This window comes from Dromiciops gliroides, chromosome 3 (assembly GCF_019393635.1).
Source record: "Dromiciops gliroides isolate mDroGli1 chromosome 3, mDroGli1.pri, whole genome shotgun sequence".
NCBI classification, from domain to species: Eukaryota; Metazoa; Chordata; class Mammalia; order Microbiotheria; family Microbiotheriidae; genus Dromiciops; species Dromiciops gliroides.
The window spans coordinates 488,336,615-488,565,500 of record NC_057863.1 but is presented as its reverse complement, the minus strand read 5'-3'; the positions used below and the strand labels follow the sequence as shown (position 1 = coordinate 488,565,500).

Here is a 228,886-nt window from a genome sequence, read left to right as displayed (position 1 = left end):
ATTTTGTAGGAGAGATTAAAGATTATTTCTCTGATCTGTTTGTAGGAGACAGGCAGATACAAAAACTATATTTTATTCATTCAACAACCTTATTGAAAATTTATAATTGGTCTTTAATGTTTACCTTATATTTCTCCTGGATCTTATATGTCAAATTTTCCATACGTTTTGCTGTTTTTGCCACAAATACCTGAAAGTCTTTCAGTTCATTAAATGTCTATTTAAAATACTTCAGGATTATACTTAACTTTTCCAGGTAAATTACCCCTGTTCATAACCCCAGGTCTTTTGCTCTATGAAATATAGTATTCCAAGACCTACAGTCCTTTAACATAGTAGCTGCTAGGCCTAGTGTAATCTTTATTGTAGCTCTGATATGGGGTGGAATTAGGGTCAAATTGATTGTGAGTTGTCCCAAAAGAATTAAAAGACCCAGTGACTCAGTTTCCCAAGTTTTATTGCAATACTGTGAGTGAACACAGGGAGAGAACCAGAAAAGTGGAAAGGTATCTCTTGAATAAGGAAAGGAAGGACAGTTATATTTATAGTATGGATAAATTGATTATCAGTCTCACTATAACAATCTTCACCTTAGGGAGGTACAGGGGAAGGCCTATCCTAATTTGGAGTTCCTGGGGTCCTAAGCCAACCCCCAAGGCGGGTACCTTTTTCTGTGGAGGTGTGTTTTTGGGGTTTATGAGTCACAAGGTGAATCTGGGGGCAAATTTGGCCTTTTCTATGCATGTCTCTTTCTGATTCCTATGGCTAGTTTCAAAATATGTTCATTTATCATTTATTTCTGGTCTGAATTTCTAGAGCCTGCCATTTTATCACTGTTATAGTTTAAGGTCTTCATGGCCTGCCTTCCTATGCTTCTGTTATGGGTACTGATCTATGTGGGTAAGAGAACCTAGACCTTGACTTGTTTCCCAAATCCTAAGTTATCCATTAACTGGGGCCTGAATCCCTTTTAGAGCTCATATCTGAATTAGAGCTTGGGTCTTTGGTTTTTCTGTTAACCCTTTTTTGCCTCCTACATCAGATCCATGGTATATAATTTTTTTTTCTTGTTGCTTACAATATTTTTTCCTTAACCTGGGAGCTTTGAAACTTGACTTATATTTCTGTAAGGTTTCCTCCTAGGATCTCTCTCAGATGGTGATTGGTGATTTTTTTTTCCTATTTCTGCTTTGCCTTCTTGTTCTAAAACTTCAGGATAATTTTCTTTGATAATTTCTTGTTTGTTTGGGGTTTTTTTTGGTGAGGCAATTGGGGTTAAGTGACTTGCCCAGGGTCACACAGGTAGTTAAGTGTCAAGTGTCTGAGGCTGGATTTGAACTCAGATCCTCCTGACTCCAGGGCCAGTGCTCTATGCACTCTGCCACTTAGCTGCCCCAATAATTTCTTGTAATATTGTATCAAGATTTAAAAAAAATAATAATTTTCAGGTAGCCCAACTCTTCTTATTTCTCCTTAATTTGTTCTCTAGATCAGTTGTTTTTCTGATGGGATGTTTCACATTCTCTTATATTTTTTCATTCTTTTGATTTTGTTTTATTATTTCTTGTTGTCTTATAATGTCATTATCTTCCCCTTGACCAATTCTAGTTTTCAGGGAATTATTTTCCTTCTTAAGTTTTTGATTCTCTATTTCAAGTTTATTGACTTTCTTGTCATAATTTTCTTAATTTTCTTGGATTGATCTTATTTTTTTTCCTAATTTTTTCTCCATCTCTCTTATTTGATTTTTAAAGTTCTTTTTAAGTCCTCCCAAGAACTCTTTTTGTGCTTGGGACCATTTGACATTTCTCACTGAGAAAGAAGTGACTTTATTTTAGCTCCACTATCTTCTACTAAATATGAACCCAGATCTTCTCTATCTCCATAGTAGCTATGTTTGGGTTCTTTCTCCTTTGCCTATTCATTTAAATTTTTATTTTGTTTTATTTTGTTTTTAGTAGCAACTAATATAATTAAATTCTAGTCCCAAGGTGTGGGGAATGATGCCCCAAGGCCCAGGTCCTTCTTACTTTTATTTTCTGAGGTCTGTCTTGGGGCCCAACCTTGGGCTTTCCTCACCACTCCTAAACCATGGCTAGGACCCCCATCCACACTGTCCTGCAAATGCTCTTGCTCCTTGTAGTTTCTGCTGTACCTCTGGTGGGTATAAACTACAGCTGTTCTTTCTGCCTTGGAACTGAGACCAGGGACTCTGCTCTCAGGCAAGTGCCTAAAGCCAGCTGGGTCTCCAGCCCTCTGCTACTGTATTCACCAGGCATGTGCTACCTCCTTCTCCCTGTACCCATAGCCCAGGAAGTCTGGTTAGCACAGTTGTGCTTGGCATCCCTCAACAGTGGAAGTTCCTTCAATCTTCACTTAAGCATTCCAAGCCCCACATAGTCTGTAAGGGGAAAGTTTCTGAGGCTGAGGCTGACTCCCAACCCAGCTGCCTCCAGGGCTTTTTGTTTATTAATTCCACAGAGTCTGCCAAGGAGTGTTTGTATTTCACTCAGGCCAAACCTTCATTCCTGGAGGTCAAGTCTTTCCTGAGGTCTTCTTCTCACATTGCCTTAGGAGGACAATTTTTAGTTTTACCCAGGCTTTTGTTTATTTCTGCTGCTCTACCTACCCTATGAGGTAATGTGTCTTTCTTTTTTTTTTAGTGAGGCAATTGGTGTTAAGTGACTTGCCCAGGGTCACACAGCTAGTAAGTGTTAAGTGTCTGAGGCCAGATTTGAACTCAGGTACTCCTGACTCCAGGGCCTGTGCTCTATCCACTTCACCACCTAGCTGCCCGATGTGTCTTTTTTTGTGGAGGAATTTTGGAGAGCAAAAAGTCTTCTGACCTATTCCCCCATCTCCCTGGAATCCTCTCCAAACGATAAATGAGAAATAAAGATTTTAAAGGAAGAAGGCAAATTTGACTTTATTGGTATCCATGAGATTTAGAATGGGACTTTCAAATATTTTTGTGGGGGGAGGACGGGGCAATGAGGGTTAAGTGACTTGGCCAGGGTCATACAGCTGGTAAGTGTCAAGTGTCTGAGGTCAGATTTCAACTCAGGTTTTCCTGAATCCAGGGTCGATGCTTTATCCACTGCTGCCCCCTAGAATATTTTTCTGAAAGGCTATACTTTTGATTGGAAAGATTAGAGAAAAAAATTATTATTATTATTATTATTTTTTTTTTGCGGGTCAGTGGGGGTTAAGTGACTTGCCCATGGTCACACAGCTAGTATGTGTCAAGTGTCTGAGGTCACATTTGAACTCAGGTACTCTTGAATCCAGGGCCGGTGCTTTATCCACTGTGCCACCTAGCTGCCCCCAAGAAAAAATTATTAATAATTACAACTCATTAGGTACATGAAATGCCTTCAATGAATTCAAGTCAACAGTTCCAGTCAAACTAAATCTTAGGGAGGTGATAGAATTAGCGGGTGTGTTTACTGAGTCACTGTTACTGAAGAGAAGAGGAGCCACAGGTTCAAAGATGGATAATTGTACTGAATTTCCAAAAAAAATAGAAGTGGATAAAATCTGCAAACCAGAGGCCAGTGATTTGAACTTCATTCCCAGCAATCAATCAATTAATTTACATTTATTAAAAACCTACTATGTGCCACAATGCTAAGAATTGGGAATGTAAAAAGAGGCAAAAGATAGTCCCTGCCCTCAAGGAGATTATAATCTAATGGGGGAGAAAACATGCAAACAAATATATATATGTACCAGTAGAGAGAGTGTAGGCCTCAATTGTAGGAAGGCCTATCAGTGTGACGAAGGGCCTATCATTGCACGGCTCAAAGAGAGGTAGAAAAGACATCTCTGGCCTCTTCTCTTTCTGCCCTTATCCAAGGGAGACTTTCATTTGTGCCAGGAAGGGAAGAAAGAGGTTGGGTCTGGAGGCCACTCTGTTCTCCTCAGAGAAAGGGATACCAGGCTAGAAATATATTGACCAACTCTCTTTTTTTTTTTTTTGCGGGGCAACAGGGGTTAAGTGACTTGCCCAGGGTCACACAGCTAGTAAGTGTCAAGTGTCTGAGGCTAGATTTGAACTCAGGTACTCCTGAATCCAGGGCCAGCGCTTTAACCACTGCGCCATCTAGCTGCCCCCCTAAATACAATGTGGTTTTTTTGTTTTTTGTTTTTTTTTTTGCGGGGCAATGGGGGTTAAGTGACTTGCCCAGGGTCACACAGCTAGCAAGTGTCAAGTGTCTGAGGTCGGATTTGAACTCAGGTACTCCTGAATCCAAGGCCAGTGCTTTATCCACTATGCTACCTAGCTGCCCCTGACCAACTCTCTTAAAGATTGTTAGTCTAGGGGATATGATCAAGTTCCACCTAACTTCTGATCACTTACTTTGTCATTTCTGGAAGGAAGAGTGTGACACTAAGCTCCATGTTAAAAGGTGGACCCCTTTTCTACCCAAACTCAGTGCTGCAATGAACACATATAGAAAATAACAAAGGGGGCAGCTAGGTGGTACAGTGGATAAAGCACTGGCCCTGGATTCAAGAGTACCTGAGTTCAATTCTGACTTCAGACACTTGACACTTACTAGCTGTGTGACCCTGGGCAAGTCACTTAACCCTCATAGCCCTGCAAAAACAAAGCAAAACTCAACAACAACCCCAAACCCCAAAATAAATGTAGAAAATAACAAAGAAGCTCCCATTTTCTATCTTCAATCTTCCCTCCTGAAGTTGGAAGCCAAGAGTGCCTTGAGATGGTATGTTTTCTTGGTCACTGGAATCCAATGTCACTGGATCAAAGAGTGTTGGAGAGTGAAATATGAGAACACTGGAAAGCTAGGAGAACTTTGAGTGTCAAACAGCAAAATTCTAGACTGTATTATAAAAGGAATGGTTTGTCTGCACGTAGAAAGGAAACTGTGATCTCTAAGAGCAAGCATAGTTTCAACCACAATCCCCCCCCCCTTTTTTTTTTGGTGGGGCAATGAGGGTTAAGTGACTTGCCCAAAGTCACTCAGCTAGTAAGTTTCAAGTGTCTGAGGCCAGATTTGAACTCAGTTCCTCCTGAATCCAGGGCCGGTGCTTTATCCACTGTGCCACCTAGCTGTCCCTCTGCCAAATCCCTTTTTTGATAGACATTAGAAGTAGATGGATAACTAAGAGGAATTCTTTAAGCATAGTATGTCTAGATTCTGCCAATTATTTCATTACTTTTGTGAACAAGAGGAAACAATGGGGTCTACATGATTTGAAACTGGTTAAACAGACACACAGATCCAGAGTAGTCATTGATAGGTCAGTGTCAACTTTGAGGAGTTCTCCAGTATAGTGCCTCAGAGATCTCTCCTTAGTCAAGGAGCCATTCAACATTTTCAGGATTAAGTCTGAGATTGTATGCTTGTGAAATTTGTAGATGGGGCAAAGCTAGAAGGAATAATTAACACACTGGATAGAGAGTTAGCATCTGAAGAGGTTAATGAGCTAGAATATTGTGCTGAATCCGATAAGATGAAAATTAATAAGAAACAATGTAAAATCTATATCTGGATTAAAAAATTAAAACTTTACAAGTGGTGGGTTTGAGTTAACTGCAAACTCAAAACGAACCAACAGTGTATCATAGCAGTCAAAAAATATCTAATCATAGTATTTAGAGATTATACTTCTTTAGCACTTGAAGACTTACAAAAATGTTTTCCAAGGTTTTAGACCCCTTATGTGATTTTTATTTTCCTTACAAACACCCTTCTTTAACATTTTAAGGTTTATAAAATGCTTTCTCCTAAAGTTTACAAAATGCTTGTGGTTTGTCCTTTGTTCTACGAGAGGACATGACATCAGGGTGATGTCATGACTTGCACTGAATTGGATTTAAGTGAGGGAGGGCTGTGTAAGGTCATCAACCTCACTCTGCCCTCCAGAACCATCTGGGTCCAGTGGTAAGATATATATCAGGATGACTGGTGATGGCTCTGGATGTTTAAGACAATTGGGGTTAAGTGACTTGGCCAGGGTCACACAACTAGTAAGTGGCTGAGGTGAGACTTGAACTCAGGTCCTCTTGACTCCAGGGCCAGCACTCTATCCACTGTGCTACTTAGCTGTCCTCTACAAAATGCTTACTGCTGTAAGAAACAGGGAAAATGAGGTAGGACTCCTGATCTGATGCAAAGTAGGAAGGCCATTTTATTACTATCTTGCAAGAAAGGGTACATACTGTCTTTTTTTTTTTTTTTTTTTTAGTGAGGCAGTTGGGGTTAAGTGACTTGCCCAAGGTCACACAGCTAGTAAGTGTTAAGTGTCTGAGGCCGGATTTGAACTCAGGTACTCCTGACTCCAGGGCTGGTGCTCTATCCACTGCGCCACCTAGCTGCCCCAGGGTACATACTTTCAAGGAAGTTGTGCAGTGTGAGGTCATTGCAATAGGCCCTTTATCATGTCTCTAATGCAGAAATTCCCTTCCCCATTTTGCTGTTGGCTGGCTACCCTGAATGCACACTCTTCACGAAACTCATACTTCATATTAACTTCTAAACATGTACCTTTAAATCATCCCAAGATCATCCCTTCTCTGTTTCCCCATACTTTGGAATAAGGAAGTGATAGTCCTTGTCAGGTCATATTTGGAGAATCATGCATGTTCAATTCCAAATGCAATTTTAGGAAGGTCATTAACAAGCTAAAATATATTTAAGAGAAGGGTGAACTGGTTGGTGAGGGGACTGGAATTCATATCATATAAACACGGATTCGTGGAATTGCGGATGTTTAGGAGAAGGAACTGATTGTTGTCCTTGGTCCATAGAAGGGTTTTCTTATGAAAGCAGGTTTAGACTTTTTCTGCTGTTCCCCAGAGGTTTAGGAACAATGGTTGTAATAATTTTCAGAGAGGCAGGTTTCACCATCTCAGGATGTTTTCTAGTTAAAATTGGCTGATCATTTGGCAACAATATTGTAGAAGAAATTCTTGGCTGGGTAGAGGTTGGAGATTATTTCTGAGGTATTTACCAACTTGGAGATACTGGACTTTTGAAAAGTTTATTTTTGTAAAGAGAGTATAGTGATAATAAAGCCTTGGTAAGAGGAAGTAGACTTTGTCATTTGAGTAAGACAAGTCCTTGAGTGGGAAAGACCAGCAGAGGCTGGGAGACATGAGGTGGTTATTATTCTTGGCTCTGAGTCTTGACCTTGTGTTATTGAGAGGAATGTGAGGTGTTCTTATTTATCTGTTCTAATATACGTTTTTAGCTCCTGCTATTACAGTTGTCCCCTATTCTCCTCCCTCTCTCACCCCATTCTCCTATATGTGTATCAGGATAGGGAAATAAGTGACACTGAAACTGTGAAGAAAGGTGCAACCTGGCACTGCTTATCTGAATTGTACCGGCCAAACTAGCTTCCTGTGTCCTGTCCCTGAAGAAAGATATTCAGGAGAAATGGACAACGAATACTTAATACTTAATTCAGCTGGGTGAAGGATCTTGCCTTGGAGCCAGAAAGTTCCTGAATCTTTCCTGAGAAATCAGTGACTCAAATTCTAACAAAGAGCAAAACTGTCTACTCCCTACTCCAGGCAAGGACAGGTTGTAAACTGGGGAGTTTACCATGTTATGGTAGCATAAAGGTTGGGAAACAATTATTAATGATAAGGCTTCCATAGATTGGACTCCAAGATAGAAGTATTTCAGTGTGGTGCCCTGTTGATGCTGTTGGAGGTCTCTATATTTTTTTGTTTTATTACTTCTTGATGTCTCATGGAATTATTAGTTTCTGTTTGGTCAATTCTAGTTTTCTTTTTGTTTTTAAATTTTCATTTATTTGATCATGAATAACTCATTTCTCTAGGATAGAAATTAACTCATTATTTGCTCATGTGTTTTTTTCCATATGTAGAAGAAGAGTGGTATAGAAATTCTGGTCAAGGACTGGTCTTGGAGTCAGAAAGACTTGTTTAGAAATCCCTTTAAACTCCAACCTCAGACACTTGACACTTACTAGCTGTGTGACCCTGGGCAAGTCACTTAACCCCCATTGCCCAATAAAAAAAAATCCCCCCCCCCTCAAATCCCCTTAAACATTAGTTATGTAAGCCTATGCAAGTCATCACTTCTCTATGACCTGGACAGCTCCTGAGGACTTATCTACTAAGTTGTGGTAGCCAAGGAGGGGGAAGGAGATTCCATCCTGGGAATAATTATATACATATATTCTAGAAGTGCTTTCTTATAAAATACAACTTGTGAGAATCAATTTTAATTTGATCATTTAGCTATTACCAAAGTATTCACGAAAATACAAACTGAAAACATTTGAATAAAAACACTTCATAAACCAACTTTATTGAAATAATTTCTTTGCCTACTTGGGCATTTGAAAAAAACAACAACCACATTTTATCAGTCATAGTCTTAGTTTTGCAGAAGTAACAAAAGTGTATGCTTAGCGATGTGAAAAGAAACTAAGACAGAGATATTTAGGTAACTTCATAATGGTGACATTTGTGTTTGCCTGTTGTTTAGTCTCTGTTTCATTGCCTGCTTCTCCAGCATCTTTGACTTTTTTTTGCAGGGCAGTGAGGGTTAAGTGACTTGCCCAGGGTCATACAGCTTGTAAGTATCAATTGTCTGAGGCCAGATTTGAACTCAGGTCCTCCTGAATCCAGGGTTAGTGCTTTATCCACTGTGCCACCTAGCTGCTCCCCAGCCTCTTTGACTTCTGAGAGTTTTTGATTACTTTCTTTTTGTTTGTTTGTTTTTGGTTTTTTTAGGGGCAATGAGGGTTAAGTGACTTGCCCAGGGTCACACAGCTAGTAAGTGTCAAATGTCTGAGGCTGGATTTGAACTCAGGTCCTCCTGAATCCAAGGCCAGTGCTTTATCCACTGCCACCTAGCCGCCCTCGATTACTTTCTATTGTTTGCTGAAGTTCAAAGCTAGTACTATGAAGACCATGGAACTACTTTCACCATAGTTCCAGCTTTAACATTTCCCGTATATGAGAAAGATGTAATTCTTTCCCCAAAGCCATCAGGGGGCTGCTATAGCCCTGGATTCCTCTTGATTCTACTCCTCAACAAGTTATTTTCTTTAATAACCTTTTGTTCCAAGTTTTAAATTCTCTTTTCGTACCTTTCTTCCTTAGCTCTAATTTCTTTCCCCATTTTTCTTCTGTCTCTCATTCATTTTTAAAAAGAATTTTAAGCTCTTAAAACATTTCTTGGGGTAGCAGCTAGGTGGCGCAGTGGACAGAGCACCGGCCCTGGAGTCAGGAGTACCTGGGTTCAAATCCAGCCTCAGACACTTAACATTTACTAGCTGTGTGACCCTGGGCAAGTCACTTAACTCCAATTGCCTCACTAAAAAAACAAAAAAAACATTTCTTACTCGATTTCTTCTAGGAATTCTTGTTGGATTTGTGTCTAAGTTTCATTTATTTTCTTTGAGGATTTACTCAGCAATTTATTTTTTTCTTCTTGGTATGTGACTTGAGCTGCCCTGTTGTCACAGAAACACTTTGTGATGGGATTATTATTGTTTTGTTTGCTCATTCTTTTATTTACTTCTTTTTTAAGTCATAATAGTATTTTATTAATTTCCAGTTACATATAAAGATAGTTTTCAACATTTGTTTTTTTTTGTTGTTGTTGTTTTTTTTTTAGTGAGGCAATTGGGGTTAAGTGACTTGCCCAGGGTCACACAGCTAATAAGTGTTAAGTGTTTGAGGCCAGATTTGAACTCAGGTCCTCCTGACTCCAGGGCTGGTGCTCTATCCACTGTGCCACCTAGCTGCCCCAACATTTGTTTTTTTTACATCAATGTTCAGATTCCTCTTTATTTTGAATAAATCATCCACTTTATTATTATTATTTTTTTACATATAAAGTATTTTTTTTTCGTTACATGTAAAGATAGTTCTCAACTTTTGTTTATACAAGCTTTCCAATTTCAGATTTTTCTCCCTCCCTCCCCTCCCTCCCCCCTCCCCTAGACAGCAGGTAATCTGAAATAGGTTATATCTATATATCTATATACATATACGTAGATATAGATATATATATATCTATATACACACATATATATCTATACACATAATAACATTAATCCTATTTCTGCATTAGTCCTGTTATAAGAGAAAAAATCAGAGCAATGATGAAAAACCTCAAAATAGAAAAAAAAACAACAGCACCAAAACCAAAAAAAATAGTATGGTTCATTCAGCATCTATACTCCACAGTTCTTTTTTTTTTTTTCTTGAATTTGGAGATCCTCTTCTATCACGAGTTCCCTGGAACTCTTCTGTACCATTGCATTGGTGAGAAGAATATAGTCCATCACAGTAGATCAACACTCAATGTTGATGATACTGTGTACAATGTTCTTCTGGTTCTGCTCATCTCACTCATCATCAGCTCATGCAAGACCCTCCAGGTTTCTCTGAACTCCTCCTGCTCATCATTTCTTATAGCACAATAGTATTCCATTGTATTCATATACCACAACTTGTCCAGCCATTCCCCAATTGATGGGCATCCCCTCAACTTCCAATTCCTTGCCACCACATAAAGAGCAGATATAAATATTTTTGTACATGTGGATCCCTTTCCCCTTTCCATGATTTCTTTGGGAAAAAGACCTAAAAGTGGTATTGCTGGGTCAAAGGGTATGCACAGCTTTATCACCCTTTGGGCATAATTGCTCTCCAGAATGGTTGGATCAGTTCACAGCTCCACCAACAACGAATTAGTGTTCCAATTTTCCCACAGCTTCTCCAACATTTATTATTTTCCTTTTTTGTCATTTTAGTCAATCTGATAGGTGTCAGGTGGTACCTCAGAGTCCAACATTTGTTTTTATAAGATTTTGAGTTCTAAATTTTTCTCCCTCCCTTCCTTCCCTCCCCCCTCACGAAGACAGAAGGCAATCTGATATAGGTTATATATGTACAATCACATTAAACATATTTCTGCATTGATCATGTTGTGAAAGAAGAATCAGAACAAAAGGGAAAAAATCTCAAAAAACAAACAAAACGCCCCCCCCTCCCCCAAGTAGAAACAGTACGGTTCAATTTGCATTCAGATTCCAGTTCTTTTTTTCTGGATATGGAGAGCATTCTCCATTATGAGTCCTTTGGAATTGTCTTGGATCATTGTATTGCTGAGAAAGGCTAAGTCTATCACAGCTGATCACTGCACAGTGTTGCTGTTACTTTGTACAATGTTCTCCCAGGTCCGCTCTTTTCACTCGGCATCAGTCCACTTAAGTCTTTCCAGGTTTTTCTGAAATCTGTCAGGCTTCAATTTATTTATTTATTTATTTATTTTTTTTAGTGAGGCAATTGGGGTTAAGTGACTTGCCCAGGGTCACACAGCTAGCAAGTGTAAAGTGTCTGAGGCCGGATCTGAACTCAGGTCCTCCTGACTCCAGGGCTGGTGCTCTATCTACTGTGCCACCTAGCTGCCCCAGGCTTCAATTTCTTAATGAAACTCAAGCCCCCTGCCCTGTAAACATGAGTGTAAGCCTTAGCCTGAGCTTGACACTTTATTTTACCCTGGTTTTAGGCCCATCAAGATGACCATTTATATGCCAAGAAACTTATTGGATGGAATGAGACCAGACAATTGATGTCACTGGTATAGGAAATGAATGCCTGATGAGCAAATTTCCTCTACCAGTACAGGCGGGCATTCCTTCTGTAACTTTTAGTCTTAAAGAGTTTCAGGGTGGTAGAGAGGTAAGGGTGGGGGTGCATGGGAGGAGCTAAGAAGTCAATTAACTTATTCAGGGTTATCACAGCCATTATGTGTCAGACAGGACTTGAACCAAGCTCTTCTCGGTTCTAGGGCCATTTTATCACTCTGCTCTCTTAAGAAATTTATCATGATTGTTTTTGTTGTTGTTGTTATTATCATAGTGTATAATATCAAACATCTGAGTCTTTTAAACCTTAATCTAGGATTTCAGAAAAACGTTTATTTTTGAACTTTTTGGAAAGGCCAGCAGGACCTGAAATAGAACTTTGTGCAAAACTAAGGACTCAGTATCAGATGGGCAAAGATGACAAAAAAGGAGAAATGACAATTTTTGGAGGGTCTAGGATAGAAGTGACAGACACAGAGATCAGACGCTGTAAGAAAAGGTAGAGAAAAAAGTGGTAATAGAGTTAAGAGAGAACAATGAGAAATTTAGGTACAGAAGAGAGGTAGTTAGAATAGAGGAAGGAGTAAAGGAATATATTTAAAAACTGAATCAAACAATTCTTTTTTTTTCATTTAAAAATATTTTTAATTTTAATTTTTTTTGAATCAAACAATTCTTAAGCATTTTTATAAAATACACAGATCAGAATGAAGGCCAGAAAGAACCACCGACAAACAGGACAGTTATGAAATTTATATGTTGAATTTATCATACACCTAAAAGACAACCTATATATAATTCAGGCTTACAATTTCATGTGTAATACTATTTTTGTGCTCTACTCTGTATATGAAAATGCTTACTTTATTTAGTATTTGTTAAATGGGAGCTCAGCAAATGTTTGTTGCTCATGAAGAGGAGATTGACTTTATAGAATGTCGCATTTGGAATGTCAAAAATTTGCTTAGAGTGTCCAAAGTCTCAGTGATTTGGACTAATTTCCTACTTAATTGGCTGTAACAATATAACCAGTGAATTTATGTCAAAGCATAATATTTGGCTGTTCATTTGCTAGTAAATATTTAGCAGAGGCAGATGAATGAACACTTTTCTGGTCATCCACAGAGGTTCATCCATCAAAGGTCATTTCCCTTTGATCAATTATCCATCCTTTGGAAAATTCTGCAACTTGTGGGCATTATTTTGCTACCAAAATTTTTTCCCCCCATTGAAGCTACAAGGCTAGGAGTCTCATCAAATAAGAAAAATAAATATTTGGCAAGGGTGCCATCTCGTGGAAGTTTAAAAAAGTTAAAAAATCTACTAAACAGATCACTCCCTTTCTTTTTAAACATCATATTCCTTCTCCCTGTATTTCTGTTTTCTTTATTGTTTTTGTAATATTTTTCTTAAGTAAGTAAAAGGCCAAGAACGTAGGATTGGTTTTATTTATAGAAAAGAAGATTACAGTAGCATTGTCCAGCAAAAGAGCATTGGGTTAGGAGTCTGGAAACCTGGGTTCAACTCCCACTATACTAATCAATCATCTAACTTGAGCAAGTTTCTTAATTTTTTTTTCTGCCTAACTTTCCTCACCTATAAAGCAATGGACATAATAATTGATCTCTGAGCTCCCATCCAGCCCAGACATTCGATGACTATAATAAAAAACTAAAGCTGCTTTGAATAAGTAAACTGACTATTAGTCAATAATTTTTTTGGCCATGGTAGCCCATAAAACAAAGAAAACTACAAAATGGATCCCAGTTCTTTTTTTAAAAATAAAAGTATTTTTATTATTTTCCAGTTACATGTAGAGATAACTTTCAGCATTTGTTTACATAAGATTTCCAATTTCAAATTTTTCTCCCTCCTCCCTCCCCCCTTCCCCCCTTCCCCCCTCTCCCCTCCCCCAGACAGCAGGCAATCCAATATAGGTTTTATATATATATATATATATACACACACATATACACATACATACATACATACATACATACATACATATATACATACATACATATATATTGTGGTAAAAAATGTAAGTTTTAGCTGAATCATTTGAGAGTTGAGCGAATGCTACTGAAGTGGCTTTTGAAGGACTGCCCTTTTGGGGAGGAGACCTCGACCAACGGTTGTGTGCCTGCTGCTGCCCGGAGAGGGTGGCCAAGCACGCTGTACTTCCGGGATGCCAACTTAAAACTGAGAGTGGGAAGGAAGTTCTCGCTCTGTCGCTCTGACTCTGGCTTCTCAGCTTAGCGGTGGCGGCATGTGTTTGTCTCTGGTTCTTGGCCTTGGCAGGCAGTTTGGGATTCGGTGAGTTTTATAAAAGAATATAGACTAAACTTAGATTTAGGATTATTCATTTGTATTTCTACTTTCCTATTTCACTAATCGGTATCACCTGTTTGTTGTCTAATTAATTCCCAAACAATAAAAACTAATCCCTCACTGATTAAAGCTTAGAGGCTTCTTTTTCTTAGTGGTCTGGGAGATATATAAGGGAAAAGTTAAAGGGGAAGTTTAATGCTCTTATATCCAATTTTAAATCTCACAATATATATACACATACACATACATAACAACATTAAACATATTTCTGCATCATCATGCTATAAGAGAAGAATCAGAGCAATAGGGAAAAACCTCAAAATAGAAAAACAACAGCACCAAAGACAAAAGAAATAGTATGGTTCAATCAGCATCCATATTCCATAGTTCTTTTTTTTTTTTTTTGGATTTGGAGAGCCTTTTCCATCATGAGTCCCCTGGAACTCTCTTGTACCATTGTATTGGTGAGAAGAATCCAGTTGATCAACACACAATGTTGATGATACTGTGTATAATGTTCTTCTGGTTCTGCTCATCTCACTCATCATCAGTTCATGCAAGTCCTTCCAGGTTTCTCTGAACTTCTCCTGCTCATCGTTTCTCACAGCACAATAGAATTCCATTACATTCATATACCACAACTTGTTCAGCCAACTGATGGGCAACCCCTCAATTTCCAATTCCTTGCCACCACAAAAAGAGCAGCTATAAATATTTTTGAACATGTGGGTCCTTTTCCCTTTTCTATGAATGGATCCCAGTTCTATGTGGCCCCCTTATTCCTTTGTAATAACAATGGCAGAATAACAGAAAAGGAAACAGAGGTTTCTAAGAATTACACAGGGTTTTGACCAGCTTTGAAAATTAATTTGACTATTGGTATTCATAATGTGAGATAATTGTTTAATGACCAAAAAATTCCATATGCTAATGAAGTATTTGAATATTTTAAAAGTTTAATTAATTTATTTAAAATAATTTTTTTGGTTATACATGTATGATTATGTAAAATATTACCATATTTGTCATTTTGTACAAGCAAACTGGATTAAAAGAAAAAAAGTGAAAGTAAGTGAAAAATAGCATGCTTCAGTCTGTTCCATCAATATCAGTTCTTTCTTTGGAAGTGGATAGTATGTTTCATCAATAGTTCTTTGGTATTGTCTTGGATCATTGTATTGTTGAGAATAGCTGTCATTCAGAGTTCTTCATCAAACAATATTGCTGTCTCTGTGTACAATGTTCTCTTGGTTCTTCTCACTTCACTATACATCATTTCATACATGTCTTTCCAGGCCTTTCTGAAGTCACCCCGCTTGTCATTTCTTAGAGCACAGTAATATTCCATCACCATCATATACCACAGTTTGTTTAGCCATTCCCCAATTGTTGGGCATTCCTTTGATTTCCAGTTCTTAGCCAACACAAAAAGAGCTGCTATAAATATTTTTGTACAAATAGATATTTTTCTCTTTTGGGGGATGTCTTTGGGATGTAAACCTAGCAGTGGTATTGCTGGATCAAAGGGTATGCTTGGTTTTATAGCCCTTTGGGCATAGTTCCAAATTGCTCTCCAGAATGGTTGGATCTTTTCACAACTCCACCAACAGTGGATTAACATCCTAGCTTTCCCACATCCCCTCCAACATTCAATATTTTCCATTTTTGTTATATTTGCCACTCTGATAGGTGTGAGGTGATACCTCAGAGTTGTTTTAATTTGCATTTCTCTGATCAATAATGATCTAGAGAATTTTTTCATATGATTATAGATAACTTTGATTTCTTTGTCTGAAAACTGCCTGTTCATATCCTTTGACCATTTATCAATTGGGGAATGACTTGTATTTTTATAAATTTGACTCAGCGCTCTATATATTTGAGAAATGAGGTCTTTATCAGAGCTTTTTGTTTCAAAAATTTGTTCCCAGTTTTCTACTTCTCTTGTAATCTTGGTTACATTAGTTTTGTTTGTGCAAAAGCTTTTTAATTTTATGTAATCAAAATGATCTATTTTACATTTAATTTTGTTCTCTATATATTTTTTGGTTCTAAATTCTTCCCCTGCCCATGAATCTAACAGATAAATGATTCCATACTCCCTTAATTTGCTTATGGTATCACCCTTTATGTGTAAATCATGTACCCATTTTGACATTATTTTAATATATGGTGTGAAGTATTGGTCTGTACCTAGTTTCTGCCAGACTATTTTAATGAAGTATTCTTTGAACCTATGTTCTCATCTGTAAAACAGGGAGAATAGTAGTTGCGCAACATGCCTCACAGACTTGTGAGGATCAAAAGTGATAATCTGAGAAATGTATAGTAAGTTATAGGCTGATGCTTGGATGTCCAAAAAGATGGGGTGATAGTGACTAAACCTAGTTCTTCTACCTCTAAATAACAATAATCCACTAAAGAAAATAAATGAATAATAATAACAATAGAAAGGCAGGAAAAAGAAAGAAATTCTTAAAGAAAAAGCCTTGCCAGAAAACTAAGAGGAAGACCAAAGGAGTGAGCAGGTAAAAAAGAGGTATCAATACAAGATGTAAAGAAATAAATCTACAGGGTAAAACCAAGTGAGGAAAAATCTCTGGAAGGAAAGAACAAAATCGCAACAATAATAAGTAACTTTTTTTTTTTTGTGGGCAGGGCAATGAGGGTTAAGTGACTTGCCCAGGGTCACACAGCTAGTAAGTATCAAGTGTCTGAGGCTGAATTTGAACTCAGGTACTCCTGAACCTAGGGCCAGTGCTTTATCCACTGTGCCACCTAGCTGCCCCCAGTAAGTAACTTTCTAGAAGAAAGAAGGGAAATATGAAAAAAAACCTTTCTGAGGTTTTAGAATCATAATTAGAGCTATGAGGGGGCAAACTAGTATCTATAAGATTGGATGCTATACAGGGTATTGTGGCATAGGTCTAGATTCTAAGGGTGTACTGGAAAATGTTTAACAACTGACTCTCAAAGGGAAAAAAAATCCCAACAGTTGTATGGCACAAAATACTTTTTTTTTTTTTTGTGGGGCAATGTGGGTTAAGTGACTTGCTTAGGGTCACACAGCTACTGTCAAGTGTCTGAGGCTGGATTTGAACTGAGGTCCTCCTGAATCCAGGGCCAGTGCTTTATCCACTACACCACCTAGCTTCCCCCACAACATACTTTTAATCTGCATTATTACCATTTTCTCCATCACTTTCATAAATTTAGACAATGAACAAAATAATAAATCAAACCCTGATTTGTAGTGTTTGCTTACTCATGAGGTGTGAATACTCACACTGAAAATTTAACAATCAGCTGATGCTAGTGGCTGCAGTTTACCACTGGTTAGACTGTTAACTAAAGTCTTACCTATACAGCTATAGCCTGATTGTTAGACCAGTGGTTCTCAAACTTTTTGGTCTCTGGACCCATTTACAATCTTAAAAATTATTGAGGACACCCACCCAAAGAGCTTTTTTTTGTTTGTTTATGGGGCTCATATCTATCAATATTTACCATATTGGAAATTAAAATTATCTTAGTATTATTATGAAAATAATTTTCATCCCAGGGACTCCCTGAAAGGGGCTTGGGGAACCCCAGGAGTCCCTGGACCACATTGTGCAAACCTCTGAGAACAAGACTCTTGGATTTTTCTTCCAACTCTTGAGCTTTTGTGATTCAGTGCTTCACAGAATATGAACCTTGGGGCCCCACTCCCAAGATTATCTGAAGTAAAATGGTTACCACACAAGCAAACTGGCTTCCATTTGTAGTTCATTTACATGCTCCAACCAGCCTGCTCATCAGTTGTTGTGCCCTGTGGCAGTGCATGAGTAAAATCGTGCTTCCTATACTACAGGGAATCCACAGAGGTAACTAAAAACCAACTTAAGGTCTGGAACAGGTCTTTTTAGTAATGACAATGAAAACTCATTGTTTCTGGCTCTAAGCTTGTGGCAAAATTCCTAAACTTGTTTATTAACTTGGAATTGTCATATTTACTTCTCAACCTTTTGCTAATGACCGATAGTTCAGTTTCCTACTTCTCCTGAGATATTGTTTATTCTCCAGTTTATCTTGTTGACATCTCTTTAAGAATGACTAGGCCTTTAATCCTTGGGATCTTTGGAATTTACCCTTGAACTAATTGTTCAGGACTTGACAATATCATCAACTAAACAAATAAATGATTGTAGTAATATAAAGGCTGTTTCCATGTTTGGAATTTCTTCTTCTTCTTCTTCTTCTTTTTTTTTTTTTGCAGGGCAATGGGGGTTAAGTGATTTGCCCAGGGTCACACAGCTAGTAAGTGTCAAGTGTCTATAGGCCGGATTTGAACTCAGGTACTCCTGAATCCAGGGCTGGTGCTTTATCCATTGCGCCACCTAGCTGCCCCCCCATGTTTGGAATTTAAATGAAAATGGAAAAGCAATTATGTGCACATCAATCATAATTTTTCAGAATTATTTTGTGTTCTCTTATCATCGTCTGAGGACAAATAAATTTAATCAATATATTATGACTTTTATTGTCTATTTTTCTTGAATGACATAATTGTTTATGTATATTTTTATTTTTCACTAACATTTTTGTTGTCTTATAGTTAATTAATATAAATTTTATTCTTTTGTTATTTGGGGAAAATATGAGTGTAATAGTCCTCCTGATAAGGCTTGGGCTGGCCACCTGGTAAGGGGGCTTGGGTTGCTAAAAATCCTGAGAACTTTACTTCTTAGCTGAAGGGGAAGAAGGAAGCTAATGAGATCAGGATTGGAGAGTGGGAAAGATATATGAAGAGAGGAGGGAGATGGTGGAACTTTCGCTCTCCCCCTACTTTGGAGGGGCATAAAGTAGCACTAATAATATTCTATCAAAGGCTGCATCTGATTGATGTAATCTTATTTTTCACAAACATGTGGTTGACCCTGTCCTTGCTTTTCTCCTTGTCCCTTAGTGAAGGGAATTGACAGTTCTGGGAGCCACAAAGGACAGAATGCCCTTCCCTTGCTAAGAGCCCAAATCCCACCTACTTAGCTTATTATTAGAGTTTCATAACTACAGTTCCAAGGACAAAATTATCATGAACTTGGGACCTTTAAGTTGGCTCCATTAGATCATGAGCCTCTTGTGACCTCTAGTGGTTATCTATATTTTATTAAGGTTTTTATTTTGATGAGTTGAAGATTTAATGGTCCTACCAGCACTCCTAATGTGCTGACATCGATTTTGCTTGCCTAATTGTTGTCTAAAAGTGGGAATGGCTGCAGAGGGGGAAAATGAAATGTCTAGGGGATTGTGGGATCTTTGGAAAGTGAGGGAGCATGTCTACTGGATGATTTCCCATCAATCTTTTGCCATGGCTAAGATTAGTCAGGCAACACTTACTTGATAAGAGAAAGGTCCAAGTGTTGGGGGCAAATGCAGCAAGTTGAGATGAAGAGTGAACCAGCCAGTTTAGTGAGGGGAAGAGGGGACAGTTAGATCTGTATCTCTAATGCTTAGCAAGATGAAGTGACTTCCAGACCATACTAATTAATATTCTGACTGTACTTACTTCCTCTCATTCTTGTGAGGGTTAGATAGACAAGAAGGCTTGGATTGGGTGGTTAAAGTTTATAGCTATGTGAACAGGTGGCCACTAGCTGGCACAGTAGATAGGGTGTCTGGCCTTGAGCTGGGAAGACTCCTTGTGAGTTCAAATCCAGCCTCAGACACTTACTAGCTGTATGATACTAGACAAGTCACTTATTTGTGTTTGCCTCACTTTCTTCATATGTCAAATGAGCTAGAGAAGGAAATGGCAAACCGCTCTAGTACCCTTGTCAAGCAGACCTCAAAATGGGGGCAGCTAGGTGGCGCAGTGGATAGAGCACCGGCCCTGGAGTCAGGAGTACCTGAGTTCAAATCCTGCCTCAGACACTTAACACTTACTAGCTGTGTGACCCTGGGCAAGTCGCTTAACCCCAATTGCCTCACTTAAAACAAAACAAAACAAAAAAAAAGAAGACCTCAAAATGGGGTTACAAAGAGTTGGGCAGGATTGAAAAATAACTTGACAACAACAAATTAATAGCTAATGTTAATTCTTAATAATTCTTGTGTTTTAATGCACTTTTATTAATTTGATTCTAACTATGAATCATAGTTCTAAGTATAACAAGTATGTAAGGCTTGAGTTTCCCAGAAAACAATGGGAAAGAATCAGAAGGAATCAGACAAGCTGGACATCTATGAAAGTTAAATGTTGAATTCATTATACATTTAAAAGGCCTCCTGTATAAAATCCAGACTTGCAATTTCATGTGCAATACAATTTTTCTGCTCTGCTTTGTTCATGGAAATGCTCATTTTATTTGGTATTTGTTATGTGGGAGCTCAGCAAATATTTGTTGCTCATGCGGAGGAGGCTGACATTATAGATTGAAGCATTGGGAATGTAAAAAATTTGCTTGGAGGTTCCAAAGGTTCATTGGGAAGGAAAAGAAGGGGTGAGACCAAGTAGAATGACTGAGAAGAGAGAATACATACACACACACACATGCATACATACATACATACATACAGACAGACATATCTCTAGGAGGTCTGTGAACCTCAATTTTTTTTTTATAATTGTATTTCAACACAATTGGTTTCCTTTTTAATCTTATTTATCTTAATTTATAAATTTAAAAACATTATTCTAAGAAGGGGCCCATAGACTTCACTAGATTGCAAAAGGGGTCCATAATACAAAAAAGTTAAGTACCTCTGCTCTAGTAGATGACCATAACCCTCCGGGATATGTAAGGTTGGAAGTGGAGCCAGTAGGTAACCAACATGCACCTGGATTCTGCTGAGACCAGGCACAGGCTTGTACACTCCCACAGCACCACCTAGTGTCCATGTTAGCTTTTTTCCAAAATAATTTTCTTTGTTTTTATATTATTTATTCCAATTTATAATTGACATAATTTTTGTGTTTTCTGAACTCAGCTTTTCTTTGATAATTTTAAGGGTCCTTAGTATACTCTGTTCATATAGTACTAATGGGTTATTTTATATTTCAATTAAAAATAAATGTTTAAAAACAACTTTAAATAAAATAGGATAATACATGTTTTATATTAAAATGCATTGTCATAGGTTTTTTTTTTACCTTTTTGCAGAATGATGTCATGGTGTTTAAAAAAAACTATAATTGAGTTGAAAGGTGCCCCAAATCTTGGTGAGTAGAAGGAATTGTAGAGGTTGTTTTCTTGGACTTCTTCAAACTCAAGAGACTGAGATTAACTTTACAAAATGGTGGATAAGGGCAAATGGAGTCACTAATGCTATTTCAGTATTACAATTCTTGTATCAATGTGTATATTTGCCTCTTGCTTTTGCTTACTTTACTCTTCCTCAGTACACACAAATAATAGCTAATGCACAATAATATCCTCATTACATTCATCTACCATACTTTTTTTTTTTTAGCTATTCAGTTGATGCACACCTACTTTGTTTCCAGTTCTTTGCTCCCACAGTGTGCTATGCATACTTTGATCAATATTAGACTTTTGTTTTTCTCTTTGTCTTCCTTGATGCCTACGTACTCTAGTAAGATTGCAGGGTATCATCATCTTTGTTACTTATCCTGTATGATTCCAAATTTAAACCCAGAATAACTGAACTGTTTCATAATGTATCAGTATGTCTATCTTCCCACACCATTCCAATACTGACTTCTCAACTTTTGTTATTTTTGCCAGTTTGTATAGCATGAAATAAAACTTGAGTTGTTTTGATGTGCATTCCTCCTATTATTAGAGATTTGGAGCATATTTTAATGTGGTAACATATACTTTGAACAAATCTTTAGGAAAATAGCTCCCCCCCAACCTTTCACCACTTGATATATTAGTGAAAGCCCCCTACATATTTTGCATTTTAGACTTTTATTGGTGATACTGATGTAGATTCTTCTCTACACTTTATTATTTTTCATCTGACTCTATCTTTGTTTTTATTCATACAAAAATATTTTATGTAATCAAAATGTTCTATTTATCTTTTATGATCTCCTCTATCCTCCCTCATCTCCACGCCCCCATCTCTGGCTGTGAAAACTACTGAATACCAATCTAATTTCTAATTGTTTTAAATGTTTTAAAATGTTGTTTAGGAAGAAAATCCCTCTTCATCTAATTGACTAGGAAATATATCCATCATGTACTCACTGGTAGTATCATTCCCATGTAGCTTTTAATTGTGACCCTGGCTCCGAAAATTTTACTCACAATAGCAATGAGAAAATGGCATAGGCCAGCAGAGACAAGCTGTCAGCACCCAGCTAGTCAGATAATTTCTTCTTGAGCAACTGAAGCTGTCACCCAATAGGAAGTGAAAAGACTCATTCACAATGAGAGAACCAGGGTGACCATACCACTTATTAGAATGAACACACAAAGGCATCTTTTTTTTCTTCTTTTCTTTTGGAATGTTTGCCAAGCAGTTACATGCCCTTGCCAATTATGTGACACAGTGAGACAGGGATGGAGAAACATCTCCCTCAGTGAAGGTTATTTCCCCATTATGTTCAGCCTATGATGTCTTCCTTCCTTTAACAGGAAATAACAAGCCACTGCAGAACTCACCACATTCTCATTAGTAATAAGCCCTGCTGCTCATGCAATCTGTTCTCAAACTATTCAGTCTTCCTCAAGGAGCAGCTACTGTAAGTAGCTGTACTGCCTTTGCCCATATAAAAAAGATGAATATTTTTCTTTAATTTTTATTATAAATATGACAAACATCAACAATTATGAGTATTTCCTAATGAAACTGAATCCTTGTTAATGTGTAGCTTAAAAAAGTATTTAGGGAGCAGCTAGGTGGCACAGTGGATAAAGCACTGGCCCTGGATTCAGGAGGACCTGAGTTCAAATCTGGCCTCAGATACTTGACACTTACTACCTGTGTGATCCTGGGCAAGTCACTAAACCCTCATTGCCCCGCAAAAAAGAAAAAAAAAAGTATTTAATGTATTTAACATGGCAATACCAATACTTCCCAGATTGTCTGTATCCCTGTGCTCCTTAACTTCCTTCTGTTCTTGAAAATCTTTTTCTTTTTCATTATGAACTTGGAAAACACAAACATTAATTTTCCATACACAAAAACCAGAAACAGCCTTTTCTATGAAACCATGAACTTAGTCTGAAGTTCTGTTATCTGAAGTTCTATGACAATGAATCTATTATGTTCATCTTGGGTTTTTTAGGATAATTAAAAAAAAGATTTTAAAGGAAGAACATTGTGATTACTAACTTTGACCAGTAATTGTATATTAGCTTCTAAAGTACAGTTTGACACCAGTGAAGGCAGTATACCCCATAGAAGGTTGTCTTGATGAATATGATTTCAAAAGAAATAAATAAAATATTAATAAATAAAATGTTAATAAATAATCATCAAATTTTACCATAAAGTTATGAAATTGACTGCAATAACATTTGTTTATTCACACGTATAACATTTTTAAAAAAGAGTTTCCTTGTATAATGTCCTTTAAAATTAATTTTATGCCTGAAAGAAAAATTAGGTTTCAATTCTTGGGAAGGAGTTGTGCTTAGCACATGCAAATTGCTACTCTGCTGAATTGAAAACTTGGGTCTGGCAAAAGGCTAACTTGGGGTTAAGGGAAAGTGGTAGGGTGGTATTTATCTAATTATTATATAAACTTGGGTTAGGAGCTTTCTCCTGATGTGAAAGTCCCAGTTATACTTTGTGAGGTTGCCCTCATTTCTCTCTCTGGCTTTTCTGCTGGGTCATGCCTGGGCAACTCTGCCTGAGACTCCAATCTGGTCTGTCATTTTTCAGTGCTAATTTCTGGACCTTTTAAAAGTTCAAGGAAGCTAGAAAAGTTAGATATTTAAAGGAATCTTTAGGTGAATCCATTTTTTTGAATAAACTACTTCTATAATTTGTTTTGTAAGCTGATTTTGTATGTTGGATCTACATAGGATGTAAAGCTGAAAGGGCCCTAAGAGATCCAGTTTGACCCCTTTATTTTCCAGATTAGAAAGCTGAACTCCAGAGGAGCTAGGTGACTTTGTCAAGGTCACAAAGATAGTAAGTAGGGAAGTCAGCATTTGAATCCAGGTCCTTAGTTTCCAAATCAGAGCTCCCTCACCATGCTAAAGGTGTTGATTTTTAAAAATTAAGTTTTATTATTATTAAAAAATAACTATTATTTAGAAAATTAACATTAGCATTAATTTTCTTTCCTTTGTACCTAATGTGCATAGTCATGTAAACAAATTCCCATTATTAGCCATGTCCAAAAGTATGTCTCATTTTGCATCTTGAGTCCATCACCCGTCAGGGAGTAACAGTCTTCATCAGTCCTCTGCTAATCATGGTTGGTCATTGCAAAGATTTGCATTCTTACAGCTTTCAAAAATGCTTTTACAATGTTGTTTTCATAGCACAAATTGTTTTCCTGGTACTGCTCCCTTTACTCTGCATCACTTCATAAGGCTTTCCAAGTTTTCTTTGAAACTGTCCCTTTTTGTCATTTTGTCCATTTTGGTAATTATTATGTGCAATTGCATAATAAAGTAATAAAAAATAATAATAGCTAGTATTTATATAGTGCCTATTATGTGCCAAGCATTGTGCTAAGTACTTCATAAATATTATCTCATTTGATTCTCACAACAACCCTGGGAGGTGGGTACTATTATTATCCATTTTACAGATGAGGAGACTGACATGGAGGTTAAGTGACATGCTCAGGTCACACATCTGGTTGGTTGGTTATTGTCCTTTTTTCTTTTTTTTTTTTTCCTTTGTTCTTAAGGAGGACTAAAATGAAGTCACTATGCTGGAGTAGTGTCTGAGATGTACTATGGTACCACCAAGCTGCCTCTATTACAATTATATGTCATAGTTTTTCAGTAATTCCTCAATTAATGGGCACCTCTTTAGTTTTCAGTTCTTTGCCACAACAAAGGAGTAGCTAGCTATAAAGACTTTTTTGTGCATATAGGTCCTTTTCTTCTTTCTCCAGTCTCCTTGGAGAATAGAGTTTGGTGCTCCTTTTTCAGATGATTTGCAAAATCAAAAAGAGTTAAGAAAAGAAAAGACTAAAGTATAAATCAAGTATAATAAAGGGTTAAAGAGTTCAAAATTGCTAAATCTAGTGAAGTAAAGACTATGCTGTCATTGAGTTATGCTGCAGCAAGATAACTCATTTTGGATTACTGGAAGAATATTTTTATTTATTTATTTTTTAGTGAGGCAATTGGGGTTAAGTGACTTGCCCAGGGTCACACAGCTAGTAAGTGTTAAGTGTCTGAGGCAGGATTTGAACTCAGGTACTCCTGACTCCAGGGCCAGTGCTCTATCCACTGCGCCATCTAGCTGCCCCAAGCCTTTTGTTTTTTTGTCTTTGTATCCCCAACATTTTAGCATGTAGTAAGTGCTTAATAAATGCTGAACTGAATTTTGAGCTCCAGGTATGAGAGATTGCTTAAACCACAATCTTTATCAAAGAAAGATGATAAGAAGTTTTCTGAAACTTGTCAGTATTGGCCTGAAAGGTCACTGTCTAATAATGAAAGGGCCCTTCTTTCCTGAAATCTCCTAACTGGACAAAGTGTTTTGGCTTAAGAGGGCTTATAGTATTTTTAGGAAGCAAAAACCTAGGAGGAATTAAAATGAAAACATGTAGATCTTACAAAATTTATAATGAATTGCATTAAAATAAAAAATTATAAGATGTATCAAATATTTTAGAGTAAATAAGCACTGTTTAAAATTTTTTTAGATTCACTTTTTTGCAGTTTTAAAGAATATGTAGAAAATCAAGCACTTGGTTCACAATTTTTGATAAATACTTTATTATGATTTTGGTTTAAATACTGATTTTTTAAATCAATGTATAAAGAGAACTTATATTCAGACCCACAAAAGAAATAAAAAATGCAGGAAATTCCTAAGATAGAGACTGGAAAACTCATACTGAGTTTCTGACTCAACCTTTTAATTCCGTATTGTATATTTTTGGAGTGTGATACTAAACAGATATTTATGTCTACACGTATTTTCTCTTGCTTCCAATTAGCGAATTATACTACTGTTACCAACAAAATTAGAGGCCAGTACTAATATCATGTTCTTAACCCTATGTTAGAAAGAATAGAAAACAACATTTCAGTCTTAGATTAGGATTTCACAAATCAAAAATCCATTTTTGTAAACTTCCATGATTTCCTAGTCAAAGAAAAAAAATAAGATTTCCGTGATTAAACTTGATGAGACATAAAATTATATAATTAGAAAGCAAGTCCCTTACAAATGTATTAATGAATAGGATTTAAGAAGAACATAAACACCAGGCACTTAAATATAACATCTGGCTATCTGAAACACTGCAATTCCCACTCCTTTTTCTTTTTTGTTTTTAAAAATAGTTTTTTCCAGCTTGTTTCCAGACTTCTTTTAGTGCTTTGATGCTTTCTCTTTTGACACATTTCCAGTATTCTTGCATGCCTGGATGCTGTGGTTCCTGTTTACAACAACAAAAGACCCCTTATTTAGTAATTTAATATTCAGTGCAACATTTCATTGAAAGTTAAATATTCTTAATATTTAATTTGATCATTTTGTAGGTGTGGATAAATCTCTAGGAAAGAAGGGAGTCCAGGGGGTTCAAGGCTTCAAACCCAGCAGACCAGAAGAATCAGAGCAAATGACAGAAATAGGGAAGTGGAAAGGGAAGCTATTTTGAGGATGAAAACCATGGCTTTAATTTTGGACATGCTGAATATGAGGTGGCAGTAATATTTTAAGCCGAAACTTTGAGGAAATAATTAGAAATATGGGCCACCCTTTCTAATCTTGGAGGAGGGGGCCTAGAGTTTACTTATATTACTAATGAGAATATTTCTTCCTGGGGCAGCTAGGTGATGCAGTGGGTGGAGCACTGGCCCTGGATTCAGGAGGACCTGAGTTCAGATCTGGCCTCAGACATTTGACACTTACTGGCTGTGTGATCCTGGGTGAGTCACTTAACCCCAATTGCCTCACTTAAAAAAAAAGAGAGAGAGAGAGAATATTTCTTCCTGATGCAAAATGCTTCAGGCATTAAAAAGCCCTAAGCTTTCAATACTTTCAATTCATTATACAATGTGGAGACAGAGTCACTAAGGTCTTAACCTTTCTTCAATGCTTATTAGGTTCCTTTTTAACAAGGAGTATTTGCCCTACATTCAGGGATGGCAGCTTAAACTCATGTCAAAGTGCATAGAAAATATTTGAAACTATGAATCTGGAGGGCTTCTTGTATTTCTGGAACTTTTTCTCCCCCCATAATACACATTTTTATTTAAAGTTCTGAATTCCAAATTTTATCCTTCCCTTCCTCCCTCCCTTTCTGCAGTAAGCAATCAGAGATAGATTATACATGTGCAATTATGTAAAAAATGACCATATTAGTCATCTGGAACTCTTTAGAATTTGAGAGTCACAGAGATGACAAAGTTATGACAGGTAGTAATGCCTGGCTGGCTGGGGGCTTGTTCTGAGATCCTGACACTGAGAGAGGAGACCTTTGTCCTGCTCCACCCACCCATCACAGGTCTGCCCTCTGAGACCACATGTCTGTCCCAGCCCTAACACATCACCTGTCCTCTCCTGTCTTGTGCCCATGTATGGCCCTGGCCATCCCATGTTCCTTCTCCTGCTCTCAGTTTTCTGTTCCCTGAACTGTGTACTGGTCCCTTTCCTCCTTCCCTTCCCCAGTCAGTGAGCAACTTGCCTTAAGTAAAAATTGCTGGTCCACTTATGTAAAGTGAGAACTGTCTGTAATATGTAAAGTGAGACTGGTGGGGCGGCCTGCCTCAAGTCTCTTCCCACTCCAATCTATCTTCTATTCAGCCACTAGAGTGAGTTTCCTAAAGTTGCCCCCTCACTCCCTGCCCTACACAATAAACTCTAGTGACTCCCTGCGGCCTATAGGATCAAATACAAAATGCTCTGTTTGGCATTCAAAGCCCTTCATAATCTAGCCCCCTCTTACCTTTCCAATCTTCTTACACCTTAGTCCCCAACACATACTCTTTAATCCAGTGACATTGGCCCCTGGTTCTTGTTCTTGTTGTTCTTCTTTTTGTGGGGCAATGGGGGTAAAGTGACTTGCCCAGGGTCATACAGCTAGTAAGTGTCAAGTGTCTGAGGTCGTATTTGAACTCAGGTCCTCCTGAATCCAGGGCCAGTGTTCTATCCACTGTGCCACCTAGCTGCCCTCTGGCCCCTGGTTCTTTTATGAACAAGATACTCCTCTGGGCTCTGGGCATTTTCTCTGGCTGACCGCCATTCCTGGAACACTTTTCCTTTTGCCTTCCTACTCCTGACCTCCCTGACTTCTTTTAAGCCTCAACTAAAATCCCACTTCCTACAGGAAAGCCTTCCCTAAGCCCTCTTAATTCTAGTGCCTTCCCTTTTAAAATTATTTCCTATTTATCCTGTATATAGCTTGCTTTGTATATATTTGTTTGCATATCGTTTCCTCCATTAGATTGTAAGCTCCTTGAGGTCAGGAACTCTGTCTTTTGCCTCTTTTTGTATGTCCAGTGCTTAGGACAGTAGCTACATAAAAAACATTCATTGATTGAATGATCATTTTCCATTTTTGTAAAGATGACAAAAACATGTAAGCACAATTTTGCCAAAATAACCAAAGCAAAACAGCAATAATCTCCACATCCAGGAAATGTTTTTTAAAATAATGATACATAATATCCCTTTATTAATCATGACTTTTAATTTTATATAGTTATATCTTTACAATGATATTTTAACAATATTAACCCAATTATCAATCAATCAATGAGCATTTAATAAGAGTCTACTAAGTTCCAGGCAGTGTTCTGGCTCTCAGGGAATATATAACTAATGGGGGAGACAACCTGCATACATCACACACACACATACACATATGTGTGTATACACAGGCATGTATGTATGTATTATGTAGCAATCCAAAACAGATATGTTGGAGGGGAAGGCACTGGATGCTGGGGGAGTTAGCATAGACCAGGAAAGGTCTCATGTAGAAGGTGGTACCTGAACTAATAAAATCTTGAAGTAAACCAGCAATTCAAAGAGATGGAGACGAAGAAAGGCTGATTTTTGAGTCTGGGGGACAGCCATTTCAAAGGCATGGAGACAGGAGATAACATGCTCAGTGAGGAACAGCAAGAAGGCCATTATGAAGGCTAGAAAAGTAGGATGAGGTGAAAATGTGAAGCACTTTAAATTCCAATCAGAGGAGTTTATATTTGAGCCTGGAGATAAGGAGCCACTGGATTTTACTGAGTAGGGAGCATGCATCACATGTTGGACTTGTGCTTCAGAAAAAAATCACTTTGAGTGGGGAGAGAATAGAGGCTGAGGGATCAATTAGGAGGCTAGTATAATGTTTCAGGCAATTGGTGAGAGGCTTGAATGAGGGTGGTAGCTAAGTGAGAGAAAAGATGGCAACATGTGAGAGATGTGGAGAAACTATAAGATATGACAACTCTTTGGAAATGTGGAGAGCAAGGAGTTAAGGATGACACTAAGGTTTTGAATCTGAGTGACAAGGATAGTGGTGCCCTGGATCGTAAGAAGGAAGTTCAGATGAGGAGCGGGTTTTGGGGAAAAAGTTAATCAGTTCTGTTTTAGACTTGTTGAATTTGAGGTGCCTAGAGGATATGTGATCTTAAATGTCTAAAAGGCAGTTGGTGATGTGGACCTTAAACCCAAGAGTAATACTTAGGCTGGATATATTGATTTGAGAGTCATCTGGCCAGACATTATAACTGAACCCATGGAAGATAACCAAGTGAGAGAGAGAGGAGAGAAGCAGGCCAAGGTCAGAGCCCTGGGGAATACCCACAGTTAATTGGCATGGCACAAAGGAGACTGAGAAGAAAAAAATAGGTAGGAGAACTAAGAGCAGGTTCACAAAAACTCAGAGACAAAGCACATAGGAGGAGATGGAGATCAAGTGTTGAATACTGCAGAGAGGTAGAGAAAGATAAGGACTGAGAAAAAGCCATTAAATCTGACAATTAAGATCTTACTGGTGACTCTGGAGAAAGGAGTTTCAGTTCCGTAATGAGATAGGAAACCAGATCTTAGAGGGGTTTGAAAAGAACGGGAATAGAGCTATAGAATGATAGCTAGTGGAGAGAGGAGGATCTAGTGAGGAGATCTGGGCATATCTGTGGGTAGAAGGGCAGGAAACAATAAACGGAAAGATTGTAGATGAGAGAAAGAGAAATGATTACAGTAAAGGCAATATGCAGGAGAAGACAGGAGGGAGTAGGACCAAGGGGACATGAAGAACGGGACGATTTCATGGGGTTCACAAGCTTGTCGGGGAAGAATTTACATTTTAATTTTCATTAGAATTGGTTTACTTTGTAATCCTTTGTATCTTATTTTCTGCATTAAAAACATTGTGAGGAGAGGTCCATAGGCTTCACCAGACTGCCAAAGAGGTCCATAATGCACACACAAAAAGTTAAAATTTCTGATGTAGAATGTTTGGAATTAGGGCAAAGAGCCACTTTTAACAAACCAGAGATTACAATAAAGGAAGAAATAGTTGGGGATGATGCCAAATGATTGTGAGATGAATATTAAGGAAGCAGAGTGAGCTCACTGAGAATGGTCTTGATTTTCTTTCTTTTCTTTTCTTTATCAAATATGAGACAAGATCCTCCGGCAAGAAGGTTTAAGGAAAGGACACTTTTGGAGGCTTAAGGAGAGAAAAGAAAGTTTGGAACAGCCACTCTGGGGAGTGAGATAGGGAATCAATTAGGAGGAACAGAAGGATTGCTCTGCTGCATTAAGGGCCCAGTTAATAGATAATAGATTCTATCTACATATTTGAATTGAAGGATAGAAACTGGCATTTGTTACCAATAAACCTCGATGCATCCTGTTCTTTAAGACTCCAAGAAACTCTCCATGGCTAAGGCACTCATCACCATCTAAATCAAAGATCTTGAAGACGGTGTCCAAAATATTGTCTGTGAGCTCCTGGCCTGTTGCCACTTTCACAGCTCTCTTAAACTCCGCTAACAAAAAGAAAACATAAAAGAACATTATATAGATGCCATAAGATCGAGGTGATACAACATAAGTGGGATTTAGTACCATCTCAGTGTTTAGTATTTAGCAACTTGAACTACATGGAAAGTCCAAACTGGTAATCTTGAAAATATATCAAATCACATTACTACAAATAGCATTACAATGAAAATCTTGGCATGACTAGTGCTAGTATTTTAAAATTTCAAACCTTGATGATCAAATTAGTTCCAACTGTAATTCATATGACAAGATTCCCATATATCTAGAGAATTTGGAAAATACATTTGGAGGTCACTCTACCTGCACTTGTATTTGGCCTATATAGGGCTGAACTTACCTCTACCTTCTGGATGATGCTCGCCACTGCAACAGTTAGAGCTAAGTAGCTACATTGGATGGAGCATAAGACCTGACTTCCAACCTCAGACACTTACTATGTAACCCTGGGCATGTCACCCTCTATGCCTCTCTTTCCTTAACTATAAAATTGGGATCATAATAACTTCTACCAACCAGGGTTGCTGTGCTTAGCACAGTGCTTGCCACATGGTAGGTGCTTAAAAAATGCTTATTGCCTTTCCTACTTTTTAATTCAATTCAGTTCATGTAATTATATCCCATGCTTTGGATTATGATTTAAAAAAGGAATACTTATAACATAGGTTTGTATTTAAAATGGTCACTATAATAGTGACAAGATAGTTTCTTTCCATCCAAAATTAGTTTCAAACAAACTTTTACATGTCCCCCCCTTTTTTGGGGGGGGGCAATGAGGGTTAAGTGACTTGCCCAGGGTCACACAGGTTGTAAGTGTCAAGTGTTTGAGGCTGGATTTGAAGTCAGGTCCTCCTGAATCTAGGGCCAGTGCTTTATCCACTGTGCCACCTAGCTGCCCCCTCTCCCCTTTGTTTTTGTTTTTTGTTTTGTGGGGCAATGAGGGTTAAGTGACTTGTCCAGGGTAACACAGCTAGTAAGTGTCAAGTGTCTGAGGCCAGATTTGAACTCAGTTCCTCCTGAATCCAGGGCTTGTGTTTTATCCACTGCACCACCTAACTGCCCCATTCCTTTGTTTTTGTCCAATAGTTTGTATATATTTCTTTTTTTTGTGTGGGGCAATGAGGGTTAAGTGACTTGCCCAGGGTCACACAGCTAGTCAGTGTCAAGTGTCTGAGGCCAGACTTGAACTCAGGTCCTCCTGAATCCAGGACCAGTGCTTTATCCATTGCACCACCTAGTTGCCCCCCTCTTTGTTTTTTTTGGCGGGGCAGTGGGGGTTAAGTGACTTGCCCAGGGTCACAGAGCTAGTAAGTGTCAAGTGTCTGAGGTTGGATTTGAACTCAGGTACTCCTGAATCCGGGGCTGGTGCTTTATCCACTGCGCCACCTTGCTGGCCCCCCCCCCCTTTGTTTTTAAGAAAGATATAACCAAAAAAATATATAATGCTGAAATAACAGTCAAATTTTAAAGATATAAATTTTTATAAGTGTGTAAAGATTTAAAGTTTTTTGGTTTGTTTTTTTTTTGGTGAGGCAATTGGGGTTAAGTGACTTGTCCAGGGTCACATAGCTAGTAAGTATCAAGTGTCTGAGGCAGGATTTGAACGCAGGTCCTCCTGAATCCGGGGCCAGTGCTCTATCCACTGTGCCACCTAGCTGCCCCTAAAGTTTTAAAGATATGAATACAAATACAGAAAACTACATCAACAGTAAAGTACATTCTTACCAATTGGATTAAAAGGTCAGTGTTTTGATTGATGAGTTTGATTTTTGAGAGGAATTATCTGGTGGAATTATGATTCAGAATGGCTTATAAAATAAAAATTTTCATGATTACATTTTACTTGCCTAGTTTGACAGGGCGATGAGCCAAACTAAACATTTCCATTGTGATTGAAAAGTCTTCCAAGTGGGTTGTAAACTGGCAAAATGACTTGAATTCCTCCAAACTAATATTCTAAAAAAAAAAAAAGTTAAATTTATTGAATTTTTGTAAATAGGTTAAGATTTTTCAGCCTTGGGAACAACTGTAATTCTCTATAAAGAGGTATCAAATGAATAAAAGGTATAAAAAGAAACTATTATAAAAAATGGATCTCAGAGCTATTTTGAAAACTAAAGTACCACAGTGGTAGTACCTTCAATTGAAACAAAGAAATTATATCCCTAGCTGCCAGATAGATCATTAATTTCCTTTTATATCACTTGCCTTTTCACTCTCCTTTCCCCATCCAAATGAGGAAATTCTTATTTGCATATGCAGTTCATTGGATTTTAAAAAGCCAATTAAAATAGTACTTTAAAAAGTCAGCTTAAAGATTTGCTAAATTAGGCAGATGTCATATTTTTGACAAATAGACAAAATATTTATATTTGAAAAGTAAATACATTTGAACAATAATTTAAATTTAGGAAAAATACAAACAGAACTTTTGATTATTGTGATATTCATAAAGAACAAGTATAAAATCTGGATAACTTGAAAGGAAATCTTAGGCAGAGAAATGATTTAATTATGACTATTCTACTTCTACCACATAAGTAAGTGTACACCAACCTCTCCTGCTGACAACCTCTCTGTCACATTTTGCCAATAAACAGCTTTGTCCTCAGTGTCTGTGAAGAAGAGTAACCATTCTGCAAAGTCTTCTTTCCTCATGAAGTTTAAACCTTTTGAAAATTGTAGGAATTCCATTTCTTGTACCTCTGTTTGCAGATTTTCCATAAATCTAAGCATGAAAATATAAAATTACAACATATAAGAAATACTGATTTAGGCATCCAATTTCAGTACTGAAATAAATTAGTTACAATTAAAGGCAAAGGATGCCACTAGATAGGTATTCTTGTGGCAATACCTTAAGCTCTGTGAGTCTCAATTTCCTTATCCGGAAATAAAAGCTGGAACTAGGTTATCTTTAAGGTCCCTTCTGATTTAAATTCTATGAAAATGCTACTATTGTGTTATTTTCCAGTGTTTTGTTTAATAATTATACTATCAGGGTGATTTTTAAGTCTTTGTGCACTTCTCTATGTACATTGCAATGAAAAACCAAGATGCTAAGAACAGATAATGTACTTCTGTCTGAGCACATCCTAATATTCAGTTTAAAAAAGCATTATTCAAAGACAGTATAAATCTCCAAAAGATATATAGTTATTTTATATTTTAAAATGTTGCTAATATTGTTTTCCCTATGTGAACATGACAAAATTGATGTGTAAATAACAAATTTTTCTATCAAAGACAATTCCTTGGTTTATTGTTATAGGGATTGTCAGACTTGTGATTATCTCACTCAAGTCTGTTTCATACAACTACATTATTTCCAACAGCATGATTAAATTCCATCCCATTTATATATCATGCTTTATTTCAGCCATTCCCCAACTGATAGACCCCCTCCTAAATTCTAATTCTTTGGGACTAAAGAAGGAGCTGCTATAAATATCTTTGCACATATAGATCCTTTTCCTTTATTTGTTTATTTGTTTGTTTTGGGAGGGTCTTAGCCTAGTAATAGTACTGCTAAATCAAAAGGTAAGCAGAATATAATGACTATTTAAGCATAGTTCCAAATTCCTTTTCAGAATGGCTAGACCAATTCACATCTCCAGGCATCAATGTTTTACTACAGCTTTTCCAAAAGTTGACATTTTTCCTTATTGTAATCTATGTATAAGCGTGACACGGAATCTCAGCGTTGTTTTAATTTGCTAGGTACCACAGAAGACAGAGCATGGGACCTGCAGTCAGGAAGGCCTGAGTTCAAATATTGTCTCTGAGACTGACTAGCTATGTGACTCTGGAGAATCACCTCTCTGTACCTCAGTTTCTTTATTTGTAAGGTGGGCACCATAATAACACCTACCTCACAAAGTTGTGAGGATCAAATGAAGTAACATATGTGAAGTGCTTTGCAAACTTTAAAGTGTTATATGAATACTAGCTATTATTATGTCTCTATTAGTAATATGGAGCATTTTAAAGGTGTATTTGTTGATAGCTTGGATTTCTTCCTTTGAAAACTTCCTCTTCATTTCACTTTACCAGGTATCCAGCGGGGAATGGCTCTTGTTTTTATATATTAGAATCAGTTCCTCATATATCTTGGATTTGAGACTTTATCAGAGAAAGTTTCTGCAATAATTTTTTCCCAGTTACAATAATTTCCCCCTTATTTCAGAGAGCCCCTCTTTTCCTGTAGGATGCAGCTCAGGACCCTTCCTCTTTTGTATGAAACCTTTTTCCATTCCCCAACTGCTAGTACTCTATTCCCCTACTCTACCTTGTATTTAGCTACTTTGTGTATGTGTGCATGTGTATACATAGATCCATGCATTTAATGTACTATTTGTCTCCTTCATTGGAATATAACCTCATTTTGAGTAGGGATTATTTCATTCTTTGTACTTGAATGCCCAACACCTAGCAAACAGTAAGTGTTTAGTAAACTGAGGCAAAGTGGGAATCAATTTATTAGAGAGACCAGTGGGTCCTAATCATCTGGATCCAAGACTCTCCTCTGCAGTCATGAATCCTTATGCTTGGACTCCTTAAGTTTTTATAGACATTGAGAGATTACTAAAAATAACATGAGGCAGTACAATCTATGATTGGTCAATTACAGAAGGGAGGGGGGGGCTTTCCTTTCCAATTGGCCAAGGGACATGCCCATTAATCACCAGTGTTTAGTTACCAGAACTCCAAGACTTTGCACAAGTAGTACATTAGGTGTGAAGGAACAGAGACAATGGGGAAACTCGTTTTTTAGAACATAGTTCTCAGAATACATTATAAGAGTGGGGTAAAGCAAGAATAATACACAAGTTAACTCTATCCTAAAAATTAATTTAAAGCAACATAATAATCAATACATAGTGGGTTAATTAATCCTAACATATAACTCCTATTCTAATAGTATTAACTCAAACTTAATTCTTACATAATCATTGATATCTATTAAATCATAATGAACTGATCAAATTGAGTAGAGGTATTAAAATTATTCTCACACTTCCAGGTAAGATACATGAAACATAGTGCTGTGAGTGAATACATTAAGTAATTTGCTGACAACATGAAATCATAACTGAATGTGAAGAATACACTTAAAACAATTAACATCTATACAATACCAACTTTTTTGGGGGGGAAGAAGCAACTGAGGTTAAGTGACTTCCCCACGGTCATACAGCTAATAAGTGTCTGAGGCCAGATTCCACTGCACCACTTAGCTGTCTCACAATACCAATTTTAACATACACGTTTGGAAAGTATCCTAACAAAAAAGAGTTAAAAATACAGGGCCTGGGGGCAGCTAGGTGGCGCAGTGGAAAAAGCACTGGCCTTGGATTCAGGAGGACCTGAATTCAAATCCAGCCTCACATACTTGACACTAGCTGTGTGACCCTGGGCAAGTCACTTAACCCTCATTGCCCCACAAAACAACAACAACAACAACAACAACAACAACAACAAAATACAGGGCCCAATATTCCAAGGTAGCTATAGAAAGATGAACACATCCTTGTCAAAAAGGAAGAAGATAGACATTTTAGGAGCACATGATAAACAGTCAAAAGATAGAGAAATACTTTTGGAACAAAGAGAGCATTTCAAGTAATAGTAAAGGGTGAAAACAGGCGAATAACATTAGATTTGTTGACTTCAACTGAAATCCTATCTGAAACGCATCAAAAACAATGAGAATAAGAATAATAGACTTTTTAAAAAAAAAAATTTTTTTATTTTAGTGAGGCAATTGGGGTTAAGTGACTTGCCCAGGGTCACACAGCTAGTAAGTGTTAAGTGTCTAAGGCCAGATTTGAACTCAGGTACTCCTGACTCCAGGGCCGGTGCTCCATCCACTCCACCACCTAGCTTCCCCTAGAATAATAGACTTTTTCAGGGTTTACAAAGAGGTCTATACATTTCATTTGAGCCTCATAATAACTGTGAGTTACATATGTATATTATTCTTCTCATTTTATAGGAAACTAAAACACAGAGAAGTTATATGACTTGACCATGTTCATATAGTTAACAGGAGCTGAAGGTAGGATCTGAAGCTGGTTTTTCCTGACTCGAAGTCCAGGACTCTATCAACTACATTGCTGGTATGTCAGCTAAAGTTTTGGCTTTACATTATTCATATAGAAGCTATTTTCTGCATTTTTGTAATACTTGAACAAAAATGAAAAAGTACTGGTTACTTACTGCCGGATATTTTATCTCACTGTACTAATAATTTTCATTATAGGTTTACTTTGCTAAAAGGAAGATTTGTATTCCTGAAAAGTTGGTATAAATTAAAATTGTTTAAAGGAACACAATCTATATAACAGTCTCCCTAATAGCTCTGTTTTGGTTTGGCTTTTTATATGTAAGATTTCCTTAAAGCAGAGAATACATACTCACTTTTGATGTTACTTTGTGAAGTGCTATTGTTTTTAAAAATAGATTTTTTTGTCACTTAAGGATTATGACATTCATGACTATCATATTGTAGCTTTATATTTTAGGGACAAGTACTACATAAATCTGCAAATATTATTTCATAGTACTGTAGTTTTACTAGTGAGTAACTAAAATAGTCATTTGTTTACTTATTTAAAATATTAATAACAGTACATTTTATAACTCGAAGTCTCTCTAAATGCATACTAACCTTCGAAATTCTTTATAATGAAGTTTCTTTTTTCCTTCCTTTCCAAAGAAATGTACCTGGAGAGTGGTATTAATTCCAGAATCTTCCTCTTTTGGCTCCTATAAAACCAAATCACTCATTTTTATTAATTACAAATGCAAATTATTTTATAAATTCAAGTTAATTAAACATTTACAAAGCATAAAATATATACACAGTATTGTGCTTAAGTGAAACACTCCTTGATCATATAGTTTATATTTGTTCCATTCCTGTGTGTGTGAATAATGATGAACATTCCTATATGAATACTGCCTGGTGCTGAGATTTCAGTGGTACAGATTTCTCTCTCTCAGTCTCTCTGTTGCTTCTACACAATTTATAGTCTTAGAGGATGGCTGGAAGAGTGTGCCAGAGGTGGACTTGAACCCCACTGGGGGCTGGTTTTCTGTCTGCTCCACTACTGCTACCTGCTCACATTCCCATAGCATGTTTAAAGTTGGCAAAGTGTTTTCCTTATAACAACTTTGTGAGGTACTAATGTATTAATATTCCCATTTTATAGATGAAGAAATGAAGGTCCTACTAGATAAATCTTGATCTCTAAGAAAACAATGGCAAGGCAATTGATCATTTTTTGTGGAATGTCAAAGACCAACCAATTAACAAGCATTTATTAAGCACCTAGTATGTGTCAGGCACTGGTGATACAATTAAAATGAAAGAAACAATACTCTCAAGGAATTTACATAGTAACAGGGATGACAAAAAGAACACAAATCAGTACACTGAAAATAAATACATACATGCATAAAAGAAAGTAGTTATATACAAGTTAATTTGGGAGAGAGGGCACTAGGGTTGAAGGATCTGGAAAAGTTCATGTAGAAAGTGGTACTTGAGTTGCATTTAAAAAGAAGAGTGGGACCCTAAGGGATAGCTAGAGGTAAGAAGGGAATGCATTCTGGGTATGGAACATGGCAAGTGTGAAAACAGAGATAGGAGATGGAGTTTCTTCTCTGAGAAAAAGGCCAGTTTGGCTGAATCCTAGAGTGTCAGTTGAAAGAGTTATACTAATCAAGTTGGAAATACAGGATGGAGGCAGGTTACAGAGGACTTTAAAAGCTAAACATTTAAGTTTATATATTTTATCTTGGAGATACACATGAAGTCACTGGAGCTAGTTGAATATGGGAGTCACATGGTCAGATCTGAGATTAAGGAAAATTACTTTGGCAGCAGAGTCTAGAACAAAGAGATTGTAAAGATAGGCAGACAGGGCAATTAGCAGTCAGCTGCAGTAATTTAGGTGAGAAGTGATAAAAGCCTGAACTAAGGTGATAGCTATGTGAGTGCAGAGGAGTAAATTGGAAAGAGGAGGCAAAACAGAAGTAGGCAACTGATTAGATATATGGAGTGAGGGAGAGTGAGGAGCTGCAGATAACTGAGATTATGAATCTCAGTCATTAGAAGAATGGTGGTGCCTTCAAAAGAAACAGGGAAGTTTGGAATTAGGGTGGGTTCTGGGAGGCTAGGGAGGAAATTAATTTTGAAATGTCCAAGAGGCAGTTGGTCATATATGACTGAAGCTCAGGGGAGGAACAATTTGGATATGCAGATCTGAGTTATTAATTCAGAGGTGACAAACACATGGGAGTCAATAATTGGTTGACATATATGTCTAAAATTTTTTGGATCAATGTTCCTTATATATGTATGTATTTATTTAAAAACTTTAATAATTCCTTCCATTTCTGTATGTCATTTCACAATGTTTTCAACATAGGGCAACTGAGTTCTATGGTTTCTGATTCTTGCATAAAGTCTGTTCCCATAATCTACTTTGCTATTTTTAAATCAGTACTAAATAGTTGTTTTTTTTTTTTGGCGGGGCAATGGGGGTTAAGTGACTCGCCCAGAGTCACACAGCTAGTATGTGTCAAGTGTCTGAGGCTGGATTTGAACTCAGGTACTCCTAAATCCAGGGCTGGTGCTTCATCCACTGCGCCAACCAGCTGCCCCCTAGTACTAAATAGTTTTTTTTTTTTTTTGCGGGGCAATGGGGGTTAAGTGACTTGCCCAGGGTCACACAGCTAGTAAGTGTCAAGTGTCTGAGGCTGGATTTGAACTCAGGTACTCCTGAATCCAGGGCTGGTGCTTTATCCACTGCGCCACCTAGCCACCCCCCTACTAAATAGTTTTTAACGATTACAGCTTTGTTATAATTTGAGGCCCAGAAGTATGATTTTTCCTTCATTCCTTCTCCCCACCCCTTTTTTTGAGGGGCAGTGAGGGTTAAATGACTTGCCCAGGGTCACACAGCTAGTAAATGTCAAGTGTCTGAGGTCGGATTTGAACTTGTATCTTCCTGAATCCCAGGCTGGTGCTTTATCCACTGTGCCACCTAGCTGCCCCCTTTTTTCCCCCTTTTAAAAAATTCTTTCCCTTGAGGTTTAGATCTTTTGTTTCTCCAGATGAATTTTATTATTTTGTCTAGCTCTACAAAGTAGTGTATTGGTAGTCTGATAGATATAGTACTAAGTCTATAAATTGATTTAAATAGTGTCATAATTTTTACATTAGCATAGCTCAACCATGAGCTATTATACGATAAGCAATTATTTCTATCAACTGTAATTGCATTTATATGTCATAGTAGACTGACTCCAAGATATTTTATGCCTTTTGCAGTTTTTTGTAGGCTACAACTTTGCTGACACTATTAATGATCTCATAGTATCTTTGCTGATATATAGTTTCCAGAACTATATCAAATAACGTTGGGGAGAATAGGCATCCTTATTTATTGGGAAAGATTCTAGTGTAGCCGTATTGCAAATGAGGCTTGTTTTTAGTTTGATAAGATATATTTTACAATATTAAATAAGGTTCATCTATGCTTAGGGTTGTTAGCATAAATGAATTTTGTACTTTGTCAAAGGCTTTTCCTGAAACTTGTAATGACTGGAATAACGCCACCTGCTGGAAACTTACTGTAGAAGAGTTCCGCCCATGAAGTGAAGGTCTTTGAGGGCAAGACCAGGAGTCTTTTCTTTGGCGTCAGGAAGTGACGCGGGCTACTGGGAAGAGGAAGGAAGAGACTGAGGCTCTTTCCTGAGGACGCTGGTGGAGAGCAGGGCTAGAAATGTGCTCTCCCTTTAATAAATAGATGAAAGTAGTCCTTTCTCTCTCTCTCTTTACCAAATTCTTATTCTTCTTAATAAATACTTAAAAGTCTAACTCTTGCTAAAGCTTATAATTTATTGGCGACCACTCATTAGATATTTTAGACAGTTTAGCTAGAATTTTAGCCCTTAACAAACTATTGAGATAATAATGTGGTTTTGGATAGTCTTTTAAAAATAATTATATTGATTGTTTTCCTGCAGTTGAATCATTCTCTCTAGTGATGATAATTTCCTGGATCAATTACTCTATCACTCTAGTCTGTTTTATAGTATTTTATTTAAATATTTTGAATTGACATTCATGATTGTTCTATAGTTCTTCTTCTGTGCCTTATCCTTCCCTGTTTTAGGCATTAGAGCTATTTTTGTCTCAGAAGAATCTGGGGGAGTGAATTCTTTCTCAATCTTTTTTTTTTTTTTAGAATAATTTGAGTAGTATTTGGTACTAATTTTTTTCTTCAAAAATCTGATGGGTGGCAGCTAGGTGGCGCAGTGGATAAAGCACCATCCCTGGAGTCAGGAGTACCTGAATTCAAATACGGCCTCAGACACTTGACCGGCCTTGACACTTACTAGCTGTGTGACCCTGGGCAAGTCACTTAACCCCCACTGCCCTGCAAAAAACAAACAAATAACCCCCCCCCCCCAAACTGATGGAATTTTCCTATGAATCCACCAGTGTTTTAAAAGTTGTTTGCAATCTATCCGTGCCCTAATACATGGGCAATTTTTGTAAAAGTTCCATGTGGTTCTGAGAAATAAATATATTCTTTAGCAGTCATTTAATAGACGTCATAAATCTTTTACCTCTAGTTCCTCTAGTAGTTTGTTCATTTCTACTTTTCACCTTCTATTTATCTTTCTGTTGTTGTCCAAAACTAAGACAGAGACATTAAAATCTCTTCTCACTATTATATTATTGCCACTATTGTATTACTGTTTATGTTTTTCTGGTAGTTTAGTTAATTTTTCCTTTATGAATCTGGAGGGATTTAGAACATATAAATTTAGTTGACATAGATTTAATGTCTAAGGTCCCTTTTATCATAATATTTTCTTGTTTACCTTTTTTATGTTGTGAATGTTTGATTTTACTTTGACAGCAAGATTGTAACTCTTGCTTATATTTTGAATCTCCTGTTAAAAAGTAAATTCTGTTCCAGCCACTCATTTTATTCTGTTTTATTTTGTAGGTGTGTTTCTTGAGCAACAGACTGTAAAGTTTTGTTTTCTAATAATTCTATCATTTAAAAAATTTTAATGGATGGATTAATCCATTCACATTTAAAGTTATGAGGGTCAGTTTTATATTTTCCTTCATATGTCTATAATAATTTTCCCCAAAACTATGTTTTTTTTCCTCCTCTTCCTTAGCAAACATAGTATTCTGTTTTTACTTAATTTACCTTAAGGCAACTCTATTTTTATCCACTTTCTTCCTCCACTCTCAATCTATAACCACTTCCTCTTGTTACCCCTTTCTCTAGTTTTAGAGTAACTTATTAGTTCCTTTTATTTAGTTATTTAATTTTTCCCTTCTTTTTCCCCCACAGATAAGTATTCAAATAAAATCTTTCTTCTTATCATTTCCTTAAACTTGCTTTGTTAGTTTAAATTTTTATTTAAAAAATATTTCTTTCTCTTCTTATCATTTCCTTAAACTTGCTTTGTTAGTTTAAATTTTTATTTAAAAAAATATTTCTTTCTCTTGTATTCATTATTTGTCTTCCTTTTTATACATTCTAGACTTTTATTCTTTGAATTATGGCTCTAACATTTATTTATTCCTCCCTTAGTCTCTGTATTCCTCATGAAATTAAAGCTTCTAAGGTACTTATTTTGGGATTCCTCTTCTAAGTAGTTTCTGTATTATTATCTTATACATCATGCCCCTTAGCTCTCTTTTTCTGTTGTCGATCCAATCATCACACACTTATTAAGTACCTACTATACGCCAGACACAGTACTAAGCACTGGCGATACAAAAGAGAGGGAAAAAACCAGTCCCTGCCCTCAAGGAGCTTACAATCGAATGGGGGAGAAAACATGCAAACAAATATATGGAGCAAGCTACATGTAGGATAAACAGAAAATAATTAACAGAGGGAAGGCATTAGAATTAAGAGGGGTTGGAGAAGAAGGGACTTCAAGGAAACCAGGGAGGTCAGTAGTGGTGGAAGGAGAGCATTTCAGGCATGGGAAGGACAGACAGAGAAAATGCCCAGAGCTGAGAAATGGAGGGTCACTAGTACGTATCAGGGAATAAGGGGTAAGAAGACCAAAAAAGTAGGAAAGTGCTAGGTAATGAAGGGCTTTGAACATCAGAGCATTTTGTATTTGATCCTGGGAGTGATAGGGAGCCAGTGGAGTTTATTGAGTAGGGGAGGTGACATGACCAGACCTGCACTTTAGGAAAATCACTTTAGTGTGAACACAGACTGAAGCATGTTATTTTTTTCTTTTATTCGAGTTTTCTTGTGCAAAATGACTAATATGGTAATGTTTCACATAATTGCACATGTATAATCTATATCTGATTGCTTATCACCTGGGGGGGGGTGGGAGAGGGAGGAAAGGAGGGATAGAATTTGGCATTAAAAACTTTAAATAAAAATGTTTATTATCAAAAAAGTACATTAATATTTTGCATACTTTTCAAAAATACTGCATTAGATAGAAGAGGCTAGTCTTGCCACTGGCAAGGAGACAGAAGTGATATTTAAAGTCATGTAAAGGAAAGGACTATTCACTTTAATGGGGTGATTGCTATGATTTGAACATATTTCATAAATATATCTGGAAGGAAACTAAAAGCAATTTAGAAATTAATATATTTATAAATAAATATTTGATGGTTCTCAACATTTGTTGCTATACTGAGAATGAAAAATAAATGTTTTCCAATCTGTGCTTGTTCTTTAAAAAAATCGCTTTAATGGCTGAATAGAGGATAGACTAGAATGAGGAGAGACTTGAGGTAGGCTCACTCAGCTGGGTATTATAATAGTCTAGGTTTAAGGTGATGAGGGTTTGCATTAAAGGAGAGAAGGGAGTGAATTTGAGAGATTTTGCAAAGGTGAAATCAAGAGACATTGGCAATAGATTGATATGGGCGGGGGAGTGAAAGCTAGTGAGAAGTTCAGGATGTGAGCCTGAGGTTTTGAACCTAAGTGATTAGGATGCTGTTGCTTTCTATAGTAAGAGGGAAGGTATGGAGACAAGTGGGGGCTGGGAGGAGGATTTAACAGGAAATATAAGGAGTTCTCCTTTGGATATGTTTAGTTTAAGATGTTACCAGACATCCAGTTTGAGATGTTTGAAGGGCAGTTGGAGTTGTGAGACTGAAGGTCAGCAGAGAGTTTCAGGCAGGATGGGTAGATTTGAGTCAGTAGCATAGAGATGATAATTAAATCCATGGGAACAGATAAGATCACTAAGTAGTAGAGAAGAAGAGCAGATGACCATGGACAGAACCCTGAGACAACTCCATTAAGAAGGTGTGACCTAGAAGAGGATCCAACAAAGAAGACAGAGAAGGAATGGTCACAGAGGTAAGAATGAGAATAAGGAGAGAGTGAGTGGTCCTGAAAACCTGGAGAGAAAAGAATATCAAGGAGGAGAGAGTGATCAACAATGTCAAAGACTGCAGAGAAGCAAAGGAGAATGAGGATAGTATAAAAACAACTGGATGTGTCAGCTATGAGATTATTAGTAACTTTGGAGGGTAGTTTTGGCTTGGAAACCAGATTATAAGGGGTTAAGAAAAGAGTGGGAGGAGAGAAAATAGAGGCACTTATTGTAGATGACGTTTTTAAGGAGTTAGCTACAAAGGACAGAAAAGATAAAAGGATATTATTTAGATTTGATGGAAGATAAAGTGAAGGTTTTTTCGAAATGGGGGAGCCAGGGTATGACTATCTTTGTGTGTAGCTGAGGTGGGGTGGAGGAATAAATAGGACATGGGAAGTCTGTAGACTGAAGAACTGAGTGGTTAGGGTATTATGAAAGAGAGTCAGTATGCATGCTGAAGTCCCCTAGTTTGAGGGCAGGAATTGGGGAGGAAAGAAAAATTATACATCAAGTATCCTACACTGAGGAAAGGGAGTGACCTGAGGTTCTACAGACAACAGTCATCAGGAATTTGATTGAGTGGTAGATATAAATTGCATGAACCTCAAAGGAAGAGAGGTTACTGAGTGATGGCAGTAGGGAAAGAACCTGGAAGTAGCAATGGGGAACAAGGAGTATTCCAGGTCCTCTATCTCAATGTGCTGAGAATAAGTGAAGGTACAGCCATTACTGAAAAGAGTGGGCAGGGAGGCTGTGTTATCTGGGGGAAGTCAGGTAGAGATTGAGTGGGAAAGGAAAAGATTTAAGATGAAATGAAGTTTGATGCCCATGGAATAGGCATTCCAGAAGACATAGTGGAAATCACATTTGGTTGAAACTTTGGGGTGAGAGGGAAGGAGGAATTGGGTGGTGAGTGCATGGGGAATATGGTTTGGAAGAGCAAGAGTTCAGAGTCACTGGGATGAGACGGGCATGTCCAGTGTTAGAATATTCATCACTGAGTAAAGGGCATCTCTCTTCTTCATAATGGAGTTTGGAGACTGGGTTGGAAGTGCAATTTGAGATGGTAGGCACATGGCCAGATGGTCAGAAGGGAGGTCTTACTTCACAAGTCCTCTTCCCTTCAAAGGCTGGAGATTAGGCAGGAAAGAGGCACAGCTGAAGGTGGTGGTGGTACCTAAACAGCCAGAGAAAGAAGTCTCTTTTCCCATCGGTTTTCCTTTCCAAAGAATGGGTACACTAGGAAGTGTAAGACTTGAAGTCACAGGATGGGTTGCTCTATTTTGCACCAGTTGGGTGACTGGGATAGCAGTAGGAGGCAGAATTTATTTTGTACTGGCACAGATAGAAATCATTGTTTTGAGGTAGATAAAAGAGAGCACAGCTAGGTGGCATAATGGATAGAGTACTGGGCCTGGAGTCAGCAAGATTTATCTTCCGGAGCTCGAACCCAGTCTCAGACACTAGCTGTGTGACCCTGAAAAAGTTACTTAACCCTGTTTGCCTCAGTTTCGCATTTGTAAAATGAGCTGGAGAAGGCAATGGCAAACCATTCCAGTATCTTTGCCAAGAAAACCCCAAATGGGTTACAAAGTGTCCAACACCACTAAAACAACTGAATAACAACCACCATGACAACCATAACCATAACCACAACAAGATAAGAGACACCCTGCCTGGTCCTTTGCAGACTTCCCTGGGGTACATACTGTGCCCAGCAAGGGATGGAAGGAATGAGGTACTTAGATGTGGTCTGAGGTCTTCTCACCTAAGAAGGCTGTCTCTGAAGTGGCAGCAGGTAGTAGAAGATTCCCTGTACAGGGAGAAGTTCTTTCAGGCAAATGGAAGATGCCTGGTTTGGCATCTAGGGAAGATATTGTCCCATGGTAGGATTTTTCTTCCATCTCTGACTGTGCAATTCATTATTAATATCTGCTCTCCCCATAAGCCTTTTTACCTCACTTTCCTTGAAATCTTCTCTCTGGGTCTGTGGTCTACAACTCTTTTCCTCTCCCCACCTCTGTGGGCAATGAGGGTTAAGTGACTTGCCCAGGGTCTTACAGCTAGTAAGTGTCAAGGGTCTGAGGCTGGATTTAAACTCATGTCCTCTGGTCTCCCACTCTTTACAATGTCTCAAGGAACTCTAATTCCCCTTCTCCTGAGGAAGGATGAGTAATCTCTCCAAGTATCAAGTCCCTGAAGATTATACCAATTCTAAGATCCTCATCTCTTAAGAATATCTCTGTCCATGGGAATGTTCTTCAATTCAATTCAATTCAATTCAATTCAATAAATGCTTATTAAACACTATCACCACCAATGAAACAATAACTCTTCTTGTCTTTCCCTGTTTCAATCCCTACCTTTGCCAAATTGCCCATTTTCCTAGACTTTGAAAAATTACAGGAGTTATTTTCTCTTCCATTTTTATAAAACATTTATTCACTTGTAGGCACAATGTTGTAAGATCAGATCATTATGTTTCATCCTTGTTTCTACCATTATTTCTATTTGACTTTTGCTTTCACCTTCGTTTCCTTGTGTACTTTTAGAAAGAAATCTCTTAATGATCTCTCGATTGTAATTGTGTTGTTCTCCTTGGCTGCTATATTTGTTTACCTTTCTGGTATTTCTGTTGTATGGGGTGTTTGAAAAGCAAATAATTTGCTTTTCTGGTGTTCTTTGTAGTAATGCTTTAAATGACTTTTTTAAATCATAAAAGTATTTTATTATTTTCCAGTTACAAATAAAGATAGTTTTCAACATTTTTTTTTTGGTGGGGCAATGAGGGTTAAGTGACTTACCCAGGGTCACACAGCTGTCAAATGTCTGGGGCTGGATTTGAACTCAAGTCCTCCTGAATTCAGGGCCAGTGCTTTATCTACTATGCCACCTAGCTACCCTCCAACATTTGTTTTCATAAGATTTTTAGTTCCAAATTTTTCTTCCTCCCTCCCACCTCCCTAAGACAGAAAGTGATCTGTAAATACCTTAAAAAAAACTCCAAAAAACAAAAAACCAAACAAAACTTCTGAACTTCCAACTTTATTCATTATTGGTTATGCTGAGTTTTGAGGGTATGTCACTTTGGATTGCATTTTGAACTCCTTTGCTCTTTGGAACACATTATTACATTCCTTCCTCTAGTTTCTGGTAGGTACACAATGGTCTTATGTTATTCAAATTCCCTTTTGTTATTAATATCTTTCTAGCTGGTGTATCTGCTTATGTTCAAGGGCTTTAACTGTGTTTTCTTCCGCCTGAGATCTTTGGTAATTTTTTTCTTCTATTGCTCACTTTTTGATTCCTTCCTCTTTGATTGTGGTTTTCTTTAGAGTTGCATCTGAAAGCCATGTCAACTTCCTCCCATTCTGGGAAATTCATGTTTCACTAGCCTCAGTTTCTGCTCCACTGACTTCTAGGGGGACAGAACTGGCCACAGCTGGCCACTCTACTTTATGCAAACCTGGTGGATCCATGCACATTCTGGCATCTTGTCCCAGTTTCATCTGTTTCTCAGTTCTCTGGAAGAGTACTGATGGGGCAGGGAGAGAGATGCCATGTTGCTGTCTTATCCACGGCAACCTTCTGTCTTCTGCAGCACTGGGAGAAATGAGGTTAGGTGGGCAGTGATGACATCTATCACAAGTCTGTGGATCAGTTTATGAAGCTTTGCTAGAGCATTGTAACGATTGGAATAACGCCACCTGCTGGATACTTACTGTAGAGGAGTTCTGCCCATGAAGGGAAGGTCTTTGAGGGCAAGACCAGGAGTCAGGAAGTGACGCGGGCTAGTGGGAGGAGGAAGGAAGAGACTGGCGCTCAGTCTCGTTTTTTTTTTCCTCTGGACTCTGGTGGAGAAGGGAGCTAGAAATGTGCTCTCCCTTTAATAGATAGAAATCTAGGCCTTTTTCTCTCTCTTTACCAAATTCTTATTCTCCTTAATAAATGCTTAAAAGTCTAACTCTTGCTAAAGCTTATAATTTATTGGCGACCACTCATTAGATATTTTAGACAGACTAGCTGGAATTTTAGCCCTTAACAGATGGCTGACCACGAAGAGGAAAGCTAAACCTCAGTCTTCTGATCTTCTGGTTGGGTAAGAAATTTCCCCTACCCTTTAAATTGCTAAGTACTGGTGTACTGGCTGTGTTTTCCTTTAAATTTTTTCAAATGGACCTTTTAAACTCCCTAATTACCCTATTTTTGATTTTAGTCTGTTTAACCAGACAAATGGGAGATAAGATCATGTTAATGCTTTGTTTTTATGGATTTTCTATTTTTCTTTTTATTTTTGTTAAAAGAGCCAGCAACTTACTCACACAAGGAAATATCTCTCCCTCTCCCAACCATGCTTTTTCAGAGAAACCTGAAGAGATTCCCGCAGCTTTTCCCAGTTCTAACAGTAATTGTTGCTTTAATTTTGCATGCCTGGAGGCAATGACCCACCCTCTAGAAGCTTTTAATCCCCTAGCACCTGGAGGCAAAGTGGGGGAAGAGGAATCCAGGCCTGAGTTCAAAATCAAGTCTGATTCAAATTGCTCTGGTCCCTCCCCTCCTCTCCAGACCCCATCCTCTACTCCTCCTATGGCCAAGCCCATAGCTTCCCCTGCCTGGGAAGTCCAGAGATCTGATGCGCATGCTCAACTTTTTCTACCTGCATTTGCAGCTTCAGGCTCAGCCCTTCCCCGGCCTGGCTGTGCTTTTGAGACAATCTTAGAAAACTCTTTAAATTCCAGATATGCTCGTTTTGTTCATAATTTTGCTAACCTGCTTTTGTCTTTAATTAGTAATCTTATAAAGCATTTGTATGGTGAAAAGACTGACAGACAATATAGAGGGGTTAAAGAAGAAAAACTTAAGCTGAATAAGAATGACAATCATCAACATAGTTCAAGACTCTGCTTCTTTTGCCATGGAAGGATATATATTTTACAGAAATGTAGAAGTAAGCAGCAAGGTATTGATATGAGTATTGGGGATTTTAGATATCGGAATCAAAAGTGTTCTGAATTCACTCAGAGTAATAGTATCAGTTCAGAGGTTACATAGGACTTCTATGCTATTATATATACATTTTGAAATTAATGGTATGGGTTTATTTTCATAGAGATTTTCATGCATTTGAGATTGTGTTTTATACTTAGTTTCTAAAACAAGGAGAATATTTGTAAAAGCTTTTTATAGTCATGTGATCAAGTTTATATTTTATAATACTCTTATTGATATTAAGTTCATATTCATTTAGATTTCCCTAGTTTGGATTTCATTGTCTTTTATTATTCCATGTGTATTTTCTTCTATTCATTCATCTATCTAATTTTGAAAGATGGTTTTGATTTCATAATACAATGTTAATTCTAGGAGTATTGTGCTCCCATATTCTGAGTTGTTTGTTTTTGTTATTTTTTCTCAACTGATTATTTGATCAAACTCTTTAAAGCATTTCCTTGGCAAATTGGTTGCCATGGCAAGTGTAAATTGATTCTAGAAGTATTATTTTTGATAAGCATATTCCCAAAAAAAAAAAAAAAGAGGGGAACATTTGTAAAAGTTTTCTTTTTTCAAAAAAAAAAAGTTCTTTGAGATTGTGTTGTGCTTTAACTTGTATTTAAATATGTTCAGATTTTTCAAAAAAGTAATTGTATACTAAGTTAAAAAAAAGGGGTATCATTTGAAATTGTTGCATAATTATATAGTGTTCTGAGTCAAGATGTATTCACATTTTTTGCAATCATTTATTATCCTCAATTTTTAAATCCATATGAGACTTGGATTATGGGAACTTATCATTTAAGACATTAATTGCCTTTATTCTGAGTTATCAGATGCCAGTTGGCCAAGATGCCATCCAATCACAAGAGGAATACATGCAAGAGCAGACACTGAACTGTCACATGAGGGGAGACATGCATGAAGTCAAGGTATGGCCGAGGGAACAGCTTTTGACAAATGTTGAGGTTGGATTCTCTTGGTTTAATATTTTATTCTCTTTTTCCCCACAATATTGTACAGATGGCTGGAAGTATTCATCCCACCCATCTCACTTCTACACCTGGCTTCTATGCTCCCTCCTATATGCCTGATGCCATGGACATCTCAATCCCATGCATCTGATTAAGTCTGACTCAGTTTCTTCCAATATGTTCGGTGGCATGGACGTATATTCCATCCACCTATTTTAAGCCTGGCATACTGTATGGGCAGTACATATTGCTCAAGTGTGGGAATGCTCATATCCCATCATTTCTCTGTTCTTTTATGGTAACCCCCATAATTATCTCAGGTGTCATGATAAATACAGTGTTGAATTTGGCCTTGACACCTGTTACCAATTATATTAGATTTTTTAATTTCTCATAGTGGCATGAGGATAACAAGGCAGATGATGCAAAAAATGATGAAACAAAGATAAAAATTATTTTAAAAAATTAATATCACAGCAATTGTCTTCTCAATTACCCTCCATAAGGGGGGACTATAGTAATATTATAATTTTAAAGAATGTTTCAATTTTTGTTTTATTATATGTTTCATGTGTAACAACTAAGATTCTGAATTCCCTTAGACATGTTTTTGAGAACTTTCATTGTTTGATTTGATTATTGACAAAGCTATTTTAAAGTTGTGTTAAGCTCAATTTTGTAGGAAATTTTCCTGGCTGATTACCAGCATCCACACATCAACCCCTGAAAAGACTTCCATTCCATGACTACACCTAGAGGACATCTAAGAAAAGACTTTCAGAGACTTTAAATGAACAGTTTTGATTTGTTGTTTTTGTTGTTTTTTTCTCTTTCTGTTATAATATACACCATCTGTAACATGTATTCTCTGCAGAGGCCCTCCCTTTGCAAGACTAATGTCAAAGCGTCGGTTCATGAGGACAAAAAAAAAATCACCCCTCTGGACAAAACTTTCCTCTCTTCCTTTTCTATATTGTCGTTCACATATTATTAGTTAGCAATAGTTATTATATTCTTTTTACTGTTCCGTCAAGGAAACATTTTGTTTCTTGAGGAACAACAGGGGGGACTGTAACGATTGGAATAACGCCACCTGCTGGATACTTACTGTAGAGGAGTTCTGCCCATGAAGGGAAGGTCTTTGAGGGCAAGACCAGGAGTCAGGAAGTGACGCGGGCTAGTGGGAGGAGGAAGGAAGAGACTGGCGCTCAGTCTCGTTTTTTTTTTTCCTCTGGACTCTGGTGGAGAAGGGAGCTAGAAATGTGCTCTCCCTTTAATAGATAGAAATCTAGGCCTTTTTCTCTCTCTTTACCAAATTCTTATTCTCCTTAATAAATGCTTAAAAGTCTAACTCTTGCTAAAGCTTATAATTTATTGGCGACCACTCATTAGATATTTTAGACAGACTAGCTGGAATTTTAGCCCTTAACAGCATGGTGGGGCAAAGGGTAGCCTTTTCTATGTTAGTTCATTGGGTTTTAACCTCATTGGAATTCTTGGTATCTTAAGACCATGCAAACAGTTTAAAATGGATTTATCTCTTGCCCCTAATTCTTATTTTGTAGATATTTTAGAGGTTGTGAGGATCAGAGAAAATATCTAGTTCTCAAACTTGTTGGTCCTATGACCTTGATTATTTTGAATGGGATTTTTCTATACTTTCCTCTTGGTTTCTATTATTATAAAAAAAAGCTGATGATTTTTTTGTGTATTTTACTTTGTATCCTGATATATTAATAAAATTATTATTGCCAATTAGTTTCTGTGATGCTTCTCTCATGTTTTCTAAGTGAACCAATATGTCATTGGCAAATGGGGATAATTTTATCTCTTCTTTGCTGATTAACCTGTGATTTTTCTCTTGTCTAACTGCTATCACCAGCATTTCTAGAACAGTGTTTTAATGGCAAAGGGGAGCATGTTGTTTTATACTAGCTATTGATTTTATATATATACTCATCATTCAAAATGGCCTTTTCATGCTTAAGCTCTAAATTTTTAAAAAACATACATCAATACTGTATTTTGTCAAGGTTTTTTTTTCCTTGTATCTTTTTTTTTGCATACCCTGTGCACTGTATAGTACCTGACACATAGTAGGTACTTAATAAATGTTTATTGACAGACTGTATCTGTTGAAATAAATATGTTTTTGGTTGTTTTTATGTGAATTATTTTCCTAATATTGGATATAATGGATTATGTTAAATTATTTTCCTAATGTTGAATATAATGGATCATATTAATTATTTTCCAGTTATTGATTTATCCTTGCATCCCTGGTATAAATACAACACATTAAATAATCTTTTACATATACTGCTATAATTTTTGTTGGGATTATATTTATATTTTCTTGAACTGATATTCATTTATGAGGCAATATGGAATAGTAGATAGAGAGTTATTTTCAGAGTCATCTGGTCCTTCCCTTTCCTCACCCAAATACGTGTATGGTATAAAATATTTCCTTTCCTCTCCCCAGCATTCAACCTCTTAGTTCAAGTAACATTGTTTTCTGGAAAAATTTCCAGGAGATTTCACTTACTTTGTCCTGTTCCTTATTTCTATCTCCTTCTAGTATATTTTGAATTTTGCTTTCCCATGTATGGGCTATATATACTCTCTCATGTTCCTTACTCAGTCTTTCCATTTTCTCATGTTAGGTAGAACTTCTGAAGAACCATAAATCTAAAGCCCCTTTCTCTATCTCATTTCTCAGATAATGTATTTGTAGATATTACCTCATTTTCTTCTTATTTATTTATTTACTTTAGGTGGAGCCTGAGACTCATATCCAGAAATACCAATTCATAAAGGAACCAGTGAAGAGTGGTGGTAGTCACTCTGTAACCTGAGTCATGAAGTCAGTTATATTTCCAGCCATGACAACTCAACCCGCTCCTAAAGCCAGGAATCCTATTTCTGGATCTATGTTTGCCTAAGTACCCTAAGTACTAACTACTCCTGATGATTCATATCTCCTTTCCTGAGGTAGGATGCAGTCCTGAGAAAAAATACAACCATTGCTCAGAGAATGTATTCTCCTACTGCTGATAATTCCCCTAGCTGAAGCCCATTATAAGGTTCCTGTTTCTTATCAAAGACATACACCTACTTCATTCCCTCTTCTCCTCAGTGAGGATATTCTTCTTTTTTTCTGTTTTTGTTGTCACAAAGATATTTACTTTGAAAATACAGCAAAAAGAAAAGAAGTACAAACATTTGCCCCAATACCTCCAGGGTCTACTCTCCCCTACTCAGACTCTGGAGGAGTAGGCTTAACATTTAGCTCACTTCCTACATAATATTTGTCCTACCATGCTCATGTACAAAGGTAACATTGCTGATATGGGAATCCTTCCATTGGGCTGGGGTCTTGAAAGTTAGTCCTGAAGGTCATTCCTTGCTTCTTGGGGTTTTGAGGTTAGATAAGCTGTAGAAACTGGCCTGGTTTTCCAATGCCTAGATTCCTATGGCTCACTTTCCAGTGGTCAGAGGCTCTATCTCCTGCACTTAGTATAGTAAAAAAACAACAAGAAGGCCAAGAACACAGGTCCAATTCCTGGAAGCCATATGACCCTAAGGCTGTGCCCCACTACAGCACTGGATACTGCAAACAACTCCCAGATGTGAAGGAAGCAAAGAGCATACCCAAAGTTGATGTAGGCCTTGTTTAAGATGCCAGCTGTTCTCGCTACACAGTCAACCAAAAAAGGATCCTCCCAACCATATGGCCAGCCCATTGGAACCAATTACAGACTGTCCATGCATGCTCTACAGTCTCTCCTACACACTTCTCTTACAAGTCATCATGGTTCTCTCAGAAGCAGCTCCCTAGTGTCTTCCAAATAAAAAGATGCCATTTGCTCCCTAATGTGTTCCACGTGGCGACACCAGCTGAGGCACTGTGTGCATGTGCTAGACCCCATTACAGGGACAAATTTAAAGTCCTATACAAATCCAGAAGTATAGGATCAGAAAAAATCTGACAACAAAAGACCTAGGTCTCTTAGTCAACAGTATGAGCTTCAGTCTGAGCCAACAATATGTCATAACGGCCAACATAATAAAAAGTTTAAAGTGAGGATATTCTTTAATGGCATCTTTTAACTTCCTTATCTAGGGCAATAGACCTTTTCTCCCATAGTAGTCCTTTGTCTTTACTTTTCTTACCTCAGGCTCGCCTTAAGTTTGTTGAGAAAATTATCCCTTTTCTGTTCACCTCCAGGCCAGATGGGAGTGCATCTACAGCTCTTCCCTGTCTCTTGCCTCTTCTCTCTTTACTCAGGCGACTTCTCAAAAGTAAAGATTCATTATTAAAGGATGATAGGATTTAGTCCATGGAATATTAATTCAGTTATTTAAACCTCCTTTGACTCTTTAAGATTCTTGAAAGTGTAAGGGCTAAAATTCTAGTTAGTCTGTCTAAAATATCTAATGAGTGGTCGCCAATAAATTGTAAGTTTTAGCAAGAGTTTAGACTTTTAAGCATTTATTAAGGAGAATAAAAATTTGGTGAAGAGAGAGAGAAAGGCCTAGATTCATCTATCAAAGGGAGAGCACATCTTTAGCTCCACTCTCAACTAGAGTCCTGATGAAAGAGAGTGAGAGCACCAGCCTCGCCCCCTCTTCCTCCCACAAGCAAAGGTCACTTCTTGACACCAAAGAAAAGCCACATGGCCTTGCCCTCAGAGGCCTTCTCCTCATGGTGGAGCTTTTCTACAGTAAGTCTCTAGCAGGTGGCGTCATACCAATCATTACAAAAGTCATTAGCCTCTTAGATACTTTTTTGTCCCTTGATGATCCCTCTTGGTTTTTAAAAAGTAATAAGTTGTTAAAATGTATTTTTATTCTTTAAACAATAGCCTAGAAACATGATAGCAATGATTTGATTTCTTAGTCTTTTCTGGATGACTGTACTTACCTACCTGTCTTGTATTTCTATTTGTTGGGGGTAGGACTTGTGACCTGGATGGGGGGTGGCTAGCTCACCCAAAGAATTGGAGGCTCATAGTAAATCTTGTAAAATAAAAAGAGGTTCATTAGGAGAGAGGAATATATAGCTAGGAGACAGAATCACTATGGAGACTGTCTAGCAGAGTAAGGGAAGAGGTAGTCTTTTTGTATGTTTACAAACAAAAGCTGTCAAAACAACTGGGAGGGGAATGCAAAGCAACTGGGAAGGGAAACAACTAGGAAGGAGTGCCTAGAATATGAACTGCACCCCTCCATATCAATATATCATCTTTGTTTCTTGCAGACCAGGGTCTTTGTGCTCTGTCACACCACATTCCTGAGGTAGGAGGCAGAGCTGCTTTCCCTTGGGAAAGTTTAAGGATTAACTGGGGTTGGGGGTCCCTTGTCCCACAACATATTGTTTGGAGTATTTGTAAATAGAACTTTCTGCTCATGTGTTGCCCTAAGGAATTCCTCAAATGTCTTTTGTTGAAGGTCTGTCTTTTTTATGGAATAACAACAACAAAAACAACTAGCATTTATGTAGAACTTTAAAGTCTGAAAAAGTGCTTTATAAAAATTAGCAAATTTTTTTCTTCATAATAACTTTACAAAGTAGGTGCTATTATCTTCATTTTATAGATGAGGAAATTGAGAGTTAGGGTTAGTAGATACTATGTGTCTGAGGCAGGATTAAATCCAGTTTTTCAGAATGTTACTTTAAGTTGCATCTTGAGTTCCTCTGCTTTTTGGAACAGCTTATTTCAGTCTTTTCTCTAATTTATCAAGGCTGTGGAACAATCCTGGGCTATTTGAGTTGATGCTGCATTATAACTTAAGGCCTTTCTCCTGGATGCTTAAAAAATTTGTTTGGCATTTAAATTCTGAAACATAATGACTATATGACTTGGAGTTTCAAGAAGAAGGCTTTTCTCTGATGTTAATCTGTGGATTTGATCAATCATTTACTTATCTGCATAGAAAAATTCTGGTCAGTTTTCTTCTATTATTGACTGCTACTATACTCATTTCAGAATTTATCATGTTCCACTGAGGGATGTCTGATTCTTAAGTTCTCTCTGTATATCTGTCTTCAAGGTCCACTGCTTTTAATTATTATTATTTTTTTTTTGGTGGGGCAATGAGGGTTAAATGACTTGCCCAGGGTCACAGCGCTAGTAAGTGTCAAGTGTCTGAGGCTGGATTTGAACTCAGGTCCTCTTGAATCCAGGGCCAGTGCTTTATCCACTGTGCCACCTAGCTGCCTCTTCTGCTTTTAATTCTTTAGAATCCATGTGTGCTTTCAAAATCACTTTTGCTTCTCTTCTGCCAAATTTTCTTCTACTTTTGTATTTGAGTTTTAAATCTGCCATTCTATTTTTAAGGGCTTCTACTACATTAGAGAGATTCTAAATTATTTGTTCTAAGTTGTTTACTTTATTAGTGTCTTAATTAGGTTTACAAGCTTATTTCTGACATAATTTCCATGCTAATACCTTCTTTTATAAGTTTTACTGATTTTTAAAAACCATTCTGGAATTTTTTGCTGCTGTTCCTAGATCTTTGGGGAATGTGCCAATTATTTTTCATAGAGGACTTCTGGTTTATTTTCTTTCATGCTAAAATACTTATACAATGTTATATCCTTTTTGTGCATTTCTACTCATTTTCCTTCCTTTTTATGAGTCATTTTTAGAGTCAGGCTTATACTTAACTTTTTTCTTTTGTAGTTTTTGTCTTTCAAATTTTCTATTACAGCTCTGGTAGCTAATTTCTGCCTTCCCCCATTCTTTGTCTCTTACCTTTTTCATAGCAATGGGGCACATTTTTTTTCATCTGGATAGATACCTGAGAATGAGGTGGGGGTAGGGAATGGAATAAGCATTTATATAGAGCCTCCTATGTGTCAAGCACTGTGCTAAAGGGCTTTACAATTATTATCTCATTTAATTCTCACAACAGCCCTGGAAGGTAAGTGCTACTATTACCTTGATTTTATAGATGAGGAAACTGAGGCAATCAGAAGTAAAGTGACTTGCTTAGGAACACAATGCTAGTAAATGTCTTAGTTCACATTTGAACTCAGGTCTTCTTGATTCCAGGCCCAGTACTATATCACTGTTCTATCCAGCTGCCTTTGCATGGGTGTCATTATATTCTTTGAGTTGGGGTGGGTGGGCATAACATCATAGCTTTTGAACTTGAGGGAGTCTTACAGATCATCTAGTCAACTCTCATTTTATAGAAGAAAAAACCAAGGCAGAGCAAGGTTATGTGATCTGCTCAAGATTACATGGGTAGGGGCAGCTAGGTGGCGCAGTGGATAAAGCACTGGCCTTGGATTCAGGAAGACCTGAGTTCAAATCCAGCCTCAGACACTTGACACTTACTAGCTGTGTGACCTTGGGCAAGTCACTTAACCCTCATTGCCCTACAAAAACAAACAAACAAACAAAACACATATACAAAAAAAAAACCAAGAAAAAAACAAGTCTCTGTTTGGGGGTAGCTAGATGGCGCAGTGGATAAAGCACCGGCCCTGGATTCAGGAGTACCTGAGTTCAAATCCGGCCTCAGACACTTAACACTTACTAGCTGTGTGACCCTGGGCAAGTCACTTAACCCCAATTGCCCAGCAAAAAAAAAAAAAAAATTACATGGGTAGTAACTAGTAGAGCCAGGATCTGAACCTAGATTCTTTGACTCCAAATACAGAATTCTTTATTAGCATTCTTTTGCCAGCTCCATCATATGATATTATTTTGTATATACTTTGAATTTACTTGCCTGTGCCCTTTGATGTTTTGATGTGAAGAATTGGTTGCTAACATTTTTTTCCTCCATTATACTTTTTGGGATGGAAGGAAGGAAAGAATAGCTTGCTTTGTTCATGTGAATTACCCATGATTCTACCTCAATACTATAAGATGAATATAAACCATTCTCAGTGCTGTCAAGGTTACCTAAAAGTACCCTGCATATTACTACTAGATATGTCCTAAAATAAGTCCTTATAGGCAGGGAACAGGCTATGTCTGTCCCCAAAATGCATCCTGTCTGGCCCTTCCTCCCAGAGACTGGAAACTAGAGCTGTTAGTCCCTTTCATATCAAAACAAGAAATAACCTTCATGGCTAGTCCAACTGGAATTCTCTCAATCAAATTCTAAGTCTCCACAGACCTTGTTCCAGAAAGTCCTGGAATGTCCTGTACTCTAACTTTTTGAAATATGACTTGTTAGTCCTGTTAAAGTAATGGTCAGGTAATGTTTGTAGTTCCAGGAAATGCTAGACATTGGAGTTAGACACTGTAGACAAAGGCATGTATGCCACTAGGTCAATCTGGAGAGCTATAAGACCCTAAGGGTTATAAGCCTGGGTTTCTAGGAAGGTGTTAGTGCATCAAATATGAATACATAAGATGACAGGTGGGACAGGTTTTAATATAAAAATTTCTTATATTAGATAGTTTTATACTGGGTAACATCTATAAATAAATGTATTTAATTAATCACCACATTTCCACTCAAAGTTATTTTTTCTAAAGCATCTATGAAAAGGTTTGCATTTTGAAGGTTATAAAAGAAAAGAATTTGAATGTTTGGCACCATAAAAATATAATGTTTAGATAAGGAAATGTTTAAAAGATATTTTGGCCCTTCAGATTTCTTTTCTTTTCTTTTAGCAATGATTAATCCTTTCGTGTTTGATCTTATGGGAAGAAATATTACATAAAATCAGAAGAAAATATATTCACAAATGAAAAATCCTTTCAAATAAAAGAAAGAGCAAGGAAAATGTAGAAACATCTGTGATGTCAAGAATAGACTGAAAAACAATACCCATGGTAATTAAAAATGAATTTTTGGTAAAACTACAGCTGTATTTAGTTTTATGCTCAACAATCTTAACATCTAATCTAATTAGAAGAGCATTTAAAACATGTTCTATCAGTGTGTGCTCTTGGCATATGGAGAATATCAAAATTAGAAGCTTTTTTTTCTTAAGTAAATTCAGCAGGAATTTTTTTTTAGACAATTATGGATTTGTAGGACAATTGAATACTCTATATTTATTAGGCAAAGACACTAGGCAGGATAGTTTAATAGAAAGATAAGCAAATTTACAATTAGTTGACCTGGATACAAATGACAGTTTTGCTACTTACCACCTGGGTTTTGTGTTTTTCAGTCATATTCTACTCTTTGTGATCCCATGGACCACAGCACTCCTGGTCCTTCTATCCTCCACTATCTCCTGAAGTCTGTCTAAGCTCATGTTCATTGCTTCCATAACAGTATCTATCCATCTCATCCTCTGCCATTCCCTTCCCTTTTTGCCTTCAATATTTCCCAACATCAGGGTCTTTTTCAGTAAGTACTGTCTTCTCATTATATGGCCAAAGTATTTAAGCTTCTTACTACCTGGGACAAGCATTTAAATTCTCTAAGTCTTTGTTTCCTCATTTTAGAGATGAACAGTTTCAACTAGATGATTTCTAAGGGTATAAAACTTTATATCTTATATTTGTCTTCCCTTTCACAGTCAAACTCCTTGAAAAAAGCTATTTATGCTCAGTAATGAAGTCTACTCAGTTCTTGGTCTCTTGCAATCTGATTTCCAACCTCATTATTCAACTGAAATTGCTTCTTCCAAAGTTAAATCATTTAATACCAAAATAGCCTTTTCTCAGTTAGCTGTCCTGACCTCTTTGCAGCATTTGACACTATTGGTCATCTTTTCCTCTTGGATACTCTCTTCTTTTCGTTTTCTTGACACATTCTATTTTGTTGCCCCTCCTACCTGTTAGACTACTCCTTCCAGTCTCTTTGCTGAATGATCGTCCATGGCCCATGTTTCTCTTTGCTTCCTTTCCTTATGGTACTCTCCTCCCTCCCTCTACCCCGCCTCACCAATCAACAAGTATTTATTAAGTGTCAGTTATGTACTAGGCATTGTGTTAGACAACGGGAATAAAAACACAAGAATGAAATACTCCTCGTCCTTACTTAAGGAGCTTACATTCTATAGGTGAACATAGCATGGATTAGGTACTATATAAGCTAACAACTGAAGGGTAGAATAATTCCGGAAAAAAGTGTGTGTGCTGGGTGGAAAGATGCACAGAGTTATTAAAACAAAATTCCTCTCAATAACAAGGAAAGTCAATTTTTCTAATGGTGGTTGATATAGTATTTAAGATGTTATGGGACTTTTTTTGTTTCACCAGCAAGGGAATGATATGCAGAATGATAAAGAGTGGGCCAGAGTTGGCAAATAAAAGACTGAGGGTTCAAAATAATGTGATTAGATGGTAATGTGACAACAGATGATCTCCTGTAGGAATAGGAGTTAGTGAGCCTCTACTGAAAGGCAAGACCCAAAGCAAGTGGGGAAGTATATAATTTTAAAAAATGTGTTTGGGGCAGCTAGGTAGTGTAGTGGTTAAAGCACTGGCCCTGGATTCAGGAGGACCTGAGTTCAAATCCGGCCTCAGACACATGACGCTTACTAGCTGTGTAACCCTGGGCAAGTCACTTAACCTTCATTGCCTCGCAAAACTAAACCAAACCAAACCAAACAAAAACAAAAAAATGTGTTTACTAGCACAATGCATAATTGACCTAGGGAAGGGGTAAATAAGTGATGAAATAAATCATATGTGATGTTATAACCAAAGGGATTACAACAGATCTTTTTTTTTTTTTTTTTTTTTTTAGTGAAGCAATTGGGGTTAAGTGACTTGCCCAGGGTCACACAGCTAGTAAGTGTTAAGTGTCTGAGGCCGGATTTGAACTCAGGTACTCCTGAATCCAGGGCCGGTGCTCTATCCACTGTGCCACCTAGCTGCCCCGATTACAACAGATCTTTATTCCTTTTTGATTTTTTTTTTTCTTTCTTTTTTTTTTTTGCAGGGCAATGAGGATTAAGTGACCTGCCCAGGGTCACACAGCTAGTTAAGTGTCAAGTGTCTGAGGCTGGATTTGAACTCAGGTCCTCCTGAATCCAGGGCCAGTGCTTTATCCACTACACCACCTAGCTGCCTCCAGATCTTTATTCCTGAGAGGAACTAGTGGTGTGAAAGAAGAAAAGAGATGTATATTGGCCTGAATCTAAGATACACACTTAAAATTTATTTCTTTGAAGAAAAAAATATAGATGTACTTACAAAAGTAACCAAAATTGCTATAATTTTTTTTTTTTACTATAACTGTTGGATGGTTAGATCGTTAAGGAATGGGGCAGGTGTGAGGGTGGGCAACATGCATGGTCTAGAACTTGCTTTTAGCTATACTGAGAGGAGGTGCTCTGCCCTTTAGAATCCTCAATGCATAGTTTTAAAATCCTTACTCTATTTCCCTCAGAAAACACTGCATACTGAGGTACTGAGTACTTCTTTTTCTCATCCCTATGATTATATTGAGCAGGGAGGAAGATTCAACATACTTCTTGTTTCTCATTGCCATTTTCTGACTCTCTATCTGCTGCCATTACTCAATTACTTCTCCTCCTTAGACATTCAGTCCATCTAACTATATCACTCTAGTTGGATTAACGTTGTATGGTTGCTGACCATTCTCCCTTTCTAAAGGAATTTAGCATGTGGCTCACAGTGTTCTTCTTTGTCCTAAATCCTCCTTCTACTTTGGACTGCAATATTAATACTGATAATGACCCTTCAAATATCCTGGATTCCCAGCTCATTAGCCTCCTTGACTCCTATGACCTGTAATTTCAATCTACTTTAGCCACATGCAGGGGTGGTCATATCCTTGATTTCACCATTATCCATAAGTACTCTACCTCTATGATCTAGAACTCTGAAAGTCCACTCATTCTAACCTTTTCTCTTTCCATAACTTCCTTTACCTTATATTTCTTGGTGCATGTAGGTGGTGTAGTGAATAGAGTGCTGGGCCCTAAGTCAGGAAGGCCTAACCTGAAATGTAGCCTCACACACTTACATACTAGCTGTGTGATCCTAGGCAAGGCATTTAACCTGTTTGCCTCAGTTTTTTCCATGGTAAAATAGGGAGAATAATAGCACCTATGTCACAAGGATCAAATGAAATAATATTTTTAAAGTGCTTAGCACACTACCTGGCATATAATACTGTCCCTCCCCTACCCCCCAACCTATACACTCTGTCCTCACATCAATTTTTAGGCATTGTTGGGGCAGCTAGGTGGCACAGTGGATAGAGCACTGGCCATGGAGTCAGGAATACCTGAGTTCAAATCCGGCCTCAGACACTTAACACTTACTAGCTATGTGACCCTGGGCAAATCACTTAACCCCAATTGCCTCACTAAAAAAAAAAAAAAAAAAGAAAAATTAGGCATTGTATATCTCCATGCTTTTCCAGGCCAGTCAGTCAGTCAGTCAAATAGCATTTATTAAATGCCTACTATATGCTGGGCACTGTGCTAAGCACTGGTGATACAAAGAAAGGCAACTCCCTCCTAACCTCAAACACTACCCCCTGCTTAGAAGGAGCTCAAAATTTCATGGCTACCACCACTCATTTGGTTTCTCCCTCCCTCTGCAATCCTGATCATAGGAGCACATATCTAGAGTTATAAGGGAACTAAGAAGCTGTATGGTACAATCCTCTTGTTTTAGAGATGAAGAAAATGAGGCCCATGTAGGTTGAATGATTTTGTCCAAGACCTCACAAGTAGTAAGTACCAGAGGCTAGATTTGAAACCAGCTCCTTTGATTCTAAAATAGTGCTTTTTACATTATACCACAATATTTCCAAGATGGTTCCTCTAAACTTCCCTATTTCTGGAGAGACCACCACCATCCTGATAATTACCCAGTCTGTACCTTCAGAGTTATCTTTGATTCTCTCTGTCCTCACAGCCAATCAGCTGTCAAGTCTTGTCACCTTTATATCCACAACATATCTTGTATCTTTGTCTTCTTCCCTCAAATGGCCACTATGCCAAGAGACCTCCTTCCACAATGAATGATTAATGACTAACCAATTCAATAGGGCAGCTAGGTGTCACAGTGGATAGAGTCAGGATTACCTGAGTTCAAATGTGACCTTAGACACTTATTAGCTGTGTGATTCTGGACAAGTCACTTCATCTGGTTTGGCTCAGTTTCCTCTTCTGTAAAAATGAGCTGGAGGAGGAAATAGCAAACCACTCCAGTATCTTTGCCAAGAAAACCCCAAATGAGGTCATGAATAGTTGGACACAACTGAAAATGACTAAATAACAACAATCAATTCAACCAGTTCCAAATTCACGTAGCTGAATACCAGTGAACTCACACTTCTCTATTTTGTCCAGAATGAAAACATCAGTGTAATGCAATGTTTACAGTACTATGTTAGGTGCCTGGGATACAATGATGAAAAACACAATTTCTATCACCTTCTAAGACATTATGATCTGAGAGATAAGACATGTGTATACAGGCATATTTTAACACACACACATCTTTGGATAAGACGTAGTTTCTGCCATTATGGAGCTTATGGCATAGTGAGGGAAGGATGATATACTCTCTCTCTCTCTCTCTCTCTCTCTCTCTCTCTCTCTCTCTATATATATATATATATATATATATATATATATATATTTTTAGTGAGGCAACTGGGGTTAAGTGACTTGCCCAGGGTCACACAGCTAGTTAAGTATTAAGTGTCTGAGGCCGGATTTGAACTCAGGTACTCCTGACTCCAGGTCCGGTGTTCTATCCACTGCGCCATCTAGCTGCCCCCAATACATATATTATTAAAACCCATGATAAGAACCTTAAGAAAGGGACCATTATCAACAGAAGGGAAAGTCTCACAGAAGTGGTATGTTGTGCTTTAAAGGATGGATTTAAAAAGGGAAAAGGACCCACGTGTACAAAAATATTTCTAGAAACTCTCTTTGTGGTGGCAAAGAATTGGAAATTGAGGGGATGCCCATAAATTGGGGAATGGCTGAACAAACTGTGGTGTATGAATGTAATGGAATACTACTGTGCTGTAAGAAATGATGAGCAGGCAGATTTCAGAAAAACCTGGAAAGACTTAGGTAGACTGATGCTGAGGGAAGTGAACAGAAGCAGGAGAACAGCAACACTGTGTGATGATCAGCTGTGATAAACTTGGCTCTTCTCAGCAGTGCAATGATCCAAGACAATTCCAAAGGACGCATGATGGAAAATGCTCTTCACATCCAGAAAAAGAACTATGGAATCTGAATGCAGATTGAACCATACTATTTTTACTTTTTTTTTTTTGAGGTTTTCCCCTTTTATTCTATTCTTCTTTCACAATATGACTCATATGGAAATATATTTAATGTGATTGTACATATATAACCTATATCAGATTGCCTGCCTTCTTGGGGAGGGAAGAGAGGGAAGGAGAAAAATTTGAAACTCAAAATCTTATAAAAATGAATGTTGAGGGGCAGCTAGGTGGCACAGTGGATAGAGCACTGGCCCTGGAGTCAGGAGGACCTGAGTTCAGATCTGTCCTCGGACACTTGACACTAGCTGTGTGATCCTGGGCAAGTCACTTAACCCCAATTGCCTCACCAAAAAAAAAAAAAAAAAAAGAATGTTGAAAACTATCTTTACATGTAACTGGAAAAAATACTATTAAGCTCACCCCCCCCCCAAATAAACAAACAAATAAACAATTGGTAAGAACTCAACAGGTAAAGAAAGAGAAAATGAGAATAAAGAGTGGAAATGGGAACACAGGATGGTGTAGTGTACAGAGTGCTGGATTTGGAATCAGAGAACATGCATCTGAATCACAGCCCTGATACTTCCTATTTGTGTGACTTTGGTCAAATCATTTCAACTCTCTGGACCTCACTTTCCTCATCTGTAAAATGAAGGTGTTGAACTAGATGACCTTTAAAGTCAGCTGGTGCTGAATGTGAAAGGACAAAGAAGAGATGTAAGAATTTGAGAAAGGAAAGATCACTTGTCATCTAGGGGAGGAAAGGGAAAGCTTCGTGGAGGAAGTAGCATCTGAATTGGGCCTTGGAGGAGAGAAAGCTTTCAATAAGAAGTACAGACAGGTACTTAGGCAGAGAGGTTAACATAAAAGCAAAGAGGAGGGAGTGGGTAGGACAAGCTTAGGGATGGTTGTTTGGCTTCAACACAGAGTACATGAAGGTAAGTAGAATGAAATCAGACTGGAAAGATAGGTTTTTGTGGTAGGCCCTGAATGCCAGGCACTTTACATTTTCTTCTCTGAGCAATGACAAATCACTGTAGGTTTTTGAGTAATTAGTGACATGGTTGGATCCCAATATTAATATACAAGAGTCATTATGGGAAAATTTATAGACAAATTGTACAAAGTACATTTTGATAACCTCTAGAAAAAACAGAGGTAAGTACATGTTGTAGAAAACTGAACAAATACTATATTTTGTTTATTGCTACATACCTGGTATAATGTTTCAGCATTTGTAGTTCCCTTCAGGTCTTCCTGTTTACTAATAATCTTCTGAAGCTAAAAGTAAATTATAAAGAGTGAGCTTGAAAAAATTTCCTCTGGTTTATAAAACTATTAAATGACTTAAATTCTAATTGTTTAAAATATTCTAGAGTTGTTAATTGCTTATCACTGATCATATTAAATTCCAGATCAATTAAAAAAGTTTCTTACTTATGTTTTTCTATATACTTTTAGGTTACATTTTAGTTTTCTTTCCTTCCAAAGAAAAGAGGTTAAATACACTGTAAAACAATAATTTTTAGTTCGAATCAGAGTCTTAATTATCTTTTCATAGGCACTGTAAAATAACACAGGTTTTAAATTCTTGATCATATTTACAAATAATTCAAGATTTATATTCCAAATTTTGGAGTTGTACTTTACCTGAACTTTTCAAGTTTCCAATATGCATTTGTAGTAAGCTCTCTAGAAAATTATGAATTAATAACTGTAGTTCTAATATTGTTTCAAAGTTTCTATTTTATCAGTCTTACTACATGTATGTGTCTATATATGTATATAATGGAATATAATAGCATATATTAAAACCTACCTTTCAGGGTCATTTGTAATAATCCTCAAATGGAGAGCAAAAAAGAACAATGGATTTATGATTAAATTATCAAAGAGAAAACACTAGATGAAAATCAATTAGGAGAAGTTTCTTAACCTATGATTGTCTGTTTTTGGATGGTTTCCATTTTATTAATGACTATTTTTGGGGTACTTTACATTTATATTGTCATCAGAGGTTATTTGTAAAAACAAAAACAAAAACAAAAAACCATAAAAAGGCAGTGATACCTGCAGAGTACCACTGACTTTTTTATAATTTTTGTTTTTTGTTTCCTTTGTGCTTCTGCTTCTTCAGATCTTCCTTTCCTTTCTTTTCCTGGATGCTACTCTGTTCCCTGATGACTCTTTTTTTTTTTTTTGGCAGGGCAAAGTGGGTTAAGTGATTTGCCCAGAGTCACACAGCTAGTATGTGTCAAGTGTCTGAGGCCGGATTTGAACTCAGGTCCTCCTGAATCCATGGCTGGTGCTTTATCCACTGTGCCACCTAGCTGCCCCCTGATGACTCTTACTGACTTCAAAATTTTTAGATAAAGTAATGCTTTTGCTAATTTGGGTTAATTTGAGGAAGATAAATTAGAATTATATGAAAATTTCATTAACTTAACATTTTAACCAGATGTACTTTTATTAATGTCAGATACACAAGGGGAGGGGGAGGAGAGAATAAGCCTAAATATTTTATAAAATATTTTGAAGTTTTTTAAATAGATAAGAATTTATTTTAAGGGCCATATTTTTTGTTTCAATGCAGGTGCTGCTGCTAAAGGCTTTGACCATAGCATACTTAATTGGAAGAATATATGATTAGGAATGATATTCTGGTTATGTTTTTGGCTCTGTTACTAATAAGTGATGTGACCATGGGTATCTCCTTGGTCACTAGTTACTTCCTTTGTAGAATAGGAAAGTTGGATTAGATAATCTCTAAAGTTCTTTCAAGTATTTATGATTCTATATGCTGGAACCAAAAAGTGGTCATTATTGCCTGTTTTTTGTTTTGTTTTGGTGGAGCAATGAGGGTTAAGTGACTTACCCAGGGTCACACAGCCAGTAAGTGTCAAGCATCTCAGGCCAAATTTGAACTCAGGTCCTCCTGAACCCAAGGCTGGTGCTTTATCCACTGTGCCACCTACCTACCCCCATTAATGTCTTATATTAACTTTGAAGAATGTTTCCAGGAGAATAACCTGAGATCTGTGTCTCATTCTATGCTATGTTAACATTTTTAAAAATCAAGAATCTTGTTGTTTGTCCTTTCTTGAAGAGGACCATGACATTGAGAGGTGATGTCATGACTTGCATTGGATTTAAGTGGATTTAAGTGAGGAAGGGCTATGCAAAGTCACCAGCCTCACTCTCTCCTGCAGAGTCATCTGGGTCCAGTGGCAAGATAGAGATCAGGATGACTAGAGATGGCTCTGGATGTTTGAGGTAATCGGGATTAAGTGACTTGCTCAGGGTCACACAGCTGCTAAGTGTCAAATGTCTGAGGCCAGATTTGAGTTCAGGTACTCCTGACTCCAGGGCCAGTGTCTTATCCTAGGTGGCACAGGGGATAAAGCACTGGCCCTAGAGTCAGGAGGATGTGAGATCAAATCTCACCTCAGATGCTTACTAGCTGTGTGACCCTGGGCAAATCACTTAACCCTGATTGCCTTAAAACATCCAGGGCCATCTCCAGTCATCCTGATATATATCTTGTCACTGGACCCAGATGACTCTGGAGGACAGAGTGAGGCTGATAACTTTGCACTGCCTTCCTTCACTTAAATATAATTCACTACAAGTCCTGATATCACCCTAATGGCATGGCCCTTTTCAAGAATGAAGGACAAATAAAAACAAATCAAGAACTTAGATAAAGGCATAAATGGTTTTTTTTTTTGGGGGGGGCAGGGCAGTGAGGGTTAAGTGACTTGCCCAAGGTCACAGCTAGTAAGTGTCAAGTATCTGAGGCTAGATTCGAACTTAGGTCCTTCTGAATCCAGGACCCGTGCTTTATCTACTGCACCACCTAGCAGCCCCAGGTATACATGCTTTTAAAAGGGCTTTACAAATTTGCAGACAACACAAAGCAAGGAGGGGCAGTCAAAAAGCATTTATCAAGTATCTACTATGTTCTAGGTACAATACTATGTGTTGGGGATACAAAAAGAGGTAAGAGTCTTCTACTCTCAAGGAGCTCATAATCTAATGGGGGAGACAACAAGCAAACAAATATGCAAAAACAAGGTATACACAGGAAAAACAGGAAATTAAAAAATTGAAGGCACTAGAATTAAAAGGGGTTGAGAATGCTTCCTATAGAAGATGGGATTTTAGTTGGGATTTGAAGGAAACCAGGGAAGCCAAGAGGTGAAGGTGAGGACAAAGAGTGTGCCAGGAATGGGGGACAGCCAGCAAAAATGCCCAGAACTCATAGAGGGAGTGTCTTGTTCATGAAGGCAAGTGTTGGTGGAGTGAAGAGTAGGTGTTGGGAGTAAGGGCTAGATTGTGAAGAGCTTTGAATGCCAAATAGAGCATTCTGAATTTGTTCTTGGTGGCAGTAGGGAGCCGCTCAAGTTTATTTAATAAGGTAGTGGCATAATTGGACCTTTGATTTAGGAGGATCACTTTGGTAGCTGAATGGAGGAAGGATGGGGGTGGGAAGTGACTAGTGGCAGGCAGACCCACCAGCAGGCTATTGCAATAATTCAGGCATGAAGTGGTGAAAGCCTGCATCTTTATGCATCTTCATGCATCTTCCTGTTGAGTCATTGCTGCTTTGCTATTTTCAATACTTCTTGACAGAGAATCCAGAAGCACAATTAGAATTGAATAGCTCTGCCTTTTCTTTGTTACTGGTGATGGTCATTTCTCCCATCCCAAGAAGTGGTTCTCAGCCTTTTCTAAGTTTCCCTTTTTCCTTCCAATGTGGCCAAGAAATTCTCTTTCTCTTTCTTTTTCTACAGGATGGAGCCACACCCATATTCATCCTCCGTTACCTCTTGCTTCCATCTTCTCTTTGTCTCTTTTGATATCTTGGTTGGTAATCTCCTTGTATATCCAAACCAGCCTATTCAGACAAACCCAATTTTTCTTCCCCACTGGCACTGTTTCCTTACATATCTTTGGAATTGCATTCTTGAACATTTCCTATCCCTTATGTGCTATTTTCTCTGAAGCATTTTACTCCATGGTATCCTACCCATATTTCCTATGAATCTTTGAAATTCGCTTTCCTAAAACAAGTCTGAATATGCCTGGATTTCCTTAACTTGTCTATCATAAAATCTAGGAAGCAACGGTCACTTTGCCCCAGGATTCCCATCAATTTTATCCCAGCAACGAGTTCCTCCCTGTTATTGAGATTCAGATTCAGAATAGAATTCCCCCTTGTTGGTTCTTCAATCTTTTGAAGAATGAAATCATCACCAAAGCAAGTCAAGAAATTATTAATTGCTATGCTTTAGGCAGAGACAGAGAGTTCCAGCAGATGTCTGTTTAATTGAAGTCATCTATCATTACGTTTTCATGCCTCTGTGCCAGGCTTGTTATGTTCCCCAAACTCCTTTAATTCTTTTTTTCTGTTCAGGTGGTCTGGTGAATATTCTCAGGACAAAATAATTTCTGTTTCTCCGTTCACTGACCTTCACCCAATACTCTCTGTCATGTTTCTTCCCTCTGGTTTCTAAATTTCCTTACAGGAGTATACCTTCTTCTCTCCCCTCCCCTCCCCGCCCCCCCCCCCCTTTCCCTTCTCTTTCCTTTTATCTATCTTGTTTCTTTGGAATAAGGTATATTTTTCCAGAACCATGGTCTAGTCCTGTGTTTTATTTTTAAAAAGCTTGATGATACCTCTGAGGTCAAATGTGCCTCCTTGAATTAGGGCCTCTAATTTCTTGATTTCTGACTAAACTTTGGGCATATGTGTATAGATATTTGAAGCTATAGGTTTTATTGTTGGCTCTTTTCTTATATTTTTGTCTCCTGTGAACTTATGAGTATTTCAACTATTATTCTTTCCTTGTTAGCTATGTTCTATGGTATTTAGGTTGGGAGATATATATATTGGTTGTTGTACTGGAAGGTGATGTCATGACTTGAAATGAACTGGATTTAAGTGACGAAGGTAGTCTTCACAATCCACAATCTTTTTTTTTTTTTTTTGGTGAAGCAATTAGGGTTAAGTGACTTGCCCAGGGTCATACAGCTAGTAAGTGTTAAGTGTCTGAGGCCGGATTTGAACTCAAGACATCCTGAATCCAAGGCCAGTGTTCTATCCACTGTGCCACCTAGCTGCCCCCGCACAATCTTTTTTAGTATCAAATGAGATAATGTATGTAAAGAACTTTGTAAATTTTAAAGTGCTATTATAATTATTTGGTTTCCTTCACATTGCCTAGTCTACTGCTATCACTCAATCAATCAACAAGCATTTTATTAAGTACTTATTATGTATCAGTACAGTTCTAAGGTAATAGTTCTCAAAGTGCGGTCCATGGATGCTTGAGGGGGTCCTTAAGAACATATTAAGGTGCTGTAAAGAATATAGAATCCCAGGGCAGCTAGGTGGTATAGTGGATAAAGCACTGGCCCTGGATTCATGAGGACCTGAGTTCAAATATGGCCTCAGGGGGCAGCTAGGTGGCGCAGTGGATAAAGCACTGGCCCTGGATTCAGGAGTACCTGAGTTCAAATCCGGCCTCGGACACTTGACACTTACTAGCTGTGTGACCTTGGGCAAGTCACTTAACCCCCATTGCCCCACCAAAAAAAAAAATATGGCCTCAGACACTTGACACTAGCTGTGTGACCCTGGGCCAGTCACTTAACTCTCACTGCCCCCCCCCCCCCAAAAGAATATAGAATCCCTCCCTTAAAGAAGCTTATGATTTAGCTGAGTGACAAATACATGTGAAACACATTATAGAACACTAACTGATAAACTCTGTGGTCATGACTATAAATGCAACAGGGATCAATAAAAGGGAAAGAAGTAGTGGGTGGGCTGGAATAATAACACAAGGCTTCATTTTTGTTGTTCAGTTATTTCAGGCTTTCTGTGAATCCGCTGGCATTTTCTTGGCAGAGATACTGGAGTGGTTTACTATTTCCTTCTCCAGCTCATTTTACAGATGAAGAACTGGAGCAAATAGAGTTAAGTGACTTGCCCAGGGTCACAGAGCTAGTAAGTATCTGAGGCCATATTTGAACTCTGGTCTCCCTGACTCCAAGCCTGGAGCTCTATTCGCTGTTCCACCTAGCTGCTCAGAAGACTTCATAAAGGAGGTAAAATGTGACATATGAGTAAAGGGGAATAGACAGTAATGAGGAAGTAAGGAAGCAAATGATAAGCATAAAAGACAAAGGATACAGACATTAGAATGGAAAGTTAGAGGGAAGGAAAATGAACAGATAAACCTAAGTGGTAAAGACAGAATGTGTTAAAGAGTTAATAAGAAATAAAATTAAGTTGGAAAGGGTTATACTCTTCAGGGGCTGGTGGTAAGGAATAGAAAGAAAAGCATGCATAATCCAAAATAAGGACAACAATCTCCCTAAGGACTTGTCCCAATTCCCAAACAATAAAGGGAACTACACAACTTGAACACTGCAATCCTACAAAGCAGGTATGGTAGTCTAAGTAAATATAATAAAAACACATTAATTCAGATGCACTTTGGAATTCATTTGGAATTCAGAACAAGGTGGAAGTTTTCCTACTATCTATAAGAAAAAGACTGACTAAATTAACAGTATGATTAAGATTGTAGAGACACTTAAGTGTAGTTTAGAAAGCAAACTATTTTTGAAATTTAAGAAAATCACTGTATAATTTATTTACAATTAAAACACTGATCACAAATGATTCTAAGTATTAACTTTATAGCACATTACTCTGTGTACTTGAAAGAATTGTTTTTTCTTTTTTCTTTAGAATTTTATTTTTTCCCAAATTACATGTAAAAACAAATTTTAACATTGATTTTTAAAACTTTGTAAGAATTGTATTTCTTGAAAAAATATTCTAAACTTTGCATACTTTACTAATGTAGACTACCCCTTATCAGTTACTCTACTTAATGAGGTTTTATTGCAAACTTAAATCTTAACAAGCACACAATTCTATTAAAATTACTTTTATTTTATAAGGACTCGACTGCCTGGGGAAAATTTTGTGCATGTGTAATCTATATACAGTTTAACGATCTGATCATAAACATGTTGAATCTTAAATTTTTATGAGAAGATTCTCTCATTTCTTTTTTTTTTTTTTAAAGTGAGGCAATTGGGGTTAAGTGACTTGCCCAGGGTCACACAGCTAGTAAGTGTTAAGTGTCTGAGGCCAGATTTGAACTCAGGTATTCCTGACTCCAGGGTCGGTGCTCTATCCACTGCGCCACCTAGCTGCCCCCTCTCATTTCTTTTTAAGGGGGAGATCTTAGTCTCTAATTATTCTAAAAAAAGTGAATTAGCAACATCAGGGTTTTGTTTTCTCTGAAGTGATTGCTTAATTATATTTTTTAACTTAAATAATTGATCATCTGGGAAACATGCTTTTGATTTTTATTCAATTAAATTTTTTTCAAACTAATGAAACTAAATGAAACAGGTTTTGAAAATCATCCATACTCTAATTTATCATGTAACAATAATGCCCTGCATATAGATAATAATTAACAAAAGTTTGATGAATATATAGAACAATCTAAAAGTGGATTGTTTGTTGCTTTTTAGTTATCACTGCTTCTTTACCACCAGCATCATTAAGCAATCAATGAACACAAAACAATAAAAAACAACAACAACAAACCAGGGAGAAGATATTTTAGAAATATCTGTACCATAGTTTTTGTTTTAAAGACAGGGAATTTTGATTTATTTGACAGTTCTAAATGCCTTAATATCTTATAAACTATAATTATGGGATATTGGGGGGAAATTTCATAACTTGTTTCCTGTTCCTTCTTGTAAGGCATTTAACATACTTCAGTGCATTTCTTTCAAACTCTTATTGGCAAATGATTATAAAAACTCTAGTGAATGGTAGAGTAAAAAAGGATTATGTTTATTCAAATGACTGATTTTAGCTTTGCTATAGCAAGGAATTTGGGATGATACAGCATTCCCCCCTTCTATTCCCATCTATGGGGGTTTAGTTATTAAAAATTATTGTTTGTTGTCAAGTAGGGAGGACATTTCAAGAAGTGATAAAAGAAAATGTTAGAGTTAAGTTCCAGTGTACTTTTAAATTGGCATATTTTTGACAATAATAGATTCAATTCTCTAATAATATTTTTACTAATAGAAATACCACACATAAACATAAGCATGGGTATATAATCCTATTTGGAAATATGTGCCTGATTTCATGCCATGTGGTCTATGATGACAGATTGCTAAGTAGCTCAACTTGTCACTAACTATGGGGAGGGAAGTAAGTAGGATACATCCAACTTCATGGATTACAAATTCTTTATGACTAGGGGAAAAAGACTACTATTTTACAAAACTTTTGTTTAAATTGTATACAAATCCAGTTTAATTGGAAGACTGTAGAGGGGATATAAGTAATGTTTTTCTTTTTTTTCCCCTGAGTACATGATGTTATTCTGGAAATGGAAAAGAGCAAGGTGAACTTCAATTATCTTAAAGCCTAGAAGAATAAACATTGTACTAAAGACATTCACATTAATTAAGAAAAAAAAAGAACCAAAAAACTTCATAAAATAACACCCCAGGAACGATCAAATGTAATAAAGATATTCTACTAAGACAACAAGTTATTTTTGTTTTTTGGCAATAAAAAAGACCACTTAGAAATTTATACAAGTAACAGATTTGCTATTAACACATGTTCAGCACCTATGCCATTAAGTATATGTACCATTTATCAAGGTATGGATTAAAAAAGATTAACTAGATTTTTGTTTTTGATCCTGTTTTATCATTTATTTTCATCTGATAAAAAATAATTCACATAAGTGAAAGGAATGGAAAGTTGCAATTTCTATTATTTGAGATAATTTAATAGGAAGTTTTAATAACAAGATGATGCATGAATCAACATCATTTCTAGTTATGGCTCTCAGATAATATAATTATTTTAAAAAGTAGCAAATGAAAAATATTTTCTTTTAAGGGCAATTTCACTAGTTGAGATTAAAAAAAGACATGAAATTACTATCTACTTTGATTTGTAGAACTGGTATAAAGTAATTCTTAGTATTTAGATTTCTTATTTATTCTGTTTACTTATTTTGCAGAATTCATGGGTAGGTGGGGTCCACAGCAAGGTAGGGTGCATAATTTATTGTATTTAAATTCTGAATGGCTATGGAAAAGGCTATAAAATGAAACATTCCAAATGTAAGGACCTGCTTACATTGAGTGTTCCCCAATGTGGGGACTTCTACTTAGATATATACCCACTTAGTGGTGTCTCACTGGGAGCAAGGTAAGTCTCCTATTTCCCTATGCCATCTCTTGAACCATGTATGAAATTCCCAGGATAAGGTAAATCTTTTGATAGGAAGTCAATCTGTCTCAATCTGCTGCTGATGTTTTCAGTTAATTCATGCACCTGAGTTATACTTATGGATTTGCCATTTGAAAAGGGACACACATGAAGTCCAGAGACTATAGAGATATTGATGTTGGATATATAAAAGAGAGGAGTTGTATAAGATATAGACTTAGTTCCCTGGAGAGCAAGGCTTGGGCAGCCACATGGCCCTTCCAGTGATGCAGAGGCAATAGGGAAGCATCAGACTTATGAGAAGTTCCTAGTTTATATTTGGAAATGCAGTAATATAATCTAGCAGCAGAAGAATGGCAGTTGGAGAAATGGAGTAGTTCCTACTAAAGAAGATCACAGAAAGGAGCTGGTTCAAGCTGGCAACTGGAAGAGCCTGAACTGATAATTAATGAGACATGGCCTTGATGAGGACAATAACTGGACTTCACTCTTTACTAGTTTTGGGAGTCTTAGACACTGTGCAGTTTTGAGGGAAGGAGAGTTGAAACACTAACGATCTCACTTTATTTTCAATTATCTCAATCCTAGGTAACATTACAGTCTCGAATATTGTATATGCCTATGGGAAAGGCTGGGCTCACTAATGAAGGGAGGATTGTTTGATCTTATCAGCTCACATGGCTTTAATTACCATCTCTATGCTAATGATTCACAAATCTACCTATTATTCTTAAACTGGATGTCCAATAGATATCTTGAACTAGACACGTCTAAAACAGAACTCATTATCTTTTCCCCCTAAATCGTACCCCACTCCTAACCTTCCTGTGACTGTAGAGGGTAATATCCTCTTCCTGGTCTCTCAGGCTTATAATGTAGAAGTCATCTTGAACTTCTCACTCTCTTCCACACCAACCAGTATGAGATATTTTAGCAAATTTTTTTGTTAAAGTTTAGGTAAACTAAATCTATAGCATTCCATTTATCTACAGTTTAGGAACTGTGTTAAACAGGGTTAGTGAGGTCTTCTCTCTAGCCTAGCATTCCTCTTCCTTCCAGTTTCCGCCCTCCTTCTCTACTCATATACATTTAAACTCTGTATATTTTTATTTGTAAGCTAAAATAGTATAGCACAAGCTCTGGCAGACTGCAGCAAACCGGTAAAGCTTCAAAGTACAAGGCTGGAGGATGGACTTTGTCATTTGAGGATCAGCTTAGGCCTGGAAAGGTTCATCAGCAGAACACTGGTTGCATGAATACAAGCCTTGTGGTCATAGAAACTCATGGAGACTATAAAGAATTGGGTTCTGTGTATGCCAAGAGTGCTTCCACATTAGTAAAATCATGGATCCCTGAAGTATGGGGGTAAGTATATTTATGAGTATGGCACAAAAGATTTTCTATAATTATGAAAAATTACATATTACTTTTCTCTCAAACTACAAAGCCTTTTTACTTTGACATAGAAAGAGAAAAAAAAACTTATTTGGTAGTACTTGATCTTTAACACACTGTCATTCACCACCTAATATTAGTGGTTTTCCAGACATTTGCAAACTGATATTATACTAATTTTTCTCCCTAGTAGTTATCTAATTTTCCTTTAAAAAATAAAAAAATGAGGTACTATGTTGAGCCTTTTCCTATTCTTAGGTACTTTGCCATTCCTTTGGGAATTCTCAAAAATAGTCCTGTATTTACAAATGGTTCTATAATAATTTGGGCAAATTTCTTTCTTTTTGCCAGGAAATGAGAGTTAAGTGACTTGCCCAGGGTCACACAGCTAGTGTCAAGTGTCTGAGGTCAGATTTGAACTCAGGTCCTCTTGAACCCAGGGTTGGTGCTTTATCCACTGTACCACCCAGCTGCCCCCTAATTTTTTTTAATTTTTAATTTTTTTGGGTAAATTTCTTATGTATTTTCAGGTACTTATGAAGCCTTTAAATTAGCTTCTTAAGCTTGTTAAAATTCTCTTATAAAAATGCTTAAAATTTTGTTTTGTTTGGCTTCTGCCTATTTAAAATAATTGATGTTCATTTTAAAATCACCTGCATTACATAATATTCTCTTCTCATGGCTTCCAGAGAGCCAACCTTTATAGCAAAGGATGAAGAAAACAAAGCAGCAACAGTAATCAACTGATTGTAAAAACCTGATGTTACTGCAATCTTCCAGACCCACAGACCCTTACTTACATAAATAATGGGGTAGGTAGCTTTTCATATTTCTTCTTTAGGACCAAGATTGGTCATCATCACACGAGACCATTCAATTTAAATTGTATTGTTTTTCTTTCCATTTATATTGCTACAGTAATTTTTAATGCTGCTTTCCTAGTTTTGTTTATTTCAATCAAATGAAAAGCATTTATTAAATGCTTACAATGTGCCAGGAATTGTGCTAAGCACTGGACATAGAAAGAAAAGCACAACCAGCTCCTGTTCTCAAGAAGTTTACAGTCTAACAAAGACAACATGTGAACAATGGTGTCCAAGTTAAGCTGGAAATAATCAACAGAGAGAAGGCACTAGCATAAACAGAGATCAGAAGAGGCTTTTTGCAGAAGATGGGATTTTAGGTAGAACTTAGTGGAAGCCAGGGAAACCAGAAAGCAGAAATGAGGAAGGAGGGAATTTCAGGTATGGGGTATACTCAGTGAAAATGCAAGGAGTCAGGACAGTGTGTCTTGTGGAAGGAATATCAAGGAGACTACTGTTATTAGATTATAGAGTGTGTGTGTCTGTAATATGTATAAGACTGGAAAAGCAGGAGTCAAAGTAAAGAAGGGTTTTGACTACCAGAGGTTCTTATACTATTTTTGATCTTTGAGGTGATAGGAAATCATTGGAGCTTACTGAGTAAAGAGTTGAATAAGGGTCAGATCTGTACTTTAGGAAGATAAGTGGAGGACAGTCTGTTGTGAGGAAAGACTTGAAGCAGGGAGATCAACTAGGCTATTGTAATAGTCTAGGCATTATGTGATAAGCATCTACACAAGGGTAGTGACAGTGTCAGAAAAGAAAGGGAAGTATATGAAAGATGATACAAAGCTGGAATTGATAGGAATTGACAACAGATTAGATTTGGGGAGTGAGAGAGTTGTAAGAAACCTAAATGACTGTGGGAAGATGGTGGCACTTTCAACAGTAATGGGAAATATAGGAAGAGGATAGGGGTGTAGTGGGAAGAATGAGTTAAGCTTTGGATATGTTTAGTTTAAGATGATCTATGGGACATCCAGTTTGAGATGTCTAACAGGAAGTCTGGAGTCTTCTCTGTATTTATCATATTCATTGTTCTTTAAGTTTACAATCACTTTTTGCAAAGGTAATCCTCCACTTTATTTAATTTCTAATTTTAATAATGAAGGTTCACTTAGTAAGCATAATTTTAATTTTTACTGAAAGACAAAAATGACAACACTAACATGAAAAAATACTTCAGAACATCATTTTTAGTTCTTATGGGCCAATCTGAAATAACCTAAAATAACTTGAATCAACTTACCTTAAAGAACTCCTTTTTCTCAACAGTCTCATCTCCATCTATATCCAGCATCTTAAAGGCAACATGAAACCCAGTCTGGGGTTCTATAATAATGTGTGAAAAAATGTTTTTATAACTCAGTGTGATAAGAATTACTTTCAGCCACAGTTCTTCAAATCAGAAATTAGTTACTTGAACCATGATAGTTAGGGATAGATTGTGGTCCATGATTTCGATGGTATAGGAAAATCCCAGCTGAGGAAACACACTCTACTAAAGCATGTTCTCTAGGATTATCTAGAACAAAGTTGTTAGTGTAAAACTCCAAAGGAGGCCCAAACTAGATTAAAATTAAAAGTAATTGGGAAATGTTTAACAAAATATGTAAAAATACAATATAACATAGATAATGTTAATTTGCGGTTTTCTAAATTGATATGTAGGCCATAGGGATCCATTTCTATTTGAATTTCATATGACTGGTTTAGAATATTGAAATTAAATCACTTGCCTAGGATCACAGAGCCAGTCTACATTAGAAGTGAGAACTGAACATAGGTCTTCCTGACTGAGGCTGTCTATTGACTATGCAATTCTGTCTCTCAAGAATTCTTATTTCTTCTGCAACTAAAAATTCTTTGAAAGCTGATCTTTTAGTGGTTTCTGTCAGGACTTACTCTTCTTTTCTCTCCTCTTCTCTCCCTCTCTCTCTCCAAAGGTAGTATTTCAGAAATCCAGGCATTTCTGTTTTTCCATTCTTAAGTTTCAAATGCTAGTGACAACAACCTTTTATGTGAGAAGGACTAGATAAGTATTTTTACACCTTACTTTTCTACCAATTTTTTTTGTACTGTTAACTCAGCATTGTCTGATGAGAGTGATAGAAGGTTAACAAAGTTTTGTGTTTTTTTGGGGTTTTTTTGGCAGGGCAATGGGGATTAAGTGACTTGCCCAGGGTCACACAGCTAGTGTGTGTCAAGTGTCTGAGGCCAGATTTGAACTCAGGTCTTCCTGAATCCAAGGCCAGTGCTTTATCTACTGTGCCACTTAGCTACCCCCTAACTAAGTTTTGATAAGTTGTATAGGATGGAAAGGATCTGGAGTCTGGAGAGAGGGGGCAGGAATGAGAAATTTTCAGTCAGAAGTAAAAGACTTGCCCAAAGTCAAAGAGTGGTGAAATACAGAAAATAACTCTAGTATCTAGCTTCTGGTCTGTTAAATTTTCTATTAAAACATGCTAATACATTCTACTCTCCATCCACAAAAAAAAAAAAAAGATTTTTACTCATTTCATTCCTCAGCTGCTCTACTGACTAATAGCTATGCTCACATTCTTTTTCTTAGACAAGGGCTTTTTTATACAAAACACTCAAAAGTGGCATAGTTGAGACCTAAATTCTGGACCTTTAAGTCCAAATCTAATCTTGTATCAACCATGCTGTGCAGCATTTAATGGGCTGTTTCAATTCAGACCTTGATATGTGCTTCATTAAATAATCAGTTATAACTTTTATACATACTTTGGCAAAGATTACATCAATCTGACATAGAATCAGTTTGAATTAGGTAAATAATGGAATCTTAAATTTCAGTCCAAATATTTAGTTTTGAGGAAAGTACAGAGCGTTTTTTAGTGCTTACTATATCCAGGTACTGTGCTAAGTACTGAGGATATAAAGAAGGCAAAATCATAGTCCCTGCCCTCAAAGAGCTCACATTCTTTTTTTTTGGCAGGAAATGAGAGTTAAGTGACTTGCCCAGGGTCACACAGCTAATAAGTGTCAAGTGTCTGAGGCTGGATTTAAACTCAGATCCTCCTGAATCCAGGGCTGGTGCTCTATCCACTGTGCCACCTAGCTGCCCCAAGGAGCTCACATTCTAACCAGGGAGAGTACATGCAAATAATTATGTACATACAATATAAAAAGTAAAGGTAATTTCAGGGGGAAGGTCTAGTGCCTGAAAGAGTGTCTGGCACAGTATATTTCCTTTTTTTTCTTTTTATTATTTTTTTCTGGCACAGTATATTTTCAAAAAATATTTATTGCTGCTGCTGACATCTTCATTATACTTTCAACAGTGTATTTTGGTGAACAACAAAAACTATACTATTCTTGTGTGTACATAGGAGGTCATAGTATACTTACTGGTGATAACTGTCAGCAAAAATAGATATTCAGTATATGAAATCACTCCTGGAAGAAAAAGCAACAGAAAATATCAAGTGAAAACTAGATGTTCACATAATTAAAAGAAAGTAATTGGAAAACTAATTGTAAAATCTCAATGAATTTATTTAAAAATATTTTCACTTAGGTATGGTGGAACACTTATAATGGTAATATTGAAAGAAAGGATTAATGCCTTTAATATCATAGACCAATCATTTTATATCATTAATACTTTATATGATAGGAGGCAGAGGCAAGATGGCAGATTAGGGGTAGCTACCCAGCTGAACTCTCCCAACATTCCTCTCTAAACAACTTTAAAGTAACACCTCAAATTCTGGAGCAGCAGAGAAAACAAAAAGTTAGGGTGAGATATTTTTCTGGCCTAAGAAAACTTAAGAGATAGGCAGGAGAAATCTGTAACAATGGAGTGGAGGTCTGTCCAGAGCACACATGGTGGAGATAGCAGCAGCAGTTTTGGGACCTCTCAGCCTAGAGATAGTAAGGGGATTGGACAAGTGGTCAGAAAGAAATTACAAGGAACTCTTTACTGGCACTGGGTACAATTGGCACTGATGGGCAACTTTACTGCCGTGATGTGGTTCTGGGTCACAGTTCCAGAGTGAAGAGGAGCTCTGGTTGTTGGTCACAAGGGAACAGGGACCCTGATCACAGTTCCAAGGCAAAGGGAAGCACTAGCATGCAGCCACAGAGGAAGGACTAGGGCCCTCTCCTTGGTAAAAACCAACACATAGACAAGGAAAGCAATCACCATATCTCTCCTAGGATTATACCACCTTGAAAACACCAAAAAATTATAGACCTGCCCAGAACTACCTCTGAAAATAGCCAAAAAGTCTGAAGTTTGGGACAGTGCTTTCCCAACCCTAGGTGAGCAAAGCCCAACTTTAACATAAAGGGGGCAGCTAGGTGGCACAGGGGATAAAGCACCAGCCCTGGATTCAGGAGGACCTGAGTTCAAATCCAGCCTCAGACACTCGACACTTCCTAGCTGTGTGACCCTGGGCAAGTCACTTAACCCTCATTGCCCTGAAAAAAACAATAAACAAAACAATCACTTTAACATAAAGCTCACAGTCAAGAAACAGGCTAGAAAAATGAGCAAACAACAACAAATAATAATTTGACTATAAAAAACCACTACAGTGGCAGGGAAGACCAAAACATAAATTCAGAAATACAATAAAATGAAAACAGCTACCAAAAAAGCCTCAAAGAAAAATGCTAATTGGATCCAAGCCTAACAAAAACTCCTAGAACAATTAAAGAAAGAGAGATAAGTGGTTGAGAAAAAATTGGGAAAAGAAATGAGAGTGATGTAAGAGTATTATGAAAAGAGAATTAACAGGTTGGTAAAAGAGGCACAAAAAACAGTGAAGAAAATAATGACTTAAAAAACAAAACTGGCCTAATGGTAAAAGAGGCACAAAAATTCACTGAAGAAAAGAACTCCTTAAAAAGCAAAATTAGCCAAATGGAAAAGTTATAGACTCTCACTAAAGAAAAGAATTCCTTTAAAATTAGAATTGGGCCAGTGGAAGCTAATGACTCCATGAAACAGCAAGAAACAATAAAACAAAGTTTAAAAAATGAAAAAAAAAATAGAAGAAAAATGTGGAATATTTCCTCAGAAAAACAATTGACATGGGAAACAGATCAAAGAGAGATAATTTAAGAATTAAGACCAAAGCCATGATCAAAGAAAGATCCTAGACATCATATTTCAAGAAATTAAAAAGGAAAATTGCCCTGATAGCTTAGATCCAGAGAGTAAAATAGAAATTGAAGGAATCCACTGATCATGTACTAAAAAAGATTCCAAAATTAAAACCCTCAGGAATATTATAGTCAAATTCCAGAGTGCCAAGATCAAAGAGAAAATATTTCAAGCAGCTAGAAGTGAACAATCCAAATATCAAGGAATAACAGTTAGGATCACACAAGATTTAGTGGTTTCCACATTAAAGGAGCGGAAGGCTTAGAATATGATATTCCAGAAAGCAAAGGTGCTAGGATTAAAACCAAGAATAACCTACCAGAAAAACTGAGTGTAATCCTTCAGGGGAAAAAAATCTATATTGAAAGAAAGGACTTTCAAGCATTCCTGATGAAAAGACCAGAGCTGAATAGAAAAACTGACATTCAAACAGAAGACTCAAGAGAAGCATAAAAAGGTAAATATGAAAGAGTAATCATAAGGGACTAAATAAAGTTAAACTATTTATATTCCTATAAAGGAAGATAATGCATGTAACTCCTAGGAACTTTATCATTATTAGGGAAGTTAAAAGGAATTTACATGGAGGGCACAGATATGAGTCAATTATCTTTTTTTTTAATTAATAAAGTATTTAATTTTTTCCCCGTTACATGTAAAGATAGTCCTCAACTTTTGTTTATAAAAGCTTTCCAATTTCAGATTTTTTTCCCTCCCTCCCCTCCCTCCCCCCTCCCCTAGACAGCAGGTAATCTGATATAGGTTATATATATATATATAGATATGAGTCAATTATGTTGGAGTTATCTCCAATAAAAATGAAGGGGGAAGAAACCAAAGCTATAAAAATGCTCCAAATAACTTTTGATTAGAGAAATGTAAATGAAAACAGTTATGAGGTACCATCTTACACCAATCAGAAATAACAAATGTTAGAAGGGATGAAGGAAAATAAGTACCTTAATGAATTGTTGGTAGAGTTGTGAACTTGTCCAATCATTCTAGAAAACAGTTGGGAACTATACCCAAAGGGCTATAAAACTGCATATCATTTGACCCAGCATTACTACTACTAAGTATATATCTCAAAGAGATTAAAGGAAAAGAACCTATATGTATGAAAATACAAGCCTACCTCCTGGTTCCCAGCAGGGTCAAAAAACCCAAGTTCTGCCTCAGCACCAGCACAGACCCCTGTGGTCTCCCCCCTGCCAAGGGCTCAGCCCTCTCACCAGACTGTGAGCTTAGTTCCAGATGACACTGGCGCTGCAGCTGATTCAGAAGCTTTGGGGGGTCTCTTTCTTTGGTGAGGCCTTCCTGGGAATGGATCTGCATCAGGGTGACTGTGGGGATGTGCTCCACTCCTGTCTCAGCACAGAAGCTCCCTCTTTCCAACCTTTCAAACTGTCCTTGGTTGGAAGATAATTTCAGCACATTCTTCTGTGGGTTTTGTTGCTCCAGGGACTGTCCTATGGCATTATTTGGATGTTTTTTGGAGCAATTGTGTCATGAGTTCAAGAGCTCACTGCTTTTCCTCTGCCATCTTGGCTCTGCCCCGGAAGTCCTCTAGTAGACATTTTGAACTGGATATCCCATAGGCATCTCAAATGTAACATGGCAACACAAAACTCATTATCTTCCCCTCAAAATCCACCCTTCTTCTGAACTTAACTTCTGTTGCTGGCACCATCATCTTTCCAATTACTCAGTTTCACAACCTCAATGTCTGGCTCACTTGACATATTTGATTATTGTTTCTATCCCTATAATATCTCTTGTATATATCCCATTCTTTCTTTTCAAACATTCAACACCCTCATCATCTCTCACCTAGACTGCCTCTTTTTTTTTTTTTTAGTGAGGCAATTGGGGTTAAGTGACTTGCCCAGGGTCACACAGCTAGTAAGTGTTAAGTGTCTGAGGCCGGATTTGAACTCAGGTACTCCTGACTCCAGGGCTGGTGCTCTATCCACTGTGCCACCTAGCTGCCCCCTAGACTGCCTCTTAATCAGACTCTTTGACTCAATCTTCCCAATCTAATTTGTCTTCCACTCAACTGCCAAATTAAACTTCCTAAAGCACAGGTTTGATCATGTCACTTCTGTACTCAATAAACTCTAGTGGCTCCCAATCACCTCTAGGATCATAATAGATTCTTTTTAAAAACACAATATTTGGTTCCCCCGCCCCATTATATGTAAAGACAATTTTTAGCAAGATTTTGAGTTTCATTTTTTTCTCTTCTTTCTTACAAAAATGGTAGGCAAATTGATATAGGTTATATATGTACTATCATGTAAAATATGCTTCCATTTTAGTCACAGTTGTGAAAGAAAAAACATATAAAAAGGAAAAACAATCCATGAAAAAGAATAAAATTTTTTAAAAGGGCTTTGAACTGTAGAGTCTATCAGTTCTTTATCTGGATGTGGATAGCATTTTCCTTCATGAGTCCTTTGTACTTGTCTTGAATTATTGTATTGCTGAAAATAGTTGAATCATTCATAATTGTTCATCACACAATGTTGCTGATACTGTATACAATGTTTTCCTGGTTCTACTCATTTCACTTTGCATTACTTCACATAAGTCTTTTCAGGTTTTTCTGAAATCTGTCTATCATTTCTTATTGAATAATAGTATTCCATTATATTTATATATTGTAGCTTGTTCAGCCTTTCCCAATTCATAGGCATCCCCTCAGGTTCCAGTTCTTTGCCACCACAAAAAGAGCTGCTATAAATATTTCTGTGGGTCTTTCCCCCCTTTTATGATCTCTTTGGGATACAGAGATAGTAGTGGTATTTCTGGGTCAAAGAGTATATACAGTTTATACCTCTTTGGGCATAATTCCAAATTATTCTCCAGAATGGTTGGATCAGTTCACAAGTCCACCAACAGTGCATTAGTGTCCCAATTTTCCCACATCTCCAACATTTATCATTTTCCTTTTCTGTCATATTACCCAATCTGATAGGTATGAGGTAGTACCTCAGAGTTCTTTTAATTTGCATTTCTCTAATCAAAAGTCATTTAGAGCATATCTTCATAAGCATATAGCTTTGATTTCTTCATCTGAAAACTGCCTGTCCATATCCTTTGACTGTTTATCAATTGGGGAATGGCTTGTATTCTTATAAATTTGACACAGTTCTCTATATATTTGAGAAATTATGCCTTTATTAATGATACTTGCTTAAAGATTGTTTCCCAGCTTTCTGTTTTCTTTCTAATCTTAGTTGCATTGGTTTTGTTTGTATAAAATTTTAATATAATCAAAATTATCGATTTTACATTTCGCAATGCTATCTCTTGTTTGGTCATGAATTCTTCCCTTTCCCACAGATCTGACAGGGAGACTATTATTCCTTGCTCTTCTGATTTACTTATGGTGTCACCCTTTATATCTAAATCATGTACCCATTTTTTTTGGGGGGGGCAGGGCAATGAGGGTTAAGTGACTTGCCCAGGGTCACAAGTGTCAAGTGTCAGAGACTGGATTTGAACTCAGGTCCTCCTGAATCCAGGGCCAGTGCTCTATCCACTGTACCACCAAGCTGCCCTTTTGTAATATTTTGAATTCATTCCTTCATCACTTCTGATTTTTGGAATCCCTAGGTTTTTTTTTCAAGATAGCCCAAGCCTATATTCTAAATAAGTCTTTTCCTAATTTCTGTAATTTTTCTTCCTTCCTCTCAACCAAAATGATCTCATATCAATTTTGAATGTACTTATGTATCTATGTGTCTGTTTTCTCCAATAGACTGTAAGCTCCTTGTGGGCATCCTCCATTCAGACATCAAAGTGATTTCCTAAAGTTCAGGTCTGGCCCTGACACCCCTTACTTATTAAACTCCTGTGACCTCCAGGGTCAAATTAAAAAAAAATACTATTTGGCATTCCAAGCCCTTAATAACCAATCCCCTCCTACTTTTCCAGTCTCTACACCTTACTCCCAGCTATGAACTCTTTGATCCAGTAATATGGGCCTCCAAGGCTGGTATTCTATCCACTACACCACCTAGCTGCCCCTCTCTCAAGAGTTCTTGAGGATGTTTTACTTAAATTCCTATTTTAAACTATAAAAAATGCTTTTCTCTGAAGTGTAATTAAAAAAAAACACCTTAAAAACAGGGGTGACATTTAATTTATAAGCTGAAAGTATTAAATACTTTTCAGTAACTGTTCTTTTTTATAAACGCCCAAAGTTTCAGTCTTCTTAAAGCTTTATCAAAGGGCAGATGCTTAGAATGTTATTGCTGAACCATACTGTTTATATAAACCCTATCTTTAGACTGTATGATGTTATTTTGACACTGCCATATCTCTATATTTATTCAGGTTTTTTTATTTAAGTCGGTGTTTCAAAGGAATATGCTGGAATTTTCCTTCAAAAGAAAAAAGAGTTCACCTTGCAGAAAGGACATGTTTGCATTTTTTAAAAAGGTGAGATGTCCTTTTGGCACAAAGCCTAGCAGTGTTATCAATGTAATCTAGCAATCTGGCAGTTTTTTGTGTTGCCATATTCCCCTAAGAATTAGAGGAAAGCTACTTTCGGCTTTTTTCAATGCAGCCAAAGGATGAAATACTTTGATCATTCAAATAGAATTAGAGCAGTTTTCCTCCTAGGCATTAAATATGACAAAGCATATTTAATTTATTCTTCTTTCGTATAAACACTAGATATCTTCAGGAAAAGGTAAAGGATTAATGTAGGGATTAAAAAAATTAATAACAAGTAAAAACTCTTTTAATTCAACTTCAAAATAAGAGAAGGTAACTTTTCAGAAATAATACATTAACTTTAAATATGTAAAAATGTGAACTGGAATTTTCATTCCAATTATAGTGAAACCTGAATCACCCATGATCAGATTTTGTGTGTGTGTGAGTGTGGCAATTGGGGTTAAGTGACTTGCCCAGGGTCACACAGCTAGTAAGTGTTAAGTGTCTGAGGCTGGATTTGAACTCAGGTCCTCCTGACTCCAGGGCCGGTGCTCTATCCACTGTGCCACCTAGCTGCCCCTCAGATTTTTTTTAAAAAGTAGAATTCTAGGGCAGCTAGGTGGCACAGTGGATAGAGCACCGGCCCTGGAGTCAGGAGGACCTGAGTTCAAATCCAGCCTCAGACACTTAACACTTACTAGCTGTGTGACCCTGGAAAAGTCACTACCCTCATTGCCCTGCTCCCCCCACCCCTCAATGAGGTAAAAGTAGAATTCTATTTATGTAAAATGCTTACCTGTATTGGGCCCCCACTTCATGACAGGAGCTTTTTAGAAAAGACAAACCTTTAAAAAAATCTCTTGCATTCCTTCTTTTCTGTTTACTACCAAAATTAGTCTGTAAAGGCTCTCATCATCTCAATCCCAGACTATTGTAGTAGCCTTGAAACTAGACTGTCTACCATCAGTCTTTTTCTACTATGCGCCATCCTGCATAACATTGGCATATTATTCTTAAAATGTTAAAATTTTGCCCTCTGGCCACATAGCCTTCTGCTTCACCCAATCTAGTCTAATAAATATTCTGTTTGGATTTATTGTGACTTATCATTTGATCTTGATGTATCACTAATTTTTCTAGATCATCTTTCACAAACTGACTCTGCCTGTCTCTACAGGCAGCCCTGATTCCGTGGTCTATCACTTTAAGTTTTCAATGGTTATTGCTTCTGAATCACTTTCTCCCTGACCCTATTCACTTCCAAATCCTTTTCCCTAGGAGAGTAACTTCACCATCAAATTTCTGTTCTTATACTGCTGAACTCTGTGGGAGCAGGTCACAAAATTTGGCTAATTTTATCCACTGCTACTCAACAATTCTTGTGCTTTAATTTTGCAGACTAGCTAAATCATTCTCCACAGCAACTGTTCCATTTTCTTCTTCTGCATAATTATCTTTTCTGAAAACATTTCCTCTAAATGTATACTACCCCATATGAAAATAGTGGTAGATTAAGCCTCATTGAAGAGGTATGATTTTCAGAGTCAATATCTTGTTAGGATATCATAAAGTCCAGGAGAGCATCTGGGTGGGAAATGATGAGATGAATGCCTTAGGTACCATCCTTAAATGGTGGAAGATCTGGAAGAAACTCTCCATGTTAAACCTCCCCCTCCCATATCTCTCCAAGTGGGAGGGAAGGACCCCCAAGGGTAGTATGTATTGAAGAGAACTTAACATTTTGGAAGATGAAATCAACTCAAACTTGCATCAACTCTGCCTCTCTTATTTGTCTGGTTGGAGAGGGTGTCCTTTGGAGAACTTTTCTCAGGTCTTCTACCATTTAAGGAGGGCACCCAGGGCAATGACCTCATTGTTTCCTATGTGGTTTCTCTTCCGGACTCTAGGAACTAATTGTCCTGTAAGTTAAAATCACAATTCACAACTCCTTTGATCATTTTTAAACCCCAATGTTGGATTTCATCATGTCCCTGTGCAAACTGCCCTCACTTTCCTTTTCAGCTTCTTTTTACATGCTGTTTCTCCCCCATTAGATTGTAGGGTCCTTGAGAGCAGGGACTGTCATGCCTTTTTTTTTTTTTTTTTTTTGGTAAACACATCACTTAGTACAGTGACTGGAACTTAATATCTTGGCACTTAATAAATGTTTATTGATTCTGACTGATTCATACTTCACTTAGATCAAGGCCATCTGACAAGAGATTCCTTAACCTCCGTTCCTATTCCTCATCTCATTCTGTTCTTTTACTCTCTGGTCTCAGAAGACATAGCTCTACTAGTCATTACAGAAAATCTCTCTACCTGTGCCCTTTATTTATTTTTCTCCCATTTCTTTTTCTTTCTTTTTTTTTTCTTAGTGAGGCAATTGGGGTTAAGTGACTTGCCCAGGGTCACACAGCTAGTATGTGTTAAGTGTCTGAGGCCGGATTTGAACTCAGGTACTCCTGAATCCAGGGCCAGTGCTCTATCCACTGCGCCATCTAGCTGCCCCTCTCCCATTTCTTATAGGAAGTTGCTTCAGGAATCATTTCCTCTATCTTATACATAAGATCTCCACTGCCAACAATTCCTTCTGATCCGCCCCCAAACATGCCCAGCATTCCTCGACATTTAAGAAATGCTCTTACCTCTTCTACCTAATACAGTTATCATTCTATCACTCTCTCCTTTTGCTGACAAACAAGGCTACATCTGATTTCCTAACCATCTATTCTGTCCTCAGTTTCTTGCAATGTTTTCTATCCACAAAATTCTATTTTAGCTGCTATATCAAAGGTCACTTTAAAAAAATCTTTTCATTTTTATTTTTTAAAATAATAAAAATTTTTATTTAAAGTTTTGAGTTCCAAATTTTATCCCTCCTTCCCTCCCTCTCTTCCTTTCCCCCTCCCTGATGTGGAAAGCAGTTAGATTTAGGCTATACATGTGCAATTATGTAAAACATTACCATATTAGTCATTTTGTATAAGAAAATTTGAGTAAAAGAAAAAAATGAAAGAAAGTGAAAAATAGCATGCTTCAGTCTGTGTTCAATCAATATCAGTTCTTTCTTTGGAGGTAGATAGTATGCTTCATCATTAGTCCTTTGGGAATATCTTGGATCATTGTGTTGCTGAGAATAGTTAAGTCATCCACAATTCTTCATCAAACAATACTGCTGTCACTATGCACAATGTTCTGCTGGTTCTGCTCACTTCACTATATATCAGTTCATACAAGCCATTCCAGGCCCTTCTGAAATTGTTCTGCTTGTCATTTCTTATAGCACAATAATATTTCATCACCATTATATATCACAGCTTGTTTAGCCATTCCCCAATTGATGGGCAGTCCACCACAAAAAGAGCTGCTATAAATATTTTTGTACACATAGGTCTTTTTCTCTTTTTTTGGAATGTCTTTGGGATGTAAACCTAGCAGTGCTATTGCTGGATCAAAGGGTATGCATGGTTTTATAGCCCTTTGGGCACAGTTCCAAATTGCTCTCCAGAATGGTTGGATCTGTTTACAACTCTACCAACAGTGAATTAGTTTCTTAGTTTTCCCACCTCCCTCCAATACCCAATATTTCCCTTTTTTGTTATATTTGCCACTCTGATAGGTGTGAGGTGGTACCTCAGAGTTTTTTGTTTTTGTTTTTTTTTTTGGTGAGGCAATTGGGGTTAAGTGACTTGCCCAGGGTCACACAGCTAGTGTTAAGTGTCTGAGGCCAGATTTGAATTCAGGTACTCCTGAATCCAGGGCCGGTGCTTTATCCATTGCACCATCTAGCTGCCCCAGAGTTGTTTTAATTTGTATTTCTCTGATCAATAATGATTTAGAATATTTTTTCATATGACTATAGATAGCATTGGTTTCTTTGTCTGAAAAATGCCTATTCTTATCCTTTGAAAGGTCACTTTTTTGATTAAAAACAAAAACAAAATTAGCCCTCAAACTTACCAACCTCTCTTCATCAAGTGACACTGTTATCTTACCCTTATTGTCTAGAGGTAACACACTGAGTTAGATGCCCTTCTACAGCTCTGTAGCTCTTTTCTCTGTCTTCCCTGGCTATTTGTCTTTCCAGTTTTGTAAGATGGGTGGTTTACCAAGGTTTTGTTATTAGTGTTAAGATAATAGATTTAGCAGATACTCAGGGGCCCACCTGGAGATTGGTTTAAACTGATTTAATTGGACTTGACTGTTGACTGAATTAATGGCTGACTTCTAGTTAACTAGATTCTAAGCACATCTGGCTGGTACTTGAGAGTACTTAAGAAAGCATGGTTCGGGGCAGCTAGGTGGCGCAGTGGATAGAGCACCGACCCTGGAGTCAGGAATACCTGAGTTCAAATCTGGCCTCAGACACTTAACACACACTTACTAGCTGTGTGACCCTGGGCAAGTCACTTAACCCCAATTGCCTCACTAAAAAAAAAAGGAAAAAAAAAAAAGAAAGCATGGTTCTCAGAAGCAAACAATTTTGAACTTTGACCACCTTCTGGCCCAGTCAACCAATAAGCTTGAAGAACCTCCCATTTCTGGGAGGGGACAGGAAGGTGGAAACTGAGCCTGTGCAGGAAGCTCCCTCTCTTTTGGTTCCTGACATTGCGGTGGCAGCAGGGGACTTCACAGAGGAGTTGAGGAAAGATAGGATTGCCAGGTTGTAGGAATTCTGTTCTCAATCTTTCTCTTTCTTTTACCATCTTTCAATAAACCCTTAAAAACCTAAACTTGTTTATCAGTGATTTTAGTCAGTTTCCCCCCCAAACTGGGGGGACAGATTAGAACCCACATTTAGAAATTTAAATTACACATTAGTCTTCTTCTTTTTTCTTATAAAATTCTCTCTCTTGGTAATCTCATTTACTTCTAGGTCTGCAACTATGACTTCTGCGCTGAAGGTTCCCAAACCTGTTATCTTCAGCTCTGATCTGTCTTCTGAGTTCCAAACCTACATCTCCTGTTGTAAACAGGAAATCTCTACAAGGATTTCTAGGTCAGCAGTATAAATTTAATGTCTAATACTGACATTGTCATCTTCCCCCTTAACCTTATTCTGATTTCACCATTTCTGTCAGTCTGCCATATATTAAATTTTGGAGTCATTTTTGACTCTTTGCTCTCCTTCATCTTTCACATCAAGTTTTCTTAATTCTACCTCTGAAGAATATTCCCCATCAATCTCCCTTTCTATATTTTTATTGCTATCACCATAGTATAGGTTCTTGTAACTGACAGTTTAGATAACTGCAACCGCCACATACCAGAGAGTTGATAAGGGTAGAGTGGAAGGGCCTAGATGAGAGTTATACCTCAAAAAACTTGTAATTAAAAAAAAAAAACCAAACTTGACTATCATTCTGCTTGTTTTATCTGTGAGGTTTTTTATACTTTAAACTTCTTAAAGGAAATGCTAAAATTAAATTAAAGAAAAAAGATTTTTCATGATTCCACATTCATGTAATCATTCCCCTGCCCTGGAACTAAATTCTTCTTTACATTCAAGGATCAATTCAATTTTTACCTTCCCTATTATGGTTCTCAGCTGAAAGTATTCTTTCACCTTAACTTTCTTATTCTGCCTCTATTTAAAATCCTACTCTGATGCTTCATCAAAGCATGAAGTTGACTTTGGGATAGACAAGTGTAGCACAAGAAATGGCAAGTTCTACCAAGCTAGAAAGGCCTTGTGCATAGTGTGGGATAGTGATGAACAGCCATCTCTCTCTCTCTCTCTCTCTCTCTCTCTCTCTCTCTCTCTCTCTCTCTCTCTCTCTCTCTCTTTCATAGGGCAATGAGGGTTAAGTGTCTGAGGCCGGATTTGAACTCAGGTCCTCCTGAATCCAGGGCCAGTGCTCTATCCACTGTGCCACCTAGCTGCCCTGGACAGCCATATCTGAAGAACAGTCTAGCTAAGTTCAAGAGGTTCTTCATCAGGTTGGCTGAGAATGATGCATTTTTTTGCTCATAAGTCTGAAAGATTGTCTATTAAGTTCTGAAAAGATGTGAGCTATGTTACTGGAGTGAAGTCTCAGGTGAAATTACAGACACTTGAAGTATTAGAACATTTCAAAATTCTGAGCATAGAATATCAAATTATAAATATTTGTATAAACATAATTTTAAAAGGACAACTAAAAGGCAAAAATACTACTGATAATATTACATAGATATGGTTTCAATGTTTTAATTTCTGATTAGGTTTATCTATGTCAATTTAGTGACTGCATTTCATATACAAATACACAAAGAATATGTGTTTTAGTCAATGTGGGTAACTCCCAATGTGGAAGATTATAAGCCACCTATAAATGAGTAGGTTAAGTCCCAGGGAATTTCTGGAGGAACACAGAAATTAAATTACTTGCCTTGGGTCACACAATAAGTGTCAGAAACAGGATTCGAACCCTAGTCTTCTTTATTTCAAGTCCTGTACTCTATTATACCACTCTGCCTATCATTTTATATGACAAGGACTGCATCCGTGATTTCATTGATATAGGGCACATCTGCATGAGGAAACTCTACTAATGTAGGCTAGTACCTTCTCTGCAACTTATAATTTAAGACAGTAGGGTCAAACTCAAATAGAAAACCCACATAAGGATCCCTTTGGGCTGCATATTGACTTAGAAAATCACAAAGCATTATCTATGCTCTACTGTATTTTTATTTACTTTATTAAATATTTCCTACTTACATTTTAATATGGTTCCAGTCACATTTAGGAATATTGTGTCAGTAATGTGGTCAACTGGCCATGTGTATTTCCTATTTTTGATCTAAAAGTTGTCTAGAGCAAAGGTGCCAAACATACCACCTATTATTCATTGCTGACTGCTCCTGAACCATAGCAAAATGTAATTGGGTGATATTTAACAAAATAAATTAACAAAATAAAATATAGGTAATGTTAATGTTTTATTTCCAATAAAGGTGGCCTGCAGGCATCCATATGTAGAGTTTGGTGGCCCCACTTCTATTTGAGTTTGACACCATTGTTCTAGAGCACTGAAAGGGTTAGTGACTTACTCAAGGTCTCACTGCCAGTAAGTCAGAAGCCAACCTTAAACTTAGGCCTGCCTGGCTCTAAGGCAATTTCTCTTTTCACTATACCATAGTACCTCTCATTTTATGGACAATTTAAATTAATCATATGGTGAGGTAATCCCCCTGGGATAAGGATTTGCAGATGGATATGGTCAGGAACAAAGTGATTCAATAGCAATAACTACTAAAATATGAGACTGATAGATTGTGGAATCAAGGCTGCCTGTGAAGACAGGTGAAGTCAGTGTGGGAAGGATGGTTCAGAAAAATTAGTGAAATATCAAGATTAAGTGATAGGTCATACCAAAACCACAGAGAAAATTTATTAGAGTGGAATGGTAGAAGTAGAAGGCTATGTGGCCAGAGGGTGGAATTTCAGCATATTTTAAGAATAATATGCCAGTAAATATGTGATAGGGGTATGATAAAAAAGAATGATATGCCAGTGATATGTAGCACAGTGTGTATTAAAAAAGACTGGTGGTTGACAGGGTAGTTTGGAGGATAGCACAATAGTTTGGGAATGAGACAATAAGGGTCTTAACTAGAGTGATTTTTAGTAGGAAACAGGAAGGAAGGGATACAAGAGAATTAAAAAAAATATAGTAATACATGAAACAGAAGCACATTAAAGAAAGTATCATAAAAGTTAAAAATGATGGTCATTTCCAGGAAAAATTTTTTTATTATCTTTAATCATAAAAATACTAAGCTTATTTACAGTTGGCCACTGGGAGGCAGGATGTTCAAGCCCTTCACATATCTAGAACTTATTACATACCAATAAGTTCATCCTATTTTCAAATAAGAATCTACTGGTATAAGTAATAATACCATTACTTTTTCTGGTATAGATTCAGAACTACAATTTCACTTCTGAGTATTTTGGTATTAGAATAGAACCAAACTAATGTACTAATTAGGAAGAAGGTCAGTCTGAAGCAATCAGTTGGTTGTAGGGACCTTATTTATTATCTTTGTATCTCCCCCTCTACCTAGTATAATGCTTTCTATATAGCAGACATTTAATAAGTGTTTCTGAATAAATGTTTAGAAATGGTTTTCACTTATAAGTGGCCTAGTCATATTGCAATCTTACGTATACTCTCAATTTGAATGAAAATCTAAAATAGAAATTCAGAAATTAAAAATGAATTAAATCTGAATTAAGACTTTACTAGTCAAGAAACTGCAGTATTTTCAATGATTCCAAGTCACCCCTTGATTTAAAAAAAAAGCATATCTTTTAAATATGAATGTTCTGTTGACATATGGCTATGAATAATGGAATATCATGATTTATATATAATTGAAACTGGAAATGATCCTAAGGGTAATGGAGAAATATACAGTGGGTATATTTTCAATAGATGATTTGCATGCAAGAAATAACTTAAAAGATATCATCATTAATGATCAGAAGAGGAGTTTGGAAGATAATGTAGTGAGAACGAGGGACAACTTAGTGCTTCAGTGTTGCAGCAGTGCTCACAAAAGATTGAAAATCTAGTAGAAGGCTACCATCACATTAGCCTAGTAGAAGGTCTCTTGTGGAGGATTTAGGAAAGGGATAAAAAAAAAAGAATTAGATTAATGAGAAGGCATTGAAAGATGGTGGTTTGTAGAGATACCCACTAGGATAAGATCATATATCCATTAAGGAATCCTATTACAGTGAGATTACAAAGAAGGGATCCTACATAACAAAGATTTCTATATCCTAGTAAATGGTCCATAGTGACCAGCTAAATTCAAGGTCTTTAGTGATATGGAACACTAAACTACCTATAACAAGTAATCCTGTGATACATGATTCTTCAGTTTACCTTTTTCTATGGAGAAAGTAAAATCAACTAATTACTAGAAAATCAACTATTACTAAGTAATTATAGAATTTGTGAAAATTTTGACAGCAGCTTGGATTGTTTATTTTTACACTATCTAAAAAATTAATTTGCTAAGCAAATTTAAAATTTCAAACAAGATCGTAGGGAACTTTTTTTTTTTTTTGGCAGGGCAATGGGGGTTAAGTGACTTGTCTAGGGTCACACAGCTAGTAAGTGTCAAGTGTCTGAGGCTGGATTTGAACTCAGGTACTCCTGAATCCAGGGCTGGTGCTTTATCCATTGTGCCACCTAGCTGCCCCATAGGGAACATTTTAAAATGATTTTACTTAAGATGAACTTTTAAAGTAGCTTTCATAAAAATACATAAAATAATGTGATGGTTGCAGTTGATATGATGGCTTCATAGACTAGACTTGAAAGGAGCTGATGCATCAAAGCCATTTTCTAAAGAGTGTCCATCATGTACCTAATTAAAAAATAATAATAGTGCATTTCTTTACAAATATTACATCTGGTTCGGCATGTGTGTGTGTAGGGGCATGCTTATAATTTCTCATAATGGAGGCTTCTGAGGCTGATCATTTGAGCCTGGGAAGTCTGAGCTGAAGTAGAGCTAAAGCCCACTGGTGTCACACTAGGTCTGGCAATCACAGAATAAGTGCCTGATAGAGGGAAGCCACCAGACTGTGAATGGGCTCAGGTCAGAAATGGAGCAGGTCAGTGTCCATGGTGATCCAGCTTGGATGAGACAGGGAAATGCAGACTAAAAAACCCCAACTATATCCATGTCTCTATTTCCATCTCTATATCCCTCATACTAAAACTATGCCTCTCTCAAGAGAGACATATAGACATAAAGGTATAATCTGCATTTTTTAAAACAACTATTCTATACCTCAAATTCCCATGATCCCTGACTATAAGGATTCCCTGCTCATTACTAACTAAGGAAAAAGGAATGCCTAATTACAGATTCATTGCAACTATGCTCCTTTGGTGTTGTCTCTACCTACTACCTCTGGCAGCTCAGAAGGACATCATCGTCATACAAGATTTTGCAACCCTCACACATTCAATAAGAACATTTATAGCACAGGAGAAAAGGAAGGACAGGAGAAGTGGAAGGACAGGAGGTTGTGGTCAGATAGAGCACATATTCAGAGTTAAGGATCTGTGTAGGGAAAACACTTGTGGGTGATTATACAATCAAGGGTAGTCTTGTGGCTGAGATAGAATGAAAGTGCAGACCATGGGAGTTGAAGAGGCTGATGAACTGGGAAGCTATTTGAGGTGACATCATCAAGTTCCAAAGCTTAAGGACGGGGATTAGGGTGAAGAAGTATTGAACTCCTTGAGAAAGGAGGGAGAATGACTTGGAGGCTGGTAGATGATAGTTACTAGAACCTTGATAGGGTGATAAAGCTGGAAGGAATGAACCTCAAAGGAGAGGTTGTTTGCTAATGATAGTGGAAGAGTGAGGCGATGAAAGAGGCAGTAATACTAGTTAATTAATCTCTTTAATTAATTAGTCAGAGTGTTGATTTCTCATGTAACAACTGTTGAAACTTAAAAATCTTTCAAGAATTCATGATTCCATTGGTATGGGTACTCGTTTCACTGAGGATGACTGCAACTATTCTAGACCTTAGTATATATGATTAATGATTTGCTCTGGCTGAAAAAAAACCTCCTTTATTTGGCATCCAAACTTCTGGAAAAGTCCTTGATTTGGTTAGACAGGGACTCAAATGACAAATAACTTGTACTAACCCTTTTTGGTTTGGCTGTTGTTGTTTAGTCATTTTTCAGTCTTGTCCAATTCTTCATGACCCCATTTGGGGTTTTCTGGGCAAAGATACTAGAGTGCTTTGCCATTTCCTTCTCTATCTCATTTTTCAGATGAGGAAACTGAGGTAAGTGACTGAGGATTAAGTGACTTGCCCAATGTCACACAGCTAGAAAGTGTTTGAGGCAGAAACTGAACTCAGGTCTTACTGACAGAGGCTGGCACTCTATCCATTCTACCACTTAACTTGTTAGGACCAGCCAAAGTTTATTTCTTGCTGGCATGGCCTTTATGAACCCAAGGTCACTGCCTGGGCAATGTTTTTGCATAAATCCTATGTAGAGGAACTCTCATGATGAGCCAGATAGCTTCCTGCTCTCTTAGTATGTTTGGGGTTCAAAAATACCACTTGATTTGTTAGAAAGGTCTCAGGATGGAGTCCTGCATCAAAAGTCAGGAAGATTTGGATCCAAATTCTGTCTCTGGAACGTACTATATGACCTGGGGCAAGTCACTTAATCTCTTTGAGCCTCAACTATAAAATGCAGATAATATTTATTGTAGGACCAATTTCACAGGGTTCTTGTAAGGCTCAGATAATTTTAAAGGGCTATAAAATTGTCAGTTCTTATTGTTTGACTATTATTTTTAATGTAGCTATAAGACTAGTTCACTTTTTTTTTTTTTGGTGAGGCAATTGGGGTTAAATGACTTGCCCAGGGTCACACAGCTAGTAAGTGTTAAGTGTCTGAGGGCTGGATTTGAACTCAGGTCCTGCTGACTCCAGGGCTGGTGCTCTATCCACTGTGCCACCTAGCTGCCCCTGACTAGTTCACTTTTAAGGTCACATAATAACTATTAATGAGTTGCCCTGATATAGCACTTTAGAAATATTCTCATACCCATTTCTCTTATATTATCTCACACAACAACCGTGAAAAATTATTATTATTTAATCCACCACCCTGGGAAACTATTGTTATTCCCATTTTATAGATGAGGAAAGTAACCACGAGAGAAGTTAAGTGACTTGCCTAGGATCACACAGCCAGTATCTGAGGATGGATTTGAACCTGGATCTTTCTGACTACACTTGTACTTCCTAGTTGCCTCAAAATATGCCCTAAAATGTCCTTGATGATACTTTTTACATGCAAGATATGGCTATATCATACAGATTGCTGTTCTTTAAGTATAAGGACTAATGGAGAAGCTTTGATTAGTCTTATTAATAAGTCTTCAAATGATATTTTCTAAAGGAAACTTTAGGGATATTTTCTTTAAAAAAGCAATTCATATAAGCATCATCTTTTTCCTATTTTAAAAATGTAGTTTTATTTTATTTTCAGTTCCCAATTCTTTCCCTCCCATCTCTCCCACCTCTTGAGAAGGCAAGAAAAACAAAACCTGCTTTAAATATGTATAGTTGAGCAAAACAAATTCCGACATCAATCATATTCAAAAATTAAAAGAAAAGAAAGAAAATAGGTTTCAAAGTGTACTCTGAGTCCATTAGCACTCTATCTGGAGGTGGTTAGCATGTTTTACATGACACATTTTTCTGGATTATATGAGAATAAAGACAGATTATACTTCTAAAGTAGATGGTCTGTATTAAAAACCATTAGCAGTCTAGCTTAATGTTGCCTTAATGAACATTCAAATTCAGTAAATCCATTAAAACATTAAGAACAAATGGATCAGAGGAGGAATCAAGGACTGAAAGAAATATCTAGAGGAGCTAGAAACAATGGAGGAAAGTTCCTAGGACTAAAATCACAGGGGAGCAGGGATGCCTATTTCCCACTGAAGATTAATAAAATATTTATTACATATTTCATATTTACTAGTCAATATTAAAACACCAACAGTCTTTGAAAGGAATACATTTACGTACGTGTATACTCTTTTTACAAAGTTCCTAAATTATCCTTTAATTAGACAAAATTCCTATAAATAGGAATTTAAAAGAAATAAAATAAGCATTACCTTTATCACCAAGATCTCTAAAAAAGGTTGGTCCACTTTTATTCTTTTTTACTTCATCCAGTGCATCATTTATAGCCTTCAAATATACAAGGCAAAACCAGAGAGAATCAGTTAAAATTTTTTAACAGTTATATATCTTTTAAAAAGAAGGGAAAAACTTTGCTTACCTTTTTTGTTAGTCGCTTAATTGAGGCTTTATCTGTAAAAGAAAGGAAACATCATTTAAATGTGAACATAATGGAAATTATTTTATCTTTGATCAAATTCAGTTGTATTTTTTTGAGATTTTCATGGGAAAAATCTATATCAAATATAACATTTTAGGACTGGTATAGTCTGTGTGCTTCCCCCCCCCCCAATTATCCTAAAGACCTTCTATAAAACAGAACAAGAATGTTTCAAAAGAATAATGAGTAAGTAGCCTGTTCAAATAAGGATTAAAAGTATAACAGTTTTGTTTAATGTTCTTAACACAAAATTTTGAACTAGATACTACTTTTCTGCAAATCACTTTTCAATTTAATCCCTTTCTTATCATAGAGTCATTTTTGACTCTTGGCTTTTTCCTATACTCTAATTCAAAATAATTTTCAATCCTTTATTCTTCCTTCATAATTATTAAAACTTATTAGAAGTTTTTCTGTCTCCACTACAAAAAGGCAAGTTCATGCTTTAGAAAAGTATCATTTAAATTTCTGAAATCATATTCCATACTCTTCACCTTTCTAATTAGCTAAAAATGTCTTTGCTAATATAATTGTCCTTTTTTGTTTCTGATTCCATTCTCTATTCCATTCTAAATACATTTAAATATCTTTATCTTTTAGTTTTACATCCAGTTTTACTTTTTTCCTCCTAGCTCCCTTATTTCCATTAACCAAGGCTACTTAATTTGGAATTATTGTTTCTCTTATATTGTCCAAATGTATTCTTTTCATTTTTCCTGGACACTCCTCTCCCCCATCACCTTGCATGAACATATGACTAACATATTTTCCTCCTTCCAAATTTTCTATGAATATCTGTTCTGAACCATCATAGAATTCTCCCTAAAACATGGAGTCAAAGACAAAAATTGTTTATTTTTTTAAAACTTCATCCAGTATATCACTTAAAACTTTCAAATACAAGGCACTGGAACTAGAACTAGAAGTTTTTGAGTCTATTCATAATTTTTTATCATTCCATCTAAACCTGTTCTTCCTTCTCACTGTGACCTTCATTCTCTCTACTGTACTGTACAATGGCAAGCCATTACACACTAGCTACAATTTCCTTCCTTCCTTATCTTGACCCCTTGATGAACCAACTCAACTCTACACCATCCTTGAATCTTGAATCTCTTTTCCCCCAGTCCTACTACCATTAATATCTTGACAAACCCCAAATCCTGGTTTACTTCCACCATCTGCCTCCTTTACTCCTATTCATATGCTGCTGAACAGAATTGGGAGGAAATCATCAAACTGTTGATCTACATATCCGGCCCTAGTCTCTTCTCTGTGCCAGACTCATATCACTAATGTACCTGCCTGCTCAACATCTTGAGCCAAATATCCTTCTGGAGCCATTTCAATCTCAGCATCTTCAAAACAGAACTCATTGTCTTTCCCCATAAACTCACCACTGTTCTGTATGTACTTCTCTATTACTGTTGAAGACACCATCATCCTTCTGGTCTCTTAGGTTTGCAACTTTAGTGTCACCCTTAATACCTTACCATCGAAATAGGTCCCATGTATTCAGTCAGTTGCCACATTTTGTCATTTCTAAATCCACACATTTCTAATCTATTTCTCTTCCTCTTTGTATAGATACCATTCTACTTCAAGTCTTTATCACCTATCACCTGGGCCATAGTCTCCCTGCCTCAAGTCTCTTCCTACTCTAACCTATTTTCCATACAGGATAAGACAAATTAAGTGAAGATCCGAGACGAGTTGAGAGGAGTCAGACAGGTAATGAGACACTAGAGGAAGATTTATCTTCTTATGTAAAAATAATTTTTTTTGGAAAAGACAAAATATTTCTCTTTTTCATTCTCTGAATCTCCCTGGTGTGTGTGTGTATTTTTTTTTTTTTTGCCTTGACAAAAGGTGTCCCAAAGATGCTCTTCCCTATTCACAAAAGGTCCCTGTTACCCAAAATGTAGAGTTCAGGGGGGCCTTTGTTGTAGTCAGAATAATCAAGCAATCTCTCTTAGACCTGTTTTGTTCCCCCACTTCACGTAGCATGATGTACTGTAAAAGAAGGGACTAAGTTATGATTTATTAAATAAATATCACTAAAATCAGTCTCATCATTTTAAAGTCACATGGTCTCTTGTATCTGTACTACATATATCACAAATATATGTGGAATATGACAAAGATGAGAATGAAAATTTACCAATGGAAAGTAAACCTATAGTCTTAAAATAAATTTGTGAAGTTTTATTGGAACAAGGATAAAAGAATGGAAAATACATAGGTTTTTTTTTTTTAACCTTGTGATGGAATTTTGGCTCAGGAAACAGACTGAATGTTTTTCAAAAGTCTCCACCTATTTTAGAGATTCCATCATGTGGTTTTCAATATTTACAGTGGAATTATGAAGTAAAAACCAGGTACAAGCACATCTTGTTATAGGCAAAGGGCCATTTTAATACTTAAAATAAGTAAAACTGCATTAATAAATATCAAATCTAGATACCAGTCAAATAACTCTTTGCTTCTAGCCAAAATAAAGTTATTTGATAACTATGACTAATACAATATTAGCAACAGTTACTAATTTAGCTTCAGTTTGCTGGAGGCAATAGTGGTATTTTGACATAAAAATTTGACAATAGAAATATTCCCATAATTTCTTACTTTTATATAAATATATGAAAAAATCTGGCAGCAGTACTGGAAATAGCATAAGAAGATAGCTAAAATAGGCTAGTATATGTATGCGTTCAGTTAAACCAGGTCTTTTTATGCTATCAAAAGAGCCTTAAAACAAACAATAAAAGAAACTCATTGGCAAAATAACTAAATCAACAACTGTCAAACCTATTGTTCTTTCTGTAGCCACTGGCACTCATACCTGGGAACCGCCAATTAATACCTCTAATAAAAGTACCTCTAATAACATTGAAGTGAAAAAAAGAGAGAAATACAAACGTATTATTTCCTCTTTCTTAAAACAAAATGTGGCGTTGAGATTAAGATTCAGGGTCCCTGAAATATTCTGCTTTAATGGGTATTTGGATGGTACTCAATGGCTACCAATGCAACTTGTAAATTATGAAAAGTGAAAGGTAGTTTCCTTTCTCCTGGGGGTGGGGGACCAAATAATGGTTTGTTCTCTTAGTAATACTCATTTTTATTTCCTCAGAGCCTATAATGCTGCATGGTTTATAGCCTACAATGTAAATAGAATATTTTTGTATTTTAAAGAGGGACAGCTGGCAGCACAGTTGATAGAATGCCAAGCCTGGAGTCAAGAAGACCTGAGTTCAAATTTGACTTCAAATTCTTTATTAGCCATGACCTGTGTTAACCTCTGCTCTGTTTGCCTCAGTTTTCTCATCTGTAAAATGGGGATAATAATAGTACCTACATTCCAGGGTTGTTCTGAGGATCAAATTTCAAAGTGTTCAGCACAGCCCCCGACACACAGTAAGCACTACATAAATGTTATTTACTATTATTATTATTATTTATTATGTTTCTTGGAGAAGTTTGAGGTCTTCAAAGAAGCTTTAAAACTGTGTATACCATTTGACTTGGCAATGCCACTATAACCCAAAGAGATTTTTTTTAAAAAAGGAAAAGGACTTATATGTATAAAAGTATTCATATCAGTTTTTTTTTGTGGTGGCAAAGAATTGGAAATTGAGGGGATGCTCCTCAACTGGGGGATGGCTGAACAAGTTGTGGTACATGTCTGTAATGCAATACTATTGTGCTATGATGAGCAGGATGCTTTCAGAAAAATCTAGAAAGACTTACATTAACTGATACAAAGTGAAATAAGCAAAACCAGAACACTGTACATAATAATAGCAATATTGTACAATGATCAATTGTGAATGACTTAGCTCTTCTCAGCAATACAAAGATTCAAGACCATTCTGAAGGGCCAATTCTATCTCCCTTCAGAGAAGGAACTGAGAATCTGAATGCAGATTGAAGCAGACTGTTTTTTTTTACTTTCTTTATGTTTATTTTTTTGTCTGTGTTTTCTTTCACAACGTGACTAATATGGAAATATATTTTATATGACTGCACACATATAACCTTTATCAAATTGCTTGGCTTCTTAATGAGGGGAGGGGAAGTGGAGCTGGGAGAAGATTTGGAACTCAAAATTGAAAAAAAAGGTTAAAATTGTTTTTACATGTAGTTTTGAAAAAAAATATTAAAATTGAAAAAAGAAACAAGAAACTATAATTTCCTAAAGGCAATGGAGTCCCACTCTCTTCTTATTTAATTCTAGGTCCTGTCTATTTGTACTAGCTATTTATACTTCCAGATAAGTTTTATAGGTCCATTTAAGTCCACATTAAAGGGTTAGTGACAGGGAAGGGAACTGTGTTTCACTGGTATAGGTTCCTAGTGAAGAACTTCCACTACCAGTATAGGTCAGCACTTTCTTTGTAATTTATAGTTTTAGAGAGTTGCCTAGAGCACTGAGAAGTTAAGTGACTCTCCCAGTGTCACACAACCATTAAGTGTCAGAGATAAAACTTGAAGCTAAGGTCTTCCTGGCTCTCAGGCCAGTTTTCTACCAAATACATAATAGCCATTGTTCATCTACTTGTAGATGATTAGGTCAAACTCTTCTGAAGAATCGTGGATCTCTTCCATGATCCTGCAATTTTCTGTGATTTGATGAAACCAGCAAAATGCCATTTGTAAACAGGAGAATCTATAGGACATGACTATCATAAGGAATCCATTTTCAATTTGGAATTCTTCCTGAATCTCTTCCATGATAACTATGTATCACATATCTCCCTGTTTTATGTCTTAATTGAAATGAGTGACCAGAAGTTTGTCAAACAAGGTTTGCAATTGTATCATTAGAAAATTTAACTCTTTTAATCTGAATATTGTCAAATTATTAAGGTAATAGACTATTGTAATGAGGTTAAAACCTATGATGCATTTAATTGGGTATATTTTAAAAGGGAAGAATAATAATTGCCTACTTTGTGGAAAAGGAAAAAGAGAGAGAGATCATTGTAAAATATGCTTATTTATAAACTTGCCAGGTTACTTGGGACCATCTGCTTGAGCAAGATCATAAAATCTTATCAGCCTTGTGAAAGAAATTGTGAATTGGTTTACTGACAAAATTGGATCCCCCAATTCCATTACAAATACTCCTTGACAAAGGGTGGGAGAAGGATTTACAAGGTGGTTTACAGAATAGCAATGATTTATGAAAAGAAAAATTATGAAGTTATACCTGGAATAGTATTTATTGAAGATACATCTTGAGCCAATTTAGTCTTAAAAACTCTAGTCTTAAAGATTTTTGCCTTAAGGGGTTAATGTATAATACTTTAAACAATGGATATCTGTTAGTCTTGAAATTTACAGTAATTAGTCAGTGTTTTTCTGACTTTTTTTAGTGAATGAATATATTCACTATGTGAAATTCTAGAATGTAATTATTTTGTTAATTTCTAATTGATTTTTACATCAGGATTAGTTTAAACTTGACAGGGAAGAAAAAGAAAAAAAGGATGTTGAGTGATTTTTTTGGGGAAGATCTGGTAAACTTTTATTGCTAAATTGAAACAACATGAGAGTAATAATAACTGTATCAGCCCTAAGCTATAATTAGCTAATGATAAGCTATGATTTCAGATGAAATCTTATGGTAAATCTGGTAAATGGTAAATGTTCTGAGTTTTGAATTCAGATATAATTATCTGATTGATCATTAAGTCAGTAATCCATCATTCACAGGAAGTGCCCCTAGCTGCTCAAGGGAGTTCAGCCTGAGAACTACTATAGGTAGATGCCTGTGTCCTGTGAATGATTTGGAACTTTGCTATATGATTGGCTGTTCAACTCTTAAGTGAAGTCAAATAGAACTAAGGATGCTTTATCTATTCTGTGCCCTTAGGCTTAGGCTGGGTGCAACATGCTGTTATAACCATATCCGTGCTTCTTCCTTTCAATCTCTTTAACTAGGGCAGGTAAAGTTTTAATTTTTAAAATATAATGAATCTTGTTGATGGAATACTCCAGTATCTTTGAGATACTATAATAGGATATAAAGATGAAAGAGCTTATTGTTTTCAACCAGAATTAGTAGGCAATTTCATATCCTAAATAAATGAGTGTTTGGGCTTGCTAATAGTTATATGTTCCTGTATAAGTTAAAGCCTTTGAAAAATCTCAGAATGGTATGGAGATAGTTTAGAAACATGAAGAAGTTTGTGGGACAAAGATATAAATCTATTAATTAGTATGGTTAAAAATGTGTAGACAGCTCATTTGAAATATACACTGCTCTCTGTATACAACAATCTGGGATTAAGTTCTTAGTATATTTACACATCTCATCCCAAGTCTTTTGCTATCAATTATAACTGAAGTTAAATAAGCATCTTTTATGAAAATCCATTTGTATAGCTAATTACCCTAGGAATAAAAGTCATCTACCTATAAAGAGTGCTGATGGCTATATATTCATGTTTAGGATTAGATCCCTAAATTATCTTATCTTCCTAAGCGGGGAATTAGCTGAAGTGGAAAACTTTGGGAAAGCAACAAAAGCAACAAGATCAGATGATTCTTTCTTTCTTTCTTTCTTTCTTTCTTTCTTTCTTTCTTTCTTTCTTTCTTTCTTTCTTTCTTTCTTTCTTTCTTTCTTTCTTTCTTTCTTTCTTTCTTTCTTTCTTTTTGTGTGGGGCAATGGGGGTTAAGTGACTTGCCCAGGGTCACACAGCTAGTGTTAAGTGTCTGAGGCCGGATTTGAACTCAGGTACTCCTGAATCCAGGGCTGGTGCTTTATTCACTGCACCACCTAGCAGCCCCCGATTATGTATTTCAAATGTAAATGATTCTAATGGGATATACAGGTCTTAAGCAAGTTCTAAGAATAAGTTCTAAAAAATGGATTCAGGACTTTACATATAAACCTGTATCGCTTACCCTCTGCGCAAGCCAGGCATTTTCTGCTCCCTTGCCCCCACCCTCTTTTAAATGCTTAATCTAAAATGTTTCAGAGTTTTGCTCTCTGTTGTGTTTTAAAATGTTTAGCTTTTGATTCCTCAGCTGTTATTTAAATTTCCTAAATATATCAATATAAAAACTTGGTAACTTACATCACAGGGCAGTTATAGTAGTAAAACTGAAGTTTTTCTCTTTATGAGACTTAAATTGGAAATAAAGAATGAAATAAATGGATGTGGGTGTTAAAAAAATTAAATGATAATGGAATTAATGCCAATTTAGAAAAACACTCTTAACCTTAATTTACATGTCTACTTTGGTAAAAATTAAGTCTTTTAACAGAAGGTCTCATCTTACAAGGAAGATTTTCATAGATTCTTTTTAAGATTCTTTCTTCCGCCAGTTGTTGGCAATGTCTATATCAGGTACAGGGTTTAGATAAAGATAGAAAGAGCAAGGGGTATGTAAAAACAAATTCTCTGAAGTTTAAAGTGAACTACAGGTTCCTAATTTGATGTTTTTATAATTCAATTTTTAATAGTGTTAAAACCATAATGTTTGAGCTGATTTTCAAGAACTAGTTATTGGAAAAGCAAAATTTAAGAGGGCATACTAAATCATATTGAATCTTATAATTGGCAGACTTTAGCAGAATTATCTAAGAATCTCCACAAGTAACCTGAACCAGAGAAAAGCAGACCTTCCAGAAGTCCCTCCCTTCAGAGCTGCTTTGAGAGCAGGCCCATTCCTGAATACTAAGGAGGAGACATTTTCAGAAACCAGACAACTCCATGAGACATCAGAACCCTAAGATACGATGTGCTGATGAAATGGAGGTTGGTAATGGGTTACTAGGAAGAAGACAATGTTCTCCCTTCCCTTCTCTTCCTTTTCGATGTGCTGCTATATCTGTAAAGCCTATATACTGAAGGTGACTACCCCTGTAGGAGTCCGTCAAGGAGTCTGTCACAGGCAGTCTCAAAGACCAAGGGGTGAATTGTTATAAGATTAAGCCTGATGGTATTGGGACTATCCCCACTCAAACTAGTCCCTCTTTAGTAGAATATCTGGATAAAATTTCATTAGTCCATATTCCCATTAGGGTTACAATATATTAGAACAAGCAGATATACTAGCTCCCTTTCCACAGCATTTTTGCTTCTGTAATCATTGTTTTAGCTTTACAGGGTGATAAGACATATATGATTTTTTACTATACCTTGATCTGTAACTTTAATTAGACTAAGTAATTCATGGGAGGAGTGGCTAGCCAAGAATCAAAGCGGGAATTGTAAAATTGAAAATTGATTCTATTTTGCTAAACCTTAAACTGGATTTAATATTCCCTTTCATTGCTCCTTTCCCTTGTAAATTTTACCCACCACCCACCCAGGCTAGCCTGGAGAAAATTGCCTAAAAGTCAAGCTTTTGTTTTATAATCACCTCTACCTCTGTAATCTCCCCATCACCCACTTTACAGAGAAACTTGATTAACCTAAAAGGTCAAATCTCATCCATTTAAATTGAACATGCTCTCAGAATTTCTTTTGGGATATTAGAAAACAAGTTTGTTACTCTGTGTAGTATGTATTCCAGAGAGTTCAGTGGAAAAGGTGGGTAACCTTAGTATGGGAGTAGGGAGGTTACGTTGAGGGGAATAAAAAGAAAAGATCTAGCAATGGGGAAAAGAGAATGATGACAACCATGGATTCATCCATGGCTGGGGGGGGGGGGGAGGGTATAACTAGGCAGGAGTTTGTTAATCACTGAGGAATGAGTTCAGGTTGATTACCAACATCCCAAAAGTTTTAGCCACTGGGTAGAGTCCTCTCAGGACCTAAAACAGCTCAAATGAGGGACCAGTAGGGGTAGAGGGGAAGCTGAAGTATTGGTATTTCTCCCCTTCACAGGAGACCAGACATTTTTCTTCTTTCCCACAGGTAAGAAGCCAGGCAGGACACCTGGAGAAAGGGTATGCTTTTTCTTCCTTATTCCAAGAGAAAGAGACTGGTGTGCAAAGAATTATTTCTCTTCTTCCTGCAGAAGGAAGAAGACTGATGCATGATGTCATTGTGTATACTGTTCAGTTCATACTAGTCTTCACATGTGTTTCTAAATTCTTCATATTCATCATTTCTTGTAGGGACAATAATATTTCATTACATTTGTGTACTAAAATTTGTTTAACTATCAATTGATAGGCATCCAATTTGTTTCGGTTTTTTTGCTACTAAAAAAAAGTGAAATCCTTGGTTTTTTGTCTTTTGTGACTTCCTTAGGATACATGTGTAGAGGTGGGAACTCTGAGTCAAAAAGTACAGACATTGGGCAGCTAAGTGGTGCAGTGGATAAAGCACTGGCCCTGGATTTAGGAGGACCTGAGTTCAAATCTGGACTCAGACACTTGACACTTACTAGCTGTGTGACCCTGAGCAAGTCACTTAACCATCATTGCCCTACCCCCCCCCCAAAAAAAAGTACAGACATTTTTAGTCATATTTTTTGTATAATTCTAAATTGATTTTCAGAATGGTTGGACCAATCCATGGCTCCAAAAACAGTGAATTAGTGTGCCTGTCTTTAAAGCCAGTCCTATCTTTTGGTGTCTTTATTAGTTCTGTTAATATGAGGAGAAACCTCAGAGTTGATTTGATTTGCATTTCTTGTATTATAAATAATGTAGAACGCTTCTTCTTATGCTTTTTTCCCCTCAAGAAGCTTTTAAATATATTTACAATTGTATTAAACATATTTCCACTTTAGTCATGCTGTGAAAGAAGAATAAGCAAAAAGGGAAAAAAACACAAGAAAAAAACAACCCCCCCCCCAAAAAAAAGTGAAAATAGTATGCTTTGATCTGCATTCAGACTCCACAGTTCCTTTTCTGGATGTGGAAAGCATTTTCCATTATGAGTCTTTTGGAAATGTCTTGAATCACTGTTTTGCTGAGAAGAGCTACGGGTATGCCTTTTCTTCCTTATTCCAAGAGAAAGAGACTGGTGTGCAAAGAATTGTTTCTCTCTTCATTTGCTGCCATGTGACATTGAGCTTATAAAATTTATCTATTTGCAGCACCCTTAAGTAATTTTTTTTTCTTTTTGTTTTTTTGTGAGGCAGTTGGGGTTAAGTGACTTGCCCAGGGTCACACAGCTAGTAAGTGTTATGTGTCTAGGCCAGATTTGAACTCAGGTTCTCCTGATTCCAGGGCCGGTGCTCTATCTACTGTGCCACCTAGCTGCCCCTACCCTTAAGTAATTTTATGGGCAGCTAAGTGGCACAGTGGATAGAGTGCTGGGCCTGGAGTCAGGAAGACTCATCTTACTAGCTGTGTGACCATGGATAAGTTTCTTAACTCTGCTTGCCTCAGTTCTTCATCTATAAAATGAGCTGGAGAAGGAAATGGCAAACCACTCCAGTATCTTTGCCAATAAAATCCCAAATAGGGTCACAAAAAGTTGGACATGATAGAAAAACAGCTGAACAATTAAATTATTTCAGTGCATCCTGCTTTTAGTCACTCTGTCTTACAGAGAAACAGTATGTTCTCTCAAAGTTGTTGCCTTTTGCTTCTCTTATGCTACATTTTCTTTTACTTCTGTATATATATATATATATATATATATATATATATATAGTTTTTGTCTTTTTGAGGCAATTGGGGTTAAGTGACTTGCCCACCATCACACAGCTGTCTATAAGTGTCAAGCATCTGAGGCCACATTTGAACTCAGGTCCTCCTTAATCCAGGGCCAGTGCTTTATCCACTGCACCACCTAGCTGCCCCCTACTTCTGCATTTTTATATTCCAACTCTGTCATTCTCTTCTTCAGAGCACCTATACTTTGGAGCAATTTTCTATTATGTATTCTAAATTGCCTACTCTGTTGTTTGTTTTCATTATTTCTGTTTTAAGAGCTCTAATTTCCAACCTAATTTCTGTACTAATATCACTTTTTAAAAGTTCTCTCTCTCTCTCTCTCACCATTCTTGACTATATAGTTGCTGTTCTATATAACAACTACATAGTGGTGCCATGAACTCTGGGGAATCCAGAGGTTTTTTTCATTGGGGTTTTGGGTTAATTTTCCTTCTAAGCATAATATATATTCAATTTATGATGGTCTTCTTTTGAATGTTTACTTCTTTTTCTTTTTGAAACTCACTTTGGGTTTATCTGCTTAGGAGCTAAGAGCTAGGTTTAAATCCAAATTTTCTTTTGGACTTTTTGTACTTCAGTCCTAAAAATATATTCCTAGCAAGTCATCTTTGTTTTCCCAACTCACTGTTTGGTCCCTCCCCTTCCACTATTATTATTATTATTATTATTACTTTTTTTTTTTGCTTGGGGCCAATGAGGGTTAAGTGACTTGCCCAGGGTCACACAGCTAGCAAGTGTCAAGTGTCTGAGGACGAATTTGAACTCAGGTCCTTCCGAATCCAGGGCTGGTGCTTTATCTACTGCGCCACCTAGCTGCCCCCCTTCCACTATTATTACATGTATTTTTTTCCTGTACAGACTTCTGAGGTTGAGAGACTCTCTAAGCTGGGGAGTGTTGGGAGACTAGCTGGTTCTTTGCTCAGAGTAAACTTCATTGTGACTAGCCCTAGTTAGATTCCCAGTTCTCTTTCCCTTGGGTATGGAAGTTGTTACTAACTGGTTCTGTGCTTCTGTGTTTTTTGTCATCCCCTCCCCATGATTAGTCAACCTTTTTATTCTAAGGCTAGGCAGAATCAATGGTTTTTACCTTTTTGTGTGGTTGCAATATGGTAGGGGTAAAGACTGAGTCACTGTTATGAGGAGGAGCAGGTATCCCCACAGCTGGACCTGGAGCACAAGTGCTCTTGGTGTGGGCCAAGAGTAGGGCCTTTAAAGTTTTCTAATGTTATTTCACCAGGCTAATACCTTGTGTTTTTGTCTTCTCATCTTGTACATTCAACTTTAATCACTGTAGAGTTGGCTCATTTAAACCATTTTTATTTTGAGGTTATTAGGTTGGAAAAGTATGCAGAAAGTATCTGCCATCACATTGAAATCCTCTCCCTCTCCCCTTCTCTCCCTTCCCCCCTCCCTCTCTCTCTCTCTCTCTCTTCAGAAATATGGGACATAAAAAAGTTAAGGTCTCATGCAAAATCACAAAGGTAAGTAGCAGAGTCTGCACTAGACTTCATAAACCCTAAGTGTTAGTCAAACAGAGACATGGAAAGATTTATTTTTAAGATGGAGAGACCCTAAGTATGTTTGTAGGTAGCAAAAAGGAATCCGTGGAGATAATTGCTGTAGGAGTGAGATTGCATAATTTATAGAACAAGGCTCCAGAAGGCATGAGAGAGAATGAGGAAAAAGGGCCCAAATGGAAAGATTAGCTTTGCAAAGGAGAAGAGCTATATCTTTTTTCTTTCAGAAACAAGGGAAGAATATGGATAAAAAATATGGAGAATTTTGAGGTAGAGAAAGAGAAGGGAGTTAGTACAAGGACAGCCTTAAACTCAGCAAAGGAGGAGGCAAGATAATTAACTGAGAGGTGTGGTCAGCTTGTCAGCTGAGGCATAGCTATAACCTTCACTACATTAGTGGTAATAATAAGAGAGTAATACTCCCACTTAACTGGCACTCAGGCAACAAATCTCTTTATAAAACATCAAGTTGAAAGAGCCTGAAAGGACCCACATAGCATACTCTAAAGCTACCTCCCTAAAGCACAAATTTCAAAAGTTACTTTAAAAGGCTATACATATGTTAATTATAGTAATTAGGGATCATAACAGTGGAGTGGGGAAGCTAAGGACACATACAATAATATTTTTTTGAGAGTTATAGATGAAGTTGGAAAGAAGCTTTAGAACTTCTGAAGCTTTCTGATGTCTACTTCTAGGCTTTTAAACTATACACAGCTGCTTTTGTCTTGTGGAAAAAATTAATTTGGCTTCTATTCAATCAGTCATCAAGCATTTATTAAATGCTTATTATGTGCCAGACAGTGTACTAAGTTTTTGGGTGAATTGTAGTTAAGTGTTAGGTTTATTTTACTTGAGAATAAGGATCAAGAGGCAATTTAAGAGTTACTGGATTAACAATTACTTTTTAATTGCCTGTAGTTTTTCAGAGCCACCTCTAACTTTTCACATTTTGAGTAAACTATATTCTAAAACTTGACAGTTAACCAACATAATTGTGACATATTGCTGCATGTTTTTAAATCATGATTTTCCCTGCCTAGAAACCTGATATGCTTACAAGTGACTTTTGGTCACTGCATTCCTACTACTGCTTGGTATTGGTCCAAACAGCTACCTGATGATAGCTGCTTTGAAGCTAACCATGGTCTGTATGTAGTAACATATAAAGCTAAGCTTTATATAATGCTTTAATGTTTACAAAGTACTTTACTCACTATAGTCTAGTAAGATAACACGCTAACTGCTAAAGAATCTATCCTGTACACCAGCATCATAGGAATTTTCTGAAACCAGAATTTTCATTATATCATTTCACTGCTCAAAACCTCCAGATTGGACCACAATGGACTCTAATAATCTTACATTTTAGTAGTTTCCAACACAAATTCTCTGCTTCAGCTATGTAGTATGAGAAAAGTCCAATTTGAAGAACTCTGAATTAACTACAAGTCAAGCTTAGTGGTATAAAGGATGTTAGAAAAATGTATCAGAGGAAAAAGATGGATTGATTGCATGGCAAGAACGAGGAAAAATGGATAGAAAGAAAACTCACATGTTATACTAATATTAATACAAAGTTAAGGTCTAGAAGGAGGCCTTTGGTGTGTTGAATGGAACCCTGTGGAGGATTTATGGGAGAATAAGGACAAGAATCATTGAAAGATGGACAAGTATGGTGATCTGTGATCTGTCTGTATCAATAAAGTCAGGATCACCATCTGTGAGAGTATAGATCTATTAAAGTACTGAAAGAAAGCCCAGATAGGACTAGAAGTTCAAGTATTTTCTAAAGTGCTTTTGTACCACAGTGGAGATCAGTCAAACTTGCAGTTTAAGTACAAATGTTCTTAAAGGCTTTAAACAAGTACGAATTTGCATATTCTGTTGATTATATGTGGTTTGCATAATACAAACTATGGCTTTTTCCCCATACTAAATTATCAAGTGTTGGTTATGTAACGATTGGAATGACGCCACCTGCTGGAGACTTACTGTAGAAAAGCTCAGCCATGAAAGGAAGGTCTTTGAGGGCAAGACTAGGCGTCTTTTCTTTGGTATCAGGAAGTGATGTTTGCTGGTGTGAGGAGGAAAGGGGAGCCAGGCACTCTGCCTTGCTCTCTTTCCTGAGGACGCTGGTGGAGAAGGGAGCGAGAAATGTGCTCTCCCTTTAATAGATAGATGAATGTAGGCCTTTCTCTCTCTCTTTACCAAATTCTTATTCTCCTTAATAAATACTTAAAAGTCTAACTCTTGCTAAAGCTTATAATTTATTGGCGACCACTCATTAGATTTTAGACAGTCTATCTAGAATTCTAGCCCTTTAACAGTTATATATATATATAAATGTAGAAAAAACTCATGTATTGAAGCATTTAAAATCCTGAGGTCTCATATTTTCTAGGAAGTTCAAGCTCCCTGTCTCATTACCTTTTAAGTTATGACTATTTTACTCCATTTAGAATAAAAAAAGTTTCAACAGTACAGTTCTACTTTTAGACTTTTTTCTAGTAAATGATGTTAAAATATAATTACTGTGAGTAAAGCATTTAAAAACTTATCTATGTAGTTTTTTCTTCCTATTAGCAAGCAACACATTGTTTCACCTTTCCTATTTCATCTAGTCAATTAAAGTTGTTGTCCAATCATTTCAGTGCTGTCCTAACACTTGAAACTCCCTTGTAGGCTGCATGTTTGAAGCCTCTGTATAATATAACTTACATGGGAAAAATTAAATAACAGACACAATAAAAGAAAACATGAAAAATAGTAAAAAGAATAATGGCAGAATCATAAAACTGCAATTTTTGCCATGGAAAAAAATGAAGGTGACAATAAGAGTTCTCTGGGCTAAAGGAATTTCTGGGTAACAGGTTTTAAGAAGGAAGTGTCAAGTGTCAAGGCATCCAAAATAGTACAACCAGAAGAGGAGTGGCTTAGAGACCATGCAAAGATGGTCAGTTGAAAAAATAGGCAATATTTAGTCTGGAGTTCAAGACTTAAAGAGAACCTGATATCTATCTTCAAATATCTGAGGGATTAGATTTGTCCTGTATGTCCACAGAAGATAGGACTAGGAGCAGCTGATGGAAGTCACAGGCTTGACATAAGGAAAAATTAGACAAATAGAGCTATCTGAAAAGTGAAATAAGAGGTAGCCGGTCTCTCCATAATGGAAGCCTTTAAACATAGGCTGGATGACCACTTATTGGGTATGTTGTAGAGCAGATCCTGTTCAAGTACAGGCTGTACTATATTGCCTCTGAGGGATCTTCCAATTCTGTGATTCTGTGAATCAGTGACTTTGGAAGAAACTAAAGGGGGTGGGGTAGAGGGTGAAGGGAGTCAATAAGAATTTATTTAAGTACCTACTCAGGTAGGCATTGTGCTCAGTGCGAGCACTGAGAAAGAAAGGTAAAAAACCAAAAAAGCCAGTCCCTATTCTCAAGAAGCATAACATCTAAAAAGAGAGATAACAAACATCTATATAGAAATAATATGCAGTGTATCCCGAAAGTCAGTGTAGTTTTAAGTTTTAAAAGCTTTTAAGTTTTATTTATTTATCTATTTATTTATTTTAGTTTTCAACATTAGCTTTTAAGTTTTAATAACTTAAAACTGCATTAAGACTTTCAGGATACTCTGTATCAGGATAAATTGTAATCTCAGAGGGAAGGTACTAAGACTTGGGAGATCTGGAAAAGGCTTCTTTTAAGAGGTGGGACTTTAGGTGAGGTTTGAAGGAAGCCAAGGTAGCCAGGAGGAGGAGATGAGGAGGGAAAGAGTTCTAGGCATGGGGAACAGTTAATACAAATGCTTGGATTTCAGAGATGGAGTGATCTGTGCAAGGAAAAGCAAGGAGGCCAGTGTTGTTGGATCTCAGAGGATTCATGGAGGGGAATAAGGTGTAAGAAAACTGGAAAGTTAGGAAGGGACCAGGTTATGAAGGGTTTTAAAAGTCAAGCAGGGGACCTCCAGGGCTAAGAGAGAGCTGTTGGTGTTTACTGAATGGGGAAGGGGGGAGGGGTGGGGGTAGGGGAGGACTGTGTGTGACATGATGAGAACTACACTTGAAGAAGATCAATTTGACAACTGAGTGGAGGATGAAATGGAGTGGGGAGAGATTTGATGCAGGGAGAGTAATCAGCAGGCTTCTGCAACAGTCCAGGCATGAGGTGATGAGGGCTTTCATCCAGGTAGTGGCAGTGGGAGAAGGGGGTGGCAGCTCAGTCAGGCATAAAAGAAATTCATGGGCCACAGATTGAGTTAAACAAACATACTTTCTGGGTAATGAACAATTGCATTCTGAATCCTGAACTCTGACTTATTAACCTTTTGTAGCCCATTTATAATTCTTGATTTTCATCTTGCTTCTATTTTAGACACTGCCTAATTCTTTGGGACCTTTCATTTCCACAACTGATCCATCTAGTTCTTGACTTCAGCTTGTTTGCATTGTAGTTCTAACCCTTACCTGTGTAGGAACTTCTTAGCTCTTACTCCCTTCCTACCTACCAAACTGGTTTGACTTCAATCAACATCATAGAACTTATTGTCATAGCTATTAAAGTTACTGCAGAAAGGAATCTCAGAAGTCTTGTGAAAAATAAAATCTCTCCTACAGCATGTCTGACATTTGGTAGTACAGCAATATCAATTCAAATGAAGAACAGGTTAATGGCCTAGCCAAGGTCTATCATTCTTATTTAAAAAAAAAAAATTTGTGTACTTAAGAACTATCAGAAGAAAAAAAAAAACAACTTACGCTCTATTTGATCAAACATTACTGAATATAAGAAGTCTCTGGGTGTCATATAATATTCTCCTTCATATTCCAATGAAGAAAATTTCATGAAGCGCTTCTTTCGAATGGACAATTTTTCTGCCACTTCATCATTGTCATTTTTCTAAAAGAAAAGAAAAAAATTATTTTAAAATGTTTTCTTTTAGTACTTTAAGTAAAAACAAGTACAAGTAAGTCTAGGGGGAATCTACATTTAAAAGACTATTTTCCACATTCAGGTTTATTGCTCCAAACCCCAATTCAAATTGTATTAAATAAGCTTCCTACTGTTGACATTGTGGATGATCAAGAATGATCTATCTTATGCTTTGCCTCTAGGATCTCCTCTAGGGCTAGAATTCTTGTTTTGTCATGGTATCACCATGCCTCCCATAAAATCTTATGCATAGTAAGCACTTAATAAATATTTGCTTTTGTTTACAAAATGATTGAATAACTGGTGTGTCAACTGCCAATATTCTGTAGCAAGAAAAACTAGAAATACTAATTGAGATATCTGGAGGTGGCCCAAGTAGAAAAAATGCTGAACTTGGAGTCAGTAAGACATGAGTTTGAATACTGCCTTATACATTTACTAGCTGATGCTCCTTGGGCAAATCACTTAACTTCTTTCAGGCTCAGTTTTCTCATCTGTAAAACGAGGGTAATAATAGGGCCTACCTTTTAAGGTTGTTGTGAGGATCAAATAAGTTAATAAATATAAAGTGCTTTACAGCACTTTAAAGCATTACAAAAATGCTAGCTATTTCTATTATTATTAGAGAAAATGTGTCATTATGGGATAAGAATTAGAAAAATATGCTCTGTATCCATAAGACATTGGACCCCACTGCTGTCAAGAGTATCAAGACCATGACTTGACATTTTCTGGTCAAACTGGAAAGGGATAATATGACAGCAACACTATCACTGTGGCATCATGATGCACCTTGGCATCATGTTATTGTAACTGATCACATTTATCAGTATTGCCCCACCACAGCCTATTGTAATATAGAATTGCTCTCCCTCTGGAATCTTAAAACTGGTGTTTCTGATCTCTAGCCATAATCTATTAAGTTGTCATTTCACCCAGGTTCTTTCATTTATTCAATCTGTTCTCCATGCTCACCATGAGCTTCACTCCCTCAAATGGAAATGGAAGACCATTTCACAGTCTATATGGCCTCTTCTGCACTCAAAATCCTTACCCAGTTTACAATCTTCCATGTAGTCATGGATAGCTATTTTAATATTCTCCAAATACCCTCAACTCCTTCTCCCTCTGACCAATTATAAGACTAATTCCTAAACCTGAGATTATGTTTTTCTCTGTTTATGTTTCTGGGCTGAAAAGTACTGCTAGAAAAAATTCACAGTATCATACAAAACTAGCCCACTTCAAATTCCTGATATTAAACCAACTGCTAGTATCTTTTCTCTGAGATTAACTTTTATCTAATCATTATATATCTTGTACATACATAGTTACTTATATGTTGTTTCCCCTATTAGATGTGAGTTCCTTGAGGGCAACGACAGTGTTTTTGCTTTTCTCTGTGTTTTGAGCCAGTTATAATGCCTTGCACACAGTACACAATAAATTCTTGACTGAGTATAAAAAGTGAAACATTTTAGAACCAAATTTTAAGGCCCCTAGAAGCTCTAAATTTATGAATTTCATCAAAGAAATTCTTAGATCAGTGAACTGCCATATTTTAATTTCAGTGTCTAAAAGAACTTTAGCTCAGATTTTTGTACACTTGTATGTGTTGTAGAGCCAGCATCTTTAAAGAACAGTGAACTAAGAGTGAGGAGACCTGGGTTTTAGATTAAGCTCTAAAAGTAACAAGCTTTGTGACTTTGGGAAAGTAACAACCTCTTTTAGTCTAAAATATCTTATTAGCAAAATGAGAGGACTAGATTAGACGACTTAATTGTAGGCCTTTCAGCACCTAAAGTTTCAGTAGTCTTAAAGGGTTTTTTTGTTTGTTTTGTTTTGTTTTTAAACCTGTGGCAGGAAAGATCAGGAAAAGATTTAATCACAGAATCCCAGGGTTCGAAGTGACCTCAAGGGTCATCTAGTCTAACCTATACCTGACCAAGAATTCTCTTTACAATATACCTGACAAATGGTCATGAATAAGTAATTGAATGATGGAAGAACATTTATTAAGGGCTTCCTATGTGCCAAGCTTTGTTTGAAGACTCTAGTGATTTGAATATCTCCCTAATTGTTAAATAACAACAACTCACATTTATATGGATAGGCAATATTACAAAATGGAAAGAGTATTGGACATGGAATGGAAATAAAGGCTGGTTGAATCTGGATTATGGGGATCCTGAAAAGCTTGGGATACCATACTTTGTTCATAATAAAATGAGGAGTCATTGACTGTGTTCAGGCAGGGGAACTACAAATGGTGTATCTTACTTCAGTAGTGATAGACTTAGGCCAGTGCCTGGTACATAGTAAGATCTTAATAAATGCTAAGTGAATAACTCATTAGTTCAGACATGATATACTGAGGATCTGAAATAATGTGATAGCAGTGGAAATGGAAATGAAGGGACAAATTAGTTTTGTTTATGTTAGAAGATACTAGTATTGATTAGTTAACAGAGGGTGTCAACATAGCAATTATAGACTTTGTGGGTGTTTTTCCCTCTTAATATCAAACAATCATTGATCCCTCCCCACCCCTGCCATAACTGTTTTGTCATTTGGAGAGAGATTTCATTCCTTTCAAGGGATGGTTTTTTGAGAATGGGGAAGACTGGGCATGTTTATAGGCAGCAGGGAAGCAGCTTGTGGACAGTAAGAAATTAAAGAAAAGTGAGAGTAAGGATGACAGAAGAAGCAATCTGCTGGAGAATAATACTGAATGAACTGGCATCACCTGTGCATGTAGAAAGGTTACTGGCTTTTGACATTAGGGTCACTTCATCATGTGAAACAGGGGTGCAGAAAGAAATAGTGAGAGAATTCTGTATGATGTGAGAGGAGGGAGAAGAGGGAGCTCTTAGTGAATGGGATCAATTTTTTCTCCCAGTAATATATAAGGCAACATATCAGCTGAGAGGAAGCCATGAGAAGTTTGAGGAGGAATGAAAGAAGTTTAAAAGTGTTGCTGTAGTGAAGTGGGACAGTGAGGGAGTCATAAAAGGATTTCCTAGCAGCACTGAGGCCCCAGTTGAGGTTATATGACATAAATTTGTAGTGGACCTAGTTAGCATAGTTGCATGAGTTTCTCCACCTTCATTCAGGAGCACACGCTTAAGAGGGAAAACAGTAGAAAATGGGAGAGAGCCAAGGTTCAGGTTTAGCAAGGCAAGATTGGTGATATAAAAGAGCAGGGACTCAAGAGAAGAAGACAATGTAGAGTGGAAGTGGTTCACTAAAGCATGAGGAAGGGAGAATGGGGGAGAATGTAGCTAATGCAGGGGTGATAGCCTGGGAGGAAACTGAGGGTTTGAGGGATTGGAGGTCATGGTGTGGAACAAGTACAGAGTTTGGTACTGGAAAGCAGAGGGAGAGATAGAATGCCAATAGATTGTGAACAGATAAGACAACTGTAGAATTCATGAACAAGGAAATGATGTATTTGTGAGTGATGGCAAGATCAAGGGTATCTTTATGCATATTGAGGAAAGAAGGTGAGTGTCTAGGGGTCTGTAGACAAAAGTTACCAGAATTTTGATTTGGTGTTAGATATGTCTCAAGTGAATTTCAAAGGATGAGGAGTTACTGAATGATAGTGATAGAGGGAGAACCTCAATATGGCAATGGGAGGAACAAGGAGTATTTAAACTCCCCCACCTATATTACTATACTAATCAAACTGCTTTATAGTGTTAGAAAAAATATAATTAAAAAAATTCACCGGGAGGAACAGAAGATCAAGAATCTCAAGGGAATTAATGAAAAAAGTAAGAAAGAAAGAGGTATGGCATTATCAGACCACAAATTATACAACAAAGGAGTAATTATCAAAACAATTTGGTACCAGTTAAGAAATAGGTTGATCAGCGGAACATAATAGGTACATAATATACAGAAACAAATATGCACAGTAGCTGAGTGTTTGATAAAGTCAAAGATCCCTGCTTTGGGGGCAAGAATTTACTGTTCTACAAAATCTTTTGGGAAAACTGGAAAGCAATCTGGAATAAACTAGATATAGACCAACATCTCACACTATACCAAAATCAGCTCCAAAAGATTACATGACATATATAAAAGGTGACATCATAAAACAAGTGAGAGGAACAAGAAAGAAATTCTGTCCTATCTATGGATAGAAGAGTGAGTGGTTACTAAAGGTAAAATAGACAATTTCAGAAAATTAAAAAAATTGTAGCACAAACAAAACCAATTTGGATAAAATTAGAAGGGAAGCAAGAAGATGTAAAAACCCCAAATTTTTCCAACAAATTTCTCTCATAAAGATCTAATTTCTAAGCTATATAAGGAATCATTTTAAATTCATAAGAATGAGTCATTCCCAAGTGATAAATGGTCAAAGGCATTTGGTCATATGAACAGCAGTTTCAGAGAAGGAAATCCAGGGTATGAATAGTCATATAAAAAAAGCTCCAGAGACAGCTAGGTGGCACAGTGGATAGAACACTGGCCCTGGATTCAGGAGGACCTGAGTTCAAATCTGGCCTCAGACACTTAACACCTACTAGCTGTGTGACCCTGGGCAAGTCACTTAACTCCAACTGCCTCACACACATAAAAAAGCTCCAAATCATTAATAAATAGAGAAATTACACCTATCAGATAGGCTAACATGGCAGAAAAGGAAAATGACAAATGCTGGAGGGGGTATGGAAAAATAGAAACACTAACGCACTGTTGGTGAAGTTGTAAATCTGTCTAGCCATTGTAGAAAACAATTTGTTACTATGTCCAAAAAGTTATTAAATGGTGCATACCTTTTTACTTATATCTAAAGAGATCAAGAAAGAGGAAAATACCCATACGTACAAACATATTTATAGCAGCTCTTTTTGTGATGGCAAAGAATTGGAACCTGAGTGGGGGGGAGGAGTTGCCCATTAGTTAGGGGATGGGTGAACAAGTTGTGGCATATGAACATGATGGACTATTATTATGCTGTAAGAAATGATGATAGGCATGGTTTCAGAGAAACTGGAGAAAATATATAAACACCAATGCAAAGTAAAGTGAACAGAACCAAAATAATTATATAATAACAATATTGTAAAGACAATCAATTGTAAAGACTTAGGAATCCTGATCAATACAATGACCAACCCACAATTCCCAGATGAAACATGTTATCCACCTACTGAGAGAAATGATAGATGTGAAGTGGTTGTTGGCTATTCCTGAACTAGGATTTATGGGGAAAAGCCTAGTGTGGTAAATGGGGAAGTATGAAGAGGTTATTTTATTTATAGGATTCAGCCTTTTTCAAGGAGCTAGAAGAATCATTGGTAAGCAGTAAGACTTTCACCCTTGGCTAGAAGATGATAGAGGCTTGAGAAAATAGGCAAAGAGCATACATAGACAAGCAGAAGAATTTAACTGGAAAAGTACTAACATTCCTTTTGCCACTAAAACTGCTTGAATCCCCTGGCATTTCTATACTTTTTAAATGAACAAAAGTATCAATCGCTGAACCTTAAAAGAATTAGCTAGAAATACATAGTTACATAAGCAAGAAAGCATTGGATTTCACAATGTTATGTTTGCTTCTAAAAATTAGTTAACACTTTGTATTTGAGCCACTGGGAAATGATTGGAAGACTAAGAGTATTAGGATAAGGTTGAAGTAGTAGGCACTGTTGTGTTTGGTATCATTTAAAACAGGCAAGGAACAAAAAGACCTTCAACATGACAGACCTTTATTGCTGAGGAACTACTGTGGGCTAACTACAATCAATCACTGCAGCATGTAAACTACAGAGACTTGAAAGGACAACACACATAACATTGAAACAGAATTATTACTTCCTTTGCTTTGTGGTTCTAAATCCTCAGGAGGCATAGTGCATCCTCACTGTCTCCACACCCGCCCCCTTGCCACCCCTCCCTTTAAATCAATGACAGATGACTCTTAAAGGGATACTTCTAATGATTCTTCTATTGTCAAGTTAACCTGGAAAGAACACCTTAATCCATATGGTAATATCATACCAGTCCATCTTCACTCTGGGGACTTTGTATGACAGGCTCCATGACTTCAATTAATGTGGCAGGAACCCACCACAACTTGGTTCTATAAGCTAAGGGTGGCTCATGATAAAAGTAATTGAAGAGTATATACAAACAGAGCAGCATCTAGAATATGTTTTTGTCCATCTTAAAAGTTTCCAACTATATACGAATAAAGACAAATAAGGTAAAACATCACTCTATTAGTAATACCACTTGTTACTTAACATGGAATGAATAGTTGGAAACAGTTTTTTTGCCCAGTCTTCTCCAATAATCTACTTTGGGGCATCCTTCTCTATTTTTTACCATTCTTTCAGCCAAATAATTTGCTTTTTAAAGTTGATAAAGTGCAATGATGAGAGCTCAGCTATGAGGATTCTTATCAAGAAATTCTTAACTTCATTCATGTTATTCTTTTGCTATTGCTGACTTGAAAGCCAAGTGTGGTGTAGGAGAAAATGAAATGAACTTGGAAATCAGGAGAGGAAAATCCTTTCAAGTACTGTCTTTGATCCTATAACCACATGATATTTCTAGTTTATTTCAGACAACTCCCCTCCATGTATTCTATATTTTGGGTCAAACGGCCTACTTCCTACGTATCTATTCTCATGAGATTTACATACTACATTTGATTCTCACAATAATCTGGTGAAATAGGGTCACAGCTCTAGAACTGGAAGGAACCAGAGAATATCAATTTCAACCCTTCCATTTTACAGATGAAGAAACAGGCCAAGGGAGGTTAAATAACAACCCCAAATCCCAAAGTCATATAGCTAGTAAACATCTAAGGCAGGATTTGAGCACAGGTCCTCTGACTCCATTATCAGTTTCCAGTTTTTCTCAATTATAAATAAGGTTGGCACTCTGTTTGGTATTGAGTACTTTTAATAGTAAAGAAAGGTCCTTTCATTCCTATATTTTTCATATCCTTACTTGCATTTTACCGAGGCCTTTTTCTGTATTCATTGACATAATCATGTGTTTTATAATTAATAATCAATCAACAAGCATTTATTAATTGTTTACTATATGCCAGGCACTGTGCTAAGTGCTGGAAATACAAAGAAACACAATACAAAAATATATAAGCTGAGTCACCAAAGAACTCACATTCTAATGGGGGGAGACAACATTCAAACAACCATGTATATATAAGATATATACAATGCAAATAGGAGGTAATCTCAGAAGGAGGGCACTAGCAATGTGAGGGAATAGACAAGACCTTTTGCAGAAGATCTGAATTTTGAAGGTGGACAACCAGTGAAAAGGTACAGAATCAGGAGGGGCCAGGCTGGTCAGATCTACGCTTTAGGAAGATCACTTTGGCAGCTAAGTAGAAAATGGACCAGAATGAGGAGAGATGAGGCAGAGTGCCTAACCAATTAATAAGCTTTATCATGCTGTTTTTCTAATGCTAGACCATACTTTCTGGATATATTTTGTGGAGCACCTGTGGTGAATTTATGGGAGGACATGGACAAAAGCTGCTCAGGATTGGCAATTATAGATGGGTTGTGAGATGAATCATTAGAGGAAACATGCAAACTTATGAAATCACATAAACATTTGTGTATCTGGTTCTGATAATTTCATTTACTCTCCATTTGTTGTGAATTACCCCTTCTTTAGTTCTGATTTTGTTAACTTAGTTTTGCTCTTTATTTGATCAAATTGGTAAATAATTTATCAATTTTTTTGTTCTTTTAAATATCTATTTTAATAATTCTTTTTACTGGAATAGCATCTTTGATTTTCAAAATCTCCTTTGTACTTTTTTGGGGGGTTATTAAAATACTTTATAGTTTTTTAATGGCATGCTCAATTCATCAAAATTATCTTTTTATCTTTCATTAATATGAGTTTAGGGATGTAAATTTTTTAAAGGATTGCTTTATTTATATCTTATAAAGACTGGTATATTGTCTCATTTTTATCATTCCTTTATTTCTATCATTTTTATGATTTGGATTTGGTCTTACGATGTGTATTTTAGTCTTCACTGAAGTCTATTTCTTTTGTTGATATTTCCTTTATGTATTATAATTTGTATTGTTATGCCCTATAAAAGCTGTGTTTAAGATTTGTCTTTATGGAACTGGAAATTGATGGATGCCCATCAATTGGGGGAATGGCTAAACAAGTTGTGGTATATGTTTTTGATACACTCTGCTATAAGAAATGATGAACTTGATGATTTTAGAAAAACATGGAAAGACATATGAAATACCGAAGAGCAAAATGAGCAGAACCAAGAGAATGTTGCATACAGTAATAGCAATATTGTTTTAAGAACAACTTTGAGTCTTCTGTTGTATCTGCCGTTGAGGCTACAATTGTGCCACAGCCATGGCCATCTGCTACCCCACAAAGTTACCAAGAATGTTTCAAAGCCTTGACACTGCCACCGCCGTGGGCACCTGACCAAACACACCAAGTTTGTGAGAGATATGATCCAGGAGGTGTGTGGGTTTGCCCCTTATGAGAGGCGGGCCATGGAACTGTTAAAGATCTCCAAGGATAAGTGAGCCCTAAAGTTCATCAAAAAAAGGGTGGGAACTCACATCCAAATCAAGAGGAAGCAAGGGAGCTCAGCAGCATCCCGGCTGCCATGAGGAAGGCCACTGCCAAGAAGGACTAGACTGGACCCTGTCTGTCTTGCCCAAGTTACCCAATAAATTATCCAATAAAGATTTGACAAAAAAAAAAGAATAACTTTGAGTGACCAATTTATTCTATTATAAATACCCAAATTAACTACACAGAAGTTCTATGAAGGAAGATGCTATTTGCATCCAGGGCAAGAACTGATATATGTGTGTATATCTATATATACACATATACGCACACATTTATGTCTAATGGCAGCCATCTCTAGGGTTTGGGAGGAGGGGAAAAAAGAAAGTGACATAATAACTTTGTTGTATATTTAAAAGGAATAGCAAGTTATACATAACAGATCTGCAGGTTCAAGTTTAATCTTTTTTTTTTTTTTACTATTCCACTTTGTTATGGAAATGCTTGTTTTATTTTTCAAGTTCAGAATAAGAAAGATTTGTCTTTATGCATTTGTATATGCGTTCGTTGTGGTTTAACACAATCAATTTTTGTAGAAGTCCCCAAATAGCTTAGAAATATCTATCATCACTAAGGTTCCCAAATAAAAATTCTCCACCGGTTTTAAATCCAGTTTTTCTAACATCTAGTGCAAATATGTTTTCTTGTTTATCTTTCTGCTGGATTTGTTAAGCTCTGACAGAGGTACAAAGTCACCTAAAACTTAAAAGTTAGGAAGACCTGGGTTCAAATGTCAGCTCTGATACTAGCTATATGATGATAGGTATATCATTCAGACTCTCTGAGTCTCGGTTTCCTCATCTGTAAAATGAGAGAAGCAGCATTTATTACACAATTACTATGTGCCAAACACTGGGGATACAAATACAAAATCAAAGACAGTCTCTGCCCTGAAAGAGCTTACATTCTAATAGGGGGAGACAACACAAAAGGTGAAACTGTGGCCAGAAAGGAAGACTTTGTTTTGGAAAGTAATAGTTATGTTGAATCGAGTCAAAGGCCAGTAGATTGACACATTTACCAGAAAACATAACAGACTTGACTTCACTATGGTTCTAGAACCGTAAGGGTGGTGGTGGTGAGGATGATCATAGATTAATAGTAATACTTCAATACCTATTTTATAGGGTTTTGTGAGGTCCAAAAGAAATAATGTATGAAAAGCACACTGAAAACTTTAAAATATTTATAAATGGTTATTGTTATTATTCTGGATTCAGCTGACATAATAGACTTTGTTAGTCATTCACTATGAGTCTGTATGAATCATTACACTTTAGATATGTTTCTTGCAAGCAGCAAAATTGAATTTTGTTTTCCAATCTCTTCTGCAATTTACTTCATTTTTATTGGTCAACTCTACCCCATAACATTCAAAGTTAGACCAAGGCTAAACTAAACCTGCCTAGGGTAATGTCAAGAGGGAATGGGTTCATTCGACCTAATCTACTCTTTTCCTGATCACCAGGATCTGAAAAAGGAAGCTGAAAACTGGCAGAGAGGAATGGGAAGAGAAAAATCAAACCTTCCTGTAGAAAAAGAAAAATTATGAAGAATAAGTATATCTTTCCTTAAGAGTCACTAGAATCGGGGGGCAGCTAGGTGGTGTAGTAGATAAAACACCGGCCCTGGATTCAGGAGGACTTGAGTTCAAATCCAACCTCAGACACTTGATACTTACTAGCTGTGTGACAATAGGCAAGTCACTTAACCCCCATTGCCCCGCAAAAAAAAAAGAAAAAAAAAGAGTCACTAGAATCTTCTCAGTTTCTCTCTTGCCCTTTTCTTTATATAATCTCATGGTTTACACTAAGTTTGCTTTATGTCTTATTCTTGTTTGTTTTCCATTTTTGTATTTATATTTATTAGGGGAGGAATGGGTTATTATACTATTTTGGACTCTTTAAGCTAAGAACTAAGATTATGATGTACAAATATAAAAAGCTCTAATAATTAAGAAAAAAAGGTGTAACATAAAGTGAAGCGAGAATAGTTTGTCATTTCTAAGACATATTTGTCTTCTCATTTGCTTCTTTTATGTAGTCTTGTCTATTATATTTAGATTGTAGACTTAATGGCTGGATATACTCCTATTGGTGTTGGTACACAGAATATACTGTCAACACTTCATAAATAATACTCATCATAATGGAGTTTTTCTTTTCTGTCATCTGTACATTAAGCATTGTGACAGTGATCTTCAATCTTCTTTATCAATAAAATGAAATTCAAAATAGGATATTAATTGATCACATGTATGTTAAATATCTTATTTTTCTCTTGGCATCAGTTACTAAAGGAGGCAAGATAAAAATAGAATATCTCATCCCCCCTGTACTCCTTACTTTGCAGGGATGCTAGGGATAAGACATGTATCTGAAATAACAAAATACCCAATTACTCATTCTAAGCTATAAGGAAAATGGATGACAACAGTCTAAGACACTAATGTTTTTAAAACAGGATTTTAGGGGGTCCTGGACTGTATCACTAAGTATACCTAAATAAGATCATTAAATACTGTATTATCTCATTTGGAATTTTGCTTTAGTCAATTTTTCTTTTCATTTTTTCTTTTTTAATTTGTAATTGTATCATCACACTGATTTTTTCCACACTTCTACAGAAATGGGGCTATATTTTTTCAAGTGGTTGAAAATAGTCTGTTGTTTAGTTAAAAAAAAACTGTCAAGTTTGTTGACATTTTACAAAATTAGGTTTGCAATGTAGTGCTTCAGTTTAATTTACTTATTTTTTGTTTACCTAGATTCAAGGACAAGGTAGCCAGTTGTATTTTATGCCCTAAAAGTTTGAAAAGTTGGGCTTTTTAAAAGCAGAATTAACTATCAAGTAACTTTAATTCTGTTGAAAACAGTTAAGTGTACAGCTAAGGCATATTTTTCTAGTCTATGACTTTTCAATTAAAAAGGGAACTCTTGGGGGCAGCTAGGTGGCACCATGGATAGAGCACCGGCCCTGGATTCAGGAGGACCTGAGTTCAAATCTGGCCTCAGACACTTAACAATTACTAGCGGTGTGACCTTGGGCAAGTCACTTAACCCCAATTGTCTCTTCAAAAAAAAAAAGGAACTCTTTATTACAATAGCTAAGCACAAATGTTAAAGAATATTATGTTACTCACAAATGACCATGAGTAGCATTATAAATGATCAACACATAAATATTTAGCAAGAGCTACAACTTAAAAAATGAGAAGTTATTTGAAAGAATTAATTTCAAATAAAAATATTCTTTTCTTCCAACTTTAACATTATTCTATTTTTATTAAAAACAAGTTTTGGAGCACACCACCAGCTCTGAGTCCTTACTGGTTGACAATGATTGCAACGTGGAAAAGGGGAGATCACTGCTGATGACCAAAGAAATAGGATCTTTCCAAGTTACATCTATGCAGTGAGACATGAAGCATTGGCCTTCCACAGAGGTGAATGATTCTGACAGTTCTAAGGTCTAAGTGGAATACAAAAGGGAGACCAAAACTTCTATTGAGAAGTATCTTTAATGTTCTGGAGCAATATGAAAGAAACCACTGAAGCTTATCTTGGAAAGACTGTTACAAATCGCAAAGATTGTTAGAAATGTTGTAATCACAGAACTAGTCTACTTTGATTATTCTCAACATCGATATTAGAACCATCACTGGTCTCAATGTTTTTTTTTTTTTTTTTTTTTTTAAGTGAGGCAATTGGGGTTAAGTGACTTGCCCAGGGTCACACAGTTAGTAAGTGTTAAGTGTCTGAGGTTGGATTTGAACTCAGGTACTCCTGAATCCAGGGCCGGTGCTCTCAATATGTTTTGAATCATCTGTGAAACAGTTTCTGAAGCTATTGCTATTTGCTTGGATGAAAAGGTGCTTTAAGCATAGAGAAATGGGTTGATCTTTGCCCCTACTCATAGAGGTGACATTTTGGAGGTGACATTTTCAAAGACTACATGTCAATGAAGATAGGATCTTTGAAGTCAATCCCACAGCTGGGGAGACTCATGTAGGTGGTGAAGATTTTGATAACATTTTGGCCAAGTATTTCATTGCTGATCTCAATCATAAGCACAAGAAAGGCATCAAGTGAGAACAAGAAGGCTGTATGCTTCACTTGTGCTGTTTGTGCATAGGTAAGTACACTTCCCTCTTTCAGTTACCATGGAGTATGGAGACCAATTCTTACAAATATTGATTTTTACATCTCTGTCACCCTTTCTGGAGAGCTAAATGCTGACTTCTTTCCTGGTACAATGGACACAATGGAAAAAAGCCCTAAGGGACACTAAACTATGTAAGTCACAGATTCGTGGAAATATCTTGGTGAGTGGTTCTACTTGTACCCCCAAGATCCAGAAACTTCTGTAGGGCTTCTTCAGTGGCAAAGAGCCTGCCAAGAGAACTGATCTCGATGAGGCTACTATTTATGCTGCAGCTCTGTGGACTGTCATCTTGTCTGGGGATCGCTCTGAGAACGTTTAGGACTTACTGTTCATTGGATGTCAAGACTTTCCCTTGGTGCTGAAACTGCTGACAGTTAAAAGGTCAGATCATACAAAATACTATTATCCCCACCAAGCAAATATTCCTTTACCATTTACTTGGGCAACAAGCCCAGTGGGCTTTCCCAGGTTTAGGAAAACAAGAAAGCAATGACAAATGCTAATAACAAAGACACTCCAGACTCCAAGAACTTATGCTTTCAATATAAAGGTTACAATGGAGAAATTCCAAGGTGAAATTGGTAAAGACAAACAGAAGGTCCTTGAGAAATGTAATTAATCAATTGGTTCAATAAGAACCAGACTGCAGAGAAAGAAGGATTTGAACATCAACTGAAAGAACCGTAGGTCTGAAATCTTATCACTATCAACCTATACTAGAATGTAAGGCACATGTAGGGAGGCATGCCTGATGGATTCTAAGATGGCATAGCAGCCCCATCTATAAGTTCCTCTTTTGGACCCATCACTGAAGAGATTGATTAAATGTACCAGAAGAGAGAGAACTCCACAGAACTTTTAAAAGTTTGAAGAACCTAAATTGTAGCCAAGCCTTGGTGCTGTGGCAATTTAAAAATAACATTTGAGCTACTATGTAAATCTGGGTATTCTGAATACTTGAATTTGTGCAGAGGGAAAGAAGTGAATATTACACTTTATCAGTATTAAAAATAAATGGAAATGCAATTCCTGTCCTAGAGAATAAAAATCTATTTAAAATTATCCCCAGAAAATAAAAATTATATACTATATACAAATGATATTTCAACATATGTCTATGTTTTGAGAACAGAAACTTATGGAATAAAAATTGCTGAAATATTTTTGTGATTGCTTCTTTATGCAAAAGAGGTAATAATGAAGACACTGCTAGTAGATTTCAGAATCCAAGTAACCCTAACCCTTTAAAAATACTACAAATTAAAACTTTAAAAAACCAACACGATTTTGATTCTTAATAACATTGAAATTATAGTCTTTTGAATGCCATGGGGAGAGAAAAATCTTGCATATACCATTTAATACTCTCTCAGGGCTAAGAGTATATTCAGATCATGGGAATAACTACAGATCTATGAAGGAACAAATTCCAGTAGCTCTTTATATTTTTCTTTTTCTTTTTCTTTTTTTTTTTTTTAGTGAGGCAATTGGGGTTAAGTGACTTGCCCAGGGTCACACAGCTAGTAAAGTGTTAAGTGTCTGAGGCCGGATTTGAACTCAGGTACTCCTGACTCCAGGGCCGGTGCTCTATCCACTGCGCCACCTAGCTGCCCCTATATTTTTCTAAAGGACTGAGAGAAGAGAAAAATAGTTGAGAGATTTGGGATTGTTGTTTGGCTTTTGAGATAATTTCCAAGGGGCACACATTGATAAATCCCATGGAAAACAGGAGTACATAAGTGATGTGTCAACATTTTGGCTCACTAGAAGGGCAATGAGAAGGAAGGAATGATAATTTTTTTCCTACCGTTCACAGAAGCAACCCTTTTATAATAACAGATTGTCCAGTTATACTGTGGTCATTTAACATGCCTGAATAATAAGGATACATGAGATATTTTCATAAAAATACTTTGCTGACTAAATATAGTCATAATATATAAAGAACAAGAGGAATGGTATGAAAACAGCAGCTGCTTAGGGAGCTACTAGAGAAGACCAGTATGGAATCCAGTATAGAAGCTATCAGGAGATCAAAAAGATGTTCATGGATATTGGTAACTTTCTAATGTCCAAATTTACCTTGGGTCAAATTTAGAGTTCTCATGGGCGGATGGAGATAAATTCCACTTTTTCTCAAAACTATTCACTCCCCAAACTTCACCCATGAATCCACATTAAGATGTATGGGATGGGAGGAGTAGGGATTTAGAAGAACTGCTATGATTGTTTCCTACTCTGAACACTTGAGATCTGGTCATATAAAGTGCTTCATGGATTTCAAGGATTACTTGCAGTGCAGTAAAAAATGTGACAAAGGAATTAAGAGCAATGAGTGATGTGGACTGGATAAAAGAGATCTTTGAAAGCTGATGACTTCTGTTAAAACATTTCATTACTTTGCTGCCTTTAAAGTAACAGGTGCTTCACCATTCTGTCTCTACTTTTTATCCATGAAGTGACATACTAGAAAAGATAACCTTGTAGCTCTTTTTTGTACATTCTTTAGTCTTTTAATTTCCCAAGAATAGAGGGTGGTAAAATAGAGGTTCCTCTTTATTATGTTAGAGTTAATATGGCTAATTTTGTATATTAAACAAGGTACAGTAGGACCTCATTTAATCTATACTCCTTAATTTGGAAAGTGTAATTGTTGAAGCACAGTTAAATATATCAAATGCTTATTTATTATTTTCAATTTCTCTTTCATGTATGGTTCTTTTGTTTGCTCTCTGTAGTTTTTGAAAGTAATAAAACTGCTTTTCTTTCAAATATGATCTTTAGGTTGTACTTTTCCTTTTCATTTAATGGAGAGAACTTTACCACTGCATTTGAAATGAACAGATATTACTGAATATAAAATAGGAGTGGTAGCAAGTAAGAAGATGCAGCAGTGGAGAAATAAACTTTTTTCCTTTAGTTGACCTTTCCTACTTTATGTCCTTCATGGGTATTTACAGAATGTCCTCACCCGCTTTGCTCTGATTATGCTCTCCCAAGAACCATATTGATAAGGCCCTCTCTTTGTATTTAGGTTTAGAGTTAATACTTTTTTCAAAAGATGCATAATTTTATCAGTGGGCTCATTTCTTGTTTTTAAAGCATATTGTAATTCTTTTATGTATTAATAGGATCACATATCTGGAGCTGGAAGGGACCTGAGAGGTCATCCATTTGAACCCACTTTTTTTTAAACAGATGAGGAAATGGGAGCCCCTAGAGGTTAAATGACTTATTTAAGGTCTCACAGGTAGGATGCAACAGAGCTGGGATTAATCTTTGGGTCCTGTGACCCCAAGTTTAGTGTCTTTCTAGGTCAATATGTTGATAGTTTTCATGAGTTGCTGTTTTTCTCTTCCTTCCCCCCATCCCTTCATCACTACTTGTTGGTCAGTTCAACCTTTGAGAACACAGGTTCAATATAGTAAGGCACTGGAGTAGAACATAATTAAGCATAAAGCTTAAGTTTGGTGTCAAACAATGAAAAGACGAGATAAATCAATATATTATTAACCTCTTAAGATATTAATCATGATCATTAATTGTGCTTATAACCGAATATTTTGTTTTTCCTAAAAAATATTTCAGATACTTTATAATTCTTCCAATACTTATTGTTTTGACCACTCTGTAGTATTTGACATTGACCAACCTCTACTTGTAGATACTGTTCATCTGACCATTATTACTCTGTGTCCTTTGTTAGATTGTCATTCATATCCCATCTTAAAGCACTGTCCTGGATCCCCTTCTCTATATTCTCTCTTCTGGGGGACCTTATCAGATTTCATGAATTCAATTATTATCCCTATGCAAATGAAATCCATATCTACATATACATTCTTTTTTCTAAGCTCCAGTCACACCTCTCCAACTGCCTACTGGGCATTCTGAATTAGATTTCCCATAGGTATTTCAAAAATCAACACGTAAAAATTAGGATTCCCTCTTCCCCATCTGAACTTCCCTATTTCTGTCAAGTGAATTACCAAACTTACAGTCACTCTGGTTTAAAACTTGGGAATCCAATCAGTTGTCCATACCCAAACAGTTGTCAAAGTTTGTCCTTTTTACTTCTATAATATCTTTTATCCCTTTTTTAAACTCAAAAAGCTACCACCACGATTGAAGCTTTTATCACTTTTTCTCTGGACTATTATTTCCCAAAAGCCTCATAATAGATTCCCCTATCTCACATCTCTCTCCTGTCCAATACATTCTCCATGTCAGAGTGATATTTCTAAAGCACAGGTATAACTATGTCACTCCCTTCTTCAATAAATTCCAGTGGCTCCTTATTACCTTTGAAATCAAAGTGATTGATTTGAAGCTTTTTACAACACTGATCGAATTTATCTTTCTGTACTCATTAAGCAAAACTGACAGCTTATTTTTTCTCATAAATGCCACTCTAGCTCCTGTACTTTTGCATGAATTACCCCCATGCCCTCCACCTCTCAAAATCTATAGTTTCCTTTAAAACTCAGTTCAAGTACCAGCTTTTACAGGAGAGCTTTCATGATCATCCCACCTAAGCAGTTCGGTAGCTCAGTGGATAGAGCACTAGGCCTGGATTAAAGACCTGAGCTCAAATCTGACCTTGGATACAAGCTGTATGACCCTGGGCAAGTCATTTACCCCTTTATTTGCCTCTTTCCCCATCTGTAAAATGGGGATAATAATAGCACCTACCTTGCAAGGTTGTTGTGAGGATCAAATGAGATAATAATTGTAAAGCACTTAGCACAATACTTGACACATAATAAATGCTATATAGATGTTAGCTATTATCTTCATCCCAATTACCTTATTTTTAATATATTTATTTTGTATACACATACCTATATCAACAGAATATGAGTTTATTTGAGGCATTCTATCCACCGCACCACCTTGCTGCTCTATGCTTTGTACAACTCAATCTCTAACAGCTAAAAAGATAGATATAGTCTTTCGAAAGAACCAAACCAGCTAACATGAAGTAGGAACAGCTCTATGGTATTTAAAGTACAGGGTGGGGCAAGAAAAAAAAAGGGAAAGGAAACTGAGGAGAAAGAAGCAAAGGAAAGGTTGAAGAAGAGGCTGGGCCATCACCCAGAACAGATGCAAGCACAATCTTACCCTGAGCAATGCATTCCTCCTCATTAACAGGCCTCAGCACTACCTAAAACAACAGTTACTACCAAAAAGACCAAGCATAGCTTCCACGGGATATATAATTGAATTCACCAAAATGAACTAGATGGAAGGTTCATATCAAGTTACTAATCCTTCATATTATAGTCCTGGACCTGGAATTGTTTTAAATTTACCATTAAAAATATGCTTATTTGTTAATTATAGAAAAACTCCATAAAAGTGTCTTCCAAGTATTTTAGGGCTAATGGAATTTAATTAATGACCAACAACCTATTACATTAAGTGCCTAATATGTATCATGTACTGTGCTAAAAAGAATGCACAGAGATAATGTTAGAATTATACATCTCTTATTTGCAAATAACACAAAGCTAAGGATAGCTAATGTACTGTATAGGAGATTTAGGATCCAAAAATATCTTGAGAGGCTAGAGAATTAAACTGAATTTAGTAAAAGGAAATTGCACTGGGATGAATGTAAATTCTTTCACTTGTCTACAAAAAAAAATCAATTTCATGAGTATAAAATAGCAGGGCTATAATTAGACACTAGTTTGTTGGAAAACAATCTGGGGGTTTTAGTGGACTTCAAGCTCAATATGAGTAAGCAGTGTGATGTGGCAGCCAAAAAAGTTAATGCAATTTTGGGCTTCATTATAAAAGCATAACTTCCAGGAATAAGCAAATAATATTCCCACTAGACTTGATTTAGAGTTTTATGTTAATTTCAGAACAGCCCAGTTTAACAAGAATATTGATAAACTTGAGATTATTCAGAGGAGAATAATGAGGATGGAGAAGGCTTGATTCCATGCCATATGAAGATCAGCAGAAGGCACGGGGTATGTTTGAACTGAAGAAAAGAAGACTTGGGGGCATGATAGTTGTTTTCAAGCGTCTGAAGGACTGTCATGTGGAAGCAGAACCAGGAGCAATGTTTGCAAATTTTGAAGAGGTAAACTTAGGCTTGATGCCCAGAAAAAGTTTCTAAAAATCAGAGCTGCCCCAAAGTGGAAGTGTCTGTCTTAAGAGGCCAAAGACGTTCCTTAAGTTATGTACTTATTGTTGTTGTTTAGTCATTTCAGTTTTGTCCAATTCTTCGTGACCCCAATTGGAATTTTCTTGGCAAAGATGGTTGAATGTTGTCATTTCCTTCTACAACTCATTTTACAGATGAGGAAACTGAAGCAAACAGGGTTAATGGGGGAAGAGGAAAGAGGAAGAAGCAAAGTTATAAACTGACAGTTGGACCCACTGTTGGTTATACAAAAGGACATGTACTAAAACCAAGTAAATTCAGAAACACAATTCTATGAAACCAAATTATACTAACTTCTTCATACTATGGCTCTCTAAGTTTCAATGAATGATTCATATAGATTTGATGCTCTGCATCATGGTTGATTGAGTTATTGATGTTTTTAGATTATCTTGAGATTTAAGGCAATATTTCCAATGTACAATTTTAATATGCCAATTTATGCCCAAGAAATAATGCAATTGCATATTATTCATCTAAATCTTAATCTTTCAAATTAAATATATGGGGCAAAAAGGCAAAACAAAAGAAATTCAAGAAAGACAATAATGACAAAGAAAAGTGACATAATTATAAAAAACATTTTCAGAATCCATTTGGTGCCATAAGAATGTATGTAGATGATCTGGGGCATTTATTTGTCTTTGGGATTGTTGGATTCTGGAGCCAACCTCACAAAAGGGAAACTGCTATTTCCACAGAAGTATCCTATGGTATCAGTATCCCAAACTACGTTATCTTCCTCAATCTAACTACAAGTAAATTCCATCAGGCAGGGGGAGATGGAAAGTGAGGAGAATCTCAAGCTGACATGGACAAAGGAAGTAGGGCATTTTAAATTGGCCACAATAGACATATCCTTTTCTGGCTTCTGGACGGAATTGAGTTTTGAGTGGCTTTTTGCACGAGCACTTCTGGAGTATCAGGACTTTTGGGAAGAGGCAAAAAAAAAATGGCACCTTGTATTTGCCATTGGAAATAGAATATTTACATATAAATTGGGTTCTGAACATTATGGGAAATGAGTTATAGAAAAAGACACTATGAATTTAAGGAACAAAGTTATTTGGTATTAAAAGAAATGTAAGGTTCAATTATATCATATAGAAGCTAGTAAGTTTATTTTCTTTGATTCATTTCCTGGTCAATAAAAAGTGAGTGACCTTGTTAACTTACTTAATTATGAAATAAAAGATTAGAGGGCTAGTTATCATGTGGACCTGAATTATAGAGTACCTAGGTAAATAAACTTTTCTTCTGCACTGATTTTATGACTAGAATACTTGGCCTGGAGTCTGGAAGATCTGAGGTGGAATCCTGCCCCCAAAATCTTACTAGATGTGTGGCCTTGGATGAGTCACTTAACCTGTATTTGCCTCAGTTATCTGTAAAATGGAGATAATATTTGTAAAGTGCTTTAAAAACCTTAGACCACTAGCTAAATTAAATGCTAGCTATTATTTAAAAAATGGATAAAATAATACTTGTAAAACACCTTATGTTCCAAAGAAAAAATAATTTTCATGGGGATGTAAGCATATATGGATTTAAAACTATTTTTGACAGAAATAGAATCCATATATTTCAATGATTCTATCACCTATTATTCTAAATGTTTGCTGAATTATAGTTAACTAAAAGACAACTTTACAAATACATACTTAGGTAATAGTAAGTTGGAGATAACATGTATGTTTTATAAATACGTATATGCAGTAAAAATGAATTCAACATAGTTTTGGGAGGAAGGAGATGAGTAGGTAGGGGATGAGGAAAAGCTTCATGTAGAACGTAGAGTTTAGGCTGAGTTATCTTTTTCCAGTCTGTCACTGTGCTTTGCACAAAGTAAATTTATTGAACTGAACTACCTAGTTGTATGACCTTGAGCAAGTGGATTAACCTACTTGGGCCTCAGTTTCCTAATCTGTAAAATGATGGCCTTAGAGTAGATGATCTCTAGGACTTCTTCCAGGTGTAAGATTCTATGATTTATGTTGAAAAGATGAATCCTAACATCAGGGTAATTCTCTGAATGTAATTTTTTTGGTAATGTCTAGCACAGTGTTAGCATACAAAGTTAACATGTAGAAGTACTGGTTTCTAAATTTCCAAATTTTGAAACAGCTGTTCCAAATATCTAAGTAAAATACTTAATTTATGAATTATCCAGCTAGCAAGCATAAAAATTAAAGTGTCTGTGCAAAGTAGATGCCTACCTATTGAGAAATGGCTAAACAAATTGTGATAAAGGAATGGCATGGATTATTACTGTGTTGTAAGAAACAACGAATAAGATGAATACAGAGAAGCATGGAAAGGTGCATATTATTTGATAAAGTGGAGCCAAGAAGGAAGAAATGAAATAAACATTTATTAAATGTCTACTATGTGTCCAGTACTGTGTTAAATGAATGTTGCAAAATGACAAAGAATAAACATGGTTCCAAAACAGAGCTATAAGAAGACATATTTCTACTCAACTCTTGCAGAGGTGTGAAGTCCATGTGTGTGGTAGATGATACATATTCAGCTTTTCCCCTGATGTAATGATCAGCTTTACTGATTTTCTTTTTTTTCCTTTTCTTCAAAAACATTATTTGTTATATGGGATGGCTCTCTGGGTAGGAAAGGGAAGGGCAGGTGGGAGAAATTTTGGTTATGTAAAGAAAGAGTTCAAAAAATTATTTAAAATGATTGTTGCCCATTATAAAATCTTTGACTTTAATAGGGTTATACATATGAATGGCTGATATAAAGTGACTAATTGTAATTGACTTAAGTTGGTTAGATCAGGGAAAACATTTATGTTATAAAACTAGAATTTTGTAATTATTGCAATTTTTCATTTTAAATCACAGTATGTTTTCTAAGTAAATGTATAAGAATAGATTGCCTTAATACATAATGCAATCTTTATAAAATGCCTTTTTATAATATGCTGATGTTTTGTTTGTAATATATATTCAACTAAATAATAGATTAAAAAAACAAAAAAATAATTGTTGTAAAATTATAAAGAATAATGGGAATGGGAAACAAAAAGAGATATGAGAAGATATCTCCACGTACTACATTGCAAAACATGGGATCCATAGGTGTAGTATACTGCATATATTATCAGTTTTTTTCAATATATTGATTGGTTTTTCTGAGTTTTTTTCTCTTTTTATTTTTAAAAAATTCTCTGTTATATAGGAATGTTCTCTTTGAGGGTAGAAAAGAAAGGATTCGGGGGAAATATTGATTATGTAAAAACAAATAATATTAAATAATTTTTAAAAAGTGTTTTCCACACTGGTTATTTCTGCTCAGGATTGGGGTTTTTACCATTACTTTGACATTATCCTCTCCCCCTGGTTGGTTGGCTATTCCACGTAATCATAATGGACAAGTATGCATATGTCTTTACATCTAGGTGAGCAATTATGTAAAGAAGAACTGTAGACCGCAAGTGCTAAAACAGTAAATCAGAAATACGTTGGCGTGGCAAGAAAAATACATTAAGGCATTGAGAATGATACAGTCCATAGAAAGAGAAATGTTACAACAGAAAATAAGACTACAAGGCAAAGGCTGCCATTTGGGAACAGCTAAGAATGAGGAACTGAGGTTACAAAAAAAAGAAAAAAGAAAAAAGGAAGGGAAAAATCTTTTGATCCCAATTACCCTCTAATTACCCAGACAGAGAAAGAAAATGAGTTCAAAAACAATAGGCTCCAAAGCACAGACTCCACTGCTTGTTTTAATTCTTATATTAGGCATTTCCACCACTCTTGGAGTTCTGGTCATTCCATATGCTTTCCTGAGATTTTGGTTGTAGTTATTGCTGAAGAGATTTCTTCATTGTATTAGGAATTTTCCTTTGGTTTCTCATTCTCTCAGTGGTTGTTTTTCCTGTGAAGGTTTAATTGTTAAACCTACATTTGTTGAAGGATAGAGTACAATTAGGTCCTGATTAGTGTGAATAGTGAATCCCAGGAAGTGGCTGCATTGTTCAAATTCACACTATTTGTATATATATATATATATATATATATATATATATATATATATATATATATATATAAACTGATTTTAGCCCAATGGAAATATTCAATGAAAAATCTTAAAAATAAAAATTTATATGTTTGTCAATGTAATTTTAGAAAGAAAAGGATAAGAAAAATGCTTCAAATTTATTACAAAGTAACAGTAATTCTAGAAAACAAAAGTAAAAATTAAAGAAATTGCTGAATATCATATCTAAATAGAAACCTATGCTGATGATATGACAAAAACATTGCTACAGGTGTGTAAAATATTTTAGTGGCATATATTGGATTATTTTTTCTTTAATTTTTTTATAAATACACTGGTTAAGTGCTAAGCGTTTCATCCATATCTTGGCAAATCTGCATGCTCACATTCTCAAACAATAAACCAAATGCAGTTTGACAACCTGGGGCATTAACTAAAATCAATAATGCTTTGATGTAAAATATGATATTGTTGTCCTTGCAATATTTTCCAACAGCTAGGCTTAAATAATTTGAAAACTAGTATTGGAAAACAGTTTTAGTCACCAAGAACTGGAAGTAATTGATCAGAACACAAGGAGTTTGAGAATCATAAACAGCATTGTCTTTCATTTAAAATTCCCTTCTCCATTACCTCCCAATCCTTAGACACTTTAAAATCTGGTTGAGTTTTTTTCTTTTTTAGGAATTTAAAGGGCAGCTAGGTGGCGCAATGGATAAAGCACCGCCTCCTCTTCTGCGGATTTAGGAGGACCTGAGTTCAAATCCAATCTCAGACACTTGACACTTACTAGCTGTGTGACCCTGGGTAAGTCACTTAACCCTCATTGCCCTGCAAACAAACAAACAAAACCAAAAGGAATTTAAGTTCTGGAAGTGCTCCTTTTTCAGAATAAGCCTTCTTCATCAACATTAAAAATTTGTTGATCACTATATATACTTTTTTTTTTTATTTTTTAGTGAGGCAATTGGGGTTAAGTGACTTGCCGAAGGTCACACAGCTAGTAAGTGTTAAGTGTCTGAGGCCAGATTTGAACTCAGGTCCTCCTGACTCCAGGGCCGGTGCTCTATCCACTGCGCCACCTAGTTGCCCCCACTGTATATACTTTATTCAATTATTTTTTTCAAAGCATCAGGATATTTAGCCACTGCATCCTCATCTTCACTGGCTACTTCTTGGGTAATTTTAACGTTATTCAATTGATTATATAGAACTCAACTTTTTTTTTTTGGTTTGTTTGTTTGTTTGTTTTTTTTGGTGAGGCAAATGGGGTTAAGTGACTTGCCTAGGGTCACACAGCTAGTAATTGTTAAGTGTCTGATGCCAGGATTTGAACTCAGGTCCTCCTGAATCCAAGGCCAATGCTCTATCCACTGTGCCACCTAGCTGCCCCAGAGATTTTTTTTGTGTGTGAGGCAACTGGGGTTAAGTGACTTGCCCAGGGTCACACAGCTAGTAAGTGTTAAGTGTCTGAGGCCAGATTTGAACTCAGGTCCTCCTGACTCCAGGGCTGGTGCTCTATCCACTGCGCCACCTAGTTGCCCCCACTGTATATACTTTATTAAATTATTTTTTTCAAAGCATCAGGATATTTAGCCACTGCATCCTCATCTTCACTGGCTACTTCTTGGGTAATTTTAACGTTATTCAATTGATTATATAGAACTCAACTTTTTTTTTTTTTGGTTTGTTTGTTTGGTTTTTTTTTTTTGGTGAGGCAAATGGGGTTAAGTGACTTGCCTAGGGTCACACAGCTAGTAATTGTTAAGTGTCTGATGCCAGGATTTGAACTCAGGTCCTCCTGAATCCAGGGCCAATGCTCTATCCACTGTGCCACCTAGCTGCCCCAGAGATTTTTTTGTGTGTGTGAGGCAACTGGGGTTAAGTGACTTGCCCAGGGTCACACAGCTAGTAAGTGTTAAGTGTCTGAGGCCAGATTTGAACTCAGGTCCTCCTGACTCCAGGGCCGGTGCTCTATCCACTGCGCCATCTAACTGCCCCAGAACTCAACTTTAAAAGCAATCAAACCAACCATAGCTTTCTTAAATAAACTTGAAGCTTTTGTCTGAATGGCTGCTCTAAAAGGAATGTATGTATTTTTTATTGCAATTCAACAATCTATTACAGCTAAAAGATGCTCTATTTCTATCACTGTAATACTTTGTTCTTGTAGCTGTTGGCAAAACACAAAAAGCTGATGCATCTTTGCTTCTTTTTAAAATTTTGCCTGTGTGTTGTATAATATTCCATATTATAGATTCAGGCATTCCAATATCTTGTCCTGTTGTAGTTACTATGACCATGTTCATGCCATTCAATTACACTAAATTTTTGTCCAAATAAAATAACAAGCCTGTTCTTTTTGCATGTGCTGGCAGTGTTCCCATCTGAAGTGTTCTTCCTTTTGCCTCTTTCGTTAAGAGCTCTTAAAACAAATTAACACAACTGCTGTAATATGATATGCAAATGCCCATCAAATTCACATTCAGTGATAATAAAGATGACATGGAAGCATGCTAAAATCCTTAATGAGCTTGTATTCATTGCATTAACTGAATTTTGGCTTGTTTTAAATGCAACCTTGTATCATTTTCTAATTTGCATTATAAAATTCAAATTCACTTCAAATTGTGACCTAGTTGTAATTTTGTTGAATGATTGCTGGGGGAGATTCTACTAGGTTATAATAGATGTATAAGTATCTGGTGAAAGACATTTGTGGATATGTAACCTCTGTTAGTCTCAGCTTGCTTTTGTCTCTTGAGTTGTTCCTGCTCCTGCCCTGGTCCCTGTGGAGCCTAGTAGTATGTCCAGAATAGGGCTACAGAGTCTACAGAGTACAAAAAAAACTAGTAGGACCTGCTAGATAATTGGCAAGTGACTCTCATCTCATAGCAGAAAACCTTCAACAGGTCCATCAAGTTATCCCAGTTTTGGGGTGGCAGTGGTGGGGGGAGCACATCCTTGGGGACAGACCATTAAGGAAAGAGACATGGTCTGAAAGAATACAGAGAGAAGAGGAGGGCTGGATAAAAATGGAGAAGGGTAAATAATTCAGCTTGACTAAAGCTTAGCATATATGAAGAGGAGTAGAATAAAGATAGGAAAAGACAGACCGAATCCAGATTGGGGAAGGCCAAGCAAAGGAGCTCTTATTTTATTCAGTAAGCAATGGGAAACAAAAGTTTTCGAGAAAGGAGGAGGGACATGATCAGACTTGCATAGTGGAAGGATTATTTTTGCAGCAATGTGAAGAACAAACTGGAAAGGGGACAGATTGGAGGGAGATAAATTGAGAAAAGATTAACTGGTAATTGTAGAAGTGAAAGAGAAGGTCTGGGTGTGAGGCACTTCCTGGTAGAAGGTAAGTTTATGGCATGGTAGCTCCAGTTACATTTGCGTCTCTTGTTCCCCAGCTTGATACAGCGCTTTGCACACATTAGGTCCCCTCCCCCCATACAATATATTCTTAATCAATATTTGATGAATTTGAATTTCAGGGCTATGTCTGTCAGGATTTGTCAAATAATAAGTGTTTAGGTCAGTGAGGGAAAGGATGGAGTAAAACATTCTGAGGTTTTAAGCCTAGATTCCTATGAGAATGGTGGTGTCATCAACAGAAATGTGGCAAGCTTTAGAATGAAGATTATAAGTTCAATTTTAGATGCAATGAGTTTTAGGTGTCAGAAATCCAGGCAGAGATGTCCAGAAGGTAACTAGAAAAGTGAACCTTTAGCTCTGGGAGAAGGTTGGGATTGGAGACAAGTTATCTAGATGGAGGTAAATGAAGTTGTGGGAATACAGCTGGTAGTGAGGAAGTAAATGCATTAAATAAAGTTAATTCAGCAGTCATGGGAAGAAAAGATAGGATGATAGCTTGAAGGGATAACAGGGTAAAGGGAAAGTTTTATTTTAGAAGAACTGAGCATGTTTGAAAGAGAAGAGAACTCAACAGAGCTGATGAGATTGGGCAGTTGGAAGGTAATGGGATCAATGGCATGTGTTAGCTTTGGCTAGCAAGAAGAAAACCTAATCTAAGGATCTTGGGTTATTTGAGCAGTTCTTGCCTAGGCAAGAATCTAAGCTCTGCATTTCTGATCAAGTCCTGTTCCTACATCTTACCTTGCCCTACTCTAGCCATATTCCCTGTTCATTTCAATATCATCAGCTTTGGTGTGGCACATGGATACTATGTTAACCCAGGGATGCTTTTGCTCCTGGTACTTCTAGAAAATGGGTAGTATGAGGATAAGACTATACAAACTTTTGTCTTTTGAGCTTGCTTCTAATTCTGAACAATTTAAATATCTAAGGATCCAGAATCTTTTAATTATACATGAAGAAGAAAAAATAAATAATTTCAAAATCTGTTAATATATAGTCAATCAGTCAGTCAATAAACATTAAACAGTAATTACTATATGCTAGGAGGAAAATAATTTTTCCAAATAATAAGGTTTTAAGTTACCAAAGTAATGTTGGCATTAAAATTCAACTATCACTTTTTAAAGCTACAAAAGAATAAAGATCATGAAGAGAAAATAATTGGAAAGTCTCACATACTGTGGAACAATTTTCTTCCGGAAGAATATAACAACCTTTTAAAAATTTGCCTAATAATAGGACATGGATATTATGTGACAAGTGAATTCCCTCACTATAAATTCAATATGTGAGGGAAGGGGCTTTATTATCTTTTTCAAAGCCTTTAAGTCAGTATCTAGGAAAATTTCCTTAGGACATTTCAACTTTGAGGAACTATGATTTTTGATTAATGTATTTTTGTACAGCACTTAACACCATGTCTTACACATACTAGGCTCTTAATAAATGCTTGTTGATTGATTTAAAATTCATTTCACTGCTTCTAAGCATTTATAATTTTATTGGCATGGGTACTCCATCCACTACTTCATTGGTAAGGATAACAACCCATTCAAAAATTGCTTTTTATTAATATCTTAATTTCAGTATATTACTCATTTTTGGTTTTGAGATTTGGTTGGTAGAATATTAACAACCTTTCCTATTTCTTATAATTTTATAATGTAACTGCAATAAGTTCTAAAATTCTAAGTGATACTAACATCCCCCTGCTTAATTTTTTTAATTTAACATAATACATACGCATTTGTCAGTACATTTTTGCATATTTCCATTCGGAGGAATCACAGATGTTAGAGTAGGAAAATACCTTAAAAGATCAATTAGTTCAATGGTCTCAAACTTTTCAGTCTCAAGATTCCTTTTCACTCTCAAAAATAACTGAGGACCAATCAAAGAGCTTTTATTTATACAGTTTATATCTATCAACATTTACTGTATTAAAAATGAAAATATTTTAATATTATTTTGAAAAGAATTTTAAACTTATGGACCTCCTGAAAGGGCCTCAGCCACCTTGAGGGGTCCCAGGACCATATTTTGAGAACTGCTGAATCCCCTAACCTTATAGTTGAAGAAGTTGAAAACCAGAGAGAAGTGAATTGTCCGGATAGAAAATAGCAGAGTTGGGATTCAAACTTAGCTTTTTGAATTCTAAATTAAATACATTTTTGATTATACCACATTGCCATAGCACACAGACATATTAACAAGTCACCAGATGGTGAAATAGAGATGAAAAGAGTAGAAGCAGTGAGCAAGAATCCTGACCAGTGACTGCTAGGAAATTGGGAAGATATTTTATTACCTTTTTCTGGGCACCAGGATAGAGAAATAGAATATCCCTTTTCTGCTATCAAGGGTCTAATTTACTATAATGATAAATATATTTAAACTCAGAAACCATATTTCAGAAAACTGTAATAATTGGGAGGGAAGACTGAATTACATTTTTATGAACAATGCTTTTTGTCTTAAGAGATTTAAATTATATCACAACTTGCACCATTTAAAAATAGTAAAAAATTAACCAAGTACAAAGTAAAGTATGATATTAGCAATCTACATATTCTTACCCATGCATACATAGATTTTAAAGAAAATTTTCAGGTAGAATTAAGGGGATTTAAGCAGTATACATTTACAATACTAATTATGTCATAAAGTAGATTAAATATTTTAACTATGTTGTTTAGTCTAAATTCAGCAGTGGCAGACTTGTAGATAAAGTATCCCATCTGGGAATTTTCAAGGAGAGTCCTTTGACAGTTTCTTCTGTTCTAATTTCAGTAGGTTTTCTTTATTTAATTCTAGCAGAAATTTTTACACAATAGCTTACTCAGTTTTCTGAACAAATACGTATTTTAAAGAATAATATATTTGTTGTAATTAAAATTTTAACTTTAAAAAAGGCTACCCTTTCAATTCAAGCTAAACAATCATTACATCTGTAGCAATAACATGTGACATAATTTGACAAAATAAAACGACAGAGGGAAAATATGCCAGACGTTTTTACCAAGCCTTGGCAAAACATGTAAAATTTAACAATAAAGGTACTAAACTACATGCCATTCATATTTCTGTTGGGGTTGATATAAAGCATAGAACATTAAATCACCAGTAAATACAGTAGTAATCCACAGATGTAGACATGTAATATGCTGGCAAGCTAATTTATTGCCTAAGCAAAACATGATTTGTAAGAAAATTCTGCTTTATATCTGTAAGGCACAATGTGTAGTAAGTCACTTAAGAACTGGCAAGAGTTTGCCATACCTCTCCCTTCCACTTTTACTCATTTCTTTGCTGACATGCTTTTTAAGGGGTCATAATGATCTCATTCAGCAATCTCTGAGGATATTGTAGTAATTAAGATTTACAAACACATAATAGACTTTGCTGAGTTGTTGCTAAGTAATCAATAAGGTTTATCATGATTTTAAAAATATTTTTTTGGGGCGGTTAAGTTGGAATAGGTAGTAAAAAATAAGGGATCCAAATAATCAATGTGCATTATGGCTTAGTTAATTTTGTTTGTAAAAATATTACTTAGTCCTCAGGAAACCTGAACAAAAGAGCAGAACACTGCAGGAGGGAGGCTAGCGGAGAAAGGTGGCTTCTCAGACTGCTTGTATTTTGAAACTAATATTAAAGAACAGTTTCCGATGGTTCTTTAAACTGTGAATTAAAAATGTAAGATTGGTTAAGATGGCTAGAAGGAAAAACACTTTCAGCCAGATGGAATATCTTGTTCAAGGAACAAAAGTGGGAGTGAGGGCCACAAAAATGGATATGAAGTGGTTTAGAAAAGAATTTATGTACTAAGTAGAGCAGGAGACAAGACCATATAGCTAGTTAGAGACTTAAAGGCAACTATGTGATCATTTGTATAAGATTTAGAGGATGATGAGATGGAATTAAAGACCTAGGACTAGTCCTATGACAAGATTAAAGCAGTGAAAAAGAATATAATTGTAGATAATAAATTTTGACAGAATTCTTAGACTGGCAGAATGGGGGAATATCATGGAACCAGTACATCTGAATTTCAGCAAAACATTTAATAACATCTCATGGTATTCTTGTGGAGGAGGAGGAGAAAGAGAGATTGGAGGCAGTACAGTTAGGTAATTTTGGAACTACTTGAATGACTGGAACCCAAGAGCATTGATTAGTAGTACATTGATGTCAATCCAGGGCGAGTTTCCTAAGGCTCTGTTCTTGGCCTAATTCTAGTTGACATTTTTATCAATGACAATTTGAATGAAGGCAGAGGGAGCATGCTTTTCAAATTTATATATTACACAGGCTGGGAAGGAAAGCTTAACAATGGGTTACACAACTGAAGTCCGAAAAGATCCTGGGCAGGAGTAGGCTGGAGACTGCATGGGGAGGTTACATTAATGGCAACTCAATTTATTAAAAGTGTATTCATGGGGCAGTTAAGTGGTGGTGTGGATAAAGCACTGGCCCTGGAGTCAGGAGGACCTGAGTTCAAATCCAGCCTCAGATACTTAACACTTACCAGCTGTGTGACCTTGGGCAAGTCACTTAACCCTTGCTGTCCTGAAAAAAAAAATGTATTAAATACTATGTGCAAAGCACTATGTTAGAGGCTAGGGTTATAAAGATGAAAAAATGATTGCTCCTGGCCTCAAGGAGGTCACAAGCTAACAGGAGATAAGAAATGTACACAAGAATGTGATCTAGGCAAAGGATAAATCTGAACAAAAGGCTGTAGAAAATTCTGGAGGGAGATAAAGATGAAATGGAGAAGATGAGCAGGACTTCCTTTGACTCAGCACCTTCCATCTCTTGCCGTTTACGTCCCCTGAGGAAGGATGGCAAAGAGCAGGATCACTTCCATCTGTGCCCAATCCTGCCTGAGAAAATTCTATCTCCTGCTATTGTCCTACCTGATCTCCAGCCTCAGGTGAGGCTTCCTACCCTGAGCCTTCTATCTCCTGTTATGTGTATCCCCTGAAGAAGGGCAACAAAAGGCTGGCTGCCAACCAACTTCCTCTGCCCATAAGACTTCTATTTCCTGTTGAGCCTCTCTGATTTCCAACCTCAGGTGAGAAGAGGAATGAGAGCTTCCTTTAACTACAAGGCCTCCATCTCTTGCCACATGTGTCGCCTGAGAGAAGGCTGCTAAGGACCCGTCTGGAGCTCCTCCCATGACATGGAAAGCTTTCAGCAAAGAGGATTGACCTCTCTGATGTAGAGCCTTCCATATCTTGCTTAGCCTTTCCCCTGAGGGAAGGGGAGGAGGCAGAGGCAGAGGAAAGTTGGTGGAGAGTGGGGCTTCTATCTTTTGCTGTGGAGGTTGGATTTCTTACTGTACCATCTCCTCTCCAATCTCCAGTCTCCTATGGGAAGAGGAGTGGTTCCTTCCACTCAATGGTGGAAATACTCACACCTGGTCCTATCCCATACATCCTAGTGATTTTTAAGCCCTGTAAAGTTGTTCTCCAAAACCCCTTCTCCATCATCTTTTTTCCCCCCACTCCTTCCATCTTTTTTTTTTTTTTTTTTTTTTTAGTGAGGCAATTGGGGTTAAGGGACTTGCCCAGGGTCACACAGCTAGTAAGTGTTAAGTGTCTGAGGCCGGATTTGAACTTGGGTACTCCTGACTCCAGGGCCCGTGCTCTATCCATTGCGCAACCTAGCTGCCCCCCTTCCATCTTTTTTAAAGTGGTCACTGAGATTTGGCTCTCCTGATGATGCAGCTTCCCTTGCTATCTTTTCTATACTGGGCAGCATTTTCAATGGTTGAAGCTTTCTCCCCATTGCTAGATATGGGTTATCCCTTACCATCATCACTTAGTAACCTCTCCTCCTTTGAGGTTCACACAATCTGTATCTACCACCCAATCAAAATTCTGGTAGCTGTTACCTCTTGACTTCCAGGTTATTCCCCTTCCTTCCTCAAAGAGTTCAGTAACTAGCTCACAATGTTTTCTCCTCCCCAACTCCTGCTCTCATACTAGGGGACTTCAACATGCATACCGACACTTTCAAACATCCTAACCATTGAGTTCCTCAACCTACTCACTTTGCATGACCAATTCTTCCGCCTTACCCCAACCACACATAAAGATGGCTATTCTCTTGGTCTTACCAACACCCAGAAATACACCACTTCCTACTCTTCCTTCACAATGTGAAGTCCAACCCTATGATGTCTTAGTTCTCTCCCAGGCACTGGCCACTCTCTCCTCTCTTTCCAATCTTGACCCCTTGGTGAACCAGTTCAACTCTACATTGTCTTCTTCTCTTGAGTCCCTGGTCCTCTTTTCATATCATTGACTACTCCTTTCAAAGTCTCAGCCTTGGACCACTTCCACCATTTGCCTCCTTCACTCCTTACTCACATGCTGCTGAACAAGGGTGGGGAAAATAATTCAATTGTTCTGAGTCCAAATTTGTGTTATAAAATCTCAGTGTTGCTAGGCAATTCTTCTATACCTCCCTTATCAATTCACTAAAGCACTCTCCCTAGCAGCTCGTCCATACCTTCCTATCTCTTTTCAAACTTCCCACGGCTCCCCCTTCCCCACACCCTCTCAGCTGAGACTCTTGCTTTCTATGTTATAGAAAAAAACTGAGGCCATGAGCTTCCTATTCTCCTCTATTCCTTATTTCATATCACTCAGATACCTTCTACCACTCTGTCCTCCTTCACCCGTGTCTCACAAAAAAGGTGGCTTTACTCCTTTTCCAGGTTCAAGCAATTCCATTCCATCTCCTCCAACACTGTTCCCTTTGCCAGCCCCATTTTCTCACTTATCTTCAATCTCTCCCTGTCTACTGGCTCCTTCCCTACTATCTAAAAACATGTCCATGTTTCCCCCATTCTAAAACAAAACTTCACTTGATCCTTTAATCCCTGCTATCATCATATAACTCTTCTGCCCTTTGTGGGTATACTCCTTGAGAAAGCTGTCTACAATAGGTACCTCCACTTTCTCTCCTCCTTTATTAACCCCTCAGAATCCGGCTTCTGACCTCATCATTACACTGAAACTGGTCTCTCCTAAGTTACCAATGACCTCTTCATTGCCAAACCCAATGGGTTTAATTCTATCCTCGACCTCCTTTACCTCTTTGCAGCCTTTGACAGTGGGGATCACTCTCTCTTCCATGCTATTCTCTTCTCTCTAGCTTTTAGGGATACCACCCTTACCTGGTTCTCCTCCTACCTATCAGACTGCTCCTTCACAGTCACCTTTGCTAGATCCTCATCTAGGTCACACCCTCTAACCATAGGTGTCCCACAGGACTCTTACATTCTAAGGGGGTAAGGCAACACACAAAAGAAAGCTAAAAAGCTGTGGGTTAGGGGACAGAAGAGGGTGCCTGGCATAAAGGCATGGAGAATTCCAAAGAAGTCCAAAAACAACTAGTGAGAAATAGGAAAAAACAACCTGTGCTGAGCCCTTTCTTTAAATATTATTAAATATTAAATATTAAATATTATCCCCTAGGCTCACAACCTGGGTATCATCCCCAGCTCCTCACTATCATCCCTTATATCCAATTTGTTGCCAAGACTTGCCAATTTCATCTTTGCACCATAGCCTGAATATGCTCCTTTCTCTCCTCTAATACTGCCACCACCCTGGTACAGGCCCTTATCACTTCATGGTTGGATTATTTCAATAGCCCGCTGATGGGTATGCCTCAAGTCTCTCCCTGATCCAATTCATCTTCCATTCAGCTGCTAACGTGATTTTCCTAAAGTGCAGGTCCGTCCATGTCAAACACACCCTTCAATAAACTCCAATGGCTCCCAATTGTCCTGAGACTCAAATACTAAATTCTGTTTGACTTCAAAGCCCTTCAAAACCAAGCCATTCCCTCACCTTCTTACACTGTATTACTGATCACATACTCTTTGATCCAGAGATATTGGCTTCCTTGCTGTTGGGGAAACAGGACATTGTCCCCCATGCCTGGAACGCTCTCTTTTCTCATCTCTCTTTCCTCTCTTTCCTTTCAAGTTCCAACTAAAATACCATCTTCTACAAGAAGTATCCTATCTCCTCTTAATTCTAGTGCCTTTCCTCTTTTGATTATTTCCTATTTTCCTACACACAGGGTTTTTTTTTGTACATTTTTGTTTGCTTGTTGTCTCCCCCATTAAGATTGTGGACTCCTTGAGGGAAGGGACTGTTCTTTGCCTCTTTTTGGGTTCCCTGTGCTTAGCAAAGTACTTAGCACCTGATCTGTACCTTAAAAGAAAAGATGGACTGCAATAGACAGAGATGAAAAGAAAATATATTTCATGTATGAGGCCATGTGTACAAAGAAAACGTAAAAATTAAGATTTGGGAGCAGCCAGCAATTTAGTTTAGTGGGAATGTGCAATGTAGGTTGGAGCTAGGCTCTAAAGGGCTTTAAGTGTCAGACTTAAGTACTCTGTATTTTATCCCAGTTATGATACTGAATGACTTAAGCTTTTCTGAACAGGGACCTAACATGGTTAGATATATACATTAGGAAGATTAATTTATCAACTATATGAAGTCTAGATTAAAAAGGGGGAGGGACTAGAAGCAAAGAGCTATTTAGGAAGCTACTATAATAACCCAATGAGAAATGATATAGGTATGAAATAAGGTAGTAGGTGGGGACATGAATTTATACTTAATAGGGGAAAATGTAAAGTCTTCCACTTGTATTTTTTTTAAATGACTATAAAAATTTAGGACTAGGGACATGGCTAAAAAGCATTTCCAAGTTATCTTGAAGCCATACCACCTGCACTCGGGCCATCATCTCTACTTCATCTGAATCCTTGAGCTCTGATTAATGAGCTATTACATTATCCAGCAGCCTGGTCCCTGGTCCATTACTCACTTCATGGTCATTTTTTTTTTTGCAGGGCAATGGGGGTTAAGTGACTTGCCCATGGTCACACAGTTAGTAAATGTCAAGTGTCTGAGGCCAAATTTGAACTCAGGTCCTCCTGAATCCAGGGCCGGTGCTTTATCCACTGCGCCACCTAGCTGCCCCCTTCATGATTATTTCTAAGTCATATTGCCTGAACTCCTGCTTTTTCCTCCTTTCACTTAAATTCCTGTGTTGGGGGCCCTTGGACATCTGCTGGTAGCACTTTACCTAATCTGTTCAGATCTGGCCCTTCTCATCTATCCAAGGCCATGCCATTGAACTCATACCCTCGCTTTTGCCCCACCCTCTTTTCATTTCAAGCTTTCATTTCCTCTATTAAAATAAAAGTTCCTTGAGGACAGGGAACCTCTTAGTTGTTTTTCTGTAACCACTGTCCTTAACACAGGGTCTAGCACATAGCAAGTGCTCAATATATATTATTTCATTAAAAAAAATCACCAATCAGGCTATTAAAAATCTCAAGATGTGTAAGCATTATAATATGAAAGCCCAAATATATGATCTTAAGTTTAATTAGTAGAAATATAGTGTTCAAAGTAAGGGAGATTATGGTCCTACTACCCTTGATCAGACCACATTAAGAATACTATGATTCTAGGAGCCATATTTTAAGGAAAATAGTGATGAGCAGGAGCATATTCAGAGGAAAGGAATCAGGTTGGTAAAGGAAACAGAAATCACATGACTCAATTGAAGGACTCTACGCCTGGAGAGAATACCCAGGAATGATAGTCAAATATCTGAAGAGATGTTATATGGAAGAGAGAGATTTGTTCTGCTTGACCCTTAAGGGTATAACTAGGTTAAAGGATGGCTGATTTTGTCTCAATGTAAGGAAAAATTTCTTAACAATTAAATATGTCCCCATACAGAACAGGCTCTCTCGAAGGGTAATGAGTTCCCTGTCAATGGAAGACTAAGCCTTGGACAACCATTTATTAGGAGTAATGTGATCAAGATTGGTAATTTGGGAGTATGGGCAAGGTTATATGACTTCTGGAGTTCCTTCTAACTCAAGAGTCTGAAACCATAATATGCAAAATATTCAGGAATAGAAGAGTCTAGAAAATTGAGAGACCAGCAAAAAAATCAGTTCAGTTATCTAAGAAATGAACAAAGATTTTGGTAGTGGAGTCAGAATAGGCAGCCTTAACCAATGATATCACAATGAAATGACAACTAGCTAAATAAATATGGAACTGAGTTTAAATCATATTATTGTTGGTACATGTCAGAAGAATATATAAATACTTTTAACTATGTAGGACACAAAACTTCACTTAGTTACTGTATAATATAGTTTATAGATCGACTTTTCCCATTAAAAATGTTTCCCAAATGGAATTGACATTTGTATCAATTATAAAATAACAAACATGAATTTCAGGCCTCAATTTCAGGAACTCAGACCAAGTGAAGACATTGCTATTGCTTACTCAGAGAGAAGCAAAAAGTTAGGGAAGCAATGAATAACTGCTATTGTTGAAATGATTCTGAATAAAAAGGAATTGATTTCTGAAAGGGAAGAAGTGAATTCCATCTTAAGAGTTCGTGACCAAGAAGGAAAGGAAAGCTGAGCAAAGTCTACCTTGCATCCAATATTTTGGAAGAGTAGATTTCAAAAAGTCCAGAAAAAGGATAGATGGGATCCCGTGGTCTAAAACTCTACAGGAGTAGACAAAAGAGAGAAAAAATGCTCTAAAAATGAAATTTTGACAAGAACCACAAATTATTCTAATGAGATATGGGACTAATACGTGTGCACAGAAATCACATCAACTAAAAAGACACATAAAGAACATATGAGCAAGGGCAGATGCCTTAGGATGAATTAAAAAGAGTACAATGATATTATAAAAATAGTTTCATGAGTATTAAAGCTCAAAATTAATTGAGGATGATGATGAATGTTATAAGGAAAGAAGAAAAGGAAACAAACAGATGGTAGGTGAGTACATAGCTATCCTTAATGGGTCCAAATAACCATGCCCAGAAAAACAACATCCTAAGGATACTAAGGACTAGAAGATGGGATGACTGAGCTACTGTTAATGAGTGATCATTAAAAAATTAGGATAAATAGAAAAACTACTAGAAGAGCAAAGACTGGAAAATACTGTCCCAATATTCAAAGAAGGGAAAAGGATTGAGTTTTTAAGTTATGAACCAGTGACCTTGACTTTCATTCCTTTCAGAATTCTTTTTTTTTGGTGGGAGCAATGAGGGTTAAGTGACTTGCCCAGGGTCACACAGCTAGTAAGTGTCAAGTGTCTGAGGCTGGATTTGAACTCATGTCCTCCTGAATCCAGGACCAATGCTTTATCCTCTGCGTCACCTAGCTGCCCCTCCTTTCAGAATTCTAAAGTGTTAGAGGGATTGTTTGTAAGTTTTTAGAAAGTGAATTGGTGAATAGTAAGAGTCAGCATAGGTTCATCAAGAACAAGTTAAGCCAGATTAACCTTATTTCCAGTTTTAAAGAGTTACTATATTCACCCTGCAGATAGTGTACAGAGTTGAATTAGATAGCTTTTGAAGTGTTTTTCAATACTGTGATTCAAAAACACCAATGACTAGTAAATCACTAGAATCTCCTAAGTATATAATACACTTGATTTTTAGGAGGCACTTGACCAAATCTCTCATTTGAAAGATTCTCATATCTTGACTTCTGGACAAGATGATTAGTTGACAGGTGGGTCATGATTTAGTTGAATGACTAGACCCAAACAGTAATGATTAATAGATTGATGTCAACCTGTAGACAGAGAGCTCTAGTACATTTTTATCAACAACTTGGATGAAGACATTACATTTACAGAACGCGGAAAGATAGCTAATAAAATTAATGAAATTCAGGTTCTAGAAAGATTCTGATGGGCTAGAAGAGCAAGCCAAATGTATTAGCTTTTATTTATTTATTTATTTATTTATTTATTTAATTTTTTCAGTGAGGCAATTGGGGTTAAGTGACTTGCCCAGGGTCACAAAGCTAATAAGTGTCAAGTGTCTGAAGCTGGATTTGAACTCAAGTATTTCTGAATCCAGGGCCAGTGCTTTATACACTGCACCACCTAGCCGCCCCCAAATTAATTTTTTTTTTTGTGAGGCAATTGGGGTTAAGTGACTTGCTCAGGGTCACACAGCTAGTAAGTGTTAAGTGTCTGAGGTTGGATTTGAACTCAGGTCCTCCTGAAACCAGAGCCACTGCTCTATCCACTGAGCCACCTAGCTGCCCCACAAGCCAAATTTAGATGTAATGTAAAACATATAAGTGTACAGTCCTAATTTCTTTTTTAAGTCTACAAGTTCAGGATAGGGAAAACTTGAATAGATAACAGAATAAACAACACATGGATATCTTATTGTACTGAAAATTTAATATGGCAGTGTGACATAATGGCCAAAACAGCTAACATAATCTTAGACTGCATTAATATTCTTTGTGTCTAGACAAAGAGAGGTGATAATCCATTTGGATGCTATATCATGGCCCGGCTATATCTGACCATTCATTTTAGGAAGGACATTGATTAAGTATATTCAGATAAGTATGAGTCAGATAATAATAACATGGGAAACCAAACCAAATAGGGATAGTTGAAAGAAGTGGGGAAACTGACTTAAGAAAAGACTTAGAGACAACTTGACAGCTGTCTTCAGACATTTCTAGGGCTATCTTGTAGAACAGAAACTAGTCTTTCTCTCATACAGCAAAACTATGAGCAATAGGTGGAAGACAGAGAGAGGCTGGTTTAGAATCAGTGTAATGAAAATCCCCTTAAACAATGTGGGCTATCCAAAATAAGCTGCTTTAGGAGGTAAGGGGGTTTCTTATCACCTGAAACTTCAAAAAAGAGCATGACTTGTCATTTATCAGGGATGTTATAGAGGGAATTCCTATTCAGGTATGGATTATAGTACATTACCTTTGAAATCCCTTCGGACTGTAATTTTGTGATCTGAAACACCAATCACAGTAAGAAAATTTCAAACAGAATTTTATATTTCTGATAGAATCTCAATGAAAGCCTGTGTTTCAGGTGCTTTGATTTTTCTTTTAAAAATCACTTCTTTCAGTGATAAAACTGCTTATTATTCTATCTTCTCCAAATAAAGGATCGTTCATTATTTATTTATTTATTTATTTTTTTGCTTCTGTATCCCCAGCACTTAGCATAGTGTCTGGACTTAACAAATGCTTGTTGACAATTTGTGCCTATTACTCTTGTCCTAGCTATCTAAATGCCTTCTCTAATGACCACATTATGTGAGTTACTATTAAAAAATATTAAATTAGGTCAAGTTCCATGTAAAGTTACACAATTGACCTAATTTCCTAATATTGGTGAACAATCTGCATATTTATCCTTGAGCTAAAATTTCCTAAAGTGATCAATGTGGTTTACTTCTGCATGTCAAATAAATGTATACTCTTGCTTTCACAAAGTGACCTGTGTTCATTGTATAATTTGCCAAAATGTTCTACTGCCAAAATCAAAAGATCTCAAGTAAACACATTCCAGGAATATGTGAAAACAAAGTATATACATGTCCACAGAAGGAAACTGAAAAACAGCTCCTCTTACTTGAAACTGCCTATTTGCTACTGCTCTTTGCTGTTTCTGGGCTCCAGTTACCTAAAGCCTCCTAGGATGTGGCTTTTTGTCAAGTTTATCTAATTATTTTGCTTTCATCTACCATACAAACCAATCGATTCACAATTATATATTAGTTTTAGTAATAGAAGTGTTATCAATAGTAGAACTTGTATAAAATATATTCTTGTCAAAGTTTAAGGAAAGTTCTTTACACTGTCAACATGGTAAAATGGCTCCTTTGGTTTGAAACAACATTTTAGAAAAAATTTTCCTAAATGGACTTCCAGCAATGGGATCAGAAAGGAACAATATTACCTTTGTAGTTTCAGAGAAGTAATCTTCTTGAATTCTGATGGCTATCAGTGTAGTAATTCAAGAAGGATTTAATTACTGCCTATTCACTGGATCACCTAATGTTATTTAATAAGACCAAACTAGATATAAAATAGTTGTATTATTAAGCAAATAGTGCAACACACAACAATAATAGCTGGTACTAAGATTTTTAAATTCTGACCTCTTTTCTGTATTTATATGTGATATAGTTAACACTTTTATTGGACCTTTCCTGGTGAAATGTCCTCTTGACTAAATTTCAAAGTTATTGCTTTTATTTATTTTTTAAAAAGTGCTTTATTATGATTTAGAATTTTCACCAAAGAAAAAATCATACATTAACATTTATGTTATTGGAAAAAGCTGATGTTCTTTTTCACTTAGTTCAAATTTTGTTTCTAGAAATTTTGTTTCATGCAATTGTTGCCACTGCTGTCTTATAAATTAAGACTAACTGGCAAGTACTGTCCAATGTGTACTATGACTGACAACTACTTTTCTCTTTGTTTGGTAAAAGTTGTAGTGGACCATATTTTTGACGTTATCAGCCAATCTGAGATTCTTACTGTAATATGTTCAAAGATATTTATTTTCAACTACTATTCCCATTTTTCCCATATGCTGTATATGCAACAAACCAAGAGAATAAGTGAAGTAGTTATTATTCTGACGAAACTTGACATATGATGACAATCTAACACTCACAAAATGCTTAAAGGATCATTAATTGGCTCACTTTCCAAAAATTTGAGTGATTTTTAAAGCAAGAAGGTCATAAAAAATGCATTTGGACCTTTTAATGCTTCTATAATATTACTGTGGGCATCCACTTAAGCCTGAGCTGCTCTGGCATGGGTGTAACTTCCTAACACTCTTACCGTGGTTTCTGAAGTGGGCATTCTTTTGGCACTTCACAGCTGTCTCATAAGTAGCCCCAAGAAATCCATTTCCAAACTTCATCCACTTCAGTAGGAATGTACAAACTGCTACCACAAGATGCCACTGTTTTTAATAAGGCCATAATAGACTGTATATCTTATAAGGATATTCTTATCCATTTCATGGAAATGACTGCTTAGCAACTGCAGTCTTAGGTAAAGATTTTACCTTGATGAAAGTTTTCAATCAAAGCTTCTTGGTTGTTAGGCTTCAGGATCAAGAACATGGATTCTACATTGTTTATCACATACTCAACACCCTTACCTTAATCATTCTTTTTTAGAAAAGCATCCCAAGTTTCCGTGTTCTGAGTTGATTTACATAAAGTCAATCTTCAGAGTTGTCTTCTGAGATTTTAACATAAAGTCAATCTTCAGAGTTGTCTTCTGAGATTTTACTTATTTTAGATTCATCGAAGTTCAAAATTCTGAGACCTAGTCCTGCTCAATAATGTTGATGAAGGCCTGGAAGCTCAGGCATGTTTGCTGTACTATGCCACTTAGGAAAGAACTTAAAGTTCCCTCTCCCTATTCCATCATAGTCATTTTTTTTGCTGCTAGACTGCTTGGTGTGATAGCAGATGAGCATCTTAAAATAGATGTCTTCTAAAGATAATATAGTACTCAGTGCCTGATATTCTGGACCAATCAATCATTCATCCAACAAATGAGTTAATATTCCTTAAGAAAGTATTTAGCTATTCAATGATTTGGGGGTATTCTCTTCTGCAATACGTAACATGGCATAGTGGCAGCATTCTAGAGAGGATATATTTAGCAATAGACAATTTTATGTTTTAAAATCTGATCTCAGATTCATTATCAATAACATATTAAGTTAGGGCCTATACATCCCTAATCCTGAACTGCCTCTATGAAATTGGAAGATTTGCATATGATCCAAACTAGGGTCTACTTCTAGTTTGGGCTGACTCAAATATCTGAACTGCAAAGGTACTGACTGTACCATATACTGGAGGATGCAAAGATGAAAAAAAACGACAGTCCTTGCTTTCAAAGAAATTGCATTGGGGCAGCTAGGTGGCCCAGTGGATAAAGCACTGGCCCTGGATTCAGGAGGATGTGAGTTCAAATGCAACCTCAGACACTTGACACTCACCAGCTGTGTGACCTTGGGCAAGTCACTTAACCCTCATTGTGCCCCCCCCCAAAAAGAAAAAAGATTAAAAAAGAAATTGCATTTTAGTAGGGAGTGAGAACATATATATAAATAACGGAAATACAAATGGTAACATTATTAAATAAGAGAGAGAAAGGTCAAAGAGAATGGATGAAAAATTAAGGAGGGAAGAGATTATATTTTGCTGCAGGGATTATGGAAGGTATCAAGAAGATAGCATCTGATTTAGACCTTAAAGGAAGAGATGGATTTTTATTTCAAATAGTTTTTTAAAGGTTTCTTTTTTTTTTTTAAAGAATAGAATAACACTCTAGATTTTAAAAGCATTTTGTAAAATACACTTGTATAAGCAGTTCTTCAACTTTTTATAGCACTGAGCATGGATCTCTCCACTGCTTCTGTTACATTCTACTTTGTATCATACTTAATCGTGCACATGTAACTCCCTGTATTGTACTTCCAGCTCCTTGATGGCAAACGTTGTATTTTTTCACTTTTTATCCCTAGTCCTTAGTAGTGTGTCTTGAATAACAGGCACTTAATAAGTCTTAGTGGTATCTGTTGAAGGAAACTTGAGAATATTAGTAAAGGGAATATTATTTACAGATACTCTGTTCTTGTCTGTAGCCATTTTTTCCAGACTTTATACTTAAACTTCATTATTTATAAGTGCGTTATGATAAACAAATGGTTATAAAATTTGAATAAATTATAATGAACAGTTTTTATTTAAATAGCAAAAATCAAAATAATGGCTCATAAAGTACATCATTTTTATCTATGATCTTCTTCTATTGCATGTCTAGAAATATTTTAATACCTAACAATATGTTTGTGCTAATTAATCTGAGATTAACACCTAAAATTTATCAAACTAAATTGTCCTTTGCTTTATTTTGTTTGGGACTACATAATTATATTCATCATGATGTCCTTCATGAAGAATGGTATTAATAATAAGCAGAGACTAAAACTAATTGGTATGTACTGCTAATGTATTTGTGTGCAATGTAGTAGGTTTAATGATAGTGCATTTGAGATGAATATGCCAAGGGCAATAAACTTTTGTATGTTGTAAAGTTTAACAAGCATGAAAACATCGTAAGCACAATGACTAAACCTTTCTTCCACCGAAACAGCAGGAATGCAAAGAAGTTTTTTTCTTTATTGCCTCAGGTGACAAAAATGTGTAGAAACAGATAAGTGATGACAAAGCTTTGATGTTAATAAACCTAAATGGAAGTAAAAAATCAAAGTGTGTAAATGGCTAGGTTATAAAAAGAAAGATGACAGAGTTATACCCTGTAATTAGATGTAATTTGTGCTTTTGGCATAGCTATTTGTCATGAATGAGAGGTTGTCCTAATTTTTTTCCTTTATATAATGGAAGTACAGTACCAATATATTCCACTGTAAACTTTTTTTTTAAGCAGAAGGAAAAAATGGTGAAATGCATTAGAAATGTAGAACATGCTCAAAAGATCCTAAATATAGAGTTAGAAGACATTTAGTCTAATCTTCATTTTACAGATGATGAAACTGAGACCCAGTGACTTGCTCAAGGATGCACAAATAGTAAATAAGCAGTGACAGGATTTGAATTCAAATCTTTTGAGTACAACTCCAGTGCTTCACCCATTAACACCTCATGACCTCCCAAGCATGTTTTAATCTTTCTTTTTGGAGCCTCTTGTATTTGGTCAATTAGATAAGTCCAAATATATATAAATATATACTCTAGTTAAGAACAAAGGTCCTTAACCTTTTTTGGGGTGTTTTGGGCCCCTTTGGCTCTCTGGTGAAGCCTATGGATCCCTTCTCAAAATGTTTTTAAATCAGTGAAGCAAATGCTAAATTTCAGTTAGAATTTAATGAAAACAAAGATGTAAGTTTTCCCCCATTCATGTTCACTAAGTTCCTAAAATCTATCCATAAGACTCCAGGTAAAGAACACCTGCAATTAGTATAACAATGTCAAATTCAAGCCTGCTATTCAAGCATCCTCTCTAAACTCTGCTGACATAGGGTCTTCCGTCTCCAATTGCCTTTCAGACATCTTGAACAAGATGTTCAGTAGACATCTTAAATTCAACATGTCCAAAACTGTACTCATTGTCTTTCCTCTCCTAACCTCTGTTTCCAAAGTTCTCTCTTACTGTCAAGGGCACCACCATCCTTCCAGTCCCTCAAGTTAACAAAGGACTCTCTCACTCTCTCATACCCCATATTCAATCTGTTGCTAAGGCCTGTTGATTTCACCTTTGCAACATATCTCTATCATACCCTCTTCTCTCCTCTGATACTGCTAACATCCTAGTGCAGGTCTTTATCAACTCACACTTGAACTATTCCAATAGTCTGCTGGTGGGTTTGCCTGCCTCAAGTCTTTCCCCAATTCATTCCATCCACCATTCAGCTGTCAAAGTAATTCTTCTAAAGCACAAGTCTGACCATGTTACTCCCCTACTCAATAAACTCCAGTGGTTCCCTATTGCCTCCAGTATAAAATACAAAATCCTCTGTTTGGAATTCAATGCCCTAGATAACCTGGGCCCTTCACTTCCCCTCAGCCCCTGGACCTTTCCAACTTCTTATACCTTACTTCCCAACAGGTATTCTTTGATGCAGTGACATAGGACTCCTTGCTGTTCCACTAACAAGACACTCCAACTCTTGCCTCTGGGCATTTTCATTGGCTGTTCCCCCCATGCCTAGAATCCTCTCCCTCCACAGGTCCATCTTCTTGTTTTCCTGGCTTCCTTCAAGTTCCAACTAAAATCCCATCTTCTACAGAAATAATTTCCCATTTCCTCTTTAAAAAATTTTTTTTAAATTAAATTTTTTTTGGGGGTGGGGGCATTAAGTAAGGGTTAAGTTACTTGCCCAGGGTCACACAGCTAGTAAGTGTCAAGTGTCTGAGTCCAGATTTGAAGTCAGGTCCTCCTGAATCCTGGGCCAGTGCTTTATCCACTGTGCCACCGAGGTGCCGTCCTCATTTCCTCTTAATTCTTGTCCCTTACCTCTTTGAATTATTTCTTAATTTTTCTGTATATATTTGTTTGTATATGTTTGCTAGTCTCCCCCATTAGATTGTAAGCTCCTTGAGGTTAGGTCTTTTGCCTCTTTTTGTATCCCCAGTATTTAGCACAGAGCCTGGCATATAGTAAGCACTTAATTGTTGACTGACTAGTCACAGAACATTTTAAATCCTAAACTTGCTTCTCTCTGCCAGCATGCAGATTCAATAGCTCTTCATTTAACCCTTTTTCAGTTGTAATCAATCAGTCAGCTGGGAATAGCTGAGAGTACAAAAAGAAGCAAAGGATAGTCCCTGCCCTCAAGGAATTCACAATCTAATGGGGGAAACAAGTAAACAAATATAGACAAAATATACACAGGATAAATAGGAAATAATTAAGAGATGGAAGGCACTAGAATTAAAAGGCATCAGAAAGGCTTCCTGTAGAAGGTGGGATTTTAGTTGGGACTTAAAACCAGGGAAGCTGGCAGGTAGAAATGAAGACATGGGAGAGGACAGCCAAAGAAAATGCCCCAAGCAAGAGATGGAGCGTCTTGTTCATGGAACATCCAGGAGACCAGTGTCACAGGACTGAAGAGGACAGAGTGGGGAATAAAGTGTAACAAGCCTCAATTTCCTCAATTTCCTGTATAACCTGTTTCCCAGGGTTGTTGAGAGGACGTTGTTTTATAAACTGTGAAATGCGATATTGTTATTATTATCAATCCTGAATCCTTTTGGTCCTACTATGCGTCCTCTTTTTATAAATTCTGGAGTATGTGTCAGAAATTATATTATATAGGTATAAAAGACCTGGGATTTCATCAACATAGGAAGCTCCTTGTATGGAAACTCCCAACAGAGCTGGAGATCAGCAAGCAATTTGTTTGTAAATTTATAATCTGCTGTCTGAGGCACTGAGAAGGGAAATGTTACACCCTGAGTCACACATCCTTGTCAGAATTTGAATTCAGGTTTTTCTGACTCCAAGGCCAGCTCTCTAACTACTATGCAATACTGCCACTCTGAACGCCTAAATAGTTTTAAAAGACTGTGGACTAATTTTTAGAAACTAACAATTTAAAACAGGATGCTAAAACAACAATCTATAGGAATTACTATACCCACTTAACCCACATTTAAGAGCATTGTAGCTACTAAATTGTCTACATTATTCATGGGCTACAGTATTATCACTGTTCCATTTAACAGCTCTTCAAATGCCTGACAGCTATTCCCTGCCCTCCCAAAGCTTCCCTTTTTCTTTTTCTTTTTTTTTCCTTTTCCTTTTTTTTTTTTTTGGTGGGGCTAAAGTGACTTCCCAGGGTCATACAGCTAGTCAAGTGTCTGTGGCTGGATTTGAACTCAGGTCCTTCTGAATCCAGGGACAGTGCTTTAACCACTGCACTACCTAGTTGCCCCCAAAGTTTCTCTTTTTCAAGCTAAACACTCCCCATTCCTTTAAGCCACCCTCTGTGCCAACCTCTTCAGTCCCCTCATCATCCAGGTTGTCTTATTCTGGAAATCTGTTGGTCCATAAGCATTTAAGTGCTTACTATGTGCCAGGCAGAAAGGCAAAAACATGATCCCTGCCCCCAAGGAGTTCACATTCTAATGGGGGTGACAACATGCAATTATGTACATACAAGATATATAAGGTGTAAATAAAAGGTAACAACCTCAGAGGGAAGCACTACATTAGCAGTGTGGAGGACAGGGAAAAGCTTCCGGCAGAAGGTGTGATTTGAGGTGAGTGTTGAAGGAAGCCAGGAGATGGAAGTAAGGATTACAACTTTGCTGTGAGGGGAAAAAAAATTACAGGTTTGCAGTGGGTGAAATTCCCGAGGCCCTCTTTGATCTCTGTGTTGTCAAAAATAATGCAAAAATAATGGATAACATTCCAGGCATCAGGGATAGCTAGTTAAAAGGAATAGAGTCAGGAGTTAAGAGTCTCACATGCAAGGAGAAGCAAGAAAGCCAATATTGCTGCATTGTAGAGTATATGGAAAATAGTTAATTGCAAGAAGACCAGAAAGGTAGGAAGGGACCAGGTTTTGAAGAGCTTTAAATGTCCAATAGAGGGTATTTATATTTGATCCTGGAGGTAATAGGGAGCCATTAGAGGTTACTGAGTTGATGAAGTGTGGAGAGACATGGTCAGTCAGACCTACACTTTAGGAAAATCACTTTGGAAGCTGAGTGGAAGATGGCTTGGTGTGGTAAAAGGCTTGATTTGTAAGGGAAACTGTATGAATGGAGATAAGGGACATATACAAAAGATTTTTTGAAGGTAGAAATGACAAGACTGGGCAACAGAATGGATATATTGGGTGAATATGAGGGAGGGAGGAATTGAGGATGGCACTGAAGTTGTGAGCCTGGGTAACTGGGAGGATAGTGGTATCTTGATTAGTAACAGGAAAGTTCAGAAGAGGGATGGGATTTGATGCCTATGGTATCTTCAGTTCAAGATGTCTAAGAGTGAAGAGAGAGGTTAGGGCTGGATATATTTAGGAATCATCTGCGGAGAAATGGTAATTGAACCATGGGAGCTGAGAGATAACCAAACAAGATAGGGTAAACCAGAAGAGTCAAATACATGGCCCATATGATGCATGAGGCTCACAATACTCCCAAGTGTGGCCTGAACCACACTGAAAAGTAAGTGGGAAATATTTAACAAAATAAATAAAGATTTAAAACCAGATAATATTATATTTTTACAACTAAGTCAATATATAGTCAATGGAGATTTTTATTTACAGTGTAGTAGCCCTCCTTTCTATTTGAGTTTGACACAACTAAGGGAAAATGGGGAAAGAGAAAAGGGCCAATAACAGAACTTTGGGGAATACCCAAAGGTTCAGTGACCTGGAGCAAGAGCCAGCAAACTGAGAAATGTGGCGAGAGTGGGAACACTTAATTAAACACATCAAGTTCTTCTTAAAATATGGTGTCCAGAATTGAATATAATATTCCACAGCAGTCTGACTTGGTATAATGAGTTTATCATCTCCCTTATTCTGGACACTGTCTCTCTTAATGCAGCCCAAGTCAGCTTTAGTTTCTTTGGTTGTCATGTCATATTGTTGCATTAAGCTTACAACCCACTAAACCCCTCAGATCTTGTTCACACAAACTGTTGTCTGGCCATGAGTTCTCCATCCTGTTTTTCACTGAAGTTGCTTTTTTGAAACATGGGAGATAACTTCAGTAAGTACTATTATGTCCCATTTACAGGCAAGGATACTGAAGGTGATATCACAAAACTAATAAGCTTTTGATTCTAACTCCAGCCACATTTCCTCTAAAATAAATGATTCAGATAAAATAAGCAATACAATAAACACATAATACATAGCATACACAGAATAAATTGTGTAGAAGAGAGAAGAGCCGATTATTCACATCTATAAACGGCAAGACAGATGGAAGTTCTTAGCTTCAATATTTCTGAAGACCTAATGGCTAAATCTTTAGGACAACTGCCATAAAAGAGAAAAAATAGCTTTACAGACTACTTATTATTCAATAAGAAACTGAGGAAAATAAAATTATCACTGAATACATATCTGAAAAAATTTTTAATCAGTTTATTGTTACTATGTCACTCAATTATGTCAAAAAACTACTCACTAGTAACAGACTGATGCATTAAAAATGCAGAAACTACAAACGTAGCAAATGGACAAAACACCAAAGCAGTGTTATTTTTGACAATGCAGAGATCAAAGAGAACCTTGGGAATTTTACCCACTGCAAACCCATAATTTTTCCCTCTCACAGCAGAGCTGTAATTCAATGAGAGCAGAGGCATTCTCTTTTTTTGGACTCCAGGAAACTATTCTACCCATAACAATGGTAGTTTAAAAGCATAATACAGAACTCTTAGCCACAGAGAGTTCTTGTGCGTGTTTAGGCAATAGAGATTTTTAAAACAAGATTGCAGTAAGTTCCTATACTGTGATTAAACATTTTAATCTAAGCTTTAATATGTTAACCTTTAAGTTTATAAAAAGACAGCAGATGGTGCTTGAAATTTAATTAATCACTGCTATCTAGTTAGACACTATATAGCTGCTTTGAAGGAGGAACACTGACAGGAAAGGAGAGAGAAGAAACAAGAATAAAGACAGAGAAAGATGCTAGGTTATGTAGAATCTTGAAAAATACAATGGTTCTAAAATGAAGATAAAAAGAAAACAACACTGAAGGATTTCAGAGATAGGAGTGACATAAACATGATAAGGGGAAATTTTTAGTCACTTTGCAAAACTAAAACAAACTCAGTATTACACATGAAAGCAAGGAAAAAGGAAAACGAATCATTACTATGAAGCAATACTTGGAGAAAGAAAATTATTTAAATAACATCATTGAATACATTAAGAAATGTATAGGAAAAAAAAGATTTGTGTGTAGGGGGGAGGATTTGAATCTGTGACTTCATGAACATGGAGAATTCCTGGGGTATAAATTCCTTTCACTGCTACAGGTCAGCATCCTGTCAGTAATTTATTATAGTCTTTGAGAATTACTTGAGGCACTGCAAGATTAGGTGATTTGCCTTTGGTCAGACAATCAATATTTGAGGCAGGATTTGAATTTAGGTTATCCTGACTCCAAATCTCATCTATTAGCCACAATGCCACAGTGCTATAACAATGCAAGTTAAGCCTGAGATGATATAAATATATGTGAAAAATGGTCATAGTACTTTCAGATGAATTGAAGATGGGCATTTATAAAATGCAACAAATTATACCTCTTTACATAAGGTTGAAAAATTTAGCTCTAAGTAAGGCCTTTCCATGAGCATTTTTTATATTTTACTAACTGAAACATGAAAAAATGTCCACTACAAACAAGCAAAGTAGTCACCATATGTCAACACCGCAACATTTCTAAATGGAAGATGTTTGGCTAAGAAAAATCACCACTGTTCCCATAGCTTGGGTTTGATTATGCCCCAACAGTGCTAAAAACCCTTAATGGCTCCCTAGCCTTATTTCAGATTATTTCACTTCATACACTTTATGTTCCAGGCAAAATGGACTACTTGTTGATCCCTAACCTTGCTCTCTTCTACCTCCATTCATTTTCACACTCTCCTCTCCCTAGTTCACCCCGCAGCCCTCCCCCCACTCAATTCTACTATTAGCATCCAAATATTGAAATATTTTCCCGGTAAGAACTGCCTCAGGTGCTATCTCATTCACAGTGGCTCCCTTCATAGAAGTGATCCTCTCCTCCTTAAGTCACTCAGATTTCCCTCACTAATTCTCACCTGACACTCTAAATGACCTCTCCTATGCACTTAAAAACATTCAGACTTGTATAATAGCTATTTGTATTGAGGGTTTTGTTTTGTTTTGGGTTTTTTTTTTTTTTTGCAGGGCAATTAGGGTTAAGTGACTTGCCCAGGGTCACACAGCTAGTAAGTGTCAAGTGTCTGAGGCCGGATTTGAACTCAGGTCCTCTTGAATCCAGGACCAATGCTTTATCCACTGCACCACCTAGCTGCCCCCTGTATTGAAGTTGAATCTTTACTATTTGATATAAACTCCTTGAGGACAAAGGCTATGTCTTATTTAATCCTTGTATTCTCAGAACATACTAGAGTGCCTAGCAAAAAGTAGGTTCTTAATAAATTTTTGTTGAAAATTAAATTCAAATGTTTAACCTAAATTACAGTGGGGTCCTTAAAATTCAAGTAAGATAATTCACCAACCAAAGTGGTTTTATAGACTTACGTCAATATCTATGAGTTGCTGAAGATTAACAATGACCATGTACATTGCAACAAAGGATGTTCAGCCTGTTACACTTATTCTAATAGATAGAAAAACAGCTGAGGCAAGTCTCTTAAAATCTTTGGCTTGCCCTTCCTACTTCTAACTACAATAAACAGCTGCTTGGCTCTGCACATGTCATAAAATGATCCCCCTCAACTGTGATCGTCTCGTCAAATGCAAAACAAAAATTAAGAAATATGAATATTAACAGTGCTGTAAGTTAGTATTAAAAATGAAATTGAACCCAAATTTTAATTAAGGCAATTTTTCTTCCTCTTGAGAAAATGAAGTGAATAAATGTTCAGTCATCAAAATCTCCTAAATTTCTGACTTCTTAGCATCCTCATACTCAACACAATTTGATGATTATCTCTCAAGTAGTTATCCTTGATCCAAACTTCAGCTGCCAAATTGAAATTGCAATGACATAAACTGCTGATGTTACTTCCTCTTAACACCAACCCACTCAAACAGATTTTCACAAGAAAATGGTGTTATACATGTATACATATGAAATGTATGTGACTAACTATTCATTTAGTCAAACTACATGGACTGCCCATCTGTTTTCTTCTGGTCCCAATTGTCTTCTAGTCGCTACTCTTTATTTATTAACCTGGAAGGAATGGAGCAAAAATGGCCAATAGAGTGTTTATACTCAAGACAGGTATAGGGGACCTACCCAGGTAGGTAAGTAACATCTATCCAGCTGCCTACATGAAATTCAACACACAGTCCTGAAAGAGCTGGTGGGTATGGCTGCAGAGACATCAGCGACCTTTGAAAGGTTTTGGACAAAGGGAGAGATTTTTCTGGAAGGGAAAAGGGCAAATGTTATTCTGATATTCAAAAAGTAAAAGAGAGGGGCAGCTAGGTGGCATAGTGGATAAAGCACCAGCCCTGGATTCAGGAGGACCTGAGTTCAAATCCGGCCTCATGCACTTGACACTTACTAGCTGTGTGACCCTGGGCAACTCATTTAACCCTCATTACCCTGCAAAAAAAAGCAAAAAGTAAAAGAGAATGGAGTAGACCAGTGAGTCCAACAGTGATTCTTGGCAAAAATATAGAATGTCCTATTAAAGGGATGGTTAGTAAACATGTAGAAAAGGGAGCAGTGATGAAAAAGAGCCAGCCAGCACAATCTCTTCAAGAAAACTTCATGCCAGACTGACCTCATTTCCTTTTTTTTTTTTTTTGGTGAGGCAATTGGGGTTAAGTGACTTGCCCAGGGTCACACAGCTAGTAAGTGTCAAGTGTCTGAGGCCGGATTTGAACTTAGGTCCTCCCTGACTCCAGGGCTGGTGCTCTATCCACTGCGCCACCTAGCTGCCCCGCTCATTTCCTTTTGAGACAGGATGACCAGAGTGGTACATCAAAGGAATGCTGCAGATATAATATACCTAGATTATTGTAAAGTATCTGACAATGTCTTTCATGCTATTCTTTTAGAAAAGATGAAGAAGTGGGATGGATAATAATACAGTTAGGTGGATTTGGAACTGGTTGAATGGCTAGATTCAAAGAGTTGTCATTTATGGTTCCATGTCAACTTATAAGGAGGTCTTAATAGGCTGGGTCTAATGAGATTAAATTTAATAGGGCTATATGGAAAATCTTCTAGTTGGATTAAAAAAATCAGCTTCAGAAATACAAAATGGGGGAGATGTGGCTAGACAGAAGTTCATTTGGAAAAAAAATTAAGGTTTTAATGGACTATGAGCTTCCTATGAATTAGCAGTGTGGCATGGCATTTTAAAAAATGGATGGAATACTAGGCTACAATAATAGAGGCACAGTATCCAGTACCAAGAATGTGATAATGTCATAGTATTCTGCTCGGCTCTGACTACAACTAAAATAGTCTTTTCAGTTCTGAATGCCACAATTTAGGAAAAATACTGAGAAGCTGGAGAGCTTTCAGAAGAAATGAAAAAGGATGGTTAAGGTATTTGAAATCATGCTATATGATGATGAAAAACTGATTATGTTTAGCTTGCAGAAGAAAAATTTGAGATCATGAGAGTTATGTGAAAGTATTTGAAGGTCTGTTAGGTAAAAACAGTATTAGATTTGTTTTACTTGGATTGAAGTAGGTGGCCTCTACAATCCTTTCCAATTCTGAGGTTCTGTGACAGAGTGAAGAATTCTCTCATGATCCTTTGTCATTCTGAAACACTATGGGGTTAAGATGGAAAGACAGTCTCAGAAAGGGGTTTGTGAATGAGGGCTTATCAAGAGACATAAGAAGCACATGGGTTTTAGGCTACCATGAGCATGAAGTAATGCTAATACCTTAAAAGAACAAGGGCAAGCCTATATCAGTTATTGTGGTAATCCTAACATTTTGGGAAATAAGAAGCTGGGACCTGACATGCAACTATAGGGCAACTTCAAAAATATTACCCAAGGATTGCTACTACAAGCATTTGTTAGTAGTTAATGGAAATCATCTTTGATAAAGATCCTTGATCACTTTATTATATCCATGTAGGTAAAGATGAATTGTTAGTCATGTTTATATCCAAAGAGAAGCTTGATTACATTAACATTCTGATTTGAGACATTAACATTCTGATTTGAGGGTTAAAGAATAAAATACAGTCATTATTGCTTAGTCTCACTCCATGGAATTTAACCAAAAGAGGTCAAGTAGCATTGTAAATTGGAGGCAATAAAGTAAAATTATCTAAACACTACCTATTCTACACAGGTATTTGTGAATGGCACAAAACAGCAGGGGTTGATTAGGAAAGACTAATCCTCATAGGTCAGAGGAATGGCTAACATCACATCACATTTATAGACCAACCTTAAAATACTTTTAAATGATTTTCCACTCTTTCCATAAATAATTCCTCTCCTTGACTCATAATTTCTTTCAACTTTTCCTTAAAAAAACTGGACTTTTCTGTGTGAAGGGATAAATGCTTTGTAGAGTCATTAATGAGATTTATAAAATCATAAATAAATATGGTAAACATGGATTTTCCACTAAATTCTTTTAAGTTTATTACCTTTACTATTATTATATTCCTCTAATTTGGCAATGTCATCACTCCAGAGAGGCCACTTTTTAATTGTCATGATTTTTTTCCAATTCAAGTATGAGCCAATGGTTTATCATATTTATTTATGGTTAAAGGAAGAGAATGGCCTCATTTTCCACTTACTTATACGAATTCAAACAAACATTTTATCAAGTATTTTATTAAGTTTATTAAAAATGTATTAATTACTATGTGTGTGTGGCACTATGTCATACAATGATGCTTATTTCACATAGTTCCTGCTATCAAGGAGCTTACTTCTGAGTATGGATGAAAAGTACTCATACATATAATTAGTTAAAAAAATTTTTTTTAAAGTCATAAAAGTATTTTATTATTTTCCAGTTACATGTAAAGATAGTTTTCAACATGTTTTCAAAAGATTTTTAGTCCCAATTTTTTCTCCCTCTCCCTAAAAATTTTTTTAATGGTATTTTTTCCAATTACATGTGAAGATAGTTTTCAATATTCTTTTTTTTTTTTTTTGTGAGGCAATTGGGGTTAAGTGACTTGCCCAGGGTCACACAGCTAGTAAGTGTTAAGTGTCTGAGGCTGGATTTGAACTCAGGTACTCCTGATTCCAGGGCCAGTGCTCTATCCACTGCGCCACCTAGCTGCCCCCTCAATATTCACTTTTGTAGGATTTTGAGTTCCACATTTTTCTCCCTGCTTCCCTCCTCTCCCCCTTCCCCCGGACAGCAAGCAATCTGATATAGGTTATACAGTGCAATCATGTAGAACGCATTTCCACATTACTCATGTTGTAAGAGAAGGGAACAAAAGGGAAAAACCACAAGAAAGAAGAAAGAAACAAACAAAAAAAAACCCAAAAAGTCTGCATTCAGCCTGCACAGTTCTTTTTCTAGATGTGGAGAGAATTTTCCATCATGATTTTTTTGGAATTGTCTTGGATCATTTATATATATATATATATATATATATTATAGAATATTGATATAATATATCATAGAAATATCATTATAATAGGGGCAGGGGATATAGTGGAAAGAGTACTAGACTTGGACTCAGACGCTCATCTATAAATACTTAAAGGATCTGTGATTTTGTTGCTATGTGTATTTGTGGGTAGGGTAGAGATAAGGAATAAATATTTATTAAATGTCTACTATGTGCCAGACATTGTCCTATGCACTTTACAATTATTGTCTCATTTGATTCTCACAACAACCCTGAGAGGTAGGTGCTATTATTATCCCCATTTTAAAACTGAAGAAACTGAGGCAGACAGAGGTTAAGTGACTTTCCCAGGGTCACACAACTGACAAGTCTGAGGTCACATCTGAACTAAGGTTTTACTGATTCTAGGCCTAGTGCTCTATCCACTGCACCACACAGTTGCTTCATATAGATGTAGAACTCTATCAAGAATAACTGCTTCCGGGGGCAGCTAGGTGGCGCAGTGGATAAAGCACCGGCTCTGGAGTCAGGAGGACCTGGGTTCAGATCTGGCCTCAGACACTTGACACTTGCTGGCTGTGTGACCCTGGGCAAGTCACTTAACCCCCGTTGCCCCGCAAAAAAAAAAAAAAAAAGAAGAAGAATAACTGCCTCCTTCTATGCCTTTAAAATAATAGCTGACATTGATATATTGCCATAAAGCTTAAAAAGTACTTCATATACCTTGTATCCTTTGATCTGAATAATACCCCTGTGATGTGGGTGTTATAGATATTTTAACTGCCATTAGATATAAATAAACTGAAATTCTGAGGTTTAAGTTAACAATGTTGTTGCAGAGAAATTGGAAGAACACATTTGAATCCTACCTCTTCCTTTGACCGCCTGTGTGACAATGAGCACATCACCTAACCCATCTAAGCCCCGGTTTCCTCATCTATAAAAGAGGAGCTGTACTAGATGATCTCTCTGGAAGTTGCTACATACAGTGTGATGAGGAGCTTCACCAAATTCTCGTTCTAAAATAATGGACATACAACTTTAAAGGCCATGCTGGAGTTTGGGTCAAAGAAGATATAGACAGCATTACAAAATGTAAAATAAATAATTTTGATTATATAAAATTAAAAAGCCTTTGCAAAAACAAAATCAATGCAACCCAAATTAGAAGGAAAGCAGGCAACTGGGAAAGAATTTTTGATATAAGTATCTCTGATAAAGGTCTCATTTCTAAACTAGATAGAGAATTGAATAAAATTTATAAAAATAAAAGTCATCTAATGCAGAAATATGTTTAATGTTATTATGTGTGTGTATATATATATATATATATATATATATATATATATAACCTATATCAGATTACCGGCTGTCTAGGGGAGGGGGAAGGGAGGGGAGGGAGGGAGAAAAATCTGAAATTGGAAAGCTTGCATAAACAAAAGTTGAGAACTATCTTTACATGTAATGGGAAAAAAATAAAATACTTTATTAATTAAAAAAAAAGTCATCCCCCAATTGATAAGGATATGAACATGCAGTTTTCAGACAAAGAAATCAAAGCTATCTACAGTCATAAAAATGCTCTAAATCACTATTGATCAGAGAAATTCAAATTAAAACAACTCTGATTTACCACCTCACACCTATCAAAATGAATAATATGACAAAAAAGGAAAATGTTGTCTGTTGGAGGGGATGTGGGAACACTGGGACACTAATCCACTGTTGGCGGAGTTGTGAACTGATCCAACCATTCTGGAGAGCAATTTGGAACTATGCCCAAAGGACTATAAAACTGTGCATACCCTTTGATCCAGCAATACCACTGGTAGGTTCATATCCCAAAGACATCCCCAAAAAGAGAAAAAGACCTATTTATACAAAAATATTTATAGTAGCTTTTTTTTGGTGGTGGCTAAGAACTGGAAATCAAAAAGATACCCATCAATTGGGGAATGGCTAAACAAGCTGTAGTATATGATTATAATGGAATACTACTGTATTATAAGAAATGATGAGCAGGATGATTTCAGAATAACCTGAAAAGACTTATATGAACTGATGTTGAATGAAGTAAGCAGAACCAGGAGAACATTATATACAGGAACAGCAGTATTACTTGATAAAGAACTGTGAATGCCTTAGCTCTTCTCAGCAATACAATGATCCAAGACAATCCAAAAGGACTAATGATGAAGCATACTATCCACCTCCAGAGAAAAAAAAACTGATATTGATCAAGCAAAGACTGAAGCGTGCTATTTTTCATGTTTTTTCTTTTATTTATACAAAATGACTAACATGGAAATATTTTACACATACAACCTATGTCTGATTGCTTACTGCCTCAAGGAGAAGGGAGGGGAGGAAAGGGAGAGATGTAATTTGAAACCCCAAACTTTAAATAAAAATGTTTATTAAATGTATATAAGGATTGCAGTAAAAAACAAACAGAGGGATTAGCCTGGGAAAGGAGAATACAGGGTGATTGTTATTACCAGTCTTTAAGACATAACTGTAAAATGGGAATGATACTATTTGCACTATCTGTCACACAAGACTGTTGTGAGGAAAGCATTTTGTAAATCTTAAACTGCTATATAAATGTGTATCATTTATATAGCATTAAAAGGTGGGAAATGGTTATGTACATAGGAGATCTCAAATAGCATGTCATGAAACCTTTGAGGAGGGGAGATCATTATGTCTATGATCAGGGAAAGCATCATGGAAGAAGTATCTGTGCTGTGCCTTCAAGGGAGAGAAAAGATTTCAGTGGGCAGAGATTAGGAATGGGGTGTGTTCTAATTCATTAATGAGGGATGTCATGTTTTTCCAGAACTCCAATCCTGCATCAAGAGTTGCTTGCTGGATATTATTACCTAGATGTTTCACCAGCACCCCAAATTAAACATGCTCAAAAAAGAGCTCATCCTATTCTCCAAACTCTTTTCTTTTTTTTTTTTTAATTCTGAATTCGTAATTCTCCTGGTTACACACACTCAAAACCTCAGAGTTATCCTTAACTCTTCCTTCTGCTAATCCCTGTTTCCAATTAATTGCCAAATTTTGTCACTTCTATCTTTACATGTCTCACAGTCCATCATTCCCTTTGTCTCCACTCAGCCACCATCCTAGTTTAGGCCCTCATTACTACATGTCAGCTTCCTAACTGATTTCCCTGCTTCTAGTCCCTTATCTGTATGATTCATTTTCTATATTATCGCCAAAATAATCTTCCCAAGGGTCTGACTATGTTCCCCCTGCCCAAGGACTTCAGTGGTTCCCCATTACTTCTAGGACAAAACAGAAACTCCTTAGGTGGGAATTCAAGACTCAATCTGTCTTTCTAGCTCTATTTCATATTACTCCTTTCTGTGTATTCTACGTCCCAATGCCTCTCATGTTTTGCACATAAGAGGTGCCTTTAAAATGCTTGATGAATTGAACTGAAGTTAAGGAATCTAGTTTGGCTAGACTATAACGTACACAAAGGAGAATGGAATGATATAACAATGGATGGGTAGGAATGAAGACATGCTGTGTAAAACTTTACATAGTAAACTGAGGAGTTTTTTATTTGGTAGGCAAGGGGGAGGGATTTATGTATAGGACGGGCCTGACCAGACTTACTTATTGGGAATATTACTTTGTTAGTAGTGTCAATGATAGCACAGAAAAAGAAGGACAGTTAGGAAGCTATTATAATACTCTAGTAAAAGGCAATAAGGGTCTGAACCAGGGTAACAATAGTGGGAATGGAAAGGAGACAGATACTAGAGATATTTCAGGGAAACACTTGGCAAGACCTGGTAGCTGATAAGATGATCAACAGGTTACCATATCAAGCAAGTTAGGCAGTTGAAACTGGGAGGCTAGCAAGCAACAGCTGCTTATAATAGTCTTGAGGATTGCATTAGTTACTCTCCCACTCAGAGACTGCCAGTAGGCAATAGATAAAAATAGGAAGAAGTAAAATTTTATGTCTGGTGTTTTTGGTTGACTTATTACACGACCTTTTTAGAGTTGACTATCAATAAAGGAAGGAAAAAGAGAACCAGTTAGGAATTCTTCATAGTAAGTCAATGTGGTTTAAGGGGTCTGGTATTTCAACATGGCCTTCTCTATGTATCTATGATAGTGTAATCCAGGGAAGTCTTGTTTATTGGAGCCATGCTGCAAGCTAACCAGACTTGGGCAAAAAGAACGGTGAAAGGCTCAAGTGCTACAACATCAGTAGTGACATCTTTATCAATACCTTCTGAGTTATGCTTTATGGTCAGGAGACCATGAAAATGCAGAGAAATAAGATGGAAAAGTCTAGCAGGTCTGGTGTTTAGCAGAGTGAGTGGGGTTAGAGGATTATGATAAATCCAACAGGAATATAGCTATTATCAGCAATACAATGACCCAAGACAATCCAAAAGGACTAATGATGAAGCATACTATCCACCTCCTGAGAAAAAACTGATATTGATTAAACAAAGACTGAAGCATGTGATTTTTCCACTTCCTTTCTATATGAGGAAGGTAGGGTGTGTGTGTGTGTGTGTGTGTGTGTGTGTGTGTGTGTGTGTGTGTGTGTGTGTGTGTGTGTGTGTGTGTGAGAGAGAGAGAGAGAGAGAGAGAGAGAGAGAGAGAGAGAGAGAGAGAGAGAGAGAGAGAATGAGAATATTCTAGGCTGCTTCCCTAGCAATGGAAGTACTACTGCAAATTCTCTGACAGCCTTTGGATTTGGACTTGGCTGACTCTGGGTTATCTGAAAACAACCTCTAGTTTATCCTTTTACATTATGACTTCAGCCATCACCTCTTTTCCAGGGAGGACTCTTCCCTCAGACCCTAATGATTGCCCTTAATAAACAGTATACACATGCAGACACATACATATACATATATACACTAGCTTCCAATAGGGGTTAGGGTTTTGACAATACAGACTGTCTACAGATGATAATCAAAGCCATAAGAATAAAAGATCCTGACAAAGGAGAAAGGATAGAGAGAAAAGAAGAGAGTGAAGGATACAGTCTTAGAAGATGCTCACACTGAGAGATATAAAGAAGAATCAACATGGGAAACCAAGGAAGCATGGTCAGAGAGTGGGGAACTCAGAGAAAACGACATGATGGAAAACAAGAAAAGAAGAGATGGACAACAATATCAAATGCTGCATAAAGGTCAAGAAAGACAAGAACTGAGAAAGGGCACTGGGGATGCCATGATGTCATTTTATTGAGGCAGTGAAACAAAAAATCATTACATTTAAATACTTTGGTGAAAACGAATTTAAACACCTAAGAGACAATGTCTAAATGATTAATTGTTCATTTTCCCTTATATGATTATTCTTACGTATACTAAATGACGAGAATATTCATGCATAACTCACTAAAATGGTTACGTGTTAAAAGTCTTCTGGTCCTGAGTGTGGGTCCAGGTTTTAGGCTAACTTGTGCCAACACTATGAATACGGAAATGCCTACATCTATTCTTATATATATGACTACCACAGTACAGACCACCCACATGGCACTGTTTATCCCAAATGCCATTTAAACAAAGCTTCCCGTAGGGCATTTTTACCTATCTGTAATCCTAGCAGGCAGATAACGACCCATAAAAGCCAACATAGGAGTCTCGGTAATTACTGATTAGGGTTGTTCAGACTAGCCACCTCAATATACTGAAGTTTCTTGGAACACTATGGTATAGGATGTTTGGTAGAAAATCTGTTACCTTACTACTTAGTGTAACTGTTCTCTTTTCCTTGAAGAGTAAGCTACAAATGGCCTTTTTCAAGCCAAGAACTAGAGTCACTATTTCAGACTTAGGTGGTTCTGTGTTTTGGTCATTGGGACCCTATTGTGTAGCTCCATTGGTCTAGGTATGCTGCTAGATTTGGAGACTGGACATCATTTTTCAGATCTATGCCAGGCTAGCAATAGAAGGACTGAAATTCAAGAGTACCTTAAAGGACTATACCGTACCAAAGAATATAGTACATTTTTTTTAACCATAAGGCAATGAAAATAGAGATAGGATGAAAATTTTTATTTTAAAGTAAAATAATTTTTTGGAGGGGGGGTGTCTGGTTCTTTTAGTGTTAGAAGTTTGGAATGAGAATTGGCTCATAAATTTTTACCACGGACATACAATTATAAGACTTCACCTTTATGTCAGCAATATATCATTATATCAAGGACCTATGATTTTAATGTTTTGAAAAGTTCCTCCATTCTGCAATCTAGCCTTAAAGAATTTCCTTAGGTTCAGATCTAAGATCAGCTACTTTCTTTTTTTCTATGAGGCAAAACCAAAGGAGAGATATACAATATATGTAATCATTTGAAAATTAAAAATCAACTCCTTATTACTAGGAAAATCATGTCTTCACAATGCCTAATGATTAAAGCTATTAAAAGGTGGAATGAGCTATGTGAAGGGAAGGGAAGAGAGTGTGACTTTCAGTAAATGGTGATCCTTGTTAAGGCATGGATTGAATTAGATGACCTCTGAGTCACTTTGATCTCTTACATTCTGTGGCTTTGATCAAAAGAAAGTACTTTTCCACTTTTTCCCCTTTATTTTGAGAGAACTCCCTCTAATTTATCTTTAACCACTGTTTTTCACAATTTAAGCAATTTAGCTTAAATCGCTTTATACAATGCTGGTTTACTAGGAGAGAGCTGGAGAGAGACAGATGAAGAAAAAATATAATTAAAAATAATGATAATAATATCATAACACACACATATGGCTTCATAGTCTCTTCTTAGTAGATTTTGACATCAGAAAAGTCAAACTTCCTCATTAAGTATTCTCTCTATATCTACATTGACATGTAGATATGTAGATATCAGTAACATGAAAATCCAAAGTTATAAAACAAATTAAAGGGGCAATTACTCATAAAAGAATTCTTTATGAGTTACATGAATCTTTCAAATAATAAGTTTATAATTATCCTGTTTACAAACATCTAATGAGCATAACTTTTCGGGAATACATTACATAAAACATAAAACAATATATATTATATGGAGGTTTACATATGCATGCATATGTCTATATTTTGGGTAAGGGGTGGGCACAGATAGTGTAAACCTGTGATTTTATCCATGCAGAGAATTCCCAGCATACTAAGTTCCTTAAATGATGTAGATATACAACTCCTGTGCAACTTATGGTCTTAGACAGTTGCTTGTGACACTGAGAAGTTAAATTGCTTCCCCATAGTCACAAAGCTAGTATGTGTCAGAGATGTAACTAGAATCTAGGTCCCTCTGAATTCAAGGCCAGTTCTCTATTCGATATGGCAGGCTGCTCATTTGCAGTGAGTCAAGATGACCTGCCTCTGACACACACTGATTGCAGGTAAGTTTATATGTTGTTTTCCCCTGTTAGAATGTAAGCTTCTTGAAGGCAGGAACTGTCATCATTTTCTTCTTTTTAAAATATTTTTTGCTTCTATTTTTAAGTGCCAGCTCTTACCACAGTGCCTGGCACATAGTAAATGCCTAACAAATGCTCAGTGATTTGACTTAACCTCTTAGTGCCCCAGAAACTCTCTAAAAAAGGATAAATTAGAAATGTGTTACAGGTCTGCATTGACGAAGGGAGTTTCTACACTGCAAATTCCTTACTTGGATGGAATCACTAATTCAAACCCTAACCCCTTGCCCTACACTTTACACACACACACACACACACACACACACACACACACACACACACACACACACACACACACACACGTTTTGTTTTATGTAGTGGATATATTCTTGCAAAGCAGCAGTTCTCAAAGTATGTCTAAAGGACCTCTTGGAGTCCCCAACACCCTTTCAGGGGGTCTGCAAGGTCAAAACAATTTTCAGAAAAATACTAAGTTTAATTCTTAATACTATAAATATTGATAGCTACAATAACCTACATAAACAAGAGCTCTTTAAGATCCTTAATAATTTACAAGAGTTTAAAGGGGTCTTAAAACAAAAGAAAAAAAAGAAAACTGCTGTGTGTCTAGCATATAAATCAATTTTTAGGTAGATAATTTTATTTCATTTTTGTTTTAAACTAGATCATTTAAAATATACTATTTAAAAGAACCTTGTGGTTCCTTTTGTAAAGAATCCTTTTATGAATAATTATCCAATTATTTGTTTTGCAATTTTGGATGTTCAGATTATTATATACTTACTGAATAAAGCTGTAAAGTGATAGTTAATTAAGAATAATAGAATCAGGATTGACAATCAGGTTATTTCTTATCCATTCAAATGATGACTATTGAAAATATTCTAATGTGCTGATCTAAATCAAAGAAAAAAAACTGTTCTGAGAAGTTAAAAAAAATTTTGTTTTTTGCATTTCAATTCAGTCAAGTACCTAACCTAGTTACCTACATAAGTCTACTCTTTCTGAAGCTCCAAAAAGTGAAAAATCTTTTTAAAAATCTTTTTTCCACTGGATTCAAAATCATTCAGACTGTAGTGATAGATTTCACAAAGAAAAGGCAAAGGAATGTTGGAATGTCAACATGAGCTTTGGAAAATGAGGAGGTGAGGAAAAGGGAATAACACAAAGTTTTCTCAAATAATACCTCCGTGATATGATAAAGAGTTGAAAATTATCAAGTTACCTTGTCTGCAAGGTAAAATGAGGTATGTTTTTTCTATGCTTATTCTATTTCTAAGACTTGTTACATAAGATATAATTCTGCAAAGATGCTTATTTTTCAGCAATGGAAGAAATATTATTTTGAAACAAAAACCTCTAAAATTGTGTATGAAATTGCTATATATCTGATTATTAGTTTAAAATTTAGTTTTTCAAAAATGTTGAACTTGGAAACAGATGACACAGGCTTAAATGTCAGTTCTGCAAATGATTTTGGGCAAATTATTTCACCTCTCGAAGTCCTATTAGTTTACTCATTTGTAAAGTGGGGTAAAAATTCTCCTATTACTTACATCATTACTGTTACGAAGATCAAGTAAGATAATATGTACAAAGCACTTTATAAATAGTACAGAGCAATAAAAACGTTGGCTATTGTTGCCATCACTGATGAAAGTATTTTCATGAGACTGTACAAAGCAATTTAACTAACATAGTCCCTGCCCTCTAGAAGTTTGCCATCTAAAATTAGTCTTAATTTCCTTATAAATTAATTTTTTATTTCTAAATTAACAGAAATTAATATATACATAGAATGCTGATATCTATCCATATCTAACATCATGACATTTTTGTAATTATAGCAATTATTCTGGTCTCCACTACAATGAGTTTAGGTAACTTTTTTTAAATAGAATTTTATTTTCCAAAATATATGTAGAAACAAAATTTTAACATCGATTTTTAAAAAACTTTGTGTTCCAACTTCTCTTCCCCCCTCCATTCCCACTCCCCACCCACAAGAACTCATATTAGCTAGTTGTGAGAGAAAACAGTCAAAAAAACCCAAACTTCAGATTAAGGAATTGTCAAAGAGGAAAAGAAAAAAACATTTTAAAAAATGTGTTTCTATCTGTTTTCAGATACTATCAGTTCTTTCTCTGCAGATGGGCTGCAATCTTCATAAGTCCTTCAGGGTTATATTGGATCATTGCCTTGCTGAAAATAACTACATGCTTCCCAGCAGATCATCCCCGACTATTGCTGTTATTTTGTATATAGTACATTTCACTCTGCTTCAGTTCATGTAGGTCTTTCCAGGTTTTTCTGATAGTATCCTGTTCATTATAACCTGTATATAGTACCTTAAGCTTGACAGAGAATTTTCTTCATAAAAGCCCAGCAAAGTAGGTACCATACGTTTTGCCAGACAGTTTTTTAATTTCCTTTTCCATTTGGCTTTTCAAACTGTTGACTTTTTTCTCATGACTCTCCTGCATTGCTCTCATTTCCCTTTCCATTCTTTCCTCCTTTTCTCTACATTTTCTTTCTATTTCTCCTACTTTCTCTTCAAAGTCCCTTTTGAGAGCTTCCATGGCCTGAGACCAGTTCATATTTTTCTTGGAAGCTTTGGATGTTGGAGCTTTGACCCTGTTATTATCTTCTTCTGAGGTTGTATTGTGGCCTTCCTTACCCCCAAAGAAGTTTTCGATGGTCTTCTGCTTTCTCTGCCTACTCATCGTGGCTTACTATTTCTTGGCTTTTAACTCCTTCTTAAAGTGTGACGCTGCTTCCAGGACACACTGTTTAAGCTACAGCATGGCACAGGGGATGGTTGGCTTCTTCTCAGCCTGCCTGGCCCTGCTTTCATTTGATTTTAAACTCTCCACCTGGGGTGGGGGTGGGGGGGTGGGGGGGGCCCCCCCCGCTGCTCCTCGGCTCCGCTTCTGTTCTCAGCTTCAGAGGGTCAGAGGGTCCCAGGTGTTTTGGTTTGGGGGAGGGGGGGCAGGTTTTAATCTCACCTGGCCTGTTCTCAGGTCCAGAGATAATCTCAGGTCTACTTACTAAGCAACCAACCAGCAAAGCTTTCTGTGGTGTGGTTCTTAGCTTCTGATGAGCCTGCCTGCTCCCCTGCCCAACCTGGGCCTTCAGCCACTCAGGATTTCCTCCTGGTTGCCTGCTGGAGTGGGACAGTCGAATCCTTCCCCCCAGTTTACTGGTACCCCTGCACTTACCCCGCCGGGGCCAGCCGTTCAGCCCAACCGGGCGCTTGGTTCCAGAAGGCGTCAGTGCCGCAGCTGATTCAGAGGCACTGGGGCAAATTCCTCCAGTGGGTGTCTGGTGGGTTGGCCCGATTGCGGGATAAGGCTTTATTCATGACCCAGCACAGCCCCTTGAAATCTATCTATAGCTGGAGAAAACTTTCAGCTCATATTTTTGTGTGTTTTTCTGCCCCAAGGGTTCTTTTATTGCTATTTTTGGGGTAATTGTATCAGGAGCCTGTGCGTTTAATGTCTTTCCTCCGCCATCTTGGCTCGGCCCCCCAAGTTTAGGTAACTTTTAAAAACTTTATTCATAAAAAATAATTTACTATAAAATATTTGATTGAGGAAGATACTACTTTATGATACTGACAGCATATATAGGTTTTATCACTGAAAGAAGTAAAGGAAATTAAAATCTACTAATTCTTAGTTATGTAAATACCAGTATGCCCTTGGAGATTTGGAGGAAACTTCCAGTAAAGAGCTGTCAGAAAGCCCATGCAAAATTGAAATCAAATTACTAACAGAAATGCAATAGGGACTTGAAGTTACTGCCAGAAAAACATTGTATGTCTAAACTATGAAAAAATTAAGAGAATTCAACACTGCAACTATTTTATTAGCCACAACATTTGTATTTTTATCTCTTCCAGGAACTGTTTGATTTTTAACTCCTAATATAACTTTTTGAAATACTTTAACTCTTAGAAATTATTAATTATTTTTTAAAAGTTCCTTAACCTTGAAGACATGCTGCCATATTTTAAAAATAAAACATGAAGACTTACTCAAATACTATAAAAACAGCAACTTCACAATTAAAATTTTAAGAGAAATATATTCACTGAGCTTAAGAGTCATGTGCTTCTAGTTTTTTTTTTTAAGTGGGGTGGATGGTCATTTTAAGAAAAAAAAAATACAACTTGGTCATAAGAATCACACTCCCAAATCACTGGTGAGCTAGGGAAGTAGGGGTGGGGGCGGGGTGTTTGTGAAACAATGTATGATGCCCACTATGGTCCAATAGCACATATACAATCCCCAACCTATGCCACACCCTGGACATAGGAACCTCAGGGTCCCACTGCTCTTCTGGGCCTTCCTAGATCCCTCCTCTAATTCTTCCCCTTTCCCTCCTGAAGGTTTCTGGGGTTAGGTGTGATTCAGAGGGGGTGGGGTAATAGCTTGTTAAGAAGCTACCCTAGTTCACAGCTGGGCAGGTCAATATCTGCCTTTCTCCCACCCCTGGTTTAAAGATTGAGCCCAGGGCAGTCCAACATCCTCCACTGTTACTTGCCCTTGGAAACCAGCACAGTTCAGTGGAAAGAGTGCTGATTTAGAGCCAAAGGACCCAGGTTCAAATTCTGACTCATTTATTACCCATGTGACTTTACCTGAGTTCAAATATGACCTCAGATACTTACTAGCTATGTGACTTAACTGGTTTGCCTTAATTTCGTCATCTGTAAAATGAGCTGGAGAAGGAAATGGCAAACTACTCCAGTATCTCTGCTAAGAAAACCCCAAATGGCACAAAGAGTCAGACACAACATATTTTTATTGCATGATTAAAATTTATTATTCATTTAAAATACTTCTTAAATTATATCTGAATAAAATAGAAGGTAAAATAATTATTTGCACAGATTGATTTATGGAAAGTGGGAAGCACTAAAAAGATTCCCCCCCCAAAGTTCAGAAACTATAGGCCTAGAGACATGCCTTATCAGTTAGTAATTACAAGTTTGCAAACAGCAATGATACTTATACAAAAATTTCTAACAAAGACAACTTTTCAACTAAGAGTAACAGGTAAGCAAGCTTGTATGTAGGGGAATAAGCCAGACCAAGGATGACCCAGGCACAGAGACTAGGTAAAGATCTTCTAGGAAATGGCAAGTGACTCCAAAATGTCCCAGCTATGGGTTAGAGAAGGAACATCAGAGCAAATATAAGGGCAGCCTCTACAGCTTGCATCACTTAATCATGCTATCAGGCCTAAACCCTTTCCCAGGTTCTGGGAACACTCAAGCATTTAGACAATAGAGAATATAAGGACACTTTGAACCCTAACTTAGGTCAACAAGCCTTTAAGTGTTGATTACCTGCAAGTTACTGGTGATTTACAAAAGACAAAGGGAAACCAGCCTCTGCCCTCAAGGAGCTTACATTCTACATAAAACGTAGGAGGCAACCGGAAAAATAAAATGGAAAGATACTGAACATAAAGACAAAGGAAAACAGAGGACTATTTTGAAATTCTAGTTCTGCTACTGTTTACCTGAGTGACCCTTAGTAAGTCACTTATCCTCTTTAGACCTAGTCTCTTATCTGTAGAATGAAAGCATTGGAACTAAATCTGTGGCTCTTCCATTTTAAAATCTATGGTCCTGTGTAATTTGAGGACAGGGAAGAAGAACACTAACAACTAGAAGGATCACAAAATGTTTTTGGTAGGAGGTGGAACACAAAATGAGCCTTTAAAGGAAATAGAAATGAAAGTGAGCAGGAAGTGTATTCTAGGCAAGAGTGAAGTAGGTTTGGTTGGAAGCAAGAGTGTATAAATGGAAATTAAAATCCACGAAAAGTAGCAAGGCAGATTAGAGTTAGACTCTGAAGGACTTAAAATCCAAAGCCTATAAATTTATAGTTTATCCTAAAGGCAACAGGGATTCTCTTGCTTTCACAAGCTAGTGATAGAAGCAATACAATATGTGACCAGGGAGAGGGCCTATTCCTAGAGGAGGGAACAATAGCATAGTAGAAAGCATATTGGATTGGGAAGTCAGTAGAATTGGCTTCCTGTCCCTTCTTAGTCATTAATGATATGTGACCTTGGTCTTCCTGCTTCAAGTCTCTCCATTCTCTGATCCAAACTCAAGTCAAGATCCAAATTCAACTCAAAACAGATGTCAAATTTATATTTATAAAGCACAGGCCTGACCAGTCACTCCTCTATAGCCTCTGGGATAAAATATATACACACTCACCTGTCTGGCACTTAAAGCCTTCACAATCCAGTTCTAGCCTATTGTTCCTGACTGATTTCACATTATTCCCTTTCATGTACTCTAAATATCAGACAAACTGGTCTAGTAACTATTCCTCAAACATGCCATTTCATCTCCTGTTTCAGAGCCTTTGCATAGGCTGTCCCTTTTCCCCTTCACCTCTTAGATTTCTGAACTCCCTTATAGTGTCGTCTCAGTATGAGGCTTTTTTGTGAATCCCTAGTTTAGTTTCCTTTATCCCCAAACTATTGTATATTTTGTATACATTTGGTATTTACTTCTCTGTATACTTACTATTTTCCACAAGGACAATGGGAGCTACTTGAAGAGAAGGACTGTTTCATTTTAGTGTTTTTATCCCCTATGCTTGGCACTAGGAGATGTTTAATAAATACCCGCTGAATTGAATTCACTGTAAAAAAAACTTCTAGGACAAAATAAATTTGTCAAAATAATATTAACAAAATATGAAACTGAAGAAAGAACAAAGGAAATGTTTTAAAAAGAACAAAAGCTAGTGGATAGAAACAGTCAAGACTGGAAAGAATCAATATTGAAAAAATTTTAAATTAGTAAATTTATTTTATTTTATTTCTTTTTGATTCAAGTGTGACTCCTTTTCACATGACTTCATATAGAATTTAAAGAGCTACCATATAATCACATTATTTACTGCAAATGATCCACTTACAGATTATCTCTTCCTTCTATTTCCTATCTTTTGGCCATGTATGAGCAAGAAAAAAAGCACAAAGGAGAGTTTCATTTCTGTCAAATATTATAATGCCTTATTAGCAGCACTGAAGAAAGGTTTGGTGGTGACTATCCACTAAAATGAAGGTTTCAAATTATATACAACACTATTATCTATACCATTCCTATCTACTATTACCATGGATAATTACACAAATTTAACATGCATTCCCAACTAATTGTGAATAGGCAAAGGGAGTGGTAAAGAAATCCGAAGATTTGTTTCCTGTCATCAAAACTGTCAGGAGTAGAGTATTGTGAAATCTAGCTATGGCAGAAAGAAGTACTTCATATCACATTTCCTCCTAGTTAAAAAAAATAAACCCAAATGTCCCCCATTGGTTGATATTTTGATCTGTTACCAAAAAATAAGTGTTTCATAGGATTTCTTGGATTTTCCTTTGGTGGGTAGAGCAAAGGAGAAAGTGGCTGTGGCAACATGGAAAGCAAGGACTTAGACAGGATGGGACCACAGGAAAGTCACTTTACCTTTTTGAGCCTCACTTTATATTTAAAAGATATAGTAGTACCGGGGGCAGCTAGGTGGCGAAGTGGATAGAGCACCGGCCCTGGAGTCAGGAGTACCTGAGTTCAAATCCGGCCTCAGACACTTAACACTTACTAGCTGTGTGACCCTGGGCAAGTCACTTAACCCCAATTGCCTCACTAAAAAAAAAAAAAAAAAGATATAGTAGTACCTTATTATTATTATGAGGAAAGTGTTCTGTGACACTTATAATGCAAATTGCTATACTTCATTAAATTTTTGAAAGCATCAGTGCTCCACCTGGAAGTATATTTAACTATTTCCCTCTTAGTGACATTCAACAAGCTATCAGGTGAGGATAGTAGCAGGTGCTAAGATGTATCAAAGTTCTTGTCCATACCATCTTGGGATTTTTTTTCCCCCAAAGAAAGGGCCAAAGACAAGATCTAGAAGAAGTATACTAATAAAATGTTTAGGGGAAAGAAAACTTTCAGATGTAATGCAAATTTGTAGATGTCTCCTAGGGAGACTAAGTAAAAACACCATTTTGCAAGTAGAAAAATATTTATAACACCATTTATTTTGAAAATGTTTACTGATTCTTTTTGTCTTTTTAAGACCCCTCATTTCCAAAGAATGTACATTATTGTTCAGAAGTGGAAATCAGTATTCATGAGAAAGAAGGGCAGAATGAACCTCACTCCAACCATGGACATAGATAACCAGCTTGGACTCATTTCTCTAAAGTGAACATATTCCTACCTCCTTGTGCTTTCCTCATCCCAGGGATTCTGAACCACGGCTGCTGAATTAGCAATTTCATTTTCAATTACCCACTTCCTTACTCCTATCCCCCTCGCTTCTAACTTCCCCACCCCACAAAGTCCCACATTAGATCTGCCTGTCCTTTTTACTGTGCTCTTTGGAAAACTTGCTCCATAATGAACAAACTTGTTTTAATTTTAAACCTTTTCCCTTCTCACTCTTCCATCTTCTGGCACTCAATGGAAGCTGGCTCCGTGTTGATGACACTTCATCCCAGGACTGGTTGTATTTTAGGTCAAGGTGTATGTAGTCTGAAGGGGGATGTGGTTAAGCATAATCAACAATACTAAGATATTTTCATTTCTAATATGGTAAATATTGATAGATATAACCCATATAAACAAAAGTGCTTTGGAGTCCTCAATAATTTTTAAGAGTGTAAAGGGGTCTTGACACAAAAAAAGTTTAATAACTACTGTTTTTGGTCATGTTCCCCAATTCACTGGTTCTGGTAAGGGAGTTGGAATACCCCTTATTCTCCACTGCCATTTCTAGACTCTCCCTCTACCACCAACACTAAGTAACTCCTCCGCCTTTGAGGTTCACTCTATTCAAATTTACCATCCAATCAAGAGCCTGGTGGTCATTACTATCCACCAAGGACTTTTTCTTTTCTTCCTCAATAAGTTTAGAACATGGCTCACAGTCTTTCTCTTGGTCCCAACTCATGCCCCAAGGCTCTATTCTGGTAGATCCTCCCGCTTCTCCCTCTAGAATAGGAATTCTGTGCGTGTGTGTGTGTGTGTGTGTGATGGACCTCTTTGTCAGTCTGTTGAAGCCTAAGGACAATTTATCAGAATGTCTTTAAATGCATAAAATACAATACATAAGACTACAAAGAAAACCAATTATACTGAAACATGATTATCAGAATATTAAAGAAACAAATTCACAGACTCCAGATTAAGAACTCCTGGCCTTTACTATTTCACTTGGTTCTCTCATTAGCTTCTATAGTTCAATTATCATCTTTATGCAGATGACCTAGTTCTACATATCCAGCCCTAATCTCCCTCTTGACCTTCAGTTTCACATCAGCAATGACTTTTTTTGACATCATAAACTGAGTGTCCAATAGGTCATCTCAAATTCAACATGCCCCAAAACAATTTATTATCTTTCCTTCCAAATCCACCCCTCTTAACTTTTCTATTACTGTCTCCTCTGCAGGGAGTGGGAAAAAAAAGTCAATTAGGAAAAAATAACATTTTCAGGTACACAGATCAAGAATTCTCCAGTTAAAAATTTTCTTAAGTATATTTCTCCTGCAACAAGTTAACATAGTTAACATGTAGTCTTAATTTTGATACTGCTTACCTTTATCCTCACTTGTTTCTGATTTTGTATTATTTTGTATATATATACTGAGTGAATTGGAAAAGAGACAAGATATCAATTAGGAAAACCAGTTATAAGTTTAAAAGTCTAATCTTGCCACAAGGTTGTTAAATAGTTTTCTTGGACATCATTAATACTTCCCTTTTCTACTATTGGCAATGATGTTCACAAATGCAAAATGGGGGAGAACTATACATTGTTTACCTATGTGATGCTTTACTACAATACCAAATTATCATTTGCCAGATTATTTGAATTTTCATGTCCTACTTTTAAATCTATTTTATCTGAATATTCCCTAAGCTTTTCTGAGGGAAGTACCAAATAAATCTAAAGGCTATATAAAAAGTAAACAAATTAGAAAACTTGCATTTTAATTTTAAAATCCAAAAAGAAAAAAATAAATAGAAATTTTAGTCAAAGAAATACATATGTCAGAAAGAAGCCTATAAAAATACTATCAAGTCACTACTTCCTCAAAAGTTTTCAAGTACACTCCGTCCTTTACTATTTTGTAGTAGTTATGATGAGCTCTGTAATATAAGGGAAAGAATGCTGGATTTAGTGTCAGAAAACATTAAATACTAGTTCTGCCATTTACTATGTGACTGAAAAAGTCACTCTGCTTCTTTGGATTTCCTCCAATAATAAAGGAGTTGGACTAGATGACCTCTAAGCTTCTCTCATCTCTATTTCTAAGTCTTGATTTAAAGGCATAAACTTGAAGAAAAGTTTGTTTAATCTTTATTTATATATAATAATTTATATGTAATTTTTATATTTATATAATATATTTATATAATAATTTTCATAGGAGCATAATTTACAAGTTTGACATTTAAAAAAAACTTTTATTTTCTTTGGTTTAACCATCAACCTTCATTTACAAATATACAGGAAGTCCCAAACATCTATTAGTGCAGTTATAAAAAATTACAACGACTATAATTAGCATTTATATAGTGCTTTAAGGTTTGCAAAGCACTTTACAAATATTATCTCATCTTATCTTTACAACAACCCTGGGAAGTTGGTGTTATTATCCCTATTTTCCAGATAAGGAAATTGAGGCAGAAAGGGGTTAAATGACTTGTCCAGACTAAGTGTCTGAGATAATTGCAGGAATTGAAAACTCCTCTTCCTGATCCTAGGCCTGATCACTAACACTATCGTTTAGCTATGTCAACCTAGTTTCAAACTGCACGAAGACTTTTGAGGCAATCTGCACATTGCCATCCTCTCTTATCCAATCAGCAGGTTTGCTTTTTTTTTTCCGGGTTAAAAAAATACCATGCAATTGGATTTGGAAAATGTATGGATAATATTTATATGATAAGCACTATTAAGTAAGACTATTTCAGAATTTAACAAAGATTTTGTGCAAAGATTTTGGTACTCCACCAGAAGGAAAAAAAAACCAAACCATTGTAAAACTTCACTGACAGAACCCTTGTTGTCATTTTTACAGATTCTGGGAATTGGGGGGGAGGGGGTGTATTTCAAATACTTTCAACTTTGAATGAATGACTCCTGAACTTCTGTGTAATTTTCAGAAACCAATAGCCTATAAAAGGATTCTCATTACTTTCTTTACCCTGGCTCTTCAAGTGAGTCAGAGACCCCAGACCCAGATGCAGGGGGTGAAGAGGGAGAGAGAGGGGAGAGGAAAAATATTAGAAGAAGGAAATACAGCCTGTCTGGGGTCCTCGGCAAGGTAGGGAGTTTAGGGAGGTTTACCCTAGGCACAGGGTACCGAACAAAAATCTCATCCTATTTTACTTTATTTCCTGATCCTTTTCTAGATAGGCACAAGGGCTCTATCAAGGAGCCAACCATCAATCAGCAAAGTATAATTAAGAGCCTACCTTGGGACAGGGAGCAGGAAGGACAGCGCCTTCCACAGCTGCCTTCGCCCCTTAGGCCCCGCCCCTCACTTCACGCTCCGCCCCTAGGGCGGCTCCTCTCACACTGGGGTCTTCAGCCTTACCTGCGCAAGGACTGTGAAGCGATTGCCCGTTCGGAGGTCTAGGCGTCCCGTATACCAGACCGCTCCTACTCCTGCCGCCGCTGTCCCCGCCACGGCCACAGCCAGGGGGCCTGGTCGGGGAAGCGCCCGCCGGCCCTCGGCTAGGCCACGACGCAGACGACTGCACCAAATCGCGATTAAAGCAGCTCTCCGCGCACTTGCCGCCATGTTCGCGGAAGTGTCAGCGCGAGGACTTTGGCTGTCTATGGAACAAGGGACTCTAAGGAGCCACTACAGAAATACCTCCGCCTCTGTCGCCTCTCCCTCCCCCGTCGCCGCAGGTCTCGCGAGAACAGCAACAGCCAGACCTTTGCTTCGCTTGCTCCCCTGGCCCGGGTCTGTTGAGCTCCAGGCTGCTGCCGGGGAAAGGGGGATGTGGTGACTCCTTCCTCTTCCCTTTCCCATGAAGCGCAGGCACGTGCCCAGGCACGGTCCCTGGGGATCGCTCTGTGGAAAGGGGTCGGGAAACAGACTCCAGCGGGGAGCAATCTTTCCTAAAGCTGCAGAGTACTAGGCACTTTGTACAGTACAGTACAGTACAGTACAGGAAGTGTACTTATCTTAATAGTTATCGAGGGCCTACTTTTTTTTTTGGGGGGGGGGGCGGTGAGAGTGCGGGTGTCTGGACCTGTAATAGCATAGTAGTGGGAACATCCCGGTGCGGAAACTCCCTTCGCTCTCCCCATTAGCTTGTGAGCCATCTTCAGAGCAGGGACTGTTTTTAAATTTTCTTTGTATCCCCTTAGCATGGTGCCTGACACGTAGTAGGCACTTATAAATATTTCTTGACTTGATTTTGAGAATCTTTGCAGGGAAAAAAAACTACTCCATTTCCAGAATGGGGCATTTTTCACTGACTGCCCCAGAATGCCTGGAATTTTCACCCTCTTCATCAACACCTCTTGACTTTCTGGGTTTCCTTCACGTCTCAAAGTCCTACCTTCTTCAAGAAGTCTTTCCTATTTCTCCTTAAACTTAGAACCTTGCCCCTGAAACACCGACCCCCCCCCCCCCCCAATTTATCCTGTATCTTGTTTGTACATAGTTGTTTACACCTCTCCCATTAGACTCTGAGCTTCTTGAGAGCAGGGACTGGTTTTTTTGTCTTTGTACCCACATGCCACAGTTTCCTGGCACGTAGTAGGGACTTGATATATATTTATTCAACTGACTAGCTACAGGAAATTTTAAATCCTAAATTTGGTTCTCTCTGCCAAGGAGCAGATTGAATAGCTTCTTCATTTGACTTGACTACACAGCTGCACATACAGAAACATTTAGAAAACCACAAAACTTAATAAATGTTAGCTAATATGGGAGGACTGAGAGGTTAAGTGACTTGCGTGGTTCAGACTTTTAAGTGCCCTTCTCAATACTTTTTATTTATCTTGTATATATTTTTCTAAGCCTGGGTACCTGTTGCCCCCATGTAGAACATAAACTCCAGGACATGCAATGATTTTTGGTTGTTTTTGTATGGTCAAGAGGCAGCAGTGGCAAAGTGGTATAGAAAACTGACCTGTATGACTCAATTATCTCTGGGTTCAAGTCCTTCTAACTGCAATGGCTATTAGCCTTGGGCAAATCACATAGGTTCTAAGACTATAAGGCACAAAGAAAGTGCCAACCTGTATTGATGAGGCAATTGCCTCATCTTATACCAATGAAATCACAGGTTTAGTCCCTGTCTACTGATCTGGACACACATCTAGTATGTGTCAAGAAGAATTTGAGTTCAAGTCCTTTGATTCCATTTATAAACATAATCTGTTAATAATGCCTTTCATTATTGTGAAAATAAAAATAGACCATGCTCCTATATCTCTCCATCAGGTACTACTTTGGTCTGGGTTCTGGTCACAAAGGATTCTAAGCAATCTCCTAGTTTTTAGTTCAGTAATTCCCTGCAATTTTGGTGTTGGTTTTGGTGTTTGATCCCTTTCTAGCTTCCCCCAATGTCTGTGTCAAGCATTCAAAAGCATTTATTAAAAGCATACTATCGGTCAGCTCTAGGGATGCAACTGAAACAGACCCTGCCTTTTAACATTCTTTGTTTTTATTTTAAAAGTTTTGAGTTCCAAATCCCATCCCTATTTCCCTTCCTTTTCCCCTCCCTGAGATTGTAAGCAATCTGATATAGGTTATACATGTGCAATTATGTAAAACATTTCCACATTAATCATTTTGTGCAAGAAGAGTCAGGCATAAAAATAAGAAAATGAAAAATAGTATGCTTCAGTCTGTATTCAGACAGCATCAGTTCCTTCTCTGGAGGCAGATAATGTTTTTCATCATGAGTCTTTTGGGATTTTCTTGGATTATTGTATTGCTGAGAATAGCCAAGCCATTCACAATTCATCATACAATATTACTATTACCGTGTACAGTGTTCTGGTTCTCCTCACTTCACTTTGTCTCAGTTCATATACATCTTTCCAGGTTTTTTCTGAAAATCATTCCGCTTGTCATTTCTTTTAGCCCAATAATATTTCATTACAATCAAATACCACAGCTTGTTCAGCCATTCCTCAATTGATGGGCATCTCCTCAATGTCCAATTCTTGACCACCACAAAAAAAGAGTTGCTATAATTATTTTTGTACAAATAGGTCCTTTCCCCCTGCTTCCCCCTTAAAAATCTCTTTAGAATACAGACCTAGCATGAGTAGTCATGGAAAACATTCCCACATTAGCTAGGTTGTGAGAGAAAACAGTCAAAAAAACCCCCAAAACTTCAGATTGAGGAATTGTCAAAGAGGAAAAAAAAATTGTTTTAACTGTATTTCCAGGGGCAGCTAGGTGGCGCAGTGGACAGAGCACCGGCCCTGGAACACCCAGGCCGGTGGTATTCCTGGATCCAGCAGTGTATTAGTGTCCCAGTTTTCCCACATCTCCTCCAACATCATTTTATTTTTTTGTCATATTAGTCAATTTGATAGGTATAAGGCAGTACCTCAGAGTTGTTTTAATTTGCATTTCTCTAATCAATAGCGATTTAGAGCATTTTTTCATTTTTTCATATGACTTCATATATACTTTCATATAGCTTTGATTTCTTCATCTGAAAACTGCCTGTTCATATCTTTTGACCATTTATCAGTTGAGGAATAGTCTTCTATTCTTATAAATTTTACTCAGTTCTCTCTATATTTGAGAAATGAGGCCTTTATCAGATATATTTACTGCAAATTTCCCCCTCCCCCAGTTTTCTACTTTCCTTTTTTCCCCTTTAATAGTATTTTATTTTTTCCAATTACATGTGAAGATAGTTTCCAATATTCATTTTTTTGTAAGATTTTGAGTTCCAAGTTCCCCCCCCCCCCGTCCTCCCGCCTCCTGAAGCCAGCAAGCAATCTGATATAGATTATACATTACAATCATGTTAAACATATTTCCACATTGGTCACATTATGAGAGAAGAATCAGAACAAAAGGGAAAAACCACAAGAAAGAAGAAACAAATGAAAAACAACAAAAGTGAAACTAGTATGCTTCAATCTGCATTCGGATTCCATAGTTCTTTTTCTGGATATGGAGAGCATTTTCTATCATGAATCTTTTGGCATTGTCTTGGATCATTGTACTGCTGAGAAGAGCTAAGTCTATCACAGTTGATCATCATACAATGTTGTTCTTCCTATATACAATGCTCTCTTGGTTCTGCTCATTTTACTCAGCATTAGTTCCTGTAAGTCTTTCCAGGTTTTTCTGAAATCTGTCTGCTCATCATTTCTTAGAGCACAATTACATTCATGTACCACAACTTGTTCAGCTATTCCCTAATGGATGGGCAGTCCCTCAATTTCCAAGACTTTGCCACCACAAAAAAGAGCACCTTTAAATATTTTTATATAGTGGGTCCTTTCCCCTTTTGTATGATCTCTTTGGGATATAGACCTAATAGTGGTATTGCATGGTCAAAGCATATGCACAGTTTTATAGCCTTTTTTGTTTTGTTTTGTTTTTTGCAGGGCATTGAGGGTTAAGTAACTTGCCCAGGGTCACACAGCTAGTGAGTGTCAAGTGTCTATGGCTGGATTTGAACTCAGTTCCTCCTGAATCCAGGGCTGGTGCTTTATCCACTGCACCACCCAGCTGCCCCCTTAGTTTTATAGCCTTTTGGACATAGTTCCAAATTGATCTCCAGAATGGGTAGATCAGTTCACAACTCTACCAACAGTGCATTAGTACTCTAATTTTCCCACATCTTCTCCAACATTTATAATTTTCCTTTTTTGTCATATTAATCAATCTGATAGGTGTGCAGTAGTAATTCAGAGTTGCTTTAATTTGTTTTTCTCTGATCAATAGTGATTTTTCTGCTTTTCTTCTAATTTTGGTTGCATTGGTATTTATGCAAAAACTTTTAAATTTTATATAATAAAAATTTCTATTTTATATGTCATAATATTCTTTTTATCTTGTTTGGTACTAAATTCTTCCTTTATCCATAGATCTGACAGATAACCTATTCCTTCCTCTCCTAATTTGCTTACGATATCACCCTTTATTTCTAAATTATATACCCATTTTGACCTTATCTTGTTATACCTTTTTTTTTTTTTTAAGTGAGGCAATTGGGGTTAAGTGACTTGCCCAGGGTCACACAGCTAGTAAGTGTTAAGTGTCTGAGGCCGGATTTGAACTCAGGTACTCCTGACTCCAGGGCCGGTGCTCTATCCACTGCGCCACCTAGCCGCCCCCTTTGTTATACCTTTAAGGAACTTAAGTACTATAGGAGAAGGCAACATGTACCTAAATATATTTATATATACATACACATACTTATGTATTGTTTGGCAGGTATTTGTAATTTAAATGTTCTTTTTGAGAATTTTGTTGTACCCACTAAGAAAAGTAGAAAAAGCATAGATTTGAAGTGAGATAATCTGTGTTCAAATCCTTCCTCTGTCACAATAGGCTTAACCTCTCTGGGTCTCATATTCCTTATTTGTAAAATGAAGGCAGTTGACTACATGGTTTCTAAGGTCCTTTTCAGCCCCAAACCTATGATTCTGTGATAATGGGATAGTGCCTGGAATATAGTTAGCCTCCCCCTCCCCTCTCCTTGCATACATGCATGTACATGTATGTTTTTATGTATGCATGTATGCAATGCATGTGTGTATATATACACACATAGAATTAAATTGAATCCCTACAGTATCACAATACCGAAGATTAGAACCAATTGTTCTTGGTTATCCATAATCTAGATTTGAAGGCATAAGAATAACTTTCCTAATATATTGCTTTGATCACATCACTCTCTTGTTCTGAAATCTACATTGGCTCCCAATTTGCCACATCAAATTACTTCTTAACTGAACTATTGTAATAGCCTCCAGTCTTTTCCTTCTTCAGCCTTACAGCTGCCAAGTCGATGGTCCAAAAGCACAGGTCTCAAGAAGCTTCAGTGGTTCCATATTGCTTCCCCCCCCCTTTTTTTTTTTTTTGGCGGGGCAATGAGGGTTAAGTGGCTTGCCCAGGATTACATGGCTAGTAAGTGTCAAGTGTCTGAGGCTGGATTTGAACTCAGGTCCTCCTGAATCCAGGGCTGGTGCTTTATCCACTGCACCATCTAGCTGCCCCTCCATATTGCTTCTCAAACAATACACACATTTTTTGTTTGTTTGTTTGGCATCAAAAACTCTGTGCAGTCTGGCTCCACTCTGTTTGCCTAGGCTGATTGCACACTACTCTGCATCATGAGTTCTTCCAACCTAACTGTTCTGTTGTTCTTTCCCATACTTGACATTCCATCTCCAACCTCCATACCTTTGCATAGGCTATACCCTGTGCCTAGAATGCTCTTCTCTCCCCTGCTTCTTGGAACTACTACCTCTCTTCAAGGCTCAGTCCAAATGCTACCTATAGGAGGGCTTTCATGATTCACCTAGTTGTTAGTGCTCCCCTCAAAAAATACTGTTTATTTATTTTGTATGAATTTTAAAATTTACTTATATTTATAAATGTTGTTTCACTCCAGTAGAAATTAAACTTGAGGATGGGGATTGTTTTGTTTTTATCTTTATATTCCTCTTGCCTAGCACAATGTCTGACACATAGTAGATGCTTAATAAATACTTGTTGACTTTATTTAGCACGTTCTTTAAGGCCAAACTAATTGATTCATCTTTTTGTTATCTGACTGCCCTAATTTCTTATAATCCCCTGACTATTCTTTCTGTACTAGCTAAGCAAACCCTTTTGCTCTCTTCCAGGTACCACCCATACCTCTAAGTATTTATTTGTACTTGCCTGCAAAAGCTGCCCACCTTCTTCATTTCCTCTTACTCATATACTACCCCTCTCATTTCTTAGATGTAAGAAATTCCTCTACCAATGAATTTCACAACTGCTCTATAACTTGTATTCCTAGAAAGTTGCTTGAGGCTCAGAAAAGTCAAATTATTTGCTCGTGGTCACACAACTTTTAAATCTTAGAGACAGGATTTGGAGCCAGGTTTTCCTGAGTCCAAGTCCAGTAATCTCCACATTGCTTTTCTCTAGATTTCAAACACAACTCAAATCACGTACTTCATCATTCTTAAGGTGCTTCTTCAGAATCAGCTAGGTAGTGCAGTGAATAGAGCTCCAGGTCTAGAGCAGGAAGACCCAAATTAAAATCTGGTTTTGGAAACTTACTTGATCCTAGTCAAGTCACTTATCCTTTGCTTGCCTCAGTTTCCTCATTTGTAAAATGGAAATAATATTAGCACCTACTTCACAGGATTGTTGTAAGGATCAAATGGATAATGTCTTGTAAAGCACTTAGCATAGTACCTGGCACATAGAAGGCATTATATAAATGTTAGCTATTATTATAACTCCTTCCTATTCCTGATAACTTCATTAACCAAGTAATCTCCTTTCTACTTCTAGGTTATGTTAGGTACTATGAGAGACAAAAACAAAACAAAAAAGAATAAACATGCTCTAGTTGTCAAGGAACTTTAAAACACTATAGAAAAAAGACTTGGAGGCAGCTAGGTGGCACAGTGAATAAAGCACTGGCCCTGGATTCAAGAGGACCTGAGTTCAAATCCAGTTTCAGACACTTGACATTTACTAGCTGTGTGACCCTGGATAAGTCACTTAACCCTCATTGCCCCGCCCCCATATCCTCCAAAAGAAAAAACGACTTGGAAAAATAATTAGAACATAATAAAAGATATATAATGAAGCCATAAAATCTCAGTGGCCATGCATTCCAACATGAACTTGAATAAGAAAGTTCTCTAAAACCCAACCAATAATTTTTTTAGCCTTTGCTTGACAATCTCCAGTTAAGGAAGACCTGAGACCTCCTAAAAGTAGCTCATTGTCTTCTTTTGAATGACTTTGCTTGTTAACAAGTTTTTCTGTACGTCAAGTCTGAATTCTCTGGGGCCAAGCTGGACAGGTCTAATTTTGCTTTTTACTTGATAGCCTTTGGAATACTTTAAGACATGTATCATGTCCCCCAAAAGTCTTCTCCAGGTAAAAGATTTCTCATTCTCTCATCCATTTTTGGCATAAGTTCATGGCTCTTCACCTTCCTCTGAATACTTTTCATCTTGTAAATACCCTTCCCAAAATATATTGCCCGGAGCTGAACACAATATTTCAGATGGAATTTGAGAAAGACAAAATGGATTTTTGAGCATATGTACAAATCTCTCAATTTAACAAACTCTGGGTACCCTTAGAAATTAAGGAAATAATTGTAATAGAATTATTGAATACAAATGATTATGCTCTTAATAATAATAAATAATAGCAAACATTTATGTAGCACTTTCAGATTTATAAAACATTTTACATATGTTGTCTCATTATTTGATCCTTTTAATAACCCTTGAGGTAGTTGCTATTACTTCCATTTTACAGTGCTCTTAAAGTACACATAGAAGAATTCTTAGTTTTGTGGTTGACTCTTAAATGCACTGAGAGGAGGTAGTAATCAAGTCATGTGTACAAACATTTCTAGTTAATTGGAACAATAATTTTATACAAGTCTTTCTGAAACACATGGAAAAGACATGGAACCAGGAGCTATGAATATGTCATCATATCTAAGTCAGCATTCCCTTGAAGCCACCCATCCCTAATTTGTTACATGTCTCGTCTAACTTTCTCTAATGCTTAACCATCTTTCAAAGCCAAACAAGTTAAATCTTTATGAACCTGGTCTCGCTATTCCAGATTCCTTGAGATTCCTTTATGAATTCTTAAGACATTTACTCTGAATGATGGAATTTAGACCTTGAAGTTTAGCACCATGTTATACTTTTAGAAAATCTCTCACCATGCCAAGGGCTTGAGTTCAAATGTTAATTCTGCCACTTACTATAGACAAGTCAATCTCTTTAGAATTCAGTTTCTTTATCTGTAAAATGAAGAGTTGGAATAGATGGCTTTTTTTTTTTGTGGGGCAATTGGGGTTAAGTGACTTGCCAAGGGTCACACAGCTAGTAAGTGTTAAGTGTCTGAGGTCGGATTTGAACTCAGGTACTCCTGAATCCAGGGCCGGTGCTCTATCCACTGCGCCATCTAGCTGCCTCATAGATGGCTTTTAAAGAACAGTTTCAGATCTAAATCTATGATGCTCTTATATTGGGCTGTATATAAGGTTTCTGTTGCTCTTGGCCCAACTGCTTAAGAGTATAACTCAAGGTTCCACAGTTTTGAGGTTCCTAGTCCAAGTCACAATGATTTCATACAGAACCCCAAATTTCAAGCCAGAAGAAATAATACTGTTGGTCAAGTTGTATCCATTGTAATGAATCCATATTAAAGGACAAGGGTGAATTAAATTCAACAAGGATTTATCAAACACCTACTTTGTGAAAGACAATGTGCTAGGTGCTGGGGATATGAAGACAAAAACAAAGTAGCCCCTGCCCCTAAGAAACTTATATTCTGCTGATAGGGCACATGACAAAAATAAGTATATGAAAGGTCATTTCAATGCAAGAGAACACTAACAACTGTGGGTATCAAGAAAGCTCTTCTCTGGTAAGTGGTACTTGAGCTGTGATTTGAAGGAAGCTAAAGATTCTCAGAAGTGGAGGTGGGTGGAGGGAGAACATTATAGGGATAAGATACAGCATATGCAAAGTTAGGATATGGAATGTCTTGAAGAGGGAATATAACAAGTCTGCCAGGGTCAAAAACCCAGGTGAATTTAGCAAAACTTTAGAGTTTTCATCCAGGAGACATCTATTGCAGATATTTTTCTGAGAGAGTTTACTTATTGTATATTGTCTGATATAGTCTCGTCTGTATATCTTCTCTGATTTCTGTCATTAGCTCAGATAAATGGGCTTATTTGACACGTGTGATTTTTCTTTTTTGGTGTGGCTGGCAATTGGTGGTAAGGGAGTCAAGTGGTGTAACTTACATGGGTGGCACACACCACATCCCTCACACCTTTATAGTCTCTCATTTGGTAATCTCATCAATTCCCATGTGCTGATTATCATTTCTATGTAGATGATTCCTAGATCTATAAATCCAGCTATCTTGAACTCCAGTGCTGTGTCACCAATTGCTTTATTGGACATTCCCAACTAGATGTCCCATAGGCATCTCAAATTCAGCATGTCCAAAACTGAACTCACTATCTTTCATTTCAAACATCCTCTCCTTCCCTATTCATGTCAAGGACACCACCATTCTTCCAGTCTCCCAGGTTCATCACCTCATTATCTTCCTTGACTACTTACTCACACTCACTCCACATAGCCAAACAGTTGCCAAATCTTATTATTTCTGTCCTTTTATCTTTCTCATTTCTTTCCTCTCCACACACATAGTTATATTCTTAGTTCAAACCCTTATTACCTCTTATGTAGAATATTTTAATAGTCTGCTAATTGGTCTCTTTGCCTTAGGTCTCTTTCCACCTTAAAACATCTGCCACATAACTGCCAAAGTGATTTTTCTGAAGTATTAGTCTATACTACTAAATAAATTCCCGTGATTCCTTATTATTTCAAGTATCAAATATGAGCTCCTCTTCTTGGCATTTAAAGCTTTTCATAATCCATCCCCTTTTGATATTTCTGATCTTCTTACCCATTACTCCCTTTCATACATACTTCAGTGTAGCCTTACTGGGCCACTTGCTTCTCTTTTTGCAGGACAGTTCATCCCTGTGTCCCTGCCTTTTCAATGGCTGTCTCTTATACTTGAAATAATTTCCCTCCTTAACGCCACCTTTTGGAGTCCCTGGATTCTTCTGAAACAGCTCAAATGCTATCTCTTTTTTTTGTAGCACATTAAAAAAATGTGTTTCTACTTAATAGCATTTTATTTTTCCCAATTACATGTAAAGATAGTTGTCAACATTTGTTTTGTAAGATTTTGAATTTCAAATTTTCCTCTCTCCTTCTCTTCCCTCTCTCCTCCCCAATGCAGCAAGCAATCTGATATAGAATATATAGTACAATCATGTTAGATATATTCTCACATTAATCATGTTGTGAAAGAAAATCAGAACAAAAGGGAAAAACCATGAGAAAGAAAAAACAAAAAAAGTGAAAATAGTATGCTTAAACCTGCATTCATACTCTATAGTTCTTTCTTTGATGTGGATACCATTTTCCATCATGAGTCTTTTGGAATTACCTTGGATCATTGTATTCAAATGCTATCTTCTTTAGGAGACCTTTCCTGGTCTCCCCAACTGCTAATGCTTTTCCCTTTAAGTTATCTTCTGTTCTACTTGGTTTGTATTTATAATGTATTTATGTACATATTTTCTCTTCCAACAGAATGTGGGCATCTTGAGGACAAGGACCGGCTTAGCTACTTGTCTTTGAAACATTAGTACATAATACAGTGACTGACATATGGTAAATGCTAAATAAATTATTTGTTGAATGATAATCAGGGATGATTTGAACAGGGTCCCATTAGTTTCCCTGGTGAGATAGCACGCTATTTCTCAGATCTGCTGCCATTTCCTAACATTCTTCTAGCCCTGCAGAGGGGTTCTGAACAATTACACATTTTATCATTATATACTTTATCTACATTTAAATTTCCTCAGTGACAATCTTTTTGATGTACTCTGTCCTAGTCAGACCATATCTAGAGTATTGTGTTTAGTTGTGGGCACCATGTTTTATGAAGAATATTGATAAACCAGAGATTGTATAGTGGAGAACAACCAGGATGGTGAAGGGCCTAAAGATTTTATCATATGAGAATAAATTAATGAAATTGAGGATAGATAGTATGGAGAAGAAAAGACTTAAAGAAGTTGTGGTAAACTGTCGTGAGTTTTTGAAGGGTTATCATGTCCAAGAGATTTGGGATTTGTTCTTCTTGGCCCTAGATGACATAACTAGAAACAATGACTGAAAGTTTTAGAAAGGCAAGTTAATGAAATATAAGTGTAGAACATTGGTCAATACCATGGTCGAATTAATGACTTACAGGGTAGAAGGCTTTTGTTTCTTCTATGTAGTGTATGAACATACTTATTGACAGCTTTATTGATGATAAAGACATCGTTAAATCTCATCTAACTGGAGTTGAATTGACTGAGTCAATGTGTTAAAATTGAAGGAGAACTGGATTGGAAGTGGACCTGGATTCCTGGATAAGAAAAACCTTGTGCATGTGCACAGTCTCTTTCCTTGTGCTCCCATCCAGTTGTTACTAGGTGCTTTGGAGTGAGGGAACATGTAGTTACATGCATCTCACTATGTAGCTCCAAAGTAGAGCTTCTGAGCCCTGAGTTTTGGTCTGAGTCACAGAGAGAGAAACCCCCTGGAAGAGTGCCAGGAGTTCCTGAACCATCATATTCTGTTCCATTTTTTTAAGGGGGCAATAGGGATTAAGTGACTTGCCCAGGATCATACAGCTAGTAAGTGTTAAGTGTCTGAGGCCAGATTTGAACTCAGGTTCTCCTGAATCCAGGGCCAGTGCTTTATCCACTGTGCCACCTAGCTGCCCTGAGACATCACATCCTGAAAAAAACAAGTCAAGAATTCCTATTTTGAGGAGCTATCACGTGACCCCAAACTCTTTTCATGCTGTCCCTCTCAACCCTGCATTTGATTGTGAACTTCTTGAGAGCAGGGACTAACCTTTGCCTTTCTTTGTATCTTCAGCACTTAGCACGGGGCCAGGCATGTAGAAGGTGCTTGGTGATTGACTGTCAATTGCACTGAACCATGATATTTCAGGGAAGGGCCAACATAGACTTTGCCCCCTGCTACTACTATGTGTTATTTAAATGATAGAGATCTGATGGGAAAGGCAGCTGCTCCTTTAACAACACCAAACTCATTTTCCTTCTAGACAGAATCTAAGCTCTTAGAGGAGTGTTATAAGTACAGAGACTGACATGAGTTTCTAGGGGTAAAAAGTGAGGCTAACCAGAAAGGTGGAGTGGAGTTGCTTCTCTAGCAGTGCTATTTCATTTTCCAAGTTGTATCCAAATCACAGGAAAGTTCTGAGTCTGAAGCACTATATAAATCTCTGGGGAGAAGATGATCCTTGTCAGAGAGGTGGGAGAGTTTCACTGATCGTTTATGGGATACTGTTGGGTGGCTAGGTGGTCCAGTGGATAAAGCACTAGTCCTGGAGTCCAGGGGATCTGAGTTCAAATTTCATGAGCTGTGGGACCTTGGCCAACTCACTTAACCCCAATTGCCTTATACATCTGGTCATCCTGATATATCTAATCTAATTTGATTTGTGAAAGTTCTTTAGGTAATTTTGTGATAATACATTTGTAATCATAGTTCCTTTTTACTTTATTCAGATTGTTACAATTAACCTGCATCTAAAGTCCAGTGACTCAGATGGCTCTGGAGGAGAGAGTGAGGTTGGTGATCTTACAGAGCCCTCCCTCACTTAAATTCAATTCATTGCAAGTCATGACATCATCCCGATGTCATTGTCCTCTTCTAGAATGAAGGATGAACAACAGTGGGATACTGTGGATCTTCTGTGTTTTCTGTATTCTGTTTGTGAGATGAAATAAATACTATCCTATACTTGTTATTCATCGTTATCTTGAGTGCTTGAATAGGAACTGGGAACTCTTTTATCCATATTAATGGCATAAACTAGATTCTGATATTCAATGAGTTCTAATTTTGGGAGATGGTGCCAAGGCTGAACTTGAGTTGCCTAAACTCAGAGCTTGGGGCATTGGGCCACAGGTGTCATAAGCAAGACTTTTTTAACCTATATCTGATTTCTTGCCATCTTGGGGAGGTGGGAGGAAAGGGAGGGAGAGAGAGAAATTTGGAACTCAAAATCTTACAAAAAATGAATGTTGAAAACAATCTTTACATGTAATTAGAAAATAAAATACTACCAAAACTTCTTAGCAATTAGAGTTGTTTAAAAGTATGTATTATAGAAGGGATTCTTGTTCCGCTGTGGGCTAACTAGTTGGTCTCTGGGGTCCTTTCTGAGTCTGAGATTCTGTGATTCTGATTCTAATTCTAGCTTCTAAGTCCTCAAGCTTATCAGTTTTTGAGTACTGTCTGGCTTGTATATAATCCTTGGTACAAAGTAAATGCTTAATAAATGCTCAGTCCCTTTCTTTCTGTCTCTATCTTTTTCTTTCTCTCTGTTTTTCTTTATATATCTGCTAGTCTATTTGTCTCTGTCTCTCTTTCTATCTCTTGGCATACTTTCTTATTGTGATATGGAAATTAACCTGATTTCTTGAACTCTAGAACAGTATAACACAAGCAGTTTATACCATGATGTTGTTCAGTCATTTTTTTCACTCATGTCTGACTCTTTGTGACCCCATTTGGGGTTTTCTTGGTAGAGATACTGGAGTGTTTTGCCATTTCCTTCTCCAGATCATTTTATAAACAGGGTTAAGTGACTTTCCCAGGGTCACAAAGCTAGTAAGTATCTGAGGCCAGATTTGAACTCAAGAAGATGAGTCTTCATGACTTTAGGCCCAACTTTCTCTTTCTACATAGCTGCCCTACTACCATAATGAGAAGGCTTCAAGTATTGCCATTAGTGATGAACTGTTTCCCAGGGACTCACCTAGTTTAATACTAAGATGCTCATCCCCATTGGGCTGACTACTAGACAGTGACTTCTTTGGTTATAGCCACTCATTTTCAAGTGTATGTACTTCAGGCTCTGCTTTTCTTCATTTTTGATGAGGGGTAGCTTAGGTTGAGACAAACCAAACTGAAATGTGACACTTTCCTTGTATATACCTTTCCTTTCTAGTCTAGCCCCTTCACTCTTTCCAGTAAAGAAATTTACTTAATGCTTCTCATTGTCCATCTACTAGAAAATGTCTTTGTGCTTAAAAAACCTAATGTATAATGACTTAGGGTCAAGATAAATGGTAGCAAAGACCTTATCACATAATTACAGTAATTTTGCTATTTGGAAAACAGATGTTACACCAAATCTAATCTAATTTGATTTGTAGAAGTTCTTTAGGTAATTTTGTGATAATAAACTTGTAATCATAGTTCCTTTTTACTTTATTCAGATTGTTACAATTAACCTGCATCTAAAGCTCCAGTACTTTATCCCCACTCAGGTTCTCCCTCCTTACAGCTGTCATCTCATGAGACCACTTGCTGCCCTTTGTCTTAGGGAAAGACATATTTATGTTTTAATCACTGCCTTTGGCTCACCCATACTCAGAAAAAGCTGAGTTTCCTCTCATTCTTTACTCCTTTGTGATCTGGCTTCCAACCTCATAATTCAAAGGAAACTACTCTCTCCCAAGTTTCAAATGATCTCTTAATTTTCAGGTAATGATCTTTTTTCATTTGTCATCCTACTCTACCTTTGAATTGTTTAACACTTTTGACTACCTTTTTCTCCTGGTTTCTCTCTCCTCTGTGAGTTTTTGCGACACTATTCTCTCTGTGACATGTAAAATTTAATGTGTGGTTGCCTTATTTCTGTCCTAAGTTTGGGGAAAATTACCTGGGGTTTCTAATATATTTGTTACTTATAAATTAGAAGTGTTAGCACCAGTTTTGGGGCATTAGGCATTTATTAAAGTGTGTCAAGCATTAGTAAAAAGAGAACACCTGGGTCAGAAAGTTAAGAAAAGGACTATCTAGCCTAGAGCTCCAGCCTGGCCTGCTTCTTTCTTCAAGTCCTCCACCATGAGCCTGTTTAAGAGCCAAACTGAGAGTTGAAGCTTTCTCTGTGTCTGGAGGAGAGGCAGTCCTTCCACACTGCTTCAAGCTAATTGGCTAGCATCACCCAAATCCATTGGTTCACTGGACTTGAGGTGGTCCTGTGTTGAGGTCAGAGTTCACACCCTCTGAGAACACACCCTCTTGAGGGCCAGGCAGGTATGGTTTTAATTGAATTAACTTTAAGTGAGTTAATCAGTGAAGTCAGTCAAACCAATCAATCTTATTCCAATCAATCCCCTAGAGCTGGGGCCTTTGGGCATTTCAAAACCCATTATTTTCTCACAAACTCCCCTGTGCTTCATTAAGAAACATAGTTTTCTTAAATGAAGCAATAATATTACAGATACTTATAAAGGGTTCTATGATGACTAACAATGTAAAGGGAATGAAAAGAGAAAAGAAATTGAGCGATGCATTGACAAAAAGTAAAGGGGCCAGTCCCCTTTAGTAGGTGGATATTACAAATAAAAGTTCCTCTAGAGTTTCCTCTAGGATCAAATATAAGTACACTTTTTAGTTTTGAAAGCCCATCATAAACTGGCCCCAACCAATTTTTTTTTACTTTCTTTTATTATTTTCCAATTACATATAAGGATAGCTTTCAACATTTGTTTTCATAGGATTTTTAGTTCCAAATTTTTCTCCCACCCTTCCTTCCCTCCTTCCTTACCAAGATGGAAAGCAGTCTGATATAGGTTATATATGTACAATCACATTAAACATATTTCTACTTTAATCATCTTGTGAAAGAAGAATCAGAGCACAAGGGAAAAACTTTAAAAAAGAAGGGGAAAAACAGTCCAAAAGTAGAAACAATATGGTTCAATCTGCATTCATAATCCACAGTTCTTTTTTCTGGATGTTGAGAACATTTTCTATCATGAGTTCTTTGAAACTGTTTTGTATCATTGCACTGCTGAGAAGAGCCAAATCTATCACCATTGTTCATCACACATTGTTGCTGTTACTGTGTACAATGTTCTCCTGGCTATGCTCCTCTCAGTCAGCATCAGTTCATGTAAGTTCTTCCAGGTTTCTCTGAACTCCTCCTGCTCATTGTTTCTTACAGCACAATACTACAACTTGTTTAGCCATTCCCCTATTGATGGGCATTCCCTTGATTTCTAATGCTTTGCCACCACAAAGAGAGCTGCTATAAATATTTTTGTACATGTGGGTCCTTTTCCCTTTCCTATGGTCTCTTTGGGATACAGACCTAGCAGTGGCTCCACTGGGTCAAAGGGTATGAACAGTCCCATAGCCCTTTGGGCATAGTTTCAAATTGCTCTCCAGAATGGTTGAATCAGTTCACAGCTCCACCAACAATGCATTAGTGTTCCAATTTTTCTACAGCTTCTCCAAAATTTATTATTTTCCTTTTTTGTGAGGTGGTACCTCAGAGTTATTTTAATTTACATTTATCTGATCAATAGTGATTTAAAACATTTTTTCATATGGCAAAAGATAGCTTTTATTTCTTCATCAGAAAACTGTCTGTTCATATCCTTTGACCATTTCTCAACTGAGGAATGACTTGAATTCTTATAAATTTGATTTAGTTCCCAATATTTTTTAGAAATGAGGACTTTATCAGAAATACTGGCTGTAAAAATTGTTTACCAGCTTTCTGCCTCCCTTCTAATTTTGGATGCATTGCTTCTGTTTGTACAAAACCTTTTAAATTTAATCAAAGTCTTCCATCTTGCATTTCATAATATTCTCTATCTCATGTTTGGACATAAATTGTTTTCCTCTCCAATGATCTGAGAGGTAAACTATTCCTTCCTCTCCTAATTTATCTATGACATCACCCTTTATGTCTAAATCTTGAACCCATTTTGACCTTATTTTTGTATAAGGTGTAAGATGTTGGTCTATGCCTAGTTTCTGCCATACTATCTTCTAGTTTTCCCAGAAGTTTTTGTCAAATACTGAGTTCTTATCCCAGAGGCTAGAGTCTTTGAGTTTATCAGATTACTATAGTCATTTACTACTGTGTCTCTTGTGCCTAACCTATTCCATTGATCACCATTCTATTTCTTAGCCAGTACCAAATAGTTTTGATGACTGCTGCTTTATAGTATAGCTTCAAATTTGGTATGGCTAGCCCACCCCAACCCAATTTTTCAAACTTATTATATACCACTCTCCTTCCCATGTCCTATGGTATACCCAAATTGTCCTTATTGTTCCTCATACACAAAACTACCACCCATCTGTGTGCCTCTGCATTGGGTAATACTCTCACCTCACTTCTGTCTTTTAAAATCTGTTTCATTCAAAATTCTCCTTAAATGCTGTTTTCTACATGAAGCCTTTCCTGATTTTTCTCTCTTACCAATTATCAGGACTCTTCCCTTCCACCCCCCACCCCCCTTCCAATTTGCCTTGGATTCATTTTGTAAGTGCAGTAAGATAAGTGTGTTACAGTTGGGGTCTAGTCACTACAGATACTATGGATTACAAACACTCCCATAGTGTTTCATTTGAGGCCTCACACCTCTCATCTAGCCATGTGAGGCACCCTATATTTTTCCTGAATTTGGCTTGCTCAGTCCAACTTAGAACACCACCACATGGTTATATTTAAACTCTACCATGGTTCTAAGGGTAACCCTGTTGAGGGAAATAAACATTTCCTACTCACCATTCTAATTCTTGAGGCCTCACCCAATGTATTTCCTGTCTACCCAATTAGTCATTGACAAGGTCACATATCAACATACTATGTGATATTTATATAGCTATTCACTCACAACTATTATGTTTTTAGATATTAAATACAATCATTTTCTTAATAATAAAGCAAAATGAATATTATATATACAAATATATTATGGTATTAGAATGTATAATATACTAACACATTAAAGCAAATACATAATAAAATACATCACAATACATAAATAAACTCAGATCACATTCTCAGTAGACTCAATAGCAATGAAACATATAAGGGAGAACAGCTTATGTGTTTCATGTTATTGGTCCATTAAAGAACATCCCTACTACGTGAAATTACTTCTCTGCTCACTACTTGACATGTTTCTCAACATTCTTCAACTGGGGAAATCTTGTTCTCTACTTGAACATCGTTGTTATTTACTGATGGGGATGCTGCATTATCCAGTCAGAATGAAGCTGACAGCCACACAATTCAGGTTTACTCTTTCATCTAGTTCAACAGGCTAGGGCCCCTGAAAAGCTCTGTCTGTTTTTCCTTCTTAAGCCAGAGGCGGCAGCAGAGAGCAAACTCTTCACCTTTCTCCAACTCTAGGTGGTGCTGAAGAACAATAACTGTCATTAGTTCACATTTATTTATCTTTATAGAATTCGATTTATCAGTATGAGTAAATTATCTCTCCAGATTTACCTGGTACATTATATGCATGTTTAACAACTGGCTTAATATTTCTTTATTCTTATACTCTTAGTTCTAAATTTCTAGGCATGTTATTATTAATATTATATGATGCTTTATGCTTTTTATATAACTTGGACAGTTTATTATAGTCCCCTAAAGATGTGATCTATTCTACTTCTACAACTGGTGTACCAGAGTAAAATGGGGTTGCTTTTGGGTCCAGTTCTCTGTCATCATCTTTAGAACTTTTTTTTTGGTGGGGCAATGAGGGTTAAGTGACTTGCCCAGTCACACAGCTAGTAAGTGTCAAGTGTCTGAGGCTGTATTTGAACTCAGGTCCTCCTGAATCCAGGTCTGGACCCACTGCACCACATAGCTGCCCCCTATCTTTTTGAACTTTTATTCCTCTTTGATTTGCTCTTTCTTTTTGACTAAAACACCAAGGGTTAGAATTGTTGAACCTCTAGCATTATATCACCATCATTTGAACTGGAGTTCTAGAAACAGTTATTGATTCTACAATGGCAATACTTTCCTCATCAGTTATTTTTACTGTTTCTTGAACACTGATACTGATTTTCAGTAGTCTGATTTCTACTTCAATGTAGCAAGTAGCTTCTTTTGATGTATCACTTGAACTTCTGGTAAGAGTTTTGTGCAAAGAATTCTCAATTTTTTTTTAGTTCAAATATTTTATGGTTAATCTAGAACTGATTCTCAAGTTTCTTCATTACTTCAAAGATTTTTCTCCTCAAAACTTTGTAATTTTGTTTCATTCCTTGGAAATAAACTAGATCTTATGTGGTTTCTTAATTTCTGATACTGGTTCCACAGATATCAAGTTCCTCTGAACGAAATGACAATTCTCTTGAGTGCACATAACACACTAGTCCACAACTGTAAAACATAGTTCTTGGGAGGGGTATCTTAATGGTAGTGTTCTTGCATCAACTAGTGGTTGCTTAGTTGTGTTCAAGGTACATAATGACCTTCATCCTTTTTTCCTATTCCTGCTTCTCACAATTCAATTTCTGGAATTCTACTTCTCATGCACAAAAATGGAATTTCTTTTGCTAATACACACAAAACTCTAATGTTTGTCCAAACATGAGTTAAAACCAAAGATACCTCATTTATCCATTGCTTATACAGGGCTGGTGATCTTGCATCAAAGGATGTGGATCTTTGGTATTTTGCTCTTCGTCTACTCCAACTGAAATGTATGGTATATTCTGTTTATTTTTAGGGTGTTTATGTATTCCTTCTTCTGAACCTGCACAGTCTGAAGTGACCCCTTTGGTATCTGTAGCACACAAGTGGATTGATGACTAGAGCTGTCACTAATTGAGTTTTCAGCATGTTCAATCTCTTTTAAATTATTCATCATTTTTTTTTATTTTAACCTGACAAATTAGACATACCTTTAACCACTGGAAATTTGGAAATACACTATGTCATCATCTTTAGAACTTTTTTTTCAAATGGCATTTTCTTCTTCAGGTTTAACTGACCCTCTTGTTACTAATCTTTGAAGTTGACAATACTATCAACAAATTCAAAATGTCTTTCATCTTTATTTTGCTGGAAAGTAAATTGAATAAAATTAACTTATGCTTTTTGTGGTGTCCTACCACCACCAAAGTGCCTTTTGAAACTCTATAAACATTCTTGCCAAATTATTTTAGGTATTGCAGTTTTTATACTTTTCAGAGTTCCAAATGGAATACTTTTCAAACTTTCCAATAATCTAAATCTTTTGTCTACCTCAGGTATTTTCCAGTGTTGTAATGCTTCAGTTAACATTCCTAACCCAAACAACCCATGTTTTTCCCCAGAGAAAATTTTTCAGGGTTCTTTTTCTGAAAATATTCCAAGTTAAGTCTTTAGTTTGGCTATAATGTTGTATTATACTTTTTAGTATGGGGAAGCTTATTAACATCTATAGCTATTTCTTTTATTTCTAATATTTATTTATCAATTTAATTCTGATAATCCCCACAGAGACACCCCTTCAATAATTAATTTCATTTAACTCCACATACTTTCTCCTCCTCTAAGATTGGTTTTATAACCAAATTCCTTTACTTCCTGAAAGCCCTATTCTATTTTGGATTACTTTACATCTTCTTATACATAAAACAGAGAATGTTTTTGTTTTGTATTGTTTTGTTTTTTATAAGACAACCCCTTCTCTCAAGGAGCCGAACTTTTTTGGGGGGGGTGGGGCAATGAAGGTTAAGTGACTTGCCCAGGGTCACACAGCTAGTAAGTGTCAAGTGTCTGAGGCCAGATTTGAACTCAGTTCCTCCTGAATCCAGGGCCAGTGCTTTATCCACTATACTACCTAGGTTCCCCCAACAGAGAATGTTTTTACCCTTCATACCTTTTAGTTATCATGTCATATTTACCTATACTCTCAATAGTATCATTTAAAACATCCTCATTTTTTATCACTTAGGTCAAATAGTAAGTACTTCCTTAACTAATAATTCTTTGGTTCTACCTTCATTGCTACCAGTATTCTAAACATGTTATATTGGTGTTACTTATATTAATCTCCATAATTAAATATAAGTCCAGTAAACTAGAGGTTATAGTGCTTAAATATTCAAATAATCAAGATTATATCATACAAATTATCTCATTAGCAAAAGGAAAACAAACTAGAAACACTATTAGTTTCTTACAAATTTAAAATTTTCACTCTAGTAGATACCTGTCATACTAAGCATCCAGTAAGTTGAAGATAAAGAACTTTTCCAATAGTTTTTTTTTCTACTGGAGTAATACAACATCTATACCCGTAGATTGTGGAGAAAAATGAAAAGTGTCCCAAAGGATAAGCTCCCGTAATGTAATGACATAAATTTGTGTGATCTATTCTGATGATCTTACAATACAACATGACTAAGTATATTAGAGTGAGGTGCCATCCAGTGGCACCTTTTCATCATTAACTGATTCTTATGAAAGGGTCCTTAAGGAGACAGTTTACCTTACATCTATAATTTTAATATGATTATGTTGTCTCCCCTAATAGAAGGTAACTTTCTTGAGGGCAAAACCCATTAATATTTGCCTTTCTATTTCTAGCATCTAGCATTGTGCTGGCACATAGCAAGTGCTTGCTACTTACTTGTTCATTGACACTGTTTGTGGATCAGATCTCTTGTTTGCCTTCCTTTCTGAGACTTGTCTTCTCCTTCAGCCTAAGCTGGTTTACTAGATCCTTGACTTCTGATTTATTCTAATAATGATAATAGTCATATCTAGGAATTATGTATCATTTTAAGGTTTGCAAAATGCTTTCTCTAAATGATCCCATTTGATCCTCACAACTCTGTGTTAGGTGCTATTATTATTCAGTTTTTGCAGAGATAAATTCTAGAGAATTTAAAAGGAGACATTGGCCTTTGTCTTAACCACTTGTTTCTTTACCTCCTAACTTGTTTCAGACTTATGAAAATCATAATGTTCCTGACTTTTGACTTAATTATCTCAAGCTGCAAACAATACCTTGTGCAGCAGATAGGCATGGGTATCTTCTCTGCCTTTTTTTGTCCTTTCCCTATCCTTTTTCTTTACTTTCCCCCCCCAAGGCAATGAGGGTTAAGTGACTTGCCCAAGGTCATGCAGCTAGTAAGTATCAAGTGTCCGAGACCAGATTTGAACTCAGTTCCTCCTGAATCCAGGGCCAGTGCTTTATCCACTGTGACACCTAGCTGCCTCCCTTCCTATCCCTTTTCAAGCACAGTTAAGGCAAATGAAGAATCAGTTGCTGTAAGTAGGAGAAAATACTCATCATTTTCTTGGAATACCTTGAGTCAAGAACCTATGGCAGAAAGCACTGAGCTGGGGTTTCTGGAAATATAATAGAAAGCTTAAAAGGAAGAAAGAGGCAAAAGAAACATGAGGACAGGACAGACAAGTACTTCTGTGTTATGTAACTAGTTTGGGAGTCTGTGTTCCTTGCTGAGTAGTGCTGAGGTACTGTAGGATCACAGATGGTGATTGTAATAGTAATAGATGACATCTGGAGAGGTAGCAATGCAGAGCAGTAGACAAGAGAAATTGGGGGCAGTTACAGCTATGCTGACAACAGTTAACAGGTACAACAGCCAGCCAATAGGAATGCAGAATTGTTCCTCCCACTAGACTAAAGAATACAATCCAAACATATTGTTGGGACCATCTCTAGACCTCCCATATCAGTGGTGAATTTTGTGGGGCTGAGAATGAGCCATTTTAAGGGGAAGTAGGGATTAAAAAGCTGCATTTGTAGGGATTGGTGATTGATTACGAAGCTCCATTGCATTTACTAATGTGGTCTCCTTCTGTCCTTGCACATGCTTTGAAGTAAATTCGTTGTTGTCATTACTGTCTTAAATAAACATCCCATTTTTGAAAAGCCTTGGGTTGTTTCCAGCAATGGAATGTAATATCTCTAGGGGTAAATTAAAATAAGCCAGATCATCATACATTTCCAAGTCTGAGACCCTAGGTAGGGGAATGAACCAAAGAAATGAGCTATTATTGAGATTCTCCAAAGATAGATATATCTTAGTCTGACTTCCAAAAGTAAAGAGATTTTAGAAGTTTTTCTTGATAGTTGGATTACATGTGGTTCTTCTGATCCTGGACTCCACTGACAATCCCAGCAAGCATTTGCTAAGTATTTACTATGTGTCAGGTACTGTGCAAAGTGCTGGGGATACAAAGAAAGGCAAAAAGCCCTTGTCCTTGAGGAAATTACATACTAATAGAGGAGAAAACACATAAACAATTATGTACAATTGAGATATTACCAGGCTAAATTGGAGATAATGTCATAGTAAAGGCATTAAGATTAAGGGGGATTAGGAAAAGTTTCTGAAGGAGGTGAGATTTTAGCTGAAACTTGAAGGAAGCCAAGGAAGATGGTGGGTGGAGATGAAGAAGGAAAAACACTCCAGACATGACGGATACCTAGTGAAAAGCCACAGAGTCAGGAGATGTAATGCCATGTTTGAAGAATTGCAAGAAGGGCACTGTCACTGGGTCATAGAGTTGGGGAGAGGAGTAAGGTTTAAGAAGACTGAAAAATCAAGAAAGAATCAGGTTAAGAAGGGCTTTAACAATTAACAAAGAGATTTTATATCTGCTCTAGGAGATAATAGGGATTAATTAGATTTTATTGAATAGGAGATGACATAGTCAGACCTGCACTTTAGGAAATTTTAATAGTTGAGTGGTAGAAAAAGTGGGGGTAGGGCGAAACTTGAGGCAGTGAGACCAACCAGCAGGTTGTTGAAATAGTCTAGGCATGAGATTGTGGGGCTTGCACTAGGATGGTGGCAGTGTCATAGGAGAGATGTTACAGAGGTAGAATCAATATGTTATGGTGGAGAGAGAGAATGTGAGGAGTCTAGGTTGCAAGCCTAAGTGATTGTAATAGAAACAGTAATAGTGAAGTTAGGAAGAGAGGAGGGTTTCAGGGAAAAGATAATCCAGCCCTACTGATGCCTCCTTCCTACTTAATACTATTTTTTTTAAAGAATAGATGAGATGTGATCATTTTCTTCTTTTTTTTTTTTGCAGGGCAATGAGAGATAAGTGACTTGCTCAGGGTCACAACAGCTAGTAAGTGTCAAATGTCTGAGGTCAGATTTGAACTCAGGTCCTCCTGAATCCATGGCCAGTGCTCTATCCACTGCACCACCTAGCTGCCCCCCTTCTTAATACTATTAATTATTTTTAATGCTATAGAAAAGGCACACTACTGTATTCTAGTATTTACAAAATTTCAGATTTGGGTGCTTATTGTCCAATTAGTCCAATCTATCTCCCCAAAAGAATCACCATTACAACATGCTATTATCCAGCTTTTACTTTAAAGATCTTTATTGAGGGAAAAAATATTAGTTCCCACTTTTGGATAGCTCTGTTAGGAAGGAAAAATCCTTGCATCAATCCTAAATGTTCTTGTGTGTGTGTGTGTGTGTTTGTGTGTATGTGTACTATTTCTACTCATTGCCCCTAGTTCTGTTCTCCTATTGGTTCAATTACCTCTATGCAAATGACTCCCAGATTTTATGTGTTGTTGTTCTTTCAAGCACTGCTGACAACGTTCTGAACTAGGATAGTGGTGGGTGTCTGTATGAGTGAAGAGAAGGAAACAGATACAAGAGATAATATAGAAGTCAAATTAACAATACATAGAAACTCATTGAATATGGGAAGATGGGTTCAGGAAACAGGTATAACCATATCACTCTCCTATTCAATAAACTATGGAGGTTCTATATTTCCTCTAAAATCAACTACAGATTAATCTGTTTTGCATTAAAGCCCTTCACAGGGGGCAGCTGGGTGGCACAGTGGATAGAGCACAGGCTCTGAAGTCAGTAGGACCTGAGTTCAAATCTGGCCTCAGATACATATTAACTATATGACCCTGGACAAGTTACTTAACTCTGATTGCTCCTCCCCTCCTGCTTACCCCTTGCCCCCAATAAAGCCCTTTGCAAGCTGGCTCTAACCTACTTTTCCAGCCTTATTATATATTACAGTCCTTCAGGTACTCTGTGGACTATACAAATTAGCTTTCTTGATCTTTACCTGTGACATTCCAACTTCTATTTCCCATGGAGATGCCTAGAGAAGCCTGTAGGCAGTGTGGTATAGTGGAAAGTGGGTTGGATGTGAGGACTTAAGTTAAAATCTAGGCTCTGATACTTTGTGAAAAATCCCTTAACTTTTCTTTTATTCCTCATTCATAAAATGATGGGATTTAACTACATGCACTCTAATGTGCCTTCCAGTTCTAAATCTCTTGTATAGTCGTTTTTCAGTCTGTTCAACTTGTTGTAACCCAATTTGGGGTTTTCTTAGCAGAGATACTGGAATGATTTGCCATTTCCTTCCCTAGCTCATTTTACAGATGAGGAACTGAGACAAACAAGGTTAAGTGACTTGCCCATGATCACATTGCTAGTAAATGTCTGAGGCCAGATTTTAACTCAGGAAGATGAGTCTTCTGACTCCAGTCACTGATACTATACCATCTAGCTGCCCCTTTCCTCCTTTTTGAAAGAATTCCAGGGCAGCTAGGTAGCATAGTGGATTAAATGACCTCTGGTATCCATTCCAACTCTATGGTAGGGTTTATAGTGGTATGTACCCAGTAGGCCCCTAATTATTTGTTAAATGAACAAAAGAAATGTAAGCTCTAGTTCCATATTGTCTGTTGGAATTTTCAACAGATGGGTTTTCTTAGCAATCCTAGAACCTGATTATTCTTCACCAGTTCAAGGGATGGATAAGATTCAGTAAATTGTCACCAAATTTCAGAAAGTTTGCCGACCTCTATATTAGAGAATAATGAGTTAGTTTGAATTGGGCATATGTTGTAGAGGAAAGAACACCATTCTGTGAACCAAAAGGGGGGAGGGAGTTTTAGTCCTTACTTGAGTTCATATGCATACGAGCCATGAAATCTTAGGCAAACCACTTCATCACTCCGAGGTTGGTTCTTCCACCAATAAAACCAGCATAAAAATATCTAACCTTCTTACCTCACAGGGTTGTTATGAAAATCAAATGAGATCATCTATATGGACATTCTTCATTTAATAGAAAGCACCACATATAAACATAAGATGTTATTATGTATATGATGTGGCAAAATTGTGATGGGCCTTGGATGACAGGATGTGGAATTTGGAATTGGCCCTGTGGTAATAGGGAAATAGGGAAAGTGGCTCTCTGAGCTGCATAATTGCAAAGTGGAGTGATAAACCTGAGAAGGCACTAAGGAGTCACTCTCAGTGGCCCTAGATAAACCCCAGACTTTGCCAACCATCTCATTTTGTACACTTTTATGCCATGAGTAAAAACAATTTGGGCAGTGTGGTTGATGCTAATATCAGTAGAAACTAATCAAGCTTAAATTTTACCAACAGTGGGAAGTCCAAGAAATAATGTTGTCAGCATTTGCATTTTCAATATGTTTAAAATTTTCCATTCCTCTCCATTCCCCTGCCCAGTCCAGATCCTTACTTATTACCACATTCTTTGATTGCTTCAATAAATTTATAACTGATTTCCCTGATTTTAATATCTTCTCTTACCCTTATCTTAACATCACTGCTAGATTGATCTTCCTACATCATTAATCCCTTACATTAACTGAATTAAGAGAATCAGAATAGTGTGGAACTCAGTGAGGAAATATGAGATAGTAAAACCCATCTAGAGACAGCAGAAAGCCGAGACAGGGCACTGTGTTTGAGGGAAGCACAGACCGATTTTGAAAAGAGCAGACTTTGGAGATAACAAGTTACCTTAAAAGGCCAAAGAGGGCCTCAAGGAATAAGCAAAACTATGTTGGGAAAATTGCCTTGGAAAGCCAGTACAGTCAATCAAGAACTGAGGAAGAGCCACAGATGACTTAGTGTATGAATCCTTTAGGAACTCAGATAAGTGATACTTTCTCTTTACTTTCCTCTTCAGGAGCCCACAAAAATTCACCCAGAGAAAGGACAGTGACAGAGTATCTAGTGGTCAGTGGGGTATCCAGGTAAGTATCCTGGAAAAAATGTCTATTTCTCCAATAAATTCCTACAAGCATTTTGTGGAACCTCTTATTGTGCAAATGACCTGTCTAGGTAATATTCATGTATATCCAAAATAAAATTCTATGAGCTAGTATAGGACATCCATGTAATATGGGGCAGCCTATGACCCATATTCAACATTGTGGGGCAAGGGAAGGGCATAAGCATTTATTAAGATCCTGTTATATGCTAGGTACTGATGTAAATTTTGCAGATATCTCATTTGAATCTCATCAACTTCACCAACCTTGTGAGGTAGGTATTATTTTATCCCCATTTAAATTTTTTCTCTATACCTTTATCTACCGCCCCCCCCCCCCACCAAACTACATGTAAAGGTAGTTTTCAACATTCACTTTTGTAAGATTTTGAATTCCAAATTTTTCTCCCACCCTCCCTTCCCTCCCCCCTCCCAAAGCCAGCAAGCAATTTGGTATAGGTTATACATTACAGTCATGTTAAACATATTTCCACATTAGTCATGTTGTAAGAGAAGAATCAGAGCAAAAGGAAAAAAAAAACAAAAGAAGAAAGCAGCAACAATAAAGCAACAACAAAAGTGACAATAAAATGCTTTATTCTGCATTCAGACTTCATAATTCTTTTTTCTGGATGCCAGAGCATTTTCCATCTTGAGTCTTTTGGCATAGTCTTGGATCATTGTATTGCTGAGACGAGCAAAGTCTATCACAGTTGATCATCACACATTGTTGTTGGTACTGTAAATAATCTTCTCTTCATTCTACTCATTTCACTCAGCAGCAATTCATGTAGGTCTTTCCAGGTTTTTCTGAAATTTGACTGCTTATCATTTCTTATAGCACAATAGTATTATATTACATTCATATACCACAACTTGTTCAGCCATTCCATAATTGATGGGCATCCCCTTAATTTACAATTCTTTGCCACCATAAAAAGAGCAGTGATAAATATTTTTGTGCATGTGGGTCCTTTTCCCTTTTCTATGATCTCTTTGGGATACATACCCAGTAGTGGTATGTCTAGGTCAAAGGGTATATACAGCCCCATAGCTCTTTGGTCATAGTTCCAAATTGCTCTCCAGGATGATTGGATCAATTCACAGCTCTACCAACAGTGCATTAGTGTTCCAGTTTCCCCACATCTTCTCCAACATTTATCATTTCCCTTTTGTATCATATTAGCCAACTGGATAGGTGTGAGGTGGTACCTCAGAGTAGTTTTATTTGCATTTCCCTAATCAGTAATGAGCTAGAACATTTTTTCATGTGGTTATAGATAACTTTAATTTCTTCATCTGAAACCTGCCTGTTCATATCCTTTGACCTTTTCTCAACTGGGGAATGACTTGTATTCATATATAATTGATTTAGTTCTCTCTATATATATTTTAGATATTAGGCCTTTATCAGAAACTCTGGCTATAAAAATTATTTTCCAGCTTTCTGCTTTCCTTCTAATCTTGTTTGCATCGGTTTTGTTTGTGCATCCCCTTTTTAATTTAATGTAATAAAAATGACCCATTTTGCATTTCATAATGTTCTCTATCTCATCTTTGGTCATAAATTCTTCCCCTCTCCATAGATCTGACGATTTGCCTGTGATATCAACTTTTATGTCTAGATCATGCACCCATTTTGATTTTACTTTGGTGCATAGTCCAAGATGTTGGTCTATGTCTCGTTTCTGCCATATTATTTTCCAGTTTTCCCAGCAGTTTTTGTTAAATAATGAGTTCTTATGCTGAAGGCTAGAGTCTTTGGGTTTATGAAACAGGAGATTGTTATATCCATTTACTGCTGTGTTTTGTGTACCTAACCTGTTCCACTGATCCACCACTCTATTTTTTCCATATCTTTAAAAAAATTTTTTTTTCACCACTCCATTTTTTAATCCAGTACCAAATCATGTTGATTGTTGCTGCTTTATAGTATAGTTTTAGACATGGTACAGTTAGGCCACCTCCCTTTGCATTTTTTTCATTAATTCCCTTGATATTCTTGACCTTTTTTCCTTCAAGATGAATTTTGTTATTTTTTTCTAGCTTTATCAAATAATTTTTTTGGTAGTTTGATTGGTATGGCACTGAATAAGTAAATTAATTTAGGTAGAATTGTGATTTTTATTATATTAGCATGGCCTGCCCATGAACAATTGATATTTTTCCATTTGTTTAGATCTGATTTTATTTGCATGAAAAGTGTTTTGTAATTGTGTTCATATAGTTCCTGGGTTTGCCTTGGCAAGTACACTTCCAAATATTTTATATTGGCTATAGTTATTTTAAATGGAATTTCTCTTAGTATGTCTTGCTGCTGGGCTTTGTTGGTCATATATAGAAATGCTTATGATTTACGTAGGTTTATTTTATATTCTGCAACTTTGCTAAGTTGTTAATTGTTTCAAGTAGTTTTTTTAGTTGATTCTTTAGTATTCTCTAAGTACACCATCATATTATCTGCAAAGAGTGACAGTTTTGTTTCTTCCTTGCCCATTTTAATTCCTTTGATTTCTTTTTCTTCTCTTGTTGCTAAGGCTAACATTTCTTGTACAATATTGAACAACAGTGATGATAATGGACATCCTTGTTTTACCCCTGATCTTATTGGGAATGCTTCTAATTTTAACACCATTACATATAATACTTGTTGATAGTTTTAGATAGATACTGTTTATCATCTGTGAGATTTAAAATTGGATATTAGATCATAAATCTCCCCTACTTAACCTTTCCCTTAATTTATCTCCCAGACTAGTAAATGGAAGAAGCTTCTGGTTTTCTAGTTAGAGCTTTTATTGTATGGTAGTCATAAGGTGATGTTGATTAGAAGGATAGGAAAGTAGAAACACAATACAAATCGTCTTAAGTCTAAGCTTAGTCTATATTCCGTATAAAACTCACCAAAAGCCGAAGGCCACCTTTGGGGAGAGAGAGACTGTGTCAAGCGTGTGCTGCTGCTAACCGCGAGCCGGGCCCAGTCGAACTCTCATCAGCATCAGCCTGTGCAGCGCAGTCAGGAAACCAGCAGAGCAGGAAAAAAACTCCCACTTCCGTTCTCTCCTTGCCTTTTAAGCTCACACCCCGGAAGTGGAGTGCTAGCAGGCAGTCTGACATGCGCAGCAGGCGGACTGGCATGCGTAGCTCATGCCATTGGTCTCCTCCCCTAAAGGGTGGTCCTTAAAAAAAAAAACTGGCATCTTTCAGTTATCCTAACCGACTGGTAAAAAACTTTCATATTTTTTTACCACACATCTTAAGGAAAGCTCCATTTATTTCTATGCTCTCTAGTGTTTTTTAAGAGAAATGGGTGCTGTATGTTGTCAAAAAGTTTTCTCTACATCTATTAAGATAATCATATGATTTTGATTAGTTTTGTTATTGATGTGGTTGATTATGTTGATAGTCTTCCTAATATTGAACCGGTCCTGTATTCCTAGTATAAATCCCATATGGTCATAGTGTATTATCCTGGTGACAAACTGCTGTAATCGCTTTTCTAATATTCTATTTAGATTTTTTTGCATCAATGTTCATTAGGGATATTGGTCTATAATTTTCTTTCTTTGTTTTTTTCTTTCTGGTTTAGGTATCAACACCATATTTGTCTCATAAAAGGAATTTGGTAGGATTCCTTCTTCACCTATTTTTTCAAATGGTTTGTATAGGATTGGAATTATTGTTATTTAAGTGTTTGGTAGAATTCATTCATAAACTTATTTGGCCCTGGAAATTTTTTCTTACGGGGTTTATTAATGGCTTGTTCAATTTCTTTTTCTAAAATGGGCTTATTTAAGGATTTTATTTCCTGTTAATCTGGGCAATTTTAATTTTTGTAAATATTAATCCATTTCATTTTGATTGTCAAATTTATTGGCATATAGTTAGGCAAAATGTCTCCTAATTATTGCTTTAATTTCATCTTCATTGGTGGTGAATTCATCCTTTTCATTTTTGATACTGGTAATTTGGTTTTCTTTATTTAAAAAAATCATATTAACCAAATGTTTATTGATTTTATTGTTTTTTTCATAGAACCAGCTCTTAGTTTATTTATTAATTCTATTTCATCTCCATTTTACAGTTGAGGAAACTGAAGCATACAGAGGTTACATGACTTGTCCAGGATCACACAGCTAGCTCCTTGTGCTTAAGGACTTAAGGTATTGGTGGAGTTCAGGAATAAATTGGACAGCAGGACTTTGACAGGTTTCAATGTCTCTCTCTGACACTCCTATCAGATACTAGAGATGGAATATATCAAGGGAGGAACCTTAAATGTGTGGGGATTTATTTTGATTTGGGGACCCTGCCTTTGGGCTGAGATTAAAAAGCCTTAGGTCCTCAGGGGTTTTTTTCTGTGTAAGAGGGGCTGGTGCCCCTCCCCCTCCACTTCAGCTGAGCCAAAAAAGCCCCATGGGCTTTACAGGATACCAGGTCAGATGGCTGGGGGAAAAAGCCCTAACTCCCTCTGCCCTGGGGTGATCTACCCCAGAGATCCCAGGCTTGTCCTGCCAGGCCCTAGTGCAGCCCATACAGAGGTCCCAGGCGTGCAGCGGGGAGCACAGGCCCCTCGAGCCCCCGCCTGGCTGCAGCGCCAGTGCGGCCGGCAGATTAGCTTGGTGTGTGCAGGGGGCACAGGGAGCCTGAGGTTTGAGGGGAGAGAAGGAACATATATACGGGGGAGAAGGCAGTGAAAGAGGAGGCCGGAAGATTAAGAGAACGGGGGGGGGGGGACGGTATGAGAGGGTTGGAGAAGATAGCAAGGGAGGATGGACAGAAAAAAGGACAGATAGAAGGGGGGCTGCTACAAGGACGCTAAGGAGATTGAGGCTATGTAAAGAGAGGGGCTGTCAGAGACAGAGAAAAGGCTAAGAGCAAGGAAGCTGGAGGATGCCGGAGGACTAAGAGAATGCAAGGAGGTCTGTGAGAGAGAGATGCAGGGGTTCAGCACAACAGTACAGAGAGGAAAGTTAGATGGTAAGGGGGGGGTCGACAAAGTGAAAGGGGCTTGGAGTTAGAAGAAAGGAGCTGAGAAGTGAAACTGAAGCAGGGGAGCTGGAGTGAAGGAGAAAAAGAGTGAAAGTTGGAGAAATCTGGAGCATACCCTAAGGCAAGAGGCAGCAATTTAGTTTATTAAAAGCAGACAGGTAGTATAATTTGCATTTTTTAACCCTTATCGTTTACATTGATTTTTATAAATAAATTCTGCTTTGATTATTTAAATAAGAGGCTTCTTAATCTTTTGCTTATCAATTTGGGAGTGGAGCAGTGTGGAGAAATTTTTAAAAGGCTCTAACAGATTGGCTTAGGAAATTAATAGCAGTCAGATAGCCAGTCAGTCAAAAGTCCCCAGATTAGGCCCCCTGTCAGATTAGTCTGTGATGTTTAAAATCTAAATTGTGGTCGCCTTAAATTAGAAGCTTCAGCACCAGTCTTTGGGCATTAAACATTTATTAAAGCATAGAGGTATTCACCCATCTTGCAGTGCTGCCATCATGGTGCACATGAATGTCCTGGCAGATGCTCTCAGAAGCATCAACAATGCAGAAAAAATGAGGAAAATGCCAGGTTCTCATTAGGCTATGCTCTAAAGTAATCATCAGGTACTTAACTGTGAAGATGAAGCATGGTTACATTGGTGAATTTGAGATGATTGATGATCACAGAGCAGGAAAAATTATTGTGAACCTCACAGGAAGATTAAACAAGTGTGGTGTAATCAGCCCTACATTTGATGTCCAACTGAAAGATCTGGAAAAGTGGCAGAATAATCTGCTACCATCCTGTCAGTTTGGGTTCATTGTGCTTACAACCTCAGCTGGCATCATGAACCACGAGGAAGCAATATGAAAACACATAGAAGGAAAAATCCTGGAATTCTTTTTCTAAGGGTGTAAAAATATACATACAAATCAAATGCTCCAATGAAAAAAGAAAAAAAACCAAAAAACAGCTTTTAAAAAATCTTTGGCAATCACTGCAAGCCTCAGCTCATTTTGAGATTTATCATTCTTTTTTTTTTTTTTTGTGAGGCAATTGGGGTTAAATGACTTGCCCAGAGTCACACAGCTAGTAAGTGTTAAGTGTCTGAGGTCATATTTGAACTCAGGTCCTCCTGAATCCAAGGCCAGTGCTTTATCCACTGCACCATCTAGCTGCCCCGAGATTTATCATTCTTGACACTTTGACATTAATGATCAGTCTTTCCTCCTTGATACTCTCTTCTCTCTAGGCTTTTGGGATACTACTCTTTCCTCATTCTCCTCCTACATATCTGACCACTCCTTCTCTCTCCTTTGCTGGATCCTCTTCCAGATCACACCTTCTAACTGTAGGTGACTCTCAGCATTTAGCCCTGGGTCTTATTTTTTTCACCCTCTATATAATTTCAACTCCTATGGATTTAATTACCATTTCTAGGCTGATAGAGATGATGATGCTTCTCAAATCTACCTAACCTGTCCCAAACTCTCTACTGACCTCCAATTTCACATCTCCAACTGCCTTTAAGACATCTTTAACTGAATGTCTAGTAGAATATCTTTCATTCATTCCATCCAAAAGAGAACTCACTATCTTTCTGCTTAAAGCCTCTCTCTCCCCACCCCTGCCCTAAGAGAGTATTCTAAACCCTTTGAAATCTACTCTCATAATGTTTTCTCCAGGGTACACATCAAACTACTTTTGACTTTCTTCTCCTTTATCATTAATTATAAGATAGGGTGGTAATATCCTCTCAAAGTTCCTATTGTTTCTACTTCAATGACCAGTTTCTCCTTTATTGATCAGGATCTTCCACCTCTTAAAGATTAAAATTTTCATTTAGACATGTCAAGAATTTATCAGCTGTTGTATTTTTCAAGAATTCCAACAGATATCTGGATAATTGAAACCCCTCCATTGTTACTGTTAAACAGCAGGTGGCACATGGGAGCTAGGCAGCTGAGTTGTCAGTCATTCCCTGAACCATTGAACCTATTCAGCATTGCCATACAACTCACTTCTCTCTACCTATGGATGAGGTTTCCTTAGCAGCTTATTTATGTTCAGGTACATAGCTTTCCCTTTCCAAACAACTCATTCCCCCTTACTGCATGGAGAGAGGGGAAAAATTGTAAAAAATTGTGTGCTCCAACCCCCTACCCATCTTGTATAGCCTGTTGGTCTTTCTAGCTTGAAATATTATTTCTATAAGTATATGAATTTTTAATTCACCGCCAGATTTGTACACTCCAAGAGTGATCTTTTCATTCTGTCTCACTGTTCTAAATTAGCACCAAGTGCCCAGACCAGCTTCCATTGATTAGATTGTCTCCTGTCTCCAAATAGGAATGGTCTTTGTTCCATTCCTCAATATAGATAAACAGTAAAGTACAACAGTTTGCCAACATTTTAAAAAATTACAGCTAAAAACTTAAAAATCATGTGTTTAAAAATAAAGGCTAAACTCCCCAGCCCAGAAGGGAATAAAGAAATTAAAGTGAGCAAATAGACCACATTTGGCTTCTTCTCTGGAGAGAGAGAGTGGGAGGGAGGAGGTGGGGAAAGAATGTGTCACCACTCATTTGGCCTCTTTGCCTTAGTGACAGACTCATCACAGTTATTGGCTGTAGCTTGACTTTAGTGTCATCTTCTCTCCATGGCTTTCTTCTATGCCTCCCTTTTCAGTCTAGTACAAACCTTTCTGACCTGACTTTGTTCTAATTTCCAAAGACTTCTTTCCTCCATTTGGTCTCTGTACTGCCTTCAAGCTCACCATGCTTATTCCTACTTCTATGCCTTTGCTCATGTTGTTTTCCCCACCAATAATACAGTTTCCTTTCAAATAATTAAAAAAAAACTGTAATCTTATAATTTCTTTAAGTCATATCTCAACTTTCATCTCAACCACAAAACCTTCCCTAATTAAGCCCACTTATGCCAATCTTTTCTACTCTAGGGCTCTGATAGTATCTATAAAATATAGCACTGAATTTTGTGATTTCTTTTAGGCATATCATATCTTCCAAGTTAGACTGCCATTTCCATGTGAATAGGGACCATTTTTAAAAACCACCTTGAATTTTTTTTTGTGAGGCAATTGGGGTTAAGTGACTTGCCCAGGGCCATACAGCTAGTAAGTGTCAAGGATCTGAGGCCGGATTTGAACTCAGGTCCTCCTGAATCCAGGGCCAGTGCTCTATCCGCTGAACCATCTAGCTGCCCCTTGAGTTTTTTAACAATCGGCAAAAAATCATTGATTTATAAGATAATTAGTATAAATATAACGACCTTTCTGAGAATTATTTTCTTGGAATCAGGAAGCTAAAAGCTGAACTAGGAGGGCTGGAAGAGAGAATATGGGAATTCAGGAAAACATAATTTAGGAATAAGCACTACAACAACAACTCACATTTCTATAGTGTTTTAAGATTTACAAACCACTTCCCTCATGACCATCCTGTGACAGCAGGGAAGTGACAGCAACTAGAAGAAGAAATTTCACCATATTCTCTAATTAGGATCAAAGTACATGTAAATGTATTTATGCAAACTTGTAATATTTTATAGGATAGTAGACTCTTATAGTTAGAAATACACTTTCAGAGGACACCCTAATCAAAATTACTCCAAAATATTTTACAAACTTTATACAGGAATTGTTTTATCATTCTCTCTACTGCAGCCCAAAGTAGGCATGCAGAAAGTAAAAAGCTATCACACTGTTTGTTATTTATTCAGATTACAGTGCTTAAAAATCTTGAGTAATATTAAAAATATTTTTTTGAAGGGAAGAGGAGAAAAAACAATGAGGTCATACATGGGGCATTTGTTTTTAATATGAGGAATACAATAGAAGTATACATATTTAACTGATTATTTTTCTGTAATGAAAACATTGAAATCATCACAGCTGCAAAGGTGCAGATACATGTGTGCTCTGCAACTTCATTGTGATTTTTAAAAGATAATGACAGTGATGTATTGCATGTCAGTATAAGTGCAGACAAGATTATGGCATTGGTGTCTTCCCCCAGAATACTTAATGTATTGGCATTAGATGGGAAGGCAGTTATCGCTTTCCTTGCAGATCTACGAATAAAGAATGCATCACAAGTCATTACCATGGGTCTCCAGAGATTTTTGATTTAGCTCTGGGATAAAACTTGAAAAATCACCATGGCTCTAGGTCCTCAAGAGCTGCCAATCCTTCAAAGATCTCTGGCTTCAGCATGGGGGAAGCATGCTGTATTTGGGCTGATATTTATTAGGGATTAGCTAGCTAAAAAAAATACATACGACCTCTTTTTTAAACATATAAATCAAAATGTACACTTGTGTCCCAGTAGATTGTGTGTTTAAGTTTACTTGGGTCCCAGTATCTTGCCTGGTGCACTGGGGTTCTGCACAGATGGGTGTCAAATTTAGCAATAAAGTAAGACGTTAATAGTACATAGGTTGGGGAGTAAAAGATGCTGGCTTTTTTACTTTGACAGTTTAGTAAAGTGCTTCTTATACCACAATGTAAAAACTCTCTTTTTAGGCAATGTTAAAACATCCCAGTTTAGTTCTTCATGGATTCAAACCCTAAATTTCAGATTGAGCAAAGTCCATTTTATAACTCATCCTGCAGCTGTTGGAGGCATGAGGGGTAAGATGAGAGTTGCTTTTTAAGGCACATTTCTCAACAAAGGAGTTTTGAAAATGAAACCAAATTTTCATGCTCCACTAGCCTTTGGAATTTAAAGTTATTTTTACAGGCTCAGATGGAGTCACAGTTTGAAGAATTAAAGAAAGTTTGAGAATATAGTAATTTAATAGTTTAAAAAGTTTTCCTTTTTAGAGTTGCTTCAGCTAATTGACAATGAAGATATATATTGTATATTATTATGGGCCTTTCATGGGCTTTCGTACATAGTTTAAATAACAAAATATTTGTACACACAACTATATTTTCTCCATGTTACTTATGGACAGATTCTTGCTTGTTATCTAGGCAAAACTCCTCCTGCTAACATCTAAAGGAGATTTAGTTTAAATAGAAGGTGTGGAATCTATCCCTTAAAGGAAAACCACAATTTCTCTGAATGCAGTGTGGTATCTAAATATAGCATTAGCGGCATTTACATAGTCCCTAGATCATTGCAGTACTGGAAAATTTTCAGGTATCCCTACTGAGGACAAATCTGCTTTCAATTTTATAAACGATTCCATAGAGTACAGACCACAGAATAGTATTCTACCAAATACTAAATGCATGGAGTTGCTCTGTCACCAAAAGCTTAACAGAAGAAAAATCGTCTTCAATTTGCATTGAAGCCAACAAATCAAAACAAAAAACAAAAACCCAAAACAAAATGAAAATCAAAAGTAGAAGAATGGGATCAATCTTTTAAATTAATTGGATCTAAAGCTCTAGGCAACAGGGCTGACCCTAGGCAAAATAAGCATATGAAGTATTTATGAAGTGTTTATTTCTCCAACTCTATTTCTCCTATACATAGTTTTCAAAGCTCAAGTCTGACCATGTTACTCCCCTGCTCAAGAAGCATTAGTGACTCTCTATTGTCTCTAGGATAAAACAAAACCTTTTCTGTTTTGCATCTAAAACTTCCTTTATATTCTGGTTCTAGTGTAGCTTTCCAGGCTGATTGCATGTCATTCTTTATTTCACCTTCTAAATTCCAGTCAGATGTATTGTTCACTGGGCACAACATTGCACTTCTTGCCCCTATGCCTTTATGTATCCTGCAATGCTATGTCTCATCTCTTCTTTGTGGAATCAGGCTCAACTCAGGTGCAAACTCCTATGAGAAGCCTTTTTTGGATGCTGCCAGTTAGTATAGGCTTCTCCTATACACCAAAATTATTTGTTTTATTTTATTTTATTTTGTTTTTTGTATATATCTGTGTTCCTGCTGTTTTTCCTCAGTAAAATATGAACATCTTGAGTGCAAGGACTA

General features: G+C 36.9%; 1 protein-coding gene across 2 annotated transcripts; it reads right to left on the bottom strand.

The window, feature by feature from the left end:
- Positions 1 to 25,808: 25,808 nt before the first annotated feature.
- Positions 25,809 to 191,222, bottom strand: MICU2 (mitochondrial calcium uptake 2). 2 transcript variants are annotated; one of them, XM_043998034.1, is made up of 12 exons: positions 190,815 to 191,222; positions 116,500 to 116,641; positions 99,567 to 99,598; positions 99,400 to 99,475; positions 80,514 to 80,561; positions 78,388 to 78,470; positions 65,793 to 65,858; positions 37,715 to 37,812; positions 33,601 to 33,772; positions 32,892 to 33,000; positions 30,874 to 31,031; positions 25,809 to 26,470 (listed from the first exon to the last, which is right to left on the bottom strand). In XM_043998034.1, the coding sequence occupies exons 1-12, from the start codon at positions 191,019 to 191,021 to the stop codon at positions 26,366 to 26,368; spliced, it is 1,296 nt and encodes a 431-aa protein (XP_043853969.1). In that variant the 5' UTR covers positions 191,022 to 191,222; the 3' UTR covers positions 25,809 to 26,365. The 2 variants fall into 2 exon arrangements, with proteins under 2 accessions (XP_043853969.1, XP_043853970.1); XM_043998035.1 differs by lacking the exon at positions 65,793 to 65,858.
- Positions 191,223 to 228,886: the final 37,664 nt, after the last annotated feature.

Excerpts from the sequence above, each read along its gene's own strand:
- MICU2 (XM_043998034.1), bottom strand. The coding sequence starts at position 191,021 with ATGGCGGCAAGTGCGCGGAGAGCTGCTTTAATCGCGATTTGGTGCAGT. Across the intron at positions 80,562-99,399 it reads TAGAGATCTTGGTGATAAAG|GAGTGATTTCATATACTGAA; the intron begins GTAATGCTTATT and ends TTTTTCTTCCAG. Across the intron at positions 78,471-80,513 it reads TTTGCTGACAGTTATCACCA|AACCCCAGACTGGGTTTCAT; the intron begins GTAAGTATACTA and ends ACATTATTATAG.